This window comes from Acipenser ruthenus, chromosome 8 (genome assembly GCF_902713425.1).
Source record: "Acipenser ruthenus chromosome 8, fAciRut3.2 maternal haplotype, whole genome shotgun sequence".
NCBI classification, from domain to species: domain Eukaryota; kingdom Metazoa; phylum Chordata; class Actinopteri; order Acipenseriformes; family Acipenseridae; genus Acipenser; species Acipenser ruthenus.
This window is the reverse complement of record NC_081196.1, coordinates 43127021-43415378: the sequence shown is the minus strand read 5'-3', so window position 1 is coordinate 43415378 and position 288358 is coordinate 43127021. Positions and strand designations below refer to the sequence as shown.

General features: G+C 37.9%; 6 protein-coding genes across 9 annotated transcripts; 4 read left to right on the top strand and 2 right to left on the bottom strand.

Moving 5' to 3' along the window:
• The first annotated feature begins 2294 nt into the window (after window positions 1-2294).
• On the top strand, window positions 2295-6054 carry LOC117407025 (coiled-coil domain-containing protein 138-like). The gene is made up of 5 exons (XM_034011558.2): window positions 2295-2352; window positions 3483-3590; window positions 3807-3968; window positions 4647-4758; window positions 5089-6054. Exons 3-5 carry the CDS (start codon window positions 3849-3851, stop codon window positions 5124-5126), a joined length of 270 nt encoding a protein of 89 aa, XP_033867449.1. The 5' UTR covers window positions 2295-2352; window positions 3483-3590; window positions 3807-3848; the 3' UTR covers window positions 5127-6054.
• A 10366-nt stretch (window positions 6055-16420) lies between these two features.
• Window positions 16421-62779, bottom strand: LOC117406708 (tumor necrosis factor receptor superfamily member EDAR-like). Of its 2 annotated transcripts, none has more exons than XM_034010979.3 (12): window positions 62556-62779; window positions 43207-43272; window positions 39385-39507; window positions 36901-37082; window positions 33508-33593; window positions 29221-29307; window positions 28555-28683; window positions 28127-28201; window positions 26804-26849; window positions 22874-23036; window positions 20794-20854; window positions 16421-19329 (listed from the first exon to the last, which is right to left on the bottom strand). In XM_034010979.3, the coding sequence occupies exons 1-12, from the start codon at window positions 62562-62564 to the stop codon at window positions 18995-18997; spliced, it is 1362 nt and encodes a 453-aa protein (XP_033866870.1). In that variant the 5' UTR covers window positions 62565-62779; the 3' UTR covers window positions 16421-18994. The 2 variants fall into 2 exon arrangements, with proteins under 2 accessions (XP_033866870.1, XP_033866871.1); XM_034010980.3 differs by having other exon boundaries at window positions 28555-28680.
• Window positions 62780-85898: 23119 nt separating this feature from the next.
• LOC117406638 (E3 ubiquitin-protein ligase SH3RF3-like) lies at window positions 85899-224129 on the top strand. The gene is made up of 11 exons (XM_034010817.3): window positions 85899-86014; window positions 86523-87506; window positions 179447-179722; window positions 185015-185110; window positions 194192-194533; window positions 199223-199332; window positions 200122-200292; window positions 203905-204158; window positions 208080-208420; window positions 214195-214538; window positions 220884-224129. The coding sequence occupies exons 2-11, from the start codon at window positions 87144-87146 to the stop codon at window positions 221050-221052; spliced, it is 2466 nt and encodes an 821-aa protein (XP_033866708.2). The 5' UTR covers window positions 85899-86014; window positions 86523-87143; the 3' UTR covers window positions 221053-224129.
• A 19184-nt stretch (window positions 224130-243313) lies between these two features.
• LOC117407056 (septin-10-like) lies at window positions 243314-261083 on the bottom strand. 2 transcript variants are annotated; one of them, XM_059029026.1, is made up of 11 exons: window positions 260950-261075; window positions 259301-259354; window positions 258528-258642; window positions 257343-257538; window positions 256171-256357; window positions 250952-251113; window positions 250631-250727; window positions 250319-250487; window positions 246809-246941; window positions 246253-246437; window positions 243314-244330 (listed from the first exon to the last, which is right to left on the bottom strand). In XM_059029026.1, exons 1-11 carry the CDS (start codon window positions 260977-260979, stop codon window positions 244315-244317), a joined length of 1344 nt encoding a protein of 447 aa, XP_058885009.1. In that variant the 5' UTR covers window positions 260980-261075; the 3' UTR covers window positions 243314-244314. The 2 variants fall into 2 exon arrangements, with proteins under 2 accessions (XP_058885009.1, XP_033867505.1); XM_034011614.3 differs by lacking the exon at window positions 259301-259354 and having other exon boundaries at window positions 260950-261083.
• Window positions 261084-261161: 78 nt separating this feature from the next.
• LOC117407055 (uncharacterized) lies at window positions 261162-269565 on the top strand. The gene is made up of 2 exons (XM_059029025.1): window positions 261162-268356; window positions 268643-269565. The coding sequence occupies exon 1, from the start codon at window positions 261583-261585 to the stop codon at window positions 263851-263853; it is 2271 nt and encodes a 756-aa protein (XP_058885008.1). The 5' UTR covers window positions 261162-261582; the 3' UTR covers window positions 263854-268356; window positions 268643-269565.
• Window positions 269566-278499: 8934 nt separating this feature from the next.
• Window positions 278500-287795, top strand: LOC117406789 (A-kinase anchor protein 17A-like). Of its 2 annotated transcripts, none has more exons than XM_034011102.3 (5): window positions 278500-278759; window positions 279825-280605; window positions 281462-281610; window positions 283412-283652; window positions 285960-287795. In XM_034011102.3, exons 2-5 carry the CDS (start codon window positions 279847-279849, stop codon window positions 286725-286727), a joined length of 1917 nt encoding a protein of 638 aa, XP_033866993.1. In that variant the 5' UTR covers window positions 278500-278759; window positions 279825-279846; the 3' UTR covers window positions 286728-287795. The 2 variants fall into 2 exon arrangements, with proteins under 2 accessions (XP_033866993.1, XP_033866992.1); XM_034011101.3 differs by having other exon boundaries at window positions 279822-280605.
• Window positions 287796-288358: the final 563 nt, after the last annotated feature.

Here is a 288358-nt window from a genome sequence, read left to right as displayed (position 1 = left end):
CAAATTTAACGAGTTTGCTTACTGTACCAGAATCTAAATCAGTTAATGTAGATTAGCAATAGCAGAGAACCTAATACTAGCAGAGGACCTAATAGTCACCAGACTTTCTCCAAACGTAACGACTATCAGCGTGACCAAATAGCTCAAATTTTGTTTCATCACTCCACAAACCCTTTGACCAGAACTCATACCCGTCGTTCAAGTGCTGTTTTGCAAACTTTAAGCGATTGTCCTTGTGACGTTGTCCTAAGAGTGGCTTTTTCATTGGCCTGTGACCGTTGAGACCTTCACCATGCAATACTCGACCTATGGTTGAAATGTAAAAAAACTTTTGCTACAACAGATTTTTCCTAAAATTCTTTGCTTTTGAGAAATTTCTAGAAATTATACATTTCTACGTTTGACTACGACTGTATATAAAACCTTTAAGGGTGCACCTGGAGGGTGAGGTTACATATACTGGATAGCCGAGTATGGGAAGTATTTTATCCATTACATAGCCTGTGTTGCTATCTGTGAGTGGTTGAGGATTATATTTTGAATTTTCTGGTAAATTAGTCCAGTGGGACTTTTAAGTGAAAAGTCTAAATTTTAAATTAATTGATCAAGATTGAAAAAAGGTACTCCTAATACCATTGGTTACACTGATGAAAAAAAAAAAAACCTTTTCTAAAAGTACATGTAGTAGAACCTCAAAGTTAGAGCCTAAATAAAGCTTACAATACACTTGGACAAAGTAACAGTATAGTCATGTCTGTTTGTATTTAATGCTACAGTTTGTATTTGCAGCAACATGACCAAGAAGTAAAACAATTTAGTGAGACTCCTGAAAGAAAAAGTGAAAGGAAACAAGAGGCTTAAATCCTCCTTTGACACCATAAAGGAACTGAACGATTCTATGAAGAAGCAGGCAAGATTTTTTTGTTTATACGGTCAAGTTTTAGAAGGACCATTCTGAATGTAATGTTTGTCATCCATTTAGAAAAAGTACAAAAGTGTTCAATTACTGTTGTAAACAGTTTAGAAACATTATTATTGCATGCAATATTTGTCATTAGCAATACATAATGTTAACTGTAATCTATATGAACAGCATATGGAGTTTCTATATAGTTAACAGTATTCATGAGAATACTGTTATAATCCAGTAGATGGAGCCATTTCATTGTTTTAAGTACCAAGTATTCAAACCATACCTTCTCTACAGTAAGTAATGGAATTCAGAAAAATATAGCGTGACACGTCCTCGGGTGTTGCTACAACTGTTTAATAACATACCTGTAAATTTTCTTTTCATTGTTAACAACCTGACAACTTTGTACACTTAACTTTAAAGTATGTTTCAAAGCTCTTTTCACAATGACCACTCTAGAGCACTGACAGTGTAAGGATTATTATTATTATTATTATTATTTATTTCTTAGCAGACGCCCTTATCCAGGGCGACTTACAATTGTTACAAGATATCACATTATACATTATTTTACATACAATTACCCATTTATACAGTTGGGTTTTTACTGGAGCAATCTAGGTAAAGTACCTTGCCCAAGGGTACAACTGCAGTGTCCAGCACTGGGGATTGAACCCACAACCCTCCGGTCAAGAGTCCAGAGCCCTAACCACTACTCCACACTGCTGCCCATTATTGTCGAACAGGTAACGTGGCAGTAACGATCGATGATGTGGCACGTAACAGAAAAGCCAGAGCATCGCTCTTCCTGCAGTTATTTAGAGGACAGATGCATTTGAGGAGATTTTTGGAATCGGGTCTGAACCGGGTGGGGTGCATCTTATATACATATAAACAAGCACTAGTCCTACAGTTTTACATCAGCGTCATAACCATTAGCAAGACCACAACAATCACAGAGCAAAAAATAAGTCAAACTAAACTCATCACGTCAAAATGTGATAAGTCAGCAGTCCAAAACAAGGACAACAAAACGGGATCCAGTTCATAAGTTCCAAAGTAGGAACTGGGTCCCCGGTTTCAAAGGAGCCGGTTCGCCCATCACTAGATCTGAAACCCCAGTGCACTAGAGCGGCTATTTTGAAACAAGCTTTGAAACAGACTTTAAAGTTAGTAGTGTAAAAAGTTGTCAGGATGTTAAATGAAAAGAAAAATTTACAGGTACGTTATTTAAACAGTTGTAGCAACATGTGGGGACATATATATTTTTCACAACCCCGCTATTTTTTAAATGTTCACCCTTTCATGCATAATTGCTCGTTTTAATATACACAGCTAACAAGTAATTATTTGTTTGCAGTTAAATGCTGTAAGTGAACAGAACAAAACGCTGGAAACCCAGACAAAAAAAAGTCCAAGCTCATCTAGATAACCTACAGGTAAGAAAATGCAGCCGTTCCACATTAGTCACATATTTCATATAATTTTTTACTGTTCAATGGATCTATGATGGAAACAAAAAAATCCATATCAAAATGTATTGTGTATTTTGTAGCACTTTAATAATAAATATGCTGCTTGTGTAATTAAGACGGTACAAACTGGGAAGCTGTCTCATATTCCAGTTGTATACATTTCTAGTTGTACAATTTGTTTTTTTAATATATTACACTGCATGCTTGTTTAGTAATTCTTTTAGATGTCTTCGATATGAGCTCTGACCAAAGCAGCTGTATGCCTTGAATCCCGCTGTGAAATTCTTTATCCCAGAGATATAACTTCAGGAATTTGATAAAATAGGCTCCCTAGAGTGTAGTGGATCGATGGATCCAGCTCAGATCTTAGATGTACACCAGGCCCAGTCTGCACTGTCAAGAGAACATCCAGCACTTCTATTTTTCTGTTAATATCACGACTTATCAGATTTCTTACACTATCACTCTTAATACATTACATTGCTGTTAAACATACTATACTGGGTATTCTCATTATTTCCAGTATCTCAGTTTTTTGCACATCTCCTACCTTTTCCTATTTTAAGAAGGTTCACTGTAGGTCCCAATTTGAATTATTTCAACCCTACGTAATTTTGCCGAAACTGTCCTTGGATAACTCATTAAATAGTTTGTGTCTTATTCTATAAAAAGTAAATAATGGACAGAGATGTACAGTATTAGATTAATCTTTTTTTACTACTAGAAAGTTGTCTGCAGTTTTGATTGGAGTTTTCTTTCCTAGATCTGTGTACAGTGTTGAAACGATTTCAATGGATGGTTCCTGTTTTGTATTATTAATTAGGTATTTCTTCAGCAGTCTAGCAGATTACCTGTAATCCCTAATGTGACTCAACACTTTTGATGATTATTCAGTTTTCATGCATGAAGGTGTTACATGTGTTGTGGTAATTGAAATACCATGGACTGAGGCTAAAGCACACATCTGTTGTAAAACAATTAAAAGTGGCAAACCCCAAAATCAGGTACAGCTAAATTGGACCATATTAAGCATTAGATCTTGTATTGCCATTTGCAGATACATTGAGTTGGGTCTGTATTTGCCTCCTTTACAGAGAAAGTATGAGTTCTCAGTGGTACAGAAGAGCCGTGTAAACATTGAACCAGCAGTGCAAGAGGTAAAACCTCAGAAACAGGAACAGGACTTTCCTAAATCCTCTAAGGTGAATCCTTTTTTTTGGGGGGGGGGGGGTTGTTTTTTGCTTTCTTGCCCAAATGTGGGGTTTTATGATTTATTTTTTATTTTGTATCTAAATTTAAATTTCTCAATGCTCAAGCGTCCCCAGAATTTGTTCCATTTCAGCTTGAATGACCCTAAAATAGGGCCTATAAAAGTGGTTGTAAGCAACGCTAACAAAGAAGCTTTGTTTAAACTGCAGGTTCCCACTAACATCTGTCTTTATGAACTGCTGGCTATCCTCATGGACTGGATATCAGATAGTCACCTGTGTAATCCTGTGCCTGAAGGTGAAAATGAGAGCAAGGGGGTGCCTGGCCAGCACACTTTACCAAACAACTGTATTCAAGAGAAATGCACAAAGGTTTGACACATGTGTATTGAATTTCCTTTTATGCTGTATTGTTGCCAGATTATTATTTCACTGAAAGACATCTTTTGCATGTTTTAACTTGTCTAAGTCAGTAATGGTCTTTGTTTCCACAGATAACAGAACAATATCTCTTGAAGAGTAGTGATTTTTTTTCATTTGAATGTACAGAGTTGCAGAATAATCACAGCTCCCAGGTGTTTATCGCTGCCATTCATCAGTGAAGCTGCATGCTGTCATTTCTTTAGAGAATCTGCAGCTTTCTAAATTAATGACATTAAAAATAAATTACATTAGAAACCACTAATGTGTGTTGTCGTTAAAAATATTGTACAAACGTGTGGCTCATACGAGCAGGAGGTTACTGGTTTGAATCCTGGTTCATGATGAATTGAAAGTCTTGACTGGGTGCCCACAGCAAGTGCTACATTGGCTTCTGCACTGCTGTTCACCTCATCGTGCTTCAGTGAATCCTTATGGGCAGAAGGCCCACAAGTTTAAATCTGCATAGCAGTTTGAACCATTCTAGCCTTAATTACAAGTTACCTGTACAAAAGATGAGTAGTGTGTCTGATTTAAGCTCCCACTAAAATCTAAAATGCCTCAAACCTTGAATTATTTGTTGTCAGATTATAAAAGCATTCATTACATTTTTATTTATATGTGTTTTAGCTGTTGCCTTTGCTGACAACTTCATCTGATGCCAGCTATAAACTCCAAGCTTCACATACTGCTGGTAAAATTCATCTATTGGACTTTAAGGCAGTCCGAAATTGGAACACAGGTAATTCTCTCAAATGCACTTTATGTCAGCAGATCAGATGTAGAAATTGGAATTTTAATTGTTCAGGTACCATTGCAGAGTTGTGATGTAATGCACATGTGTACTGTATGTACTTCATTTTCTCCATTGCTTTGCAAGATGTGCACCATTTCTTATACAAATGACAACAAAACATATTTTTGTGGGAGATGAGGAAACAGTATCGAGGCAGAAACCTCCTCATTAAAAATATTAGGATCAATACATTTCCTAGTTAAAATACACTTTTGGGAACCGGGTCTCCAACCCTGTGATACCTAAAGACATGCATCATTCTTTTTTTTTATTTAGTAAACTTCTTTGACTTAAACTATGAGAAGACTGGGTAAAGAAATCTACAGAGGAGCTATAATTCAAGGAGAACCAGAAAGTTCTGAAGAACAAGCTAACATTGCAAAACAAAAGTCTGCAATCTTCTTCGAGTCCTAACCTACGTATAAGATTTCTGTCAATGCTAATAGTTCTTAAAACAATTTCACAAGGTAAGGCTATTTGAATAACTGTATAAAGCAAAGGAAAACTGGTAAACGATTTCACTGTAAGATGCAATGCAATCCATATTGTGATATGCATATCCTGATATAATATAGTACATATCACAATACATGTAATAGGCCTAATGGGCTTCACTGTGTGAAGTGTAATAGGATAAAACGCTTGTCACCAATGGACTATTTTATTGTGTGAAACTTAAATGAGATTGAGGAAGCATATAAAGGGTTCGTGCTAACTTTGATTCAAGTTTATTCAACAACCATTTGGCATAGTATTTTTGGTCTTCGATCACAATCTTTAAACAGTGTATATGACAGTGCGTGTAAGTCTCTGGTGGATTAATGTTTGTAAAAATAAGTGAAATTGCACTTCGTTACATAAAGTGATTTTAGATCCACTGAATAGACACTTAGAATATCAATATTTTGATAAATTCCTGCCTACGTTCTTTTTCACTCAGACAGGAAAAGCTTAAAATATAGCAAACAAAAAATTGAAAAGCTTACTTTTAAGCATTGGAATGATTAGTACTGTATTGTACTCTATTGATGCTTATGGGCTTCACAGACGTGATCTGTCTGGTGTTATCATTGAACAAGCTGCATATGCATGACTTGCATAGGTGGATGCTGGTTAATACTTCTCTGTGAACTGGAGAGAAAGCTGGATCATGTGTCTTTGATTTCATTTGATTCTGACAGGGGTTGTGCACTCTGTTTTAATAAACCAGTTTAATGAAAAATGAATGGCATTTCTAGAATGATTCATTATGGTCACACAAATTCCCCTTTCTAGATTTTATGCCAGCTGGACTAGTTCTGAAAACACTACACTTTTGAAGATTGTGATTAAAATCAGCAAACTCATTGATGCCAAACTTGATCTTTTCATTTTATTTTATTTTGTATTTGTTTATTTACTCGGATAATTAAGCATCCCCATGAGGACAGCTTGCGTGTGTTCAACTGATCTCATAAACCTTCAGATGCTGACTGGAGTTCTGGAAACTTTTTAAAATTAAGTTGCAAGGCTGAACAATAAGGGTCATTAATTTGTTGCAAAGCAGTCCTGTATATTACTAAAACAGAAGACAGCACTGATCAACTGCTTATGTATGGCAGCTGAAAGACAAGCCCTGTTTCTAATGAAAGATCAGTCTTACACTTCCTGAGTCAAACTTTTTGCAGTGCCACTACATTTATTTATGCATTATTATTATTATTATTATTATTATTATTATTATTATTATTATTTAAACACAATTAGAGAATATTAGTTTGTTGCATTTTTTCACCATACTTACATACTGGCTAGTGACAGATAACTTGTGTTTGTTTAGCTGGGCTAATGCTAAAGATGAAAAAGCATACAAGTAAGGATTTTGTAAGGGATCCATTGCAAAATGAGATGGTAAGCAATGCATATTTTAATTATTACTGTGTTTATTTATGTTTCCTTGTTCAACACAGGTCTAAGGAAAAATTGAATGAATGACTCCTTTTTGGAAGGAAGATAATCAAATAGTTGTAGACATGTCTTGGTTATATGGTTGCAAGTGCAGTACATACAGTTTTTTATTGACTGAGCTGAGGATCTAAATTAAAAAAAAAAATAGTATAACTTTTTTTTAATCAGGTTTATGGAAACTTCTCTAGACACATGCTGAGCCAATAGCATTGTATATACCTTTGCTTATTCTTTTACTATTTAGTGGTGTTTTGGGCATTCCTTCTACTTAAATAACATGTTCTATTAGGATCCAGAATGTTGTCACAAACAGTTTGAACAGTCCTTTTATGAAATCTAAGAAGATACGCACATTTAGTTTAGAAACAAATCTCTCTAGTTGAATGAGATCTCTATTTCAATCAAAGGTTCCGCTTTTAAAACTTATATTTCCAATCATATTAACACGGGGTCTGGACACTTTATGATGTCTATCCCTTCAGTACTCAAGTGTTCCCCCTTTTGTACAAATTACTATTACTGACAAAGCACAAGATTCTAATCATTTGTATTGATGTTCAATGTGTCTACCAGTGCAGTGCAAAATTGAGCCATGGGTTACAAACATCATCTATTGGCTTTAAAATAATATTTTTGGTCCTTCCACTATTGGTGGAGTGTACCATCATGATTGCATGACTGGTAATCCCTGTATATTTTATTTTAAATAATCTTAAATTGTATTTAGGTCAGAGAAAACACATTTTAAACAAAAATGTGCATTAAAGTTATTATTTTTAAAGTTGTAGTCATTAAACATATACAGTGTTTATTGTTTATTGAACTTTGTATCCCCTTTTGAGAGCTGTTTTAAAGTTAGTTGCTTTCTTGTAATTTTGGGCAGTCTTCACCTGACTGGCTACAGTGGTACTCTGCCAGCCTCCATCAAAACACCAAGCATATTTGCACTGTCAATAAATCCTTTAATCAACAGTCAAGGAATTGAGCTTCAGTTACAGAAATCATGGAAATCAAACACACAGCTTTGGATCACAGTGATTCATATTTGCATTCCCCCCGTAGCTGTTGAAAAAATCCATCCCATGGTCTTGGGGAGGGGTTTATTCTCAGGTCACTCCGTATTAGTTGTGTGAAAGAAGACATCCTTGAGTCAGACCGTGTCTTGGTTGCTGGCTGGTGGTGAGGGTGACCTGATGTCCATAAAGACTTTTTTTCATTACATTTTTTTTTTTTACTGCTCTAATGACCACTTTTGTCTGTTTGGACAAGAAACCATTAAGTAGGTCCAACTCTCAACACATGTGGACCACACACAAATATCATATTTTTTCTTTTTATTAGTATCAAGTGCTTCACTTTAAACTCCACTTAGATACAGTGACCAGCACGGTATCCACTATATGGATATTTCCTGTTGAATATTATTACCATAATAATAAAAAAAAAACGTATTCCTTCAAATTGAAAACACACTTTTTAAAAAAAAATGTTTTGCTTCTCAAAAATAACAGGTGTTTTAAATTAGAGTACAATATAGTGATGCATGTAAAATAACAAGAAAACAAAAAAAGAAACCAGGAGAGCTGTATTTAATTGGTGAAAGCCCGAGCTTTGTATCTTGTACAGTAGCCGGGACCCTTGTTTACGGTTTCAAGTGGTATGTTTGGGTAGCCGGGTAGTTTGTGTGTTGTTAGTAACTTTGAGGTTCTGCTGCATTGAATAGCCTCATTTACCTGAGCATTTTTTTGGATCACTGTAGCATCAAATAAGTGGTTACTTATATTCAATTTTCTAAAATGTTCTAAAAGTTTCAACAACCTTTTTACCATACACATTTTAGAGAAAGACTGCAGTGCTTTAGTTCCAAGGCCATATGAAGGTGTGAGATTGTGTTAATTAGAAAAGCACTAGTTTCAAAGAAGTGTGCTTATAGATGTAGTTTATATAACCTAATGAATACTGTTTCCTTGTGTAAAATTAAGAGTTAAAACCAAACATGCTCTGTTAAAACACTTCTCTGCAAGTGTGGACAATTCTGTTCTCATTTCTGCAACAATTTAAATACACTAATTAACTAAGGAAGCATTTAGGCAACAATAACAACAAAAACCAAGACCTTCAAAGAACAGCTGGTGAACCAAACATTGGTTGCCTTTTGAAAAGGAAATCCGGTTTAGACCTCATTTGTTTATTTCCTGCCTTTTGAAATCATCATTTGTAGGTCTTTGAAAGATATTTACTGTAATGTTCAAATGCATATTCACTTTTACAGTTGGTTTGTAACGTCCTTTACGATGACACTTCAGTTTTCAATATACTGTAAACATCCCTTTATTAAGCATCTCCATAATTTTTTATTTTATTTTATTGTGAAACTGCCAATGCTAACATTTCTCCAACTGGTTATAGCTCATAATCTGTTTCAGATGGAAGCTCTTAATAGTACCCATCCTGCTGTTGAGAGCATGTGACTGTTTTGGTTTACTCTATGCACAATACAGATCACCCACTTTGAAACATTTGATACATAGCTATATTCCACAATTCTCTCAACCAACTTTATTATTGGTGTTGTCCTGTACACTTGGCCACATATGTTTTTAACCACCCATACTCGAATATTATTTGTTATTATTATTTGTTTATTTAGCAGACGTCTTTATTCAAGGCGACTTACAGAGACTAGGGTGTGTGAACTATGCATCAGCTGCGGAGTCACTTACAACTACGTCTCACCCGAAAGACGAAGCACAAGGAGGTTAAGTGACTTGCTCAGGGTCACACAATGAGTCAGTGGCTGAGGGGGGATTTGAACCGGGGACCTTCTGGTTACAAGCCCTTTTCTATAACCACTGGACCACACAGCCTATACTTCGTCCACATTTCAGATGCTACTCACTTGTTTCCTTATTACAAGAACACTCAATTTCTAGTTTGTTTTTAATTTTATATATGGTATAAAAACAGGACGATTATGGTTTGTTCTGAAGATAATCAAGATTGTATTTGGTCTGTGGTTTGATTTTTCTATGGAACAGTTCAAGTGTGGTTTGTTTCATATGCAAGCATATTTTAAACCAAAATGACTTAGGCCTAATTTGAATAAGAAAATATTAAAAAAAAACTCAACTGTATCCGTTAAAATGAACAAGAAATTGTCATATTAATCGTACAGAAATATTAGTGCATTGTTGCTAAATGTGCTATACCTGGCAAGCCCCCCTCTTTGGAAGTTTATTTATTTTCAGTTTATTTAAAACCCCTGTCACAGTTAAAGGACGCCACAGTGTAAACAGCTGCATGTCATCACTTGGAATGAACCGAGTGCAATACTGCTACGTGAAACTAAACACACACAGTTGAGAAGAAGGAGGCCAAAATAACTTCACTTTCAAACAAGGGTAAGTTTAACATCTGGGATATTTTAAAAAGCAAATTAACTTAATCTCGCCCTTCTAAATTGTTTCAAAATGATGTTAATGTGAAAGGCAGTAAGTCTTTATTGTATTTTGTGTATTTTGTTTTGGCTCATTTTAACTATCCTTCCTGTTTTTTCCTCTACAGTCAGCACTTGCATTTCCGACGCTATAAAATTTTGACTTCAGTGATGGTTATACGCGTGTGACAGATATCTGATTATTTCATTTTGGCCTGTTCCAACCCTTGTCCATTTTTCAGGCAACACAAAAAAGATACAACGTCAAAAATACGTATCTGAAAGGAATGTGTTTTAAAATAAGTAGGCTTCCATTTAGATGTACTGTATTGGTTTTGTTGGTGCAGTAACATGTTTTCAACAGAAGTATTTTAATTCAGAATGATATGTAAAAGGTAATTAAAAGGTAATGCAATGCAGTATATACAGACGTGCTCAAATTTGTTGGTACCCCTCCACAAAAAACGAAGAATGCACAATTGTCTCTGAAATAACTTGAAACTGACAAAAGTAATTGGCATCCACCATTGTTTATTCCATATTTAATAGAAATCAGACTTTGCTTTTGAATTTTTATTCAACATAATATTGTAAATAATAAAACAAATGAAAATGGCATGGACAAAAATGATGGGACCGCTAACCTAATATTTTGTTGCACAACCTTTAGAGGCAATCACTGCAATCAAACGTTTTCTGTAGCTCTCAATGAGACTTCTGCACCTGTTAACAGGTAGTTTGGCCCACTCTTTCTGAGCAAACTGCTCCAGCTGTCTCAGGTTTGATGGGTGCCTTCTCCAGACTGCAAGTTTCAGCTTTCCATAGATGTTCGATAGGATTCAGATCAGGACTCATAGAAGGCCACTTCAGAATAGTCCAATGTTTTGTTCTTATCCATTCTTGGGTGTTTTTAGCTGTGTGTTTTGGGTCATTATCCTGTTGCAGGACCCATGACCTGTGACTTAGACAGAGCTTTCTGACACTGGGCAGTACGTTTCACTCCAGAATGCCTTGATAGTCTTGAAGATTTCATTGTGCCCTGCACAGATTCAAGGCACCCTGTGCCAGGTGCAGCAAAGCAGCCCCAAAACATAACCGAGCCTCCTCCATGTTTCACTGTAGGTATGGTGTTCTTTTCTTTGAAAGCTTCATTTTTTCGTCTGTGAACATAGAGCTGATGTGACTTGCCAAAAAGCTCCAGCTTTGACTCATCTGTCCAAGGGACATTCTCCCAGAAGGATTGTGGCTTGTCAATATGCATTTTAGCAAATTCCAGTCTGGCTTTTTTATGTTTTTCTTTCAAAAGTGGAGTCCTCCTGGATCTTCTTCCACTTTCGCTCAAAAAGCGACGGATGGTGCGATCAGAAACTGACGTACCTTCACCTTGGAGTTCAGCTTGTATCTCTTTGGCAGTTATCCTTGGTTCTTTTTCTACCATTCGCACTATCCTTCTGTTCAATCTAGGGTCGATTTTCCTCTTGCGGCCGCGCCCAGGGAGGTTGGCTACAGTTCCATGGACCTTAAACTTCTTAATAATATTTGCAACTGTTGTCACAGGAACATCAAGCTGCTTGGAGATGGTCTTGTAGCCTTTACCTTTACCATGCTTGTCTATTATTTTCTTTCTGATCTCCTCAGACAACTCTCTCCTTTGCTTTCTTTGGTCCATGTTCAGTGTGGTGCACACAATTATACCAAACAGCACAGTGACTACTTTTCTCCATTTAAATAGGCTGAATGACTGATTACAAGATTGGAGACATGTGTGATACTAATTAAAGAAACTAAATAGTTTGAAATATCACCATAATCCAATTATTTATTATCTTTTCTAAGGGGTACCAACAAATGTGTCCAGGCCATTTTAGAATATCTTAAGCAATAATAAGCAATAATTCATCTCTTTTCACAGCTTCTTTGCATTATTCTATGACATACCAAAGGCATGCAAGTATACATGATAAAATAGCTTTTAATTTCATCGCTTTTCAGGAGGAATGAAGCATTATTTCAATGAGCTGTAAGGGTACCAACAAATTTGAGCATGTCTGTATATAATGGGGATTGATTTTATTATTAATACAAGGGTGGTAAAACGCAACCGACGAGTATCTGGGTAACGGATATCCGAGTGCTGACTGTGTACTACTTCTCTCTTCAAACCCAGCATATCTGTTCTTCTTCATTGCACGAATGGCACATTGCTGCTTTTAAAGTGAGGATTTTTTTGAAAAGTTGATATTGATTTGTAAGGATGCATGTGTGACTACAAAGTTCAAGGCTACAGAATAAAGCTATTTTAAAGATGCAGTGTGTTGCTGAAGACTGTAAATATATATTGTTTCTTGTTGTCATATTTGAAATGAGAAAAAAAATAACATTATTCCCAATGCTTTGGTATCATTAGGGTTGCTGAATCCATTTTTGGAAAGCTGCAGTAATGAGGCATTTTTCCGAACGTTCTCACTGCTGCTCTGAAAACCCTAAACTGAAGGTCCTGCTGCTAGTAAAGATCAGCATTATCCTGCAGAAACTCACCAAAATAAAATAAGTCTGCTTTTCTTTTTTTTTAGTTGAACAGTTTTTCATCACAATTGTTTTGACCTTGCAAATCCACTTCAGTGTGTTTTAAAGTAAACATAGCTCATAACTCTGTGAAGATCGTGGGATATCCTTACATGTGATTAAACTTTTAAACTATTTATTTGGATACCAAGCAAACTAGTTGTATTATTTATTTAATTATTTCTTAGCAGACGCCCTTAGCCAGGGCGACTTACAATTGTTACAAGATATCACATTATTTTACATACAATTACATTGTTTTTTTACACATTATTTTTACATACAATTACCCGTTTATACAGTTGGGTTTTTACTGGCGCAATCTAGGTAAAGTACCTTGCTCAAGAGTACAGCAGCAGTGTCCCCCACCTGGGATTGAACCCACGACCCTCCGGTCAAGAGTCCAGAGCCCTAACCACTACTCCACACTTAAATAAATACCGTAAATGAAATATTTAAAAACTGCTTTAGCTTTTCAAAACAATTTTTATATAATACAGAACTGTATACATAGTACTAAACCAGTTTTATGTGTTTTTTTTTTTTTTCTTTAAATAAGTTAACCGCATTTATGTATGTGAGAATTGGGCTCAAAAGCAAGATAGAAGCAGCTTGTTGTTCAGGCAGGGACTCTTTTCACAAAGGTATATTAAGTTCATATCCGATTCCCAGAAGTTTTGGGGATTTGGGGCTTGCTTACAATTAAAATAAATAAATAAAAATCCAGCCTTAATAGTAAAAAGCCAGCATACATCTGTTCATAACTTATGTGAAACAAAAGCTGTTTTGAGTTTTATGCTTGCTCTCAGAAGCAGTCTTATATTACTTTAGCAGGGCTAAACTATAATTTTATTATTCATTGGGCCAGATAGTGTAATCAGTTGTTGGCACTAACATCTCATTGTTTAATGTTAAATACAGTTATTAGAGTGAATCTTACTTATATGTAAGCCTTTCCCTGTGCTTGCAGGAAGAACAAGAAGCTGTTTGAACCAGGAGATGCACAGGACTGTCGATCCTGACCACACCTTTTTGTCTATTAATTTAACCTCAATTCTCTTCAATTTGGGGATGATCAAGCAGAACCCTCTGTCTTCCAGCCTAGGAGCAAGCCTTTAGCCACTATGTTTTTATATATTTTAAACCAAGACCTTTTTCTGCAAGAAAAACTATATAATTCCCCTAATGTGTGTTTGTTGTGAAGTCGACGATTTATATTTACAATGAATTAGATCTAGTTAATTAATTAATTAATTAAGTAATTTTTATTTTGGGGAGATTTTTCTGTTTACTTTTTAATCTAGTATTTGGGAGGAAAAAATTATATTTAACCAACAAAAATACTAAGTTGTAAACTGCAGTTTATCAGCTGGTCTGTTCTGGTTTTAACACTGCTACACTTACCACCAACAACCTTGTTTGACATGGTGAAATGCAAACTAAATAATACACGTCCATAGTGTTAATGTATATGATAATCAACTGTTCTAGAAAAGGATTGTTCTTTCCAGTCCAACTCATATTGCTAGAAGCTGTTTTGTATAATTTTGGAATCATTTCTTTAAAAAAAAAAAAAAAAATTCAAATAAAATATATTTCTATTTGTTGTGTTACGGCTGATTTTATCCATTTGTTTCTGTTTTAAATGTTTTGAATTATGAAACTTATTAAATTAATAGCATCCCAATGCCTTTTAAAAATGGTTAACTTCTGTAAGTTCATCTTGGGCGTATTGTGATAATGGTTGGCTCTTCGTTTCTGATAAATTGCCAGCTGCTGCAATCTGTTATTGGATAAAAAAAAGTAAATGTCAAAAAATACTTCAAAAACAATCTTTTATTAAAATGACAAAGTTTCTTTTAAATCTGAAAACTCTCATCTTAGTCAATTCCAAAAACTAAAGCATTTTATTTCTCTTGGTTGGTTCAGTGTATAGCCTCTAGTCTCTATTGTTGTGTTTTTAAAGTTTAAAGGATCTACAGCTAACAAGAAAATTGCCAATAAATGTTACAGTACCTAATGTGTATTATCATCCTTTAGTAGGTCTTTTCTACGTGACGCAAACATTTGTGGTAAATGTTTAATTTAAAACAGAAATCAATAAACACAAAGAATATTAGAAAGAAACTATGTTTGCCACACAGTTGATGAACACAAATTATAAAACTCTTTGAAAATCTGTGGGGTCAGTTGGAGCTTAAAGACTGAATCACTGGATCAATTGCTTATTAAAATCGTAAGTTACAGCATATAGCGTACTTCTTTGATAATTAATGTGCCTGGAACCTACAAAACAAAAAATACAATTTCCACTGAGGAAAAAGAGTTTCAAAATATTGTATCTGTCAGAACCTGTTTGCAACACTGTGTGTTCATTAGGAGCCTTGGGGATATGAGGAGATCCACAGATAACTAATATCCTGGTACAGTAGGTTGTATTATTTATTTTTAAGGCTAGATGTTGAATTCAAGGAAATGCTTTGCCTGATGCCTCTAGCATTTTTACATTTAGAAGGTCATCTAGATATTTTGACAGAAGCCCATAATTGGGTTGCTACAGTAAGTACATCACCTATTTCATGTTCTCCCTTCCTGTTCATTCCAGCATCAAAACAATGTAAATTTAGGTTTAGACAGAGACAGGAGCAGCAGCATTCCTGTTTGACCACTTCCTCACATTAAACCAAGCCAATTGCAGTAAAGTGAATTATTTTTAAAGCTGTGCTTGCCCAAACTGTTATTTTCATTAAGTTCCAATGTTAAGTGGAATGGATTTTCCAGTAAAATGTCAGTGCCTAATTTATTCATTTTCTATTACCTTTATAAACTTGTTTTTTTTATTAATAAACTGTGTTGTGCAGCACTGTGAAATTTAATAAAGGTGTGGGTTTAATATTTAACAATTCAAGATGTCATTGAAGATGCTGCTAAGAGCAATCATGATAGGTCTTAAAACAACAACCAAAAAAACGTTAATGGGTGTTAAGAGATTTTATAGGCAGGTCCAGGATATGAACTCTTCATTAAATTATCAACCCCCCCATAAAAAGTATTGTAATCCATACAAAAAGGCTTATTACCAATAAATACAATATGGTACAAGTCATAAAGAGCATTACCCAAATGATGATCTTTTTTTCTAATTGTGTTGGCAATAACTTTGATATGGTCTTGATTTAGCATTCAAACTGGAAGTATCGTTAAGTGCTAAAGAACAAGCTTTTTTGTATCATATTATTTTTTTTATAAATTTAGTGTGTCCAATTATTATTTTCCCCCAGATTTTCTCCTAATTTAGAATACCCACATAAGGCAGATATAGGATGTGCGCTTGGGGAATTTGCAATGTGCATTGCACTTAAAATACTCAAAATAGCTGTAGGTTTTGCTTGTGGTAACAATAAATGACTGAATGGGTTACCTTTAAAGTAAAGTATGTTATTATTCTACATATAAAGGGTGGCTGATATGATATAGTGGTAGATCAGGGAAAAAGGGTTGATTGTTAGACATTTCTTTTTTACTTTATATAAAATCCTGCCAGTTGAATTGCTGCAAAAAGGGGAATTTGAATTTCCTTTAAATTATTCACAAACACACATTCCAGGTTAAGGTCAAGTTGTTTGGTTGTAGCTGGGTCCCAATTGGGTGCTAGTTTTACTCTGGTGGACCAGATTTACTACAAGGTTACACAAGATTCTGACAGCTCTATTGAGGCCACATGGGCGCTGTCCACCAGGAAACGAAATTCTTAAAAAGAGGAGCTATATTTTAAGTCACACTTGCAATCCCCTTCCAGTGGCTACAAAGAATGGAAAGAGATTCTAGAGCAGGGGTGTCAAACTATACTTTTGTAGTTTTTGCTATGCAATACATTTATACAGCTCATTTATGAGCAGTGTTTTTTATTTCAATATATTCTGTAGCACTTTATGGGATGTGATTAACTGTTTCTGTGTTATTTACTTTTCTATTATTAAGCAGTATTCAATAAAGGTACAAGTAAAATTCAAGACCATCCTGTGAAGGAGGCCCCAAGACATAGTCCATTAAAGCACAGACAGATTTGAACTTAACATGTCCCATTCTAAAAATAAATAAAAAGATCCCTCCCCCACTTCCCAGAAAAATAAATGTAATAATACAATTATTTATTAATGAATATGTACAATAATAAGTTACATATATATATATATATACATACATTTTTTTTTTGTGGTACATTTCAATGTGCAACTAAGGTAGATGAGGTAAGCAGAATGGCCATGCTGTACAGCATTTTTCAAATTATATGTTGAAGGAAAGCACAAATGTTTATCTTGTGGATTACATGTAAATTGATCACACATGCAGTTGGTATGATTAATCAGTTACTTACATAGGAGTCCAGCTCCTGACTTTGAAAGCTCAGTATCTGACAATGATTAAAATCAGCTCAGACAAACTGCATTTGGCAGATTCATGGCAGTTGGGTGCTGTGATCCTGATCTGATTTCAATCCTAGCACCTTGATACGCATCTTGAGCCACAACATCTGCCTCGCAGCTGGCTTTGAGCAAACCAAGACTATGCTTATTGGGGAAGACCTTACTGAGTGTTTATATCGTACATGAAAATATGCACAGAGTCACATTCCTAGCTTCTTTTTAGGAATACTTGTCAGTCTGGCCCATGCACAATATTTCCTGCTTTATGTTAAATATATGTCCATATATGTTAACATTAAAACATGCCACAATATATATCTGCATGACTTTCAGTAATAGCATGTCACTTAACATTGGCTTCTTCCATATGGGTTTAATCAGTTGTTGGAAAATAATACTTTGAAACAGATGTAAAGAAAGCACACAATTAAAACAAAACAAAAAAGGTTGTCTTGAAAATTAAATTGTTTATCTCTAAATTAACTGTTTCACTAAGGTTTTCTAAATGAATACAAACTTAAAAATGTCAAATGTTAACCTTAACTGCTTTATAACATGAGCAAGGCACAGCAAAGTGTAATACAGCACAGAAAAGGTATGGATAAGCATAAGCAAGCCTGGCAATAATTCTGCACATCCTACACAGAGAAAAGGAGGAAACTGTGTGAAACCACATCCTATTTTAACATACTGTACTCTTTAACAACTAAAACTTCAGGAACTCTATGTTTTAACATACTGTACCTCTATTTAATTTACTTATTAAAAAAGGAAACACCTTTATTTGTTTTTACAAAAAGGACACAGATGCATTGTTTAAGTATCCTTGATTTATAGCAACTCGCATTAATAACTAATCTTTTGACATAATTTTGGGATGAAATTGGGTTTAACCCAGATTATATCAATTCCATTTTGGTTGGGTAGAAATAAGGCTTCATCAGGTTTACCTCATAATAAAACCTCTATTTAAAAGGGAATGTCGGTTAATGTGTTACATTAGTGGTCAGTTTTTCCTTGACGACAAACAAAAAAACTACTGAATGGAAATGGAACGAACGCTGGGAACAGCCAAAGAGAAGAACATCATGAGTGGAAATACTGTGAATGCATGCAACACACCACGAGCGACAGAAAGAGCCAGCAGAATTTTGAGCACAGGCTGGGAGCACATTATTACTGCAGAAGAAAGTTAGGACTTTGTTCACAAACTCATAAGCAATTTAAAGAATGTTATTAGAGCCTGACATTCATGAAACTGTTCTGGACTCATGTTAAGACACCATGAACAGTATTGTTAACTAGTTAAAGCTTTGTGAATAGTGACTAGTACTGGACATCAATAAGTGCAGAGTTGAAGTAGTTTGTGTTGGAACAGCATGTGCATCCCTGCTCGCTTCGGTTTATTCAATAAAACAGTAAGAAGGCACTTGCAGTAAAGTGTTAGCAGAAATCTGGAAAAATGTGATAATAAATTAATGTTCCTCTTGATCAAGTCTTTGGTTATAATGCTTTCATGATTCTCCACAGATACCAAACAGTTTTGTTAATTTGTAAATCAATATTAAAAGTCTTTCTCAGAGTGTCCAGCACACTGTTCCCAAAATCATTTAAAAAATGTCTGAAAGGTCCGTCTCTTAACATGACTGGAATTCAATTACAATCGCTGTTGTTTCTCCTTGTAGTGAATGGCACTTAAACATATCTGAACGTAGAAACGGATAGAAAAGTGTTTTTTTTTTCTGAAATCGCGGACAGTAGAACACTTCATTCTTCATTTTACAGTGGTCCAGGCTATAGCAGCAGCTCACACGCTGGCACATCTGGATGAGAGAGCAGGGCTTGTGGTCTCCGGTATCTCAGCCCACTCAAGAATATCTGTGCACAAGGACTCCACTGCATCCAGCCTCTCAATTTGCACCAGCTTGGTCAACAGGTCTGGGATGCTGTAACCAGCTGTGCTGATCCGGTCGAAGAGCTGCATCCCGTCTGACATGCCCCCAATCTCGTCTCTCTTCAGACCAAAGCTCTCAGCCAGGTGGCGCCACGTTTTCACGATGGCTTTCTCTGTGTTGTATGTGGAGCTAAGCATCCTGCTCGTCTTCTCCAGGCAGTCAAAAGCCAGCTCAGTGGGGCTGAGACCTGGGGACGGACAGCACAGCACAGCTATGAATTAAAGCCACCAGGCACATCAACCATGTGAGGTGAGGGAAGGAAGGTTTAACAAAAAGCAACAGCCTGTTCTGTTCTGGTCTGTACTGAATAGAACAGTGCCCCTTCTTTTAGAAAAACTTCAAGAACATTAGCAGTCATATTAAGCTTTTGCTAGGATCATTTGTGATTTATATAATTATATTGGTAGCTTTTATTCGATTACTTAATTTCTGTCTATGACCACTGCACTGCCTGCACTGTTTTTGTGGTCTTGCTAGGGCTCTTGGAAGTAAGGCCAGTCATCAACATGGATTATTCTGGTGAAATAAATAACAAATAAACTCAAACAGACACCAAGAGATCTATTTAGATGGCTTGGTTTATATAAATATTTGAGGAGGATTTTATACCAAGGGATCAATCTGACTGTTTACTAATTCAATGTGGAATTTTGATTGCAATAATGGAGCATTTCTAACCATGTTATAACAGTAATACCTGTGTAACCACCTACAATTCCTGCTCTTACACGGTAACTACTGGCTAAATAAACATGTCATTACATGGGGATGACCTGTAATATAGTGTTTCTGTGTAAATACATCAGGTACAGTAATAAGCAGTTGATTTCAAGTGTATTCCTGTATAATTACACAGTAGTTTCAGTATAAGTGCAGGAGTCATGGGTAATAACATTGCTGTTACTATGTAATTACACAGATATTCATACCCTGTAATCTAAAGTGGTACCGAAATGTGATATACATTCTCAGGGGTGTAGCACCCACACTAATTGAATAGAGAACATAACTTTGAATTGAAAACAAAATAAATAATGTATGATAAAGCAATGGCAATCAAAAACAATGTTCAATGTTCTTCATCAGAATGTACGTTTTCATAGAACAAACTACTCAATTAATACGTGTTTTAAAAGTTAAAGTTATGATTAAGCTACTATCTTTTATAGAAAGTCAAAACTAATTTCTAGTGGTTCAGTCACTACAGTTGGTTTCAATAATCCAAGCAAAACAATCGCTCAAAAACTACACCAGCATATTTACTGCAGTTCTGCACAGCTTTTCCTAAACAGGTCCAATAATTAATTTGGATATGATGTGTTCCAGACACACTTTGGATGACAGATTTATATGTCGTAGATCATGGCATTTAATTTAGAAAACCAAAACTGCTTGTTTAGAGAATATTGCAGTGGTCTCTTTAGACTGAGGCACCATTTAAGCACAGAACCCTGAAACAATAAATAATCTACACTGCACATCTCCTTCACATGTATTTGTTTTATAACTAAAATAATGGTCTGTGAGTATTTGCTACTATTATCTCAGTGGGTCTACTCAATTGATCCAAATACTGGCACCGTTTAAATCCCTATGAATCACCCTCCCTGGCATTTTACAGTGTTTGTTCAGGAAATTATTTTGTGCCCACCTTCAGCAACACTGCATGCTTTAGTGTAGAGATCCAGGATCTTTTTCCTTCGACTCTGAATCTACAAAAAAAAAAAAAAGAAAAAAAAAAAAAAGAAAAAATGTGTTGGTTTTATTTCATTTCATTCCATTTATTTATTTAAATATAATCTCATATATCCAGGTGCTGTAGCCTATTGGTATTAGTAGTCACTTGGGCATTTTATTTTCATTTTTTCAGTCTTTAAATCCTATTTTTAGAGCATAGAAAAATCGTTGTCTATTTAACAAAACTAGAACCAAACTTTCAATGTTTTCCTTTCAAAAAGTTAGTAAATGCTTTGAAGATATGTCCCAGAGATTCATACAGACACTGCAAAATTGTGTAGTGAATTACATACAAGAAAAAGAAATAAGAAAATTGCTTATCAGTTGTGTGAATGTTGCCTTTTTTGTGTCTGTTCTGATGATCACCGGTGTCTTGTTTTGGCAAAGCAGTGGGTGAGACCAGGTCTGAAAAATCACCCAGTCAACAATTCTGAAAACAAATGTTCTTTGCTTATTCTTTGTTGTCTGTTGATCAGGTTGTGTGGTTGAAATGGTAAGAATATGAGAAATTGACATGAGGACCAGTGGGTGCCCTTGCCAGCCCATTTGGGATTCAGAATGTGCACCTCTGATGGTGTGTGGGTTTAATTAAATAAATAGAGCCGCAGTATGACATACAGTATTTACTTGTTCTAAGGTGTAATCTGATCACATTTCCCTGAGGGCCAGTTTATATCTGTATCCATTATGGCATTACCAAACAGTTACACAAATGTTTCTCTTTTTGCTAATGCATGGATATGCTGGGGGGACAACTGTTTGATTTATTGGGAAACAACGCGGGTCATAAACTGTCCCTGTATGTTTTGACTGAATCTAAACCCAACTGGTGTGATACAGTCTACCCCACTTAAGTGTATATCGTTTAAGTGTATAACCCGTAGGGGTGTGCTATTACTCGTTACTTGTACTCAGAATTGCTTTTAATAAGTATTTATTGACAGGTATTCAATAAATCAATTCATTAAGGGGCTGTTTTCAAAACAAGAAAATCTGTGCCTCGCTTATGTTTACAACTGAGTACCAATCAATGGCACTCGATAATGATTTCTGTAGGCTAAAATTACATGTAGATATGTGAAGAGAATGAATGAATTGTTTTCAAAATGAATACTGTAAATTGTCTGCAATGTACATACACCATTTAAGTAACAATTATTTCCATTTAATTCTTGAAAGTAATAGGGGTATTGTGAATATGCGTAACTGTGCCTTGTTTACCTTGTGTTTTCTTATTCAAGTAAAATAATTAATTGTCTGACTGAATTAAGTGAAGGCTAAAAGAAACAGTAAATACTTAGGACTGTAGCATAATGCATTTTGTTACCTGTACAGTAAGATTTTATAAGAAGAATTGGGATCACCAAACCGCTTAAGTGTTTAAGTGTATGAATATTTGGGAAAAATAGGTTATGCACTGAACTTGTTTCTATTGTTTACCTGTTGTTACCATGGAAACCTCTTTTCAACACATACACAATTAGACAAGCAAGCTAGGGCCAGACCCACTTCAGGCTGTAGGGCTGAGTTCTGTTACCACTCGCTTTGGGGCCTCAAGACAGCTTTGTAGTTTTGCGGCATCCAGGCTATATCTTTCTTAATGATGAGGCTTATTGCTTTAATAACAGGGGACAGTCAGCAAATTATAGTATTAAATAATAAGGTTACTTTTGTTGCCAGGAAAGCAGATGCCAATTGAACTTGGCAGGTGGAGGCACCAAGTCGAAGGGCAGCTTTAATTCAGGGACTACATAGAGGGTGCTGGAGCACATGCTTGTGAGGGCTATTACAGTAACTGCTTGAACGCGTTTTCTCTTCTCTTCATTGCATCGTCAGGACAACAATAAAACAGCAGAATGCAGCCAACGGGACACGCAGCACCTCTTGGTTGATGGCATCTATTAAATCAGTTAAGGATGTGCTGCCACAGTTCAAAGTGACATATTGACTTTACACACACTCTGTACTTTAACCATTGCTGTTCTGAACCTTACCCCAGTGGACTTATTGTTTGTGGATGAGGACTTATCACGGGTTAAATGAACTAGTGACAACAGGCATAAATCTGTAGCCCCTTGCTTCTCTAGGGCAGCCTCCTCGTCACTGTCGATACTTCTGCTGAGAAGCTGCTCGTTTTCTGACGAGGCATCATTTTCACTGAAAGAAAAGGAAGAAATGTTAGCTCAGTGTGACAGAATGTGCCATTATTTCTATATTCTCCAAAATGTCTAAGCTTGACTCGTGTGGCATGTATTGTAGCCCTCCAAGAAACCTACAGTCAAGAACGGCTTCCTGACCTAAAGGTGCCTTTATTGTCCTAGCAAAGTTTGATCAATGATGTCATTCACTGAATGGGTGTCATTCAGTACATTTTTATGTTAATGGTAAAAAATATGTATTGTTATTAGTGGACGTTAGTTCAACAGAAGTTAGTTCAAAGAAAGTATTCAATTTGCAAATAACAGTACATTGGCAGCAGGGTGTCAAGTACAATGCTTATGGGCACCACTCAATTTCAAATGAGAGAAAATAAATTAATAGCCCCTCACTTAAAGTTTATTATTCCACACCACGAATTAGAATGCACTCAGAAATCGTTTCCACATCACAATTCCTTGTTATTTTATCCCTGCTCTGTTCCTCAGGAAAACCGTCCTACAGATTACAATCAGCTCAGGTTACTTCCTTCGTCAATGTTTTCAATGATAGTGCCTTTGTTGACACACACTGTGAAGGAGGTGTACAAAGTGTCATTGTCTCCCAGCAAACTGGCTCTTCCCCAAGTAGCTTGGCAGCAGGCTCTATGAATTACCAATCTCTTTGGCATGCGAAACGGAGTGACAGTGTATACCTGAACAGCATGGCCTTAGTGGTAAAAGAATGATTCACTGTCACTTCACTGCAGCTTTTTATCCAAGTTTGAACTGTGTAGTGTTGTTTTGTGTGTGTGTTTCACCACACATGCGGAAATGAATACATTAACATGAATTAACACAGGAAATCAACCGCAACTCTCTCTCAAGGTATAGAACCATCGCAACTTTTTGCAAAATGAAGACGCATCATTTGGGCTTGACGATGCACAGCCCCAGCACCTCTTCAGCTATGAAAGTTAAAAATGTCATGAAATGTTTTGATCTCAAATGCGTTTTCTTACAATTCTCAACACAGTTTTATACATTCTGCATGTTCTTGCGTGTGCTAAACAGAGACAGTCCACTGCCAGGGACATTTAATTACTTTACCATTTATGTACCATAAAGATGACACTGGCTGCGAAAGAAGGACTGCGACTCTATTGTCATTTTTTATACACAAATGAAATAAGCGTACTTGATTTGAAAAACGTCTTGAACGATACAAGCAAATTCCTACACTGCTTGGTTTGATTGAATGAGTAGTACACAACAAGCTTCAATATGAAAGCTGAACATTCATTTCAATAAACAAGTTTTTAATGAAAACAAATATTGTAGCCTACTTCACTAAAGTGAAAACTGGCTTATGTTATTTTTAAATACCACTGCTTCCGATTACACTATTGCTTAATAAGAGGAACAACATTTTATTTAGGGTTAGTGTTGATCTTAAATGCGTTAGTGCCTGCCTGTACCCCTACCCCCACGCAGGAACATTTCCCTGCTAACTTCCCCTATTCAAAAAAAATATAAAAACAATAATAACGGTCTGGTTCTCTCTTTCCTTTTTTCAATGAATAGAATTTAATTAATAGAGAATAAAAACAAACCAAGCTAACAACTAGCTAGCCTAAACAGAAAAATATTTATTTATTTTTATTTATTTATTTATTTATTTCTTAGCTGACGCCCTTATCCAGGGCGACTTACAATTGTTACAATATATCACATTATTTTTACATACAATTACCCATTTATACAGTTGGTTTTTACTGGAGCAATCTAGGTAAAGTACCTTGCTCAAGGGTACAGCAGCAGTGTCCCCACTGGGGATTGAACCCACGACCCAGAGCCCTAACCAGATATTACTACAGCGTGGACCATAGGTCAAACCAATGTTTGTGTTTTTTTTTCTTCTTTTTTTTTATCAATGTCGGTCTTCTGGAGTCATCTGAATGCTTTCCCACTTTTAATTTCATTTTAAACCATTTAAATGCCAAACCATAACAAAACATAATAGTGCATATACATAGAGCAAAAAAAAGTGGACGGGCAAAATACATAGATAGTCTTTCCCACCGAATGTTATGCGTTGTCTGTATATTCTGCCTGCACGATATTTCCTTTTTTTCTGTTGCTCTGCTAGCATTTGCAAATATAGTTGTCTGAAATCCATGTTCACTCTTTAACTAGAAACAGAGATTGTCCTGAAATACTTCCTGCGAAATAATTAAGAGGAGTGTAACCAGTCTTCAGTGATTTCCATGCAACATAGTGATTTGCGAGCAAATTAACTTTTCAATTTAGCTCGTGGTGGCGAACTTGCAGGATTATTCATGACACCTCCTCCAAATCGAGGGAAAAGCACTTGCGAGAGAACAACTCGCAAACCCATTTTTTCCAACACAGCATCTATTTTGAATCTCACTCAAAAGCGCAACTTGTTTTGCAAAAAGGACTTGTGGAAAAAAATCTCTACAACTCCTCCTGCGACACACGCAAGGCATTTGAATATCTGGCCCCAAGTCTCCAGGGTACATTTGTATACAGCTACCTCATCACTACAAAGCCACTTCATTTTCCAGCTGGAATCCTAACATGAACTTGTTTTTTCCACCTGGTGCCCATTAAAGGGAGGTGGTAAGGCACTAATAAAAGTTCTCCCCACAAGACTAATACCTCTTGAAACCCAAATGCTATAACTTGTTCTGTGGTAACTTTAATTATCTGTAGATCTAAAGCAAAATTGCAGGAGATAAAATCACCAATGTGAGGCTCCAATTCAAGTTTCAACATACTTGACGTGTAGCACTTGCAGTATTTATAATTTTTTTGTGCCCTACAGAAAAAAGGTTTGAATCACGGGGGAATTTGTGTTTTGGCTTGTTTCTAGAACAACAACATTTCTTTACCCTGGTAAATAGTTTTTAGCCTATGTGTGTCAGTGTTGCAAAGCAGATTTATTTTAAATCAAGCGATGTGATAAAGAAAATCTTACAACAAGCATCTAGCCAGCTTAGCACAGTTTATATTGTGTCAATTGGCAAATTGGATCAAAACAAAACAACGTGCCAGCCACTGTATTTGACAAAAGTGTCACTTTTTTCTGAAACAAGAACATTAACTTAAGAATACTCAAGAGAACTTGAACACAAAAAAAAAATGAAATATTGTCTAACATCGTTTCACATTCAAAGTGTTACTGTGGGTTACTGGGCAGCAGTGTGGCGTAGTGGTTAGGGCTCTGGACTCTTGACCGGAGGGTTGTGGGTTCAATCCCTGGTATGGGACACTGCTGCTGTACCCTTGAGCAAGGTACTTTACCTAAATTGCTCCAGTAAAAACCCAACTGTATAAATGGGTAATTGTATGTAAAAATAATGTGATATCTTGTAACAATTGTAAGTCGCCCTGGATAAGGGCGTCTGCTAAGAAATAAATAATAATAATAATAAATAATACTGTGTTAATTGTTAATGGCATAATTGACACGTAGTGCCACTTGGTGTTTGAATATTGTAAGTGTGCTATTATTATTAAAGAACATTAAGGTTCTCTTTATGGTTTGGTCACTCCCTCATTTTCACACAAAGGTCAGTTGAACAGAATTGAATTATTGGTGCTGTATCCCTATATCGTCTGATACATTATAAGCAGTTGTATTTGTTGCTGGGGACTAGAAATAAGTAGAGGCATAACAAACTACCTTGTATGGTTTATAAATGAAAAGCCCAACAATGAATTGAAAACTGAGAAGAGTAAATGAAGGAGCAGCATTTGACCCACCTTTTGACAGTCTTTGGAGGATTTGGTTTAAGTTTGTCAACATTCTCTGTAAAAAAAACAAACAAACAAAAAAAACCCATCACAAACTCAGTTTTGCAGGTATGTCAGTTGGTTATTTTTGGGATACGATTTTCTAAATGTGATAATGTGTCTTTTGCTGCCTGATTATATAAACCTATATACACACGAGTTTATTAACAAAGTTATGTGCATCATCACCTCTTCACACAAAAAGCATAATTGTATTTATTCATGCAGTGGCTGTGTTGAGATCAGTTATAGATCAACTGAACATATCTGAAGCTATCCTAACTATTTCAGCACTAAGATAATCTTACTATGATTAATGAAATGCAGTGTCCTATATGAAAAAAAGTTATTTAAAAATAATGCTACGGTGAGTGGAGTTATTCATTTTTCTCAGACTGCACTAGCAGTTCAACACTTTAATGAGTGGAATTATTTTTCTTAGATCTATATACAGTGTTGAAAGATTTAAACACTTAAGCTTGTTTCTCAGTTTTGTAAAACTAACATGGAATTGTTTCCTTTCAAATACAAGGAGTTAATTACAAGGAGTGGAGTAAATGCTTATTTTCCGTAATAGACATACAGCAACGATTGGTTGTCAGTAGTAATATTATACAGGCTTAACTTATTGGTAGAACATGATTATTCTAAAGAGATTAAACCCTACATAATAACCCTACATTCTCCCTGTCTTTTCCTGTGTTTCTGTACTGATCCATTCTTATGACCTATTGCTTGGAATCGCTGCTGTTATATCAGACAATATCATCTGTTTGCCTTTTCCCATGAAAAAAAAAATGGGAAAAAAAACATATTGCAGTGCCTGTGGCAGTCATCTCTCAGAAAAAATGACCACACATATATTAGCCTGATCTGAAGACCTGCCAAATTTTCAATAATATTACCACTTGGTTTTGGCCTGCGTTGAATGTTTATCTTTTAGCAATCTAGCTTTGAGTGAAACCACATGTGGAAAACGGTCACCGTTTTTTAGCACGGTTTCATAGCATAGAGACCGAACCAGTAGCTGTTGTAGTATACTGTAATGAAGGCAAATAAACAGATCATACATGAATACATACAGTATATATCACCACCCACCACGTTTGACAGGTTGTGTTCTTTTAAAATGTATATTCTCACTGAACGGGGATATACATTTTAAAAGAACCCGGGTGCTGTATTTCAAGTCGATTCCTGATGTAGGTGGACTAATAGCAGTAACTAAAAGGGTTTAAAGACTATCTGAGGTTCCATCAACAATGAAGGTTATCAAACCCGTTCCATTCTTACCTTGAGCTTCCTTCTTCTCTTCCTGCTTGCTGGTCTGTGCTTCAACAGTCTTGACTGAGTGGCTAGAGCAACATGCTGGAGAGCAGATTAATAAATATATGAACTATTGTATGCTCAGGGATGAGGTTAGTTTTGTCACGAGTCAGAAAATAAACACACCCTAGACACCTTGGAAATTAGTTAACTTTTTAACCATATTAAAAAACCTTTTCTTACACATTTTTATTTTGTTTTCATTTTAAAACATTCCGATTAGTGTCTCACAAAGAAACACAACTAGGGTTAACCACAATGCTGCTTTCAAGCTTTACAGACAGTGCCATTATATTGTTTCTCAGAATGGACTGGAGGGAGCTGGAAGTTTAACTTGTTTCCAACCTTATCCAGTTAAATGTTTGCTCAGAATGTCAGTTATTGAAGAAGCTTACCTTGAGAATTGGGTTTTGTCTTCAGTATGTAGAACATGATGATTAACACAATGGCGATAGCCATAATGAAGATTGTTGACATTGCTATTATAAGAGCTGTAGCCAAGTGTCCTTGTCCAGTCAGGTCTGCTGAATGGACAAGATGCATTGTTAACATTGCCTTAGTAGGCTGAACTCAAATATTTCTTGTGTAAAACACATAGATAAAAGTGCAAAAGGTCCATTCTGTGAACATGATTTGGCATGCAAACATTATGCAAAATTAAAAGTTGCTGAAACTGCCCAACATTAACAAGGTACTGATTATGCTCAGTTTGACAAGCCCGTAATACTGTTAATGGAGGGTACAGTACCTGCAGAGAGTCACATGGACAAAACTGTAAAAAATACTCATCAAGTGGTATTTGGAGCTCAGAAGCAAATGTCTTAGCCCTCAAATTCTTTTGCACTTTGAAGTTACAGTTAACGGTAAGATTCATTTAAATATTACAGTCCATTGTAAATAAGTTTTAAACAGGGGTTATTAATCCCATTATTCCTTGGTTCACTGGAGGACGCACATGCCAAGTCACCCCTGTGTACACAGCAGCTGCTGGATTTACATTAGTCTGTAGGAGGAGCCACTGACCTAAAGGTTAGTGGTGTAATACCATGGGTCTCCCTTACCTTTATGGGCATGTGGGAATGAAGTGGTGGTACGAGAGGAGAAGGATCTGCTAGAACTACCAGAATCGCTGAGCATGGTGCCCATACCTGCCAAGCCAAAGAGACAATGAACAGCCTGGTGGAGGAAACTGTGAACTGTGGACTGCACAAAGGGCTAGAGCTGAAGGACAGGGTTTAGAACAACCACATGGGTTGCCTTGATACTGACATGTTTGGCAGTGAATCCAACACTGTCTTTGTATGAAAGGCGCTTTGTAAGTCTTTTTTATCCCTAAAGATAATCTTCAAATGCAATCATTTTATGGTCTATCTAAATATCAATCTCACTGGAAGACATTGTAAGGCAGATCTTTGTAAATTATAGAATTACCTATTCAAAATATAGCACAAGTAGGTTGTAGGTCTTTTTTTCATTTGGTAAAAGAAAACTCAACTGAGATAGTTCTTGGGTAACACATTGGAACAGTAAAGAGCGAGAAGGACAAAAAGATATTTCAGTACTATACATCACTGATGTAGAAAACAGTACTTAAGTCTATCGTGATTTCTTAGAGACCACCAAGCAAGATGTCAATGAAGAGACAACTGCACCCTGTACACTAGGAACAGGACCATTGGAACTGATTACGAAAGACCCTCCCTCCAAAACATGAGATGTACAACAAAACATGAGATGTACATGGAACAAACAGAAGATACAGTTCTGCAGAACAATTATCGCAAGCTGCAACAAGTTAATAATCCTCTGTACTTCTAATTAATAGACACAAACTACGCAATGTGTGTGTCTACTTCACAGATTAACTGGCAAGCACTAGCTCGCCCATGCCTCAAACAAGTAATTCCCTGCTTAACCGCTTAGTTTTTTTTTCTGTTTGGCAATTTCTTAAGTTGAGTTAAAACATTTAATTAAAAATATTTCCTACAAATGTGATGTATCTGTGGCAGTAATTACATTGCTATAGTGTTAAATGAGTTTTTCATTTTTACTTCATTAAGTCATGTAGATAATGACAAGACGATGAAGCGTTGGGCAAATTAAAAGGCCTGGTATTTCTGCTTGCATTTTTAAACTTGCTGGAATACCAATTGAAAACAGAGACCCATTTTCATTTCTTAATGCCAGCACCAATAATGCGGGAAATGCACTGGTTTTAGGTTACAGAAAAGGCAGTGTAAAATAGTTTATTTTTTATTTTTTAAATTGCAAGGTCTGTGTCATTGAGGTTTACAGTACCTCTGAAAATTGCGTCCAAAATGATTCTTTAAGTTCACTTCTTCTACCTTACATCTTTTATTAATCCAGTAAATACAATACAGCTCTAAACAGACATTGCCAACTCCTAGCTCATAATAAAAATGAGACACTTGTGTGCGATGCCAGTTTTGTTTGGTCTCTGTCTTTAATTAATTTTTTATGCACACTGGTTTGCATTTGCAGTTATTTCATTTACAATGTCTTCCCACCCCCCCCCACCCCCCTCCAAGTCTAAAAACAGTTGTCATTATCCACTTAAAATTACTGATAAGTGACACTTAAAAGGCAGGATCCCATCTGGTTTCAGTTTCAAACCCCTGCTACTAAAGTGGAAGCTTTCATAAATCTATCTTATTCTGTAGTCAATAAAGAACTAACCCTCAGCTAAATAACAGAAATAGTTTCTTCTGAAAAAGTGTTTTAATGAAAATAAATGGTACAGCGGTAATTTAAATGTGGGGCAGTCTAGCTGCTGATGTGATTGAAGTCGGTCCAGTGGTTAAAGAAAGGGGCTTGTAACCAGAAGGTCTCCGGTTCAAATCCCACCTCAGCCACTGACTCATTGTGTGACCCTGAGCAAGTCACTTAACCTCCTTGTGCTCCGTCTTTCGGGTGAGACGTAGTTGTAAGTGACTCTGCAGCTGATGCATAGTTCACACACCCTAGTCTCTGTAAGTCGTCTTGGATAAAGGCGTCTGCTAAATAAACAAATAATAATAATAACAGAAACAGGCAGGCCTCTGGAAAGTATTCTTAGAAGGGGAAACATACTTGGAGATGCAATTCTGGATTTAAACAGTGGTAACCAATGGCAACATATTATCCCGAATGTGATTTTTCTTAATTTAGAATTGTTTTCTAAATATTTAACCATTCAAAAATACAGATAGATGTCAGCTGTAGTGTGTATGCAGAAGGGTGTGCAGTGTATAGTGTAAGGTTTACTTATTCAATATTGATATCTATGTAAGTCTTCCATACATGTTGTCTTGTATACATTACATTTGTAGTGCATCATAAAGATGTGACAGCAAAGATTCCAGGGATCCTAGTTTTCCACAAAAAAAGAACAAAATTCTCAGATAAAAAAAAAAAAAATCTGCGTTATTCCGCAATTAAAATAAAAGGCTAAAATGTAGTCTGTCCCCCCCCAAGTCACTTTATACTATTGAATAACACTTAACACAGGAAGTCATTATTGGTACACTTTTAAAGTCTGAAGAAGTCACACACTCACCCGTGCCATCAATTAATAATAAAAAACAAAAAATAGTATTCATATTAATTTATCTCCGAGTTACTGTAGTCTTTGTCATCTGGATGGCTATTGCCAAACTCATTGCCCTGATCATTTTCGGCATCTTTAACAGCTTGTTTAGTAGCAACAACACACGTCTGGATAACTGAAGAAAACTGCAAGCCACTTATCATCAAGAATGCGCCTGGTTCAACCTTGACCTCTATACACCAGAAGCAGTTTTATTAAACAAGTATGTTTACGTAAATTTAAAGCAAAATTGCCTGTGTTGATGATTATATATGATAAGTACAGTGCTTACCCGTTATAACGCGCCCCGTTATAGTGCGGAATTGGTTATAACACGGTAGAGTCGTTGTCCCATTTGCTCCATAATGCTATTACAGTAGCCCTTTAATACTTGTTAAAAGGCAGAACACAAACAGCATGGCCTTGTAACTATGGCTCCCCACTATAGAGTTATAAAGGGTGAGGACTGTATATTGATTTGGTTATCAAACAAACAAAAAAAGCCTTGCGGGTTTTTTGCCTCGCCCCAAGTGTAAAACAAAAAATTCTCCAACAGCATAGAAAATCTGTGTTTTTCTGCGTTATTCCGCAGCAAACAGATTCCTAGGATCACTGAAGATTACCAATATGTTTAATTTTGGAACATGTTTAATCGTAAAAAAGATTGTACAAATCTCTATATACAGTAAAATACACTTATATTTATCAAAGCATTTTACACATATTTACACATGTTAATTCATAGTCTCCTCAGTATAATGCAAACTGCACAGAATCCACAGTGCTATATGATGAGAGAGTACAGTAGTCTTCGGCTAAGAGAACACCCCTTGGGAAGCAAGTGAAGTGTTCTCTTAGGCAAAGTGTTCTCTAAGACAGAGTTGACCACCAGGCACAATATGAATCAATCAATAAATAAATATGTATTAAAATAACTGTCAAAATAAATGAACACAGCACCCCTACTCATGTTAAAAAACGCAGCAGTGGCAGCTCTAGATTAATTATGAATACACGTACAGGCGCATTATTCAAGACATGCACAACATTATTTCACAGGATGGTGAAGCAACTCACCAGAACAGGTCAACAAGTCACTTTTGAAAAGACTGAATAAACCATTTTAATTTAAGTTTGATGATGTTGAGTTATCAAGTTACAAAACAGTACTGTATCAGTTGTGAACGAATCGCAATCAGTGCCAAGAAGATGTTCTTTTAAGCAAAGTTCCTGTTCCTTTAGGCGGAGCATTTACAATGGGAAAAATCAGTTTCACCACAAGAGTGTTCTCTTAGGCGAAGTGTTCTCTCAGGAGGTGTTCCTATACACAGAGACTACTGCATTGGTAGAAAACATGCTTGCCATTTTTACAGTTAATAGAATTCTTTACATCAGTCATATGCATTTTGATAGCACAAAACTGCAGTGGTTACGACACTAAGATGTTGAAAATGTGTGGTCTCAGTACTCAAGTCCAAACACATTACATATCAGGGCTCCCCTCTTCTGGCATTCAGGGGTAAAACGCACAAAAGTTTACCACAATACATTTGCACAGTAATTTGTAGCTTTTCAGTGCTTTTTTCATAGTTATACAATGTATTTACCACAGTTTACCATGATTTACCATGTTTTTAAATATGCTTTACCATACTACTTTGGGATTTACAATGCATACCTATGCCTTACCTTACACTTTTCTACGCTTTTACAATGGTAAATGTCTATAATGGAGCATTCACTGTCAGAAGCTTGCACTTACATTCTTTGATGTTTGAGGGTGCCATCAAACAGGAATGGCACACCATCCCATAGATGTTCCTGTGTCTGTTCTCAAGGATATAGTAACTGCAAGAAGAGAAACAAGATCAAATGTAATTGGAGCATTAGGCTAAATCACAGAACCACTGCCTAATCAAAGAGCCTAATTATTATTATTTGTTTATTTAGCAGACGCCTTTATCCAAGGCGACTTACAGAGACTAGGGTGTGTGAACTATGCATCAGCTGCAGAGTCACTTACAATTACATCTCACCCGAAAGACGGAGCACAAAGAGGTTAAGGGACTTACTCAGGGTCACACAATGAGTCAGTGGATGAGATAGGATTTGAACCGGGAACCTACTGGTTACAAGCCCTGTTCTTTAACCACTGGACCACACAATCACACCATTATCTTAATACCCATATGCTTCTGTTGCCCTTGTAGGCAACCAATCCTTTAATAGAAACAACTAAGCAAGCACCAGGTACTCATTAAACTTTCAGATGTCTGATAACTATGTAGTATTGATTAAAAAGGTATTACAATGAAAACCCTAGATGCATTAAGATTGATTGTGAATTGTAAGGATGGTTGTAAAAACATTATAAACATCTTAATCTTATGAAAGACCTGCTATTTGGGGTAATTTTTTCTCGTCTACAAGAACCTCTTAAGTATTTTTGTTCTCCTGGTGGTTTCTGTGGTGGTACAGTGGATGGTAAAGGGCCCCTGTTTTGCGTAATAGACAGGAAAACAAGATCAGGGCTCGTAGCCAGAGCCATTTGGCTATTGCAAAAAGTTGCCAAGCTCTGGTGCCAAACATATGAAACACTCCTAACACTTCATGGGCTGTTAACCAAACAAACACTACTTTACCCTGGCCTTGGGTCACATGTCGATACCCAAACAGCCTGCTAGCGTGGGCACAGACAAAAGGCCTTGGTTTACTAATGGTGAACTCTACAATTTATCAGTTTTTTAAACAACAGTAAAATAACTTCTTAAAAATAATATTCCCTCATTTTAGCATTTGCATGACGTGGTTTCTGTTTGAATTAAGGTCACAATATTTATGCATATATTTTTTTGCCTGAATTGTGTGTGATGTTGACACTTTTTTTTAGTATGTTAATAGTTACAGTTGTCAGTTTGGGTGGGCAAATAAAAGCAGGAACAGTTTATTATTTTCAGAGACAAGGGTACTTGGTTTCAACTCCCCTCTAGCCCACTCATATCTTGAAAAAGCATTGTTGGATTCTTACTATTAAGATACAATGTGCTTAAATTTCCAGGCCCTACATCTGTTTAATTTCCTGCTTGGATTAAAAAGATAATTCTGGGGGTCCTCGAGTGGCTCATCCAGTTAAAGAGCTGCTACTGGGAGCGCAGGATGAGTCATACAGTTTGGACGGTTCGCGTCCGGGCTGTGCAGAGAGGCCTAACTTTGCTGGGGACTCCGAAGGGGGCGTCACATTGACTCTGACGCTCCCAGGGTGGGGAATGGGAAACCGGCAGGTATTCCTTCTCCTCATCGTGCAACAGCGAACCCTACTGACCAGACACTGAGCACATTCAGAGTGGATATAAAGCAGGGCTGATCTATGATCTCTGGGATCGGTAGTCTGCCCACCTCTGCTCTGGATTGCTTGGCGTAAAAGCGATTCTGGCTTTAGACTTAACAAACCCTCAGAACATCTGTGCTGTGTGAGAAGTCACTGCGTTGAGGAGAAAAAACATACCTGGACATTCCAAATTGGGGGAAAAATAAATAAAAATACTAATTAGTCACTATAAATTAAAAAAAAGGATTATTCTTGTTGCAATTCTTAGAATTCTAAAAGTGGACAATATTATGCTCCAGAAAGCAACCTAATTGTTGGGAGTTTTAAATTACAGTGTACAGCTCCTCTGATATTCATTCCACAGGGAACAATATGCATTTACCCTTCTGTGGTAGACCATCGTCACATATTTCAGTTTGGGGATTTAGAGAAGCCCATAATGAATGGAGAATAAGTTATTGCCAAGCCGCAAAGGCAAGTGAAAAGCCAAAGATACATGTAGTGCTATAATGACAAACAGAGCGTGGGCCGGGTTAGATTTCGGTTATGTCATTTTTAAGGTGCTGCACTTGAGAAGAAAGCAGCAAACATCAAAGCTATTTCTTTAACCAACAGCCAGTATATGATGCTGCATAGCCAAACCGCTGTCCAATTTAGGGGTGCGTCTGACGAAGGCTGAATATCTGAAATGACAAACTTGGTCCATGTTGCTGCTTTTAAATGTTGTAATACATATTGAAATGAGTTAGGTAACTATGTTGAGGGCATCATTTGTTTAGCTTCTGGGTTGGTAAACTCCTAGCACAAGCAACAATCATATAAAGAAAGTCTGATCTGCAGGAACTGATTTTTTATTCCGAGGGTCTAGGGATAAACAATGAGAACCATTATTAGCATGGCTCAAAAGTACCCCAGAACCAAGCAGGCTGATCCATGGTAGTGTCTTTTTTTGGAATTTTAGCACCAAAGAAATGACATTTTAATGTTAGTTTACCAAAAAAAATGCTTTCTATCATTTGAGCAGTACCTCAAAAAGTACAAAATTGGCCAAACATGCCTCAGTCTCAACTCTTGTTTCGACCATATCTGTAAAAGGTGTCTTGTGTTACCGTGTGATTGTTGTTAGTGGAAACAGTGGCAAGATTGTGAGTTATTGCTACTTTCTCAAACAATCTTTTCACAGTAAGTGATGCAGCACAGCAATGGATCTTCTAGCATGGAGGTCTTCAGCTCAGGGTTGTTAGACAGGAAAGCTAAGTCCATCTGCTCTCTAACTGGCTGTCAAATGCTGCAGCCAAGACGTTGACAAATGGCACAGTCCAATGAGGGGCTACGCAGTAAATTAGCCAGTTACAGTATTAATGTTTTAAAGGCTAACTTTGTTTATGGAGCTTAATGGCTGAAATTGTACATTAACTGACATTAGTTTAGAAGATGCAAAGTACATTTAACCTGCAGAATCTGAAAAAGTATACAGTACCATGAAAAACTTTGCTGATTTGCTTGTGATTTTATTTCTTCGTTATTACATGCAGCCCATTCAGACAAACTAAAACTTGTTTAAGAATGTGCATACTTATTGTTCATGCAGAATTTAAATACCTATGTGTTTTCACAAATTGCATGGGTATCCTTATGTTTTTTTTTTCCTTTTGTTATTTGACTAATTGCACCTATTCATGTTTATTTGGTCTTTTATATAGTTTTTGCTGAATGCTTTTATATAGATTTTTGGTCATCTGAAAAATAATTTTTGAATTCGTCTACGTCTGTTTTTATTAGCTTGAAAAATACACTAAGTAAGAGGGAGCAAGGTGCTACCCGTACCCTGGTAGACAAGGCCCGCATTCTGCATCGCTCTCTGCCGTGCCAGGGGTGAGGACAGTCGCCCGGAAGAACCCATCACAGTCCTTGTGTCTCCTGCAGATCTGGTAGCCACCCTTCGAGAACTTGCCTGGTGGGCAAGGCATGCAGTCATAGCCTTCATCTTTAGTACCATAGCCACAACTCTGGAGGAAAACAGCTGAGGGTTAGCATTAGTGTTTACTGCAGATTTACTGGGTCCTGTTTTTTACAATACCGTTTCCATTGCATGCAATGTATAATATTTTAATCATAACACTTGTCCACACAAATCCTTTGCTTCATTATTTTGTTCATTGTTTTTAATCACAGTTGCAGTAAGGGAATACCATAATACAGAACAGACTTCTCATACAGCTGACCCCCAAATGCCCACGATTCCCGACAGCGAGGAAGAGAAAATGTGCACACATAGGAAAACAATAATGATAAAATAAAACTGAGACCAATAAAAGAAAAACACGCCTGGAAAACAAAACATTTCCAGCGTGGCGTAGTTAGTTTCAAAACTTGGCAATGTTGAGTAGATCAATTAAATATATCAATATTTTTTACATTTCTTGTTAAATGTCAAGCTGTTATTACTATACATATCTTTAATCTCACCTTGAAATGTTTCACAAGTAATCGCCGCTCTGACCTCTCGCTAGCTTGCATCACACTGCCCGCAATCTGCTTTTCTGCATTTATTACTTGTTTCATTAACTACAACTTGAGATTCTAAAAAAATATTTTGAGACAATAAATGGACATGACCCCAAAGAGGTACTCCTGGAAAAGGCTTTTTAAGTATCGGTTGCTGTTTTGACCTGACAACACGCCACTCCCAGATCTCATTACATTTCGTGGTTACAGTAAACAATTTCCTGGATAAAATTATAAAAGTGATGAAAGGACAGGTATAAAAATCATTAATCACGTCTATCTTCAAGCACACCTTTTCTTTCATCATTTTAACATATTGAAGCATTTGATGTTGGGATCAAGTTTGGTGACATCAATTTATATTTAATACCACATTGTAGTAAATGAAAGTCAAACTCAATGAAAGTTAAACTCAACACTCTGGTGAAAGCCATCCTGATACCACACAACAGATTCACTTTCAGTGCAGCAGGTATTAGGACTCCACAAGGAGTCATATGTGCATGAATCTCGGAGAGGTCGGGGGCTAATGCTTGCTGCACTGGAGGAGAATGTATAGTGTAGCGGTAGGGTCAATTGGCCAAAGTGAAAATAACGTCTAAGAAACTATAGCAAAATGATGAAGGACTTGGAAACAGTTGTTATGTTCAGAAACTTTAATCTACCCTTAATCTTAATGCACGCCTTGTCAGTTTGTTTTGGGTGTTTTTTTTTCCTGAAACCTCCACAGGAACTGCTGAAAATACTAATTAAGATAATTCTGTTGATAATGATTAACCCAATCCAATTAAAATGTTCTTCTTCACATTTACAAGGTGTCCTAGATAACATATGGGTTTCATATGTTTACTAGCTATAAAGACTTAAGGGGCTAATTAACATTAGATCCTTCAGCAGTAAGTGTTATAAAAAGCATAATCACTGCAGAGAAAATTATAAGATGCAGAAAGCTGTGTTGCTATAATTAGTCACATTTTTTCATTGAGTTACTATTATTGCCTTTAGAAAATAAAGTTTGACAAATCCAATTGGGATACAGTAATATTATTAGTGCATTGCAGTGAAGAAACCCTAGCACGACAAAGCACTGGATTTGTACTACTGTACCTGCCCTTGTGCTATCATTTCCCTAAGTACAGAACCACTGCTTTGCCATTGTAGTGTCGCTGTGCTGCCACAAAAGATCACTTGGTCAGGGCGGTGAATGAATGTTCATTTAAATAAGCTTTATATGTGTCATGAATAGATGTTAATGGCATTGGAATGCAATGATGTGTTAGTTCATACATGCACATACATTACTTATTATAATCGGTTGTCCTATAAATGCCACTGAAAGGTACATTCTTTTTACAGTAACAAATTGCTGAACTGAGCCAGGTGGAATATTTCTTGGCATTGTCTCTACAGTTTCTTGGAGCTGTGGAGAGACAGGAAACCACAGTTTAAATGAAATAAATAAAATAAACAATCTATTCAGTAAATCTATTTTCCAATTTCTTCTACGTCTGGTAAAGTTGGCCACTGTGGAATAACTGCTGTGGAAAATCAATCACTGTAGAGCAAAACAATACATCTATAAAAGTCTATAAGTCTCATCTTATATATATAATAAACGTGCATCTGTTGGTATTGTCTTCATTCATGTTAAAGTAATAAATAAATGACAATAAGTTTAATTCCAGCACGGAATGCAGAATGACTGTATTCAGGGTTCATGTAACAGTAATAGCTTAGACATCAATGTCTTGTCATTCACAATTGAGGAGTTGCCATCCCTGCAATGAATAACAGCATGCTCACCATGTACGGTTCTTCCCCAGCCTGGCACTGGGGGCACACTTGGCAGCCCCCGGTGGTTTGGTTGTAGTACTCGTTCTCACCACAGCTGGAATACTCGGCTCTCACAGCTGGAATGATGGACACCTAGAGAAGAGATGCTGACAGATAAGAGACTGAAAAAAAACACTTGCAAGCTTTAAAATGTTTTGCCAGAAACATAGAGATAAGCGCGGGCAGATTTGTTCTTATATCTTTACGCACTATGTACTACGCAAGCCTCCTATTAAAAACTAAATAAAACAGCAATAACAAGAATTAGTATATTTCTAGCATCACATTTAGAGCGTACTGATTTTCTGTGAACCCAGAACCTGCACTTTTTAATATGCACAGGACTGGCATAAAGCCACTTGGTATATCCACACATGCTGTGGCTTGTCTAGCCGACACAGAGTGCTTTTGTGGCGCAGAACATGTTTTTTTCACCAAGTGATGCAATGCTGAAGGTCACACAACTTTACAGCACATACAATCAGTGGTGTAGTCCTAAACCCAAAAGTACCAGAACGCCAACAAAATAGAGATTTCTGAAACAAAAATGATACACATTCCCGTTTTAATTGTTCATTGAGCTTGAGGTAACATTTAACCACCCCAGAAGTGGTATATATCATCGGAACCGCACAGCCCAAAGTGGTTTATACCGCTTATAACACGGCTACCTGTCATTTGTGGGAAATAATTAAAATAATTAAAACACAATTAAATTAAGACTAAACCAGAAACTTTTATTGTGTATACATCTGCAGTGTAATATAGTCCCACATTTAATTGAATTTAATTAATTGTTCGCTTATTAAAAATAAATTGCACATGTTTGTTTATTCTGAATTTCTGCATCGAAAGTGCCATCTCACTAGAAACTAGAGGACTGAGCACAAGCTGTGATGATGGGCAGTTTCAAATGACCTAAGGAAGTAAGGACTGCAGCTGCGATGGAGACTGAAGCCGGATCTTGAAGTGAGCTTAGCGTTATAAAACTGGAGACTGAATACTGGTCCCCAGTTGAATTTGCACTGGCATAAAATTCCCTTAATGTTGTTGAGATTTTTTTTCATAAAATTAATGCCCATAATTTTTTCTTTAAGTACATTAACCAGCCCATGCTGTGGTGTTTTTTTGTGTTTTTTTCAATCTTTGTTTTTTTTTCTATTTCATTTAGCTGTTCCTCATCTACTGTTATGTTTCTACTCTTGCTGTTGCACTCACTTTATTTTATTTTTTTTTCAGGTGGACTGCTGTCTTCACTTAGAAAGCTGGTGTTGCACCAGTTACGTGGAGTTTCTTACCCAAATATATTAAAGGAAATAGGTGAAATGCCACTCATTTTTTGGCTGTGGTTTTGTAACTAATAACAAATAAAATGGCAGTTTATCATGGAATTTAGAATGAAGTGGTGCGTAGTGATTTATTCAGTGTGAAGCGGCTCATTAGTATGCAAGCCGTGCTATACGCTATATATATACACTACCGGTCAAAAGTTTTAGAACACCCCCATTTTTCCAGTTTTTATTGAAATTTAAGCAGTTCAAGTCCAGTGAATAACCTGAAATGGTACAAAGGTAAGCGGTAAACTGCCAGAGGTTAAAAAAAAAAAGTTTAGGTTACCAAAAACTGAAAAATAATGTACATTTCAGAGTTATACAAAAAGGCCGTTTTCAGGGAACAAGTAATGGGTTAACAACTTACAGCTGTTCTGCGGCAATGGAAGTAAATTAAGCCTTGAAAGTTGATGCTAACAATTCCTACAGGTGTCCCAACTTTTGCTGATTACTTACAAACCCTCTGTCTGTATAAAAGCAGTGTTGGAACAGACTGTGTTACTACACCCTCTTAAGCATTATTTGGACAGTATTGTACTGCAGGAAGTAGTATATTGCTCTCATAATGGCGAGAAAAAGGCAATTAACAAAGGAAGACAGACAGACCATTATAACCCTTAAAAGTGTAGGTCTTTCCTTTAGAGAAATTGCAAAGAAAGCCAAGGTGTCAGTGAGTACAGTTTCCTACACCATCAAAAGGCACTTGGAAACTGGAGGAAACTCTGACAGGAAGAGGTCTGGCAGACCTAAAGCCACAACAGAATCAGAAGACAAATTTCTGAGAGTCAACAGCTTGCGTGATAGGCGGCTCACAGGACAACAGCTTCAAGAACAGCTTAACACTGGTCAAAGTAAGCAAGTCTCAGTTTCAACTGTGAAGAGAAGACTTCGAGCTGCAGGTTTGACAGGTCGAGTGGCAGTAAGAAAGCCATTGCTAAGATGGCAAAATAAGAAAAAGAGGCTTGCCTGGGCCATGAAGCACCGCCAGTGGACTACTGAAGACTGGAAGGTCTTATGGACCGATGAATCAAAATTTGAAATCTTCAGTTCATCACGCAGGGTTTTTGTACGCCGTCGAGTAGGCGAAAGGATGGTTCCTCGGTGTGTGACACCAACTGTCAAACATGGAGGAGGAAGCGTGATGGTCTGGGGCTCTTTTGCTGGATCCAGAGTCGGCGACTTGCACAGAGTGAGTGGCACCCTGAACCAAAACTTCTACCACAGCATTTTGCAGTGCCATGCAATACCCTCTGGTATACGCCTAGTTGGTCAGGGGTTCATCCTACAGCAAGATAAAGACCCAAAACATACCTCCAGGCTATGTCAGAACTACCTTAGAAGAAAAGAACAAGACGGTATGCTTCAAATCATGGACTGGCCAGCACAGTCTCCAGACTTAAACCCCATCGAGCTGGTTTGGGATGAACTGGACAGAAAGGTGAAAGCAAAGCAACCTACAAGTGCAACACATTTGTGGGAACTTCTGCAACAGTGTTGGGAAGAACTTTCCGAACAATATTTGATTTCCATTGTAGAAAGAATGCCACGAGTGTGTTCGGCTGTTATATCTGCAAAAGGTGGCTACTTTGATGAGTCAAAAATTTAGATTCAATTTTGTTAAACAAAACGATTCCATGATTTCTTTTTTATCTCCAATTGTTTATTTGTTCTATGCTTTAATTTCAGAGTCCATTGAGACATTAAACTGTGTAAATTTCAATAAAAACTGGAAGAATAGAGGTGTTCTAAAACTTTTGACCGGTAGTGTATATATATATATTATATACGCACGGTGTATATATATATTATATATACGCACGGTCATGTGATGCTGTTTAACCAATCAGAGGTTGTTATTTTTCCAAGCCGTGTTTTATATATATATATATATATATTATGAGGTACACATTTTCCATCGCGTGAATGCTTTCTTAGTTACCCAATACCTGCATGACTGTGGTCTGCAGAACATTTTTAGTTAATAGATGGCTAACCCAATTTAATCCCCAGGCTAAGAGGAGATAATTAAGAGTGCAGTGAAATTAACTCCTGGGAATTCTGCCAAAGGTTTATTCAAGTCAACATCTAAAAAAAAGAGAATAATTAAGTGTACATCAAAACCATTTAGTGCATTATTATCTTGGCTTCAATGCTCATTTCGAATAACAATGTATTTAGGGTTTAAATGGGTTTTAGCAGTATGTTACATTTCTTTTACATTGTTTTTATTTGGTATTGGAGGATGACTTGCAAAAACGCTTCAGTCTTCAATGACAATGCATTGGTAAAACAATGGCAATTCAAGTTTTGGTAAATAAAAAGCGCATCACGAATGGTTGTGTAAACAGTGTCCAAATGTATTGCTCAATTCACCACCAGCTCTAGTTTACATTGAGAACATTTGACAGTACTTAGCAAGAAAGGTGTTCATTTTTTTCTAAACATCCAAAAGATAACTTACCAGCAAAAAGGAGAAAAAATGGGACCATCTGTATTCTCCCTGATGAATCATTTTCCTTCCTTTCTCCTGTTGGGATATAACAAGAAGCGAATACAAAAATTAAAGGCTCTTCTTGTTCTGCAGTACAGAAAAGCAAGCATTCCCTCACCATTTCTCACAGGCTTACTACTGAAATCAACAGCAGAAACCCTGTATCTGGAAAAGACTGGGACCACACGCCAGGAGAACGACATACTGTATACAATGCACATTTAAAGACTTTGATACATTATGTTCTTTATATTCCAGAATGATTACTTTACTAGAAAGGAATGAACGAACAGCCATCCATGAACTAACGGACAAGTGAATGGTTTTTCAATCTAATGTGAATTTAATCGAAACACATAGCTACAGTGTCCAACAATGAACTGAATTGAACAAGAAGAAGGAATCTTCAAGGAACTCCTGTTCAATAGAACGTGTAGTAGGTCGTTACCAACCATTGCTATTGAGTGCTGTAGGTAGATGTGTATACTTTCAGTTACAGAAACAATCCCTGAAATCTACTTGTAATACACCACCTTCATGCCTCCCACTTCAGGCATAATTATAATTTGAAAACCTATTTAAAATAAAATACTGTATGTTTCCATATGGCTCAGCTGAGAGGGCTGTAAATAGTCAATTGAATCACTGATATTGAACTGCTACTCTACTGGTCCATACAAATGGGATGACATTTCTTGAAAATGGTCCATTCAATGGGTGGATAACAATCACACTGAGGGCATTAGCTTTCCAAAATACATAAATAGGAAGCAATAGCAAAGGCAATGGCACATCTGAAAGGAATGCAACAAAAACAGAATACACAACTATCACAAAAAATATCAAGATCATCAAATGATGTTTCTGGTTCTTATTATCCTGTTAAAATAATGTTATTCCTTTGAGAAAAATGATATTTGCCTTGCATTCAGTTTTGCCAGCTTTCACATTAGTGTTATACTGGGAAGAACTATTCTTTAGTAAGCCATCTTTCTTAATGATCCACTTAACACTACAATTATAGTTCAAGCTCCAGTTTCGGGGATATAAAATATTATCTCTCCTTTATTTCACCAGGAGTCGCTTACAATGCAAAAATAAAACCAAACAAATGATGTTAAGATTGTATCAAAGTCCCAGGCATTTTGCTTTACTTATTTTGACTGCTTCGTCTCAACTAGTTTAGACAAGTGGTTAAACACAGTGCCGAACCGTGCAGTCTGCACAAATACGGAAATGAAAAGATCACCTGGTTCGCTTTGAGGGGGTAATATATTAATTATGTTTTTATTGAAAACAAGTAGCTTGACAGTAGCTAAAATGCTGAAATTGGCAAAACTTATTGTATCCTCCATTTTACCTACAGGAGACTAGCTTTTACTGGCAAGCGTTCAGGACTATAATAATAGTGTTCACATGTCTTTCTTTAGCACATAAATAAGATTGTCTTCTAGGCAAGAGTGAATTATGTAAAGCAGCTTGTTAAATTACTGGCACAAAAAATACCACCGTGTAAATCATGTCAAAGAATAAGACAATGAAAATACAACTCAATCCACATGGCAAAGTTAAAAGATAATACTGCATTAAATACATAACTGTTAAACAATTACATATATATTCTGTATGCTTGACTATACACAAATATGGACAGTTAAGAGGCTTGTGTTGGGAGTGTTGAAGTTTTAGTGGGAAATCTCAAGGCTACATTAAAAAAAAAAGATTTGAGTTTGAACTGGGTAGTATTTTGTGAAGGTCATTGAGGATACACAATGAACCAGTGGCAACTAGTGGCCAAATAAAATGGGGAAGATGAAAAAGGCAGAGGGCTTGGGGTGCCCTTAAGCCCCCAAGCAGCAGTAGCATCTTATTATTGTATTCTGACTGACAAGGCTTTTCATATCTTCTTAACGTTTTACCCCCATTGGGCTGTTAAATGCATTTTCTCCACTACTATAATTTTTTCAGTTTGAAATTCTGAGGAGGCACTGCCTCCCTTTCATTCTCTAAGGAGCCTCACTGCAATGAACGTTATAGAATACTGTAGTTATTCCATGAATATGGTTATCCTAGTGAAATAGCCACCACCTCTCTGTTCTTGGAGTATTCTGTTTTTAAATAAATGTAATTTTAAACAGTATGTTTAAAATTACATTTAGCAACCGAATTCGAAGAATTATTTTCCTTAGTTCAAGCTCCGCATCTGCTTAGCAAGGAGACATCATTTTGAACAGTGTGATAAGCCTGGTGGTCATTCAATCCTGGGATTTGTATGAATGATAGATTCCAAAATTAGATTTGTACAATGCGTTACTCACATGACTGAGGTAAAAATATACTATTAGCTGCAAACTATTATGGTCAGCTAGTTCTCTCTATTTATTTATTTATGGTGATAAAGTTAGACTCTACAGCAATCACTATAGCTGATTAGTCTCAGAGGCTGTCTGTTAGTGCTTTCTGTAAATGGTGTATTACATGCACAATACATGTTTAACACAAATATGTAATTCTTGATTGAAACAGAAACCTGGGCTGTTAGGGGTACATGATGATGTGGGCTGAAAGTGACTGCTGTAAAATAAACAGAGACTAATGTAAGGCTTTTGAAAGTCTTGCTTCCCTGACCTTGTAGCTGTTTCACTTGGCACATGGCCTGAAAGACACCCATGCCAGGGAGTAACAGGCTTTTCATAATTCAGAGTACAGTCGTGACCTCGGAGGGGTGATAAAACCTTTGTTTCTGCTTAATAAGCTGTTTTGAGCCTATGTATAAACCATAATCAAACCAATTAAAAATGGTTCTAAAACCACTTATTTTTGGTAAAAGTGACATTTTTTAACTTTAGGTAAGTACCACGGAATGCCTAATAACCAGGGATCCTAGTTTTCCTCAATAAAAAAACGAAATTAAAATAAAAAGGCTACAATTTTAAGATACACAAACAGTACAGTATAACAGTTAGTTTTTACAGAAAGTATTTATTGGTACACTTTCAAATTCGAAGGAAGTTAAAAGCTCACCAGAGCGCCATCAATCAATAATATAAACAGTACCATTTTTCTTTAAACATTACAAATACATTTGTGTATTAATAATAAAAAACAAAAAAATTGTGTGATTTTCCAGTGTCTAATGTAAGTTCTGAATCAATGCAGGGATAATGAACTCTTAAAATGAAGCTGTACATTGCTGGTGTACATCAGCAGTTTGCAATCACCAGCCTTGTCATTTGACCTTGTGATGCGTGGGTATAGCGCTTTGCTGCCTGTGAGAATTTTGCAAAACTCTTAAATGTAACTTGTTATCTGGGTTTCTGCTGACAATGGTGAAGTGAAGAAACGCAGATGTTAACTATTAATGTGCTTTGTCTCACACCATGCTAGGGAAATAAGACCACATCTCGTCAAGGAAATTACGTAAGCTAGCTGTATATCTGTGCAAAGTCATTTCTTTGCTCAGCTCAGAAACATCTACAACGATGCCAACTCAGAAACTAACATGCCATGTCGACCCAGAAAAAAACAAAGATCTCTGATGTCATGAAAGCTCAGCTCAGAAACTAACATCTCTGTGCCATGCCGGCTCAGAAAATGAACATCTCTGATGCCATGGGGGTGCAGAAGAAAATAACATCTGCTCTGATGCCAGCTCAGAACACCATCAACTGAGGCCTGTGTGTGAGGTCACTGATGTATCGCATTTGATTTGCTTTGCTCCTGTTTGTGTTTTGATTCCTGATTAAACTCTTTTTGATTGACTTGAGAAGATTGATTGATTATTTTGAGAAGAAAATGATACACTAAGAAGAACAATAAACGGTAAATACCTTCTACTATTTTGTTACAAACTTGCTAAATATCTGCTAGTATGTAAATGTTTTTTTTTTTTTTCCTTAGGGGTTTCTACTGTGATTTAAACCAACTTAATGGGGTAATAGCAAAGACTGCAAACCTCTTTAAAATGGTCTGTAAATTATTTAGTTTTACAGTTTGAAATGTACAGTGCTGACTAGCTATTCCAGCAACCTCTGAAAAATCTGAATCTCTGAAGTAAACATTTTAAAAATGGATGAAAATGACATTGTTCCTGTTATTAAGTGTTGAGATAAGATATAAAAGAAGAAAGGAAAGAGAAGTTGTGGGCTTCTTGCTTTCGAGTCCAGATAAGTGTAGTTTATTGAAGATAAAAGTTCAAAGTTACAACCAGACATCTTAAAGGTTACATGGTGACAACAGTTTGCAGGTATCCTCTCTCCAAGCACGGATCAGAGCAATACAAAGAACAGTTTAGTATTTTCAGTTTAAATGCAGTCTTTCAGTGACATCATGATTTTTCTTTAAACCAATCAGAAAAATACATAAATTTCTTATCACTTGGTTACTTGTCCATTTGTCTTAACCCTAGCTTCAAAGCATCTGGATCAATCCAGTTTCTCTTTGAAGTAGCTAGTTTTTATAACCCTCATAAAATCAACTGTAATTTCAAACTGTAAGAAAACCTGTATTATATCTAGTTTGTAAAGATGTTTAACAATATGTTGGTACCTTGAAGTAAAGTTGTGAACTACTTAATGGACCCACAATATCCTGCTTTGCATGTTGCTCACTCATCTGAGATTTTTCAAGTTGGCACTTCATTAAAATATTTAGTCATATACAGTAGTTAACTTATTTAAGAAAATGTGTAGTGTTTAGCCATTAGATGAACAACTAATATGATTGCAATCTTTGCACATAAAACTCCAGGCCAGTACAAGTGTGTTTAATGCATCCTCCTTCTTTTGGCAGATGATCAGTCAGTTCTCCAAAGCTGCCTCTGTAACATACTGTACTGCTGAAGCTGTTTTTCAGCCCCGGAGAAGGCTTGGATAGTCTGATGTTTGTCTGAAGACCTATAAAAGCACAGCAGTGATTAAGAAGCCTTTACCGCCAAGGGTGGCTGGGATTGGAAGGAGTTCTAATGTTAGAAGGGTGTGGCTTACATCAAACAGGCAGCTGTCAGTCAGGAAGCAATTCCAAAAGACTGCAGGAACTCTAATAACTCATGAAATCATGAAAAGCATGACAAATATGGGTATTTCCATTTGCATTTTACAGAAAAACACTTTCTCCTGGAAATATATCATTATGGTCCTAATTTATTAGGCGTGTATTCCAGTGCAAAGTTTGTACCATTTTGTTTCCAATTAAAAAAAAAAAAAAAAAAAAACTTTTAACTAAAGGCGTGCCAAGAAATTCTTTAAAACCCCTCGTTATACCTCTTACAAGCATTAATAATGTTATAACTGGTCCCTTTTTTATTGAGATAATCTTTTGGTTCTTTGCTTTTTGTTACAATACATTAATTAAGGATATTAAAATACAATGCTATAGATAAAACTGGTGTATCCCGGTAGCTTTTCTAAATGATTAGGCACCAGGAAACAGCAACAACTGTTCATAAGTAGCCTTTTCAAAACTGGAATATAAAATACAAGCAATGTACCAAAAGATGTTCAAAAAAAGAAATTAGTATTATTGATATTAGTATTAGTGGTGATTGCTCAAGATAACTAAAACTGGGGTGCAAATCATTTTGAAAATTTGTGCTGAACTGTTTTGAAAGTGGTGTTAAATTATCAAACCCTGCCCTAATCAAGCTCCCCTCACAAGCTCCCCTCACAACTTCTCACACGACACAAACCTTCTCTCCTGTGTATGTGGATGAGTGTGGGTGGGTGATTTGAATAGTCCAGACCCAATGAAAAAAATGTATTTAAAATTAAACAGAATTTAATGTTGCACCATTACGTCAAATTTGCACCCCTGTAAAAACTTGGTGCGCACTCCTTTAAGGGACAAGAATATTCTCCAAAATGTTGTAATAGCAATCATTTGTCAGTAATACACAGACAAAGAAAATTATTTTTGGTCAGTCTTGGACAGACACGCTCCACTTTAGCGGACAACAGAAGTTTGTATTCCCTAACAAAAAACACCCTATGCAAACCATGTGGACTGCCAGCAAGACCAGCCTTCGGAGAAATGACAGCTGCAGCATAAAAAAAAAACATAAATAAAACATTAAAAAGCATAAAAACAGAAAAATCACTCGTTTTACTATAGTATTTTATACAGCAAGGGACGGCTCCAATGATTGCCCTCTGCTGAAAGGGTTTGCCCAGGTCTCAGTATGGTGAATGATTGGTAAAGCATAGCCAGGACAGGTTGAGTGAGCACACAGGGCTAAGAACAAGAAAAAAGGGACCACAAGTGCTGAGGTTGAAAGATCTCAACTTTTCCATTTTCAGCACAGGTTTGTAATGAATGTGCCTGGCTGTTGGTAGTAAGGATCACTGTTCCATATAGACTCACAAGCGACAAACCGAGCCGGCTCCTGAGCAACACTGCCCAGTTGAAACATAGCTTGAGAGTCTGAGTTAAGATTTTTCAGCCTGGGACAGATTATACCAGCTACATAATTACTCCAATGATTAGGATGTTGCATAATGTTATGATGTTATGCTACCAGACAATGGCACATAAACATGTTTTTGGTAATTTATTTGCTTTTGACAGTGGAAGTGTGTGACATAATCTATCAAGATAAAACGTAGACGCATTTTTTACAAAACAATATGTTAGATAACTTTTCTTCAGGGGAAATTACTGCATGCATACTTGAATTACACCCCCAGCCCCCAGCCCCCCCCCCCCCCCCCCCCAAGAATAATCCTCAGGCCCTTTGCTTTTGCTCCAAAAAAAGTCGATACTATAAAATGAAAAGGATTCTAGGACTTCAGTAACCATGAGTTGAGACACTAATTTATGAATTTTGTATTGATTAATTATTTACAATAATTATTGTATTTGCAGAACTACAGTACACATTTCATTGACTGCTTATAATTAATTAAATTAAAACCTGAAATCATTCACAAAACATTACTATAGTAACAGAACTCAATTTCAATGATATAATCCTGAAGTACGGGTTTTAAATGGACTTTTTTTTATTAGTAGGTTGTTATAACTAAACATTACCAAAAAACTACAAATAAACAACACATGTTAGTAAGCGAGTTGTTTTTAACTTTAGCTAATAAACTGTGAACATAAATCTTATACTTATTTTTTTATTACTTTTTTTCTATCACCCATAATTTCTAAAGCAGATCTTTAAATCTTAAACAACAAACTTTTACAAAGACAACTACCGGTACATAAACAAACTTTTACAAAGCAGGATAGTGAATTTTTCAAAAAAAATTATAATATGCTGTGTGAAGGCTAATCTCATAAAAGCAACTGTTACACCATCAAAGTTTTGTCTCTAATTAATTATAGCCCCCAAAGCCCTTCAAAAGCAACCTGCCTGCTTTATACAAATAAGATTAATTACATGGTTCCTCCTAAACTGAACCACAACCGGGCCAACAAAAAAGGTTTGTCTGAAACCAGCCCAAGGCACTTGGGGGATGGGGGGGGGATTAAACCATTTTCCAGGAAGTGGAGCGACAGCTAAATTACCATGCCTGAGAGCCTTACCTTCATTATTAGACTAAGCGAACACACACACCCTGAGACGCTGAGACTTTCATCGTCTTCCAGTCTTGAGACTCTTTACACAAAGAGCTGGCTCTGTTTGGAATGCGCACCGGTGCGTTTGAAGACAAGATCTATACCTGACACCTTTGTTGGAGCTTGCTGTTGAGGCACGTCTGTCTTGAAAGTCAACCGCAGACTCTGTGCCTCAAGTTATTAATCTTAATAACCACCACATAATCTAAGATAAACACATAGGGTATCATTATCATTAACAAGGAAGAAATATTCATTCCTTGAGGAGAGGATAAAGGAAGAGATTTAGGTACTTACAGACATAATTCTGGGCTGGGAGGTAGAGCCCAAACTACAATTACAGAACACTCACTAAAACTATTCTTTTAATTGTCATTTTATTTCCTGTAATCCAGTATCTCAGTGGCAAATTTACATTATCTACAAAAAAGATAAAATCAACCAAAAAAATTACAAAAAACACACCCACAAGAATACTGTAATGTCTTGGTAAGAACAGTGTAAACAGGAGTTCTTCTAAAGCAGCAATTGCTTTATTTTGCATAAAAGCACAGGATACGCAGGTTGGCAACACTTCTCAGCAAAGCAGGTTACACAGATTACTTCTCCAACTCTCCAACCCCGACTAGCACGCAGGATGCCTCTTTTATATCTCACAACGCTTACAACATTGCAACATTGTGAGTTAACCCTGACCAATCAGTGGCTGCTATCATTCCCTGGCTCCTGCCAGGTGTCTGTAATGATCCCCGGGAGTCTTTTCCCGCACTTGGAAGGGGTGAGCGCTGGTGCAAGGTTGCACCAATACTCCAGTTTGTACAAATCCAGAGTGGATTAGTCAATGAATGAACAGAAAACTGTTTATTCATCAACAAAACCAGAGTCAGAACAATTCAACAGAAAAGTGAATACAATTTTATTACGCAACAATCATTTCAACAATTAGTATTACACATTTAAAATATAACACTTAGAATAGGGCTTGCGATTTCACTTCAGCATTTCATATTGTTTGCTAAAAGCAATACAATTATACAGTAACAGAATGTAAAAAAAAGTGTTCAGAATTACAAATTGTGACAAAAATTATTTATTTACAGAATAACTTTGAACACAGTTCTGGGTTCCTAACTCTGTCTTTGGTGGATTAAGCACTCTTGTCAACAAAGGATGGGTTTAAACAGGACAGATCTGTATGTTTCTTTGTTCCGCGGTGTGCGACCCTTTTCCAGTGGGAACATGGTTTCTTTTAACAAACAATACAAAACTAAAATAAATCCTAGCTCTTGTTTTGGAGCGCTAACTAAACTTAACAGCATCCCTAACCTTCAGTCAGACCGCCAATTCGGTTTACTGACTTTAAATATATTATTCACAAATCGCATATTTAATATACTTTGTTTTAATGTACACCATATTCAGGTCTATACACATGTCCTTACCTTCACACAGACAGCTACTGTCTTTGAAACTTGTCTTTTTATACCTGCCTGGCTTATTAAATTACAAACAGGTGTATTAGTTTAACCGATTGCCAGTCAATTAGTGTTGTTGGATAGCTGAGGTGTTCTGGGATATGTCGTTTTTCATCGTTTAAACAGCAAGAACTACATTAATTTTTTTCCACCCACATTTTGAATGCCTATGTTACATTGCAGGGTAAAGACTGCGTATTATGCATCTCCCTTCTACAATTGTACCCCATATTCTACCACAAAATTAATTTCCACATAAACATCCCTCTTCTAATTTTTATTTCACATATGTTCTGGGCAGGTTCAGGAACAACAACAATTTAACCATCACTTTGTAAATCTCCATCAATTACACAGACAATAGGTTCAAACTCAGCTTTTGCATTTCTTTCCTGGCTTTAACCACTGTTCAAACAAGCTTACAGCCCACTTACGTACTTTTCGAAAACCGATCACTGGCAATGATATTTAGGTCTTCATCTGTTTTAGGATTGGCAAACTATCCATAACTTTACTCTCCGTCCCTGGTTCACATTTCTTTGTTTTTATGTTTCTAATGCCACTTTCATGTTCTACATCTAAAGCACAGTTGTCACTACTATATTTCAAAGTCAGACTCATGACAGCATTCCCGCAACGTGCGAGACAAACATTTTAACTGTTTGAACTAAGCATAACAAAAGGAGCGAAAACCAAATCCAATTACCAAATAAACAATCAATTGAATCTTGCTATTGAATGAACAAGTATCAATTGGGAAGAAATGTTTTAACTGGCGTAATCAATTGAAAGTGTAAAAGGGTAAGAAAATAATCCACAGTTTCTCATACATAACAGTAATCATATTTACAGATTCAACATTTATCGTTTTCTATCCCGTATATAAATGCTAAAGGAATAATATCCTGTGCCAGGTGCACTCCACCAGTGTGTAACAATCTCAATTAACGTCTAAGTCTGTTCTCACTTTGGCTGCTGCGAGACCAGAACAAAACTAAAAATAACAACAACAACAACAAAAAAAACCACACACTGCCTCAGCATTTTTTGCTCATTAATAATGTTAAACATTTACATTAGACATCACCGTTTGTCTCTGCTTAAATCAATGTTAATGATTCAGTAATGATGAAAAGAAACACTGTGATAATGTTAGGTTTCTGGGTAGCTTTAGCACAGTATCAAAAAGGAGGGAGTAAACTGGTATGCTTGTCACTGAACCAAAAGGAAATCACAAACAAACCGGGAAAACAAAAGGGTCTTGATTCTGATTAAGTAGAATAATTTGTTAAATATGCACCAACTAATTATATTTTAAGTGGAAAGCAGAACACGATTGTGTGTAGCTTTGGATTTTCTGTAAAGAAACTGGGGTTGAAAGAAAAAGCATCTCCCTTGTTTGGCATTACTGTAAGTTAAATGTCAAATGAAGTAGGATTCTACTTAATTTCTTTACAGTTTATACTTAATTAGAGTTTAACAAATGTATTTAATAATTACTATAACCATATACCTATTTCAATCAAACAGCTTTTGACATATGTGCTGCAGACATGTCAATACTTGTAAGACAAATCCAGTGAAGGTAGGAGTATCCACAATAAATTGCTGCAGAGCCTAAAAGCAACTTAAGACTCATATGACATTGACGTAAAAAATATAGTTTTAAAAATCCATTAAGCTCTTCAATGCTGCTTCAAACATCCTATTTAGGCTTTTCTTCTCAGCAGAAACTGCCCTAGGTCTAGGCCAAGCGAATGTGCTGGAGGGTTTTAAAACATATTGAGCTTTCCCTATACCTGAAAATGTGCCTCTCGCTTTATCCTTTGATTACTTTAATTACTGAGTCTGAAGAGGCTTTCTTCTTCAAGCTCGCTGGAACATCAAAAAACTCACATAGAAAAGATTAATGGAGTCTCTTCCACCGTTAACTGCGGCTTTAATTGTAACCATTGGGAGTCGTTCAGGGAGCAGGAGCTGGGGCTCCTCCTTAGTTAATCCAGCCAACCTATCAATTAACCTCCCTATTTAAGCTCTGGGTCGAACACTCATTCTCTGTCTTGCTTTTTGCGTTTGTATTTTTTTGCTCTCTGTGCTTTCCTATGCGTCACCAGGCTTTCCCTTACATTGTGGCTTTTTATTGTGCTTTGGTTGTGAGAAACTTCTATAGTTTGTTTTATATGCGTTTGATTGGCGTATGCTCTGCCGTGCTCTGTGTTTCGCTGTGCTCTTACTTGTTTGTACAATCCTGAGCCTGCCGCCTCAGCCTCACTGACCCATTCAGGTTTCAGAATTAGTAGCAACACATTCAATCTTACATTACCATCACGAGTTGTGTTGGTTCTGTCAAAATTAATTATGGCAGCATGTATTCACAACATCTCTCCACCGGGACCACAAGAGGGTTCCTTCCACAAGGTGTGTGTGTGTGTGGTGGTGGGGGGGGGGGGTTCCTCTCCGCTGAGCAGTGAAATTAGTCCTTAACCCTTTGCGGTCCTATGTCAGACCCTGTCCGACATCATCAAAAAGACGTAAAACACAGGTCTCTAGTCGTTTTCTCTCAGGAAAAAGCCGAGAAAACCATTCAAAAGCCAAGTGAGACCGATAGGAGCCAAGAGAAGCCAAAAAATGGCATATCTGAGCAATACACATAGCCCCAGCACCAAAGAGATAACACGGACATAACCAAACAAGATAACTGATTCTGCATCCAGCGCTCAAAGAATATCACTGACATTTGCAGAGTTTTTTGAGATGTTATAGTAATAAAATAGTGACTTGGATCGCATTATGGTGTTTGGAGATAAAACGAGTGATCAGGAGATAATTTATCGGTATGCACGACTATGAAGAGGTATGTGAAAAATACAGCGAACAAGGGGTAGGGCAGGGCTGGAGATGCAGTACTGAGTGTCCTGTTGTTATGCAGTGCCTTTTAAATCTGTTACTGTGAAAAAAATAATTTTAAACAGTGCGTCTAAAATAAACTGCGCGTGTGAAAATAAATTTGATCTGACGCCCCTGAGATGCGCTGAATAAATGGACCGCGAAGGGTATTATATATATATATTATATATACAGTATATATATATATATATATATACAGTATATATATATATATATATATATATATATATATATATGTATATATATATATATATATATATATATATATATATATATATATATATTAATCCTCCAGTATTGATTGTTACTAATTAACTAACCCTTCTTTTTTTTGCATTGGTGGCACAGATGTGGGGAGCCAGGGGTCCTCTTTTTCGGGCAAGTGATGTTCACTTCCCAAACTTGCCAAACCAGCCAAGCTGGCCTCGACCTCCGAGAGGAAGGTTCTATGAGAGCCAGAGGGGACCCCTGGTCAAATCTATCTTAACAATGTCTCAATCATTCCAGGTTCCCCCTGGGGGCAGCATACACGCTCCCCAGTCTTGGAGGCCGATTGGTTTGGTCACCTCCGAGAGGACGGCTCTCCCTGAGCCAGGGGACAACCCTACACGTTTCTCAAATCTCAGTTTTCTATCACTTGTTTACCTTGGGGGCAGCATACATGCTCCCCAGCCTTGGAGACCGATTGGTAAAGTAAAGCGCTGTCTCCTAAAACTGTCCTAAGAGCTGTTACTTTAGGAGCTGTTTACACCAAAAAGCTGCAGAACAGATTCAAACCCTAGTGATAATGTTCTGCAATGACAGTTGTGTTTCTCAACCTTTTCACCAAAGCCTGTAAAACAAATAGCTAATGGTAAATGTTTGTTAACTAGACTGACGGTGAGATTCAATCAAAAACTACAGCACCTACATTATTTGCCTTTTGGGGTAATGCTGTGGTAGAGAGCTGTCCAAACAGGGAGTTTTTAAAGAGCCATAAAAATAAAACAAAAATTACAAATGAAAAAAGCAACTACAGCTTTTAAAACTACTGAATGTCCAGCATTCATCACCTCTAAATCAAATGAGTCATATTGTGGAGCTCAATCAGTCATATGTAGTTCAAGAGCCATCCGCTGCACAGTCCTGCTGCAATGGATTCTGCAATGACTAGAAAACGAAAATGAAGAATAATTTCACACAAGTGAAGTGGTTTGGACCAGAAGATGGTGTTCCACATAAATATTTATTTATGCAGTTATTGGAAAATAAACCTATTAATAATTCCTTCACACCTTTGATTAATCTGTCCACATAGATGTGCTTTGACAAGGCTACTTCAAAACTTAAATTTGAACAGCTCCTGCCGTTTATTTGACACATGCATAGCTTAAAGACAGAGTTTGTGTCAATAGGGTTTAACCCTAATGGTAAAAAATGCTAAGTCTTCAGCCAATAGAGCTGCCAGGTAAGAACTACAGGCTGGCTGTATTGTCAAGCAGTGCATTCATCTGTTGAGCAGTCTTCAAGACTAATCCTCTGTAATTATCAATCATTTTAGAACTTGACAGTTTAAGCTTATATTTATAGAGGCTATATACCCTCCAGACGCCACTTTAGGCTTATGTGCCACAATTATGATTTAATTTACTTTAAAAAAAAAAAAAAAAAAGTTGAGTATGTTGACTGTGTGTTCTGCAGATTAAAATATATATATATATATATTTTATATTATGGTTTCGGGATCAAAGATAGCTATCAGTACATTGGTGTGGAGAAAAATTCAAGCCCTTAAAGCTCCAAGCTAATAAACAAGAACAGCACATTGTTGGGAAAGGAAGGGACTTTTACCTCCTCAGTCCCTGGTGGTTACAGTCCTATCACCAAAATGCTAAACAATCCACTATGAACATCAATGAAAGATCTTAGCTAAATACTTCTCAGCTTCACCTAACACCAGATTCAGAAAAGACCAACATTTCCTTTTCAGACAATTCCTTATTACCTCTGATTCATACTGCAGCACTTCAGAAGAACAGAGTAAAAACAACCAATAAAACAGTTACAAAAGTCAATGATGTGCGATTTTGATCAGACTATGTGAAATGGCTATAAGAAACAACCAAGGACGTACTCAAAAACAACTGACACATTAGCACAAGGATTATGATTTGAGTAAAAAACACCCAAATGTAGCAGGTGCCTGTAAACAAAAAAAAATGACCAAACACTCCCGAAAATTCCAGAATGTTCTACTGTATGTCAGTGGGTGCGTTAAATAACTGAGCGGCTCAGAGCGACAATCTTTCCGCTCTCTCAGATCACTGATGAAACCGAGGTATGACACAGGCCCAGTTTTTGGGATGGAACCGCATAACAGTCTCGCGTTTTGATACGTCCATGTCTGTCACATGAATATGTCGTCACACGAGTGGAAAAGCTTGCAGGCATTTTTAACATCGTGATCAGAGAGAGAGTGATCTGCTTTCCACAACCTTTCCATTAAAATATAATGTGGTATTACGCTGTACTGATATAACAAACTATGGGTGATTACTTTATATGAATTATCATGTTATGCACGAATGTAAGAATTGGCTTTCTGTGGTGGTGTACCAAAACTATGCTCCGATACACTCAGGCTGATACTGTGATCACAAAACACTTGGAATGGACTTATTGGTGCTTCTGTTGCATAAATACACTACAAAATGTGCACATTTCAGGTCTTATATATAATGGACGTGTATTTTTGTATGTATTTTGCTATAGGAAATCGCGGTCGGGGGGGGGGGGGGGGGGTCCTCCTGTCGTACCCCATGAGTCCACAAATCCTGGGCCAACAAACTCGCTAGTAGTCTCTTTAGATGCACAACAGTCTTAGCTAAAGAAAATGGGTTCCTTCGAGTTCGTACGACCCACGACCGCCATTGGCCGAGCCTTACCCCCATGGTGTTTTTATAATGGGATTTGCCGTAGGGAAGGGGGTGGTCTCTTATCGTACTCGTATCTCCACAACCCCTGGGCCAACGAACTCAGAAGGGCACTCTTTGCGTGCACAAGAGTCTTAGCTAAAGAAAGACATCGGCCACAGGTTCATCTTTTTTTGCCAACCTGGAGGTCAAAAGCTATTGGAAATGCAACCTTGACATGCCATCATGCTGAAAATGTGTAAATTTGTTGAAAATGTACCATTTGAAAACAGGTGGCTCCCTGTGAAAGAGGGCCCCCAGACATGACCCTAGGAAGTTCAACCCAGTTTCTAGGCCTCGGGGTCATGGAGATATGACCCCTAAAAGGGTAGTTTTTGGACATTTTTGACAGGGCGTATCTCGGGTTCTGTGGCGGTTAGGAACTTGATTTTTTTTTTTTTTTGCGGCGGGGCCCCACTTTGAATGGTGGTTCTACGTGCTCGGGTTCGAGAGATATGCCTGAAATGTGTTTTTCAACCCTGCCATAGACATGAATGAGGCTGAACACCCTGAACGCCCTGAAAATATTTTTGGCAAAGAATTGCTACGAAACTGGGCATATTACATTCAGGTTGGTCTAGAACCCTTCGAACGGTGGTTGTAGGTGCTCTGGTTCGAGAGATATGACTGAAAATGTGTTTTTTAACACTGCCATAGACATGAATGGGGCTGAATACCCGAAAATATATTTTGCAAAGAATTGCTACGGTGTGCATGTAGGGGTTGCATGGTGGTGTCTGTGTGGAGGGGTTGCATGGTGGTGTATGTGTGCAGGGGTTGCATGGTGGTGTGTGCATGTAGGGGTTGCATGGTAGCGTGTGCATGTAGGGGTTGCATATTGGTGTGTGCATGTAGGGGTTGCATGGTGGTGTGTGCGTGAAGGGGTTGCATGGTGGGTGTATGCGTGCAGGGGTTGCATGGTGGTGTGTGCGTGCCAGGGTTGCATGGTGGTACACGTGTGTGGAGGGGAATTTTAGTGTAGGTTTTGCGCAAAAGAGGAGCGGGGATAAGACTGGGAAGGGTAGGGTAAAAGAAAAATGTATTTTCACTTTCGACTCCCAGTCTCCTTTCCCTCACTTTATGATTTTATTTTGTCATTATTTAATTATTGTCAAAATAAACGGTTTTCATCTACTCACAGTTGCAGTCTCATTTCTGTCCAAAAAGAACCTGAAACACTACAATATATTGAAGGACGTTACATGAGAAAATGAGATGTCCTTTTTTCGGAATACCAAGTTCCTTCCCAAAAATGTGTTTTAATATTAGTCTTTAATAAAGGAAAACGACTGCTTTAATTAATTTTCATGCATCTATTTCAGTGCAATGTAGTTTCTTCATATAATAAGAAATACGTTTTTTTAACATTTACATTTTATTAGTTTTTTCATAAAAAAAAAAAAAAAGATTTCTGGGGAGAGTAAAAAATACATTAACTTTGATTCATGTACTAAGGGTTACTCTCAAATGAATTCACGATCCAGTTTATGGTAAACTGCATGGGTGACTTAGAAACTCGGCTGTCAGCTGAGTCCCCAAAACTGGGCTGAATTCGAAAATGCAAAGCGGCCCAGAATTTGGGACGTTATCTAAAAACCAAGGCGGCCATGAATTTGTGACATTATCTGAAAAGCAAAGCGGCCCAGAATTTGGGACGTTATCTGCAAACCAAATCGGCCCAGAATTTGGGACATTATCTGAAAAGCAAAGCGGCCCAGAATTGTCGACGTAACTGGGGCAGTCTATATATAAAACTGTAATTACATTAGAGATAAACGAATGTATCCTCTAACAAAACTGCAATAGTGTATACATTTTATATTAAAATTTATCTCAAAAACGATTATAGATATATGCTACTTGAAAGAAAAAAGTACACCACCACAGAAAGCCAATTCTTACATTCGTGCATAACATGATAATGCATATAAAGTAATCACCCATAGTTTGTTATATCAATACAGCGTAATACCACATTATATTTTAATGGCAAGGTTGTGAAAAGCAGATCACTCTCTCTCTGATCACGATGTTAAAAATGCCTGCAAGCTTTTCCACTCGTGTGATGACATATTCATGTGACAGACATGGACCAATCAAAACGCGAGACTGTTATGCGGTTCCATCCCAAAAACCGGGCCTGTGTCATACCTCATGAAACCTGTTCTGCAGCGCTCTGAGCTGCTCAGGAGGAGCGACACTGAGCAACTGTCAAGAGGCTTCTTTCACTGAGCTGCTCTGAGCGGCTCACTTACTTAACGCACCCCGTATCTATACACCAGGGAGATTTTGAGCAAAAGGAAATTAGGAGATTTAATTAGATTGTATTATTTTATTACATAAAACAAAACTAAATGGACTGTAAAGCTCATATTATATTTTCAGAATAATTTTAAATTCTTTGCCTGCTAAAAGTTTTGGATTCTTTTTTTTTTTTTTTTTTTTTTTTTAGGAATTGACAGAACGTACCAATTATATACAAATCTGCGGAAGGTCTCATAAAAAAAAATCTGCGGATAAATGTGCGACGACAGTAGCAATAAATTGCAACCCTATGATCTATGACTGCTGAATCACGGATAAGCAGCTAATGTGATGGTACACACGATCTGTCTTTTGCACCTCACTAATAAGATAGTACGATTGCATTTTTAAAGCATTTTAATTCTCTTTGTATTCATAAGATTTCTGACACGCTGATTTTTACATGAGAAAAAACATGCTTTTACTGTGTTTTACCATGGTTTAGCATAGTTTTCATACTTCTCTGTGATTTCATGTACATTCATTAGGCTTTTACAATGCTTTAATAGTAATACACTTTTCTAAGCTTTTCCTTTCAAACAGCACAGTACATTTTTATAAGGGACATGTTAACTGATTTATGCTAATAATAATTGAAACTATAGTTATTGCCTGACTAATATGTGAATGTTGTACAATAGAGCAAGTTAAAGCATGATGCAATTATTTCGGCAAAAATGAATCTGGAGCATTATGCTTTTCCAGCTGTGAATGACAGGAACACCGAGAATGAAAAACACTGAATGAACCAGATTGCATGAAGGGAATAGGGTTTTCAGTTACCATCTCACCTCCCTGGGAAGGTGTGATGGTCTGAGTACAAGAACATATAAAAAAAATCTAGTGTACTTAAAAACAGAATACTATCAATAAACTGTAATTATTCCAGGTGGTGTGTTTTCAGTACAGCTACTCCAATACTACTTTTCATATGAATTGCCATTTCTTGATATATTGATGTAATATTGTCATTTTGTTGTTGTTGTTGTTGTTGTTGTTGTAAGTTACAGATGAATACATGTGGGCATTTATTTCCCATGTTGCCCTTCTCAGATTTGGTGATTACCATATATAATCGCCCCATTTTCCAAGATATACCAAGATTTTTATTGATAATGGGCTAACTCAAATTTCGAGGTACCACGGTGCTTGTGAATTCAATTATTATTATTATTATTATTATTATTATTATTATTATTATTATTATTATTATTATTATCACTGCACCAGGATGGAGTTGGCAAGGCTTGTCTAACTAAAAAATGTACACAAAATCAGATAAAAACGTCTAAATCCCTCCGCAATTTTGCAGCATTGAGATATTAACAAGCCATTGTCATGCATATTGTTACATATACTATATAGTTTAATGTACTTCAAACTGTCATGGACTGTCGTTAGCTCCTTTAACAGTCTATAACAGTTTCGAGTACCTTAAACTTTAGTCTATGCATAAGAAATACTGAATGCGTTACTTAAAGCTTTGTGAATAGGGCCCAAAATGTCAAAATAAACTCAATTGTGCACGATGACAAGAGAAGTGTGCTGCGCAAATAGCTTTCTCAAATTACTGTGTGTTTGGTACAGTGGGAAACAAAATACTTTGCACACTGCTGCAGCAGCACAGAGATTAGTACCGCCGCTACATCACAGGGACGGCAAGAACGTGCATGTTGCTCGCTGTCTTATAAAGTATAAACTTTTTTTTATAGGTTTGCACGTTGGAGCACATTGCTACAGGGTCTGAAATGTTTAAAAATATTACATCATAGCAGTAAAATGAGCGTTCACTTAACTAGTACAATATATAATATTGCCTACCTAGTTACTGTAAATAATGTAACAGATATGTGACCCTTGACAATGAAATGTTTAATTTGACTAATGCTGGCTAGTTTTTACCAGCTGTGTTTCTGAAGGCATTGTTCTATTCTGAAACAATGATTCGTTCTTCTGCGAGAATTTTTTTTGTGAGAGTTATTTATTTACTGGTGTTTACAAACAACCATTAAGAGCCTGAATTTGGATTTTTTGACAAGTTTATAATTCAGAAAAAAAAAGTTTACAGCAATTATTTCATTTCAATCACAATCGATTTGAATGTTAAAAGATGCCTTACCTGCAACATGAGTTAAGAATATGATTATGTTTAATATTTCCAAATGTTCAGAACCAGTAGCCAGTCTCAAGTAGTTGATGTATTTTCTTCCTTGATTTTAAAGTTGGTGAATTAATTAAAAAAATTGGTAATGCATTCTCTGGTTGGAGATAATTCTTTAGCTGCAATAACCAAGTTCCGTTCCACACATACACACACTCGCAGAATCTCCGGATTGCACTGTCTGTCTTGTTCATTACTTCTTCAGAAGTTAAGGCTCCTCCTAAAATTGAAGCTTTCCTCCACAAAATCTGCCAACCTGATTCAGGTACAGTTCACAGGAACAAACAGGAATAAGCGAATGTTGCTGTGACTCTTGGGCGACATCTGTTGGCTATTATGTTAAATTAGGAATTATGCTGTTTTTCTAAAAGTATTTTTCGATCACAGTCCGGTTTAAATTTAATTTACATAGCCCCCACTCCCTCCCCGGTTTAAATTTAATTAAACTTTTTTTTCATGTTTCCATATTGTTTTAATTATTCATTTGCAGTACGTGCATTCTACAAACTCATTCGCTATGTGTTTTTATTCAGTTGAGTAAACCTCTCTGTCAATGTTGATTTATTTCACGTTGTGTCCAAATTTCGAAAAATTTGAATAAGTAAATGCACCTAAACCCTTTACCAACTTGAAAATCGAATGTTTTGTCAATAAAAAAAAAAAAAACATTCTTGCCTCTTCCTGACACCAGTAAAAATGTATTCAAGACTATGCTGTTAATCTAAAGCATTCCGTTTACTAAGATCAATTTACAATAAGCAGTAAACAAAACGTACATGAATTAACACAACATCTGCGAAATGATAACTGTGCTATTTTAAATGAAAATAACTTTAATGATACAAGCCAAACGTGTTATGTCCACAAATATGTTAGCCATATAACAATAGTGATGCCGATTCACAATGACATTTTTACAAAATTATGGGTTATTATGCCTTGAAGCTGAACATGAACTATTGTTTAGGACAAAATATAAACATCATGAGAATCATCCGACATTAAAGACTGGATTAAATACTTTGAACATATGGGTCCACTTACACATTAGTTCATAAAGAAGAATGTCTGGCACATATTTATTGTATTTATTAGAAACCAATGTAGGTTTTTCATATGTGAATGTTGAAATGTCTATGTGAAAAAACAAACAAAAAATGAACCTAGGAAATTAAAACTGATGACTTTTTATTATGTATGAAAATGAGCTGAGAGCAACAAAAATAAATATAGCAGTTAATTTATTAGTTCCTTTCTGCAGTATTTTCGTGACAGATCACATGATTCAAAACAGTTTGATAGCTTCCATTCTTACAGATAGCTCCCTGTCCGGAACATTCCTTGGGCTAAACTGGCCTTGCTCAGTGGGAGTGTTTGACCTTTCATCTGTACTTCTGAGTTATTCCTGCTGATGCTATGTCCTGGCATTAGCTGTACTTCTGAGTTATTTAAACTGCTGCTGTGCTCTATTAGTTCAATGGATACTTCATACCATTTTCCCTATATTTTATTTCTTACATGTTTAATATTCTTTTACATGTGCATTGTATGATTCTGATTATTAGATCAAGGCTGATTGTGTGATGTGTTAATAGTATCTAATGGGATCTGTATATTGTAACAGATTTTTATTATTTACAGTAAGTCTTTATGTCCAACGAACTAGAGGTTCCACCAAGATAAACAGTACCCACAACACCTCACCACACTCTACAGTCATGCGCCTCTCTCAAGCAGAGACTGCAAACTGATGTAAATCCACTGGGGGCTTTGTTTGTGGTCTAAGCCAGGTTCTAACGTAGTCCTACAGTGCTGAATGTTAAAAAAAAGCTTGAAGTCTTCAACAGTATACAGTATATTCACAGAGCAGGCAGGTACAGTACTGGCAGTGGTAAAGGGAGCTCCCACATTCTGTCTGTGATCATTGCTCATACAGATGAGGTTCTGTCTCATGTTCATTCAAAAGAAGCCCATTTAACAAGTGCCAAGGTGTTTTTGTGATGTGTCTTTTTGAAGGTATCTTGATTTGGGGATTTTCATTTCTAAAGGTTTTATAAAGAATTCTTCACAATAGGGGATGTAATGAAAAATGTCTTCCCCTTCCCACTTGATAACTTCTACACTACATCCCCAGGAAGAATCCTATAATAATAAGGACTGAAATATTCTAAAACTGCAATTACTGTCACTGGCAGGTTTACAAAGCAGACTGCTGTACGATCACTGCCTTTTTGCTGTCAAATAACCATAAAAAGTTCCTGATGTTAGAGTTTATAATGAGAAGGGGTTAACATAAACAACTATTAAGAATTTCATACTGCTATAATATCAGCGCACAGTACACACCCAAGTCCCCCGTGGCTCACCTAGTGAATGCACTGCTGCCTCATGTGCCGGGTGAGCAAGAGCTCGCTGGTCCACATTGAGCTCTGCATTGGCATTTGGGCTCCTGAGTGGCTTGAGAGGGAAATCATTGAGAGAGTGTGAGTCCTTATTACACTCCGGCCCTTACTGTCCAGGTGTCAGGGGAGCCCAGGTGGATGCTTTCTAGTCAGGGTCTTGTCTCCAGGGTTTATTAGCTTCAGTTACTCTGGGTTCGACAGGAATGGAGGATGCTCATTGATCTTTAGTTCTCCTGATAAGGTAAGTGGGTTGCAGTGGTATGGTGATATTTGTATTGGGGATTTCCAATTCAATTCCGTTTTGAAAATAGAAAGCCACTTGTTAATTATACAATGCTCCCACTTGCCAATGCAATGCTCCCTTAAAGCCATTGTCCTCCCCCACCAATTGAACTTCTGTAAACGGCTTTTTCTTTTTAGATTTAAATGGTGTGGTAAGTCGTATAGAGACCTATTTGTGCAAACTACTGGATGGAGTCAGTTAACCAATTTTACCTGAACACAAAATTGTCTTGCCATTATCCTTATATCAGATTTTAAATGTAACCTAATAACCACACAAAAAAGCGGATGGATTACAGTGTTAGGATTAATAACAGCCCCAATGTGTTATATACTAGAATTATATATTTAAAAAAACAAAACTGTACAAGGATATTTGCAACATAATTAAATGGTTAGTCATGCATTTTGACAAATGCCTTTTTATGTTATAATGGCTATTAATATTATATTTCCACATATTTCCTATATAATAACACACTTCAGAGTTTGTGGTTTTGCTGAGGTATCTTGAATGCAGACTTCATGGGTGGTTGACAGTGTCTGTAAAACTCACTATAACCAGACATTCAGCCTTGTGTTACTATTTACAGATCAAGGCTATTGAATGATCTGCATGTTCAAAAAAAAAAACACACACACACACAAAAAAAACCAAAAAACATATGGAACTGATCATAGCAGGGTTGAAGCTGTTTATACAAGTCGTTACTGCCAAGTTCAGACACTAACAACTATTCTGTTTTTTGGATTAAGAAAGTGTTCACATTTTGCATTGCAGGCTACTGGTATATGAGAATAGTTTTTACATACATGTATCTAAATGTAGTACCGTGAACCTTAACTGTGCCTCTTTTAAGATGAATAAGCAGCAGGATTCCATCTTCAGAGGCAGTTGCCATAGAAACCAAAGATTCGGCTAACCTACATAAGCAATAGAGAAGTACAGTATTTTACATCTATTAGACTGTAGGCTACTCAAAATGATTTCTTTTTAATTTGCACTTTAGAGGCAAAGACTTTACTTGAAGAATTTTATTACCCTACTATGGCAAGCCAAATTATCATTTAGAGATATCTCAAATTGCATTTTAAGATATCTTGAAATATTTAGAGATATCTGAAAATATTTTTTAAATATCTTTAAATGAATATGAGAATATGAGGAGGGGGTGGTGGGGTGGTGGGTGGCTGCTGGTGATGGATCGAGATTTTTGCACATTGATGATATTTTTTATTGTCCCACATAGCTGAATAATTAATTTCGAGGGGGGTTCAAACCCCTAAAACCAACCCCCCTAGCTACGCCACTGGCTCAGCCCTTACAAAAAAATCTATAGTATTCCTTTAGGACCCTAAAGGATTTCTATAGTGCCCTATAGTATTTCTATAGTGCCCTATAGTATCTGTAGTAGTTTTGTAGTATTGTATAAAGTTTACTATAGAATTCTATAGTAGTTTATAATAACACTTTAGAATCCTATAGTATGTTACAGTAGTCTGTAGCACTACTATAGTAATCTTATAGTACCATTGGTACCTTTGTTAATTATGTTTTACTTTCACAGTAACATTCTTGTTCTATAGAAACTTACAGTGGTAGTCTATAATTGCCTTTAGTGGAAAGTTATGTTCATAACTTTTAGTAGTGGTAAATTAAATATGTGTTGTATTAAAATCAATATAATGCTACTATTAAGGCTCAAGCCAAGTTTAATTTACAAATAATAATAAATAATAAAATAAATAAAATCTAGGGAAGGGGAACAGGGAGTAAAATAACAAAACAGAACATAATTGAACAGATTTACACCACCCCCACCTCCACCCCCACCCCCCGCACACAAAATTGCACACACCAATGACACAAACGAATCCCATTCATATGAATTTGGAAGTGGCTGTAAACAACCATCTGCATGTACACATTTCATTTTTATTTCAGACAAGAAGTATACTGATGTTCTACCTGTTCTTTCAAGCTTGTTTAAGAATCGTTTTGATGTCAATCCTATAGGCATCTGTAATAGGCATTAACTGGCATTCACAATCATGATCACACAAACAATTTGGTTTGCACAGCAAAAGTGTATTTTGCTAAATTCTCCACTAATTAATTGCACACTAGAATTGTATCTTTTTTCTGCTCTTGTATAGTTAGTAGTGTAATATACAACGTTGTTGTATATGAATCTATCAAAAGACTCAGCATTCTTATTCACAACCCTTTTTTGCAAAAGTTCTTCTAAGGAAAGTTGAACAGAAGCAGTCATATATATATATATATATATATATATATATATATATATATATATATATATATATATATATATATATATATATATATATATATATATATGTTGATTTGCCTAAGGTTAAAAGTCTCTACTTTTTTCTCTTGTCAGTCTCCTGTCAGTGAGTCTAGTTAACAATTATCCAAATTCAGAATCTGGTTCATACCCAGCAGCACTGAGACGCTGAGATATATCCTGCCAAAGAAGAAAGATTTGACAGATTTGCTGTGGAACAAACTGAGTACCTTTGTATAGTGACTTCAGCATGCCATTATTATTTTCAAAATTAAATGAAAGTGTTGCCCACAGCGGCCCCCAATCTTGAACACTCTCACTAATATGCACCAGCTGATAAACATTGAATGTCACATTTTCTTTACCATACAATAAATCAATTTTTTCAACAAAGGTACACCATGATTTGTGTGCTGACTTAATGTCTTGCCTGTAAATTCTTGCCTGAAGAAGAATATGCATGCCGAAGACTAACAAGAAGAAATGATCAAGAAACATTGGCAGAAAAATGCCAGGAAGAATAAGTGATGCATAAAATAAAAGAAACAATCTCCATTCCAAAGCTTTCCAAGACTTGCGTGATGTGAGTGATCGTGGTGTTCTAGTAATTTCATGTGGTGGCTTTATTCTCAGCAATTTGTCATCTGGTTGCCTGATCTGCCTGCCTATATACCATGACTACAAGCAATTTTGTGGGTCTAACCATAAATTGACAAACTGCCTGGTGACACCGTAAAGACCTGCATGCATATAATCTGGGACAAATCCAGATATTATGCAGTGCCTCAATAGCATTGTTCTTTAACTGTTTCTGTTCTTGGGTCTTGTAAATGTTCTTTATATGGGTGTGTGCGTACATAACCCCTTCCCTTTTCTACTGCTTCACCAGGATTGTGACCAAGCACTGTTGTTGAGTGGTGTGTGTGGTGACATCACGGACCAGGAAGTACCAGAAACAAAACAGTGGATGGGCGGGTGAAGCTGAACGCTACTGCGGTCAGCGTATTTATTAAATAATGAAACATAACAAAGGATTTAAACAAACAACAAAAGAAAAGGGCACGTTGGCCAAACAAATAAACAAACAAACAAATAAGAGTGCTGGTTTTAGCACCAGCACGATACTTACAGTTGTTTTTAAATGGAGTTTCTCTCTCCTCGCTTTCTTCGCTCCCCGTACTCTCCGCTGTACACTCTCCTCCGAGCACGGACCCATTCTCCTGCAGCGAAATTGTTGCGGGGGGAGCTGGTCTCCTGACCTCCCCCCCCTTCTTCGTGGCCGGCAGCTCCCCTTCATGGGGCACCAGCCACAGTATTTCCTGCTGCATGGCAGGACCAGTAGCGACACCAGGCAAAACAGGACCCTTGGGAGGCGACGGCAGCAGCAGCGGACCCTCAGGAGGCAACGGCAGCAGCAGCAGCAGCTGACCCTCGGGAGGCGACGGCAGCAGCAGCAGGGGACCCTCGGGAGGCGACGGCAGCAGCAGCGGACCCTCAGGAGGCAACGGCAGCAGCAGCAGCAGCAGCTGACCCTCGGGAGTCGACGGCAGCAGCAGCAGGGGACCCTCGGGAGGCGACGGCAGCAGCAGCAGCGGACCCTCCGGAGGCGACGGCAGCAGCAGCAGCGGACCCTCCGGAGGCGACGGCAGCAGCAGCAGCGGACCCTCCGGAGGCGACGGCAGCAGCAGCAGCGGACCCTCCTGAGGCGAACTCGGGGGGGGAGCACCTGGCCATTGAGGCGGCAGCGGGAGCTCCACTTCTCCCTCGTACCCTGTAACTGGTGGCTCTCCAGGCAATGTGGAGCAACAGGCAGCACCAGGCTATGCGGAGCAACAGGCAGCCCCAGGCGATGCGGAGCAACAGGCAGTCCCAGGCGATGCAGGCAGGCATCCTTGGGCGAAGCGAGGCAGGCATCCTTGGGTGAAGCGAGGCAGGCATCCTTGGGCGAAGCGAGACAGGCATCCTTGGGCGGTGCGAGGCAGGCATTCTTGGGCGGTGCGAGGCAGGCATCCTTGGGCGGTGTGAGGCAGGCATCCTTGGGCGGTGCGAGGCAGGGCAGGAGCAGTCCTTCCCATGACGGTGGAGGTGGAACCAGCATGTATTCAACTGCTGGTGGAGGTGGGAGGGGCAAGCAGTCCTCCCAGGGCGCTTGAGACGGAACCAGCAAATATACACCCTCTGCTGGTGGAGCTGGGAGCGGCAAACTGTTCTCCCACGGCGGTTGAGATGGAACCAGCAGGCATTCACCCTCTGCTGGTGGAGCTGGGAGCGGCAAGCTGTTCTCCCACGGCGGTTGAGATGGAACCAGCAGGTATTCACCCTCTGCTGGTGGAGGCAGAGGCATTTCCTGCTGCTCTGCTCCTGGCGGTGGAGGTGGCGGAGGCAGAGGCAGCTCCCGCTGTTCTGTTCCTGGTGGTGGAGGTGGCGGAGGTAGAGGCAGCTCCCGCTGCTCTGCTCCTGGCGGTGGAGGTGGCGGAGGCAGCTCCTGTTGTTCTGCCCCTAGCGGTGGTGGAGACAGAGGCAGTTCCTGATGCTCTGCTCCTGGTGGAGACAGAGGCAGTTCCTGCTGCTCTGCTCCTAGCGGTGGTGGAAACAGAGGCAGCTCCTACTGCTCTGCTCCTGGTGGTGGAGACAGAGGCAGCTCCTACTGCTCTGCTCCTGGTGGTGGTGGAGGCAGAGGCAGCTCCTGCTACTCTGCTCCTGGTGGAGACAGAGGCAACTCCTGCTCCTCTGCTCCTAGTGGTGGTGGAAACAGAGGCAGCTCCTGCTGCTCTGCTCCTAGCGGTGGTGGAAACAGAGGCAGCTCCTGCTGCTCTGCTCCTGGTGGTGGAGACAGAGGCAGCTCCTGCTGCTCTGCTCCTGGTGGTGGTGGAGACAGAGGCAAGGGCTCCTCACCCTCTGGCATTGGAGATGTCAGCGGTGGGACCTCTCCCTCTAATGCTGGAGACAGCAGCAACGGCTCCTCTCCCTCTGGCGCTTGAGACAGCAGCAACGGCTCCTCTCCCTCTGGCGCTTGAGACAGCAGCAACGGCTCCTCTCCCTCTGGCGCTGGAGACGGCAGCAACGGCTCCTCTCCTTCTGGCGCTGGAGACGGCAGCAACGGCTCCTCTCCCTCTGGCGCTTGAGACAGCAGCAACGGCTCCTCTCCCTCTGGCGCTGGAGACGGCAGCAACGGCTCCTCTCCTTCTGGCGCTGGAGACGGCAGCAATGGCTCCTCTCCCTCTGGCGTTGGAGACGGCAGCAATTGCTCCTCTCCCTCTGGCGCTGGAGACGGCAGCGACGGCTCCTCTCCCTCTGGCGCTGGAGATGGCAGCAATGGCTCTTCTCCCTCTGGTGCTGGAGACGGCAGCAACGGCTCCTGTCCCTCTGGTGCTGGAGACGGCAGCAATGGCTCCTCTCTTTCTGGCGCTGGAAACAGTGGTGAGGGCTCCTCGCCCTCTGGCGCTGGAGATGGCAGCGATGGCTCCTCTCCTTCTGGCGCTGGAAACAGTGGCGAGGGCTCCTCTCCCTCTGGCGCGGGACACAGCAGCGGGGCCCCTCCCATATCTGCAGCCAGGTAGTTGAGCACCATGGCTGCGATGTCTGGGAGGGATGCTGGGTGGTGTTTCTGTTCCCAGGCCTCCCAGCGCTCCCCATCTCTCGCCCACAGGAGGTTGATCACAGCAGGGAGGGCCTCCACGATATCCCTCTCAGGCTCTGCCAGCCAGTCCCAGATCCCCTCTGAGGAGAGTGTACCAGTGCGCCTCGGAGGATGTGGAGGCAGCTCCTGCTCCTTTCCTTCGGATGGTGGTGGTGGAGGTGAAATCAGCAGGTATTCTTCCCCTGCTAGTGGAGCCTTGGGCTGTGGATGCTCAGCCTCCTCATCCTCAGGTTCCCGCCCTGGGCAATCCTCCTTTTCCCCTTGCCATGGTGGGTTTTTGACAAGGTACCTGACCTCACCACAAAGGAAGCACCACCCTTCCTCGTCTAGACAGGCGAGGCAGACGTCCGGCATAGCAGAAAAGCAGCGGGACCTGCAACTGGCCCTGCGCTGTTTCTGCAACTGCTGCTGCTTCCTTCGGCCGCTTCTTCACTTTTTTTTTTTTTTTTTTTTTTCAAAACACAAAAACTACTATTCGAAAAAAACAAAAAAAACGTCATTTCCTTTCCTGGTCCGACTGTTGGAGGCGTAGTTTGTCCCATGCAGGACACATATGTGACAGAGCACTGTTGTTGAGCGGCGTGTGTGGTGAAGCCACGGACCAGGAAGTACCAGAAACAAAACAGTGGATGGGCGGGTGAAGCTGAACGCTACTGTGGTCAGTGTATTTATTAAATAATAAAAAAAACAAAACAAAAGATTTAAACAAACAACAAAACAAAAGGGCATGTTGGCCAAACAAATAAGAGTGATGGTTTTAGCACCAGCACGATACTTGGCAGTTGTTTTTAAATGGAGTTTCTCTCTCCGCTCCCCGTACTCTCCACTGTACACTCTCCTCCGAGCACGGACAGCTGCAGGTTCTTATATTCTGGCCGAGGGGTTAACTAGCTGTTAATTATCTTATTACCCCTCGGCCACAGTTTGCACGAGTTTAGTAAGGATGCGACTGTCAGCTAGTTAAATAATCAGTAGCTGATCAGCCACGCATCCTCACAAAGTTTTTAAAATACAAAAACAATAATAAATATGCAGCGCTTTTATCCGAGCCGCAAACAATAATATAAATAATAATACAAATACATATAGGGGCGGGACACTCCGCCACAAGGATACAGGCACCAGTCACATCCATATACTCCATTACATTGTTTTGAGTTACGCAGTAGTGGTCTGGCAACAGTATCAGAGAAGCACACAAGACAGAAAACCTTGGACTGATGGGAAGTACCAACAATATCATTCCACTGTATGGGAGTGCTGGCAAGTTCACAGCACTCATCTATAAATGGCTTCAAAACCATATCCATACGTGGCTTTTGTAGGCCAAACCACAGAGCTGCAATCATCAAATTTTCTTTTCTTGTTTATGTGGCAGTTCATTCACTGGGAACTGAAGAGGCCATATGGAGTACTTAGATGGCTTAAATACAGGCACGCCATCACAGTTCCACATTAAGGTTAAATCTACATTACCCTTTTTTTTTCTTGAACTAGTTCTTGATACATTTTAGCATCTTGCACTTTTATCTGTCAAGGTAACACCATGATTTCCCAACAGCAGATATTTGATTCCAATTACTAAAAAGAAATTGCCAGACTTAACACTTGCTTCTTTATTGAAAGGAGTTGCATAGTGTTCACAAGCAGCAGCATCTGGTTCCTGTCCCTTGTAATGTAAACACTCTGGACAGTAGTAATGTGCAACACATGACAAAGAACTTTTGGAAGAGATATTTAGATGCTGGGGCTAGATGAGGGACATGTAAATTGAGTAGCGACAATAAGTCTTCTAAACCAGCACCTGTTAGGCGATGACGTAGCACATACAGCATTACTGCTAACAGAATCTGGCCTTTTGTGATGGATGCCCCAGGATAAATCGGTTCATCATTCTGTTGAAAAAGAGACACAAACATCCTAAATAACAAATTGAACTATACTATAAGAATCCTATAAGAATACTACAACATTCCTATAAGATTTATATATTCTTTTTCTATAGTATGTCCCAATTTACTATAGGAATTTTACTATAAGATTCCTATAGTAATACTATAGAATTATTTATATAAGGGTGTCCTAATTATTAGATAAATATGTTATTTTCAAAGCATTTACTCAGTTCTTTAATAATAATAATAATAATAATAATAATAATAATAATAATAATAATAATAATAATAATAAAGGCGAAGGGTTACCTTAAATTATATTCCTGAGCTATTTGGTTACTGTTTTATAAAGTTAACAGATAATTAAGAATGAAATGCTTTGAAAAATATTCGCCATAGTGTATTGGAGGTGTCTGCATTTTGGTCTTCACTAGTAAAATTTGACATAATTTACTTTAATAGTCAGAACTCTTAAAATCACATTATAATTAGCTATAAAGCTTTTAAAAATGTTATTTAAATTGTTATATGTTTTCCAGTAAGTGCACATTGAGATTTATTACTCAGACAAAGGAGGAGTGCAGTTCTTTAAAATAAGTAATTTTATTCTTTTGTTCTCTTTATGGTACATGGGGATATTACTTCAAGCTTTTACATGTCGTAAAGTACTATAGAAAGATTTTGTAGCAAATTAGCATTCAATTTTTTTGAGTCATTGACATAGAATAGTCCTCATTGAGTTAGTTGCCTTACATCCTGGATACTGTTAGAGGGTGTAGTTAGTTTTTAACCTATTGTGTGAGTAGTTAGACTTTTAAAAAAAAAGATGCATTCAGTCAGAACTACAAATATAGTTGTATCTTGCATATCATTAATTGATACAAGGCACATAGAGTTTGTGAGGAGATGTCTTGCAAATAGATTTTTAAATTAGTGAGGGAGATATTCAATACTCCCTTATCCTGGGTTTCAATTTTAAAAAAGGCTAACTGAATCATTCAGTCATTCAGCTCAGTAACGTTTGTATACCCAAACTGAAATGTGTATTTTATTGCAGGTTATAAAATGGCAAAAATAGAGGAAGCAATCTCGTTGGCTAACAAGTGAGGATATTGGACCATATTTGAACATGCTGTTGTGTGTTACTGCTTTCGAGTGAGGATTTGGAATCCCAATGAAAGGAATAGGAGAGATATTCTGCTTGTCTTATAATACCCATTATAACCAGAGACTGTTTAAAAAAAGTAGCTAGTTGCTAGTTGCAAGCTGCAACTCCCTCCTGGCTGGCCTCCCTGCGTCCGCCACCCCAGCTCATCCGCTCCAGCTCATCCAGAACTCCGCTGCTCGCCTGGTGTTCTCTCTGCCTCACTTCTCCCACGCAACTCCACTGTTCCGCTCGCTCCACTGGCTCCCGATCACCGCTCGCATCCAGTTCAAGACTCTTGTACTAGCCTACAGATGCCTTGACCAGACTGCACCCAGCTATCTCCAGACCCTCATCTCTCCCTACACCTCCACTTGACCTCTCAGCTCCTCCTGCACTAGAAGACTGTCTCTACCTCCTCTACGCTCCCCTGCCTCCAGAGCCTGCTCCTTCTCCACCCTCGCCCCGCAGTGGTGGAATGACCTTCCTACAGATGTTAGGACTGCCCAGTCCCTGGCCACATTCCGTCGCCTCCTCAAAACTCACCTCTTCAGACAGCACCTGTAGAACTCCTTTTCCCTCTGGACACTTATCACTCTTCCTTAAAAGCGCTTTTCTTGCTCTTATCTGCCCCCGATTGGACTGCATTAAATCCTGTACTTTAGAGTACTGTAATCTGTCAAGTGTTATTTAATCTGTAGTATTTTGTATTTAATTATATCCTGATGTAACTAACTGACACTGTTATCTGCTCCGTTATTGAATCGTATTTTGCCATACTTGTACTTCCCAGAACCAAAGTCATTGTATTTATCTTGCTCTTAATTGTATTATTACTTGTACTGTGACTCTTGAAATGTATTTTTGTTTACGACTGTAAGTCGCCCTGGATAAGGGCATCTGCTAAGAAATAAATAATAAATCTTAACACCTGTGACTTTGAACATGTGAAGTGTTCATGGTCAGATATAATAACACATGAAGCAATATTTATTTGGATCATCAACTTACAGAATATTAATTGATTTCAAAGTAACATTGCTTCACATTCACTAAGTCGATTGTATAAACGTACAATTTCCCAATATATTTCCTTCTTGCTCAAAAAAATGTGCCTCTCAGTTTGGCAGTCCTTAGTAAATAATTCAGTGACAACTGTGTCTAGCCTCAGGTACATGGTTTGTGATTTTCTGTACAGCACCACCAGCTCATTTACTTGACATGTAGCATATTCAAACAGGGTTACACATGTGAAAATGTTGGAAAAAGGGTTAAGTAGGTTTAAGACTTATTTGACAAGCTCATGTCTGTGAGTTTTATTGCATATCGGCAAAAAAAAAACAAGGAAATAAGGCAAGGAGTTCCAACCTCATTGTTTTCTTTTCAGAATGTTTTTCTTTTTAGTGAGATGCGTAGGATTCCAACCCAGAGCTTTGGGTTTACAAATAAGTTCACATTACTGTGTCACATTACATTACAAAGATGATTCAATAGAATCATCTTTGTTATAGAGGGAGATCTTCCTCGGAGGAAGATGCATTTTTTAAATAAGTGTCGCCCCTGTGTAATGTCATTGGTGTGCACTTTTTTTAAATCTGCCCCAGAAGCAAAACTGCATTGAAGTCAGATCTGCCTCTGAGACTGATTTATAACTCCAGCCCTAACCCTAACCCTAACCCTAGCTCCATCCCTAACCCTAACCCTAAGCCCAACCCTAACCTTAGCTGCAACTTAACCCTATCTCCGACCCAAACCTGACCCTAACCCTATCTCTATCACTCACCCTTACCCACTCTCATTACTGAAATATCATTATGAACGTTACATGTTTTATGAGAATTTCAGGTCTCTAGTGGTTAGTTTCATTATGTTTCTTATTTTTGTGTGACCCATTTAACAAACTGAGCCTAAAAATTATCCCCAGATTTTCTACTTGTCTACTTTTCCATATTCTTATTTTTTTTCCTCCCAAATTTAGAATGTCCAATTATGTTCCCTCACTGCAGAAACACCCCACAACAAAAGCCCAGCCACTTGAGCTGACCAGGCACTTGACCATTTGGCGGCCGCTGTAGCGCAACACTCCTTACAGAATCCTCAGCAAAGATTGTCGACTTTGCATTGCTAGGACACGCACTTGCACTCCCCTGACAGCATGACTCACCCTGCACGCCAAGCGGTTTGCCATGTGAGCCACTCTGGAACCCATACTGCATACTCTTTGCATACACTTTAATTCATTATGAATTCTTGTGGTTAGGCCTCAATATTGCAGCATGCTGGTGGGTCAAGTGGAAAACATGGTTGAGGGTATGAGACTGACCCCTGCTGGGTAAAGGAAGTATTTGGTGGTCTGGGTCGTGGTTCGTGCTGAACATCACCCATGGAATCTAATGCAGCCACCCACAGGTCTGTGGACAGAGCTACATCATTTACTGAATTGCTTTTATGTGAATGAATGCATACTTCAGTGCAATATGTGTTAGTTCACACATAATCACATCTGACACATAAAATGCTACCAGGAGTGTAGCCTGCATAGAGCAGTTCCATGTTCACCACATATGGAAATAACAACACAACCAGTGACCCATTACTGCTGAACGACCTGCATAGAAGATGAACAGCTGGAGGCTGTGGTCATAAAATTATTCATACGAAATCCAACTATCATTTATAACCGAGCATTTCAGAATTATTAGACATGTTAAGGAAAAGTACACATAAGCGATTGGAAAAACCCTTTGTTGTTCATTTTCAGGTTGCAACAAATGCTGAAAAACAGGCTAACCCGCAGGACCTGTCATAGAAGACATGGTAAAGCATTTTAATATCTTTCAGTCATGTCTAAAATCTGAAAATAAAAATGTCTTTATTCTCGGCATTGCTGTACCCAACACGACATAGCTGGTTGCTGTAGGGTACGTAAGTTAATACTGATGGGCAAGCATAAACTTGGAACTACAAGTAATATACATTCTCATTTTGATTTCTTGACATAAAGCTTTTTGAACTTAGCACTTTCAGCCATAAATAACTTTACAGAAAGACAACCCTTAAGAATTAATAACTGTAGTTTCAACATTGTATACTGAAAAATAAATAAAAACGGGCATATATAGATATGGTAACCCTACTATGGCAGGGCTCAGTCCCTGCACTTGTAAATAATGTGTTTTTGTTCAATTTGTAAAGAAAATGTGCTTAATTTGAAAGTTTGGGAAAAGAAGTTTGCGTTAAATATGGCAAGGCTGGGAGGTTAGAATTCCCTCCCTGCCTGATTGAAATTAATGTGCAGCATATGTCCAGGTGTTGATTGACTAATTGATTCACAGGGCGCATATGAGGGCTGAGTGTTAGAAGACAGACAGGACAGACATAATTCTCACTACTCGGAGGACCTAGAGGAGCTTCCTCGCTCGGTCTGGGAAACAGATACCCATGAGAGCGCAGAGGTTCCATGTGGTTGGAACTGAAAACATATAGGACGAGGAGAGCCCCTACTGCTTGGAGGACCACGTTCTAGTAGCCTGGGTTGACTTGACTTCCCAAAGGGCAGAAAGGTCTCAGACCTGGAAACATAAAGAGTTAGACAGGAACCTGTGAATAAGAAGACAGTTAGAGGCCAGATCTGCGAGAGTTGAGCTTGGCTAGTATAGACAGGATTAGGATAGAGCCTATGTAGAGACAGAGCGCATAAGCTGCGAAAGTACAGGTGTGGCCGGGGTCCCCTCTGGCTTCCCGGGAGAGCCTCTGTCGTATTGGCATATGGGCGGAGTGGCCAGAACCTGAGGCAGGGGGAGTGAGCTTCACTGGCCCCCAGAGGAAGCCCTGTGCATTTGCTTTGCGGTATAGAAGGAAGTGGAGGAGTAGGGAGGAGGAAAAGGCAAACACAAGACGAAACCCAGGAGTTGTGATGAAGCTTTTATAGGAGAGTATAGATTGACAGGTGAGATAGCCAAAGAGAGTTCCTGCTCGCCCCCCCCACCCCAGAACTGACGTTTTGGCGGGCATGTACCTGGAGTCAGGAATAAAAGATGGGATTCGGGTGCGAGGAGGGCCTTTCGCCTGGAACTGTGCGCACTGACTTGGCCAGAGTGTTCGGGAAAGGCTGCATCAAAGCAGAATTGAGGTAAGGATAGGAATCATAGTGGGAAAGAGGCCCTCTCCCACGCCCCCGAATTATGCCTTAAGGCTGACACTTATCAATTAACCCTGGCCACAAATGCATGCTCACCGTGTGTATACTGAGATCATCAGAACTAGGATTACTGTGTGTATTAACTGGAATCCTAGTGTGTACCATAGGGATAGTTTAGAGAATTTTAATCTCACCCAAGTCTACAGAGGAAGGATCAGGGAGCTTGATGACTGTGTGGTCAACTTTTTTTTATTTTCTAGTTTCTGAAAAGTGTTTTATTTTAGCCTTTTTTGTATGCCTGAACATATGTCCTCCGTGCGCTAACATTGCTGGTAGTGTCACATGATTTGTTTGTAAACTGCAAATAGCGGATACCCACTCAGTAACAGAATACCTCTGTTCCACCTACCTATATAGAGAGTATGTTGTATTCTGTTGAATTAAGTTTTCTTTTCTATAATACAAAAAGAGTCTGCAGTTGAGTGTTCAAATAAATAACGGATTTCAGTTGACACATCACAGAAACTATAACCAAATGATAGCAGATAGCAGCCGATGGGCAGATATGCTTCATTAAATGAATATTACCACTGTGGTTGGGTTACCACGGCAACAGGTTCACTGGAACATTAACAGCCATATTCAGAAACATGCCTTGAGTGGTGCTTGCTTGACTTAACAAAATAATTCTAGTAAATATAACGTAAGATATATTGATATAATTTTGTTGGCCTCAGATTTTCTTTTGACATTTTTAATTTGACATACCAAGTTATCACAATAAACCAATACACACTGGAGCACTACTTCAGTACCTGTGTGCTACCATACCTGGACTAAGTATTTTCCTACTATGCACTCTTCTTTATAGGAGACTCCTGCACATAAATCTGGTAAATATGTCATGAATGCTGATGGCATTAACATTCAGAGTGTGTAGTATTTTTTATAGGCACATTTTTGGCTAAGAATATTCATTAAGGAATCACATGTTTTTCTCTTTGAGTACAGCTCCCTAGTTAAAAGACTGAAACATTTATGTTTTACATTATAACAAGAAAGCTTTAATGAAAAAAAAATGGAACAAATGGAAACCATGACCATGCTGCCTTCCTACTGGCTCTGCTTTACTTTATAATGCAGAACGTACCTTATATCCTCCTTGTTTCAATCAGTTGCTCTGCCATGGCGTGGCATCTGATCAAACAAAATCATGAACGCTAATAAATGTTCTAAAGATTCGCTACACTTACTGTAGGAGGAAATGCTGCTTCATAAGATTGCTGATGTCATTCAGAATAAATTAGTAGGCTGCATGTCACTCGGAATTGTGATAAATAAAACAAACAAAACAAGTCTAACTCCAGTTTGGAGCACTAACTTTTGCCCACACAGGTCCCGAAATAAAGTATTTCTTCAACGATTCTTTGAATACATCTGTGAATGACTTTAGCAGTTGTTTTTTTGTTTTGCAACTGTAGCGTGCACGGGGGAAGGCAGCAGTAGGGCTGGTAGGTGACGTAATCACACACAGAGACATAATCCCGATACGCTCCTTGCAACGGAGCCGGCTCTTTTGTACAGCGGTATCGGCGCTATGCTTCAGTGATAGAGGTATCGGGTTCGCGCCCGCCCTCTGCCTGTTTGTGGATTGCCTCGCCCAGTGTGATGCGCCTGCCTGCGGGAACCGAGAACGCTACACAACCTTCCGCATTTCGTTACACGCTTCGGAGGACGGCATGTGTTCGTCTTCGCCGCTCCCAAGTCAGCGTGGGGGTGGTAGCAGTGAGCTGAGCATAAAAATAATTGGATATGCCAAATTCGGAGAAAATAATAAAATAATTGGCGATTACTAAATTAAATTGGTAATCGTGAACTTGCTATCGGGTGTGATGGATTTTCATATGAGGTAGAAGAAGGTGCAGTGGTGTTTACAGGTAACCCAGAAACTCTTAATAAGTGCATTACAGTACAGGTAGTACTTAAAGTACTACAAAATGCTATGACATACAGTATTAATATAAAGTACTAAAATATACTATCATACTACTATGATGTCCTATAGTATTACTATAAAATACTATAAATGACTATAGTATTACTATAAAGTACTGTAGTATACTATAATACTTTTTGGTAAGGGAACAAAGGAGCATCCGCCAGAGAAAGTAAACAAAACAAACAATATATGGTACAAAATGTATTTAGATAAGAACAAGCATACATTAAAAGCAATTACATGAAAATACCAGCGCAGGCATTTGAAACATGATAATGATATCACATATCATTACCCAGTTAAATACCCCATTCAGATGGACGCTAAAGTGCAATAGAATTTTAACATTACACATATTATTTTCGAATTAGCGTGATAATGAATGCATTTCTGTTGGTTATTAATGAAAGCACAGTTTTAAGCTGTACTTCCTTGTTTATACAACTGCCATACCGCCCACTGCATACTACATACCATGTGACAACTTCAACTTCCGCTATGAGACAGCTGCTATGAGACAGCAGCTGCAGGCTGCAGTAATACCCTATTGGAGCCACCACACTGCTATTGTACAACCGCCATTTTATAACGCCCACCGAGTAAGTGCCTCAGAATATTACATAACATTACGAAGCGCTGCTCTGCCCCCCAGGTGTTTCCCATCCTGGCTAATTCCAACACTGTGGCATTCTGGGGGATGTAGTCCTGCATCACCCCTGGACTACATCTTTCCTCCTATATATATATATAATATAATTTATATATATATATATATACACTACCGGTCAAAAGTTTTAGAACACCTCCATTTTTCCAGTTTTTATTGAAATTTATGCAGTTTAATGTCTCAATGTACTCTGAAATTAAAGCATAGAATAAATAAACAATTGGAGATAAAAAAAAGAAATCATGGAATCGTTTTGTTTAACAAAATCTAATTTAATCTAAATTTTTGACTCATCAAAGTAGCCACCTTTAACAGCCGAACACACTCGTGGCATTCTTTCTACAATGGAAATCAAATATTGTTCGGGAAGTTCTTCCCAACACTGTTGCAGAAGTTCCCACAAATGTGTTGCACTTGTAGGTTGCTTTGCTTTCACCTTTCTGTCCAGTTCATCCCAAACCAGCTCGATGGGGTTTAAGTCTGGAGACTGTGCTGGCCATTCCATGATTTGAAGCCTACCGTCTTGTTCTTTTCTTCTAAGGTAGTTCTGACATAGCCTGGAGGTATGTTTTGGGTCATTATCTTGCTGTAGGATGAACCCCTGACCAACTAGGCGTATACCAGAGGGTATTGCATGGCGCTGCAAAATGCTGTGGTAGCAGTTTTGGTTCAGGGTGCCACTCACTCTGTGCAAGTCGCCGACTCTGGATCCAGCAAAAGAGCCCCAGACCATCACGCTTCCTCCTCCATGTTTGACAGTTGGTGTCACACACCGAGGAACCATCCTTTCGCCTACTCGACGGCGTACAAAAACCCTGCGTGATGAACCGAAGATTTCAAATTTTGATTCATCGGTCCATAAGACCTTCTTCCAGTCTTCAGTAGTCCACTGGCGGTGCTTCATGGCCCAGGCAAGCCTCTTTTTCTTATTTTGCCATCTTAGCAATGGCTTTCTTACTGCCACTCGACCTGTCAAACCAGCAGCTCGAAGTCTTCTCTTCACAGTTGAAACTGAGACTTGCTTACTTCGACCAGTGTTACGCTGTGCTTGAAGCTGTTGTCCTGTGAGCCGCCTATCACGCAAGCTGTTGACTCTCAGAAACTTGTCTTCTGATTCTGTTGTGGCTTTGGGTCTGCCAGACCTCTTCCTGTCAGAGTTTCCTCCAGTTTCCAAGTGCCTTTTGATGGTGTAGGAAACTGTACTCACTGACACCTTGGCTTTCTTTGCAATTTCTCTAAAGGAAAGACCTACACTTTTAAGGGTTATAATGGTCTGTCTTCTTTTGTTAATTGCCTTTTTCTCGCCATTATGAGAGCAATATACTACTTCCTGCAGTACAATACTGTCCAAATAATGCTTAAGAGGGTGTAGTAACACAGTCTGTTCCAACACTGCTTTTATACAGACAGAGGGTTTGTAAGTAATCAGCAAAAGTTGGGACACCTGTAGGAATTGTTAGCATCAACTTTCAAGGCTTAATTTACTTCCATTGCTGCAGAACAGCTGTAAGTTGTTAACCCATTACTTGTTCCCTGAAAAAGGCCTTTTTGAATAACTCTGAAAGGTACATTATTTTTCAGTTTTTGGTAACTGTAACAGGGGGTCTTCGTACCTGCTACTTTAATTGTGGGTGTCCGCTGAATGATGAGAGAGAGACAGAGGGATGCAGCTGACAATGCCACTCAGGCGTCACGATTTTATTAAAGTAAACAAAATGTTATGACAGGTGGCTGCCACTAGGGTACCAGCAATGATAGCCCTAGTGCAGGAGGACATACACAGACACAGCGTAATAAAAATAAGAGCTAAAAAAAAATGCAAAACAAAACACAGTGAGAAACAGCTAAAAACAAAAGTTTGCCACACACTGGCTTAGCGCTGCTCCCACTAAAAGGGAGGTCCCGCTCCAGATCCTACTCTGACACACTAAAATAAACTGGGGTGGGATCAAAATCCCCTAAATTAATCCCTATACAACTCACTCACACTGGCTCTCCACACAATAGTGAGGCTGCATGCTTGCTGAAACAAAAACAACCGAACTGGCTTTCCAGCTCCTTTTTTATACCATGTGGCTGGGCTTAATTGATCATCAATTAGTCAATTAAGCCCCAGCCACATTCTGCACATGGATTTGGCAGATGGAGTTGGATTTAACCCCATCCCTGCCAAACTTAAATTCAAAACTTCACAACTTTATTTATAACTGCAAAAACCTGCCATATCTAGTGCACATTTATTCTATATATATTTTTAAACTATACATACACACAATACAATACATTATTTACACGTGCAGGGCTTTTGCCCTGCCACAGTAACCTAAACTTTTTTTTTTAAACCTCTGGCAGTTTACCGCTTACCTTTGTACCATTTCAGGTTATTCACTGGACTTGAACTGCTTAAATTTCAATAAAAACTGGAAAAATGGGGGTGTTCTAAAACTTTTGACCGGTAGTGTGTGTGTGTATATATATATATATATATATATATATATATATATATATATATATATATATATATATATATATATATAATGTCCTCTATTTATACAATGGGTGTACCTGAATATACTTTGGTGAACACAACCATATGGGGAACACAGTATTTATGCTACAAAGCCTAAACAATCAATTAGCAAAGGATATTTGATGCCGTTCTGTCCCGAAAACTTGGTTTTATAACTCCTGTTCAGACTGTGGCACGGCGGTAATGTTTGGGGATGCAGCAGTCAGGCTCTGCTAAAGAGAGGTCCAGGACAGAATGGACCAGCTGCTCTTACCACTAGCTCAATCCCACAGTGCACTCAGTCCTGTGTAGAACATCTCTATCCAAACATACTGGAGCTTTAGAGCTTTCTGTGCTCTTACATTGCACCAAGGCGAATCTGTTTGACAGGCCAGAGAATGTGTGTATGCTCAATATGTAGAGAAAGCAAACAAAAAGATGCAATTAAATCCCTCTGGTTCCCTTGGTACGGCAGGTTGCCTAGAGGAGCACTTGGGTGGTAATGAAGCCATATATTCTGTTGTCAAGGAAGAATATGAAATCTCCAGGGCTTACTTTTGTAGCTTTTAATACAGCTATAGAAATAAGTCCATATTTCCCCTTATTATTTAATTGGAGGCAGCACTTTTGTTGAAAAATCACAGTCTATAATTCTGATGCATACAGTAAGTAAGTGAATAAAAAGGAGCTTGTTCATGCATGCTGATTCCATTTAACAATAGCAGGTTTCTTCCATGAATGCTAAGCAGTCTCTGGTTTAAGCAAATGTAAATGTTGGGCACAAACATACACTCACTGCTGACATAACATTCTTATCCAACTATATTATACCCAAAAGATGAAATGTGTATATTCATTTGAAAAAAGGGTTTTAACGCACCCAAATACGATACGCATTCCCACAAACCATTGGTTTGTTTATTAGAGAATGTGGGCGAATGGTCGCAAAATCTGCATCTGCATGTACCGGTATTTAAAATCAATATATCGCTCCACTAATCATGTGGTATGTTGCTCTGTTGCTTTTTTTCCCTGGTAAATTCACTGCTCTTGAGTTTGATCTGATCTGTGAGTTGTGTTGTGCATGAAGTCAATTCGTGTCACATTTCCATCATTTCCAATGCTGTGGCTTATTTTGCCAATGTGCTGAATTTTGGTAATGGAAGAACACGCCATGGGGAACACAATGATGCAATATATTGTTTTTAAAATGGCGGTTTTTGCATATTATATGGTTTATATGTTCATATTATATGGTTAATTAATGACGATATGCTTAATATAAGCTTGGCATCTTGGCATTCAAGTTATTTAAATGTATACCTCTAAACTGTAAGGTTTTCACATGGGAATTATAAATAACTTGATTATGCAACACTTTTTTTATTTTAGAGAAGGTATTTTGAAGTTATTTCTGTTGATCTTTAAAATCAATCGTTAGAGAATTAAAACTTGTCTGACTCACCAGAAGAACCGTAAGTCAGATAATTGTTGGTGATTGCTAAGCAACACTTCAACTCCGCTTTCAGCCTGTTTCCCATTTTACTGATCTGTGCAGTCTTGGATAATGAAGTCCGTCAGAATTGATGTATTGTACGTCATGTCTGAAACTCATAGGGAAATGCACATTTTGTATATTTCAGTATAATGAAAGTGTGCTATTTGCAGAACAAATTAATCACCCATGTGAGTAGGGGCAGCCCCATTTACACCAAAAATATGACCTACATATACGACCTACATAGAAGTTTCTTTTTTTTTTGTCCACCCATCAGGGAAGAGGGCAGCAGTGTTGAGTAGTGGTTAGGGCTCTAGACTCTTGACCGGAGGGTCGTGGGTTCAATCCCAGCTGGGGGACACTGTTGCTGTACCCTTGAGCAAGGTACTTTACCTAGATTGCTTCAGTAAAAACCCAACTGTATAAATGGGTAATTGTATGTAAAAGATAATGTAATTGTATGTAAAAATAATGTGATATCTTGTAACAATTGTAAGTTGCCCTGGATAAGGGCGTCTGCTAATAAATAAATAATAATAATAATACAATTCCTACAGACCAAAAGAAAATATTCTTGATAATATTAATTATTGAAAAATAAATTAAAATGAATAAATAAACCTTTTCCAATTAATGTTACGCAGGTGTTACATGGAGCATCCTTTTTAAATGTTTTTTTTTGGGATGTCTTGTTTTAGTGAATGCATTTTACCATATGTCCACTAGATGGCATACCATTGTTAGAAATATTATGTATATTTCCATGGATTTTCTCCTCACATGGCAACCAAACAACTAAGCTGCAGAGGTCTTCTGGTACGTATTTCCGTTGCTCTGATACTGCCCGGAGGTTCTGTAATTGGAAACTCAATTCTAATGAAATCTGGGATAAACAAAGCAAGCTATCGTTTGGAGGTGCATTTTACATCAGGTAACGCTGTCAATATGCAATTGCATGAGCCTCAGCTATGTCAGTAGCGTACCAAAAAGAACAGGTACTGTATTGTTCTTAAGAGATAGGAAGTTAGACAGCTTCATCTGATTCGCATCTTGCAGTGTTTTTGTGATAATTAAAATAAAACATTTCTTATTTAATGCAAGCCATGGAAAGTGAGTGCATCGCAAGACGTTATAAATGATGAAACGCAGCTGAAAAAAAAACCAATAAAATTAAATTAAATTAAAAAAAACAACAACTATGTAATATGTTTCCCAAGTGGAAAAGAAGTGGAAAATTGTAGCCAGGTCAGATAATGTGTGAAATATGAATGTTTTTGGGTTTTTTTTAAAGATTTTTATTGACCAACATTTATATCTATATATGTGTGTGTGTGTGTGTGTGTGTGTGTGTGTGTGTGTGTGTGTGTGTGTGTTCTAAAACAATACTTAATAAATACGATTTCATCAAAAATATGTTACGTGTACCTTTTTTCCCCCAGATGTTGCTGAATTTTCCTGGTTCCTAACCAGTGGATGTGTGTGTGAATTGCCTTCCAGTATTGTAGTATGAAAAGTGAGAGTGAAAGCAGAGACTGAGGCAGATCGGTTCAGTTTACTCTGCGATGAAGGAGCAGAACACCATTATTTCACGTTCAGGATCTGATTACGCGTAAGACTAGAGCGAGAGAGTGTGCTAGAGAGCCACTGGACTGCTTTGCACAATCGTTAAAATCAGCAGCAAAAGCAGCACATAATCAGCTGGCATAAACATTGTCTGGTTATAGTGGTGATGGTGTACTCGTTCGCTTTATTAAGGTATGAAAAACACCTGGAAAAGGAGCACGCATTGGAATGTTGCTCAATAGTTTTAAGCAGTGGAATGGATTTCAAAGGAGAACAGTGAGCACTTCTTCAGATAATCCTACATGCTCACTTCGTTTATTCTGATGCACAGTTTCATATTGCCGTGCGTGTAGACGTTGCTGTGAGGGTCTTTGACCTCTTTCATTGCACAATTGAGGCTCATACTGGAGTTCTCGCCAGTATGTTGTATGTTGGTTTCAATGTATCGTACGTGGAACTAAAAAACGCCGTTACCATTATTATTATTATTCACTAAAATGGACGAGTCGTCGCTCTTGGATTTGCTCGAGTGCTCGGTATGCCTGGAACGGCTGGACACCACCGCCAAGGTGCTGCCTTGTCAGCACACCTTCTGCCGCCGCTGCCTGGAAAACATCTTGAGCTCTCGCAACGAGTTGCGATGCCCAGAGTGCCGAATACTGGTGGACTGTGGCGTGGACGAGCTGCCTGCTAACATCCTACTGGTGAGACTGCTGGACGGTATTAAACAGAGACCCAGGAACGGAGGGAGACTGTCACTTACAGGGGCTTCCCTGGGATGCGCAGCCGGTATCTCTGCCTCCTCTCCCGGGATAGCCATCCGTGACCTACCGACAGCCATACGCAGTTCCCCGGTCAAGGTTTGTGAACTTTTTATTCCAGGAGACTGTTTTGGCGACTAGGCTCTCAAGCTCTCAAGCGTTGTGCTCTGTCAATTCTAAGTCGCCTCAGGTTGTTTTCTTTATATCTTTAGGGATGTTTTTCTGTTTTGTCCAGAATGGAATGGTAGTGAGCTTATGCTGGAGTGTTGATAAATTGGCCAGCAGGGATTTTTTTTGTTTGTTTGTACCACCTTGCTAATTGTATCTCGTCGGTCCTACAGTTTTGCAACAAAATTGCTAAGAACAGCCTTTATTAGGGTGCTATGGCATCATTCCTCCCAGACACGTAGTGCTGCACAATTGCCTGAAAAGAGCGCTAATTATGTGAGTACTGTATACGGAATGTAAACTCATTGGTTGAAATGGCATTAGTGGTTAAAAAAAAAATATTAACGGTTGTTTTAGAAGGGTGCATAAGAAAACGCACTTTTGTATAATTCTCATCGAACAGAAACAGGGCCTTTCTTGTTTTTGATTGTATGGGATATCTCAAGCATGTTTATTCGGTTACTGTACAGAAAACACCCAGTAAAAATCTGGTATTTTCACCATGCATCATTTAGTTACTAGTACTTGATTTTATTAAATACATCATATAAAAACATACCCAAATTGTTGGGAAGTGTTTCTTTCATTTGTGGTGATGATACAAAACCACATATTGCACCTCATGTGTCTCTGTGTGGGGGATGGCCTAGATAAATAGGTCTCATTTTAAGGTCTTCAAGTTTCAAGGGCTTTCCATCAAAAATAATTATTGACCTAAATCACCGACATACAAGGCAGAATAACCCCACTTGGTCAACCTGAGCAGGACAGCTAATCACACAATGTACTGCAGCTGTTTGTCATACACCACTAATTCCTTTTTTAAATGTAATCTACACTATTTGTTCTCAAATACTCCTACCACCTCTTACCTAGGTACCTACTGTACAATATTTTGTCTCGGAAGCTTGTATATTTTCAATGTAGTCCAATTAAAGGTATCACTGTGCTTCAATTTTGTTCATCACTGGACCAATACAGTTAACATGAAAACCCATCACCTATCATGCTTTACACCCTCAACATACAGCTATGGCCAAACATTTTGCTTCACCTAGAATTTTAGTATTGGTTTGAGACATCTTTTTTTTTTTTTAAACAATCTGAACATAATTTAGATAATTTATTTAGCTAATGTAATCAAAGAAACTACAAAATAATATTGCAAAAGTCTAACAGAGTAGTACAGTATTTCATGTTAGATTTTTAAATGTCAAATTTTTCAATGTGTCAGTTTTTCATTAAGTCAGAGGAAAACTACAAAGCGGTATGCAGTTCAATATGTTAACGTAACATTATTCAGCAGGTTTCATTTGATCTCATGAAGCAAAATTAGTTAATGCTATAGGGCGATGCAAAACTTTTGGCCATAACTGTACTACTGCAAGCATACTCACAGGCTGTGTGACTGTGTGGTTCTTTTCAGCAGTCCTGTAATTGTTTGTTTCAGCCTTTTGTATGACTGTATCTTTTAACTTTCAGACTGATCATTCCTAGCTTCATGACAGCAAAAGAAAGTGTCAACTAATCTGCTTCTGTAAAGTGGGGGGTGGGGGGTGGGGGGTGGGGGGGGGGTAAGGAGGCAGGTTATAATCCATCTGAGGTCTGCTGACTCAGTTGATTGCTAAGTGGCCTTGAAAAACACCGCTCCCTCATCTGCATCAAACAATGATGAGGTCTGTTGGACTGTAACTTCAAGCACACCCTCTTGTCAAATTGAAATGCATTAGTGTTCTGTGACGGGCAGCTGTACACACGGATCCCCTATGATTGTCCTAACTACTCAAGACTTGCTTATCATTATTGCACAGCTTTTTGAGGTGTGTCATCTGTGAGTCACACTTTATAACATTCGGATTAAGTATATGTAAAGCTGTTTATTAATCATATAATGGACGTTTGAGTAGGTTTTTTTGTTTTATTGTTAGTGTTTTTGAAAAGTCTATTGGGTAACAAAACTGTTCTAGGCTGTCAGTGTAGAATAGTTTAATCAATATCAAACTTTGAAAAAACGTTCTTCTAATGCCTCACAAGTCAGATCTTAGTGAATATTGCCCCCTCTTATTTACCCAGACAAGGATAGGTGCTGTACAGAATCAGTTAGGCCATATGTCTTGGTAAGACATGAACCTTAACATGTGCAATATGGTCTTGAAACAGGTTATTGTGGCAAGATCAAAACAAAGGCCTAGGGCAGTACCTATAGAGGAGAAGAGGTTAAGGCCAATGGCCAATGACAAAATACCAATTACATCAAAGTCACACGCTGTACTAATTGCCAAGACTTATTGAAAAAGGGAATGATACTGCTGGTGTCATTATTTAAAAAACATTTAAAAGATGAATGCTGCTTTTGTTATATGCATTGTGTTCTGACCTTGGTAATTGATACTATAAGACCAAAGAATATTGCCCAAGGGCTTCCTTTTTTGTTAAAAACCAACCCCTTTTAAATTGCACTTCTTTCTTAAACCTGCAAAGATGGGTGTGTAATAAAGATGCCAGCGATTTGTATTTTTTTCTACTTTGGCAAGCACCCTCCTATGGGAAAGGCTGTAATGAATCCTTGGAGCATGAAAGGCTTGTGTTGAAATAATCTGGAGAATTTAAAGTAACAAAAAATATTTTAAAAAAATGAATTGGAGGGGATTTAAACATCTGCAAACTTTTATTTTGTTCTGGAAAATAAATAGATTTTTTGTGAAAGGGATTGTCATTCAATGCATGTAGATACGTCTGTTTTTCCTTGAAATGGTATGATCTAGGAGAAATGAAACATGCTGAAGGGACAGGCTTCCAGATGCCACATGAATATAATTATTTCTAACTTTTACTACAGCACTGCAGGGCTGGTTTGGATTACAGCCCATGCTTGACTGCATTTTGTCATGATTGGTGGAGATCAGTAAAAAAATGTTTGCGTTATCACATGGCAGCCAGCCTTTTGTATCTGTTTTCATTTAATTTATGAATTAACGGCACATGTCAGGTATCCCTGCACAGTGGATAATTATGAGTTGATTACATTTCAACCAGAGTTGTTTTTGACATACAGAGCAGGTGGCAGCCATAGACACAATGGAGTCCAACTTAATGCTATTAACCCCTTATAGTACTGTAACTCAGTAATTATAGTAAAGTGCAGATAAGCATGGCAAATCATAGATAAGTATAGTAAAGCACTGTACTCTGTTTGGTTAACTATGATCATTAGCCCCACTCCAAGTTCTAAAGGGAATTTAAGAGTGCTGGAACAAGAATCCACCAGCATACGAGAAGTGTCCAATTCAGGGACTTCAGCGCTTTAACATAAATTAATTAAAAATTAAAAATCAAATCGATTAAAGAAGCTAATTAAAAACATTTTATATGTTTAAACTTGTAACATTATTATAAATAAACCTAATCTAAACTGTCCTTTATTCTTTTTAATAAATATTGTGAAAGATGGAAATCACACAGAATATGCAATTAAAAATTAAAGTGTTTCAAATTTTTTTTTTTGAAACACTTTAATTTTAGTAAATAAAATAAATTGCAAAAACTAAACAGTTTTTATCAAACCTTTAAATTAGGTACCTTTGTATAACTGAACATTTTAGAAATGCAGTTATTTTTCTTGGTCATCAAACAAGAAAGAAGTGCATGTCTCTTATTATTCCCATTCATAAATACCTGAACAGGAATCACTTTTGAGTAAAACCAGTACAATGTGCACAAGAACATAACTCTTAAATGCTAATTTCTGAACACTGTGTAACTAGTCCAGCCGTTATCTCTCACGCTGAACTGTAACGCACAAAAAAACTAATGTGCACAATACAGAAAGAAACAAGAGCCTTGCAGAAGTTACTCTGTACAACCAAATACAAGATGAAAAATCACATTCAGTTGGCTTGCAACACCCCCCCCCCCCCCGCGCCACTTAACCAAAAGAAAACTTATGAAAATAAATCCATCTGCAGTAATATATGGATTAGTAAAAAACGTTTTTTTTTTATTATTGTTATCCAACAAAACATATTCTAGCGTTATTTTAAGACGACTATGAACGAGCCAGTAATCAGTAAAATAGCAGTATATCCAAACATTTTAATCAATCAATTACCGGTATGTAACAAGATTTATGAGTTTGATTAATAACTTGATTTAGTTAATATTGAAACATATATCAAAGTACCCAATATTTTAAATGTTAATACTGTAGCTAATTAGTCACAAAAACGTATTCATCATAGGCATCCATTGAATTTTTAAATGAATGTTATCATGTACAAAAGTTAGTATGAAAACATTTCTACAAAAGAAAAAAACCCATTCCAGCACCTCAAAGCTGAGGCCACGGTACAAATGCATTCAAACTCCTGTAGCCGTCTTTTTTGTTCTTTATACTTTGCAAAACGTATTCTTTGGTAGCGGATTCGACATACTGTAATTTTATTAATACTGAACACACTTTTTACATCTGCCAGCAGAGCGATCACATGACCTTAACACTGCCAATTGTCAGAGTTCTCTCTCTACATCCCACCTACAGGAAGGCAATCTTTTAGCTCTGATTTGTGCATTTCTGCTTTGATTTGTCTGCTAATACTACCTTGCTACACTTTATTTTTCTACAGTTTCAGCTGCTGCTGGCGCCTGCTTTTCGCTATTAATAGACCACAGTTTGGGATCCCCTGCTCTAATCCATAGACCTCTTGAGTCTTAAAATCTATGTATCCAATTAAATAATTTCAAGAAACAAGGCAGAATTACTATCAATAAAATACCATATCCAATGTATTTTCATTAAGATAATTATTAAATCCTTATTCACATGCACACCACATACAAAAATGATGTACAGAGAATAATGCACAGGGTTGTGTGTGATATGTAAGCAATAAGACATGTCAGGGTGTGTGATATACTCTTCAAACGCCCAGGGGTTGGTGATATTACCCTGAAGTGCTGTATTGTGCTTATAAAATGGGAAACTAACTAAATTGGAAGAAAGAAAAAAAAAAAATAGCAAAGAGAAAGTAGTTCCATAGAACATTTTTTTAAAATAAAACCAAAAATGCATTAATAAAAAAATAAAAAATAAAACTATTTATAAATGTTCAGTTGAACATTGCCATTGAAAGTGCAGTTTTTCTTTATTTGATTCGTTGTACTTTAAATCACACAGACCCTTCCTCAAGAGCTGCAGCAGCATCAGGGGACAGTGCTGGTTTTTTTTTTTAATCGTACTTTGTTATCCAGGGTAGTGACAGGAGGTATCCATACCAAATTTGTGCTACCGCTTCACAGTGGTGAGAAAGACGGTATTTGCCTTATGAAATAAACGGTTACTTATCAGACTGACTGGGCCTGTGTTAAGAAACCATTTAAAACAATGCAGGCACAGCAGAAGATGTGGAGAGAAAGGTATGACAGGAATTGTCGAGATGCATTTATGAACATTCTGCATCAGATCACACCGCTGCGCAGGGTATGGGACCAATGGCAGCAGACAGGGCAGGAGATGCAACAGTCCAGAGGAGAAGAATGGGGGCAGTGGCAACAAAACATCTATTTAACCACCAAAGTCTCTTTTAAGAGTGACCCAAATCTTTAAAAAAAGGTGAATGTATAAACTATGTATTTGCAGAACGGGATAAGGAAACGCTGTAGTTCTGACAGAGTTCAGGGAGAAGGAGCAGAGCGATCAGAATGCGAGTTTTGAATTGATTTGAATACTTACTTTTGCTTTTTTTCACAACTTTAATTAATCATTGGTGTCCAATTCAGACTCATTCAATATGTACATTTCGCTATCCCAAAAGGTCATCATTTACATAAATCTCATCAGTCATGTTTATTGCGATAACTTCCATTATGGCTGTGTTTTTTTTTGTTTTTTTTAAAGGCTAGTGGCTTATGGATATACACTAGTGATTCAACCCTTTTTTGAAAAGAAGTGCCAGCTAATGGTGGTATGCTGTAATATCAACACCCCTGTCTGACCTGTATTCACCAATCGGGGTAATTTATAAGACCATTTAATGTCCAACCAAGGGGTGGGATGCTACATAAACCCAGAGGGTGAAGTCTGAGGTGTTTATCCAAGCATCCCACCATTAGGGTGGGTATTAAATTCGGAACTTGTATTTGTTTCAGCCCATTCCTGTGAACAGGCGTGTAGATGATAGCACTGGTTAAACATTCATGGGTACTTTCATCATCAAGAGAGTAAGAGGGACTGTGAGTTCATAGTTTGTCAGTGCTGCTGGTCAGACTGACAACCGATCCTAGCATAGCAGTGTGCTGACATTCAAGAGCCAGATTGCAGAAGCAAGCCTGTCTACTTGGTGCTTCCTCCTGGGACGGGATAATGAACCACATGACTTGGTAGCAGAGCTGAGCTGCTGAGGGCAGAGGTGTGGGCAATGAGAAAAATGCCCCTTTTTGGCATGCGTGTTGTCATTCTTGGAGTTATGAAGGCTGTTTGTCCTTGAGTGTACTAGAACTTGAAATTGAGAACCACAGCATCCTTGGATGGAATGCATTTGCCAAAGTGTCTTGAGTTTCTTACACTGTTACAGTTTATGGCAAAGCCAGTTAACCACTTGACTGCCATGGAATGTACTAGGTACCACTTTAGGTGTTAATCAAAATAAATGTTGGTGTAAAAGAAATCAATTAACTTTTAGACCTTAAAGGAAAAAATATAACAGGTGGCAGTCAATAGGTTAAATCCTCCTACTCTTTGTAAGAAAAGCTTGGGAATAATACCCCCAGTAACACAGCAATTCGCAATTCTCCCATGGACATTCACCCCCACTAATACACATGAAAGTAAAAAGCAATAGGAAGGGTAAAGGGTTTATTCATCTTTATTCATCTCTGCAACACTAATTAGTTTCCTCTCAGTAGAAGCGTGATAAGTACACTCTTGCCATGGTGGATAAAATATGCGATGGAATCTATAATTATATAGGATTAGTAATTTAGTGCCTTATTGGTTTTGAAGTAAAGTTCAGTGAGATTATCACAGCTTCAGCTTCTTAATGGCATAATTTAATAGAGTGCATTTCATACTGAGGCATCCAGTACTCAAGTCAACCCATCATATTGCACCACCAAAGCCAAACAGACACAATTAACTCACAGCTCCAGAGCTATGTCATGTTTGTATAGCTATCTCTATGTGTGTAACAGCTCTTGTTGTGCAATGTATAAATTCCAGATATCACCGTTTCATTTTGTCATTATCCCCTTCTGGGTATGCATATAGTGGAGGCGACTGTTTTACATATATCTAGAGAGCCACTTATCCAATTAAGATAAAACAAGGACATTCTCAAGCTACTGTGGTGTCTATCCATTTGTCTGTATAAGCATACAGAACTGTTGGTGTAGGTCATGGCTGTTGAATTCATTAAGTACAGTAGTAATCAACACACACTGATCATGCTATATATGCTAATTATCCTTATGTGAAACTTCTCACTGCTTTTTGAATGACTGTGACAGGATAGCGGCAGGAAAGAGACTCAGAGGCAAGGAAGCTGCAGTTTAATAGCTAAATAACACAAACAAAGGGGCACAAGGGCCAAAATAAAGGCTGGGCATTTGCCTTCACTGAACACAGACAGAATATACAAACACAGCAACACCACAGATTTAATGGAATATTCTGATTTAATCATTTTTCACTTGCTTGGTCTTGCTTGTTTTGGTCATTGGGCTGTAATTCCTGATTCCAGGAAAAAAAGAATGTAGCACAGTAATCGTTGAAAGGGGGCGGGAAGGAAAAAAAAAAAAGTCCCATTAAAATTACATTTGTTAAAGTTAAAAGTAAAAGTTACATACCCTTTTAAACGACATTCAGCAAGAAAACCTTCATGTTCATTATCATTTGTGCCTGTGTTAGATGACAGCATACCTGTTAACCTACCCACATGCATATCAGGGGCCCAGGCCTTCACAGTGAAAAACAAATGAGAAATAAATTTTAAAAAAGCACAAAACAGAGGAAGAAGGAAGGTGTGGTGTGGGGGATATCTTCTTTTCAAAGATCCTTGTGTTTGCTGACCCTTCTGCCTCTGATAAATGATAGCAGCAGAAGGGGATTACACCAGGGCAGATAAAGGCTGTGGTAAATACAGAGCTCTAATAAGAGGCATGGTTTAATAGGAGAGAAAGTCCTGAGAGATGGTAATCCATGTCAATGACCTGTAACAGAGGCTTATATTTATAGGGCTAAAGGGTGATTGTGCTTTTGTGTCTCTCCAAAAGAAAGGGTTGAAAATTATTTTCTGCACCACCAGATTGTGTACAAACAACACTAGCCTGCCGTATCTGCTAGAGCAGAAAGAGACCAGCTTCTTTGTTTGATTGCAGCAATCTGTTCTTCTGCTGTGCACATGATTAAACTTTCTTTTATTCGTAGGTTTAGGTTTTAGAATGTCCCTTACAAATTTAAAAGTCCTTACAGTTATTGGTTTGCAACATTTAATATATTTTTTTTGGTGGGGAGATAGGAGACCTTATCAAATTATTCTTTGTATAAATATTTTTTATAAGAAATAGAAATATAAGGTTGAATGGTGTCACGCATTCATTCAAATCAAACGGGCAAGATTAGATTGATAATGATTGTGAGGGAGAGGAAGTTATTCATACATTTCATACAGGAGGTTGGTCAGTGTTAAGGAGGGTATTTTGAAATGTCATTTTAATAATGTTTTGAAATCTAAATGCCCATATTTTTATGACACTGGTGTCTATTTTAAGGATATGAACAGCAGCTAATCTTAATACCAACTCCTTAAAATGTATAAATATTTGTAGTCAATAAATCAAGATGTGGGGGTGAAACACCATTCATTACAAGAGCATCCGGGGAGAGAAAGCTGTAGGAGGCTGTGTGGTCCAGTGGTTAAAGAAAAGGGCTTGTAACCAGGAGGTCCCCGGTTCAAATCCCACCTCAGCCACTGACTCATTGTGTGACCCAGAGCAAGTCACTTAACCTCCTTGTGCTCCGTCTTTCGGGTGAGACGTAATTGTAAGTGACTCTGCAGCTGATGCATAGTTCACACACCCTAGTCTCTGTAAGTCACCTTGAATAAAGGCGTCTGCTAAATAAATTAATAATAAAGAGAGTAGTTGGGGCAAACAGTTAAAAAGTCAAAATATCATCAAGAGTTGAATGGAAGGTGAAAGCCTGTTCGGTATCTGGCATTTAGTATCCTCCAGACAAGCTCAGATAATTATGATAGCTCAATATGGGATCAACAGAGCCTAGACGTGGAAGGATTGCTATATAAATAAACAAAATAGAAAAAATGATAATACAATGGCATTTGAAGCTGCTAAGCTAATGGGCACCAGCATATTAGATGAGTTGTTCTGTAGTTAGTTTGGAGAAATCTCATAATTTAATTAATAACGACTAATCAAGAAGAGGTTAAGATCGTAGAATACGATATGTGCTGTGTAGTATAGTCCTCTTAAAAATGGAACACAAATAATGCATTGCTACGTTTTTAGTACTTGCAGACAGGCACACAAAATGATGTCATTGTGGTGTGAATGAAATATGAGAATATTGTTGTGTGAACTATTTATATACAGCACTAGCTCTCATCCTATCTATAGAACATGATGACAAACATCTCGATACCAGGCTTCTCTGGGTTTTCTAATCCATGATTACATGTAACCAAAAATAATGGATGGAAAACGATCTTATCAGTCTTATTTACTAAACTTAGACCTGCATTGTATTTTCTGGACAGTTGGTGGAAGCCTCAAAGTGATATAGCCCGTTCCACACAGGTAGAGTCCAAACAGTTTCATGCAGTGGCACCTAGCACAGGAAGCACTGTATCAACAGTGTAATAGTCACCTGCATTGAAGATTTATAGTTTGCCACTTTAAGCTGTTCGATTTTAAATAAAATCTACTGTCCAAAACTGTGGCAGCTAAGCAATGGACTGTGGTAATCCAAGTGATGAACAGGAAACCCATTATTTTCCTTGGCAGAAACATTGCACATGAGAACATCAAAAGCAGCCACCTACCTAGCAGTGCGGCACAATGGAATAGCACAAAGAAAAATGTATTTGAAAAGCTGGAAGAAGACCTCAGATGTACACCATCCCCACTGCTTAATGATCCTGTCTGTCAGAAACCATGTAAATCACCCTGACCCCCTCCTGTCATTGATCTGTTGAAGAGCTGTCTTCATCGGAATACGTGCTTTGAGTTAGAGGTGCTAGATTTTGTTTAATTTATTAAACGTTTAAACTTTAAACAATATATAGTTTAAATGCTTAAACGTTAAAAACATTTTGAGATTGTGTTATTACTTATTTTTAAATAAATAGCTTTCTATAAATTATCACATATATGTCTGTAAATAGGTCTTCTGATTTTTAGCGTTTTACCCCGGCTTTTCTACTCTCCTTACAAAATGCAGATGATACCTTTTAAGCCATTCGTGTATCTCAATCACAACTGAGAAACGCGTTAATAGTAAAATGTATTTAATTTATGTTTTTTTTTCTGTGAAACAACTAAATGGGCTTTTAAATCGTAAGTCTTACTGTTTCATTTAAATACAGAAGTGATTCATCTTTATTAATGTAAAGACAGTTAGTGTGTCCAGCAAAATACTTTATTTTTCATTATAGCTTTAATAAAGATTAGTTACTTATCAACATGTTGCAATCTCGTTTGTACTTTCTGCTTGTAAATAAAAATGAAGGCTTGGCTTATTTAAAAGCCCATTAAGTAGTTTAACAGAAAAAAAAATTAAATCAAATAAATTACTAAATTTAGTCCCCTGTGAAAAGCACAGCAAATTTTTCCAAATTCTGCGGCAAGGGTCCATGATTTCTGCAACGGAAATTCTTGAATTCTGCTGTAGCCTTTTAAAAGTTAAAACCAACCCAGTTCTTTGTTATTTTTTTTTTTTATATAGGCTGTTTTCAAAGTGTGTTACAGTAGTTGCTAAAACGAATAGCAAATGAATACACAAAAAACATTTATTGAAACTTTAATAACTTTTATTAATTCCAAAAACAAAATTGTGAGGCCACTGTCAGCAGGTAGAAAAGTAAAATAAATAACCAAATAAATACAGGCGTTTTGCAGTTTTAAACCTTTACTGCCTATTATAATAAATACAAATAAATAAAACCTGTGACTTACTTGTTAGTCAGTCAGGCAGTGTACAGCGGGGTACTTTCAGTTACTTTTGCTTGTTTTTCTTGTTCACACAGATGTTGGGACAAAACGCTTTTACCCATCCTCTCACAATTGGCCAACTTTTAAATCACAAAAAAACATCCAGTGGTTTAGCCCCACTTTTGACTCCATCAATAACTTTTAACTTTTCTTCTGTGAAACTTTTTTTATGCAGTAATGATGTACTGAGCAGTAACCATAGTGTCGAGCTCGAAAGAAAATTCAACCGCCAAATCAAATGTTTAACTTTCTAATACGGCTAATTATATTATTAGTGTTATTTTATTTTTCGTCATATTTAATTTCAACTAGAAGCGAACCGTGTATTTTTCTAAATTGGAAAACGTTGGTGTCACCAACATACATAGTTTTAATTGGTTGCATTTTGTTAGCTAGCCTTTGTACGTGTGGTTTTCATTGGTCGCATTTGGTCAGCTGTGTAAATGGTTTCATTGGGTGGAAGGGAAGCGGTGTTTGCCGCAGTCAGTGCTTCCGTACAGTACATGTATACGACTGTATCATTAATATGTAGTCGGTAATAATACAAAACATAAAACACAATTGTAATCGCGTCTATGGCTAACGGGGGGGGGGCTCGAGCCCTTTGAGCCCACCCTGGTTGCGCCCCTAAGTGGGATGGTACAAAGTTAGGCAGTGGTACTGTAGAGCAGTAAGGGTAATTAAGCCGAATTAGTAAATCAGTATCACAACAGCATTTGACTTCATTTATTGATGCAGTAATGTTTAATTAATATGAATGTGAACAAAAGCATAGCTTTAGCAGCCCTTTGGGAAAAGCAATACCGTGGATAGCTTTATGGAAAGCCATTTTCCAGTAACCCAGCAGAATACAGAGATGCTGACAGCGAGAGGCCCTACAGTATCTCTCCAACAATCTGTGCTGAGAAACTGCAGGCGGAAATACTTGTCTTCAGAACTCTGTTTCCTTTCTTCATCCCTAGTTGGATCTGGCAACATTTCAGTGGGACCTAGATAGGAATTAAGGAGCTTGGAAAACAACTCCTTACATTTTCAAAGTCATTAAAAAAAAAAAAAAGGAAAAAAAGAATGTGAAATAGCAAACAGTATATGGGAGTATATGAAATCCCTGTTTTCTAACATACAGGTTGTATAGAGCGGTTTCATGTAGACAACTTACAACAGGATGTTTGTGTTTTCTGTCTTATTGACAAAAATGTAGGCCTAAATTTATACTTAATTTATTGTTAAAAAAGGATATCCTTTATTGAAGTTAACAGTAGGATTGTGTTGTTTCTAGGCATTTTCTATGTTTTTTCTTTTATATCGTACAATTACTAGTGTTCAAATAAGATGGTTTCTACATAAACAAGAAAAGCCTGCATGTTTCAGATTATGATTTCATGTCATTTCATTTTACAACCAAAAAATAAATAAAAAATAGAAAGAAACACATTTTGGTTACAGTTAGTCATTTGGGCCTTTCATTGGTGTTTGTTTTAAAATAAATGCACTGTACAGTAAAATATTTCTGTATAATTTTCTTCCTTTTGGCAATTACATTCACAGTGAATCTGAATCATTTCCTTTTACTGGTTGAAACCAAGTTACCACTAGACTGTTTAGTCTGTCTAGCCAAGTTTAATGCAGTCATGTCTATGTGATTTCTCTCCAGCCTTTGAGCTGGACTGTGGATGCTGTGTATGGCCTATGACTGTTATATTGATCAGAGTAAAGTACCACAAGTGCCCCTTTGATCTAGAAAGTTCTTCTTTGAATTGAGTTAAACCGGAAAGTTGCAGATTTGTACTGCTTTTCTATTAAACGGATGGCACTCAGCTCATTATTTTATAACCGAATCATAAAGTTGTCAGCAAATTGTACTTTGTAAGAAACAGTTCCATTGAAAATAATAACTGGTCTGGCCAGATATAACCCAGATGTTACCTTATTTAATCTAAAACTGCAATTTATATGATCCTTTGTTCTGCTTTAGTTTTTTTTTTTCTTTTCATAACTGGCAAGGTACAAGCTAAGTAAAATTTCCATTAGAATGAAAGTTAGCCAAGAACACTTCCTTGATTTATATAGTCCCTAGAATTCTGGATCGGTACTTTATTCTTTTCGGAGGTAGCCTACCTTTTTATACTGCTATTTATTTTCAGATATAATTTCATTCTGACTGCTATGAGTGATGGTTCTTGGGCCAAATCCAGATGCTGTGGAAAGGTGCCTTAAAATACATCTTGTTTGAATTAGAATTTTGTTTTTTTGCATAGAAGGTACTGTGTATGCTGTATAACATATACCACCTTCCACACTTATTATTAAATACTGTGGGCTAGATTCTCAAATCTACTCCAAATCAGCAGATAGCATATTATCACTACAAGCCTGTGAATTGAATGTCTGAGTTGTTTAATTGTGGTTTTATAAGATTATTTGGTGGGTTTTTACTTTCTAAATCTAGCCCTATCTATGCAACATTTCTGTCTTTCTGTGGAAGGCTGCAGCAGATTGTCATAATGCTGTATTTGAAAACAGTTGTAGTAATGGCTGTTTGAATATAAAAGAAGAATCATCCAGCTCTAAGAGACCCCCACGCCATCTGCCTCTAGATAACAGTGTTTAAATTAGTAGTAAGGTGAATGGATGAAAAGGTCCAGGGGTTTATTTACTAATGAGTGCTAATGCACTGCCTTGAGCAGGACTGTAGGCTTTTGCCAGAGGGATTATCTTTCCTCTTAAAACTGACCCTTGAACTTCTCACAGCTACTGCTGTTTGAAGCCTATATGACTGCGGGTACTATATTTCCAGAGAGTATTTGTTAGTGCTTGTCACTTACAGTGGGTTTGTTATCAATTATTCATTTGGCATGCAATTAGCGTTAAACAGCATTGTTTTTGTCTTTGTCACATTATAGTCAGTGTGATGCTACATAGTCAGCTTATTGCAAGAAGTTTATTGATTATTCATAGCATTATATAGACACGTTGGCAAGAGTCCAGACCAATTTATTTTATTTTTTTTTTCACTACAATGATTTCAGCCTCTTTATATGCTAGATTTCCACAGTTTATTTGTGTGTAGTTCAGTATCATTATCAAAAGATTTTATGACTTGTCCGTAACTTTAAACACTCCAGCAAACATTTTGAGTCAAGCATTTTGGCCAATGCCTTTATCAGTCTTATTATAGCTCTTTTACGCTTTTAATATTTGTAACCCAGCATGTTAAGGTTGAAAAGGACCATTATTCGGATAAATTAATAAAAGGATAGTTCTGAGTTCTGTTCCTATAAACTTGTAATTGCTATTATTATTAATTCGCCTGGCACTTCTTTTGTGTCTCTTGTTATGCAGATTGTTATTAAAAAAAATAAATCTTTATCCCTTCTGCTATTCATAGTAGGGGCTGCTTCCACAGTTGTGTCATTAGGTTTCAAAGATTACTTTTAGCACTGCTGAGATTATGAAGAGCTCTGAAGTGGACACTAAATTCCTCCAGGGGATTCCCTACACGGCCTGGGGTAAGCATTATTGAGGCACCAGGCCTCCCAGAAGGACGACTCACAGTGTGGGCATAGAATAGCACAGTGTGATGGATTTACACAGAGAGCAGGGTCTGAGATTGGTCGAGCAGGGCTCTGTTTACAGTCTAGTCATAATGCAGTGTATCAAACTGGGACAATAGGTCCTCCACGTTGATTTTCCTTTTAGGAAAAAGAGATCTCAGACTCCTGCAGTACCGTTAACAGATTGGCAAATGATTGTGAGCATCAGCCACGGTTATGTTTCTTACTGCCTAGCCCTGTGGCGACAGCTTTTGACATTGCCAGCTACATAACAAACCCGCAGTGACAGTTAATGCCAATCTAGAAATGAGCCAACATTTATAAGCAGTTTGTTGTGTCATGCAGCTTTGGTATGCCATTATCTCCCAAAGCTATTGAAAGTCAATTTTGATGAATTAATTAATGTTTGATATTCATAAAACCATTCTAAGCTACTGTTGGGCTTCTTAACAGGGTTAAAAGATGTTTAATGAAAGTCAAACTTTATATATAGCATCAGACTTATTATAAACACAAATTAAATCATTGTGATTGAGGCCTGAGTGTCTGTTTGTTGCAGTAATTCATAACATAATCATAAGAAACAGTATAGTACATTGATGAAGGAACTAGCCAAACATTTGTATGCATGGCTTGGTTTCTTATAGTTTTGACCTTATGTTTTGAGTTGAAGTATTCGGCCCTAGATGTTTTTATTGTTGAAAGCATACACAATATAAATATAAAAGAAAAGAAATGGATAAATAGACTAGATACCATGATGCCTGAAGATTTAAATAGAAAGGAACAGTAGATCATTACGTCATTAGCTATATAGTGAATGACATCACAAAGACAGATTTAAAGATACATAAATGTGTGGTTACCATGGCAACAAAAGCCTATAAATACCTCCATGTTTGTTTTCAAACACACTTTCCCTTGACAAAGGTATGTTAAACATACCAAAACATTGGGAAGTTGGCTCTTATGGAACCAAAAATGTACTTACTGTAATACAAATGTAGACTGAGAGCATAAAAAGAGAGGATACAATACAGTATTAACACTTTTGCATGTTTTAAACAGCCATGTTTAATCCTCCTCCTGTCCCTGCTTTGAGGGGCCTATTGTTTCTGCATCCTTCAGAGGAACCACTGGTATTGCATTTGACATGTTTGTTCTCTTTACAATCAGATTGCCAGTGATTTGCCACATGCCATGTAAACATATTCCCACACTTGCAAGTTTTGATGGGTTTTTAAAGTGGTGTCAGAGTCAATCAATACAATCCGCTTGTCTCACTGATGGAGGTCTGCCAAGATGTATCTCTTTAGACATGTATGGAAATCCATGTCATGATGTCACTGTATATTGTATACAGTGCTACCTCGCTATAAGTCTCTCGGTTATAATATGCCTTGGAAATAATGCTCCTACAGCGTGTCCCCCAATTCCCTATACTAGTGATTCATGCAGTATTTCGACAGTAAATACAGTACCGGTGTTGTTCAAACTATAAACAACTTCTAAGTCTAACTTCCATTTCTCTCCCTTTTGATACAGTATCTGAACTGAAGAAAAGCTGCACTGGCACTTTATAACACAGACATCTTGGGGCTCCCGAGTGGTGCATCCAGTAAAGACGCTCCGCGTGGAGTGCAGGATGCGCCCTATAACCTGGAGATCCCTGGTTCGAGGTTATGCCAGGCCGGGAGTTCCCAGGGGGCGGCACACAATTGGCCGAGCGCGGCCTGGGTGGGGAGGGCTCAGGTCGACAGGGTAATCCTGGGTTCACCGCGCACCAGCGACTCCTGTGGCCGATAGGGCGCCTGCGGGTCTGCTGTAGAAGCTGCTCAGATCAGTGTTGTCCTCCAGCATTATGGGTCTGGTGGCTACGCTGTAGACCTGCAGTGTGAAAAAACACGTTTCGGAGGACACGTGTGTCAAGCGGGAATTGCAGCGGTGAACCGGGATAAAAATAATAATTGGGTTTTCCAAATTGGGGAAAAAAACGGGGTAAAAATCATTGGCGACAACCAAATTAAAAAAAATAAAAAAAATAATAATAATTAACACAGACATCTTATTCAGCATTTGTTTTATAACTAAATAAATATTAGGATTATTACATGGTTATCTTTCCTAACGTATTTAACTTTTTTGCTGCAAGAGGAGCTGCGGCTTTCTTCGGGAGACAAGACGCTTCAGTTTCGCTTCAGCCCCGCTCCGGCAGCCGAACCTGGGGCAAGCCCATTCCCTCTTCCCCTCTCCTGACCCGCTTTCCTTCTCGCACTTGGTTTGCTTGTCTGTCGCTTCGAACTTCGTTTATTTATTTTGTATTTTAGTCAGATGTGTGTTATGTGTCCTGTGCCCCCCCCCCGTTTATAATGTTATTCGGTTATAACACTCAGATTGTGTGGCCCCTGAGACCCACAATATAGCGAGGGAGCACTGTATACAGTAGAATTACACTGTATGGTATTTGGATAGCGATTTCTATAGGGATTTATGTCTGGGAGATATGAATTGCTAATATAGAATAGTAATAGATTTGTGTAGAACATTCTATGACAGATATCCACATAGAAAAAGGAGCAAAAAACAGACCCCTTTTAATTTTTTTTTTATTATTCTATTCCAGTATCAAATTGTTTTACATACAGGTTTTTAAGCACCCAAGGAATGTCTTAAGTTTTGCATATTGAGATTCTCAAAAGTACAGTAATCAGTCCCAGAGTACAGTAACTCACTTGGTAAAGGTCCTGCCACATAGTGATCAGGGTGAGTCACGCAGTCAGAAGTGTAGATCTTGGCTGGGGTTGGGGATTAACACTATGGAAAAATGAACACACAAAGTACCAGTGCATGGCAGATTAGCAATTAACACTTCTACTCATCTTTTTTTTTTAATTGATTTAATTGCAATGGTGGTTTAAAGCATTTATTAAGAACATAACATGATTTTGTATAATGCAAATATTTATTTTATGTTCTTTACTTTTCAATCATTTGATACAAATGTTCTTGAGACAGACTGGCTCTTGCCAGATCAATTAAAAAAAATGCCAGCTGTTGGTTTGTAACCAGGTGGGGGCTGTTTTCTATCAAAGACCAGTAACAGTTGAATCGGTTTCAAAGAGCTTGAAATTGGAAGCCCAAACTGTGCAATCTCTGCAAGTTTTCTCATTATTGGCCCTTGAGTGGGAAGTGAGGATAAGAAACACACAAGTGCCACTGCAAAACATTTTTCACAGTCCCTATTATGTATCTGCTTCACCAGTCTGATAGCAAAAACCCGTCACTGTAATGAGAAATCTGTTGTTTTCAGGCAGAGCAAGGTCAGGGAAGTAATTTTTTTAAAAGACACCCCTGATCCTTTTGAGACTTATTTTAATAGCATGAACTCTAGTGTTAATCTTGCTAAAAATAGAAGATTTGTACATTTGCATGAAGATTCAGCATCTCACAATGATGTTCAATTTTTAATTCTAAAATATGATTTAATGGGGGGGGGGGGGGCAGTTTACTACATTATTTTATATTTTACTTTTCTGTTTGGTTTGTTTGCCTTGTGTAGCCACCCAAAATGTGTAATAAATATAGAATAATAGATGGGCTTCAGTGACTTACTAGAAAATAGTCGAGTAGTTTATAAACTGTCGAGTAGTTTATAATACATGGATATTAGTTATCTGTAATAAAAAAGACAATCATGATTTAACCTCCTCAAATCCGTGGAAGTGTTAGGGTCAATTCACCGCTTGTTGTATGCCCAGGAAAGATCAACACCAGAATCCTGCGCTTCCCTGACTTGATGAGTCACCAGGCAAAGGCACGCTGCCATGATTTTACCTGATGGTTCACTTTGGGACCCCTGTATGTTTTTGTTAAACTCATAACATTATTATTTAAACTGGTATGGGACACTACACGTTTTAAAATGTGACGGGGTGGTTGTGGTTGTGTTGGTTATTAACAGCTACTAATGATGGAACAGACTTCTTGTCCTATATTCTTTAAATGTATAACATGAAACATTCTAACAAGTGGTTTCTATGCATCGTCGCCCATGTGTAAAAATTGATGTTTAGTCTGTGCATGGAAGTTCATTAAGGTTCAGCTTCCTGCCGTCCTTTGAAGATACAGATGTACGTGGTGATGAAAGGTGCTGACAATATGCATTCTGTCTCACAGCACTTAAGTGAAGGCTAGCAGTACTTGACCTTCTTAAAGTTCTTTTTTTCATTTATTTCTCCTGTTCGCCGCAGTGAAATAAATAAATGTTGTACTAGGTAAACAGAAGTGGCTGCCATACATGTTTTAATTACATATTGTGAAGTTGATGTGTCTCCAGCGGGTTGAAACTGCTTGTTTTCAGCCCCCCTGATGGGAGAAAGAACAGCTGGAGAATTGTCCCAGTGGCAGCCAAGGAAGAAGCTATTAACTTTATCGAATGTATTTCTGTGAACAGCTCCAGGTCATTTTGGATCAGAAAATTGTAGCAAACATTCCATCTGTTTCTGTTCTTTTGCTGTAGTGTGTCCAAGTGCTTTGAGTTTGCTGCTGGGAGCTCAGAACACACACTGGCTATGATCCTTGTATGTCTATCTGAGTGAAGTTTAACTGACGGTCCTCAGTGGTATTTTCTTTTTAGCGCTGATGTATTTTCAGGACCATGCACTCGTAATTTGTTTGTTTGTGTTACTTTAGTTTTAATAAAGGCTTACGCAGACCACCTGCAATAAACTAAACTGGACTGTCTACTGTTAGACACAAAGGTGAAGAAGAAGCAGCACAAAGTCGGGGCTGGCTCTCACAATACAAACTAAACTAGCTACCACAGAAAAGCACACCAGTGTGATCAAGCAATCTTCAATTGTGCATGTTTCGCTTCCTCACCATTATGAAGCTGAATATACATGTTCAGATTGTTGTGAGGTACTGGATCAGCAGGTGTGGGTTGAAGGGGCTGGCACAAATCCATAGTTGCTGTAATTAAACAAGTATTCCTCTGGTGTAATTTGACACTGCACTGTTAACATCTCTGTTGCAATCACACAGCGCCTGGATAGTTAGGTATTGTAAAGTGTACAGAATTGGAGTGTGCCATCTGCTTACTTGCAATAAGATGCTACTTGCGATGTCACTTGTATTTCACTTAACGGAATTCAACCATGATGGAAGTACAGGCTTTAGATTTTCCTCTACATCTGCTGCTGGTTACATTATTTTCACAGACTATAAATTATAAATATTTCTCCTCTTGCCTCCTTTAGGAATTGACTTTATTTAGTTTACTCTGTGTCAATGCATGGCTCCACCAAATACTGATAAATGCAACCAGCACTATAACTAAAGCCCCTAAGATACAATTGATTGGGTTAATGAGCTTTAACATGCATTTACCTGAAGTGCAGCAGTACCACTCGTCCAGTAAACTTCAGATAACAGATTGTTTACAATCAAAGTAATTAGGTGGCCAGTGGACCAGACCGATTAAGTTACCAAGCAGTACAGTGAAACTCAGGGATAAACTTGGGATCAAATTGTGATCTTTGTTAAAACGGTACTTGGACCTTTTATAATTTACTATACTTTCTTGAATAAGCAGGACTGACAGCTGAAGCAGGGTACACTGCGCAATGTGTATCACACCCTATGTATCACACCCTGCTTCTCAAATGGGGAATTATAAAAAAGGATTTGGCTCAACATTGTATAAAGCAGGTGGATGACAGTCTGAAAAAACATCCTGGCTCGGTGCCCGCCTTTTCTGTTACCCTGCTATTTACTTTGCAATTTATGAATCTGGGTAGCTAGAAAGCTTTACAAGTATTTGTGGTGTGCAGTTTGCACGCTATTTAATGACACAGCACCCAGCGCCAACACTATTAGTGTTCTGTAATGAACTGTAGATGTTGAGTGCATTCAAGTGTTGAAACCGCTGTCAAGAAATGCTGTGCATCAATGTTCCAGTGAATTTAATGTCCTTGTCATGAGATCAAAAAGCAATTTTATACAAATAGGTGGAAGACATCGCTTTTTAAAACTGTGTCTCAATGTAAAACAACAGTCTTTACATTTGAAGTGGCACTCTGTCAAGCCTCAAGCAATTTTAAAGTGGCTTTCATAATGGAAAATTAGGTCTCTGAAACAACTAAAAGGACAAGTTATTAACCCCCCCTGGGTCTGTATTTTAATTATAAAAAAACAATAGATTGGGGGCAGCAGTTCATTATACTTAATTGCAGCTTGAGCACAGTTTTTTTTCCCACACCTTCAATTTGCAGTGTCAACAATTACATACTTTTGCACAAAATAAAATGTTGAAATCACAACTAGCTTTTATATGTTTAAAAACAAAACAAAACTATTATATTAGTATCAATTTTCAATATTAACTTTGTAACTTTGATGTCAAGGCAAACAGTTACTAAGATACAGTCTTCATTTGCTGAACTAATAAGCCTGAAGTAATTATTTAGTTGACCACAATGAGTAACATTCACACTTAAGGCGTTGTAAGACTCGACACAAAGTATACTGGTATATGAAGACCAGTATATCCCTGTTTACCGTGGATAATAAATAACTGTAACTACGTGGAGCCAAACAAAATGAACTGTGGCTATCCAGTTTTAGTGATTGCACTTTTTTTTTTTTTTATAAACGCAGATCTGAAAGGAAAGCTTTTACAGAGAATGTGAAATAAAGGCCATGGAGCTTGTTGTTAATATGTATGCTACTGATTCTCTTCAGATAAGACAAAGATTAATGAGTGAGTTGTGTTGTTTGAGTAGTACATCAGTTGCTTTTGTGCGATAGATTTGTCAACACTTTGCACAGACACTAAGAGTGATTTTAGGATTACACACTCTGTTCCTGACTAATTGCAGTGCGGAGTAGTGGTTAGGGCTCTGGACTCTTGACCGGAGGGTCGTGGGTTCAGTCCCAGGTGGGGGACACTGCTGTTGTACCCTTGAGCAAGGTACTTTACCTAAATTGCTCCAGTAAAAATATCTAGCTGTATAAATGGGTAATTGTACAGTATGTAAAAATAATGTGATATCTTGTAACAATTGTAAGTCGCCCTGGATAAGGGCGTCTGCTAAGAAAGAAATAAATAATAATAATAATAATAATAATTAATCAAAAATGTGTCAGACACATTGACATAATGTTGGTCCACTGAATATGGCTCTCTGCACTCTGCCTGGGTTTCATCCATATGTTTTATGCAAGAGCAACATTCCAGCGGAAGGTAAACGTGATAAGTGCATCTCCTGCTTCGGTATGGAACATGCAAAAGAGGCTTTCAGGGACCAGGGGGATGGTTGAAAGCAGGCTTGCCCACCTATCTAAGGAGCGCTCTTGCACTGGCCAGCAGCCTCATCCATCCCCATCTCCTCCTGCAAAGTGGGTGGCGGTGTCTATATCCCCTAGATCCTCTTCAAGAGGGTGGAAGTGATGATCTTTGGGCAGGAGCCAAACAAACAGCCTGTCTTTATCGTAGTCCTTCTCTTCTTACTTGGTGTCAGAGGTTTCTTCCTCCCCTCCTCCTCTGAAGTGGAACAATCAGCAAGTTCTTAGCCAAATGAATAAGGTCTGTATGGTCATGCCTCATCAGCAGACCCTCTTGTCACAGGCCCTGCAGGACCCCACTGCTGCATTTGCGCAGGTAGCCACATATGGGTTTGAGCTTGAGGATATATTGTCCCTTGCAGCCTCTGAGGACTTGGAAGCCCAGTGCTTGGCCTGCCCCATTTGAGGACGTGGAATCTGTTGCTATGACTCTTACGATGGCCCCCTCCATGTCAGAGGAACTCAGCGCTCTGGTTAAGAGGTCAACTGCGGGCTCCCGAGTGGCGCATCCAGTAAAGGCGCTCTGCGCGGAGTGCAGGATGTGCCCTATAGCCTGGAGATCGCAAGTTCGAATCCAGGCTATGTCACTGCCGACCGTGACCGGGGGTTCCTAGGGGGTGGCGCACAATTGGCTGAGCGCTGCCCGGGGAGGGAGGGCTTAAGTCGGCAGAGGAATCCACGGCTCACCGCGCATCAGCGGCCCTTGTGGCCGATAGGGTGCCTGTGGTTCTGCAGTGGAGCCACCAGATCTGTGTTGTCCTCCGGCACTATAGGTCTGGTGGCATCGCTGTGGATCTGCAGTGTGAAAAATGACGGCTTGGCAGGAGCACGTTTCGGAGGACGCGTGTTCCAGCCGCTGTTCTCCGAGTCGGCGGGGGGGGTTGCGAGCGGTGAGCCGAGGATACAGATAATAATAATTGGGCATACTAAATTGGGGAGAAAACCGGGGTAAAAAATTGGTGACGACTAAATTTAAAAAAAAGAGGTCAACTGCAGCTCTGCAGGTGCCCTGGCCACCGGAAATGGAATTCAGACATTCCCTCTTTGATAGGGTCACGACTGCCAAGCGACAGCGCTCGCTCCCCCCAGTACTGGCAGACTTTTTGCAGGAGGTGCAGTCCTCCTGGGGCCACCCGGCAACTGCCCCTGCTGTCACCCCAGTGATTGACAACCTTTATGGGGTGCACGATGCGAAGAAGCTGGATCTTGCCCTCTTCCCGCCTGTTGAGGCTTACATTGCCTCACTGGTCCAGATGCCCAACCTGCCATTGCCTTCTAAGGACAAGCAATGTCACGTCACTGAATTGCTGCTTAAGAAAGGCTTCACGACTGGTCCTGCAGAATTTTTCCAGGTGCTTACAAAGGAGACATGGGACGGACTGCGCTTAAATAAAAAGGGAACCAATCTACTCAGAGAAATGGTCCTCGAGGAGATTCAGAAGCATTTAAACTAGAAAGGAAGGGGGGAGAAATCAACAAAAAAACAGAAGGGAGACTACATCAAAAGAAGGGCAACAACTCAGTCTCAGAAACAAAATGTTAGAACTTGAAGCTACTGCACTAACAAGTAACCACGATGTGATAGGTGTTACAAAAACTTGGTTATCCGAGAGTGATGGAGACGAATATAATATTAGTGGGTATACACTGTATAGGAAAGACAGGCAGGACAAAAGAGGTGGAGGGGTAGCGTTATACATCAGAAATAGCTTGAAGCCCAGGTGTTAAATCTGGAAGATAAAAAAAAATGCTGAATCAATATGGATCAGAATAATGGACAAAAATTCAAAGGGCATAATATCAGGGCATGCTATAGACCGCCAAATTCAGGCACTGAGCAAAATAATCTGTTATACAATAACATTAGAAATGAGTGCAGCAAAGGAGAAGCCATATTAATGGGGGCTTTCAACTTCCCTCCATATAACATGGGAAAACCTGGTGGGGAGCACGACAGACGAAATTGAAATGGTGGAAATGACAAATGACTGCTTCCTAACACAATTTGTCAAGGCACCGACTAGAGGGGAGGTATGCCTTGATTTAGTCTTTTCAAATAACAAAGACAGAATAGCTTAAACAGAGGTCAGAGAACCATTGACAAACTCAGACCACAACATGGTCTCATTTGAAGTGCTTTTTAAAACCCCAAAAGTAATGACTAAAGCTGAGGTTTACAATTTTAGAAAGGCAAACTATGAAGGAATGAAACAGAGATGTAGATTGGAGTAAAATAGAGAAAACATCCACAGAGTACTAGAGGTGCAAAACAATTACATCCCAAAAGTAGACCCATCTTAATCTAAAACAAAATTGCCAAAATGGTTTAACAGATCAAATAAATAAACATATTTACAGAGTGTTTAAAAGGGACTAAGAACAAAGTACATGCCCCACATGTTGACCTGTTCCTATCCAGTTTTAAATAACTTTAGCATAACAGGCAGAAGTGTTAAAGGGACTATGAGTTCTTAAAATAAACAAATCCCCTAGGCCGGATGAGATCCTTCAAATAGTACTCAAAGAAATGAAAGAAGTTATTTACAAACCGCTAACCAAGATCATGCAACAGTCTCTTGACACAGGGGTTGTACCAACAGACTGGAGAATTGCAAATGTAATACCGATCCACAAAAGGGGAGACAAAACCGAACCAGGTAACTACAGACCAATAAGCCTGACTTCTATTATATGTAAACTTATGGAAACTATAATAAGATCCAAAATTGAACATTACCTATATGGTAACAGTATCCTGGGAGACCGTCAGCATGGTTTTAGGAAAGGGAGATTGCGTCTAACTAACCTGCTTGATTTTTTTGAGGATGCAACATCGACAATGGATTACTGCAAAGCATATGACATGGTTTATTTAGATTTCCAGAAAGCTTTTGACAAAGTCCTACATAAAAGATTAATTCTCAAACTAAACGCAGTAGGGATTCAAGGAAATGCATGCACATGGATTAGGGAGTGGTTAACATGTAGAAAACAAAAAATACTGATTAGAGAAGAAACCTCAAAATGGAGCAAGGTAACCAGTGGAGTACCACAGGGATCAGTATTAGGTCCTCTGCTATTCCTACTCTACATTAATGACTTAGATTCTGGTATAGTAAGCAAACTTGTTAAATTTGCAGACAACACAAAAATAGGAGTGGCAAACACTGTTGCAGCAGCAAAGGTCATTCAAAATGATCTAGACAACATTCAGAACTGGGCAGACACATGGCATATGACATTTAATACAGAAAAGTGTAAGGTACTGCATGCAGGCAATAAAAAATGTGCATTATAAATATCATATGGGAGATACTGAAATTGAAGAAGGAATCTTTGAAAAAGACCTAGAAGTTTATGTTAAATGTCTTCATCTAGACAATATGGGGAAGCTATAAAAAAAAAGGCCAACAAGATGCTCGGATATATAGTGAAAAGTGTTGAATTTAAATCATGGGAAGTAATGTTAAAACTTTACAATGCATTAGTAAGACCTCATCTAGAATATTGTGTTCAGTTCTGGTCACCTCACTAAAAAAAGGATATTGCTGCAAAGAAGAGCAACCAGGATTATTCCGGGTTTAAAAGGCATGTCATATGCAGACAGGCTTAAAGAATTGAATCTATTCAGTCTTGAACAAAGAAGACTACACGGCGATCTGATTCAACAATTCAAAATTCTAAAAGGTATTGACAATGTCGACCCAAGGGACTTTTTTGACCTGAAAACCAGGGATCACAAATGGAGATTAGATAAAGGGGCATTCAGAACAGAAAATAGGAGGCACTTTTTTACACAGAGAATTGTGGGAGTCTGGAACCAACTCCCCAGTAATGTTGTTGAAGCTGACACCCTGGGATCCTTCAAGAAGCTGCTTGATGAGATTCTGGGATCAATAAGCTACTAACAACCAAACAAGCAAGATGGGCCGAATGGCCTCCTATCGTTTGTAAACTTTCTTATGTGCTAGTCTGCACGGAGAACATGGCAGTGGTGGCCCATATAAATCAACAAGACGGTCGCTGGTTCCCAAACATCGTATCGCCCATAAGCTTCTGCTCTGGGCCCATGGGTCCACTCACTGACCCCTCTGGTTCTCCCTACTGGAGGGCAGGCATCCACTTAGTATAGATGATTAGGCCCATGAGTGGCCCAAGGCTCTGCTTTATGCCTTACCACTGTTGCCGTTGCTAACGCTGTGCCTGGAGAAAATCAGACAAGACAGGCTTGGATGTTGCTGTGTTATGATATATAGGGTTACACTATATAATGCTTTCTTTCTGTAGCTTTTCCAACAAATACAAAAAGTGTTTGTGGATTTAACAAAGAAATCCTTATAAAAATGTTTTCATGTTTAAAAATAGGTTACTGTGTCCTTGACTCTTCAAAGTGCATGGGACCATTGCGATTTGTATGATGTAATCCCAGGGTTCAGATTCATAAAAACATCTTTGTTTCCACATGACATTGTCCTTGAATTACAATATTTTTTTTTGTTTTGTTTTGTGCTACTTGGAGTAGGAAAACTTTCTAACTTTCGGATTTTCATTTTTGAGTACAAATATCATCACTGTATCTGATGTAAAAAAAAATGACCATGCCCTGTGTGTGTTATATTTTCAAAACTTTACCATCTTTAATCGTACCTTCTGGGCATTATCCCCCATTCCTTAAATGCCTTCAATCTGCCTTTAACCACTTAGCTACTTCCCATAATGGCTGACATGCTTTAACCTCAAAGACACTGCTCAGGTAAAATGACCCGGTAAATGTAACAGTGACCTATGTTTTTGTGTGCCTCCCACTGTTCAGATACTGTATACAATACATTTACAGATTTGCTTTATTCCCATTCCAGTGTACTGTTGTAAAATGACCATGTTCTTGATTTATGACCTGCTTTAAAAGAAGAAAATTGACTTGATTTGAAAAACCTGGAAGGCCAGGATAGCAACAACCTTCCTAATATCATTGCATTTATATGTGTAATCCATGTGTTCTGAAAAAAACACACACACACACATTGTTGAAAGCAATTGATTCAGAATGATTCAGATTATGTGTCAGAAGCTTGAGCAGCCGAGTCTTTATTTAATGGTCCGTAACATTCTGATTCTCCTTTAGCAGATTCCTGGGTCATGGCATTGCTCCACTTATCTGTGATCACTGAGCTGTTCCGTGAAACTGCATGCTTTCTGAATAGACTGGACCTCTGCAGACAGGGTGTTGTTACATACTGAATGAAACTGTAATAAAGGAACATTTCCAAGACCCTTGGAGAAATGGCAGTTTTAGGCATATTCTGCTGTTTTTTTTAACACGTGCAGCGGACTTAATTTGGATTTGGATACACATAGAGCCAACGTAATGCAATCATATTAAAGTTTAAACGTGTGCTTAATTTAGATGCAGAATAGAAGTGTAGATCTATGTATATAGCATGTCCACAGTATCAAGAGACTATCAGTGGGGGTTATAACCATTAACTTGTCTCATTACAAAAGCTTTGGAAGACGAAGAAGAAACATCATTGGACCACCCAAAGCTGTCATGTTTGTGGGCTGCTGTGAGGCCATGTCAGAAATTGTTTGTTAGTGTGAAAAAAAGAGGCTCCTATCAAGGTGTTAAACCTTAAGGCTGTACAGGAGGTTTTCATTTGTTTTCCGGACGTGGTTTTGTTTGGAGCCGACCAAGCCGCTGCGGTTCTTGGCAGACCGCATGCATCTATGCTTTTATATATATATATTTATAATTATATATAAATATCTTTTATTGCTGCATCTAAAAGTGATTTATTAATGAAGTCATGCCTGAGCATTTTATAATAGGACATTCGACAGATAAAGAGAATTTAGGGTGCCACCTGGGACGTCGTATTGGTTTTCAAGATAACCCTGTGTGTGCTCAGTCTGTATGAGTTTTTATTTTTGGTTCAGTTCGGGAGGGTGGGGGGGTATCAGTTTTTATTATTATTTGGCAAAATCGGTTATTTCCCATTATTACAAATAAATACCACTCAAACATATCCACGTTCACTTTCTATAATACATTGAATGTACATTTCACTAGTATATACAAACGTTAACTTACTGTGTTGAAGTGAGACTGTCCACATTAGCATTCCGGCAATGCAAAACTCTGCATGCATTTTGAATCCGAGAATTGTGAGAAGTAACAGATTTCATTTTCCGCCCATTACAGCCCCCTTATCTATCACTGCAGTTCTTTTTTTTTTCTACAGCGTACTGTATTAATTAATCTCAGCATACAATAAGTTATTTACATTCATCATTGTACTGATTAAGGTTTGATATTTATGTAGCTATAATAAGAATGTTAATCCTACTAATAATAATTAGGCAGTTGTTGCATTAGTAGAAGCATAACTGTACACCAGTTTTATATTTACAATAACTTGGTTCATTACTGAATAAAACCATAAGGCCATAAAAAATAAGTGGCGACGCCATGTTGCTGGCTTGTTTGGGTTAGTGGTCGTTAAGCCCGTTGCTAAGCATGTGACACATTGATGCAAATTATGCATATTACGTAGTGCACAAAATTGATGATTGGTCAGTTGCAATGTCTTTCCACACTGCTCGTCTTCTGAAAGCCGTTTTCTTTATGTAGAAATTATTTAAATAATTATTGACATTATTTAAAGCTTGTTGCCAAAACCCACTTTTATCTGTTTAAAAAAAATAAAAACTGAATCTTCTAATTCGAGGGTGTTTTTTTTGGTTATTATCGGTTAAAACCGAAAACTTCAAGCCCTATTTATAAAAGTACAAAACATTTCCTACCCAAGCAAAGTAAAGCATATTGAAAACATGGTAAAGCTTTGGCATACACACAGTGGAGAGAAATCAGGTAAAATCAAGTCCTTTATTTTATCTTACTGTCACAAAGACGGCCAGAGTGGGTGGCGTCAGACCAGAAAGGAATTCAAACACAGACAGACGGTGGTGATGATGAGCTGAGTGCAATGGCTGCACTCAGCGTTTATTAACAAATAAAAGGTTTAAACAATGGAATACAAAACAGGACACGGCACTTGACGCCAAAATAAACAGACAGACAAAACGACTAAACACTTAACAAACGGTGCACGGAGACAAACAAACACGGTGAGTACAAAACACTTATAATTATGATTTAACACTATTTAGTTTCTCCTCTCTCTCTCACCCGTTCTCCTCTTCCGAACACCCAACCCTTAGTGCAAGAAACGTGCATCTATATATACTGTTGTGCTGGGATTCAATTACTAATTAATTACTCACTTGAATCCCAGCACGTGAATTCATTCCGTGCAACCCCGTGCCACACATTATACACATTTTATCTGCACGTGAAGTGATGTGCCATCCTCGTGCCTAAATATAATTATACACTTTAAATACACGTGAAACACAGACCCGTTTATATCCCGTGTACCAATCTATACACCAACATTTACACACGCAACATACAACACAGAACACAAATGCACACAGGGGCGGGGCGCTTTGCCACATATACCCCCCCTTGTGCGCAGCACACATGGCCTCAACGGCCACCTCCCCCCTTAAAAACCCAGCAGTCCAGGACAAAGTCTCGGGCTGGGAAGGGAGGCTTCAGTGGGCCCATGGCTGGCCATGCTGTCAGCACCCCTGCCGGTAGTGGCACGGCTGACAGCCTGTTGGTCCCGTCCTGCAGCGAAAAAGCTGCGGGGGCAGGTGGTCCCCCGACCTCCCCCTTCTTCGTAGCCGGCAGCTCCCTCCTGTGGGGCTCCGGCCACAAGAACTCCTGCAGCGAAACTGCTGCTGGGGAAAGTGGTCTCCAGACCTCGTCCCCCTTCGTGGCCGGCAGCTCCCCTTTCTGGGGCTCCGGCCACCGTACTCCCTGCGGAGGTACGGGCAGCAGAGGCAGCTCCTGCTCCTCTGCTCCGGGCGGTGGCGGAGGCAGAGGCAGCTCCAGCTCCTCTGCTCCTGGTGGTGGTGGAGGCAGAGGTAGCTCCAGCCCCTCTGCTCCTGGCGGTGGTGGAGGCAGAGGCAGCTCCAGCTCCTCTGCTCCTGGCGGTGGTGGAGGCAGAGGCAGCTCCAGCTCCTCTGCTCCTGGAGGTGGTGGAGGCAGAGGCAGCTCCTGCTCCTCTGCTCCTTGCGGTGGTGGTGGTGGAGGCAGAGGCAGCTCCAGCTCCTCTGCTCCTGGCGGTGGTGGAGGCAGAGGCAGCTCCAGCTCCTCTGCTCCTGGCGGTGGTGGAGGCAGAGGCAGCTCCAGCTCCTCTGCTCCTGGCGGTGCTGGCTCCCTCTGCTGTGGCGGCTGGGCATGTGCGCGCCGTGCTGCCTTCAGCAGCATAGCGAGAGGCTGCTGGGGGACACCAGCATCCTGCCCTTCTCCCCCCCAAAAATTTTCAGGGGGTTGAGCCTGTAACCCCTCCCCTTCCGGCTCTTGGGGCTGAACCAGCAGGCATTTCCCCTCTGCTGGTGGCTTGGGTCCCAGAGCTGTGGAAGCCCCGACTTGCCTCCCTTTGGGCTGTGGACGCACCGACTCCTCCCTTTTGGGCTGTGGACGCACCGACTCCTCCCTTTTGGGCTGTGGACGCACCGACTCCTCCCTTTTGGGCTGTGGACGCACCGACTCCTCCCTTTTGGGCTGTGGACGCACCGACTCCCCCCTCTTGGGCTGTGGACGTTCGGGCTCCCCCCACTCAGGCGTAGGACGTTCGGGCTCCTCCCACTCAGGCGTAGGACGTTCGGGCTCCTCCCACTCAGGCGTAGGACGTTCGGGCTCCTCCCACTCAGGCGTAGGACGTTCGGGCTCCTCCCACTCAGGCGTAGGACGTTCGGGCTCCTCCCACTCAGGCGTAGGACGTTCGGGCTCCTCCCACTCAGGCGTAGGACGTTCAGGCTCCTTCCGCTTGGGCTGTGGACGCTCAGGCTCCTCCCATTTGGGCTGTGGACGCTCAGGCTCCTCCCATTTGGGCTGTGGACACTCAGGCTCCTCCCATTTGGGCTGTGGACGCTCAGGCTCCTCCCATTTGGGCTGTGGACGCTCAGGCTCCTCCCGCTCGGGCTGTGGACGCTCAGGCTCCTCCCGCTCGGGCTGTGGAGGCAAAACCAGCAGGCATTCACCCTCTGCTGGTGGAGATGGGGACAGCAGGTACTCACCCTCTGCTGGTGGAGATGGGGACAGCAGGTACTCCTCTGCTGGTGGTCCTGCTACCTGGGCTGCTGTTCCATTTATGGTTGCCTCCAGGTAGCTGAGGACAAACTCCACACCTTCCTCCAAGGTGTTTGGGGTGTGTTCCTCCTGATATGCCTCCCATCTCTCACAGTCCATCATCCACAGAGCCCGGACGACCATGGGCAGAGACTGGGCCTCCAGCCCAGCATTCTCCAGGAACCAGCCCCGCAGTTTGATGGCGTCTTCTGCCATTGACTCTCTTTTTTTTTTTTTCCCCCAAAACAATATTTGTAATCCTCTTTTTTTTTTTTTTTTTTTTTTAAATCCAGACCCCTCCTGGTCTGACGCTTGGAGGCGCGGCTATCCCACGATGACACCACGTGTCACAAAGACGGCCAGAGTGGGTGGCGTCAGACCAGAAAGGAATTCAAACACAGACAGACGGTGGTGATGATGAGCTGAGTGCAATGGCTGCACGCAGCGTTTATTAACAAATAAAAGGTTTAAACAATGGAAGACAAAACAGGACACGGCACTTGACGCCAAAATAAACAGACAGACAAAACGACTAAACACTTAACAAACGGTGCACGGAGACAAACAAACACGGTGAGTACAAAACACTTATAATTATGATTTAACACTATTTAGTTTCTCCTCTCTCTCTCACCCGTTCTCCTCTTCCGAACACCCAACCCTTAGTGCAAGAAACGTGCATCTATATATACTGTTGTGCTGGGATTCAATTACTAATTAATTACTCACTTGAATCCCAGCACGTGAATTCATTACGTGCAACCCCGTGCCACACATTATACACATTTTATCTGCACGTGAAGTGATGTGCCATCCTCGTGCCTAAATATAATTATACACTTTAAATACACGTGAAACACAGACCCGTTTATATCCCGTGTACCAATCTATACACCAACATTTACACACGCAACATACAACACAGAACACAAATGCACACAGGGGCGGGGCGCTTTGCCACACTTACTCTTAACAAATACAACTTTTGAAGCTTTACATGACCAACAACTTCCATTTAATACACATTAAAAACAGGAAGTAACTTTAATAGTTATTATTATTATTATTATTATTATTTATTTCTTAGCAGACGCCCTTATCCAGGGCGACTTACAATCGCAAGCAAATACAAATACATTCAAGCGTTACAATACAAGTAATACAATAAGAGCAAGAAATACAATCATTTTTGTTCAAGTGTGACAAACCACAATTCAATAATGCAGCAGATAATAGTGATAGTTACATCAGGATATGATTAAATAGTGATAGTTACATCAGGATATGATTAAGTACAAAATACTACAGGTTAAACACTTGGCAGATTACAATATTCTGAAGTACAGGATTAAATGCAGTAAAATAGGGGGCAGATAAGAGCAAAATAAAGCACATTTAAATGAAGGGTGATAGTGTCCCAGAATACAACAGAGGAGTTCTACAGGTGATGTTTGAAGAGGTGAGTCTTAAGGAGGCGCCGGAATGTGGTCAGGGACTGGGCAGTCTTGACATCTGTAGGAAGGTCGTTCCACCACTGCGGAGCAAGGGTGGAGAAGGAGCGGGCTCTGGAGGCAGGGGAGCGTAGCGGAGGTAGAGCCAGTCTTCTAGTGCAGGCGGAGTGGAGAGGTCGAGTGGGGGTGTAGGGAGAGATGAGGGTCTGGAGGTAGCTGGGTGCAGTCTGGTTAAGGCATCTGTAGGCTAGTACAAGAGTCTTGAACTGGATGCGAGCGGTGATCGGGAGCCAGTGGAGTGAGCGGAGTAGTGGAGTAGCGTGGGCGAAGCGAGGCAGAGAGAACACCAGGCGGGCAGCAGAGTTCTGGATGAGCTGGAGCGGACGGGTGGCGGACGCAGGGAGGCCAGCCAGGAGGGAGTTGCAGTAGTCTTGGCGGGAGAGTACCAGGGCCTGGACCAGGAGCTGGGTAGCATAGTTGGTGAGGAGTTGCACAACTTGTGATGATGAGATGAACGTTTTTTTTGACACCTGTTTCCAGTGAAATCAGATTTAACCCAATTTTTTAAAACTCCATTCTGGAAATAAATCAGACATTGTCTGTTTAACCCTAGAATCTGAACCCTTAAGTGGATTGTTGGCCATTTCCCCCTAGATTATATAGAAGGACTTCAGCATCGCAACCTGCTCAGACTCCATTATGATCAGCAGATAGTTCTGGCTTAAGTGTAGTTGCATCACCATAAGTTCTGATGTTACAGTAAAAGTGTTTAACATACTGTGCGTTATGCAGTCAGACAGAGATAGGATGGAAATCAATTTGTGATTCACTGCAGTCAAGCATCATTGAAATTTCCATTGAGACTTCAGATTCATACATGCTGCACAAAACTACACATAATGGGTTTTTATATGCTTATACCGCCTAGTACTCTCAACACGAGAAGATTATAACTATGTAGGCATATTTGTTTTAAATGACTTTAAAGAGTAAGTAGCGGGGTTCCGAAAAATACAGCGTTATACGTCCCCACGTGTTGCTACAACTGTTTAAATAATGTATCTGTCAATTTTATTTTCATTGTAAACATCCTGACAACCTTTTACACATCTAACTTTAAAGTCTGTCAAAGCTCTGTTCAAAATGGTTTGAGATCTGTGCTCTAAATCACTGCAGGAAGAACAAAAACAAACAAAAAAAGCATAACGAGTGTGCTGGCTTTTCTGTTCCGTACCACATCATCGATCATTATTGATGTGTTAACCAGAGCTATGAAACAGGCTTTAAAGTTAGAAGTGTGAAATAGGATGTTAACAAAGAAAAGAAAAATTACAGGTACATTATTTAAACAGTTGTAGCAACACATGGGGACGCGTAACGCTATATTTTTCAGAACCCTGCTACTTACTTGCAGTGGGAATTGATAGTAACATTGAGAGATATTTATTCATTATTTTAACCCTAGTTTCAACACTTGCTACAATGTTTTATCGGGAGTGCAACGTTCTAAAGGCAGATGTTGTTCAAACAGAATAATCCATACCTGCAGAGAAAGTAAAATAAATTATCCCCTGGGCTTCTGCTAGTGTCAATGAGGCGTGAGATGGAAGCTTGAGTGGTTTATAAATGTCAGAAAGACCCAGGAAATGGCTTGCATCCTTGACTGCCCCCACTGTTAAGTATGCATTGGATTTTAGAATGTATGGTATCGGGTTCCTGTGGTGAAAACAAGATGCAGGGAAGAGCTTATAAGAAAACATTGTCTCCCCTAATTTTGCAACTTGTGCATCTTTGTGTTACTTGCTTTTTTTCACAAGCCGTTAGCTTGGCACACTTTTTAACAAACAGCTTTATTTATTTTTTTCAATCCAGTTTCGTTCTGAGGTTCCATACAACGTAGCATAATAATACAAAATACAAAAGGACAAGTTGGGGTTCATACAGTAAATATGCAATGATGGGCACAATATTACATTAGGTAATGTTATGGAAAAACAAGATTACAATTAAATTCCATTGTAATTGCATTTTTAGCCATTTAAAATACAATGGTTGGTTTGAGAGAAATCTGATTGTAGGTCATCTTGTGTTATCGAATAAGTATTAAAATCTGTCATCTGCCACCCCAAGGCATTGTACAATGGCATAAGCTAGTAAGTATCTAATTAAGCAATATGTGATAACCTGCACAATACACAGGATATATGCAGAGAGTCCCAACCAGCTTAATATAGTAATAATATAATAGACATTTTAAGATTCGCTGTAGTATTTACTATCAATATAATTCTGTGCCTACTGTTTTCAATTTATCAACAAATATCCTTTAATAGCAGATCAATAAAATAAAGAGTGACCAGTTCACTGACCTGTGCAGTGGTACCACTATAATCATACCTTTTGTAGGTAAGTAGTGTGTGTGTGTGGGGGGGGGGGGGGGTTACTGGGTTTTGAGATACTAAATGACAATATGGTATTTTTCTTTCATATTTGTATAATGCAATCACAGTATTTATATCTCTGCACCAAACTGTAACCATTCTTAAGTGAGAATGCTCGACAAAACCTCTTGGGAAACTCTAAGCTCGCTGCTCACTATAAGCTAACATAACATTTTTACTTTATACAAAATATATTTACAAAAAAAAACTATTTTATTATCGGTTACACAATGGTGTAGGACTGAAGAACCCCAAAGCCAAAGAAGTGCTGTTCTGTCTAGCTCAGGGAGACTGGAAACAGGTGTGTACTAGCAGTTCTGGGAATACAATCTGATCTTATTAGCATGCATGAATAATTCATTACGAATAATAATGTGCTGCCCGATTTGCTGCAGCAAAGTATTTCAGACCGCTAATAACTAGCATAGTGTTGAAAAGCAGGCAGTGATCTACCAGACAGAACTTGCTATGTTCATTCTAGCAGTGAAATGTGTTTGTCACACATCTTGCACACTTATTGCACTGCTGGAGACATAAACCTGCCTGCGTTCGTGCAAATTCAAATTCTTGAGCAGGTGTCAAAGTGTGGTAATGTCTCGAAATGCAAGTGCAGACAGTAATGTCAGCTACTCTGCAGTGTTGTTAGTCTACTGGGTGTTTCAAAGCAGACTGCATCTGTTTACTCTGGGTATTTTAAACAACTGGGGCCAGCTTTGACAGTCCCTCTAATAAGAGCAGTTTTGACTTGTGGAAATAATTATTTTATTATATAGGGTCTCATGAAGAATACACCCAGCCATAATAATGTTGTAATTCCATCAAAGGGTTCTAATAACATGGTGCAAGAACAAGCCTTGAATACATTGTTTGTATATTTTATGTATTGTAATGCATGGTAACTGAATATTTGTTGTTTAAAGATGACAGAGACTCAAACGTTTACAACTTTTTAAACTATAGTCTGAACAGTAATAGGACTGCCAATGTGTATTGGAAACTAAAAGTACTATATGGACTTTTGCTTCATTGTGCACTGTTTTCTTGTAGTTCTCATTTTAAATAAAACTGTATCTGTTGGATATCACAGGCAGGGGTCTGCAGTGGTACTCGTGACTAGGATTATTGTTAGGTACAGCAGTACACATATCAGTAGCCAATGCTTTATGAGCCCTACCTTCTATGGAACATTGTGTAATAGGTCACATACAAGTAGAAACACATATGAAGTCAAGTATTCAGCCATTCAACAAAATGTGGTATTTTATTGCAATTAGCTGTTAAGGATTTAGAAGGTCAAGATACTGGGGAGCCAAATTGTCATAACATGCAGTCTACTTATAATAACCTTCATCACTTAACCACTCTTGGGTGCTTGATTCAGCTTTGACTGACTGTGCATTAGTGACCTTAACACTTCTAACTGATTATCATCTCTGACATGGAAGCTTTTCTGTCCTTTTTTATTAATTATTATTTAATTTTTGTTATTACTAATGTTTTACCACTTTTGGCTAATGAGATACTCTCCTCCCAATTAGTAACTCTTAAAAAGCAAGTAGGTTCAGGATGTTTTAACAGTTCTTGTTTTCTTGTTGTTGTGCAGAGTGCTAATCCTCAAAAGTCTGGTGTTGTTACAGGGGGAAAAAAGAGCTTTAACAGAGTCAAGTTGAACATATTGTAATAATGTATATTTTTTTGAATGCGAAGGGGAGAGAGAACAAAGGTTTTTGCATATAACAGTTCCATCAAAAAACATGAAAAATACGTAATTTGTTGTAACACACTTGTACTGGTAAATGAAACATTTCAACAGCTGAAGAGCTCTTGACTTGCTTCCCATCTGTACATGAAGCCTGTGCCCTCCTTCAGATAGGTCTCTCTGGATGACTTTCCCCTATCATGTTCTAAGAAGACAAGGTTCTCTCAATGTACACCCTGAGCTTGTCAAAGTGCAGACCACTATTGTTGCTGTAGAAACTGAATGTGCAGCGTTATTTGAGCTACAAGTTTTTGCAACTGTATAAACACTGGCCTCTAGTTATGGATCGATATCAGTGGCAAAATGGGTTGTACAACATTACTGTTGCCTTTAAATGTTTCCTGATATTCTTAGGGCAGATTAGAATCAGTAACCTCTTTAACATTACAAACAATCATTGCAAGTGGATTGGAGTTACTTTACTACTACAAATTGCATCTTCGCTCAGAAGTATTAATCGTAAAATAACTTTGTTAAACTTTAGGGTGTGTGCTAGTGAGGACTTCCTGCATCCAACTTAAGGACAGATATATTTTAAAGCATACTTCTTACAAATTGTAAAGTTCTTTTTTAATAGAATGTTCATGTCACAGACTGATACCTTAAACTGATGTCTACAGCTGTGATGCTTTTTGGTGGAAAATCTAATGTTTTGAAAGTACAATACAGTATTATTTAGGGACCACAGTAAATAGATGGAAAAGATCTGGGAAGCAGATATGGGAATGGTTGAGAGTTATTCAAATGTATTTACTTGGTGCTCAAAAGATTGAGTACCAAATAAAATGTGTATAAAAGATCTTATCTCTGTTTACGGGTATATTCATTTTATTTAGAAGGGAGATTAAGGTGATTCCTATTTTTTTCTTAAAAGCCTTCGTTATTTAACTGCTGGTAATGATCCTTGACGCCTAGTGATGGGCTGCAAATAGAGCGGATCGAAACATTTCATCAAAAGTTTGAGATGAGTTAGTAACTTAAGTTCACAGATGTGCCTGGCTGAAACAGCAGCGAATATAGGCAGGTAGTACAGGATGGTATGATTGGCACCTCCCATCACAGGGTCTAATGTTTTATTACTCAATGGCACATCATTTCTCCCCTACATATCTGAACGATCCTGTCACTTTTAACAAGCCTTCTTGTTAAATTAATGACCACATGTATTATACCCGGCTGTGGATAATAAGTTTGTCACACAATAGAGTTTTACATATATATGGAGAACTGTTTATCCAACTGTCATAAAACTTGCTAATAACATAAATTGAGTAAATGAAGTCTGCCTGTATCTACATATATCTAGAGAACCACTTATCAATGTATGAAGAAACTGGCAAAGTATATTCTTTAACACAGGGTATTAAGAGTATCACAATGTGGGGGGTTTATAGGCATCTGTATGTCACTTTTATTTTAGCATACAGTGAATATTGGCCATGGATGTGGATGTGTGTCACTGACAAGCTTGTTTTCGTGAGTGTTCCTGCAGCTTGTACACCTTCATGGCCAGATCCATACTGCAATTGAGAACATGGCCTCAGCAGTGTCCCAGAGTTAAATGAAGGAGCTGAAATTAACATTGCAATAATGTGTACACAATAGCCAATGCAAATGAAAAAAAATGTGTCAATACAATTTTGTTTTTAAACAATTAATGGTGATTGTAAACATAGATTGAGGAATAAAATGTCAACATTGGTCAGCACTACATAAATGAACTAATTCATTTGATTGTGCCCAGTGTTGACAAGAGCCTGTGCAAACAACATCAAAATGAGCCATCAAAATGAAATTCAAGCGATAATAAGGCTGTTACAATTAAGGCTGTTACAATCCATGCGTTTTCTCATTTTAAAACACACAGGGTTGACTGCAGCGTACCAGTGACTTAGTCTGCATCAAGTGGACTAAAACGCGGTCTAGCAAATCCTGCAGATTTGTACTAAGTTAGTCCTGATTGCAGCGTACCAAAAAGCTAATCCTGAAAATTGGTTTAGCTGACCTGAACAAGTGGAACAAGTTAGACCGATAATGAGGAATAACCCATAATAAGCCATTACAAATGCAGATGGAAATTCACAATTTAAAGCGTAAAAAAATATCTTCATGATAAAATGGTAAAAGTGTTTTTATTACATTAGGCGTGATTCGGGCAAACACATTTAAGTAAAAGTACACCTATATTCATATTATATTGTAGCCTATTAAATGTCTTTTTATGCACATTTCGCACACGGATCACACTTGCATTTTAACTTGCTGGTAGCCTATTGCTGCTTGACACTGAACGTTAAGTTCTAAATGTGTTATTTATATTTAAGACACATTACACTGACATTTCAGTTTAAATTGAATACATCAAACGTGTGTGCTTTTTTATTATTTAAATACACAGTATCTTATTGTGCAGTACTTTATTAAAGTCTGTACAATATTTTAATGAAAACACGAAACCAATCTCTTCAGAACACTTTGTTCATCAACCATAATAAATTAGACAAAAAGCAAAAGGGTGCTACATTACTATAGTAGTTTATTTAAACTACCGGATACATTTGCTGTCTACCTAAGAAAATGAATAATTGCTTAATATAGTGTATCAACAATATATTAAGGTGCATTATATCATTACATAGTGCAATTGTCAATTTTATTAAGGATATTTCTGTGACTAGGCGAGTGAACCTTACTGAACCAAATGCTTCAAAAGGTTCAGACTGAGGTTCAAAAGGCTTCACTTTTCACTTCACTAGTTTTTAGACGTAATTTCAGAGAATAATGGTGCTGTCTTTGTGTTAAAATATGCTGTACAAACGTAGGACGAGCAAGTGTACTAAGTTAGTCTTATACTTCATAGTACTAAGTTAGTCCTCCTGAACAGGATCATTATTATTATTATTATTATTATTATTATTATTATTATTATTATTATTATTATTATTATTATTATTATTATTATTTATTTCTTAGCAGACACCTTTATCCAGGGCGACTTACAATTGTTACAAGATATCACATTATTTTTACATACAATTACCCATTTATACAGTTGGGTTTTTACTAGAGCAATCTAGGTAAAGTACCTTGCTCAAGGGTACAGCAGCAGTGTCCCCCACCTGGGATTGAACCCACAGCCCTCCGGTCAAGAGTCCAGAGCCCTAACCACTACTCCACACTGCTGCCCTCATCGGACGTGATCATCTCACGTCCGATTTGGTACGCTGCAATCAGGATCTTGTTTAGTCCGATTTAGAGGATGATCCACCTGTGGTGATTACCTTCTGGTACGCTGCAACCTGGATTAACAAGTGCACTAACTTTACTCTAAGCAAGTGGACTAAACCTGCTTAATCCGCTAGATAGACGTATCAAGTAGACTAACTTTGGTACGCTGAAATCGACCCATAGCGCACAAAGCCAGTTTGATTATTGAAAAGGTTTTGTCACTGGTGATTTCAAGTGTTAACAGCAAATAGCAGTGTTGTATGTGAGTTATTTTGGTTGGCGTTTAGATTGTGGTGATAGCCGCACCAATATTTTACAATACCTCCTATTTAGTCAGTGGCTGTGATGAGGACTCGAACAATCAACTTTACAGCTTCCCTACTACAGTAGTGCCACATTCTCTCATTGGAGCTGAGCAAAGAACAGAATACAATAGCTGGCATTTGCCTCAGTCACATAGTGTGAGGATTTGAGAAGAGGGATTTGCTTTGTAAATGTGACAGATTTTATTGGAGACAACAACAACCATATGGGTTATATATATATATATATATATATATATATATATATATATATATATATATATATATATATATGATCCTGGGATTGACTCTCATTCTGCATAAAAGTTAACTAATCAAGTCCTTTGTGCTCTGTCAACTACCAATATTTCATGACAAAAGGCACACAATCTAAAATGTCATATTTCCTTCTCATTTTAGGATCTCTGCATTCCCTGTTTGGTGTGGACAAGATGATTATCCTGACTTTTGTTGTGTGTTTTTGCTTGAATATTCATTTATTTTGGATTACAGTACAACTTTGTTCTATCGATTTGGGAAATATCTGGTTTAGCTTGTTTATTTTTACTTCCTAGTTTTCTCTGAACAGAAGCCCCTGAGTGCACCTGATTAAAATAATATCTATTTTAAGGGGGAGACACAGTGTGTTTTTATAAAGCAAGGTACGCATCGCAGAGTTAGCTTTCAGCCCAGATATGAGTGATCAAAAACTATATTTATTGAATCAATTTAGACAACTTTGTGAAATGATCTGGTGCTGATAGATCACTAAGCATAATGTTAAAACCTTACGCTGGCATTAAAAGGTATTTGACTGATAGTGAAGACCTCTGAGCAGAGGATTTAACAAAATCAGGTATGTAGCCATCTGCAGACACTTTTATTAATACTTTTTTTGTATGATCTGGATCACATTGGGATAATTTAGAGTTTAGTGAATGAAAAGAGCTAGGGGATCTCAATGTCCCCATTCAGGTTGAAAAACAAAGATATATTGTAATGGGGTATGGTAGTGTGATTTAATATACATATATATATATATATATATATATATATATATATATATATATATATATATATACACACACAAAAGAAGCCTAATGGTGGGAGGGGCTATCCTGCAGGAGAAGCAGCATTTACTTACAGTGGGAATAGCAGCCTAGAGTCCCTGTCCTGTGCAGCACAAGCTTTTCTGCTTGTCTAAGCTACAGTAGCAAAGGTCTCTCGCCTGGTCTTCAACATAATCCTTTTACATGGAACTGTGGCAGAGCTAGCCCATGCCAACATCCAAAACCCAGCACAGATCTGATTCATCAGCCGAGCAGTGACTTTAAGACAATTAAGTACCACAAAGCTCTACTAACAGACATATTTCTATGACAGACATCCATAAACTACCTCCAAATTGGAGAGAGGGTGTACCCCTTTCACCATCTCTCCACACCCAATTCTGACACATTACAATACTTTATTTGGATTTCCTGTGCTCATATTGGCTGGAAACCAATCCTCAATGCCTGGTACATACACCCATCTGCATGTTTACTGACAAAACAAAAACAAAATAACATAGTACTGTATTACATTGACACTCCACATTTTTAAAACAGCAGACTGTAGTAATTCAAGATTTTAAACTAAGTGGGCATCTACTGGGAATTACTAAGTCTGAGAATCTGGCTAAGATGATCAACATTCCCATAAATTACTGTTGCTTGAAGATGTTTATCGGTTTATTTATATGTGTTATCCCTGTGTCTCACCCCACCAGATCATGAAACCCTAACAAATATTATCATGCAACAGACTGTGCGTCTTGCTTTTCGCTACGACCACTGAAGTAAATGACACTGGCTCTACATCATGGCAGGATAGGCTTGTGCTGGTTTGGTTTGCTCTGGGGCTTTTAAAACCACATGCTGATGGTCTGTCAGAGCCAGTCTGAAGGGCTGACGTTGGTTGTTGTCATGCTCGGTGAGCACAGGAATGTCTAGGACTGCCTCCATGCACTTTAAGAATTCATCAGAGGAGCAGACAGACTGCTGTAAAAACTGTGAACCAATCACAGAATCCCAAGATTTTCATAAACTATTAAACCTTGCTCTTTAAGGCTGCAGTGTCCCACAGTAATGATCAGGTTATAGATTTGGTTGGCGTCTGCTTCCTACAGAGTTTAGTGCACTCCAGGAAGGCAAGCAGTGTTGGGTCACAAATGTGTTTACATTCCTCAAATGCAATTTAAGCAAGAGGAACCCAAGCTTCCTCATTCTCTTAAAACCTTGCTTTGTGAATCAAACATGCATGCTTCAGAGGCTACTAGCAGCAGTGCAATGTTATACATTTCAGCTACAGTAAAGGCTCAGTTTCTCTACAGGGTTTCACAGAAAATACCAACATGATATTTTCACCAGAAACTTAAAAGAAGAAATAACATTGGTGATAATACTACTACTACTACTACTACTACTACTACTACTACTAATAATAATAATAATAATAATAATAATAATAATAATAATAATAATAATAATAATAATAATACAATGACTAGCAAAATTAAAAATAAAAAAGTTGTTCCTGTATTTAAAATATAAGAGTAATATATGAATTGTGAAGCCATAAAATGAAAGTAATGCATTATATATTATTACATTTATTAATTAATCCAATCAAATCAGTCAACTCTGGTCCTTTCCCATTACAATATAAACACTAGCCATTGTGTGGTGTTAGGGTTTTGAAAATAGATTTCCCATCTAATTGTTATTGAATGGAAGATATGCAGAAATTAGACTAAAAAAAGCATGTAACACAATCCGAGACAGGCAACATTGTGTTACGAGTTCAAGTACAGGTACAATCAATGAATCATACATCTTGTAGCTATAAACTGAATTTTCTTTGCCGCTGTTGTTTCCTTGGTTCTGTTTTTGGTTTAAAAACCATCCAAGCTGTTAAAATACTTCTCATACCTGACTGAGCTGAACACATGTCTATAAAAGGCTCAGCAACTCATGCCAAATCTAATCGGGTCAGCGTGGGGTGTTACTTCACTCAGCGCACACAATGCTAGCGTGCCAGACAGGCTTATATTTTATGAACATATATATTGGCAGCCAGTTTACAACACAAAACAATGAATAATTATGAACAATGCAATTATCAGCAAAAGCGCCGTCTTACTACTTTCTCTGCTTCTCTGGATGGTTAATCATAAACACACCAGGACAAACCTCCCTGACACGTTGACATCAACAAGAGCCTGGTTGCTATTTCCATCATGATTCGCCACAGCCAGCAGTTTGTGCGTTTTGCATCCTGTGGTGAAGCCCTGCGTGGTGGCACATTTTTCCCGTTATGTAATTTCACACTTCAGCAGACACTTTTAGAGTACTGTTTTTCTGAGGAGAAAGAGCAGCCTCAGAAATGTAGGCAATAACTTCATAATAACTCTGCTGGTCTACAGAAACCTAAATCCCTGTATGTGGTACCTCATGGTAACAGCCTAGCAAATTGTAGTAAAACAAAGTGAAGTAATGGTAAACCAAAGAATAGTATGTTAAAGGCACAGTAAAATCACAGGTCCAGATTTTTCAAGATGCTTGTTATAACTTGAAGACAACGTAGACACGTTTTTGAGTCCTTAAATTAAGATTTTTAGTAATTCATTTCTTGTTTGTAAGTTAACAGTTTAATTTAACTTAACCAAACAAATGCACTTTGGTGTAAATATCTTCATAGAGTTCAGGCCCATAGTACGAACTGTGCCTTCCACAACAGGCAAAGGTTGGTTTGCCACTGTGTTTCATCACTTACATGCATCAACAGACTGCACAGAAAGAAGGATTAAACTACAGTATATTAGTGGCAGGCAAGAGAGCACACCCTGGGGTTCTAGTTTACCCCAAGGCTACTTTTAGTCCTGACTAAACCCCTTGCAGTACCAGGGAGGCAGTTGCTTGGCTGCATGCCTATTTGGTGCTCTGTGTTTTTAGAATAAAACAAAACAAACAAAATTAAAGTCCCTTTGAAAGGTTTACAACAGTATAGCATGATTAAGGCATAGCAGAGTGTGGTAAAGCACAGGCAGGCATGGAGAAGCACACAGCACAAAGCGTGGTCAAGTATAGTAAAGGATGGCATAGGCATCATAATACTGTAAGCATAGGCAACTGCACAACCCAGGGTAGCATATACTTTGCTATTCTATTAAAAACAGACAAGCAGCTTTTATGGTCTTTTTTACTTTTTTTGTATTGAATGCAGCTTAAAGAAATTGATTCTTATGTTGTTCTGTAATCCTCCTGTGTAATGTTTCACAGTTTTAAGTCTGCTTCAGAACTCTCAGAACAGAAACCAGTTATCTGAGAAGGTAAGGATTACGAGTAAGCCCAGCAATGAGAATTTGAACTCAATAGCTCCATTTATTTTACATTTATTGGTACTTCATTTAAAAAAGAGTCACATTTGGTAATTTGGTATTGATAATTGAAATGATGTAGGGCTCTTTTGGTCTGTTGATTCCACTTAATGCCTCTTGTTAATATGTTTTCAACTGCAGTGCTGCATCGACCTATACCTGGGGCTTCTGTTGGTAACATCCTCAGCGGCTGCTAAATTGCGAGTGGTGAGGGGGAGAAACCTTGTTAAATAAAAGAGGCATGAGCTGAGCTCCTGGATACTTGAGAATACTCTTACGTGTGCTCTGTTAAAAAGCAGGAAAATAGTGAAGGTACCCTTGAAACAAACACAAAAAGTATTTTGTAGAGAAGTTCATTTTGTAAGGTGAAGCTAATTATTTCCCTCTTTTGAGACTGTCTGTTGTAAGGAGAGGATCCCTGTAGAAACAACGTCTGTTTTACATAACAGCAACTAGACAGCCATCATTGCTGCCCGTCTCCCAGCAGCTTTCATTCATTTCATTTAACTACATTCGATAGAAGCAGGATAGTGGGTGCCAGACTCGAGGCATTTGTACTCAAGACAGTAAAGCAAGCAGTATTGACCGTTACTGTTTGATCGCTCTGAGCGCAGGTTGAGCGTGCCCCTACTGAGCCACTAGCACCACTCCATCATGTCGAACACACAGTGAAGACTGTAATAACACATTGAATGAGTAAATAGAGATGTACATTGAATTCCAAATACAAATGTACTGCTAAAAATATATTTTATAAAGAGGAGAATAACTAGCTCACTGCAATATTATCACATGTGATTAATTGTTTCTTACTGAGATTATTTAATATGTAGTGACTTATTATTTTATCATACATTTATTTAGTGTATTTTTTATTATGTATTATTCGTATTTCACCATTTCACTGTTATTCGTCTGTGACTAGGTAGAAATCACTTAAAGTACCTATCTATATTTTCTGAGTTAAACTACTGTAATATACTATAGTATGCTTGTTTTTTTTCCTTAAAGGTAACCGTGGAACACCTCGGAATGACACACAGAGTTCAGTGATTCAAATAAAAATTAGTAAGTTTATTTACAATACAACCAACAAAACTGATTGCAAAAATAAATGGTACTGTTTCTTTACATTTCCAACACATGTAGAAAAGCGTATGGGTAAACAGACTTAGGGGTACTGATTTTCCACGATCGCGGAATCACGGACGGAGTCGTGGAATTAGGCATTGGGAACAGAATTGGCATTTTGGGAATGGAATTCTGCTTTGCAACTGCACCTTTAAAAAAAAAAAATGTGCAAACAGTCTTTTACCGCTGTTATTCTCCTATATAATGGATTGCTTTGAAAACTACACTTCCCAGAAGCCCTGCAATGACGCTTGTATAAAACGTTTATGTATGTTCATTTGGATCATTGGATAATAAGAAAATAGGTGGTTTTGTGGGCGTTACGCTGATAGTCTGTCTCTGCTGCGGCGCTGCCTGTGTGCTGTGTGAGTCAAGTTGTTTAAAAAAGCAACTGGCTGTTTTGTGAGTTCTTTTCTATGATCATAGACCAATTAAGATGGCTTCTTTGAGAGATTATCTGTCTGTGTCACCACTCTAGTCTTACTAAGGTTTTCTGACCTGCTCGCAGACACTCATGACCCCATCTGTATATAAAAGACTGTTTTACACATTATCTGTCAATATAAGAATAATTGCTACACCATCTGTATATCTGTATGTTTTATTTAATGTCGATATAAAAATAGATATAATCACATACATAATCTGGCCAGTGTGCATGTTTAACATGCATAGGGATTATAACGTGTTTGTCACAAGATTCTTTCAGATTCTTCTGACTAACATAATACAATTCTAGAGAAAACCAAATAACCTGTATTACTTCGTAGGCTTTGTGGGCTTGTTATCTAAAGTGCAGGAGTAGCTGTCATAAAGAGCTTCCCAAAGCCTGTACAATGTAATTCTAGCAGATAGTCTTGACTTCAAAAGATTTTGTTCAATACATTTGTGTGAAAAGAGGAAGGAATTAAATGTATACAAAGGGGATGGAGCTGACTATTAATTTAACCATGGGCTTTGTGAATATTTGAGGGAAAAAAGAAGTTCAGTCTTCATAAAATGTGACCAGATTACTAAAACATTTGATTAACTCTTTAGTTGAGTTAATAACTAAATAGCTTAGTTGATATACTTACTTTGAATCCAGAGTGGTTAGAAGTTTCATGAAACCATCATTCATTCTATTTATAGCTAATAGATATTTTTTTGACTACTCTGTTTCTTAGAAATAGTGAAACACTGTGTATGAACTACACAGTGCATTATTTGAAGATCAGAAACTCACATTCCTTTCTCAGTCAGAGTACAACTAGAATTAGTGCTTCACATACACAGCCTTTCTTTACCATGCTTTCTATTTCCCTGAATTTTTGAGGTTGTCTTATGAAAGGAAATGATGGGGTTGCCAGCTGCAGCCTTGGCTCAGATTCTTCGGGTTGAAGAAACTCAAGACTTGACAAACTAGATTTAGACTAACTTTGTCTAGACAGCACATGACCTGTTAATACATATTTCCACTGCAATATATTATGAATGTCCATTCATTTTTAAAAAGAAGGGAATCACATCGTTTATTATTTGCCGTTGGCTTTAATTTGGTGACATTTCTCCTGGGCTGTCAGGTGGGATACATCCTATGATAAGTTTTCCATTTCTTCAAGAAATTAGCAAGTCTGTCCATTTGGTTGCCTACATTAGGTAAACATTTAATCACAAGGCAGACCTTTGTTTTAATGTAACTGGAATTTGGTACATACCACTGTGAAAAAACACTTCAGGTTGTCATGGTAATTTTGAAAAAGTTGGATTTTCTTAACCCAAGCTATTAATACATTTTCTTCATGCAAAGACCAATTTTAGTTTCTGGTAAAATGTTTGTTCAAGGGCTGGATTCATAAAACTTTAGATTTATTTCGTATCAAGTTGCTTAACAACCGGCTTAAAAGTGCTAAATACGGTTAGCGTTCATACTACGCAGCATTTAATACCGTACTTGAGAACCAGACTCGAGACCACCTCAGGGGGTAGTCTCGAGTCTGGTTCTAAATTAGATCACATCATGTAGTGAGGTTTGTGGACGCTGTAATACCAAACTACATTTTTTGTGTATCCTCCAGTATCCCAAACTGCTTTTGCAAAGGTTTTGGCAAAGGTTTCGCAAAGGTTTTGGCACATGGACATTATAAATACAATACTATCCCATGTACAATTTCTGAGGCTTGTTGTAAAATGATGGATCTCATGGAGCGGCGTGATCAGATGCCGAAAATCAAGGCACATTGATATCCGGAGCAATGAAATCAGTCGAGAACTTCAGAGTTCAAAACGAAGTGCACACATTATGATAAAATATACCTTGTGTTTTTAAGAAACAAAAGCCATAACATTCATACTAAGAAGCGCTATGTCTTCAGTGTGCACTGGCTGCATATTTGCCATATTTTAAACATAAAATGCAGTGCATGGTGGGATAATGTCATATTAAGTCCCACAGTCCATTGTGCTACTAGGAACTGTAACCAAACTATTTTAATAGTGTTTGTATGCATTAAGCCCGACTAAACATGAAACGGTACTTTAGTGTGGACGCTTTGAGCTGGATTAATTAAAACGCTTTTGATTCCGGTTCTCGAGATTGGTTATGTACTGTGGACTGGGCCTAAGCTACAGTGCACAGATGAAGACACCAGCCTAAATGTGTCTACTTTACTTTTTTTTTAACCTTGCTTAACAAAGCTTTTTATGAGTTGCCCAAAGTTGCAAAAGTTTTTACATTGTTTTAAAGAGCCAGTATCAAGTCTATATATGTTATAACAATGTCTGTAAGATGCCTTGGACCTTGCTGTGCTCTTTCCTATCTTCCTGTATCACTTTAAATAACTTCCAGTACTTTTTAGGAGTTATGAAGCATGGTAGCATTGATACTAGCAAGTAATAGCTGGTCATTTTGCTTGGCTATAATCTGCCTGGCATTTATTGTCTTTGCAACAGTGTCATCTGAAAATTGAATGAATGGTTATTGGTTTTAGGTATTTTTAGACACCATTAAAATGTTAATTGTAGTGTCATCAAAAACATTTCAATGATCAATAAAGCAGTTTAGAGAAGATGCTGTTAAGTGGCAGGTGGTGTAAATGGAAGAAAGTGTGGCATAGGAGGGGGTGACATTGAGGTGAGTAGGATGAAAGCGATTTTGATGCCGTAGCAATTAAAGAGTCTTGCACAAAGGCCAGGTTGCTATGACAGCACATTGCTAAGAAGAGGACTCTTAGAGAGAAGTAGGTTATTAAAGACAAACAAACTATTGATCGGTATGGGTATAAAGTAAGAAACCGGGGAAGTTCAAGGGGATGGGGCATGTTCTGACAAACATGTATTGATTTTTTTCTTGTACAGACAGTGCAATTGAAATGTGTTTTACAGATTGATTACAAAAAAGAAGCCAATAACAGTTAGAACAGTTTCATTAATACCAAACTTACACGTTCTTTAAGAAGTGCTAACATGTTTTAAAAAACATTTTCATTTTGCTCCTTTTTTTGTTTATGTTAATTTAGAATATGCAACTTTTTATTGTAACTGTTGAAAACCTTTACAAACATATATTTAGTAGAAATGTAATATTTTTGTTTATGTGGAATTCAGACACCAAACAGAAACATTTCATCAAATTCCACATACAGACTTTGGGATGGGATTAAATGTCTGCTATTTTCACTTAACCGGGATACAAACCTAAACTTTTATCAGAGAAAATCAAAATTGAAGCAACTGATGTTAAGCTGTATTGGGTAAATCTCTTGCCTCAGAGTACATGAAAATAAAGCACTAGTTATCTTTTAAAAAATACATATGAATACTCATCAGTCATGTGCAATGCACAAGGACAACATGTTATCCTGGCAAGCTACGTGAGGTACCACATAGGGCACCAGGGCTATTATTTGATTTAAGAAATATTTAATTGAGACATGCAAAAACAAATGCATGGAGATGAATAATCGTTTAATTAATTGCACCTCTTCTTGAATATGCATTGTTTTGAAGACAACTTCATTGTTGTTGAAAAGTGTTGGCACAACATTTATTTTGCTGTGTAATGTGAAACATCGGGAGCCTTCTTTAAAGGCTGTGTATGTAAGAAATGTAAAAAAACAAAAAAAAAGAATCCATCAAAGCTATAGTGTAATAGTCATAATGTAATGGAAAATACCACGTTCTGTAATAATAACTTGGTAAACACATTTAAAAGAGCCTGTCATTAAATGAGACAAAATAGGCTTTCCAACAGTCGCTGGAGCTTCTGACTGTCGGGAGCACTACTGTCTACTTGGTACAGATAAAGCATTTTGTAAATTGAGCTTGTGTCATTATGACATACATTACTGATATACGGAGTAGAAAATGTGTGAATTGGTCATTTGGTGGGTAGTTTGAAAATTAATGCTGTCACTCATTAGTTGTGCTAAAAACACTTCAGTTAAAACAAAGAAACTGCAGCCCTTCACATTAACTGTAAATTTCTAAAGTATGTACTATTCTTTTGAGCCCTTAGTTGTTTACAGTAGACAATAATTGCTAGCAATCATTGCTAGTAGTAATTGCCGGTACATGAATCGCCTCATTGTTGTCTAGTGTAAAATACTGAGATGGCAGAACAATGCTGCTGTCAATTATTCCAGCCATTATTTTAATTTAAACATTATTAAAAGTTTGCAGCACTCTCTGGTCGACTTTTCTAAGTTTAAAAAGCTGTATTTAGGACTATACACATACACAATCAATATTTGAAGAAAGATAAAAAAGACAGGCTGGCTTAAACAACAATTTGTTCCCTGTACCTTTTTATTGTAGAAATGGATTCTATACCCTAGTACTACTTTACAGTTTCACAGCAGATGCGAATGTCCATGGCAACAGCAACAAGGATGCCACCCTGCTGAATGTAATCGAAAGTGCTGGTAATAGTGGCAGCAATGTTGCTATTGAAAGTTGACTGGTACCATTACTTCCATTAATTGGTCTACATGCAGGCGTGATCCGTAACATCCGTGACAGCATGTAGACAAATCAGAAGCTGTTTTGTGGAATGTTTGCATCACACAGTTGTCCTTTTATATATTGAAAATACATTGCGTAGTTCAGCTCCTTCGCACAATATTAGCACACTCTAAATTGGTGAAAAGATAACTCTACACCATTGCAATTCAGGGCCTATTTTCCTCTTTTACACAAGTTGCCTGCATAATCAACCAAAAGTGTATACTATTTTGATAAAAGAAATGCAAGGTGATGCTGTTAACGTGGTTGAAACTGTCTGTTTTGAGCAGTGAAGGCCATCATTCAGTTACTATGTAATTCCTCTCAGCAGGTTATGTAACGGCTTGTAACCCAACACTAGGCAAGCTGTTAAGTGCTCAAACCACAGCTCAGCTCTGTGCTCCCAGGTTTGATGAGAATACACAAGACTGGAAGTTGTTTTCTTAAAAAAAAATATTGGACAGGCTTCTGAAGGACTCTCTGATCAGGACGTTTTTCTTTGAAAAGTTAACTTCAAAGTTGAATGCCTGTTACACTGGGCTTTCTCCCTGGACTGCCTCACTCTATTTACCAGCAAAGGATTTACACTTCTGTTTCTTTAGTCTTCCAGTTTCAAGTAGTTCAGATGAAAACGTTCAGTGATTTTCACTAGAAAAGGTAGAGACTAGAATGAAAGTGGCTGTAAGCAGTCTTAATATTGTGGCCATCACTTATCAGACATCATTGTATTTTTTTCTTAGCAGAGAGTTGAATGAGAAATCTAATGAACCGGTGCATTACATTAATAACAGAAAACAAAGGCGATATGGAACCGTTATGCTTCTGAAATATCTATTCTATTTTGCTGGAATCGTGGACATAAACAAAGAGCAGTTATAAAGGCTATTTTCAATGAAATGTAATATCCTGCTGTGACAGAGTGAGATGTACTCTGTTGCATTATTATTGAGTATCATATAAATTGTGGTATGGGTAAAGTTCTCTGTCCCTGAATTGCAGTTGGTCACAGGCTTCCTCCATTCTAGCCATGTGAGAATGTGGCTGGAATGGGGGAAACCGGGACCTTAATTGGTTGGCTTATCAATTTAATGAATTTGGTTAATGAATCCGCCAGCTAGAGCCGTGAAGAAAGACTACAGAAAGCCCTGTAGTAGGCTTCAGGAACAGCTTGTATTGTTAGCTGTTCTGTTAACTGTTGTCTATGTGCTGATAAAAATACTACTTGCTGAAGATAAGACCAAGTTCTGAAGATATCTGAGCAACCTGTTTTGCATAGAAGCACACAACAATATGCTGTTCACATTGGTACCTGGAGATGGTTTGATCAGTGGGCATTACAATATCCCTGGTGATTGACACAGGACTTGTGGATAAAAAAAATAGTGTTATAGTTTAAATCTGAAACCGCATGCGTTACACAGGAGACAGCGATAGTGAAGCGGTGAGAATATTGTAAAAGACAAGGGAGGGCTCTCTAATGCGTTATGGTATTTGGAGCATGGAAACTGGAAAAGACTTCAGTAAAACAATTCAGTTACTTCAATGTAAATTGTGTTTGAGCCACAAAAAGGAGTAATACAGCATTTCATAATAATAAGGCCTTTCCCAAAACCTGCCAGTAGAAATATTGCTGTCATGAATTATCTATGAGGGTTTCCTCAGTGACAACACAAACAGCTGAATGCCAAATGTAAGGAAAGTGCACCTTATTAACTGTGAGATGTGCTGCTGTAATGAATTAGCATTAGTGTGTGTGGATGTCTACAGGGAGTATTGCGGTTAAACGCAATTTCATTAAAAACAACACAAGATTTATATTAAGTCCATCAGTGTCTTCAGAACTGCTGGGTTGCTGTTTTAAACAGTGTTGGAAGTGTAAGCAATCCTAGAGCTTTTGTAGTCTTAGCTTAGATGCAAATACTGTGTAAATATAAAGATACTAAAGATGATCCTTTCTGTTTTTTAAAAATAATATAAATTATTGAATTTGTACAACTAATTTACTCCTGGAGTTTGGATTGTCAGATTCAGATCAGAGTTACCTTGCACAACCTAGCAGAGTCACTTTGTTGGGAACATTAATGTTTAACTGAAACTACAGAGAGCTTTTTTTTTTTTTAAAATCGGTGTATAACATCAGCTGGCTATTACCCAAAGGGACCCAATTTAGCCTGTCACCAGTCCAGGCTAGCAGTAAATCACAGATAAACACTGCTCCACAAGTCTTGGCAGAGGCCACAAAGAAAGGTCTGTCTGAAAAGGGCAATCTGCTGTGATGAAAGAAACACTTTTTACAAGAATTAAATAATGCTTACTTTGTAAATGTAAAACAAACTACATTGCCTGAATTGTCTTGGTTTTGACACAGACCACAAGATTCAAAGAACTGAGTAAAAGTAGAATCAGATGGCTTTTGGACTAGGGCATTTACCCATTTCCTTTTCATAGTATAATTTCAAGGGACAAATCTTTTGAAATATGGTTGTAAAAAAACATTATTATTCTTTGTGTTTTGGGTTGTTTTGCGTGGTACATGGAACCTAAAACTTCATATTTTTCCATTCCATCATTTTTGTTTGTACTGACACCAGATTGAAACTGCTTGTCCAATTTTTATGAACCTGTGCATGAGAATGTGTTAGGAGATTTCTATTCCACATCCTGCGGGTTAAGGTCATGCTCACCTACTTTTTTATGCTGTTGAGGCTAGTAATGTGTGATGTATATCCTTGCCGATCTATGTTACTGATATTCCCTAATTAGCTCAGGAACCATCCCTGTTTGCAACTAATGACCCTTTAGCAGACATGAACAGAAGTCTAGGTCCACCAGTAGCAGGCAGAATAAACATGATGCTAATGTCTGCTAACATTTATAAGATTATCACCCTGTTTTATTTAATTGACCCCTTTGAACTGGAGTGAAGTTCCCTGTCTTGAATTCTAAAAAAGAAGAACATATGTTTCTTTCTTCAGTCTTAGGTTATAGTTCTAACAATTTTACTGCATATTACACATGTTTTACAAAATGTATTTCTATCATCAAGACTTCTAACAATAAAGACTTTGAGAAAACCCTGTGAGTTTTGATATACAAATCATTTGGTTAGTGAATAGTTGTTTGTGCAAAGTCATTAGCAGCTGATTACATGTGGCTGATGAGAACTGGGACGTGCATGTTGTACTTGCACTCATTTCAGTAAGCTTTACACGTCTATATTTTGTATTACAGTAGTCTCTGGCTAAGAGAACACCCCCCAGGAAGCTAGAGAAGTGTGCGCTTAGCCGAAGTGCTCTCTAAGACAGAGCTGACCACCGGACGCAATACACCATGGCCAATCACTATATGAATCAATAAATACAAATGTATTTATTACTTATATCATGACGCACATGCATCAACAGATGAAATGAACAGAACAATTAAGAGAAAAGCAATAGGCAAGCATATGTTAATACACTATAATAATAAAATAACTTGACAAACTAACGTTAATAAACTGATAAACTAAATTAACAAAACACCCCTACATATAGTAAAAATACAGGAGCGGCTCCAACAGTAATTATCACCATGAGAATGAATTTGAACAGCTTAGATAATGGTTATTAACACAGCACCGCCCTACACACGTTAAAAAATGCAGCAACAGCTCTAGATTACTCTCACGATGACAAGTCCATTTTGAAAATTGAATAAACCATTTGAATTTGAGTTTGATGTTGATGATGAGTTATCAGTTTACAAAACAGTACTGTATTAGTTTTTAATCGGTTAGCAACTAATTGCTACCGGTGACAAAAAGGTGTTCTTTTAAGTGAAGTTCCTGTTCCTTCAGCCGGAGCATTTACAATGGGAAAAATCTGGTTCACCACAAGGGTGTTCTCTTAGCGAAGTGTTCTCTTAGGAGGTGTTTCTATACAAAGGCGACTACTGTATTATTTAAGTTGCATCATATGGGATGCAGCCATTCACTGGTACGGTACTGTATATTCACTTTGTTTGTATCCTAGACTGTTAAGCCCTGAAGGCCATGTCTACTGTACAGACTGAATCTACAGTATTACCATTTCATGTGTGTATTTTCCACTATTGTCAATATAATACAATAGCCTAAGGAAGCAGAGACACATTCAAATGTAGTATTTGAAGTCCAAGTCCTGATTCTGTGTTTCAGTAAAGCAGGAATGCACAGCGTGTGTTAAGTGGACAACAAGCTGGAAAGACTTGACCCTGTGAGGAGGGTTGTTGGCAATGTGATACTGCACACAGAAGGGTGTGTTTATGAAAACCGAGGCAGTCCCTAATGTACATGACATCAGTCAGAACAGATGAGGTCAAGGAAAGAGATCTTTACAAATCAGATGAAATCACCGGACAAGGCCTACAACAGGTGCAGACAGAGTAAAATGATATCTGGAATACTGTACTGAGTGTTGAATTCAAGACTGGCGAGTTTAAGAGCAGTAACTGCCAAAATACCAATACATAAATAAAAAAATATATGTTTGAAAGGCTGGTAAAATAAATGTAAAGTTACATGATTTGTATTTCCTCTTCCCTGATAAAAGCTCACAGCAGTACATCATGGTTAAAGCCTAGCAATATGTAGTAAAGCCCAACCATTGTAGTGAAGCACTGTAATTGAATAGGGAAAAAAACATGCTAACAGTGCAAACTTTTGATGCAATTATTTTCACGATTATCTTTATTATAGGTTGGTTTATTTAACTCTTAACGCAGAAGAACTCTAAATAGGTAACATTAAAAAATGAGAATACTTTCAGTTATTTAAAAAAAAAGGAAAAGAAAGCAACCTGATAACATGGATAAGACACTGAATTAATTTTTTTGCCACTACCCCGCGTGAACAGTAGCCACACAGTATTCCTAGAATCGATTATATTATGAATTTGTTTACAGTTTTTACAGTTATAATTATAGGTAAATTCCATTGGAATTATTTCCCTGTGCATATGTTATCAATGATATGTGAACCCTTTTTTAAGTGTTACCATTACCTTTGTATAGACAGAGGTATATTGAATAACACTCCCATGAAATATATTGTACCAGAGGGCTACATATCATTAACAATAAATCATTGTGTTGAACGTGCTGTAGAATTTAAAATGAGTCAAAATAATATCAGAATAATTTAAACTTGGCCTAACACCCCTTTCAAATCTTTTATTTATTTATTTTTTTTGGCAGATGCCCATCACACGGGGTTATATCAGCGTCTACTCCTTAGAAATGGAAACAGAATTTAAACTGTACAGTCAGGAAAGCTCTGGGAAGGTTGGGGGGCATGAAAAATGAAGCCATTTGCAGCCTGAATTGTCCCGTGTATTACTCTCTTGTTTTAATACACACTGTATTCAGGGTTTGATAAAGTATACCATAGCAGTTGAGGAGTTCTTTATGTTGACTTTCATAACTGTTTCCATAATTTAAGATTCCCCCAACAGGTTGTTTTCCTCTTGCTGTCAACACACTATTTCAGGGTCATCCATCTCCAAAAGAGTTCTGCCATTATTTCATTGTTTCAGTACTGTGCTGCTTTGCCTTGCCCTCTGCTTGACTTGAGTGTGGTGACTAGACTGGGCTGGTGCTGATAGCTGACATACTTCATAATACTGTATTATGCTGATTAGCCGCAGTGCATTCTTTTGTATCACCATAAATCCTGCTAGGTACCCTGTTATGAGTACATTGCAATAAAAATGCCATGCCATAAATAATCCCTGTGTTTGCTATGAATTTGCTTGACCTTAAGGGAAAGGAATTTAGTTGTAATTAAATGCAGCACACTGCATAGCAGATGATAAAATAAGAATGAGGCTGCAGTTAAATCCCAGGGAAGACTGAGATCGAGACGGTCTATAATAAATCTGTTTCGTTTATGTGTCAGGCTCATTGCGAACAACTTTACAGGCATCAGTGTCACGAAGATAACTAAGAAACAAAGAATGTGACGCTTACCCTGTATTAAAGGTGGAGGGTCGTTATTGTAATGATGTCTTGATAATTGATGAAGAGTAAGGTCAAATCTAAATGAGTCAGATACAATTAAAGAAACCTCTCGCTTGTTGGCACAATTAGAAGTAATATCCATCAGGTAGTTTCAAAATGGCTTTATATTTAAAATGATGTAAAACTCCTGATAATCAGAGAATATACACACATTTGTCAGCATGTCTATATAACTGAGTGCTTTTATTAAATATAAAAGGAACCTCTTGAAAAACATGCTGGCTGGGCCAACTTAATGAGGTTTTCTAGTGTGTGTAAATTTTTTAATAAAAAAGGGTTTTCAATTTGTTTATAGTAATCTACTTAAAGGTATACTTTACATCATGTCATCTACTTTTTCCTGATTGAATAACAACTATTTTATTATGTGTGTGAGTCTCTGTTGTTTCTGCTCATTATGTCCCTTGGGTCAACATTTTGAATGCTTGAATCAGATCGCCACGTAGTCTTCTTTGTCCAAGACTGAATAGATTCAATTCTTTAAGCCTGTCTGCATATGACATGCCTTTTAAACCCAGAATAATGCTGGTCGCTCTTCTTTGCACTCTTTCTAGAGCAGCAATATCCTTTTTGTAGCGAGGTGACCAGAACTGAACACAGTATTCCAGATGAGGTCTTACCAATGCATTATAAAGTTTTAACATTACTTCCCTTGATTTAAATTCAACACTTTTCACAATATATCCAAACATCTTGTTGGCCTTTTTTTATAGCTTCCCCACATTGTCTAGATAAAGACATTTCTGAGTCAACATAAACTCCTAGGTCTTTTTCATAGATTCCTTCTTCAATTTCAGTATCTCCCATATGATATTTATAATGCACATTTTTATTGCCTGCGTGCAGTACCTTACACTTTTCTCTATTAAATGTAATTTGCCATATATCTGCCCAGTTCTAAATGTGTCTTGATAATTTTGAATAACCTTTGCTGCTGCAACAGTGTTTGCCACTCCTCCTATTTTTGTGTCGTCTGCAAATTTAACAAGTTTGCTTACTATACCAGAATCTAAGTCATTAATGTAAATTAGGAATAGCAGAGGACATAATACTGATCCCTGTGGTACTCCTCTAATCAGTACTTTCTGTTAACCACTCCCTAATCCATGTGCATGCATTTCCTTGAATCCTTACTGCATTCAGTTTGAGAATTATTTTTTTCTGCAGGACTTTGTCAAAAGCTTTCTGGAAATCTAAATAAACCACGTCATATGCTTTGCAGTTATCCATTGTCGATATTGCATCCTCAAAAAAGTCAAGCAGGTTAGTTAGACACAATCTCCCTTTTGTAAAACCATGCCGACTGTCTCCCAGGATACTGTTACCATATAGGTAATTTTCCATTTTGGATCTTATTATAGTTTCCATAAGTTTACATATAATAGAAGTCAGGCTTATTGGTTTGGTTCGGTTTTGTCACCCTTTTTGTGGATCGGTATTACGTTTGCAGTTCTCCAGTCTGTTGGAACCCCTGTGTCAAGAGACTATTGCATGATCTTGGTTAGCGGTTTGTAAATAACTTCTTTCATATGCTTCACTCAACTATGTCATGGTCAAGGAGGAATGATTGAGTGATTAAAAAGAAACCAAAAACATTTCGTCAATGTCCATCATTTATATACCTTATTTTTTTCTAAAATAAATGTGTTATAATAGTGATAAGTTTCTTTAGATGCTTGGTGTAGGTTGAGGGATCTAAAAAATTCCTGTGTCCTGATTTTTTCCAACTGTTGCTTCATTTTTGCCCAGCTGTTGCCAAAGAATAATTTTCCGGCTATAGAGAGGCAGATTTGAAACTCTTGGTCCCATTGCTGAGCTGAGTGAGAGGCTGCCAAAAGCACAACCAGAATGCAATGGTCAAAACAGGGCTCTCAGGAAATAACTCATTTATCTAGGCATTCAGAGTTAAGTTTTGGGTTGTTTCTCTCATGAGAATTCTCACTGTGTGATGCCAAAATGAGCAATGCTTTTGAATCCTGCATGACATTTGACTTTTTTTTTTCTTTTTTTTTTCCCAGAACATGTTAATTAAAAGGGGTTGTAGTCAAGCAGGGCTGACAATGTTGTGTTTAATGACAGATTCCTATAAGCTGTCATTATGTCTTTTCACTCATACTGTGGTAATATTATTAGGATAGATATACATATATACACATACATGTTTGTTTGGTAAAGAGAGGTTGAAATGACTGAAATGCCTGAAACTCATAGGGTACTTATCTCTTAATCGGTGCCTATTAAAGAAGTCCATGCTGCATTAGCCTGGTCTGCTATTTTTCAGTGTCTCGCATGCATCGTACAGTTTTGCAGAAGAGAAGAGTGTAGTCCTAAAGGACGAAAGACCCAAAGAAAGAATAGGTCTGTTTGTCTTGACTTGGTAGATTTGATTAACTTACACCAAGGTGGGATAAGCCACAGCTGGATTTTATTACCGCTTTTTACAGCACTGTGGAATCTTTCTGGATATCATCAACCATTTATCCGTGGTTATCCCGGGAGCACCGCTAGAAAAGGTGGTTGATGCAATGCAGGTGGAATCCTGTGTGCTGTAAAATCCTTAGTTTCTAGATTTTAGTGAAGCTATTAATAATTCATTTAGCTGTTAAGTGTAGCAGTATTTGTTCATTAAAATAGAACCCCTAGCAGATGTAGGCACAACGTACTAAGCATCGTAGCTCTGAGGTACCCTGTACTGATGTATTAAATACAAAAAAATAGTACCACTACAAATATGGACTATATCCCTTTACATATGAAACATTATTCTTTTCACTATGCTGTGCAGGAAATGTTTAGACACTGTAATGAAATTCCGGCAGTCCAAGGTGATGCTCTTTAATAGTTTGTAGCAGCCTGTAATCGCCCTGTCTCATAGCGAGCCAAACTGTCACAGCTTTACAAAAATACAATCTCATGTGATTGGCTGTTTAGCACTGTCTGTCAGTATCTTAATACATGGAAATTCTATGATGCACTTTTTTCTTGTAAAAAACAAAACAAAATAGCATATTATAAATGCCATTTTTTTGGAGGGGATGGAAAGCTGAATGCATTCCGTAATGACTTTGCCTGTATCATTAGTACAATCTTCTGTGTGTTTTGGCTGAGGAGTGTTATGACCTCAGCTAGCAGAAATGGTCCTCTTACAAAAACTACCAAATCAGCTAAACACTACTATCCTGGGGATAGCCCAAAAACATGATGCAAGTATCTCTTTAAAAAATATTTAAATATTACATTAAATGTAAAGATTATATTTTTTACATTTTGAAATCGTTTAAGGGCAACATGGTTTGAATACACATACTTAATATATTATTTTTGTTATTTAGATAGCTGTCATATTTGCTTAGATAATCATAAATCATATTCTGTTATTTTTGTTTTATTTTTTTTATTGATCGTTTGTGACTGTTACGTACCCAAAGAACCCTGTAGCTTGATTTTGGTAAACCGTTTTGAAGGACATTAAAGTATATCAAGATATTTAAATGCTTAGTTGAGACAAGCATATGATCAGTGCCAGTTAAGAGGAACCTCCTTCAAATACATTCTCTGTGACTCTCAACTAGAAATTAAGAGTTTGGGGGTCATCTTTGATCCTGATCTATGATTTGAGACTCATATTAGGGAAGTTACTAAAGTATCTTTTAAAAATTTGAGAAATATAGCCAAACTTAGAGACTATTGCATGCCTTTGTTTCATCTAGAATTGATTATTGTGATGCACTTTTTTTCTGGTGTTCCAAAACGTGTGGTATCCCGCTTGCAGCTTGTTCAAAATACCGCTGCTAGAATTCTGACTAAAACCAGGAAAAGTGAATATATTACCCCTGTTTTGGCCTCTTTACACTGGCTCCCTGTCCAGTATAGAACTGATTTTAAGATTTTGCTGTTAACTTACAAGGCCCTGAATGGACTAGCACCTAGTTATTTGCAGGAGTTACTGATCCCATATCTACCAAACTGCACTCTGAGATCACAGGATGCGGGGCTGCTGGTTATTCCCATGGTCAACAAAAGCAACACGAGAGGTAGAGCTTTTTCTTGTAGAGCTCCGAAATTATGGAATGCTCTGCCTTCGTTTGTCAGGGAAGCTGGGACCGTTACAGTTTTCAAGTAAGTTTTCAAGTTTTTGTTAATGTAACTTTAAAATTGCTGCTTTTGTATTATTATGTGTATACTGTTATTTAAATCTGTTATTTAAATGGTCTGACTGTGGCAGTTGTATGTGTGACATGCTGTACAAATGTATTGTGGTTTGTTCTTTTTTTCTGCTATGTACTGTACAGTGCTTTCCGATACTTTTGTATAAAAAGCGCTATATAAATGCAATAAATAAAATAAAAAAATAAAATATGGGAACCAGCTGGACTGTCACAGGTCCTAGTGATGCTTATTTTCACACTGTGATGCCTCTGGTATTTCTGCATGACTTGGCCAAGTGTTGCATGATCATGATAGTGGGGTGAGGCCTGGTCAGGGCTTTGCCTTCTAACCCTCAGCTTGAATGGTCTGATTAAAGGTAGTGCACAGGGTAAGTCAGCGACTTTATTCATAGTCTCATTGAGGACCTTCTGATTTATACATTAAGAGTCAGTCAAGTAGGATCCCACGATGAGGCCTTTATGACTGGGTTAAATGAGCTGACTCAGCCTTTGATATGCTCTTTGTTGTGGGAGCCCCAGCCTTTCAGGGCTTATTCAGCCCCTGAGTAAATGCCAGGCTTTGGCAAAACAACACGTTGCAAGAGAGAGAATGGCCATTACTTTAAACATGGAGTCGATTCCCAAAGCCTTTTGCAGTTTATATAAATTAAGAAGAAAAAGAAAAACAATGATGGATTTCAAATGCTTGACTGGCTACAATGCTGGTAATGTCTGCTTTTGACTGAAGAAGAGACTTGGAGGACAAACATGAGCTGTAGTGAAGCGCCAATGCTAAATTCCATTAGACAAAAAACCTGACAGAGGCAGTGGAATTAGAGTCTGTATGGAAAACTAAAAAAGGCTGTCCTATGGTGACTTCTTTTTAAGAAACAACAATGTATTTTTTTTTCATTTGGTTTACTGCATTAATTTATTTTGACTATTATATGTTAATTTTAATGTTAATTGAAAAGTGAAATAAACCACATATTTATTTATTAGAAATTAACATACTGTAATAGATTTATGTACAGGTTCTGAGTACAGTGCTACCCCGTTATAACACAACCTGTTACAGTGCTCGGGTTATCGATTATAACACGGTTAGGTCTTGGCTATTGTAACGTCTCAGCATAAGAACATGAAAACACAAGCGCATAACAACATGTATAAACCATCTATAAACTCGCCTGGTTCTTAATAGCCGATTGAGCTCAAAAGTTTGTCAAGTCGGGTCTTAAACAATCCCAATGATTCAGGATCACAAACATGTATAGATAACACATTCTAATAATTTGGAAATGGATAATTTTTTTAGTGTTCTAAAACAGGATTAAGTTAAAGTTAACGACAGAGGCCTGTACAACACTGACATGCGTGCCCTGGTGAATAATGCATTCAAATTAGTCCCCTAATGTCAGCTGGATGATGCTGGATAAGGTCACTTTATTATCCCTTAATATACCATACGTTCTCCTTACAGTCTGACGATATGTTGAATAAGTTTGTTAATGTATATAAACAGATTGATTTATAAGGTGCTGTCATGAAGTATATTAATAAGTGTTGCCCACTTCCCCCCCCCCCCCCTTTACATCGCTGATAAATACAGAAGGAGATACACTGGGACTATCATTTATTTCCAGGCTTTTAGAGAATGGGAATTGAGGAGAGGGAGGGTGCCATTGTGAAAATGAAGCCATGGAAATCAATAGCTCCAGACACGCATGAGAGAGAGAGAGAGAGAGAGAGAGAGAGAGAGAGAGAGAGAGAGAGAGAGTGAAGCTGTCACTCTACTTACTGACTCATGTGTGGTGCAGAATGTGAAAGTGAGTGATGGTCTGTTCTCATTCTCAGCGTATCCCTGGCCCTGAGTCTATGCAGACAAATTCTGGCAGATGCATTATTCAAATCCAACCAGTACATAAAGGTCCTGTTTGTTTTTAATCATGCAGCAGCACAACAGCTGTTAGTTCCTTTGATTTAAACAGTGGCAGTGTTAAAATGATAACTTATTAGCATACAGGTACCTATTCTCTGTGTTTCTTTTTTATGCTATTTATTCACTGGCAACTAATTCACCTGCATGTATTGAATAGCATCTGGATTCTGAGTCTGCATTGAATTGAAGTTCATATTGTACATTATAAGGAAGTGATCTGGAGTTTATTGGGCAGGCAGACAGTTACTGTAGTTGGTTGCATTTAATGTCACAAATTGGGATTACAAAATGTAAGAATGTGTGCTCTTAATAGATATCTGTATTAACTGTAGCGGCCTCAGCCTCTTCATCGACCCAGACTTTCCTGCCTGCTCACGCTTGTGTTAAAGAACTGATACGTGTTTCAGAATATCATGCTACCAACCTAAACACTGCTGATCTTTCATGTTTACTGCAATCCTTTATGCTGTCTTTACATTTTGCAAATATCCAACTGTCCACTGCGACTCACAAGCGTTTCACTGTTAAAATCCTGACACCATTTTACACTTATAACTTTAAAGTATGTTTCAAAGCTCTTTTCAAAATGGCCACTCCAGTGTACAGGAGTTTGAGATCTGTCCTCTAAATCACTGCAGGAAGAAATAAATAAATAAATAAATAAAAACATAACTACAAGTGCTCTGGCTTTTCTGTTCCGTACCACATCATGGATCATTATTGCTGTGTTACCTGTTTGACAATGTGGGCAATAATCCTTATACTATCAGTGCACTAGAGCGACCATTTTGAAAATAGCTTTGAAACATACTTTAAAGTTATAAGTGTAAAAAATTGTCAGGGGTACATTATTAAACAGCTGTAGCAACACGGGGAGACATACTGTATAACACTATATTCTTCGGAACCCCGCTACTTTCTCTTTAAGGCATTTTTCTTTTAAAAGCGTGAATGTATGTGACTGTGCTGTTTGATTTTTGCCATATTAGTCATATATCAACATCACTCGAGCAAGATTTCACTTCTTCCAGACTATTGTCTTGACAGTTTGTTGCTTCGAGGGGGGTTACTCATCAACTAACCATAAAACAAATGCAGCCTTACTTTGTTTCGTGTTTTATTTTTGTTGCATTGCGTATTGCATTCTTAAATGTGTTAAGTTTGAGAGATGATGGAACAACTATGGAATACAACCGATGGGTTTACTTTCTCAAGTGAGAGGAGATTTCCTGAAGCTGAAATACTCCAGCACAAGTGTTTTATAGGGATGTGTTGTAATGAAATAAGAGACAGAAAGATTAATTCTAGTAACTGTCAGGTTACTAGTAAATGTCATCTGGGGAAGTTATAGAAAAAAACATACACAGTGAAACACTGCCTGAATAACTGATTCCAACAGTTATTATAGCATTAACTCGGGCAATTCAGAAACTGTTACCATGATAGCTTAATGAGATCTTAATTTGAAAGGGAAGTGGTTTTAAATAGTGTCTTCTGAATCATTCAAGTTCTTCACTGCCCTTTTTGTCTTTCTGAAAAGTATCCCTCTACAAAGAACATTTTTTATAAGATCTCTTGTTTTCTCTGATTACTGTCCTTTGTGGAAGTTTGAGCTTTTGTTCAGGGCTTAGCAATTTTGTAGAAATTCAAACTCCAGCGGGTGAAATCATTAAAACATGGAATGCTGTAGCAGGCATTACTTTCTGTTTTTTGTTTTTTTTTAACAGATAATGCTATAATGCAGCATAGTCATTGCTAAACCAGAAACCAGGTTTACTATGGTAATGTTACACTTTAACTTTTTCCACATACAGTACTGCAAAGGCAGCAGTGTGGAGTAGTGGTTAGGGCTCTGGACTCTTGGCCTGAGGGTCGTGGGTTCAATCCCAGGTGGGGGACACTGCTGCTGTATCGTTGAGCAAGGTACTTTACCTAGATTGCTCCAGTAAAAACTCAACTGTATAAATGGGTAATTGTATGTAAAAAATAATGTGTACAAAATAATGTAATTGTATGTAAAAATAATGTGATATCTTGTAATAATTGTAAGTCGCCCTGGATAAAGGCGTCTGCTAAGAAATAAATAATAATAATAAAGGGCAATGTTGGTGGGAAGGGAACGTTTCAGGAAAGACAGAACACAGAGAAGTGAAGACAGCCACAAGATGGATTAATAGTTGGTACTTAAGCTTTTGAAAGCACAGTGTGTGTGGGAGATGAAGTCACCAGAAAAGCAGTGCGCAGTAACAAGAGTAGCTAGTAATAAGGCCCGACAGTGCGGACAGGAGGACTCGATTGACAAACATGGCCAGCTTTCTCTCCACCGGTTAGAGTTCCATTTGTATTTATTGAGTCGGCACATCAAGATAACAAGGAAAGGGTGGGAAAGCTGTCAAGCTGATTCCCTTCCTGTCTGCACCGACTTGTTTCCAACTGGCTGTTCCTCTTGTATGGGGTTCATGCAGGTGACTGGGGAGGCAGTGTGGCAGCACACATTTGAGAAAAGAACGTGGGGAGAAGTGCAGGATTTCATGCCAAGCTTAATTTTAAAAGTGAGCTATACGAGTATGCCAATGCTCCTCAGTATGCGTCTCCTTTGCTCCTTAATAATCTACAACCACTCCTAATATACAATACAGTCCTTGGTCTAATTGTGAAAAACTTCGGAATTCCATGGTGCTTTTGTGGATCACTGTTCAATGAGCTCTAACTCGTTTCATTTGTGACTAATTCTGGGACAAATCTGAACATTCAAAATAGTAGTGTATTGGCAATAACCAGTGATGACCTTGTTCGTGTTCGCTAAAAGTGTAAACATAATTTATTGTATACGTGGTATGGGCTCTTGACGTAATGCAGTGAATTATTTATTTTATTAAAACAAAATCGTGCAATCGTTTCACTGGAGTAAATACCTAGTGAATTTGGCCACATTGCATTACTGATCGAGATTTAAACCCAGGGCTGGAGATATGATAGGTCAAGCACATTAACCCAGGTTTGATTTAGTCCTCTGAGTGACGATACTGGGCTTGAATCCCAGCTTAACCACTGTCCTTGTCTTTGACCTAACCATTTTATTCCTCAGTCCCACATTGCAGTGTATTCACCTTCTTAATTGGACCATGTGAATAATACATGAACACTAAATCAATAAATAACCTACAGTACATTCTGTAATAGTTAGATTGTCTGTCTATAGTCTCTTGTGGCACAGGCTTTCCGCTTTTCAGTGTTATAAAACAGATTTAACCTGATTTGTACTGGTGTACAGTTCTGCTACTGTATACAATTTTTCAACCAGTATGATCCTGTTTTATGTTTCACAACCCTTAATTAGCTTGTGCACTATTTTCACTGCCCCCAGTTTGACATTATTTTGTAGAAAGTGCTGTGCTGAGATGAAACCATTGGAGAGGCAGCAGATATGTTTTTAATCAGCATGAAGAACAGGTCTGCTCTGTAGTGTTGTACTTTCAAAAAAATTCACAGTAAGGAAAATATAAGTTCACAGTTATCTATTATATACGAGCTTAAAGTAGCAAATTAAAAGTTACCCAGTACATGCTGAGGTTTTAATTCTTGTAGGGAACGGGGAGTGATGTTATTTGAAAGAAGAGTAAATAATACCCCAGGAACATATTAAGGAGCTACAGTGGTCCTCCTTTTTTGCATTGTCAAGCCATAATCAGTTCTCGTGCGTGTATTTATAAAGGCTTTGTTTGTACAGCCGTCACTGGAAGGGGGCCTCTGGGCTGAATTGCAGAGTAGGTCTCTATGGGATTACACTACCGCCAGTGACCGTTGGCTCTCTCAAAGGGTCTGCGTGACAGGTTTGCTGTTGACGATTTATTTGTAACCTAGGAGACAGGCACATTTTTATTGATTTATATTAATGTATTCCCCAAAGTTTCTATACAAATCTTATTAGCTTCCATAACTTTATATTCATATTTTATTATCTTCACTTTTAAAAGCCAAAGAATAAAACTTAATGTTGGTCCTCCATCTACCTAGTCTCTGTAAGTCGCCTTGGATAAAGGCGTCTGCTAAATAAACAAATAATAATAATGTGTTAGATACTTAACCACTGGCTTGGAGTTAAACATGTTCAGCAGATATGCCAGCTTGCATCACAGTATGCCTTAAGGGTCTCTGTGAGGGTTTTCCCATAAGGGATTAAGTCCTCTCTATTAACTAAAACAAACATTTCCAAAATTGTTTTGGTTGAGGTTTTTCTGTTTCCCTTTATCTCTTAATTGGGCAGCAATGTGTGGTGTTCTCATAGAGCGCCAGCTATCTTTGATAAGCCAGTTGCTCTTATCCTTCACCAGCCACAAGTTCAGTTTTGGGAGACAGTCATTTTGCAGAGAAAATGGAAGGTACTTTAAGCTTATTATTAATCCTACTTCTGGAGGTGGTTTCAAGTTATTAGTTTGGGGCTTAACATATCAAAAGTATTTCCTTACTGTAAAAGAAATGAATTAGAATGCAGAGAAAAAAGCATTTGTGGTAGGAACATTTTACTGGAAGCCCTGACTGTAATGAAAATGTTTCAACCAACTGTAATATCACTCGCAGTGTAATAAACCTGAATTACCTACGGGTTTAAATACATTTTTAGACAATGTACTGTATATTAAGGGTTAAACTGTCAAGTTTAAATGTGTACAGCTACAGTGTACCATTGTGTTTATTGCTGAATAATCCCATGTGCTTGTGTTGTTTACAGTGACTTAAGCTGCCTAATGTACAGCTACGGCCAAATGTTTTTCATCATCCTATAGAATTAAAACATTGTGCTTCCTAAAGTCGAATGAAACCTGCTGAATAATGTTACGCTAACACATTGAATTGCATACCACTTGGTGGTTTTCCATATACTTAATGAAAAACTTGAAAAATGTGACATTTCAAAATATGATATGAAATACTGTACAATAGTTAAGGCTTCCAGTAGACTTTTGCAATATCATTTTGTAGTTTATTTGATTACATGATGTTAAATAAATTGTATTTGTCTCAATCCTAAAATTCTAGGTGATGCAAAAATGTGCCCATAGCTGTACAGCACAGTATGCACCTGGAAGCACCTTGTATTATGATAACATCTGACATTATGATAACATAGGGGCCAGCCTAATGAAAAACATCTGTTCTGAATATTTGGGAAAAAATCATTAATACAAGATTTTCAGTAAAATACTTACACCCAAACATTCTCAAAATGTGCCTTGGACTGCTGACTAGCATTCCCAGAGATAATGAAAAATAAGGAGATTGTGTTCCTCAGAATTGTGACGACACACTGTACTCTGTTTACATGAGGCCCCAGCTTGTGGAGCCAATTTTAGGTCCGGACTAGTGTTAGCACGTCCTGCTGCACTTTTCACTCCTTTATTGTCAGCCCAAAAAAACAAGCGCAATACTGTGACAATAGGACAAACATTCAATGATGTACTGCATGGTGGTCTGCCCATCAATCACTGCAAATAAAACATTACTTTGCCTTCGTGGACACGCTTGGCTGGTGGTCTTAACATACTTATAATTAACAAATCAGGTATGAGAAATCAATCAATTACCATTAAGGATTTGTCATAATCCTGATACACCTCATCAGTCATCATATGTATATGCGATGTCATCACTTGCATAGAAAGTACGGCATGTTTTTTTTTTTCCTTTTCTTTTTTGGTTTTGTGATTGATTACAATGTTGTCCATAGGTTGTCTCTTATAACAGAGATCATGTTGCACAGTTTGAGCAGCCAGAACCGCTCAGCTTCACTTTGTGGTCCTCTCACCCAAACCAAGATATGTTTACACTCTACACACAACGTATGAACTTATGAGGTGGTGCAGTGAGTGAAGGCGCATTCTTGTGCAATAATATGTTTGCTTATAGCTGTCTCAGCATAATCTAAATTAATACAGAGTTTTTACAAGAATATTCTTACCCTTAATCAGTTGCTTTTCTTCCAGTGGTCCTTTTGAACACAGTACTCGGTTTGCGTCCAGGATATAGGAGCTCCCAGCAGGATTGGAAGTCTTTGTCCGACTCTGTTCTTAAAGGTTTCTTTAAAAGCCACCACAGGGTCTGGACTCAATCGCTGAGCATCGCAAGTGTGTGTTGACAGTACTTGATATCTGCAGGAGACCTGAATTTTGGTAGCAAGCCTCCCAACTTGGCATTCTAGTTTTCCCAGATGAGCCCACTTTATTTGGTGAGCTAAATCACATCCCATACAGTCAATTATCCTTCCACTGTCTGATTTACATTCAAATGAGAAAATGATAATCCTTCTGGATCATTACTTTCAAACATTATTCTACAATGTTCTACCATATGGGTACATGCAGGACACGGTTTTGGTTCTGCTTGTGGCAGCCTGGGTTCTACATCTTTGACATCCACATATTAATCTAGACACATGCCTGTCTCTCCTCCTTTTCAGAGAGAGATTTTCCCACATGGAGTAATGGTTCTGGACTGATAACTATTTTGTTCATACATTTCAAATTGATCACAAAGGGCAATTTTGTTAGGCATGTCCAGAATTCACTATTTTTCATATCAGGGTTCCCAAGCCTCATCATCTCCATCATGTGGGGAACCCCCTGAGAAATGAGGTTGGTTCTATCGAAGGACCATATACTTTAGCAGCATAATCCTTCCATTCAGAAGGAACTAATACCTTATACAGAAGAGAAGGGGTCTGAGGGTCACACCAAGAAGCCAGTTATAGAGGTTTTAACCTCATCTCACCTTCAGGGTTCAGAACCAGTAACCCCAGAACATCACACAACTGTCAAACTAGGTTTGTGATTCAAAATGTGTATACATTTTACAGCCTAAGCTGCACTTTTACAAACCTTGAATAAAAAATAGTAATAATAATAATAATAATAATAATAATAATAATAATAATAATAATAATAATAATAATAATAATAATAATTGAATTCTTGTGTATGCCTTTTCCCTTCACAGCATATCTGGTTTTCTGTTGCTGAAGTTATAACAGTAATCTAAATCCAATAGACTGTTATTGGTTTTGTAGGCAATTACTTTAAGATGTACATTTTTCTTTGTCGAATGTAATAAAATGATCAGATTCCACAGGTTCCTGAGGAAGGGTAGGGAGCAGTAAGATGCGGATTGGAGTTGGAGCAAAAGGGCTCATGTTTCACAGTTAATGGAACTAATCAGTAGAAAGGGATGCCCATCCTGGATATTGCCAGGTTTAAAATAACTTGTGGGCTGTTAACAGCTGGGACAGCATTAACAGCAGATCAGTATTTTACTATCATCAGAAGAAAAACTTTTTTTTTCAGCGTTAATTGCAGAATTAATATGTTTCAAAGTGAAACAAATGGCATGCATCATAATCAGTTTTCTGTTAGTCACAAGCAGTCACATAACAATTGTGGCCATTGACACACTGTGATTCTATTGATCGCATGTACTTTTGTATAGTTGGCATAATACAGTGAGCGCCTAATGGTGTTACAGGAATCATTACCATTCATATCCACACATATCCAGCCCAAGATGAACAGGTCATGCAGTATTAGGTGGCACACATCTATTGTGGATGGTGCTGATCCCTAAAAGCCAGGAGAAGAAATTGGCTATAACCGTAATAAATAAATCTAAAAAGCTTTAAAGTAGCTGCTCTGTGTTCTGATGTCAATCCATTTAAAGGTACCCTGATCATAGTATAATGCTCTAACTGGTCATTAAAGTAAAACTTATTAGCAAGTGCCTTTAAGAGTGTATTGAAGGCACAAGCCAAAACATTTGTCTCCTTGACTTTCTTATAATTAGTCATTAATATACAGTCGGCACCGCTCTATCGGGACGCCTCGGGAGAAGGAAAAATATCCTGAATAAGCGGCTGTCCCAGTTAAACAAGAGGCAGGTGAGAAGACATTAGTCACATTTTTTTGATTCTTAATGAAAAGAAAAATAATTAAATCTCATCACATTATCATTAAATGTTAAATGCATAATTTAAAATATGAGTCAATGTCTTTTTTATTCCTAAACAAAATTAATTGCACCAGCAATGTTGACACAGCAACTTTCTTTGCAACAGCAGACTAAGAATCCACGGAGACTCCTACTTCTTCAAGAGATCAACGTGGTTTGCGCAATTTACGCACGTCACAAGGTAATCCCGTACTCACCGCACTGTGCTCTGCGACCAGTGTTGCTCTGAAAAGCGCTCTCTGTTCATCATTTGAAAATACAAATTAAACAAAGTGATGTCCCAATTAAATAACATAAATAGCACTGCGAATAACCGTCTCCCAGAGTTGTAGCCTATTTAAGCAGCAATCCCGATTATCAGTATCCCGATTTAGGCGGCGTTGACTGTACCAGCACCAGCCTATAATACATTTGTACCGTTATCTTTAAATGTAATATACTGTGTTTTGTTGTATTTTTTACATAGTTTAGTTTCTAATTTATCGGTACAGTATATCAAAGAAATGTGTGTATATTGCATTTTTGCTACAGTATGTGGGTGTAAGTACTGCAGATATGCCAGTAGGCTGATATGTAGTTGGTAAATGAATGCACTTAATGTACATTATGTTGCTAACTGGCTCATCGCTGGTTGGAGCAGAAGATAAGACCAGTGCAAACCAACGAGCTGGTGAGAATTATGCCAAATTTCCATTTGCACCATGAAGTCAGTCTCTAAAACTCCTGGTATCAGCTATCCAATATTTCTGTCACAGGAGGACAACATACACATATTCTGTATAATACTCTCCTGTCAAGCAGTATACTGATGGCCCTTCGAATGACACATGGGGACTGCTGCTGGTTCCACATTTCTATTGCCTGCGTACAGTACCTTACACTTTTCTCTATTGAATGTCATTTGCCATGTGTTTGCCCAGTTCTGAATGCTGTCTAGATCATTTTGATAAGCTGCATGATGTTTTTTTTACGCATTGAAAAAATATGAATTAGGCATGATATTCAAATTTAATGCGTAACATAGCAAATTTGCTGCACAGCGTGAGTTCACATTTTATTAAGCTTCTTGTACTTCATTGGTTCCCAGTGTCTCAGTGGTCAATTGTGAATATACTGCATGCGGTAGCTAGAGAATGGATCATAGGAATGCAGTGACAGCAAATTCAAGCTTGCTAGGGAATTGCCAGAAACACGCGACCAGTCCAGATTTTCAGTAAAAAAATAAATAAAATAAAAAGTATGACTGAATCCACTCACTTACTATACATGTTTGTAACGAGTGAATAAGCGACTTGATTCATGATTTTTGGATTCTGGACTTCTATGCGTCAATTTAGTGTCCCTCAACCTAACCTACCAATTTACCTATCTGTTAGCCTAATTTTTGGAAGGTAAACCTATATAATAAATACAATATTCTGTATTTGGAGAGAGTCAGGATGCTTTATATTGTTACAGCAAGGCAGTCAATAAGGAATGCAATATTATCATTTCTTTAAAAATATGTAGTATGTTCATGCAGGCCTTTTGTTAAGTATATTCCATCTGCAGCATTGGAAAAAAATGTGTTGTGTTTATTTGCTTCACTGCCATATTTTGTGTGGCCAATAAAGCAAATAAGAATAATTGTTTTTGTTTTTATTGTAAGACCAAGTTTTTGTATAGTTGTCCAAAATAACATTACATACCCCATAAGTTAGCATAAAACGTATGTACAGTATTTATTGTATGTAATACATGTGTACTGACTTCAAGGTAATGTTGCATTTTACTCACCCAAAATACATTGTCTAAATTGGAGAGTAAATTACTCAACGTCCCAAAACCTTATCTGGAGTGCTGCCTATATGAATGTTTTTTGTTAATATTTTTGACTACCTCAAATAATTTCCCAATTTTATTATTAATCCACATCCCTCCTTTCTAAAGATTTAAAACTCACAAAGACTAGAATGTGTGAACTATACATCAGCTGCAGAGTCACAACAACATCTCACCTGAAAGATGGAGCACAAGGAGGTTAAGTGACTTGCTCAGGGTCACACAGTGAGTGAGCCGGGATTTGAACCGGGGATCTTCTGGTTACAAACCCTTTTCTTTAACCACCGGACCACACAGCTTCCTTCGAGCTTCATCAGTTTCCAAATTCATAACCCTAACCCTAACCCTAACCCTAACCCTAACCCTAACCCAGAGCCCCCCCTTCAATCTCACTGTAATTACTCTGCTGCAGATGGAAATGAAAAGGACTGATTTCAGATACTTTCCAGAGACGTATGGAAACAAGGCTTTCGTGGTTTTGGGTCTAGTCCAGTTGAAAGAACCAGTGTTGCTGAAGTTGCAGTGGCTTATTGTGAAGATTCAGATGCATTATGGTTCCTTTTTCATCAGCATCCATCCTAGTATTTTCTGAGAGTCCTGCACTTAATGCTGCTAATTAATAATAATAATAATAATAATAATAATAATAATAATAATAATAATAAATTGGTACAATCCAATACACATGCATGATACATTGATCAAATATGTTAAAAGTGTTATATTGAAGTGTAGTAACACATTCTACCGTAAAGAGTTCAGTAAAATAAGAACTGGAATACCACAGCAGATGTTTCTGAAAAACACCCTAATCAATTTCAAGTTAATTAATGTGTTTACTGCAAGAGCAGTGTCTTTTTAATTTAGTTACATTAATTAAAACACATTGGTAGAGTAACATTTGTATTCATTTAAAACTACCTGATCAGTTTATTCAATACATCTATTAATCAAATAAAGCCCTGACTGTAACTTACATTATGACAAGCTACAGAACAGGGATTTTCTTCTCAGTATTGGAAAACTGGCAGGGTACTTTTTTTGTAGGATGTAGTACACAGTATAAATGTGGCATATGGTTGTTATTTAACCATTTAATTCACACAAATTGTGCGGAAGAAAAAAAGCAGGAACAAATTCAAATAGTTGCGTTAGTGTGGGGCCGTCGGCATTGTACAATACAGCTCTACTGTACTTCTTCATATTGCTGGTCATTTAGCAAACAAGCGAAACAAAACCGTGTGTGGGTGAGTCTGTGGGAATATTTTGCAGCCAGAAAAAAAAACCAAAACAGAATTTAATCAAAACATGCTGTAAGCTACCCAGGAAGTATATAAAAAATAACTTTGCTGTATCTGGTGTGATTATCTGACCTTGTACTGCTCACTTGGTTAGTATTCATTAAAGAGATATTCCAGTACTAATTTGTCACAAATTCCTGCCATTGTGCTTAGGTAATATTCTGATACCCTTTGACAAATATCGCACAAAATATTAAACCACTTTTCATGATCTTTTAGAGATATTTCATTTCAATGTTGACTAAGCACATCTAGTAGATCCTAAATTAGCTTTATCCTGCCCTTTGCTGTCACTGGCAGGTGAGTTATAGACTGTAAATATCTATGAGGTTAAGCGGGAGACATGCTGTTCTCTCTCTCTCTCTTTCTCTCTCTCTCTCTCTCTCTCTCTCTCTCTCTCTCTCTCTCTCTCTCTCCTCACACAAGCATAGTGCTATGGCTCAGCACAGCAGGGTCTCTTAAAGTCTTACTGCCTTTATAAAAGACAATGAGGGCTGACGCTTGGTATACAGTTCACGTATTCCCACATTCACAAAGTATACAGATGTTACCTTGGATAAAGCAAATAGCCCAGACTAGCGATTTGCAGAACTGTGTGCTGCACACTTTGAAATTAAGATATAATAGACCCCTATGCAACAATATATATTTCATCTAGACCAAATATATTGATGTCTATAGAGTGAACTAAGGGTAACACCATAAAATGGCCACGCCATGAGATTGATTATCATTAGAAATCTTAATATCTTTTACGCCCAAAAATAAGCATAATTATTAATAATCATTTCGCCAGTTTTGAGCTGTGTTTCAGTGACCAAATTAAAGCATAATATTACAGCATGCTACTGTAGCTTATATTTTCAGCAAAAGCATTGGGGATTTGTTTTAAAATTATATGCATAGGTTTTTCGAGTAGAACATGATGGTTTTGCGTGGGCAACACAAAGTTAATAATTTGTGAGTAATTACTAGTGGGCATCGTTACTGTGTGTTCCTACACTCCTCAGAGTTGTTCTTGTTTCATTCTTAATGATTCGAACCTGACATTTTAAACTGTGTTATTTTCCAGGGCTCAAAAGCCAGCACTTACGGTCTCTGACATTTTATTTGTCTGTTATAAATATTAAACAGAAACAGGCCCAATTATATCAAAAACCTGGAGTAGGAGGACCTTTTAAAAAAAGATGGTGTATAATGCTTTGAAAATCATCCCTTTTGTCATTCATCCTCATTTCAGTTTTACATGTCTCAGGTTATAGGTCACAACTTCTCAGTGAGGCTCAATGTCAAACCACAGATTGCATGTCTGATTCACTCAAGATGACTGTGCTCAGGATGACAACTATGAACCCGACAACATTTATCCTGCCCAAAAACCTACCACAGGAGATCTTGTTGAAATATCTGTAATTAATGAGGTTTTCTAGTAGGGCATTCCTTAAGAAAAGCTTATGATAATATTCAAATGCTGAAGGGGAAAGTTCTGAAAGATTTGTTTTTTTATACAGATCATATTAGCACATTTTTTTTCTTAAGAAGAACATTTGAATTAGAAAACTAATAGGGAACAACTTAGGACTACTTACTAGACCCTTATTTAAATGTTGTGTAGTTTGATAATTGTATTGGGTTCCTTTTAAAAGAAAGTCTGATGATTTAGAGTAAATCGTTTTGAGAATGTAGCCCAAAGAAAAAAAATATTTTCAAAAATGGGACCTTATTTACTTCTCACAAAACATTATTTTGAAGAAACAAATATGTTTTCATGAAATACTTTTTGTTATTTTTTTTTTCTAAAGTGGGAGTTTATACTTGTATTTAACCTTTAAAAACCTTGAGAACAAGCACTTTTAAAAGAATGTCCACCGCATGACCTATAGCGGTGTGTGTGATATAAGGTACTGAATAATAATATATGGCACATGTTTAGAATTCCCTGGGGTTTAACAAAGTAATTGCTGTTGTTAGTTGTAGAGGTAGATTTGTTATTGCTATATAAGCATTTTCAAGAGCACAGGCTCCATGCAAACATTGAATAGCACCTGCAGATTCCCCCAACCCTAAGGAAACATTATTTGCCCAAAAGACATGACTATGGTAATTATGGATTGGAAATAATAAATAAATAAAAAATAAACAGTTTTATGTAGTATAATTATTTTAATGCTGCCACATCTATATCACTATAAAGATGCTAATTTGGTCATTTTATTTTTGTGACTTCATTATCCAGCCCCCAAGATATTCTGACTCCTATAATGGGCCGTTAAGTTGCAGACAGCAAATATATCATTATGGGCAACGTAGGCCTTCACTAGAGTTTTAAAATAGTTTTCTACAACCGTAGAAAAGTAATTCCCATGGCACTAGCATTAACAGCACATGTGGTGCTACCAGCTGGATCTCCAGAAGTGGGTTCCCAGCGAATGTGTTGAAACATACCAGTTGATATAGATTTGTTCAGCCTTGGACTGAAACTTTGTTTTAATAGTTTTGCCAGTTTCACATGGGTTTTATTTCAAAATATTATGATTCTTCTGTATAAGCCCCTTTGACAGTGTAGCCACTGCATTTGGTAGTTCCAAATAAAGTGAGGAGGACGTAAGCAAAAAATATAAAGTTGACTTTCTTCCAGAATACCCTTTGGGTTCACGTAGCTTAATAAGGTTGCAGCATAATCTAGGCTGTGGTGCCGCTGTTGTTTTCACTTTACAGTTTCCTGTCAGGATCATAATAAGAAGGGAATCATCAAAACAGCACCCGGAAAATAAACATTATAAAATCCTCTCTGATGCAGAACGAGGTAGGGATGTGAATCCCCTTAAAGAGATGCTGGGAGTAAAGCTGTCACATGAAACGCTTTGAAATCGGAACCCAGATGTTACGCAGTGATTTCTGTCCTCTCTTGTGGGGGATTTATGGGGGTTTGATTGCCCTTAGGGCAGACATTGGGCCCAACAGATTAATGTAAAACAACAATTACCATACTGCTGTGACCAATTGCAATCCACAGTGTTGTTATTTAATAAAGCCCTGAGAGCAGCATTTTTTGGAAGGGAGATTCTGAAAAGATGCGTTAGTGGTTCTGCATTCCAACAACTAGCTACAGTACATTTTGCTTCTCACAGCATAATTCTTGACAAAATATTAATCTGGAAATTAGAAGTTTTCCTCTCATTTCCTTTAGGTCAACATTATTGCTTATAACCAGCAACATACACGGTTACCAGTTTGCAATTGGGTATGCTAATAAAAGATATATCTTGGGGACTGTTAGCCTGTATTTTGAACTAATTAACTTATTGCTCAGTCCTTGATTATATGATTTATTACATATACATAAACTAATATATTTGTAAAAAAAAAAAAAATCAAATTACTGTATTTACTCAAATTTAATTGCCCCTGATTTCAAGTCGCACCCCTAAATTCGAAGACCCAAAAAAAAAAAAAAGAAAAAGATCCAGAAAAAACTCAATAATTAATGATTAAATTACCTTTTAATTTCTAAGTGCCAGCATTGTACACTGTATTACAGTACAATAAAGCATCAGAGTAATTCACCAACTGTTTTACAAATAGGAAAAGAAAATATGTATGGTACGGTACTTGCAAGTAAATTTACTTTAACTTTATTTCAGTCAGTTTTATTGTGCTCCTTTGTTTAATTTTTGTAGATTATTGTTTGCTTTCACAGCTGGTTGTCAGTTCTGGATCAGCACAGTGATTCATGGGGAAACCCAACCATATTGTTTCGAATAAAATGTGATACTAATTGTGCCAGTGATCTCTAGGGGCCTTCAGGACCTCGAAGTTACAAGGCAGGAAGGATATTCCCCACCTGTCACTATACTGTTGTATATGGGATCTCTGCATGTCACTGCTTTGTGCTGTCACTGGCACAATTCCTGCTCTGTGCCTCATTTCACTATAGCTGGTACCTTACATAAGTCTTCATGTTTCTGCTCAGTTTTGTAAGATACATGGGTGAAAAATCAACTGCTTTCTTTCTCACATTGAGGGCGTGGGCATTGTACTTCCTACATTAAGTCTTCATACTGCAGACCTCTGTAGAGATAATTCCGCTCAACTCTGCAGTACAGGAAAGATACCTCCAATGAATATAGCAGTCCAATACACTAGTCTATCACTGGTATACCGACGTGCACAAATTTGTTGGTACCCCTCCACAAAAAATGAAGAATGCACAATTTTCTCTGAAATAACTTGAAACTGACAAAAGTAATTGGCATCCACCATTGTTTATTCCATATTTAATAGAAATCAGACTTTGCTTTTGATTTTTTATTCAACATAATATTGTAAATAATAAAACAAATGAAAATGGCATGGACAAAAATGATGGGACCGCTAACCTAATATTTTGTTGCACAACCTTTAGAGGCAATCACTGCAATCAAACGTTTTCTGTAGCTCTCAATGAGACTTCTGCACCTGTTAACAGGTAGTTTGGCCCACTCTTTCTGAGCAAACTGCTCCAGCTGTCTCAGGTTTGATGGGTGCCTTCTCGAGACTGCAAGTTTCAGCTCTTTCCATAGATGTTCGATAGGATTCAGATCAGGACTCATAGAAGGCCACTTCAGAATAGTCCAATGTTTTGTTCTTATCCATTCTTGGGTGCTTTTAGCTGTGTGTTTTGGGTCATTATCCTGTTGGAGGACCCATGACCTGCGACTGAGACAGAGCTTTTTGACACCGGGCAGTACGTTTCGCTCCAGAATGCCTTGATAGTCTTGAGATTTCATTGTGCCCTGCACAGATTATAGGTACCCTGTGCCAGGCGCAGCAAAGCAGCCCTAAAACATAACCGAGCCTCCTCCATGTTTCACTGTAGGTATGGTGTTCTTTTCTTTGAAAGCTTCATTTTTTCGTCTGTGAACTGACTTGCCAAAAAGCTCCAGTTTTGACTCATCTGTCCAAAGGACATTCTCCCAGAAGGATTGTGGCTTGTCAATATGCATTTTAGCAAATTCCAGTCTGGCTTTTTTATGTTTTTCTTTCAAAAGTGGAGTCCTCCTGGGTCTTCTTCCATGGAGCCCACTTTCGCTCAAAAAGCGACGGATGGTGCGATCAGAAACTGACATACCTTCACCTTGGAGTTCAGCTTGTGTCTCTTTGCCAGTTATCCTTGGTTCTTTTTCTACCATTTGCACTATCCTTCTGTTCAATCTGGGGTCGATTTTCCTCTTGCGGCCGCGCCCAGGGAGGTTGGCTACAGTTCCATGGACCTTAAACTTCTTAATGATATTTGCAACTGTTGTCACAGGAACATCAAGCTGCATGGAGATGGTCTTGTAGCCTTTACCTTTACCATCTCCTCAGACAACTCTCTCCTTTGCTTTCTCTGGTCCATGTTCAGTGTGGTGCACACAATGATACCAAACAGCACAGTGACTACTTTTCTCCATTTAAATAGGCTGAATGACTGATTACAAGATTGGAGACATGTGTGATACTAATTAAAGAAACTAATTAGTTTGAAATATCACTATAATCCAATTATTTATTATCTTTTCTAAGGGGTACCAACAAATGTGTCCAGGCCATTTTAGAATATCTTTGTAGAATAAGCAATAATTCATCTCTTTTCACAGCTTCTTTGCTTTATTCTATGACATACCAAAGGCATGCAAGTATGCATGATAAAATAGCTTATAATTTCATCACTTTTCAGGAGGAATGAAGCATTATTTCAATGAGCTGTAAGGGTACCAACAAATTTGAGCACGTCTGTATATGCCCATTTGTATTTCCTTTTCATTAAAAGACACTGTGATTACTTATTTAATTATAGTGGGGCTGCCTTAAATATAATAGTGTTGAAAGGGTTAAAGTAAGGTGACCATATGGCTCTATGTTCAGTGGGACAGTTTGGGACAGTTCAGGCTTTTCAACTCACAACCCAATGCATTCTGGTATGTTTTACCTGTCTCAGGTACCATTCTTACCTTTAAGAGAAGCAGGACTACACTTACCAGAATGCATTGGGAGCCATATGGTCACCTTAGGTTAAAGGCAGGGAATGTTAAACATTTATCATCTCTTGATAATGTATGCTCATACCACTAAATGTAAAATAAATCTGTCATGAAAGAAACGCTCTCTTTTTCCTCTTTAGAAAGAAACCAATTTATTGTGCCAAAACAGTTCTAAGTATTTCATTTACAAAATCTGTGCAGTGCTGATAACATTGATATCACTGCCAAGTTTGCAGCCATTCTTGTATAACATTTTCTCTTGTTGCAGTTTCACACTTTCATCAATATGGCTTGATCCTGTTTCTACAGATCTAATTCAATTACATTTGTTGAAGCACATGTTTATTTTTTTTACAGAAATCAAGGTCTCTGTATACAGTTTGACCCAGGGCATTATATCCCGCATCTTTCAATGTGGGTCGTGGCTGCTTTATAGTACTTTGAAGATAATCTTATCATTTTGCTGTTTATTGCTGTACATTGTTTTTCCTCCTTTATAGTGACATATCATTCAGTGAAATTTTTGACGGCAGAAATATATAAGCTGAGTGAGCACAGCAAGAGAACCAGGATCAAAGCAAATGAAAGTGGATTCCTGGTGGTTTTGTAAGGACTGACCTTGCATTGCCATGGCAAACAGGTGTATCTACCCCCTTTTTCATAGGAAAAATGGGGTTGTCAAAACCCGCTGATACTGATGCTATGAATAAATGGCAATTTATGAAAATACAGATACATTCACTACACTGCAGTCACCACACTGTAGTTACAGTGTTGATAAACTACAGTAACACAAATTATAAACCACCTGAGGCTAACAGGACCCTGGAAGCAACCTTAGCAATCCAGTCAAAAATATAATCAAAAAATGTCCTCATACTTAAAAATAGTTTGGTTTATAATGCAGTAGCTTTAATGTCCTCTGCAGCAGCCATTAGCTTGATTTTGAACTGCCCCTTACAGTTCTTATTTTAAATATATGTTCATATGCATATCCCTGTGATATTCCTTTCTCATTTTGACTATTTTACTGATCTAATGTGTAAAAGTGACTGAACCAATGAGAAAACTCTCTCACATTAAGTAGCTGGTGGTTGTGTTGAGGAGGGATTTGGGCAGAGAGGAACTATCTATAAGAAGTAGCTTCCCTCAACATTGATCATTTCCAGCTTTACATATAATGCAAGTTGAAATATACCACCATAAAAAGTTTACTGTACATTAGTTCACAACCCACCCAACAAGGGGAAGATAAAGCCATTCAATTCAAGATCCACAAAGACACCACAAGGCTTATTTTCTTTTCATGTATACCCGATCTTTAGAACAGTGATCTGTAATTGAAGCAACTGAACTATTTACTTCAAAAGCTATGTATGTTGTATGTTGTATGTTGCAAGAAAAAAAAAGCAAGGGGTAGAAAAACACTAGCAGTTGCAATTTTTTTTTCATTGCCTTTGAAGCTGCCAAGACCAAAAAAAAGAGAGTGTGTAAGGTGTCTGCATTGAAACACCTTTTAATAAAGTTCATTGACTTTATGGAAGCTTTTCTGTTAATCTCGATCATCATTCTACACAGCCAGATGCATGCATATAGATACAGACACACAACCAACATTCATCTGCACCTGTCACATATTGTTAAATCTCAATCATAAGGAACAAAGGCCATATTTTAAAAATGTACTCCAGTCTTCAATGACGTCCTATTAAAAAAAAAATAATAATTGGAATAGGAATTGGAATATCTAAAAAATGATATAAACCTGGATTAAAAGCTTTTGAAGATATGCTCCAAAGTCAAGGGAAGAATGCTCATTTACACAGAAAGGCAATTACACACACACTGTCTGATGTGTGCGCATAGCTGCTAGCTTCTAACAGGCTACAGACAGCCTGGCTCCTTGTCTCCTGTGAGTTTTTTCTCTGGTTTATGGCACCTTGAGATTTATGACAGATAAGGATGAAGTGAGCACAGGCCCAGCTCACTCACTGAAATATTTGGCTTGCTTGAAAATTTAAACAGCGCTTTATTCTCCAGACTGAGGGACTGTCTGGCTTGATTTAGAGACAGGAACAAAGATAATAGAAATGTTAGGGAACAGCCATAAACTACTAGGCCCAGAGCTCAGTTTCATTCTTAAAGAATTCCCTTCATGTTCCAAGGTTACTGCACCAAAGGGCCAACAACTGAAGAACATGAGCAGACTGTAAAAGCTGTGCAACCAAACCAGAATTAGTTTTACCCATGCTTTAAAAAACACACATCTGCTGCAAAAAAGAGAAAATCAACTGATAGAGCTTTACATATATTTTAGTTCAAACAAAAGTCCAAAGAAACCTGTTATCATCTGGCTTAAATAATTTAATTTGTCATGTTGTAATAAATATTTCTCTGCACTTCAGGAATGCTAAAATAACTGTTGATGAAATTAAACTTCTTTGATGGTTTCCTATCAGTTAACAAGCTTTATTTAAATTAATTAGGCATTCTTTTATTGCTTTTACTCATGAAGAAAAAAAGATCTCCTGTGGTTTCACTGCAGGTGTTTTTCAGCTTTCGTTCAGCAGAAAACCACTGGCTGATTAAAAAAAATGCCTGCACAGTTCAGAGGAATACAAATCTAATTACCTGATTTTGATCATCACCTTAATTGTACCTAGAGTTTGTCATTTGATCTATATATATATATATATATATATATATATATATATATATATATATATATTTACCTTAAGAAAGGGCTCGGGTTGAAAGATTTTCGTAATGATGTGAGATTAAAATGTAATGCTTATATATGTAACAAAAATAGAGCGTAAAAGTATAATATATTTTTAAAAGTTAATGCAATTAACAAAGTGACTCGAGCAAGATTTATTTGGAATATTTTTTTTTACATTATGAATTTTTTGTGAACAGGCAGGACTATATTATAGTAGACTATATTAAAAAAAATTATCAGGAGCATCTAGACTTTCTACAACATTAAAATAATCTGCAAATGTAAGAGGAGTTGAAATATATTCAACTTCCCTCTAATTTTGTGTCCACGTAAACTTAGTTTTGAAGCAGTAAAATGCATACCATTTGTCCCATTTGTGTAAAGACTAGGGGCATGAATGCTTAGACCAACATGATCGCTAGCCTGGCATTGTGGTCCCAGTGCTGTTATCACCCAGCTCAATTGTGCTTACTTAATGAATCTGCATGTATATAATGGATATTAATGGCAATGCAGTGGAGTGTAGTCACAGATTACCAGCGCAGCAGGTTAGTGAATCCACCAGCAGGGTTAATGGAAAATGACTTGCTTTGCAGATTCCGATTGCAGGAGATGTAGCAGAACCCTGCATCTTTTATGGTGAATCAGACAAGAAGTGCTTTGTGCAATGCACAGCCTCTTTAACCAGCAGATCCAGAATTACAGGGCTGGTTTTAAACACTGCAGCCAAGAAGGTCACTTCCTGAATCTAAACAGTGGCGGAACTAAAACTGCTTGGGTTAAAATCTTAAAAAGGTATGTGCGTGTGTGTGGCAAAGTGGCTAGTAAGGGGAACAGGTGTAGCGGTGATGCGATGCAGGAGTGACAGGCAGACAACGGTAATCCAGTGAAATGAAGTGCTTTATTTATAATCCTGGTCTGGTGACCGTAAAATAATAAATCCCCAGCTATACACAACAATGTGTAAAGCGCAGGGATAACAAAACAGGGCACAGTCCCGAACAAAAACGAACACACGGTCACCAGTCCTGGGTGAGTGCAGACGTGCAGGTGCTTGGTGCAGACACAGTGGGGTGGTGTGTAGTGGTGCTCCGGATAGTGCTGACCCGATTTCGACAGCTCCGGGGGTGCTTTAACTGTCTAAGTGAAAAACACAGAACGTTAACACACAAACACAACATGTAATTCCTTTTTCACAATACGAGAGTTCCTCTCTCGCTCTCGTTTACCCAAACGAAGGAAAAGATCAGCGTTACCCTGGCCCCTATATGTAATCCCGCATGATATATAGGTAAACGGTTGCAGCTGCTTTATTACTTGCAGCTGCCCCTCGTTTACCTTTCAAGTCAATACGGTCTTACAACAGAGTCTCGCTTCTTTCCAGGCTGACCCACTTTCCGGTCCCGGAAACGAACTGTCAGGCCAGCCCTTCCAGATACCTCTCCTCCCGTTCTTAGCGCCCTCACAGGTCGGGAGGAAGATTTATCACCAGAACTCATTGTATTTCTGTCACAGTGTGTCACACATTTTTACGTGTATTTACAGTGGATATAGATCATGGTGATCTAACTCTAATTTTGTATTCACGGCTGTGGCATAAACATTATGGCGTCAAGGCCACATATTCTGACCTGTCAATTTCAGTCAAGATGGTAAGCACATTTTACAGACTTTCAGTCACGTTGAACCAGTGCTGTTCTTGCTGCCCATGATGGTCCTGCACCCTGCTGACAATATTATTCAACCAATACCAACCACACAAGCAGTGGTTGGGCTTGATTCCCCAGTTATGATCCTCAAGAAGGTAGGGTGAAGTGGCAGCATGCAAGCTGTAAAAGGAGCAAGGTTAGGTTTGGGTGAGAAGGACTGCCTGTATTCCAGTAGTCAGCACTCAAAATATGAAGTACCTGTAGTTGAAAAAGGTTAATGCATGCATAAATGTATCTGATTAATTAAGCAATCCTTATATAAATTAATGTTAATGCAATACTGAATAAGAAATCACATTCATACCAGAGAGGGCTTGGGTACTGCAAAACAGCCGTTATAATCTTATTGAAGCAAAGAATGAGAAGAAAATGAGATCCTAGGTTTGGATTTCTGAGGCTCAGACAGAAGATTATGTGCCAATGATTATGTGCCAATATGGACTACAATGAGAAAGTGGCTACATTCTCACAAATGATCCATGTACAACTAATTTAGGAAATGATCAGTCACTATTTTGACTGTGTTAGCAAAATTTAAAAAAATATATATTGTACTTTTTATTTAAAAAAAAAAGTTTTTGGAGACATAGATAAGTGATTAAAATGTGCACTAATGCTTGTACCGTGTGTAATCAGAGGGTCTATTCCATCAGTCTCTTGTGTGACACAGACAGCTGCCACCAACACCTCATTAACAAAGGCTCACACTATTGTTATTTGTGTTTCCACATCCATAAGCAACACCTCTGCATGGATTAGCACCCACGGAGATTAATTGAATTATTTAGAACCTGCTGACTTTTTAACTCTTTTCCAGCCAGTTGCTGCAGGTTTAGGTTTTCTTGTCTTTGATCTTCCAAACTGTCCATAACTCTGCGATGTGAACACATGAAGGGTGCTATATAAATGCAATATAGATAGATAGATAACATTTTTTTTTACATATAATAAAACCATAGTGGGACGACTTTGTAGAGTAAATGGCTTCAAATTATAATTTAATGTTTGTTTGTTTTTTCTTGTTTTTGCAATCTTTGGTCTAATATTAACCTGTCTCTAAAGGGCTTATAAAATCATCTCTACTACTGAATTCCAATTTATTCTAGAAACACCCTAAGTTCAAAAAATGGGTCAGTTGGAAACCACAGGAATTTTAATATTTAGATTAAAATTAATATATAGATTATAGAAAAAAATATATAGATTGAAGTATTGTATGTCAGGCAAGATGTTTTGTTCACCTTATCATTTTTAAAAGTCATTAAGCTTAGGTAGATTGGTGACTGAATTTAACCTTCCTCTTCTGTATTTCACACAGAGTGCTCTAATTTGAGTGTTCCAGGTCTTTCTTCCTCACTCCTGATTCCTTATCAAAGCTAGGCCTGATTACAGGCCTCTAGACAGCAGGCTCAGGAAAACGCGTGAAGGGGCACTGCAGCATTTACGGCTGTCAAACGCAATTTAGACATTAAAGTGTCTCTTATCCTCGGCCTGGTGAAGAAGAGAGTCTGTGACAGGGAGCTGAATGCAGTACTGTATGTTGTTATGCATGACGGTTGTGCTCCTTATAGTGGACATACAATCAGCTGTGTCCACATATATCCAAGACAAAGGAATTCTTACCATGGCATTACAGTAATCTTCCAAAGTGGGCTGAAACATTTCCCTACTTGACTTAGCTTCTTTTTAACCTAGCTGGTAAGTATGCATATATATAAGCACCATTGCACTAGAAGGTCACAGGTTCACCCAGCAGGTGGGACTCTAGTTATAAGTTTAAATGTATTACCTTGTAGCAGGTTTGTCAGCTGTATGCAAAACAGGTCAAATTTACTGGTTGACTGCCCTGGGGACCAGTTAGTTTTATAGAAGGGAGTCAGGCTCTGATGGAGACTGATTGAAATATTGTTGAGTTGGAGGGAAATATCCATAGGTAAATCTGCCTCCAGGGATCAGTAGCTTGAAAACATCTGGTGCTTTGGTAAGGTTTCAAATTGGGTAGAATTTGGTCGAATTGCCAATAATAAATTAAAATAACGAACCATGTAAATCATAGAATACATAATTCACTTCATTTGAATGCAATGTATCTCAACCCCTGAAAATATATTAAAGGAAAGGTTTTGGAAATAAATGATACTGACTCAAAACCATGAATCATTCCCTCTGTCTTTTCCACGTTTCTTTAAACGACTTAGGTATTGTTTAGTTCAGTGAATATGTATGAGAAATGCACAGTATATTGCTGAGAATTGTTAGGGTAGTAGTTTCTGCCAGACGGGCCTCCTTGTAATTGAGACAATATGTATCCTGGTACTTCAGCTGTATAAATATTTAATGATAATTAAAGAACCAACAAGCAAAGAAAAATGTATTGCTTATAGACACCGTTGTGATTGCTCAGGGACAGCAGTAACAGAGCAATAATTGTGAATTTCACACAAGCCCTGTATAAAGGCTTCTGAAACCCTGTACAAAGCAGGTGGTGGAGAGAATGACAATGAAGACGGATGCAAAGACATAAGGCCCTTTTGAAAACCAGGAGGTTTACCTTCCTTATTTCGACTGTCCTGTTGTACATTTTTCACTGAATTAATTAAATAAATGCATATTTTGCGTCTTCTTGTAGCTACTTGTGCTGCTGTTAAAATCCATGATTACCTATTATTAGCATTGTTACAGCCACTGCTTTTATTGAGATAAAAACCTTTTGGTTTTCCACATTAATTGAAAAACCAAGACATGTTAGTACCTTTGCTGTACAGTAGGTTACGTTATCAGATTGCAGCTGGATCACTGGAGTGAGTTTGAAGTACAACACATGATGGGATTACAATAGGTACCAAGAAGCAACAGAAACTTTACATCTAACATGAACAATGATTAATAGAATCACTGCATATTGTAAGGGATTCTACAAACAAATTATGAGTTTAATTTCCTGATTTATTTTATGAAACAGGCCTGTTTGTTCACAGAGGGCACCGTACTGTATTTCAAGCTTCAGTCAAAGATTCCATTGAGACCTCATTTCCTGTTTCATGTAGAAAACATGAGGAAGTGTCCTGGCACATTCCTGTTTGTTCTGAGAGCGATGGACACGAGATTGTGTCAGACATTAGTAAAACAAAACAACACCCTGTTCACTGGAATACCATGGTTGTTTTAGAGGGAAAATAGTATCCCAGAAACCAGTGATGCCATGGTCTTACATTGTGAGTAAATATACAAAGGCTTCAACTGTTAAACCCTTTGAGAGTCTTCTAGCAAAATAAACCCAAACTGGCTTCAGCCTATAAAGTTAACTGCAGTATAAAGTGAGAGCAAGTGTAGTGAAAGTAACAGGTAAGCATGGTAAATCACATAGTACACTATGGTAATTGACTGAATAAGCAAGGTAAACTACACACGTACCAAGATAAACATTTATAAGGGTTTAACTTTGCTGGATGCTCTAAGGTATATTTGCAGTTTTTTATATTACAGTTGTGCGAGGGTGGTATTGAATAACATGGATTTATGACACCAAAATGTAACAACAGTGGTGATATTATACTGATTTATTTCAGGCCTTTGACTGATTACTTCAGCTGTTAAATGCTTGAGGGTACAAGTGAGATAGATATAGATGATAATAAATGGGATCTATGCTGGTGAAACTAAATTCTGCTGTCTTTTAACTCTCACTGGTGTTCTCTTACAGGGGTGTAATGGCAGATCCAGCACACAGCAGTAACTCACTGTCTGGTTCTGTAGTCAGAATCCTACTATTATACTTGTTATTTTTTAATCTTAAACATATAAATTGCTTAAATTGATTTCTTGAATTTCTGGGCAATGAAACCTTCTCTTGGATGGCTAAAATTCTTGTTGGTGGCCCAAAAGCACCAGGGATCATGCTCACATGAGGCTAATGTGAGAGAACCCCAGACTGTTTGGTCAGGATGACTAATTTAGCTGGCTTATGGAAGCTGGATACCATGTCTCTTCTGTCGAGGAAATTGAAGCAAGCTCATCTTACTGGGCATGCCCTGTGTATGTGTGTGCCTGGAAAGGCCAGAGTAGGGCTTTACATAGCAGTTAGGTTCAACAGAGTCGGTAATGGAGCTGATGGCCTATAAAGTTAAACTCTGTTAGATTCTGTGTCTAAGGCATTATGTCACTGGGGCTCATTCCAGCTCCACAAACATTGATAAAAACTCTCCCACTGATACATGTTTCCCAATGCTATCTATCTGTCCTCTTAACTGACGGCTCCCTTCCTGTAATGATCTTAAAGTAATCTGAAACGAATGGCTCTGTATTAGTGCATCATGATGTGTGTGTGTGTTTAATGGGGCACATGATGACTATGTAGCGGTTTTTTCTCTGCTAATATGTCATGCCAGCTGTGCATTTTCTTCAGTTTAAACTCATAAATAAGTGACACAGCATTCCAGCTTTTTTTTTAATACAAACTCAAAATTCTGGCTCCACTATGTCAGCTAATGTACAGTGGAGACATCTGCATGCTGTATGAAAAATATACTATGAGTCTTATCAAATATAAAGTATATACTGGTAAATTCCACAGTTCCACACCAAATACACTGCTCGAAAGGCAGAGAGACTGCCAGAACGAGTCACTGGTGGCCATGACTATTACATCCCCCTTTCAGTTTCCAGTAATTTTTGAACATACAGTATCATCATCAACGTACAATATACTGTATTATATTGTGTTGTTGATTTGCTACAATTTAATTTCTCAGATGTATTTAATAACGTATAATGAGAAGCAACTATTTGTTTCAATACAGTGCATCTGTCATCCTGAATACTGCCTGCCTTAGTCTTGGTATTTAATTGCTTGGATATGTCCAGTTCAACTTTCCATACTCAAATCAGTTATAGAGTTGTATTGTCTACTTGGCATCTTTATACCATACCTGGGAGGGTAGATTCACCCTCAAAATACAGTGTGGCTGCGTGGTGTGCAGGGAGCATAGGTTTGCGTCCTGGCTGTGCAAAATCGCTGGTCTTCGTTGGAGATTCTGCAGGGAGTGTCACATTGGCTCTGGCATTCTCTTGCGTCAGGGAGGCAAAAGCGGCAGGGAGTGTTGCACTACAGCAGACCCTACTGGCCTGGCGCCCGGTAAGCTCAGGTGGACACCTGCAGGACTAGTCCTCCAGAAGCCGGTAATTCGCTGGCGTCTGCTTTCGAATTCCAGGGTGTAAAAGAGGAAACACTCAGAGATACAAATTGTTCACATACCGTTGATTTACTATGGTAACTTGTTTAAAAATTGTATCCAACCTTATTTATTATATAACGCACCAAAAGTTTATATTCAATGTCACTATAGAACATGATCATCCATAACTATTAAACACACAGTATTGTTGAATCTAGAACTAGAACTTATGTGTATAGCCTATTTTTTATCAATATTTATACACTTAAACGGGTTGGTGATTCCCAAATCATATACAATAAGTATAAATGTACCGATAACAGAAAACAATGTAAACACAAGCCCAATGACATTCTATGGGTTTACGTCTGCACAAAACTATTTACAGTATTTCACTATAATTAAATATGAAAGCAAAACTATCAGTTTATAACATATTTTATTTAAATGTGCAGTAAATGGGAACTACATGCCATTTTAGATTAATTGAAATTTGTACAGAAATTATTATGGATAAATGCTTGGTTCATTTTAACACATCGTAGTCCTTTACAGCAGTTTATTAACCATTTAACTGTCACTCAATGTGGCTGATTTTAGAGGAACAAAAAAAGCTATACATTCCAGTTGCTGACGTGTTAAAACAAAAGTTGCAAAAAATGAAGAAATAGATGATAATTTTAAATCGGCATAAAAAATATGATACGATACAGAAAAAGTGTCTCCACAGCGGGCATATAAATAATAATGAAACTGGTTGTGAAAATATGTACAGTATTTGTGTATTTATTTATCTTTAATATAAATAGCTGTAAGTCTAGTTGCATTACAATAATACCTCAATACCTGATTGTCTGAATTTGTAATCAATTGGTACACTTGTTAGCCCTTTCAAATATCGTAACTACTAGTGATAAACTGCGGTTCTGTTGAGTGTATGGGGAAAAAGGGACTGCAGGGGGTGTGGTAGGGTTGAGAGAGTGGTGTGTGTGTGTGTGTGTGTGTGTGTGTGTGTGTGTGTGTGTGTGTGTGTGTGTGTGTGTGTGTGTGTGTGCGCATGTGTGTGTGTGTGTAGATAACAGCGACCCCTCGCTTCTAAATATAGCAGTGCACCACTGCCCATGAGTACTCTGATGTTAATCTGGTTAGTTTAAACTAAGAGGCCATTTTCAAATGGCAAATACTTTCTCTTTTCAGTTTTATATTTGAATCTGGAAACTTTATCAGGTTTCAAATGACTCATCAAAGTATATAGCATGCAAGTGAATTGAGTGCTGTAAGCAAGTACTTGTCTTGCTGTATACAGGGAAAGCCAAACAGAAAAGTCATTCCAAGCTTTCAGCGATGCACAAGAACCCTGTTTAATGGGTCCATGACCTATTCTTTGGAATCGTTCAAGTTCTGTCTGGACTGCAGGGAAAAGGCCTGAACTTCAGCAGGTATGGGTCTAGCAGTTGACATAGGCAACAGAAGGAGAAAATCAATATGTCTAATTGATTACTGACTGTATCATTAGACAAGGATATTTTGTTATCTTTAGGATACAGCTGTGGTTTGAGAAAACGCAAGGGACTGTAAAAGCCAAATGGAATGGATGACTAAGTTAGCGAACGCTACTGCCAGTCATGGAAATAGTGGGTTAGGCCTAGGTGATATTGTCATTCAGAATAATGGTTTAAATGTATTGACTTATTTCTTAAATGTATTGACTTATTTGACTTAATTTCAGCGCTTGATTTGTAGTTGATTACAGAATATCACTGGGAACAGATACCTAAAAAATGCAGCAACTCTCAGCACAAAATATCTAATATTGGCAAAGCAACATTCCATTTAGTAGCTGTGAGTGCCAAGTATAGTCAGACTCAGGTATCGGTACACCACTGCTGCTGTGTATGTTGGCACTGTTATTGAATTCTTACAGCTAACTAGGATCAGTTTGTGGTTGATACTGATCTCAGTGGTGTTGCTCATGCTTGTGTGTTTCAGAATGTTCCCCAGCTCCCCTGCGGCAAAGCCCTCTACAACTATGAGGGGAAGGAACCCGGGGACCTGAAATTCAACAAAGGAGACGTCATCATTCTTCGCAGGAAGGTGGACGAGAACTGGTATCATGGCGAGCTCAACGGCAGCCACGGCTTTCTGCCAGCCAGCTACATCCATTGCATCAAACCCCTCTCACAAACCCCACCTCAGGGCAAAGCACTTTACGACTTTGAAGTCAAGGACAAAGACCAAGACAAGGACTGCTTGACATTCACCAAGGTAAAACCAGTGCCTCCGAGTCTTTATATCTTGGTGAGGGAACCCTTAATAAAATACTGTATTAATGGCAAAAACACAATAATATGCAGATCTTGCTGTTTCTGTTTTTTGTTCATCCTCTTGTCTACACTGCAGAATACTCTACTACTGTTTTGCCCTCTGCAGCTATGAGGAATACTGCTGTAGAATTTGTTGGTATTAATTATTACGACGCAACAAAACTACAAACTATTCTGCATATCTGTATGGTTACCACAGTACACTTTAACTATGGTCAGGGATGTTGCTTTTGTGTGTAGCATTTATTGAACTGTGATTCAATGTTTTTTCAACAGTTGAACATGCCCTTACCAAGTACTGTTTAATGAAATTCCAACGGGATGTTACATTGAGTAACATTGGGCCCAATTCACAGAACTTTGCAGGCCGTTTTTAGGTAACATTTTGTTAATGACAGTTTTTAAAGCCCGTTTGTATTAATTAAATTAAGTTTGCAGTGCATGAAACCTTTTTTTAGCTGCTCAGAGGGTTTATTTTTCATTCAAATTTGTCAAAGCAGTTTTTAATCTTAAGAGGAAGTTTATCCACACAAAAAAATCCTTAAAACAGTTCTTAACGTTTTGTGAATAGACCCTACTATCATATTTTGACATACCAATGGTATCAAAATGGTATAAACCAATCTATTGTAGTTCCACTGTGATACATTTGGTCTTTTAATGGTTCTGTTTGATTAATTTGAGTTGCAGCATTCATATCACTTTGAACAAGAATAATATCCCTACTTGAGAGAACCACTATATCTTCTGATTTTTGCAAAAGCTGGAAGGTACTATCAAAACCAAAAATGTTTATATATTTTAGACCTAGAGAACTGGATTACCACAGAATAAACTCTACTGGCCTTGCTGATTGATCAGACTGCTGAACAGGTGCTTATATTTCAGATCCTTGTCTGGTATACCGCTGGAGAAATTGCTGTTTTCACCTTGAGACGTGTTTGTCATTACAGCTTAATTAAAAGTGCAGCAAGTTTAATTAAACGCAGTCACTTGCATGAAACTGCTTGTCAAACTGATACTGTGATAATTAGGTTCTTAAAAAAGCTATGCTTAGCAAAGCGTTATTGACACAGACGGTAGTAAAACACAACATTAAAATATATACAAAAGCATTCATTTTTGGAATACAGAATAATCCACAAGATAGCTATTTCACACACTAATCTAGAGCTGATTTAAAAACAAGCACAGGTTACGCTTTTGATTTAGCTTAATAAGGTTTTAGAACTGATGGCAGCAGAGATACCAAAAATGTAACAAAACATATAGCGATAGATTTGGAAGACCCCAACGTGTGAAAATAATATATTACTTAACTTAACAAAAAAAGCCCATTTAGATTTTTAACCTGCTACCATTCATGATGAAGATTGTCAGGTGCCTGTCTTAGTTAAACTAAGATTAACAGTAATGTACTTGACACTAGCAGCAGAGGCCTTATGCATAGCCTCTCATGTAGTCACATGGCAAGCTACAAAATACATTTTAAAATAACATTATTTTTGTAGGGTTTAGTTTAGTACAACAATTGCAACCAACAAGTGTGTTTTTAGTAGAAGTGTAACCTTTTTCAGAATTTGGAGGCCTTCACAAATCGCTTGCCAGCATCGGCATCATGCTTAAGTAAAGCAGCAAAATGTTCCAAATAAGTAAAGGTTTGTATTCCTAAATCTGCCTTTAGGCAACATTTGACTGAAATCCAGTATGACAGCTGTTGTACATTGCAAACCTGTAAATGTGTCTTATTCACAGATGAGTTTGCAAGCTTGCTCTTGTTGGCCAGGTAGAATGCATGCCTCTTACAAGTGGCAGAGCAAATCTTAAAATTAAAAATGCCATTAAAGCTTCGTTAGAAAAATGCGTTTGCTCAGCTTCAGAATAATTACATCGAGTGCAGAAGAATAGGCGTTTCAATAAAACTTTAAGCTGTTTCTTCGATGATAAAAATCAATCCTGTTTGGCTGATTTTTTTTTTTTTTTCAATAGCAGGGTAAAAAAGATAAATTATGCTTGTATATGATTTATATTGTATTGACACTGTTTTAAAATTACCAGTGTTATTCCATCTCCCTGATAATGAAGTATGGTGATAATTTTGTGATAGCATCTGTGATAGTTCTGTGATAGTTCCGCTGTGATGAATCAGTCACTGCAGCATTTTAAACAACTTTTACATAAATGCATTAGATAATCAAAGGTCAAAGGTTAAAATGTTAGCAGGTAAAATGTGCTGATTGCTGGAGATTCTTGGAATAATGATGTTTCTAAATCTGTGTTGTGATGATTGTGATGCTGGACAGCCACCCCTGGGAGAAGGTAAGATAGAACCTGGGATATAGTCTGGCAGTGAATAGCAATGATAAACCAGGGCTGACCATGTTATAGTACAATTGTTTATGGTGGAATCTGAGCTAACACATTTTAAATACGATAAAACAAATATTGCAAAGTATATTATTGAAACAATGTCTTTATTAGCAATAATGTAATAATGTTTACAGCAGACTACCATAGTAAAGTGCAGTAAACCATAGTAAAAGCTCAGTAAACATCAAAATCAGAAGGATCTGAGAAAAGATGCAGGCCAGAGGCTTTATTTCACAGTGATCCAGAATTAAATCCAAAACAAAACATTTCCAGGGGAAATCTCCAGCACATTATTTGTATTTAAAGGCCTCAAAAAACTGAAAGGGATTTCCTATGAACCAACAAGAGAAGTAAGCTCATACTACACCTGTGCCTTCTTGACTGTGTGCAAGCCTTTTCCGTTTCACATTGAAGCTCATTTCCTGCACTTTGAGAGTGTACAATAATAGCTATCCTTAAGCACACATTTGGGAGTCCCAGCAGTTAGAAGCCTTGAAGAGTGGGCATGTGGGACAAAGGAAAGTTTGTGACAGATGGCAAGAAATAGTGCAGGCTGCTTTTAAATTCAAGGACAATCAACTCCAAATGTCCCAATGTCCTGTGAAGAAGCCATAATATAATTTGTGATCTTTGCAGTTTTATTTTTTAAAAGTATGTGAGTGGGTGGGTGGAGCGGGAGGGAGGAGAGTTCTTTAGGGGTTGCTGTGATTGAACCATGGCAATCCGGGGTGAAGGTGGGGCACTTTGTTAGAGTGCAAACTGACAAAAAAAAGGTTATTCTACTTTCACTGGTTGCCTACGAGGGCTTGAGAGGAGGCGAAATTGGGAGTGAGATATTGAGAATGAGACAAGATGAGAGGATTTCTCCGGTTGCTTAGGAGGCATGAGAGGGACGAGAGATTTGAGAGTTTAAGAGTGAGACGAGTTTGAGAGGGATGGCGAGATTAAGGGATGGAGTTTGGGAATGGTGCTTAGTAACATTGAGGTTAGATACTGATAGCAGGATGAGATAGGGTAGATGAAGAGATTTCCCTTCTCGTCAGGTCAGGCAGCATCCTCTGGCTGCTGGGCGACGTAGAGAGGGAGACACGAGAAGAGCAAAGGATTAGATATAAACACTTTCCGCCGGGTCAGGCAGCACCTTTCGACTGCTGGGTGACGTAAAAGTGAGAGAGAAAGAGCAAAGTTTAGACACATAACATACAACAAATCTGACTCTCGCTCCCGACGGGTCAGGCAGCATCCTCTGGCTGCTGGGCGTTTAGTGAAGCAAGAGACAGGAAGGGGACGAACAGGACAAAAGGACAGATCCTTTGCAACTCAATGCAGCATCCTCAGGCAGCTAAGCTGGCAGCTGGGCGGCGTGGAGAGCTTAGGAAGTGTCTCTGGTCCGTTTAGGAGAGACAAAAACAGAGAACCCCCCCCCCCCCCCCCCTCGGTCGGGGCCCACTCGGCAGGTGGAGGCTTGGCCTATTGCATGAGGGGGCTGAAATGGTCCTGGACCTGAAATTGAAGAGAGGAGATGGGACAGCAAGATTGAGGCCTGGAAGGCTTAGCGCATAAGCAGCAGAAGAATAGGATGTGGCCGGGGGTCCCCTCAGGCCCGTGAGGAACAGCCGGGTGGCAGTGATTGAGACAAGAGGCCGACCCGGCCAGCCGGGGGATTGAGACTCACTACCCCCCCTGAGGGAGCCCTGTGCGGACAGTGCGATATAGAAAGGAGCAGAGGTGGGGAGGAGGAGGAACAAAAAACAAACACAGACAAGGAAGCGGAAATAGTGCTGGGTTAAAGTAGAAAAAGAGAGAGATAGACAGGAGGGGCAGCCAATAACATATGTGGAGCAGCGCTGGCCATGCCCTAATAATTGACGAGGCGAGCGTTGCATTTTGTGGTTGGCTGGAAATACTAAATGAGGCTGAACTGGGATCAGCTTCCACCCAGAAGAGATCAGCAGACGCTACCGGGCAGGACGCCACGGAGGGAAGGTAAGACTGGCTAAAGAAAAGGATATAGGATAAGAAGAAAGCAGCACAAAGCGGGAGAGAGCCCTCTACGTCATCCCCCGAATTACGCCTAAAGGCTAACATTTGCTTCTCTTGAAAGGAAAATAGGTTACCAATTGACACCTGGTCCATGTCCTTCGTTTGGAATAGCACCGAAGCATGCCTTTTCTTTAATCACAGGCTTTTTAAAGCCTGTTTTGGGAAATTAAAAAAAGATTTAGTATTCATAACACCATTATTTCTTTAGAGTTTGTGAAGATTACTTTTGGTTGAGTAAAATATTGTGAATCGCGCCCAATGAGAATGTGTATATAAATGGAAAACTGAATAAGATGCTATATGCTCCAAGAGTGGTCCGAGTAACTACCTAAGAATTGGTAAAAATCAGCACGCATCATACCCAGCACCCTATACCATATATTTCTATAATGTAACATTAAATTAAACAGTATAGTTTATTTGAATTTGATATCAATTCTACCTGATACAAGCAACCTGATACAAGCTACCAGATACCTGATGCAAAGACATTTTAGATGGCTGTATCACATTTAATCTTTTCCAGCAATAAAAGTACCAAATATCTGGAACAATCTCTGGAATGATCCACTGTTGGTGTTTTCAAGCAATGGTTCCTGACTGATAAAGCTCTAGTTGTAATACATTGCACACCCCGTAACATACTGTACTTTTGCTAGGAAGGCCTGTGACCATCCCCAACACAAAGTAGTGACTAAGAATGAGCCACGGTCTTCAGGTTCAGAGACCAACTCACTGTCTTCTGGACTTAAAGAGTGGGCTATGTTTGAGGAGTGGACAATGCCTTTACTCAAATTGTTGTTGTTTTCTTACCATCAAGGATGAAATTCTTATTGTGATAAGAAGAGTGGATGACAACTGGGCAGAGGGAATGCTGGGAGATAAAATTGGAATCTTCCCTATTCTATACGTAGAGGTAAGGACTCATTCTGTATCAACATATTTTCATGAGGACAATACATTTTATTGCTGTGTGCTTATCAGGAAACCATTACATATGTTTTTCATTGTAACAAACCATGTAACTAGTTCTAACCTTAACTGATTTAGGACATGAGTTTTATCTGTAACCTTCTGGAAATGTTCAAATTTTAACCAATAACTACTGAACTTGTTAGTCTCGCACTGGTATTTACAATTCATCATCATTTCAATCTGTAAGCACAGTGATTGTGGTTTCTCCCTGCCATGCCAAATAAAGTTTTGTATAGAGATTTTCCATTTACTGACTCACAGTTGCCAGAGTTGCAGATGGGGCAGAAATTACAGTAACAGATACATTTAAAATGCCTTTGAAAGCATAGGCCAAATGTATGGTTGTATAGCCAGGTAGATGATGTAATGCAGTGATAGAAAACTGCAGGAAAAAGTTTTTTTTTATAGCTAACCTATACTGGTCTTGCTGATGAAAGAACGACAGAGGACAAAAAGAGTTTAAGAATAAAATAAATGAGTCATTACGTTGCCATAAAGACTTCAGTGTGTGAGGTGATTTCAATGTTATCGGCATACAAGTACGTTATTCTAGAGGAAAGGAATTGCATGTGCCTGGGTTTATAAGCCACATGTCAGTTCAATAGTCTTGTAATAAAGGTCTGTATTATTTATTGATTAATACCTGCAACAGTGATGAAGGTGGCAGTCCGACCTGAGAGGTCAGACTATGGCTTGGAGTGGTAATGGAAAGAACATGGACTAGTAAATTGGCAGCAACAGAAGTTTACAGTAGGTCTTTTAAAAAATGTTATTAATCATTTTTAGAACTAAATGGACTCCAGACATATGAGCAGATTGGTTAAAAAGTGTACTATCGTTAACCTGGAATAAATGTGAGCTTTGAACGGCCAACGTTTGTCTTTGGTCTTTGTGGGGAAGTTACACAGTACATTACATGAACAATAAATTCCTCAACACATTTTAAATAAAAACAATCAAAACCAAAGTATATCTCCTGTGGTCATTTTTACATTTTAGATGACTTTATACTATATAAAACGTGTATGTTTTCTTAATGCTTTTATGACTACTGCATAACATCTCATTAAATATTATTATATTATTAGCGAATATTCAGATACAAAAATCAGATGTTCATATTTGCTAGAAATGACAAAACTACCTTGCTCTTATTTACAGTCTCACCAGAATTTGCGTGACAGTTTCAAAAAATGGAAAATGAAAAGGAACGTCATGTGAGATTAATATATATATATATATATATATATATATATATATATATATATATATATATATATATATATAAACACAGGATCAACACAGCTGCTCTCGAGCCTCTATTTAAAAGTTTTAGACAGCAAAAAGTAAACAAACCAGATTATACGCACGCACACATAGTGATCTCTATGGAAAGCCACCTGGGACAAAAATGCATTGTGCTGCTTTAGATCGAGCCAGAATCTCATGGGACAGAAAAAAGGCAAGCACGTCATTCTGAAATGCCTCACTTAATCAGTGCCCAACTTGCTGAAAATGTTGTGTAGTGATTTTTATATAGACTGCATATAGTATGTATATTTTGTTGCAAATCTATTTTGTTCTGTTATGTGGAATGTAATAAATGAGAACCAAAACGGTGAGTTTTTTTCCCCTTCACTTTACAACGCCATTTCCACGTTTGTTTCATTTGAAGTGTTTAATTTAGTTAAATTTCAGTTTTCATTTGCTTGTTCAGTTACAAAAAAGCACAAGTAAATCCTCATGTTATTACTTTATGAAAATGTGTCGATGGCCACTGTTTACTATGAAGAAACGGCAATGACAAGGAATGAAAAATAAATAAATAAATAAATAAATAAATAAATAAATAAAATGTGTTGTCAACTTTATGGACTATTTATTTCGAAAATAAACAAAACAACGTTTAACTTGAACTGCTATTTGGCATCCTTTGTTTTGTAGTTAATTCACTGAGGTAAAGTAAGTCCTTGTGACAGGATGGCGTCTGTGGTGACGTCAGGCCAGAAGCAGGAGCTGAAACAGATACTGCAGGTAAGGTGCAATGGCGTTTGCACCATCTTTATTAAATACAAAAATAAAATAAAAAGTTTAAATACAAACACTGTTCTCACAGAGCAAAATATATATTTAAACAAAACAAAATCACGAACACAAAAAATCAAACAGCCAATACAGGTCAGGCTGGGCAAATGCCTTCACTGATCCTGTACGTTTCGTTTTTTCAATTTTCGCTCTCGCTCCTCCTCCGAACATCCAACCCCCACTGAGCCGAGAGTGGGTCTTTTATATTCGTGGCTGGAACCTTAATTACCTATTAATAAATTACCTTATTAAGGCTCCAGCCACATTCCCACGAGAGTTCTAGGGAAGGGGTTTTAACCCCATCCCCACGACTACATATTACAAGACCGGCTCTCTCACCAGCCTCAAACAGTAAATAATAAAAGACGGACGGTGCTCGACCGCCCGCACATAAACACAATAATGATTGGGACGGATGGCTTCGTCTGCCCGCCTATAAATACAATAACAATAATAACAATAATAATACAAAACATACATATATACAAATAATACAGGGGTGGGGTGTACTCCATCACAGTCCTACACAATGTATTCTTTACTCCTGGGATATTTTTCTATTTGAACGTGTTGCTGTAAAATAAAGGCACACACACACGGGCCACGACCACGCCCCCCGCAAATGCTGCTATGAAGTCAATGCCTGCGTTCAGAGCAATATAATGGATGTTATTACTTTCTGAAAAATGAACGAATATCCTAACGAATATTTAAATTATGAGGGAATATCCGAACATGAAAATCCTGTGTTTGTCCCAGCACTATTATATCTAAAGATTTTTTTTTTTAAATAATGTGCCCGCTTACATTTTTAAGAGTGGCATATAATCAACATGTTTTTATATTATTATTATTTTTTATTTGCCATTTCTTCGTAACATTATTGTGATCTTAGGCTGTATATAAACTTGACAGCCGGGGTATTGAAACTTCGAGCCAAACAGATGTGTTCGCTTCTCGTTCTCATTGTTCAGTCTCCCTAGTTACGCTGCGTGTAGCTTCAGAATTGAATCCAACATCTGTTTATGATCCGACTCCAGTGAATTCGGATCCGATCTCTTTTTTTGTTCTCATTAGTGCAACCAGCCCCTGGATCAGCGGGTAGTCGCGTATATTATTTAGTCAATGAACTGAAAATGTGGTCTACTAGGTACAAAAAGATAACAAAAGTGTTTGGGGTCTTATGTATAAAATCTTTTTTGTTTATTTCTTTGTTTTAATGTAGTAGTCGCCAATTGATTTTACCCGGTTTTTCTCCCAATTTGAAATGGCCAACTCTGCAGGAGTTATGATGGTGTGCGTATGAGAACTGTTTTTTTTTTTTTTATTTGAAACCCTGCTCATGGATCATCTCAGAAAATCACATTTTAATTAGAGCAGCCATTTTCTCACCAGTAGATTTCTCAAGCTAACGGCACTTTAGAATTCCTGCAAACAAATTTCAAGCAGTCTAAAGAGACCCAGTCCAAAATATAACCTAGAAACACATTTTAAAAATGCCTTCATTAAAAAATTGGTTTATAGCAACGTTAATATCCTCATCAGGTCATTACCTTTAGATCATTTATAAGTGATGTCCACTCCTGGTATGATAATGATGGTTATGGAGGCTGTGTGGTCCAGTGGTTAAAGAAGTGGGCTTGCAACCAGGAGGTCCCCGGTTCAAATCTCACCTCAGCCATTGACTCATTGTGTGACCCTGAGCAAGTCACTTAACCTCCTTGTGCTCCGTCTTTCGGGTGAGACGTTATTGTAAGTGACTCTGCAGCTGATGCATCGTTCACACACCCTAGTCTCTGTAAGTCGCCTTGGATAAAGGCGTCTGCTAAATAAACAAATAATGGTTGTGTTATACAACCGTGATTTTACATTTTGTATGCGTTAGGCATATTTGTTTGCTATGTCGTATAGCAAGCGTGATCTTGTAAATCAGGATTGGTCAGGTCAGTAGTTCATGATACGATGAAAAGCATAGAAGAGTAAAGACAGACTTTGTCTGAGGCAAAAAAAACACACTGGACAAAACTGAGTGAGACCTCATACTTATTGCCCACACTTGACAGACTGTCAGTCTTTAGTGAGAGATGGATTTATTACAGGTTTTATTTTTTATTTTTCAAGAAAACTTGCTAATGACAGACCAGAAAAATCCTAGTCTTTAAACAGATTAACCATCCCTCTTAATCAATAGCATGTGTAACTATGGTACCCATGTCAGTGTCAGCAATTCCCTTTTGAAAGTGTTCAGAATTCACACATATTACCCTGTTTTCGCACTTTTTAATGCTTGACATGTCCTTCAATTAAAATACTACCATAGGCTTACTTTTGAAAACCACAGTACTGTTTGCATAAGGGCAAGAATAGTACTGGAACTATAGTGTGTACAGGAGTGTGGACTGTAGTTGCATATCAGTATGTACAGTAGTCTGCAGTCATTTGCTTCATTGTTTTAGAAATATGTTCTGTTACTACCATGGCTTTGACAGACTGTGTTATCAATAGAGTCCGGAAACAAACTAGGTTAATCTTTAACTCTTGTCAGTACATTTAAAAAGCATTCCTTTGATTATTAGAGGAAACTTTTGTTATTGGCATGTGGAATTACCGTATGTGATCTTTGCTCAGAAACTCAATTTTTAAAAAGCACAATACATCCCAAATGGCAACACCAGAGTGGACAAAAGAAGCTAACAATAAAGAAGGATGTCAAAGAAAGTAATTAGCCTGCCGGATTTTTCTGCCTATTGTACTACTAGGACAGAAATAATGCTTCTAGCCATTTCTCAGTAGTTGGGCTACACTTTTGACAAATGAGCACAATCGTTGTAACATAGGCATTCAAAAAGCAATTTAATCTTTAGAATGTTCCAATACTTTTTTTTAATGGTTACAAATCTAAGCCTGTTACCAGCCTGTGGAATGTTGTCTGTTCCATATCAAACCATGAAAAATATGTATATTGTTTAGAATGCAGTTTACAAAATACAAATCTATACAGCACCGTCTTAATTCTGAGTGAAGCACATAATGTTTTTATTTCACTAATGTGACCTGAGGAAGATTCAAAATGCATGACAGACTAGTGAGTCTATTTCTCTATCCAGCCCCCATCTTTGTTATATACACTTGCAGTCTGACAGGTAATTACTGTGAACTATAGGTGAGCGTGATTGAGAATCTGAGTGGGGCAGAATCACTTATCGATATCATTACACAATAGCAAACAAAAACCCCATGCAGCTCCAAGCTAGCTTTCATTAGCTGGAAATGCATGATATGTCTTTACTCACAGCCTCTCCTCTTCCTTGACTAGGGTCGTCCAGATCTCTGTTACTCCAGCTGTTTTCTTTTTTTTTTTTGTCATATCCCAGCAGCATATCTGTATCTAATCGACTATAACTTCAAATTTCTCTTTCTCTCCGGAGTCATACTTTCTTTGAAGTAGTTTCTTATTCATACAGCAGCTTCACTTGTAGTGTATTCAAAGCTGGAGGAAGGAAAAAAAAAGAAGTCAGAGACTCAACTGAGCATCACATTGTACAACAGTACTGCCATGAAACAAAGAAGAAGAAAATCTACTCACACATTTTCAGAAACCATTAATACCCTGGTACAGACTGACATGTGCAGACACATTCTTCAAAGTATGGCCCTATCTCTGTAACACTAACACTACACATAGTAGACTTTAAATGGTAGTTTAAACCAGGAAAAAAAAACACTCATCCTTGGGTGTGTATGTGGCAAAAGAAAGATAAAAACAAAAATGAGGAAATGGGGTCCCTGAGTGGCTCACCTGATAAACGCATAGCTGCGTGGTGCGCAAGGCGAGTCATACAGCGCAGGTTCGCGTCCTGGCTGTGCGAAGTCGCCAGTCTTTGCTGGGGATTCCGAAGGGAGCGTTGCATTGGCTCTTCAGATCTTCATTGTGCTGAGCTGTTGTCTCACCACAGCTGCTTCAGTGGAGAAGGTCTTGCATTATCATAGTTAAGCTGTCAAACTGGATGGATGATTCCATAATTGGATATGGAAAATTGTTAAGCTCCCAAAGGAGTGCTAGGAAATGTTACACAGTATAATCCTGTTTAATACTGAACGATGCAACAGATTCAGTATTTGTAAGATAAGGGACCCATTGAGCCTTTTTTCATTTTTGTTAGAGATAAGGTGGAATATTTGGTGAAGGTGTGTCACAATAGAAAACAAGTAGAAGAAAAGAGCATCATCAAGGATGGTGGTGACGCAAATAACGTCTTACTGTATAATTTGATTATGGTAACAGAACAATAGATGTTTAGTAATGAATATCTGAAAGATATAGCAAACTGCATACCTTAAATATTACAGGGAACTGATTGTCTGAAAAAATACCAGAACAGAAATGTCATTTTGTCAAATAAAATGGTAAACATTTTTAAATAGTACTCAGTGGTTACAGCACAGTTGCTAAGCTACTATTTTTTTGTAGTTATAGTAGTCAATACTGTGTTCATTTGCATCACACAAATATTAGAGAATATATCCAGAAATAATCTCTGCACAGTATTTTGCCAAATTAGATATTACTATTTCAATGTGTTGCTTTTGGTGCAGTTATCCCATCACGGTGGATTAATAAGTGTTAATTGACATCTAATTTGCATGTTATTAAAAAAATGTTATTAAAATGACAATTAAGACATTTATTTTATCTTAACAAAGGTTTTCTCCGAAGCCTTCATTATATTCTTAATTCCTGACAAGTTTATATTATCTCAACACTTTCCAAAACAGTGTCACAGTTTATCACAAACATTTTCATATAAAATGTTATAAAGCTTTGTGGCAATGTGCCCCGCCCCTGTGTGCATTTGTGTGTTATATGTTGTATGTTGCGTGTGTTAATGTTGGTGTATTGTAGTTGGTACACGGGATATAAATGGGCGTGTGCAGCATGAGTATTTAAATTGTATATTTGTATTTAGGCACGAGGATGGCACATCACATCACATGCATTTAAAGTATTAGTATGTGAACACGGGAAAGTGCACTTTAATTAATTCACATGCAGTTGTACTGAGATTCCAATTGAATGATTGACTAGCAATCGAGTCTCGGTACAACTGCATAAAAGCAGCATGTTTTCACTCACTCTGGGTTGGGTGTTCGAGAGTGGAGAACGGGAGAGAGAGGAGTAAAAGTAAAGTAAATTAATATACTAAGTGTTTTCACTCACCATGTTTGTTTTGTTTGTCTGTTTATTTTGGCTCAAGTGCCGTGTCCTGTTTTTGTGTGCAACCCTTTTATTTTCTGTTCTGTATAATTATTAAATGCTGAGCGCGATGACGCGCTCAGCTTCACCAAAACCCCAAATCTCTGGTCTGACGTCACCCACTGCAGCCGTCTTTGTCACAAGCTTCCAGATGTTTTACACAATAATCATATTACAGATTGTCATACACAAGTGTGCAGTTGATTTATTTAACTAATAATAATAGTAATAATAATAACAATTGTTGGCAAGTTCTAGGTTTAATAGAAATATATTATAGACTGGGAGCCTTTTTTTAGTTGCCTAGCAATATTCTGCCATTGTAAATGCATGATTTCACACTCGTAGACAGAACAGACTGATGTCTTAAGTAACAAATAATTATACATGTTCATGTTTTTTGAGTAATGAATTTCACCCCAGACTCCACATGAACATAGCAATCTTGCCCACCCAAACAGCTAGTCCCCGAATCCAGTTGAAGGTTTTCAGGCAGGACTAATGTAACATTAACAGTTGTGTTTTGCTGTCGCAAAAAATGTTGCAAATTGCATTTTGGCATAAAGACCTTGATAAATCTGGACCAATCTGCCTGCTTTTTTTCTACTAATAGTTCCTGAATTCCTGAATAAATTCAGTCAGACAGACAGACAATTATAATTTCACCTGCTCAGACCAGAGCAGTCTTGGATTTATTTGGGGCAGGATTCGTAACATCTAAGCAGTAAACAAAAATCAGTATATACAGATAATGCAATCATAAAGGCAACACATCTTTTTTATGTGCCTTATGATTTAATGATGAAGCTTTAAATCCTTTCAGCAGAACAGATGTCACCTCTTTTTATGGAGGTATGTATACCCTAGGGGTTATGCAGGAATCAAGGATATCACGTAAATCATGGGATTAAATCCTAATCTACTGTAGTTAAAATGTGTCATAAATGGAAAACTCACAGAGAGATGGTTGACTTCATTTGGAAGCCCAGACAAATACCCAGGAAGACAGCATTGTTTATTTGAATGGTTCACAAACACTTTCTTACGGCTCAAAACTGATCAAGACATATTATTGTGTCATAATATATTCTGACCCATATATATATGAATTGTCAGTGGCTGGGCAGGTCTAGCTGTTTCTCTGTAGGTGGGGTATAAACTTGCAGTATCTCTCTTAATTTGGAAGATTATATAAGGACACAGCAGTGAAAGTATTCAGAATCCAGAGTGGTTTCAGATTATTTACTGACTGAGGTAATGATCCCATGCTGACGATTGCAGCCAGTGAAAATGGCCTGTTAATTGAACGTCTGGGGGATTTTACTGCTGCTGTTCCCTTGCTATCACTGTGTACAGCTTATTAGGACTCTCTGACTTAACCCGAAAGCTCTCTATCTCTCTTGGAGGTCAATTTATATCAGGGACGTGAATTAGACCAATGTCTTAGAATTAGGCTATATATATAATAGTACTGTTATATATGTTATGACTGATTGTTTAAAGATACAAAATAAATTAAAGCAAATTAATATTAAATAACAAATCTTCTCTTGACTTCTATAGTTATAAATAACAATGACAAAAAACATTATGTGTACTGGGTTCTTTCCTTGAGTATATTTAAAAACCCTTTGTAAAAAAAATGTACCTCCGTAATTAACTATATACCTCCTCTTTTCACAGCTAAACGAGGCAGCGAAGCAGTTGATTGAGATGGACAAGCCATGTCCTCCCTCCGGGCCCGGCACTGACCCCTCAGCCCCTGATGGCCCATGCTCGGCCGCCAGTGCCACCCTGAATGGCTCTAGTGCCATGAGCGCCATCCACCGACGCATCGATGGCAAGAAGAACACCAAGAAGCGGCACTCGTTCACAGCGCTCAGCATGACGCACAGGGCCGCCCAGGCCATGAACAATCGGCACTCCATGGAGATCAGCGCTCCGGTCCTTATCAGCTCCAGCGACCCACGAGCAGCAGCCAGGATCGGAGACTCCACACACCTGTCCTCCAGCGCACCCTCTCAGGTAAGGGCAGGTCATAGAGGAAGCTTCAAGACAACCTAAATGAGCCCACACTAATAATACACAGAAAAACGCTATATGTCAAGTCAATAAATTAAAGAGTGCTTCCTGGCTCTGTTTCTCTAGAGTGCATCTGGAATGTGTTGGTATTATCATTTTTCTCAATATCAGTCTTAATGTATCTTTCAGCTTGCATGAGGAATCCTAACTGCTGCTCATTATGCAGACTTCCTCGTCCCACTCTAATCATGTGATAATGAAAAGGAATCTATAAAAATGCCATTTGAAACTGTTTACCATTAGAATTGGCATTGTAGACGCAATGTTTAAAGATGTCAGTGTTTCTCTGTGTGTGTGTGTGTGTCTTAGGTGACTACTTTGCTGCATACTTTGTGATAGTGTGCAGCAAGCATATCAGCATTTTCAGTTGCAGTAATATTTATTGTAGGTTGTTTGTCCCCTGTACTATTATGGTTCAGTATGCATTGAGAAATTGCTCCCATTATCTGAGTCAGTTTTATTAGAATGAACCATGTGAAGGATAACCAGCAATTACCATGACGTCTGTCATCTCTCAGCAGGTGTATCAAGTTTTCTACATTTTCATTAAAAACAAAACAAAAAAAAAAAAAAACTACAACTCAGTCTGTGGGGTCCTATTTGGGAAAAATAATTTTAAATTCATTTGTTATTTTAGTATTTATAACCCGTAGGTTTCCCCTGAGTGGAACATCTTACTTACTTAACTATTATGGTTTCTGTGAGAAAGAATTGTATAAAAAGATATAACTCGTATTTTCACGGTATCTCTTATGAGCTTTTGTTCCTTTTTGTTTTTTATATTTATAATTTTTCAAGATTTTTTTCATAACCAAAAAAATGGCACTATTTCCCACCACTAACCTGTGGGAAGCTATAATGTTAAGTATCATGGACGCAATATGCTGTATAAAATGAGGAGGATCTGTGATCTGAATATCGTAAACCTCTGTACTTTGTAAAGCTTTTCTTTTAGAATGCTCAGCTTCAGCAAGAAGCACATTAAATACTGGACTCTCCCCTCAGGAGTTGTGAGTGCTTGTTCTACAGAAAGCTGTAATCTTGCTTGGATTGGTTTTTGCATTTGAAATGAAGCCCGGCAGTGGGACTGGCCTGGGAGTAGATCTACTCGGGTAAACGGTAAATGAGTGTTTCTTAGAGAGCCCCGATGACAAAGGCTCATCTGCTTCACCTTGCTTCATTTATCACCTTATGAATTATTCTGACCTAATCTGTGGGAAAGGTCGCAGGTCAGCGTTGTTATAAATTCCCAGGGCTAGGGAGAAAATGCATCCCATGAATTATGGATGAGGAACCTGCAAGCAATTTGGCATCCGCCTTGTGTTTGGAGGCCCTGCCAGTAACTCTAATCAGGATGGATTGCTTCCCTTTGGAAAGACTGCACACTGATTCACAGACCTAGTGTTGTAAACACCTATAGATCTACAGCACATATTGTATTCCTTTATTAAAGCTTGACCTACATTTGAGAGTAAATTAGAAAGCAGCAATCAACAGCAGCACCCAGCTACTGAAACTGGATTGCTGATAATCAAATGGACTTCAGCGTTTTCAGTGGTGAGTCATAAATGTGTATATGTAATAGGAGTAGTTTTATTAATTTAAAAAAGTTCCTTTTCTTGATAAAATATTGTTTGGACTTTGTATAAATAAGTGTGTGATTCAATATGAATTCAGTAGGAAACCATATGTTCATACATCTAGGTACATTATAACCAGTGTTTAGTCACAAGCTTCATAGACCAGAACACCACTCTCAGTCACTTTTTAATATGGAAGCAATGTAAATACCTCTTTGTTTTAGAACAAGCTCTCCGTTAAGACCATTTTGGTTGTTGTGTTCCCATTTCCAAGCACCGCTTTCTTTAAATATTGCCACTGGAATGTGTTGATTTGAAGTAAGTTTCAACGCAGCCTCAGTTTTACAACGTAGTTTCACTTCTCCACGTTTCATGTTTACACAGACAAATTTGGCAAATTTGTCAGCACTACTCTGTTTTAAAGATAGCTCATCTCCAGTACAATTATTCAGAGAAAGTGGATTCGTAACTAAATCTACTATGGTGTTTCCCTTGTCTGGTGAAATTAAAAAAAATATAGGGAGAGAAAATTAAATTCTAAATACTGAAATGTATTATTTTTCTCAATAACAGTCGGCGAAATTCAGTGCTTACCTGGCATATTAACACCCACCTCTGCTCACGAATGATTGGGCAGCTGTCAGATCTTTCACTTTCCCATTGGCTACTCACTCGCCTTCAAATTTCATGCAGAATACCGTGTATGGCCTCTGCTTGCTTATGATTGGACAGCTGCGTAAAACTTGGCAGATATTTGACTCTCCTGTTGGTTAAACTTACTGTCAGTACCTGCAACTGAAACAGACACAGTTTATGCCCCACCCAGCTAACGTATGATTGGGCTACTGCAGAAAAAATGCAGATATTCAATTGGTTGATCGTATCGCAGAGGCCCTTCAGGAAAAAAAAAAATATGTCAAGTACGTACAAGCACAGCATAAGCGAGCAGCACTGTCAACAGACTGCTGTGACGCTTTTGTTGGAAAACATGTTTAAAGCTTTATTTATTTCCACTTTGAGGACCACTGGTCTAGTGTGATTCTTTATATGACTTATTTTTTTTGTTTTTTAAAAAAATATATAATACTCAAAGGTTCATGCTGTCCAATTTGTGCTGCTAAGGCAAAGTATTTTAATATTTTGTGAAAAAATACATGAAAGTCATCACCATTTTCAGTTTTCAGAAACTGATTTATTTTTATAAAATAAATATAAACCTGTGTAAATGTCCACATTTGGCAGCCTATACAGTATCTGTACATCATACTGAATATTGTGAGTGAAATGAATATAATGTCAGCTTAAATATTTGATTGCGTTTACGTGTATTCTCACATAATGTCTTGTTCATCCCTAAATAATACATGTTGAAAGTGTGTGAGTGAAGCTGAGCTGGTTAGCTCTGCTAGAGCCACAGGGAGGCTGGTACTGAAAAGACATCAAAGCAATCCATAGGGAAGTAACCCTACGGCCTTTATATCTTCATTGTTTTTTGTCACTTTAATCACTTTTGGCATCTAGAGGAATATAATGGAAGATTTCTCAGTACACACTCACAGCAGTTTGAGACATTCAGGCTTGATTGAGCTTAATTTAGCACACCTGAGCTTGTTACCTAGGCAATACACAGGCTTATTCATCTCCTATATACAGTAGAAGTCTTGGACCATTTTGGTACTTGGCTTAAATCAGGCCTAGTCTTTGCTGTTTCTCTTCCCACTGGTCTGAGAGTAGGCTGTGAGTGAGACTGTATTCAGTTTACATGGATGTATCAATTGCAGTTGTATAATCTTCTGCAGTCTGAAGTGGTTTTTGTGCAATATGCAGTAATTATGTTGAAGGTCAATTCAGTTGGGCTGGAGAGTGCTGACATACTACTTTAGAACAGTGTTAAGCTATTCACAGGCAGTTAAGCCACATTCACTTTGCAGAACTGAATACCTGCTTTGTAATCATTGGTACAATTGAGTTTGAAAACAGTACTACAGTATTTAAAATTTTTTCAGTATAAGTCAACACCCCCCCTTCTTATTAACGTATGACAAGTCTCTGTGCACCACCAGCAGCAACTTCTAGTATCGCAATGGTGTAAACCAATGCACTCTGGTAATCAATTGCAGTCCCTGTGTGCTTGATATTGGGACCACTGTGCAACATCTATTCCAAATCCCTTGTGGTGCAATTGTTGGTAATGCTGTGATCTGCTAATGGTCCTGCAAAATGTTTCCTCAGGGTGATATAATGGGGTCCCAGTGATATTTTTCAAACCTTTCTGAAAGGTCATATTTGACACTGAAAGTGAATAGATTGATAGTAAAAGCTCTTCAATTGATTCCATATTCACACTGATTCGTGATGGCTGGACACAGATCATCAATTACAGCTTTTAGGTGCATCATTTTTGTCCATCTGCAAGTTCAGTCAGGCTGAGGTCTGAATGCAGTTGTTTTGACTATTTAGAAATGTTGGAGTTTATCCAGAAGTGTGTTTAACAGGGTGGAGATTGAGTACGAACCAGCAAGCATTTTAACCACTATGCAAAAGAGCCAGGCCCATCTGCATTCATGTTTATAGAGCTTTTAACCTCATCTCATCTCACCGACGGGACAAAATACATAACACTGCCCATTACTTCTGTCATATAAACAATGAAGCGGTTAAGATTCCCTGCATAGCTTTGTAAGTTAAATAAGCATGGATAACATGTTTCAAAGCCCCTTGCGCATGCTGCCTCCATCCAAAGTAGAAATAATTAGTTCCAAATCCTTTGTTGACAATAATTGCTATTTTAAAAGCAGGTGATAAAACCCTGCAATTGTCTGCTCTAATTGCTTGTAATGGGACTAGTCCCACTTCTAATTGGCAAGACATTAACATGTGTATTTTCATGGTCACATATAGCTACAATTTTCTCTGGAAATGTGATGTATATATAAATGTTATATTGCAACAAAGTTCTGAATTCAGGTATTACAACATGAATATGTGCTTTAATAACCATTCTTTACTGTAAGACGAAATCCACATTTCGTATTCTTTTCTTCATCTTCAGGACTCCTCTTCCTTTGCTGGGACATCTACTATTGCAGGCGTTCCCCCCAGGATTGCTGCTTCATCTGGTGACCAAGGTACTGCAGTCAAGGTCCAGCTGCCCCTCAACATGTAAGTCTTCAGTTGACCCTCAGGCTTGTAATCTTCCCAGACAGTGTATAACTATGTAAACTAGATATTCTGGCATTCTATATATAAATATAAAATATAAAATAACAAATTTAGCTTTTTTTTATTCACTATTATTGTTAATTTGCATTAAAACTAGTGAACAAGGAATCATTGAAAAAAAAAGTCTGTATCTTAGGTATCTTTTTTGCTGCTTTAATAAAGGTTGGTAGAAATGTAGATAAAAGCAACTTCTTATGATAAATGCCGATGTGTTAGGAGCTGACGGGACTGTAGCTCAGCAGTAAGATTCCTCCTTGTTAGTGCCCAAACCCTCTCTTATGTTCTCAAGCAGAGACTGCTTTCTGTGTCAAATTTTACCACATATTTGTTGTGTTTTTAAGTTGAGATCACCACACTCTTTACACTGATACGAACCCAAACCCAAGGCCTCAGCTGACAACAGAAATTTCAAACATGGGATAATATTTTAAAGCTGGCCCACACTGATTGTACACAGCATCACTGTGTCTGAAAATCCTCAATGTTGTAACAGCATGTGATGGAAACTCATTTCACAAAAAACTAGGATTCAATACACTGCATCATTGTTTTACAATATCAGGGATCAGATTGTGTGGGATCTAGATGTATCAGAGCCTCATAGCACTGCAATGCAGCCACTGGTCTAATCAGTTATCTCAGTACAGTATTCCATGTATCAATCTTTTCATATAGATGACGGTATCTCAGTGTGAGTGTCCTCATGTAGCCTGTTGGTTTGCCACACAGATACCTGGCCCTGTATGCCTACAAGCCTCAGAAGACAGACGAGCTGGAACTGCGCAAGGGCGAGATGTACCGCGTCACTGAGAAGTGTCAGGACGGCTGGTTCAAGGGCACCTCTCTGCGGACCGGAATGTCAGGAGTGTTTCCTGGCAACTACGTGACTCCAGTGTCCAGGTGTGTTTCCAAGATTGCAATTTTTTTTTTTTTTAAAAAGGATAGGCAGTAGACTTCAATGTCAAGTCATTACTCGTGCATTTATCTTCCTGTTTCTTTCTCTCTATGTATGTATGCATTTTGTCATCTCTGCTGGGTTAAAGGGAAGGTTAGTAAACCTGAATCTACAGAAAAATAAAAGTTAAGTGTGTGTTTGGGAGGCATTTGATTGAAGTCGCTGGAACAGGACCTCTGGGAACAGATGGAAATATATAAAAATAGAAATGAGGAAGCCTTTTTTCACACAGGGAATTATAAATGTGGGAAAGAGTCAACAGGGTAAAAGTGCTGGAGGATAAATGGGGCCGCTTTCCAGGGACTAATTTGTTATAATAACATAACAACATAAGAAAATGTAGAAACCAGAGGAGGCTATTCAGCCCATCTAAAGCTTGTCCGGTTCCTACTACCTTTAAGAGACTATAAGAAAAACCTTTTTAAAAAGTCAAGCAGACAAACAGTTTGGCACAAGTTTTTCTTAGTGTCCAGTCAACTGCAGGGACTTTTTACATGTTAATTTTGTGACATATTGTATTTGCTGGTTAGATCATTATTTACCATTCTTACTATTCTACTGTCAGCCCCCTTTGCAACTGTGTTAAATGTAAGTTAGTAAATTGAAAATGTGTACACCAAATTAGAGGATGCTAAAATTAAAGCTGCACACTGCTAGTTTTTTTGTTTTGTATTTTAGATGGCTGTATCGCATCAATTTCAGGGTCTGCTATTTATTATATATATATATACAATATGACCACATTTTAATTTTGCTGTATTTGGAAAGATTTTGACCCAGTCATAATATTTATCGGAGTTAGACTAAAGACACTTCTTAGTCTAGTTGCAGAAAGAGCTTACAGGCTGATGTTTCACTCAGATACATCAACATGTTTTTTTTTTATAGTCTTCCTGGTAGCCTGGCCTGTCCAGTCCTAAAGAACAAGCTGCTAGTTGGCAGACATGGCTCACATTGAACTGTGCTGCTATGTAGTTCAAAGCACAGGTATCCTAGCTTACTAAACCATTTCAGGTAACCAACACTCTGGGGTCAGAGTACTGCTTACAATACTCATTTCCCATCATCCTACTGCTCACATATGTAACTGAGATGGATTTACCAGTGTGCAGGGAGATGATGGGAAATGTAGTTCTGAGAGGTCCATGCGGGTACATGGGAAGCCATCTTGAGGTAGGGAATGCAATTTAAAAGTTTAAAAAAGTTGTCAAAATGTAAAAAAACCAAAAAAAAAAAAACAGTTGTAGCAACACATGGGAACATGTAACACAATAACATAAAAAAGGTCCTTATGTACATACCCTTTAAGGCCACTTTTCATCATAGCAACTGAGTAGCTCAAATTGTGCTGTCACAAAGTGATTAAAATGTATGGCCCAGCTTTAATAGCCCCACTCTGGCTCATTAACATAATGCTGGTTAGTGCTATTTAAAAAAAGGCAATCAGTGCTGCTAAAGGTGCTGCAACCAGTCATTGAATTATGTCTAAGGCATATGAATGTACAGTATTAAGCTTTTCCTTATGACATTTTACACAGAAGGTTATAAAACACACTGGAGCAGATTTTATGTAGTTCAGTATTGTATTTTCTTTTTTTTCTCCCAGTGAGTTCTTTTTAAGACATGTTCAGTTAAAGATAAAACAGGCACTTTCCTTTAAGTGGAAAAAGATCAATGTTTATTTTATTCCACTATGGCAAACAATACAGAGGCATGAGCCTCACTGGTGAATCCTGACCATCGCTAGTAAACCATCATAAACGTCATCCATAACTCTGAAACACTCAAAGGTTCATGCAGTAATGCTAAAACAAGGTTTTAAAATTCAGTGACAAAGGTTTTGAAGACACTGAGAAAGACCTATAGTCGATGCATTTGTCATGTAGTTTAATGAGTTTCTTTTAATATTGCTACATGAACCATCAAAACACAATAAAACAGAAAACAGAGCTCAACATTTTCCCAGCTCCTAACAGACCCAGACAAATTCAGCCCCTGTTCTCAAACGCAAACTACATTTTGTAACTTGAGGAGTCAAAAAGTCAATGTGGAAAACAAATTTACGCCAGGTTGGGGACTCATTCAAAGAACAAGACATACTGCAGTGACTGTTGCTGAGAGCTTCAAAGGGTTAACATAAGTAGTACTTTTATTAGAAATGCCTTTGTAAATAAAATAGGAACCAGGTGATCCTGTCCACAGTCCAATTATAACAAATTAAAAGCCCTGGAAAGGTCACAACTCCAACAAGCAAATGCAGCTATTTAAAGAGTAAATTAAGTCTGTTACCTAGAAAAGAAAATGTTGCATACTGTTGCATGTCTCCTTGCCTTTTTAAAGGGGTTATACTTAGCCAAGTGTGTAATGATTTTTTAGCGTGTTTTTTTTAGCTAACTTATGAGAGTAATCAAAAAGCCTTTGAATCCCTGTTTGGAAGTGTTTACATGAAATAGGTCCTAATACAAGATGTACATTGTTTTATTTTTTAATCCAATCATCTGAAATATAGAAAGCTGTTGTAACTATTACAAACAAAAATAAATGGCATGTGATGTATATACATATGGGTAATCATTAATAATGCATGGTCTAGTCTAGTCCCTGGGGCACACCATATAAAAGGGAGATGAGATGATAAGATACTTACCATGGCACTGAGGTAAGAGCTGCTATAGGATCCATTTCAGGAAACTGCTCTATCATGGGCTAGACCTTGGAGGCATTCTTGAGGACAGTTTCTTGACTTGGATATATTGATTACATTATAAAACGAAAATATCAAAATCTATCAGTGCAATGCAATGCAATCTATCAAATTCTGTTGAATTGCCAAATTGTCTATCATCCAGAAGCTATTTATGTTGAAGAAGCGAACATGTTTTCCAATTAGAATTTTTTATAGGTCAGGCAGAAATGCTGTGTGTCGCAATTTTCCTTTTTAAAAAAAGAAGGTATATTTGCATTTTCCAGGTTGTTTAGAAACTGTGTTCATTACGTTCTAAGTTCATCTTGACAGATTCAGGAAATAATGGAAACATCAAACAAGTACTTGTCTTAATGATCACAGTCCACATCATCTTTTTACTTCACATTGACATTAGCAGGAGGAAATATTCCACACCATAAAGTTACCAAACCAGAAATGTAATTTAGGGGTTTGTAGGTAGTCATTAGTTTTATTTAGAATTGTAATTGGTGATTTTACATTCATATATATTTTTTTTTGATAATTATGATTTGGAGAAGCTGGCCAGTGAGTTTTGATAACATGTTCTTCAATCATACAATTTTTTTCTTACCTGTTTTGTCTTTTTATTTATAATGAAACTGTATTGTTTCCTTTCTCCAGTTGAAAGTGTGCACCTCTTTGTTTTAAAAAGGCAGCACTTACACACTTACAACTGGTCATTACATTAAATAGCTTATTAATTTGTTCTCTGTAGTTTTGTAATTTCTATGATAGAAACAGGGCTCAGGATCAAAAGCTGTGAAAAGTGGGCCATTATTGGAATATATTTCCACTCTGATTGTTTGTTTGTTTTTTCTTTCCCCTACAGGGCACCATTTGCTGTGGGACAGTCCCGAACTGGTCTTCCCATTTCCTCTCAACCGGTCAAGGGGGTCCCGACCTCCCCCCAGCCTGCAAGCTCGTCCAGCCCGGTCCTCCTGAACGCTGTGGCCAGGCCTGTTGCCCCCCTGGCTGCCTCCTCCACCTCCCCACAGCTGCAGCCCGCCTCCATGCAGCTCAAGAACTGCCTGCGGATCTCAGGCCAGCAGACAGTCAACCAGGCCCGCAGTGCAATGCAACTGGGTGAGTTCTGACAGCTGTGGCAGCACCTTCCCAATGACCCAGAACCATTGTAACGTTGTATTATTTATTTTCTGAATGATTCTGCCTCACTTCATCTTACTGATGCCAATGTGAATGTAAACCATTTTTTTCTGCCTTTGAATTTATATTTTTCTGCAATGCTTTGTTTTTAGGTTTTGGTGTCATCTTTAATGTCATGGAGAAAGCCAATAGACATCCCGAGTCGTTTTCTCAGCGGTGGGCCAGCATCTAGTTTTAAAGGGTGACCACATGGCCATTATTTAACATTTTGTGTTCCTTGTGTAGTAACATTATTCTATCTAGGTATTGCTTTTAGGGCTGCAACTTCAGTTTGATGAAGTAAGCAAACACCCTTGAACTTCCATTGTTTGAGTCTCACAGACTATTTTGAACTTTGTACCTTATGCACATTCATCCTTTTTTTCGTGTTTCTGTTAAAAGCAATGCTTTCTTTTGTGGTGGTGCACAGCACTACTGTAGGCAGCCTGCTATAGTATAATTAGTGTTCTGCGTTTTCAGTTTTTATCTTTAAAAAAAAATTCTGGGAATTTTGCTGAGTTTATTTTACATATATTAAAATAGGGATAAAATCAGTAAACAATTGTTTTTAATTGAAACATTGGTAAAAAATCTCAGTATACACACTTTACATGTGGAATATGATGTGTAGCAGTTCTGGTTTCTTATTAGGTTTAATGTCCCTGGCATGTATGATGAAGCACAATTTGTGCAAGTCGAAGCCACATTTTCCCAAGTTAACTGGTACTTTGCGAAAGTTTGGGCAATCGCTGTGCTGACGGAAACAGTATCTGCACAAGGTATGAACATGACATCAACACAAAACAAGCCAAGTTTATTCGCCTTGAAATCATAAAAATGAAATAAAATTGACAGAACTGGGTGGTGCAAGACATCGGAAGACGCGTCAAAAATCACACTGGACATTTCCATCAGTGCGTTCCATATAAGTTTACCAACTAAAGCATCACCATTTTCTGTCAAATATTTACGATTAAGATTGTCGGCGTTAGGCAGTGTTTTAGCATCTGTCACTGAGCCCTAAGGCGGACAGACAGTCCCATTCAGGGTGCCAGAGGGTGCCTTTTGCCTGGCTGAGGAGATCCATGCACAGCAGGATCTCCAAGGGCTGGCCTCGCAGCAACTGGCAGAGGTTCAAAAAACAGATTCTCCTGGGCACCGGGGGGCCACCAGGGGAACTGTCGCCTGGTCTCTCCTGACCTTCTCGAGGAAGGCAGGGAGCAGCGGTATAGGCGGGAAAGCATACAAAAATGCTTTGGGCCATTCGTGCACTAGGGCATCGACGCCTAGTGGACCTCCACAGCTACCGTGGAAAATAGATCGACATCCCAAATGTGCTGCACCACCTGAGGGTGCAGTTGCCATTCTGACGGGTGAGGACTGGAGAGGAGGTCCGCCGCCCAATTCACCACTCCCGGGAGGTGTACAGCCCGGAGGGACAGAAAGTGTCTCTGTGCCCAGATCAGTAGCCGAAAGGCTATGCGGTGTAACCCCGGGGACCAAGGCCCTCCCTGGTGGTTCAAGTACGCAACTACTGACACGTTGTCCATGCGGGCAAGGACATGTTGGTTGCGGAGCACAGGGAGGAAATGTTGCACCACTAGGTGAATCACTTTCAACTCTAGCGTGTTTATGTGCAGAGATGTCTAGTGACCTGACCAGGATCTGTGGACTCCTCTGCCTGCCCAGACCACCCCCCAACCAGAGTTGGGTGCGTCCTTCATCACCACTTGACAATTTAAAATCACTCCCATTCTTAAGCCTTTGCTCAGGTGAGGGGGTTGCCTCCTCCAGCATAGTGCTTCCAACATAGACGAGACACTGTCAGCCATTTGCGGTGTAGCTGAAGACAACGCTTGAAGCGTGTGCATTTGATGCAACCCAGTTGGATGGCTGATGAAGATGCGGCCCAGTAATTTTTGGCACAACACAAATTGCACTATGGACCCTAGTTGAAACAGGGCCACACAGTTTGTCTGGCGTTACCCCGTCCTTGCTGATGGCTCCTTGCCATGGAGGCCTGGAGGCGATGCCTCAGGTTGCCCTGTGGCGCAGTAGGGATCGGTAGTCCAGGTTACTGTAGTAACTGCCGGACGCCACTGCCTCCCCCTTCCCCATGCCGGGGCATGGGAGGGGAGCATTGCAGCCGCCTGTCGGGACGCCTCTCGCTCTCTGTGAGAGCATTGCAGGATCTCCTCCACCGCTGGTCCAAAAGTATGGCCAGGGGAGATAGACTTGTCCAGTTAGACGGACTTGTCCACATCCAGGACCCTCACCTGAGACAGTGCAGTGACTATTTATTACCTCGGGAGGCAGGACCGAGGACGTTACTCCACGGAGGGGCCTATCGGCAGTTTTGATATAAAATGCTCAGCAAATACCTGACAAGCAGGCATATCCCAAAAGTCTTGTTTTGGCGGTCATCTTCAAATTGAAAGGGAACCTCCGAATGTGCACTGGTCCTACTACTGTCCCAGTAGGCAGACTGCTGCACTGTAATATATAACATGAATTTCTTCTTAAAACATCCAGACAGCAAGGAAATTAAGGATGACAAAACCATGTAGTGATGTAAGCGACGTGTATGTATGCTGGGCTGCAATGCAAAGTTTTAGAGAGAGATGCCGTTCAAGCTGCACCGCTCCTTTTTGTCGCTTCTGAAGATTTCAGGTCTGATATTGAGAGTGAATTTGACGTGGAAATCTATGCAAATGCAGTTCTTACAAACAGTTGTGGTCCTATGCTCTTGATTATTGCCAAAATAGTTTTAATCAAACAACAATGAAAATTAAAATGATTACTTTCTTTCTTGGTAATGTTGTTTTAAAAGTGTACCCAGACCTATTACAGGTATGCATCTCAAAGAATTACATATCATTTTAAACACTTATACGACAATACATTGTCTCCATAACATACTAACCTTTTGTTGTACAGATAGAACCTGATAGCTTTGTAATAAAATGTTTAAAATGTTTTTTTTTAAATGTATTTTCAGACTTTCACTTTTGAAAACGGGTTAGAAATTTTTTGCACACGTAACTGATATGTGTATAACAAGGGATTTCTTACAGTGTCAATCATTTATTTGTAAGAATGGAAGTGAAATGCTTTGTGTCGGCACTGTCTCTAAAATGTATTTGCCATTTCTTTAAAGTGACATTCATTGTCACCAAGCCCTGTATTCTCTCCTGTTTTATTGACTATTAAAACAAACCGAGTTAATCCCCAGCGTCCAATAAAACTAAAAGCTGTCTGTTTTTCAGTTTGACAAAGCAGTCTCCGTAGTTTAAAACCTTACTGTACCACTGGGGAGCTTAGAAACAGACTTTTCCTGAGTCTTCCTTACGATATATATTCACTCTTCCGCTTATTTAGAAGAATACCTTACTGGAAAAAAAAAACCCTAAATATTCTTATCATTAAGACTGCTGTGACTTTATTCCCTTAATTAAGTGGACACAGGCTTCAGAAGAAAGGTGGTGGGGTGGTTAGAAAGTGGTCAGAAATGGCATTGACACTTTTTGATCACAGAAGCAGCAAATAATATTTCATAGGACTACTGTTTCTATGGATTCCTGGGGAATTTTGGCACATTGTGGGGGTTGTTTAAGGTAAGGTAATGGAATTAATATTGTACTGACAGTAACTGTTACACTCATCTACCCTTTACACAAAACAGTATTCCAAGGCAAAACAAGTCAAAATGATTAAAGGATGAATATATGCCTTTTATTTCACTTTATTTTCTTCTGTAGTATTAAACAGGATTCAACTGACTGATTCCTGGCACCTGGTTTGTAGGCGAGTGTAGGTTTGCATTGCATCTAACACCGTCTGTTTTCTTTTTCCATGACACAGTGCATGCCGCAGCTGAGACACAGGAGAGGCCTACAGCGACTGTCCCTCCTCTCAGAACTCAGAGCTCGCCCTCACGCTCCCCGGTGACTGTGGTTCGGCCGCACTCCATGGTGTCCCCTCAACACATCCACCAGCCACCTGTCCCAGGTACCCCGGGCTCTCCGTGTGTCCGGCCCACCTTCCCACTCACCTCAGCGGCTGCCGCCATTACCCCTCCCAACGTGAACGCTGCCAACCTGAACGGAGAGGCAGGCAGTGGAGCATCCCATCCCTCCTTGCCCTCCCTCTCCACCAGCACTGCGCCAAGCCTGCCTAAAGCAGAAGAAAAGAAACCAGAGAAGGTAACCTTTCAAGAATCCACGCATAACATTTTTTTTTTTTTTTTTTTTTTTTCTTAATTTTTTTTTTTTCTATTTAAATTTAGTCGTCGCCAATTATTTTACCCCGGTTTTCACCCCAGTTTAGCATGCCCAATTAGTATCTGTATCCCCGGCTCACCGCTCGCAACCCCCCCGCCGACTCGGGAAACGGAGGCTGGAACACGCGTCCTCCGAAACGTGCTCCTTCCAAGCCGTCATTTTTCGCACTGCAGATCCACAGCAATGCCACCAGACCTATAGTGCCGGAGGACAACACAGATCTGGCGGCTCCGCTGCAGAGCCACAGGCGCCCTATCGGCCACAGGGGTCGCTGATGCGCGGTGAGCCGTGGATTCCCCTGCCGACTTAAGCCCTCCCTACCCGGGCAGCGCTCAGCCAATTGTGCGCCGCCCCCTAGGAACTCTCGGTCACGGTCAGCTGTGACATAGCCTGGACTCGAACCAGCGATCTCCAGGCTATAGGGCACATCCTGCGAGGAGCGCCTTTACTGGATGCGCCACTCGGGAGCCCCACCCATAACAATCTTACCTGTATAAACCGAACAAGACGAAAAACTAATTACAGTAGACAGTGTTTAAAAATAAAACAAAACAAAAAGAAAACATTAGAACATTTGTCTACAAGATTCGTTATGCCATTACAATTTTTTTTAAAAATTCTGGTCACTTTCATTACAAATAGTCATAATCATTACTTCTGGAACACCAAGTAAGTGCATTTGTTATATACATATTTTTTTGTGGGTTGGAATAGTGCCAGTAAATTTACTGTATTCAATTGTATTGCATTCCATTATCTTTCTGTCATTCTTTTATATTATTTCAATCTTATTTAAATACAAAACATTTTGGACTGCCCATGCACATTGCCCCCCACCCAAATCTATAGCAATAAGAATGTACACAGTTCTAAAACAAGAGGGGTTAGGTTCTCAGAAATCCATTTGATTTTTTCTAACTGGATTTTTTGGCATGAAAGGTCAATACAGTCAATCGCACTATTTGGGATATACTGTACCTTTATGCTGGCAATCGCTATTTAAAAGATTTCTGAGCACTAATTAGATGCATTTGGTCTTCTTGTTAGGTAGTTCACAATTTTGATAAAATACTAAAAATTGCATTAGTGAGAAATGGAGTATGTTTTATCTTACGAATACCTGTAACAACCTACCGAGAATGCTAAATCTGGAGTAAGTTAACCAATTAGAAATATTAGAACTACTTTTAGCGTAACAACCTTATTTTGCCCTCAGTGCTTAACACCTCACAATTAGGGCTTAGAACACACGTTTCTCACACATAAATATAAAACAGTGAGTGTAGGAACATTTGCTACAGTACCTACTCTATTGTAGTCGCTGTTGCTTTTTGTTTTATGAAGTTATTGATAAACATCAGCTCACGGCACATTCCACATGTGCTATAAATCAACACTTCATCCAAAAGGCATTTTACAGCAAATGGTTTTAAGGTTATCTCCAGACTGGTACGGATTGTTGAGACTACTATAGATTCCACTCCAAATAGACTAACACCTGCACATTTCGAGGTAAGAATTTGCACCTCCTGTTTGAATATCCCCTATATTCTTTCTTTATAGGGGCTTCACTTCTCAGTTTACTTTTTTTAGTGTTACATTATGAGGCCTCATGGTGTCTTTCAGCAGTTTTACTGTCAACAACTCGGTTCATTGGCTATAAAATTGCATAGTACTGCTGAGACCATCATCAGGTTTTCAGACATTTCACAAACAATGTGCCCCCATAAAGAAGTCTACACATTCTCATCATCCCTGCTACAGTAGTGTTGTGGGTTTGCAGCAGTTACACTTGAATAAACTTCAACTCTTTTAACACAATATAATCATAGAAAAATATCATTTCTTAACTTAAATACCTTTTTACCAGAATTATAATATTTTCGGTATTGTACTGAGAAATGAATAAAAAATAATACATCGGCATGACAGTTTTTGAGTTGAATTCTCTTCCTTAGACTTTGCTAGTCAGTCTGAAATGTTGAAAGCGTAAAACACCCTTGCAGTTAAGATAGTGTATATTTCACAGCAGCTCAAAATTCACTACCCTTCCACAAGTACTGGGATACACATGGCATATTTTCAAAATGTTTGCTCCAGTCTTTTATTTAACATCTTTATATCTTACAAAAATAGAACCTGTCAACTAAAAAATATAATATGTTTAAGCACTTTCAAGGTGTTTGTTTCAAATAAAATAATAATAATAATAATAATAATAATAATAATAATAATAATAATAATAATAACAGGAGTTAATTAGTGACTGTAGTAAACATAAATGTGCCCAGATGTAGTCCCAGAACAGAATGCTCAGGAGGGACATGACGGCCCCCACACAAGGCTTTCCATCCACGCTCCTCAGGCAGTGAGAGGAACAAGCCGTCCCCTTTTTATATTCCACATAAGACACAATCTTTAATCTGAATAATGTTTTGTATATATGAAACTTTTCTGGGATGTTGGCAAATAAACCTGCAACAGTATGGAATAGTTTCATGAATACCAAACATTTCTTAAATATACAAAAGGATTTTAAATAAAACAAAACCATGAGGTAAAACGTTGTGTCTGGGGCCCTTAGCCTGAAGTCGATATTTATCTGGATATATTAAAAGCCACCCAAGAGACGTAGCTGAAACCATAATCCGGTGTGAGAATGGGAGATTTGATTGGAGCATTTCACAGCACTGGAGAACCACCCTGGATTTCACCAACCCTTTATTTTTCGGGGTCATCTCTGTATCAGCAGTACAAACAAATTAGAGGAAGTGTTTTACAATGACTTTCCCGTTTCTCTTTAAAGACAATAAGTTAACCAAGGGCAGCCTTTAAACAGTTGTATTCTACACAGACATTTAAGAAAAGTTTCATTTTTAAACCGGTGTTGAACTATGCAAATGTAATTTTAAGTGCACAGTTAGTTGACATCCCCTTGGGGCTAAAATCTGTAAACTAAATACATACCTTTTAGGTGCTGCACACTTATGTGGAACATTCCACATTTGGTCTTGCGTTTCATAGCCTTTGTGAATCTGGAGGCTCTGTGCTTCCCCTGGTTTTGGTGGTCCCATAGCATCTCCCTGCTCCATAGTTTTTGTCTGAATATCTTATCTGCTTATTCTGAATCTCAGTGTGCTGAGGATCCTCCAATTCCCACATAAATTAATGGCAAAGTGCATTAAACTCTTTATTACTTTTTTTTTTTTTTTTTTTATAAAACTGTGACAGAGAAAGAATGAATCTTGGTTATAAAACTCCCTTCCAACCTGTGAGGGCACTGTGTAAAGGGAACAGAGTGCCCTGGACTGGATGGTCTGACAATTCATTCCCAGGGTTAGGTGGAAGTTGGACATCTAGAAAGGGGGACGGAGCCATCGCCCCAGAAGGGAAGCGATGTGGTAACCTTGGATTGGAGGACAAATGGTTGCACTCATTAACCAAGGGGATGTAGCAAGCTGATCTGTTCCTTTGTTTATGGTTAAGCTGAACCGGAAGGAGTACTGTGAATTACTGTGAGTGTTTTTTTTTTCTTTTGTCTAAAAATCTACTTGTTTGTTATTATAGACGGCTAACACGATCCGGAGCTGACGCTTAAGGCCAGCACTAAACCCGGACAACATGGCACCATTGTACACAGATAAATTGTGTTACACCACAAGCACTATAGCACTCTCTCTGGACTTGTGAACGTGTGTCTTTGTGGATCGTCACCACTACACTTGTGCACTGCAAACCACTTTGCCACAAAAACCCAGTGACATTTTCAACAATAACTTAGCAAAGGAGACACTTGCTTCCTAGCTTGCTGTATGAATCATTATGCTATGCACTGTGGGGGTTTTTTGTGACTATTTAGCTAACATGGTTGTAAAGACAGGAGACTTGCAGTTTGTTTTTGCTAGGACTTGTTGCTGACAAACGATTAGAAGTTGCAAACTGTAGTAGGTTCTTAGTAGGCAATTCGTTTTTTTTATTTTTTGTTATTGTCAGCAGGCAGTATAATGGACTTAAAATAACTCAGAGGTTACCTTTTACATATAGGAACAGTCTAATTATTTCTGCTTTTGTGAGTCATCTCCAAAAGCTGTAGGTCAAATACATTTCTGTTTCCCTTGGCTTTTTACCAAAAATTCACTTTGCAAATGTTAACGGATAGAGCCCCTTGGCCACAATTCTATGATTTTTTTTCTGTTGCTTTTAGAGGCTTGTCATTTATAAAGATATTGAGCTATTGCATTTTCACAGCCCAATGCACAGTAATTGGGGACTGGTTTTCTCAAATATGGAGGTCATGGGTTATTACTGGAGATTTCTAAATTGCAAGCTGTAGGAAAAAAGAATACTACATTGGCTATAAAGCTGTAATTTAAAAGATCCAGTTAGCACATCTGGCATGCTTGAAATAATGCATGGCACAATATTTTAAACTGATATAACCATTACTATGTAGCATTATTGAGCCTGGTAAGAGGATTCCAGTCACTACACATGAACCTAAAAGGCAGTTTTCCTGTAAGGCTTCAGTATACCTGTTAAACTACAATACAGGGATGAATTATTTTCAAGGAGACTTGTCCATGCTAGTTTAAGCTACAGCAGTTTCCTATTGCTGAGTCACTGAAAAGCTGGATGGATTGAGAGTGAAATTGTCTCCTCTTTTGCCACGTTGGACTTCAGCAATGTCCAGGGGACTGTAATCACTTAAATGGAATTGCTGTTAATCCTGCCACTTGAGAAATTATAAGGACTTCACCAAGTAGGACATACATTCACAGCATTCTTAGTCCCTTCACATGATTCTAAAAATGGCTATAATAAACATTTTTTACATTGCTATATACAATTACAGTATAGTTTCTTCACAATGTAAATATATAAAGTATAAAGGGTGACCAGTGCTCCCCACCCATTGGGTGGAGTACACTGGTCATTCAAATGTAATTATGTATGAATTGACATAGGATTTCTTAATTAGATTCTACCCTATAAAATTAAATTTACATCCGTTGTGGCAACTGGTGTGCTGACAAGGTATGAGCCTCAATGGCCGAAGGGCCTCTTCTCCTTCCCAGTGTTTATTGTGTTCTTCTGTTCATGTGTGTAGTAAACATCATCTCATGGGAAACGTGTACATATAGAATTCTTAACTGTAAATCTAATGGATTGTCTCAGCTATTCAGCCTCTGAGGTGAACATGAATGATTGTAGTTCGGAAGAGGCCTTCTAAAGCTAACAGGGCTTTCATTTCTTGAAACTAGCTGTAACGGCTGTGGTGCCTTTGTTTGAAGCACTGTAATGTGTAAAAAAGTATAAGAAAAAGTGCTTGACATTACTCCCTTTCCTTCAGTCCTGGACTCAGTTATCCAGCAGGTAATGCCCACTGTGTTAGCTATTAATATTGATGCTTAATTGATAACAAGTACTTAGGGTATAACTTTATGATTCAATTGGCTAATTTAAATGCAATTCTATATATTGTAGGTTTTAAACAATTCAGTCTACCACTCTCCGTGCACACTGTTTTGGATTGAAAGCTTTCTAATTTAGTTCCATGATCCTAAAGATTTCCAGTATCAGATTATTTTTTATTTTTTTATCTTCTCAAGAAATGATAGCAGCTCATGTAGAACCTTCAGAAAAAGATAGGTATGTTTCAAGTTTTTAATATTGCTGTATTTTATATTTGTGCGCAGAAGGAGAAGAAAGGAGGACTACTGAAGCTCTTGTCAGGAGCATCTGCAAAAAAGAAGTCCCGCTCCTCACCTTCTGTCTCTCCCACCCACGAACCCCAACCACAGGCAGCAGCGGAGGCACCTATACAGGGGGCCATGGGTCCTGAGGTGTCATCAGTGTTGAATCACGGGAGAGCAGGCTCCTGTCCCATCGAGAGCGAGATGCAGGGAGCCATGGGAATAGAGCCCCTGCATAAGAAGTCTGGTTCTTTGGATTTGAATTTCTCAGTCTCGCCTCCTGCCAGGCAGCCATGCTCTTCAATGGTGGCCCTCCGTCCAGAACCCAAGCCCCTCTCAAGAGAAAGGTAGGATACTACTAGCCTAATCAATGTAATTCAATATCCTTTTGAGCAAGGTTTTCAAAGGGTTAACTCTGGTCTGTATTTAACACCTGTTTATCGAAAGAAGAACACCTGTTAACACTACAAAATGAAGTTCCAAAAAGCTAAGTAATATAATTAAGGGATAACTACAAGGTACATCAAGTGTATTTGGAGAAAATAGTATTGAGAGGGGAAAACCCAGGGTTTGTTACACTTATAGAGAGACTGTTGTCTCCAAGTGCATTAGATGTGTCCTCTAGGTCAGTGTTTCCCAACCCTGTTCCTGACGGCACACCTGTCTGCTGGTTTTCGTTCCAACGCAGCGCTCAATTGCTTAATTGAACCGTATCAACAAACGAAGAGCTTGAAAATAACAGGAAAATGCCCAGTTAATCACTTTATTAGTTCAATGAAGGGTTCAGGAACAGGGTTGGGAAACACTGCACTAGGTATATGACAAGGGCTTTGGTGTTTCCAAATGAAAGTCAGTGGCAAAGAGATTACACTTGTCTTAAATGGGACGTGGTATCTGTTTTGTGGCAGTAATAAGATATTTCTGTGGATCAGGACCTGATTGTCCAGCCAATATTTTTCAGACGGGAGTTATCAATGAAGAAGTAGGAATGATTAGGAAGTGAGCTAGAAAGATCCACTTTCACTAGTTCCAGGGTGTTCTGAACAATATAGAAGTGGGTTCCTTGTTAAAATAACATGATGCCAGCATCCCATTTTAAATATTCATTTTACCGGTTTCTGCCTTGTTAAATAATTTAACTTCAGTACTGAATCTGTCTCATTAAATATTCATTAGAAGAGACTTGTGCATGGTGTTTCAACCAATGAGATTTTAAAAAAATTATTTTGATGATATACATTATCAGACATACATATTTATTTATCTACATGCTCATTTGTATGCACTTTGTGAATATATGATTTGGCCCCATTATTTTCAGTCTGCTTGTGTGATGTTAACAAGAGGATAATTTAAAGCTGAGCTTTTATTTTACTTTTACTGTAATTAAATCTAAAGTTTTTGTTGTTGTTGTTGTTGTTGTTGTTGTTGTTGTTGCTAGCGTATTTCAATTCACTTTGTCAAGCACCCAAGGAGGGGAGGATGTATGAGTTTGCAAATGACACTACTTCTAAAATCTCATATCTTGTAGACTTAGCATTCAAATAATTAATTGATATACACACAAATGGTTAAAAACGGAATTTACTTGGTTACGGCTAGCGGGTATCCCTGGATGAAATAGAAGGGCATCTCAGCTGAATTTTCCACTGTAAATAATTAATGGCTATATGTATTTGGATTACTTCAGGCTTCCATTACAAGATTTGTGACGCTCGAGTGTCAGCTGTTGTTTGCAATCTAATTTAGCAAACAAATTGCAAATCTTTGAGTAGAATGGGCTGCCATTTAAATTGACTGTTCTCCCTGTTGCTGCTTGAGGACAGAAATATTTTTAAAAAATTGAATTGAATGTTCTGTTCCAGGACATTGTTAACTAAGGAGTGTTTTCATTATGTATAATAGAGTATTTCATTTAAAAGTGCCCTCAGCTTGTCTCACACTATACATTTTCATTTTGTTTTACTCAGCTCTGGTATGAAATGTATACATATAGTGACAGGGTGTGAGAACTAAAACATACTGTATGGCTTTGGGTTTTTAACAAAGATTTATCAGCGTAGTAATTCACAGTAATTCATTGATGATTATGATTAATGCCTTTATGCATGCAGAAATGAAAATGAAAGCGCGTGTAGCTTTCCTTACCTATCTCAAGACTTGCTGCAGGGAGACGACATTCTTATAATTTCTTATTATTATTAGTTAAACTGAAATGTTTTTTTTCTGTCCGACTTTCACACTCCATAGCTCACAAACTACTGTAGGTTATGAAGGTCATTGTCACACTGACAGACTAAGGCACATTCAGGGACTGTGGGAAACCTTTGACACCGAGCCAATTCTCTGTTTTCAGTTTTCTTATGATAGGTGTTGAACCGGTTATCCGATTTGGATACAATTTTGTAGAATTAAAGAATTATTTATGAACTTGGTTCCTTTTGCATTCATTCTGCAAATAAATATGTGAATTGCAAGTAGGTCAAAATAGCCTCAGAGGGTGGTGATGGCTGTATGAATGGTGGGATACTTTGCAACAATCTTGATATTTATTGGATGAATGCTTGGCCTCTGTGGTAGAGTAGAGGCTCGACCCATGGGGTGCACAGGTGTGTGGGTGAGCACGTATGTGTGTGAGTGAATTAGAGTTTGGTGGCTGGCGGACATCTTGGTGAAGGGACATCCTGTAACCAAGATGGCCATCGTTTGCACAGCCACGTGGTTTTTGATTGTTTGATTGAACGATTTATTGTTCAATTGAGAGAATGGTCGAATGAGGAATGTGGCCAGGTGGTGGTTGATTAAATGGTTAATTGTCAATCATTCTCTGGCCACATGGTATAAAAGGAGAACAAAGAGGTTTGTTTGTGGAGGATGTAAAGAAGAGACAAGTGAGAGTGAGAAGGGGAAAAGGAGAGAAGGAGAGTGGAGAAAAAATGAAGGACAGAGAGAAAGAGAAACACTGGAATAGCAAAGCTTGGGCCTTTTGGGTTTGTTTATTTGACAAGTTCTGTAGTGTTTGTTTAAACCTTTATTTTGTTCCTGTGTTTTGTTTATTTGTTATTTGATTATTAAAAGTGTGCAAAAAGCACTTAGACTGCAGTTCTGTGTCTGGGTTGCCACAGCCTCTAAATTCACCCACTTTCAATCTAATTGTGAATGCCTTCCTTGGCTTGAAACAAAGTTATTCAGGGGATGATTGACTGTATGCTGATGGTGGCTGAAGAATACTATCACTGTTACAAATGAGAATAAATGAGATTTCTACACAGCGAACGTCAGAGGCTGTCAGTTTGGGTTTCTCTGGCGCTGACTGTTTTATTAAACAGATATGCATACAGTAATCGTAACAGAAATATATACAATTATTTCTCATTGTCTAAACAATTGTCAAATATTTTTCATTTAGTTTTAAAGACTTTTATTATTACTATATGTTCTACCATTGAGTGTTTTACAATAATAAACAGAACAGCCCAACAGACCAGATTATAAATCATGTATATATTGTAAACACTAGAAGTTTGTAATAGATGTCTGACAGCAATAATCATTCATTGACACTGTACTTACTGGAAATTTCGCCATCCACCAGCTCCTCCACAGTTTCAAGATAAGAGATGCTATGCCTCCTTGCCAAAGATAAACATGCATTAATTTCCAAAACATGCATTAATTTCCAAACCATGTCACTGTGGCACCCTCTGGGTAAGATGTATTAAGTGTTATGCCTCTGTCCAACTTTGCTGTGTAACAGATTTCAGCGGTAGGCAGACGCGTCTCATATTACATAGTTGAAAAGGAAACTCACTTTACTTATTTTCAGGTCCATAATTTATAACCCAGTAATGGACTTGGAGTTGCCCATTTGATCAGCGAAGAAGTATGAAGGTTGTGAGATATATAAATATATGGACAGGATTACAATGCCACTCCATATTTTCACATGTGTGCTGTTGACAAGCAGCAGATAGAAATAAACCGACCTTAATTATAAACACATTTTGATTTGTCTAAGAGCTAGGCCTAATCTGAGAAAGTCTGCTCTGTTCAGGTTCTGAAAAGGAGAACTCCCGACAGAGAATTGAAGAGGCTGTGCTGATGAATAGATAAGGGAACTCTGGATCTCTGCCCTTTATTCCCATCGGTGATGAAAATGTGCACTTCTCAGAAATACCTTGAATGGTGATGCCTGTGGGACTAATGAAGAATACCTATGTGAGGCAGCTCCTCTCAGCTTACTAAATAGGTACAGGCACATACTGAATGTGTACAGATGTTCGGATTGGCCCTCGGCAAGGCAACCAACATCCATTCGCTAATTCCTAATAGTTTTTTTTGTGGGATTCCATTTGTAATGCTGTGAAGCTCTCTCGATTCCTAATCTTGATTCAGAGTTACTGTTACTGGGCATCTGTAAGAGGTGGGGGTCTCTCTGCTGCAAGCCTGATGTCTTGTAGATTTCAGCAGAAAAATCTATTAAAAGATAGTGAATCTCTAGAAGCCAGTCAAAACACATACAGTATGAAGAAAAAGGAATGCCTTCCGCATATAGCACTTATTTAAGTGATGAGTACAATTATTAAAGGCAATTTTCAATCCAGGAACAAAGCTGTCATACTGGTAGTATTTGCGATGTCCTTCACCAGGCCTTATAGATCCCCCTCTCTTCTGATCATTCAGAACCATGGACGCACTGATTCATTGTCAGGCCGAAAATGATCAATTGATTTTTGGAGGTTTGGAACTGAGATTAATAACAGTGAGATGCATTGTGGGTAGAGAAATTACATTATAGTAATGGTGCCCCAGACTTGGAAGGTTTTGCATTCATCAGTTATTATTATACAAATACATGTTCCTCTGTAGGCATTTATTATTGAGGGAGTAACAGACATTTATGTGTCTCTTTCATTTTTATAATTCATTATAAGATTTTGAGATCTTGGATTTGTGAACTTTGTGAAAAATGTCAAAAGTGTTTGTGATAAGTCTAGTCTCATAAAATCCTAATATTTAGTTGTACGTGTCAGATGTCTTCTGGACCTTTGCCAGTCTTACTCCTGTTACCTCCAGCTGATGTTTGCAGTGTATTATAAAGTTAGAAGTAATGTACCAGCCACCTGGTACCTTACTGGAATGTTGTTCTTCTGTTCATACAACAAAAAAGAGGTCCATGCCTTTTGGCCTAGCCAATTCTCTGCTCAGGTAAGTGACATCAATGTCAATTTGTCATTGTACATGCCTGGTACACACTTGTTTCTCACAAGCACAAGTGGTCACATCAGTTTGCTATACTTTTATAAATGTTCCTTTAAAAACTGTGCGAAATTACATTTGTTATACAATATAAGGCACCCTACACTTATTACAAATCACACAAATAAAGATTGTACGCAGGAATAGCATGTGTTTTTAGCTTGGAGTTAGGTGTGGTGTTTTACACACAGGATGGAATCTGTACACAGAGCAAAATGTACTGGAATTATGGAAAATAGTTTACAGTGATCACTGGGGTAGTCTAGCCGGAACTTGTTAGAACACTGTTCCAGTACTTTTTTTTATAGGCATTGAACCGTGACTTAAGAACTAACTTAAGAATCTTTGCAGATTTGTTATAAAAATGCTTATATGGCGCCCTGACAGCTCTAATTTTTGTGCCTAGGCACCGTTGAAGGAATCTCTTTTCCGTGGGGAAATCAAATTAGTCTTTCTGCATCTTGGCATTGAATAGGCACTAGGAACAATGTGCCACTTTTGATGGTACACTCCGAATCAGTCTACGATAAACAGCATCCTTGTGATGTAATGAAGAGAACATTAGGAACTTCTATTACAAACAACATGCTTTCAAAACAAGCCTAATTTGGCTGGAAAACCGCCAATTTGGCAGCAATGATCGAGGGAATAGCCTATAAAAGTCGCACGTGAGACACATGTATAACCTTCGAAATGTTACTTCAAGTTCGTAAAATTTTTGTTTAAGAAAATATACATTAATTGACGTTGCAGTACTTTCAGATGTAGGACTACACCACTGACTGTGATTGGTTGATTTCAGACATGTGATTTATAATAGATGTAACAGAAGGTTTATAAACAGAAGATTTATAATAGATGTAACAGAAGATTTATAAAAGTTGTAACAGAAGGCTACTCAGAGATGTGCGTTATTATGGTACCCTTATAAAAGTTTCCCACAGTAACAGCATAACAAAGTGTAATAGTTAAAGCATAGGTAAGCATTGTAAAGAATAGTGAGGTATGGTAAAACATACTGAGAAACATGGCAAACCAGAGTAAACTATGGTAAATGTATAGTGTAACCATGGTAAAATAACTGTACCATGCAAAAACATTTATAAGGGTGGTGCCTCGCCATGTGCAAATTCCTCTATTCTGTTCTCTCTTCTGAACTTCTGAACATATTTTAACTTGAAGTCTCACTTACAAAGACCATTAGTTCTCTCCTCCATTGTTACCTGGCAATCCTGAATCTCTTAATTGGCTTCCCTTACTGTATAATATATTTAGCTTCATACAGAATACATCTTCAATGATGTTTCATTTTAATAAAACAGCTTATCCTCCTTTTAATTGTCTCCCTGGCTCTTTCATTCCAGTATTAAAGTACTGGAAGGCTTTCCTTCCCAAGCAGCGTTCTTATCAGTTTTTCCCCTTTTGTTTCACAGGTACCGCGTGATTGTACCCTACCCGCCTCAGAGCGAAGCGGAGATCGAGCTGAAGGAAGGAGACGTTGTGTTTGTGCACAAGAAGCGCGAGGACGGCTGGTACAAGGGCACCTTGCAGCGCAGCGGGAGGACAGGTCTCTTCCCAGGCAGCTTTGTAGAAAGCTTCTAAGAAGCTCGGCTTTCTCGTCAGCTGCAGCCGCCGCCAGGCCGCAATGTAGCACACACTTATTTTTTTGTATTACTTGTTGTTTCATGAAGATTCCAGCTGCCAGAAGGGGTCCTCCCCTCTTCAGGCGGATATGCTACCCAGCACAAAGCAACTATGTGACACAAGGGAAACGAGAAACCCATTGACATTCACTGCCATTACTGCTTCCAAAGAAATTTGAAAGAACATGAGCCCATGTACAAGCACACGCAGCTATAGGCACACAGAGGACATAGAGAACCATCCTATGAGGAAAAAGGCTTGGAGTGACTGCACTTTTATCAAACTGTACCTACAATAGTATGTTAAAGTAGTGCCTTCCCTCATGGAGCCACCAACCAACAAGACAGACCGACCGACCAGGAGCAAATCATTCACATTTTTACTCAAACAAGCTACATAGATTAAGTGTCTTTTTTTTAAATTAATATTTTGATATATTACTGTAACTTATTTTGGAGCAGCTGCAGTGATCTCTTTTTAGTGCCCTGCGTGGGTTAGCTGTTAGGAATGTCCATGCATTTGATGTGTTGTTGTACCGTAGACTAAATAGAGAAAAGTATTAATAGGCAGCAATAACAAAGATGGCCAACGAAATAGGGAGGGTTTGAGTAAAACCAACCAGCTTATTCCATTGAATTTTTTCAGTTTGCTATAAAGCAGATTTAGTGCACAACAGCACATCGCCCAAGATTTCAGTATTATAAGCACACAGAAATACTCTTTATTATAGGCCTTTATTAGACAATGTAATGTATTAAATGTTTTGTATTTGTTTGTATTAGCATTACTGAAAGGGTCAAATTCTTATTACTGCTTATTGTCAGCCAATATTGCATCACTGGAAACATTGACTGATTTATATCATGTCTTGCTTGAAACATAAGGCATTATTAATTCATGTTAACTCCCTTCAAATAAAACAAATCATAGCTTTTGAATAGTTTCCTAATATTAATAAAAATGTAGGTGGGTCCCTCTTGTTTACATTTTCACTGGTCTTTTATAACTCCTATGCTGTGAATAAAGATTGTTTGGAGGACCTACAAAAAAAAAAAAAAAAGCATGATCCCAGAGCAAGAGCAGTGAAAAAGAGTTGTTTCTCAAGAGCAGTGAAAAAGAGTTGTGTCATAAGAGCAGTGAAAAAGAGTTGTTTCCCAAGAGCAGTGTAAAATAGCTGTGTCATAAGAGCAGTGAAAAAGAGTTGTTTTACAAGAGCAGTGAAAAGAGTTGTTTTACAAGAGCAGTGAAAAAGAGTTGTTTTACAAGAGCAGTGAAAAAGTTGTTTTACAAGAGCAGTGAAAAAGTTGTTTTACAAGAGCAGTGAAAAAGAGTTGTTTATAGGTGAATCTCCCACCATTTCGAGCAGGACTGCATGGTGAATCTCCAGGTAATGCTCAAGTTGGGGCGTCGGGTCGAGTGTTTACTTTGACTGATGCAGTCATTTACAAGGGAGTTCGACTTCAGATATAGTGTAGAGATTTATTGAAGCAAAAATGTGGTCTGCTGGTTAGATGTTATGACTGTGAGTTTACTTTGTTGGTGTATTGAGCTGATCTGTGCATTTCTCTGCAGTTTACTGTAGGGTACAGTTTAGCTATCTTTTTTTTTTTAAGAGGCTTGTCTACCTTTCAGGGTAATGGTCATGTTAAGTTGCATAGCAGAGTTTGTCTTCTTGTGACACTGCAGTTAGTTGTGGTGAAAGTTGTTGATATGGGTCCAAGACTTCATTTTCAAATGTATAATCATAGTGTAGGGAATGGAAACTTACTTGAATCTTAAATGTAAAAGCATCTGGTCTGTTATACAGGCCAATAACTGTCCCTGATGTGGGGAAGACCAAGAGGTCAGACTGAGAATTAGCAATAGTTGGGCAGAATGTTTCTTCTGCTAGCCAGGCCTGAACAAAACAAACAAACCAAAACATTCCAAGAAAAGCACATACTTTAATAAAAAAGCACATTTATTTGAAACCCCCCAGCTTTATTAATATTATTATAGGTGGATGTTCTGTAAGTGCTGTATTTCAGGTTTTAATTATCAGTATATTATCAAAATATATGAAATTTTATTTATATATAAAAAAACACATAACTCATTATCTGTCAATGAGCCAAGATTATTATCTTGTATTTTTACAGTTTATTTTATTTAAAACAAGATGTTTATTTTATTTAATACAAGATATTTTTTTTTTCTTATCATGACTATTTTTTTTTACAGTATATGCACCAATTTTAAGATTATTTTAATGCGTAAGTATTTATACATTCGTACATTGTTTCTAAAGCATCTTTATCTGCAAGACAATGTTTTGGTTGGTCATTTTAAGAACTGGAAAGAACTGAAAAGAATATCACTAGGAAAAGCATATCTGCTGACATGATTACTTTTCTAGTTGGTTTCAAGTGTTTCTCTCCTTTGCAGGAACAGTAACATATAAGAATAACAGCCAAAAGAATGTAGGATCCCAGTGAAAATATGGGAACACTTGGAGATGCATTTACCAACTACCCCACCAATTCCTAGTAAATGCTAGCAACTGTCAAGCCTACACACTGCCTCAGTAGAGGACAAATATTGAAATGTGAGGATAGATATATAGTCTGTTATACGAATATATAAGATATAGACATAAATATCTTTATACACATAATGGGCTTATCTGATGTTGAAAGCTTTTTCTCATAAGCTTTTATTTTTCTTCATAATAATTGCCAAATATTACACTGCTTTGTGCTGATAAAAGGGAGGTTTCTTAATGAAATAAATTGCGGTATGAGGCAGACTGAAGTTTTTCATTTGAAAATAAAGCACAATTTCGCCTTTGGGATTGTATGTTGTAAATGATAATCGTGTTGCAGTATGGGATGAACCCAGTAAGGCATTAAGGTAGAGCACTGCAGCTGAGAGAACTGTGGTATTATTTCAGAGCTCTCAAAACAGACTGGCTGGAATTCATAATGTTCCACACTTGTAATAAGACTACAACTGAAAAGAGTGTGTGCAGAATAATAATAAAAACTTCTTTAAAACAAGTTTTGTGAAGACTTTTATTCACCTTTTATGAAAGAGACAATTTCTCTTAAAAATATCCTACTTTTTTATTTTTATATACAAGTTTAGTCAACATTTGGCAACAATCTTGTTATTGTTAAAATGCATTTTAACAAGAGATGCCTTTGTTTCAGAATGTTTTGACTGGTCATTTTGCACATATTACACAGTGTAACAATTTTTTTTTTTTTTTTTTGTTCCTGGGTAGTAAGTGTTATTTCCTAATTGCTTATGCCTCAAAAGTATAGAAAATGGCTATTATTCCCCACAAACTTTGCTTTTGTGACCAGGACAGTGATATTTTGAAATTCACCTATTTTCCAGAACATTCCAGATAGATTCAGTGCTGAGTAAACTTGGAGTAACTTCTAGAACTTTCTAGAACTTTCCAGTAATATAAATAGTAGTATAAATACAGGGGCCTTAAGCCCACCAGTTCAGTTTAGTTCCAGCTGCCTAAGTGGATACATATCTGCATTTTTCTGAGATGGCATCAAGAGGCTGCAAGCATCCGGCAGACGCATTTTGCTATGTCTGCGGCCAATTTATCAAGACAAGAGCGAAAAAGTACTCCGTGGAAGCATCTGCTAAGATGTGTGAGGCCTACAAGGCATATTTCGGCATGCCTGTCGGGGATCAAGACAAACCCTGGGCACCTCATTTCACCTGCGAGCACTGCAAAAAAACTCTGGAAGGTAAGATGGACAATTGTTGCTTGGAATTTTAGGTTATAAAATTTGTTAAAATTTTTAAAATTGTAAAAGTTTTTAATTTTAAAATGTTTTACAATTTTCAATGTTATTGAAAAAATATATCATATATGAAAAATGTTGCGAGAATCTCTTACACATTAGTCATGGGTGAAATAAATGTATTTTTGTAGGATGGTACAGAGGGGAAAAGAGAGCCATGAAGTTCGCTATCCCAAGAATTTGGCGAGAACCCACTGACCACTCAAGCAACTGCTACTTCTGCATGGTGGACCCTTCCAAACGTCGGACTGGCAAGAATGCACCTGCTATCACGTATCCGGACCTTCCTTCATCCATCGCCCCGGTGCCACACTGCCATGAGCTCCCCGTACCCACTCCTCCGGTGAGAGAGCAGCCGTCTTTAGAAGAGAGCAGCAAGTCAGAGAGCGAGGAAGACGTTGTAGATCCAGATGACAATTTCAGAGGTGGAGCGGAGGAGAGAAACCCATACTACCCCAACCAAAAAGACCTCAACGACTTGATTAGAGATCTTGGTCTCACCAAGTCCAATGCCGAGCTTTTGACGTCTAGGCTCAAGCAGTGGAACTTGTTGGATGAAAGTGTGCAAGTCGCAGATCAGGGGAAGCGTCACCAACCTTTTTCCAGCTTCTTCACCCGTCAAGATGGGCTCTGCTTCTGCCACAATGTGACCAGTCTGTTCGAGGCAATCGGAATCGCCTGTAACCAGAATGAGTGGCGCCTCTTCATTGACAGCTCATTCAGGAGCCTCAAAGCCGTGCTGCTCCATAATGGTAACAAGTACCCGTCTCTTCCCCTGGCTCACTCGGTGCACCTCAAAGAGGATTACAACAGCATCAAGACCTTGCTGGACGCCTTGAAGTATGATGAGTACGGCTGGGAGGTCATAGGAGACTTCAAAATGGTGGCATTCCTGATGGGTCTCCAAGAAGCTCACTAGTAAGGAGAAAGCGGCTTGGAACAGCTTTGTCGCAGTGGTTCGGGGCTTCCTGGGCAATCACAAGGCCGAAAACTATGTGGAGCTGGTTGAGACTCTGGTGAAGAACTACGGCACAATGGGCTGTAGGATGTCCCTCAAAGTCCATATCCTTGATGCTCATCTTGATAAATTCAAGGAGAACATGGGAGCGTACTCGGAGGAGCAAGGCGAGCGCTTCCACCAGGATATACTGGACTTTGAACGCCGCTACCAAGGACAGTATAACGAGAACATGATGGGAGACTACATTTGGGGGCTGATTCGTGAAAGTGATTTACAGTATAATCGTAAATCTCGAAAAACTACTCACTTCTAAATCTTTTGTAGTCATTTTTGTATTACTTTAGTATAAATACATGTTAATTTGGATTCATATGTTGTTTTTTTCTGACTTTATGTGAACGAAAAGACACAAATTCGCCCGTTTTCTCATTGGAAATAGGTAAATTTCAAAATATCACTGTCCTGGTCACAAAAGCAAAGTTTGTGGGGAATAATAGCCATTTTCTATACTTTTGAGGCATAAGCAATTAGGAAATAACACTTACTACCCAGGAACAAAAACTGTGTTACATAGTGTTATTAGTGTTTCACTGGTACTCCAGTATAAGTATAATTGGGAAAACTACAGTGTGGACATTGAGGAACAGAACAAAACCTCGCAGCAGGCTGGTAAACAGCCCTAAGAGTGAATGTCTGGACTATGTTGATTTGTTCATGAACAGTAGATGAACAGTAGATTTAATACAGTGACAATTCCCAATTGGGAGCTCTGTGTTGGAGACCGTGGCTCTTTCATTTCAAGAAAATGTTTTAAACAATATTTCTCACTGATTTGAAATATATATATATAAAAAAAATAAAACTTCACCTTTTACCTCTTTGAAACCCTGAAAGAAAAAGCTTCATACGTGTTGTGTGAGTTTACAGTTGTAAATGTCTGATATTTAAGGTGATCCATTGTGTATTCTAATAGAGTTCTTACCACCGTCCTACAATTAAAAACCAAATTATTCACAGACCTCATTTCGCTGGATTTTTTTTTTTGTTTGTAGTGATATTAATAAATCACCCCTGGTAGAAAACACTCTGATTGATACAGAGCAAATAGCTATAGTATTTAAATCCATAACTGTTGAAATAAAAATAAAAACATGGTATTTTTAGGTCTCTTCCAGATATCTTGTAATAAGGTCAAGGATAACGCTGAAAGAGTCAGCAACAGGTTAGTCTAATGTCCACTTTCAACATACACGTTTGTAAGTGACAAAAAAAAAAAAACTCAACAAAGCTGAAAATATTTCATAATTGTTTTGAACTGAAAGGCGTGGTGTACATGATCTTTTTTCTTTATCGAAATGGTGATACAACTGTTTATTACGTATTCCTGATGATATTGTAAACTGTCGACATCAGCAAAAACAAATAACAAATTTGTTAGATGATGAGTCAACAATGTAAGTGATAATTGTTTTTTAGGAGCCAAAAAGTCAACAGCTGCATTGAACAAAACAAAGTGAACCTGACATCCGAGCAGTTTCTTAGAGAGGACACAGGAAATCTGCAGGATTGTTCTTGAAGAACAAAGCGCTTAAAAAAAAAATCAGTATTAGATCATTAAAATCTAATGTTTCTGAGAGTTTGGAGTAAAATAAGTTTTTTCCTAATTAAATCGCTTTAGAGTTATGGGTCCTCAATTTATTTTAATTACATCTATTAAAATTGCGATGATTTAAATGAAACCCTTGTTTCCTATTGTTTTCTTTCAAGCCTCCACCTGGAAGTTTGTGTTGCTCTGACTGTGTGGTATGAACTGTGGCGTTGTCAGACAGCAGTTGGCTGTAAAGAAGCAGTGAAGCTGGCACACACATGACCAGCGGAGGCTGAGCCAAGCCAAACACTGCGTTTCTGCTAAAGGAATCTTTCCGATGATGTAGCATATCTATGACAGAGCTCCTACTGCTCTATGCTATAAACAGCTCCACAGATCTGGTTGTGATCAGCTTAAACAGAGAGCTGGAGAAATACTTTCCGAGACTCATAGATCTGCCCAAACGGGGCAGAAACACCTTGCACTGCATTCTTTAGGTGTCCGTTAAGTCACAACACAGAATACTTGTGTAAAGTGCTGGTGCTATTATTTTAAATGACACCTTGGTACTAGGTTCCAGCTGTCATTGGCCCTTCTCCTACTGTATATTATTGGAGCTACATGTTGTCAAATCTGTTGCCTTTAAATGAGAACGAGGGCCAAGTCATTGAAAGAATCGGAGTGACAAGTATGTTGTCTCTGATAGAAAAAACGAAAAAAGGTCATAGCCATCAATCTGCCTAAAACCATTTTTTAACGCAGACTTCACAATGGGGAAGAAGTTGATCGTGAGTGGTTGCTGTACTCCCCTTCAAAAGGCTGTGGTTTTGTGTGCAAGTTGTTTTCCTCGAAGAAAAGTGCATTGTCTGATTCTAGGTTTAAAGTCAGACTGGCAGAGCACGAACAATCCCCAGAGCATAATCAGTCTATGCGTGTGTGGTGTTTGAGAAGACCGGAAGCTGGGCAAATTGACACCTCACTGGAAATCAAGATAAAAAAGGAGCAGAAGTACTGGAAAAATGTACTGAAACATGTAGTTCAGGTTATTGCATTTTTTGCTGAAAGTGGTCTGGCATTTTGTGGAGAGGATGAGACACTTGGTTCACCACACAATGGAAACCACTTAGGAATACTGGAGCTCATGTCCCAGTTCAACCCATTCCTGTCTGATCATCTTGCACAATTTGTTAATTCTGGAAGTGGGACCACATCTTTCTTAAGAGCTCATTGGAATTAATTATTATTTGTTTATTTAGCAGACGCCTTTATCCAAGGCGACTTACAGAGACTAGGGTGTGTGTACTATGCATCAGCTGCAGAGTCACTTACAACAACGTCTCACCCGAAAGACGGAGCACAAGGAGGTTAAGTGACTTGCTCAGGGTCACACAATGAGTCAGTGGCTGAGATGGGATTTGAACCGGGGACCTCCTGGTTACAAGCCCTTTTCTTTAACCACTGGACCACACAGCCTCCTTTCTTAATTAATGGGTAAGAAAGTCAGATAGACAGCCATTCAAGAGATTAAGGATGCAAAATATTTTTCTGTTCGCGTTGACAGCACCCCTGCACACAGATCAGCTCACGATCATTATGTACTACATAAATTTGACAGGTTCTCCTGTGGAAAGATTCCTTGCCTTTATTCCTGTGACCGATCAATCGGATGAGAATATAGCTGAAATGATACTGAACTACTGTCAGGAAAATGGAATTGACTTTTCAAGCTGTCGAGGCCAGTCATATGATAATGCAGCTAATATGTCTGGAAAATATAAAGGTGTACAAGCCTGTGTCAACGAAGTAAACCCCATAGTAATTTATATTCCATTTACTAAACTTAAAAAGCAAGGCTGCTGAAAGTTGCAAACATGCCATATCTTTCTTTGGAGTTCTGTCAGGAATTTACAATTTGTTTTCTGCTTCTGCTTATCGCTGGGACATACTTCACAGAAACCTGGGGAAAGATAACGTTGTTATCAAGCAACTGTCAGACACAAGGTGTCAGCGAGATCCAATGCTGTTTAGCCATTTAAGAATAGTTATGCACACATAAACAAGGCTATTGATACAATCAGAAACCAGACATATAGCAAAACACTACAGTAGTCAAATGGATCTAGAAACAGTGATTCTAGAAGACTTGAGGGATAACATTTTGGAATGATTTGACAGAACTAGTAAATCCATTCAAACAGAAAACATTGAACTGTCAGTGGTGGTTGAATTACTTGAATCTCTGAAACCATTTCTGAATGAGAATCGTGATCATTTTGATGATTTTGAAAACCGTGCAATGGAAACTGCAGTGCTGAAGAAATATCGTGATGCAGAACGACAGCAGAGACGACCACCCAGTACTCTGCAGGATCACTATTGCCAAGTTGCACTGAGGTTTTACTTCAGGGCAGAGACAGACTTTCCTAAATATTCTGGATACTCTTTCAACAGATTGCTTGCCCTGATCAAAAGCTATGTTACTGTGCATAACCTGTTTGGCTTACTTACCAACTTTCAGAACATGTCAAAATATGACATCAAGAACAAAGCTGCTGCATTCGTGCAAACCTATCCTGCAGATCTGGACAAATATTCCCCATCAGAAATGCTCCAGCTTGCCAAATTTGTTTATGGCAAGGATAAGATAACAGAGTCTGACCACCTTCAACTCATCCTGAATTCTCAGATGATTTCCACGTTTCCGAATGTCTCCACTGCCCTGCGCATTTACCTATCCTTAATGTGCACTAACTGTTCTGACGAACGATCATTCTTGCGCATGTGACTCATTAAGAATGACCTGAGAGCCACCATGAACCAGGATCACCTAAACAGCCTTGCCATCATGTCCACGGAATGTGATATACTCAGAAAACTGGATTTTTCTGACATTATTAGAGACTTTACACAGATAAAATCGAGAAGATTATAAAATGAGCTAGGGTATGTACAATGAGTCTTAAATATGTTTCCCATTCCCTGAATTCTGCACCACAAGTACAGTATATGTACTGAAAAATGTGTCTGCTTCAACCTAATTTTTCCAGTTGGGGGTGTGGGATGATACATAAATCGAGCCCTGGCTGCAAATGATACATATACAAATAAAATACGACCAGGATTCCTATTCCGCTTTCACCAATGTCTATGTTACTGTCAACATTAACCGGTTAAACTTAAAAATGAAAACTGATGGGGATTGTTGAAAATGAACATTCATGAGCTGGAGTTAAAGCTCATAGCTGCAATCTAGACTGGCTCTTTTGTGCAGTTGTTAAGACGTTGTCATTTGGTCTGGAGGCAAGCGCTCCAGGAACAGTCACATTTTCAGGAGCATCTAAACATAAACCTAATCTCAACCTTAAATCACAATTTTACATGCCTTCAAGTTAATCATACATTGAAGTCACTATAAGATTACAAAATTGCTATTCAGTCCCCTGGTGGGACGATAGAGAAATATTCTCTGTACAACAGATGCTATCCGAACATTTACTAATGCAGGAAATGTCAAAATGCTTGCTTTTGGAAAGCGTGATCATCGTCGAGCCACGGTCCTGTTACAGTAGATCATAGAATATTGACCACTCAGCCAAAATTGTTAAGAGGAGTGTTATCAAAAAAAAAAGATGTGACTACAATATGGGATGAACCAGTTTCATTTGAAAACTCAGAGGTAGAAGACAAAAGCAGTTGATGGATAGAAATATTTTACTGTTCATTTTGATAGACACTTTGATAAAACGTCATTTGAGTTGCATGTGCTTCCTTGATAAGCAACCAAATTCAATTTAGTCTGGTTCGGTGTAATTGGAAATTTTAAATAAACTGACACCTAAATTACAAACTTTTTTTTTTGCACAGGGCTAGGGAGTCTGTCAGCAACTGACAATTTAAATGCAAATTCAGGTGATTATTCCTGTAGGCTTGACAACCAATGAGGTTATTTGTTCATGAATGTGAATGAGAGGCTTGACATTCCATTCATGTGCAATATTATAATGTGTGACACTGACAAGATATATGTCAGGTCGTGCTTTAGGTTCCTTTAGAATCTGTTAAGGAAAACAACAGATCCACTTTCATTTGACAACTTTGAAACTCTATGGAGACTCCCATAGAATGGGCTGGTGGTGGTGAGTCGCATTTACCTCCCTGCCCCACAGTTACAGTAAAGCAGGATGGTAAACTGGAGTCCTATCTGAAAAGAAATTCCAATAGGTGCGAACCAACATAAAGGAGAAGGCAGCTGTACCTCCAGAGACTTTTCAAATTGAAGAAAATGTATTCAACCTGAAAAGAAAAAAAGGAAACTATTTAGATACATTTAGATCTTAAACAATCCTGAATTAAGATACCCAATGGGGTTTTAAAACAGCACAGAAATTGTATGAATTCAAGCAACAATTTGTATTGTATTTGGCTCAGCCATGTAAATAATTGTATAGGATGTAACTTGTAACATGTTTGTCTCGCAGGGAATTCTTGAAAATAAAGTACTTGAACTTAAAAGATCTATTCTAGTACCTAAAGGATCAATTTTAGTGTGAAAAACTCAAAATATTTAAGCCATGGTATTGTATAAATCCCCTTGAGTCAACATATGTCTCATAGCCAGGAAGAGCCCCTGTGTCCACAGCATCCAGGGAGTATTTTTCAATTAAAAACCAACCACAGGCAGGGTCTGCCACCTCTCCATTTATACAGCATATTGTTATTGCATCACAGAACTTTTCAACACACAGGCTCCTGAAGATACGGAGGCGAGTTCTGATATACCAGTGGACCTCTACATTAACTGTGAGATCCCAGACATTATGAAGATATTTAAGCACAAAGGTGATATTTGGATCAAATAGGTGATATGACAAGTTTGGAAGAACAGAACATGACAAATATATATTCATTCTCTCTCTCTCTCTCTCTCTCTCTCTCTCTCTCTCTCTCTCTCTCTCTCTCTTTTTTCCATAAGGCACATTTATAAGGCACAATGCTGTAAAAAGTAATTAAAGACTCTGGGTTTAGAACTGAGGTGTGAAATCTTGAATCATGAAACCGAAAAAGCAAAAAGGAAAAACAAGATACAACTATTGGTTGAATAAGGTCAATCCATTCTCATATATTGAGACAACAGATAATATTCAGTCATTTACACAAGACAAATACAAAATGTGTGCTTTGGAGTATATTCATGTTCTCATATGTAATTCGCTATACAAACAGTATGTACATTGTTTAATAATAACTCTACAGAATGTCTGTATGCAATTCAGATTCAGTTTACTTACGTGCCCTGGTTTTTAAACCTGTTCTTCTCACCCTGTTTAGAACTGATCTAGTTGTGTCGCAGCTACCAAGGCTCAGGAATCTTGTTGTTTTATGACAGATGCATCAAAAGTACAGTCTGTGGAGCTCGTCGTCATCCCAGGAGACTGCAACACCAAAAATAAGTTTAAGAAAGGAAACATTGAAAAAGTATGCTGAAAGGACATGCACGTTTCCATTTGAAGGTAAGAATAATTCATACTCTGACTTCCCCTTTAAAATCAAATGATTTGACTATCATGTGTCACCATGTACTAACTAGAAACCCCAATAGAATCCAAAACACCCTTTTTTGTGCCCAATTATTTTGCCCCCATTTTCTCCCTAATTTGGAATGTCCAATAATTTTTCCCTCTCACTGCAGCACATAGCTCAGGAGAACTGAAGGTTTAGTGGGTTCAGACGGTGTGCTCAGATCCCACGACCCAGCCAGCTTCCTATTTTTATACCCAGGAACGTGAGAGCAGATGTCAGCGAGCTACCGACCTCTGGAGGACAAAGGCCGGCCTTGCAGGTGTCCGTTTTTGAGCACCTGGCCAGCAGGGTTCGCTGTAGCTCGATGAGGAGAAACAGTCCCTGCCGGTTTTGCCTCCATAACATATGGGAACGCCAGAGCCAATGTGATGCTCCCTTCAGAATCCCCAGCGAAGACTGGAGACTTCGCACAGCCAGGATGCGAACCTGCGCTGTACGACTCACCCTGCACACCCTGCACATCACCCTCCACACCACGAAGCACGAATCCAAAACCATTAATTATGAAATTAGTATATGAGTATTTTCTGAATAGCTATATAAGAACATAAGAACGTTTACAAACGAGAGGAGGCCATTCGGCCCATCTTGCTCGTTTGGTTGTTAGTAGCTTATTGATCCCAGAATCTCATCAAGCAGCTTCTTGAAGAATCCCAGGGTGTAGGTGTATGTGGGTGTAGGTGTAGATTACTATTTCACCAATAAAGGTCTGTCTGCAAAAATAATAATAAAAAAAACCTTTTACGCTGTCTGAGAAGGAACAGTACTTGTGAAAAACATAAGAACAAACATAACACTGAAAATCACACCAATGTGCACTGTCAGATGATAATGTTCAATTAATAGGTGTGGGGGAACACTTAAGTCATAACCATCCTGTAATTGGCCGTGTTTCGTTCCCACACCATGAAGACATACACATTTTCAAATCATTACAACAAGTGGTTAACATTAGCCACACACTTTCATAGAAACGAACATCCAAACAAGAGCATATATAACAGTAGGTGCGGTTCAAGCGCTCCCTCCCCCAGCGCTTTACAGCGCATGCTACATTACGAGCTCTAGTTTGAAGCAAGTTCAGTTAAAGGTAAATAAAAGAACTTGAACAGTATACAAATACAAACAATATGCAGGTCGAGGCAGTTGAATTATGGCATTATTGCTAGATCTATTTAAATAATTGTATTCCTCTTTTGTTTTTTTTTGTACAACAACAACAGAAATATAAATTGTGTATGTTTTCCCCAGTACCATACTATAAAAAATAAAATAAAATCACCTTAAAATAGTTATTGTTTCTGTTTTGCTATTACACTGAGTTAATGGATTATTTATTTATTTATTTTAATTAAAGAGATTTTCCACCAGGTCATGATGAACTCATTTTTCGAAGGGATTATGAAGATGGCCTCTATTAATAAGGGACCTTTTTAATCACATGAGGGAGCGACATTCAGGCTGGGGAGTCCTTAGAGAGAGACTGCACAAATTAACAGCTCAGTTTAAATTAACATGGAGATCTATAACAGCAAACACATTGTAATTCTTATAGAAATCAGACACTTACACAGTACGATTCTCATAAAATGTAGTCTAGGATAGAACATCTGGAACCAGAATCTGCCCTGAAGACACCCCTCTGCCCCAATGAATCAAGTTTCCCTACTTTCACAACCTATTTAATATTTGGAAATGTTGATTTTGGCACAATTGGCTGTTAATCAGTAAAAGATACTTATAACTTGTAGGAAAAAGAGATCAGGGTCGGGTGTTGTCACTTATATTCAATGTGCTATGCCAGTATTTGCAGTCACCATCTCATAGTATCAAATCTTCCAAAATGTAGTGCTGTTATTCATCATTTATATTTTCTCTCTTATTCTGTGTCCTCTTTAAGTATCTTAAAATGTATCCAGAGGCTAAAATGGGCAAATTTAAAATCCAGATTTTTCTTCGCCTTTTGCCTTTCATGAAAATATGACCTTTTATAAGAAAATCAATAATTCTGGAAGAAGATAGAGATGTGTCCTAACAAATGCAATCAGCTTCAATGTCACAATTGTAACAGCTTACTGCAGGAATATATGTAGTATTTTTTTTTATTTGATTCATTTCATTTTTGGGGGCTTGTCATAGTTATAGGGGTGAGGCATTTACCCTTCCAGGGCACTGGTGGTCCTCCATCACCCAACCTAGTTGATCATATGTCATTTGAGAGGAAGATGAGCTAGCCAGAGCACAGGACATGGGATACATAATAGATATTATAAACCTTATGGATCATCTCAGCCATTCAGGTTCTGAGTAGAGTGGGCAGATAATGACTGTAGAGTGTGACATTAATGCTAAATTCTTACACATACCTGTTAAATCTATCAGATGTTTTATGTTTGGTTTATTGACTATCTGTAAGTTTAATGACTACAATGTTTTTGATATCTTATTACTCCTACCTGCTGTTCTGTTGAAACGTGGTGGAATGGATTAGTGATTTTCCTGAGGAAGAGATACACCAGTTCACTAAGAACCCAAAATATAATTCGTCACAGCCAAAGTGTGCTCTCTATGTTTCGAATTTTAAGTTCTGTGATAGGATGTCCAAAGAGATACAAGTACTCCTATGAAAGAGAAAGTACGTCAGTTGAAGATCAATTTATAGTAAAGAATCAAACTGACCAAACTGCAGTTCAAACAAATATTTACCATGGCCTCAGAGTGACATGCCTGTTGAAAGCCTGGGTGGAGCCCCATAATAAAAAGAAAAAACATATTTTGTGAAGACCTTTGTGTCTTTTTTAATAAGCTTTCATTTTGTGAGTGGTCTGTTTAAAACTGAGGTCAAGTTACATTTTTTTTTTCTTGTCCATCAGGACCAACTTCTTCTCATCTGCATTGGTGTCTCCGATAGCAGCAGTCCTGTCCCTCTCTCTCAGCCCTTGGAACTGGCTTCTCTCTACTCCTGTCTTTGCAAGTTATAAGTTAATACGGAAACCGTGATTTCCTGCAGAGAACTGAATGATCGATGTACACTGCTGCATATACGTTATGCATATACTTCGGGTGGTTCAATGAGATATATGACTGGCATTTACAAGTCTTCACAAGAATATTCATTAACACTGAAGCCAAAAACATGGTTTGTCAAAGCAAAGGGATCGTTCTTGATCATTCCCTGGCTTTGATTATATGTGTGGGAGCCCAATTGGAGGCAGGTTATAGAAAGAGGAAATCCCAAACAATATTTATCTGGGCGAGGCATCTGATTTGTAACAAGAGTGAGGTATTGTAATTTGGCTGAGAGACTGATCTCAGCTCAATGGACACCCAGTCTCAGGAGGAGTCAGACCATTGGGGCCAAAATAGAGTTCACTGAAAAATCAAAGCCATATGAAATACATGTTTGGGATGTTGAGATTTTTTATTGGAATAAGTAATTGAAAAGGACTGCCAAATGTGAAATATATGGGAAAGGGCCAAATATACCAAGATAGATAAGTTTCCAACACAATTATCATGCAGTAATGACCACTTCAAAGAATAATGCATAGCAACTGCAATATGGCTGCTAAAGGGAATGGTACTCAATACCCGGAATACACCAACACATTCTAACCTAACAAAAGCCATAATCCACCTTGAGACCTCACCAGTCTTGTTTTGATGACATGTAATGGGGGGCTGTCCCAGGAAAGAGACAAATAGATTTGGTACAAAACTGACCTATTTATATTTCTGAAAAAGTTAAAGTTTACTGTATTGTAGGGTCCTAGTACAATTTGGTAGTGACAACTGCTAAATTAACATCTGAATGCATCGAATTATCTACATATGTCTGTGTCTTAAAGTACTTTTTGGAACTCAACTAGTGCTTCAGCGGTATGCATTACGTTGACTTGTGCTGCAAATTAACAATGATAAAAGTGACATCTGTATTGGGAAATGAGAAGCCTTCTTGTGATACGCTATCTAGGAATTGGTTAAGATAAATACTTCATTCATAGTACAATGTTTATAATGGGTATGGCTTGGGCTATTGTGTATAGTCCATCTGGAACATGTGTTGTTCTGGCACCCTTATAAAAGGTTACTTATAAAGTGTAGTAAAGCAAAGGAAAAGCATAGTGCAAGAGTGGTAAAGCACACTATGGCAATACTGGATAATACTGACCATGATAAAATACAGTAAATGCAAGGTATAAGCATGGAAAAAGCATTGGAAACTTCATAATTACCATGCAAACCTACCATTGTAAACATTGTAAAATGTGCTTCTCCACTCTGCATTTGTGCTGACTGTGCAGCCTCATGGGAAAAGCGCCCCGGGGACTACCAGCGGCCACCGGGTTTGGCTGACGGGAAACGGGGGGCATGACGTGAGGGGGGTTGGGGAAGCACCCTGATTGGCCAGCCGGGACAGGCCGAGCCTTTCTAGTGGACTAGATCCGAACGGGACCATTGCCTAATCTGCATGAATGTTGCAACATGGGGCTATATAAGTGGCCTGTGTGATAGCTTGTGTGTGTGCTTTTTAACCTTTTATGCAAAACTATGCAAATGTACTCTTTATTATTTGCTTTCTTCCCAATTGTTTAGAATTTTCTTTTTTTTCTGAAGCACAGAAACACCTGCTCAACTGGAAACCTGAAGCGCTGGTTTATTATTATTTTTATTATTTTATTTCTTAGCAGACGCCCTTATCCAGGGCGACTTACAATTGTTACAAGATATCATTATTTTTTTTACATACAATTACCCATTTATACAGTTGGGTTTTTACTGGAGCAATCTAGGTAAAGTACCTTGCTCAAGGGTACAGCAGCAGTGTCCTCCACTGGGGATTGAGTCCAGAGTCATAACCACTACTCCACATATACAGTATTGCCATAGTGTGCTTTACCACTCTTGCACTATGCTTTTCCTTTGCTTTACTACACTATAAGTAACCTTTTATAAGGGTGCCAGAACAACACATGTTCCAGATGGACTTTACACAATATCCCAAGCCATACCCATTATCAACATTGTATTATAAATGAAGTATTTATCTTAACCAATTCCTAGATAGCGTATCACAAGAAGGCTTCTCATTTCCCAATACAGATGTCACTTTGTCATTGTTAATTTGTGGCACAAGTCAACGTATTATTTGGAGTATTTTTTTACTTGGCATGATTGCAAACATGGAGGTGGTTTGATCATTAAATGGGGATGTTTTAGTAGTTCAGGGACTGGAGACATTCATATGATTGAAGATCGAATAAATGCAGCCATGTATCAAAATTCTTTAAAGTACAATGATACCATGTGTTGGTAGACTGACTGGCAGTTTATCTTCCAACATGACAACGACCCAGCGCTTATGGCTAAGTCAACGCTGGACTTCTTGAACAAAACAAAAGATAAAAGTTCTGGAATGGCCTTTGTAGCCAAGCATTGTGTATTCAATCTCTCTGAACTGAAGGAAATATGCAAGACAGAATGAGCCCAAATTTCACCAAATAGATGTAGCATACTGGTTAATAATTATCATAAATGTCTGAAAGCCGTTATACTTTAAATACTTTAAATGAAATGAGTTTTTAAAAAATAAAAATTATAAAGATTATATGCTAAATTACTAGAATAATAAATTGCTAGGTATTATAAGGGTAAGGTGCCAATACTTTTGGGAAGTAATTATAAAACCCTTCTGACGTTATATATTACATGACACATGTATAGGGCTAGCACTTTTTCTTTTTTCAACAGGTAAAAAAAAAAGCAGAAATAAACTCAGACATATAATCTAGAGGCTTTCAATAAATCTCAAATTGTTTCTTAACAGTTTAAGAATTGTCGTCAATGTTTGTTTTTTGTTTCAGAAGAACATCATGCTAATTTCGATTTTGAAATAAAAGTTTAGATTTTACACTTAATGTTATCATCTTTTTTATTAAGTACATGGTTGCATTTTAAATAAGTGCCTGCATATGGAGAATTGAGGTTAGTATAATATGAATGTGGAACGTGGTCTGTATAGACATTTTCCTCCTTTGAAAGCCGTGTGCTAATTGATACATACTGTAATTACATTTAATTTACTGACATTTATGAAAACATGTCAGCATGCACATCTATTTTTAACATGCTACTGTTCCAGGTCTGTACTGGTAATAGATACTAGGCTATTACAGATTGAGTGCCAGAAGGCAGTATTCTGAGTCAGTTATCAAAGTGTCAAGGAAATAAATCGTTAATAAGAGACAATGGGTTTGAAAATGAAATTTCCTTTTTTCAATTCTCATGATAATGAGATTAATCTTATGAAATAAAAGGTTGATCAATTATCGAACTGCGGATGTGTGCAGAATCAAAAGATTGCACAGATGCAATAGCATGGCATTGTAATGTTCCTAATATCCCTTTAATTGATTCAATAAACAAAAACTCCTCTTGCATTAATAATGCATTTTTAATTTGAAAAGAATATCAATAAATTGATCTTTTTTTTCTTTAAAAATGGGATGCCACATGAGGAAAAATATGTTTTTATTTACACTGCTACCTAAACAACTGCCTCAATTCTTCCATTTCCTCCAACAAAAAAATAGTTAAAGGGGAAGCTGACTTATCCCAATTGTCCATCCATGCATTATCAGGATTGCTAATTGAAATTGACAGTGTTTTGTCAGCTCCATTCCCGTCTGCTGTGTGTAATTTTTTGGTCATGATATTTTCAGGGTCTGGGGTCAGTTATCTTGGAAACTAATTAACAGGACAACTTACACCCTCCATTAGTCTGCAATTATCCCTCATAAGGGATGAAATCCATGCTAACAGGGATATCGTGGGGCCAGTCCTCTGTACTTCTGCATGTCACACTTTACATTGTTCTATACCTGGAAACCACTCATCCAATTGTGATGAATCTTGGTATTAACATGAGTGAGAATCTTACATTTTGTTTTATTTATCCAGAGAACCCCTTGTTAAAATCTGAGGGATTCTTTTTTAGCACGTAAGTGTATCATAATTTGGGGATATCCTGTATGGTGGCTGTCTGCCTGTCATATTACTAATCTCTCAAATGTTGTATTTAGTGCTGTGGATAGGATCAATGACATGCTTTTTCAGGACATTATAGATTAGTAGCTCTCACCAGCCATTCTAACATCTTCACATAGGCAGTTACAGTAAAATCACTATGGTAACAGTCACATCGTGTGCAGGATCTGCAGGTTTTCATAAATGGTGCAATAGTGACACAAAAACAGCAGAGAATCCTTCAGTTTACCAGTGAACTTGCATGGTAATTGCACTGCTTGATCATATGTTCCATGTGTCTCTGGGCTTTAGCATGCATTCACTACACTTTGCTATACTTTTACTATGGTGTACCGCAGTAAAGGGAATCTACTTATAGGTATAAGGGTTCTTCAAAACTATATTGTACTATATTGTTTTGCCTACATACAATTTGCTAAACTGGGGGGGGGGGGGGGGACTACAACAAGTTAATGTAGCAAGCATTGTTATTCCTGTATGTAGCTCATACATGACCTTATGAGTGTGATGAAGCCTTGAAACATATGTCATTCAATATTTATACCAGCAGTCATCAGCTGGTCTGAAACATGGAGAACACATATCATTCAATAAATAGATGACATAGATTTCTAAGGTTATAAGTCAAATTCATAGTCCCAGTAGCCCAGAGCTGCATATGACAGTATAGTGGGATCTGTTGACTCTTTTTGTGCTGTATACAGCAATATCTCTTAAACCGGACAGAACAATCCTTCAGAGAGGCTATGTTGAAATGACTCCAATTTGTTTTGCATATAGGTGTATGCACCTTCTGTATACGTAATAGAAAATATTATTTTTTTTTATTTTTATTTTTATTTTTTTATGAGCAATCATTGACAGATTTCAGGTTCATTTATTTCCTTGTCAATTGGTTTAAATCACGAGCCTGGGAATTATACTCTACTATACTTTAACATATTGTAATTATTACCTGTACAGGGTTTACACATATCAGCATTTGTCTTGCTAATGTTGTTACATTACGTTTTACAAAAATATTTTCTTTTTAAACAACAACAAATGTAAAGTTTGCAGCGTAGCAAAGGCTGGCCCTCTGCCTGTTTTTATTTTACTGACATCCAACTACCTCCATTGCATGGTGATATGATTTAGCCTTAAATTGCAATGCAGAACTCAATGCTGCCTTGTTCTGCAGACTCATGCTGACAAAATGGATTACAAATTACTAAATCAATTATTGAGATTGTGTAACGGTTATCTTTTACTAAACAGAGCAGCTAACGGTTATTAGAGCTAGTATTAAATAAACCATTTGGTTAGTTTTTGCTAAAATGTACATGATTTTGGAAAAAAAGGCTCCTGTGTAAAATGGATTGATTAGGTTTTCTTTTATTTATCTTCATAATGTGCAGAAGTTGTCGTCTAGTATTACATTAAAATGACAAACTGGCGCCATCTGCTGTACAAAATAAAAATAACTAATCAACACAACTAATATCTAATAAAACAAGTAAATACATATAGGGAATACATGAGGCAAGTTACAATTTACTATTGCTGGCCAATAGGTGCACAACAGAACATTTCATTTAAAAAGAGAAAGTGAAGTGCACAGACCAGTAAGTGCACAAGAGGTTGTGTGGTAAAATGAAGCCTGGCTTCACACATCATTGCTGTAGCCCTGAGGTTCCTGAGATTACACAGCACCGTGTAGAGATATCAGGTAGCACAAATCCTTAAGAGGTTCAGTGCTGCACCACATGGTTGAGATAAAGACAGATTCACATGGAGAAACCTGAGCATGGAGAAGCGCCTCAATATTCTCTTTAGCTCTCTGGCCCCAAGCCATTGCTTTTGTAATATACAGTAGTATACAATGGGGTCCGAAGAGGTTACACCCTTAAAACAGCTATCATACTCGCTGCTTTATTTACTTTTCTTATTGTTACCTATGTCAACCAAAATAAGTTGTGAGGAAAGACTACCCCCTACAAACATTATCATCTAATTTGAATCAATCAATCAGAAAAAGATAAATAAAGAAGTAACTTCCCTCCATGGCATTTCATTTATTTGCATCCCTCCGCCTCCTTATCTCCACCCCTTGGTCAAATCTGTTTTGGGGGTCTACTGCCTGGGCTTGTTAGCCTGGTTCACTCCATTTCAAATAATGTTCTCAACTACTGAATACATTATTTTTCAAGTCTTAAAAAATGCCAATGGTAGACTGATCCAATTCTAATTACAATTTCTGTAGATTGTTTAGTTTTCGGACAGTCCTAATGCCATTTGCACTGGAAGATAATGTAAAATCACAATATATAGCTTTTTGGATGAGTTATGTTGTGCAGATTTAATTTGTTATCAATCTCATTATTAAACCACATTCAGGTGGTATATGGCCTAAAAAAGCCCTATCTTTCTGTTACTTCAGTACTCACCGATATTTTTGATGTATACAGTATACTAATATTTCTGAAGTCAACATAATAAACAGTGTTTGCTCATTTAAATATGTGCCCTGCTGCAAAAGCATCTGGCCCTGCTAGGAGACTGAAGTGTTATATTTATTGCATACAAACATATACAGCTGTCTATTATCTCCAACTGTTAATTAATGATTTTTATTTACCATATCGCAATTCCACTGAACGGAATGAACGGGATTGGTTACATGGGTTGGCAGCCATATTGGATTTTATGACACATTTTGGACAATTTACAAGCACCTTGTCAGAAACCCCTTATCGCAGAGTTCCGAAACTTGGCATACATGGTTAGGGATTGTCCAAGATGCACAGTGCTCGAAATGAAGCTGATTGGTTCAGTGGTATGGCGGCCATGTTGGATAACCTAATTAACACACAAATGTCTTCTCCAAAACCGCTAATCTGATCAAAGCAAAACTTGGCATACATGATCCAAGTATGGTTTTCTTTAAAGTTTACCCAAATTAAGTTGCTACAGTAAAAAACATGGCTGTCATGGGCCAATCAAATTTCAGCATTGCTCTAGTTGCACATATTGCACATAAAATGAACACCGTTGAATAAAAACTCTTGAAACTTCACAGAGTAGTGTCTACAGCTGAGTGAATGGCAACCAATGGATGGCAACCAATCAAAATGCTTAAACTTCACAATAACTCCTTGGAAACCATAAAGTTGCTTGCAACTTCTAGTTGTGATTGCTTTTGTCAAAATCCCCCATCCCCTCAGTCACTATCATGGGAACAGAAATAATAAAAAAAACAACAAGGAGGAGCTTTTATTTAGACACAAATGGGCAGAAACCTGACATTTAGATCACAGACATATATTTACAGTTCACAAACACATATGCAAAGTAAAATGACAAATGGTGAATTATTGACAAAAAAACAAACAAACAAAAAACAAAAAAAAAGTATTTGTGTTAAAGGTACTCAATGCCTATTGTGTCCCTCGGTTAATACGACTATTCTTTTATATTTAATATCTTAGAAAAGTGTTGTACATACAATATTTTAACTTCATGAATTAGTTATGAAAGTGGTCCTCTAGAAAAGAAAAAAGAAAAGCCAGTGGCTACTGATCTTGGTCAATTACTTAACCAAGCAACACAAATAGTGAATCAGAATGTAACAAGTTGAATGTAAACAGAGTCCTCTTGCAAGACGTTTCTCACTTTTAGCTTTATATATATTTTTAAATACTGGTATGTTTCCTAATTTTATAGGAAATAAATACAAGGCACATTATTAGTTGTAAGGCAGTTTCTGATGAATGATATTTTTGGTGACTCGAAGCTTGTTTAGCATAGATCTTTTTTTTTTTTTTGATGGGCAAATCTTTTCCATATTATGTGATCAGGTGTAATATAAAATCATCCAGAACAGGGTTGGGGGGGCCAACTGAGAGCCCCAGGGCAGTTTCAAGCCAAAATCAGAAAACTTATCATCAACCCGCAGGGAAGAGATTAGAGCTAGCAGTGATTAATGCCTGACCCCCGTGACTTTGGCGCCATTGATCTAAAAGACCCCTCCCCAAATATCAAGGCAGTGTTTTATAAGGCACAATGGTTATCATTATTAAACTCCTCAGTTGTGGTTTCAACAAATAACTGAACAGATACACATCGTGTCAAATAGAGTACCTGCACAAGTGACAAGATACAAGTCATGTGACTACTAAAGATGGCATGAGCAATAGAGATAATAGATTTATTACAGTCTACATATAACAGCTGGTTGCTAGGTCTTTTCAGAGGGTTCTTCACATGAATCCAGAACTGAAAAAAGAAAACAATAAATTAGCCTTATAACGCCTCAAATCGAATGAAACCATATATAACCATGTATTTTTTCCACGGTCATTACGGATTTCACGATTTCTGGGAAATGTACCCATTGTCGTGTAATATATAGTTCTCTGTGAAAACGTCAATTTCTGAAAGACTAGTATATATATATATATATATATATATATATATATATATATATATATATATATATATATATATATATATACTAGTCTTTCAGAAACTGACATTTTCAGAAATTGACATTTTTACTTTTTTTGTATATATTTATTTTATTATCATTTTTTTTTATCACTTAAAAACAAATATACCGGTAGTGAAACAAAAGATTCACTACCTGTCACATTGCATTTAGGAACCTGGCAGCCGTTTTAGTTTGGTTCCAGTAAATGACAGAACACACTGCATACAGCTGCACGATTTCTATAAAATGACTTCAGTGAAAAAGACACCAGCTGAATCAAAGATCAGAAATATTTCTGCTAAAGATTGCTCTATCCAGTACAAGAAGAGTACATTTCATGTGTCTGTTATTATTTTTACATTCATGGTTTTTTTTTTTTTAAAACATTGCTTTTGATAATTCACTGATGGTGAAAATAGAATATATCTAAAATGTGGACATAAAAAAACCCGATATATTCTATAATTTAGCATTTACTGTTTTTCAGGTAAGCATTTCAATAGTTAGGAACATTTGTTAGAGAAAAGGATACATTTGAATGTGATAAAGCATTTTTTTCTGCTTTAAAACATATGTTTAATCGTGAAATATCTTGAAATATCTATTTTTTAGACCATGAAATGCTGTGAAATAAGCCTTTTTTGTGTGAAAACAGCCCAAACCATATATCTTAAGATCTAATCTATGCAATAATAACATCTCAGGAACACAGCAATTAATAACACTGACAGAATCTGGCAATATGCCCTTATTTCACTTTATTCCAACTGTATATCAATATGGATTAAGAAAGACTAAAACAGATATCAAAAATTACTTTAAACATTTTAATGTTGCTTTTCAGGAGTTGCTTGTGTTGTGTCCTAATATAAATAGACCCTAAGTAAGCATTCAGCCTGTCTGTGACAATATGCTCTTTAAAGAAAGTAATGTTTGATGCTTGCTTACAGCTCCTTTGTGTAACATTGCCTTGAAAATTCCCTAGGAAACTTTTCGACGGAGAAAAGGAGACTGTATGAGATTTGAAGACATCTTCCATTGTGATTTGTTTTATTATTTTATTTTAAAACTTTATATTCATAGAGGATATACTGAAGTCTTATCTCGTTTGTCCCATAAGACCTGTGGCCCCTGTTGACTCTCATCCTTTGTGTGCTGATTAAGCAGGTTAAACACATACCTCAGTATCTGCTGTCTTCTAAATCTGTTGTACAGTACCTCAATAGGTAGAATTGCTACGTTCACACTAAATGATCATACTACAACTCACATATAGGAGAGCATTTAAACCATTAAGAGGTTTGATATATACTGCCATGTAGTGATGAATATAAAAACCCATATAACGGGTACCCAATATCTCTGAGCATATAACAAATAGTGTTGCATTTTTAACATCACAATTGTATAGTTCACTTCCACCTCAAACAATGAAGCAGGTGTCCTTTCAAGCTTTTAATAGATGAACAATTTTTCAAAACTCACTGCACCAATAAGCCTTGCATGTTATTTGTAGAATGTCTTCCTAATTATTTGATTTAGGGGTGCTTTTCTCCTGTCCCAACTGCTTGTATTTGTACTGTCCTTCTTATAACGAAGGCCAGCTCCTGTTAACAAGACGTTGCATCTCAAAGGGGATATGTTGTACGATCGGTTTAATTTAATTACCTTGCAACAACATGACCTAAATGTTTAATAAGAAACTTACTTTTTGCGATCTTTGTCCTTTTTAATATTCATACTGCCTGTGAATGCCTGTGCCTGAAGGAGTTCAGCTGCGATTTTTCTTTTACTAAAACCAGACATTTCATCCTCAAGCATTGTTTTTTTCTCATCTAGTTTCACCCTTTCCTCTTGATGCAATCTTTTCAGGTGCTCAAACTTCCCTTGAAGCTGTAAACAACAAAATAAACTTTTTAAATGCACAGCCAAAACTCGCCACAAGGTGGCAGCAAGTACTTGCATATGAAGCTCAGAAACTATTTTAAAAGGAGTGCTAGTGAGAATATTTTAGTTTCTCACTTTTTTACAACAATTCAAGATGCCAAACAAATACTATGCCGTGAATAAACAGTTGCATCCTGGTTTCTTTACTGTACAGTGGATCACATTGTCAGATTGCAACTATACAATTGGATTTTGTTTTAACGACATGAAGTGAATAGGTACTAGGAAACAGCAGCAACTTTTCATATATAGCGTGGTCTTTAGAGATTTCTGCATTACTTATGTATTTTAAATTACATTACGATGATGTTCTTTACCTCTCTCTCAGCATCCTTGAGCTCGGTCTCCTTCTCCTTGACTCGCTGCACAAACATCTGTCTCATCTCCTCCTCCCTCTTCTGCAGTTCAAAAAGGAATTCTTGGCGCTTTGTTTCATATGTCTCTTGCAGGCTGCAGAGCACAAAATATAAACAACATTATTCAAATAGAGACACAGGCTGCTATTCAAAAGAAAGTGTTGAAATAAGTCACTTGATGACTACAGAGTTTTCATAATGTTTTTTGTTGTTGTTGGACAACATAAATCTCACTGTTTGGTGCGGGACTAACTGTCATGTTTGTGCAATTACACATTAATTGTAACCTCACTGTGGTTCTGTGGGAAGGAGCTAGGACTCCTCCCATTTATCTCCTACCAGAAATATCAACCAGTCTCCCTACTTAAACCCTGGGTTGCACCCTTATTCTCTGTCTTGCGTTTTTCATTTTCCTCCATCTTCCCTTCCTCCTCCACTACGCTGCACCACCTCTGCAACTGTCTCCCTCTGGGGGCAAGTGAAGCTCACTTCCCAACCCTAGAGGCACAGCTGCGCTGACCTCATCCTGTGCCAGGAAGGTTCTCCCCAAGCCACGCTTTCCTAAATATCTGCTTTCATCTGTGCCAGACTCCCTCTTTGCATGTTTATTCCCTTCTCTGTTAAACGTTCCTGTCTCCACACGAGGGAAGTGAAGCACACTACTCAGCCTCAGAAGTCTGGCCGCGTTGCAACCGTTCTAAGCTGGGAAGACTTCTAGGCTTCTCTTCAGTTCATCCACTATCCTACTCTTCCTCTCCCCTTGGGGGAAGTATCGGTTGCTTCCCAGCCTTGGAGGCCGATTGGTTCTGTCTCACCTCCACAAGGGCGGCTCTCCACAAGCCAAGAGGAAACTGTCCTCTTTCTGAAGTCACATGCACTTATCTCTTATTTAAATTTCCATTGTTCTTACTCAACACAGCCCTTGCTACTGTTCTATGAAAACACATTAATAGTCCAAGACACTGTTGTTATATGAAACATGATGGTTTTGTTTGGAATAATAATTTTATCAGAGCCATCTAAAAAAAGACACATGCCAAAAAACTTTTTTCCCAGCTTGGGATTTGTCTGTGAATCAGATATACGAACAGATTACAATGATGTACATAAACTACTCTGTCGTACTGGAGGAGCATGATATAGTACTTACAAAATTCAAACATATTATATGTTCAATAACTTGAAAATGCAAGGAAATCACTAGTAATGCAAAAGAAAACAGTTCTAAATTTACATCCTTTTTTTTCTATGATTGCAAGTCTAATGCTTGCAATCTGGTGGTTTGCGAAAATGTTTTAAAAGCCTCAAAGAATCTCTGGAATGCACCACTACATGGGGTTAAGTAAACATTTCCCAGAGTTTTGTTCCTAGCTTTCAAAGAGGCTACAGTAAAAACCTCCTTCAAAAAGAGAAAAAGATTCAAGCTGGAAACACACTTTCAGTTTTTTTGCACAAGCTGCTATTGTAAGTATACTTGTTTCAACCTAAATAAAGAGAAACTTTGAACACACAACACGCCTAGTTGAATATTTGAATACAAGCATGTTTGAATGTACTGTACATCTAGGGCCATATTCACAACATATTTACCAAAAACAAAATATTGATGTTACAAAGCTTCAAATAAAAAAAGGTTAATGTCAGCTCATACGTGCAGGTTACTTGTTTCTTTAAACATTAGCAGTTTGTATTTATTTCCATCAGAAGCAGAGTGAGATCAAACCAGTTTCAATTGGGACTCTCGCCGCAATTAGGAATGATAAAGAAATTTCCGTGATAAAGGAAGTTAAATTAGTAAGTGTCCAAAGTGAAGGACTTAAGTTTTAAATCTTGGTCTAAAGAACACAATAAAACATGCAGGCAGGATGGAGGGATGTGAATACATTAAATTACCAGGGAAATAACAGAGGCTGGAGAATTATTTATAAATGATAATATTACAAAAACATGACATATCAAGGCACTCTGTGACCTCTGTGTAATGCCAGCTTACATATTGTATTGTAGATTGCAGATGGACCCAGTTAGTTATTGGAATGAGATGAGATTGAGTTTTACAGATACAAACTGGTTTCATGGTGAAGACGCAAACGTAGTAGCATTTAACGCTGGGGGAAATACTTTGTGAATATGGTCCCAACACCTAACTATTAATCATTCATTCTGCAGTTCTACTAGTATGTTCATCTAATAGTCAACATTGATCCAAAAAACTAAAATAAAAAAGAACATTTAAGAGCAATTATGCACCTGAGCCTTACCAAAACCTAAACCATACTAAAATAATGTAATGTAGTTAAAATACCTTTTTTCTGTACTTGTAAAGATGAGTAAAACATTATGGTGCAATGAAATGCCAGTCCAAATGAGATTACATTGCTAGCAGTACCTGGCAAACTAAACACACACCGCCAAATATGGAGAACATTCTTTCTGAATGAGCCTGAATGACCCATCCAAGGGTCAATCACAAGACCTAGCAATGTAAAAGCAGCCGTGTTAACATCTTAAGCATTTTTTACTAAAACTAGAAGTAAAAAGTATGAAGAAATATCAGACCCTCCCTCCTCTCCCAAGCAAAGGAAGAGGTTCATAACTGGTACAAAACCAGAAGGTTAACAATTAAAAGTCGAAAAATAGCCACTGTATTGCAAGCTTATTTTGTATTTGTATAACGGCCTCTAATGTCTTACCTGTGTGTTAAAAAATGAACCTTGAAACTTACTTTCAGCCAACAGTGTTTAACTGAAAACTGCCTTTTGTTTTTGTAAAGAATGAAAAGCTCTCATTTCCCGACTGAATGGCCTTTTATCCACATGTTTCTGCCAGCGTCTCACAATGAAAAAGGATTACAAACCCAAGATTAAACCAAAGAGCTCTAATTAAAGGTAAATTGTTCTCATGGGATAACTAAAGCAAAACATGATGATACCCAGAAACAACAAACATGTATATAACTGATAATTACCCATGAAAGTTTGACTAAGATGTACTGTGCCATCTCTTGCAATATATACAATATCCCCATCATATAATTAACGAGTGATGAAGCCCCAAATATTGATTATTTTTGCATTACCCAGCGCAGAACCATTATGTTTTCTGTTTATACAACTTGAGAATTAATACATTTTTTCCCCTAATAAGCATCATCTGTTACAGAGAAGATACTAACTAACATGCTTAAATGTTTTAATTCACTTTGCTCTTTAAAGTTAGCTGGTCATCAATTTGTGAAAAATAACTTGCTTTGGAACACCTACATAAATCGGATAAAACACAAAATAAAAAGCTCTTCATGTCTGCCATTTAGCACCTGTATGTGACTGCCCCTACTATAATACTTGATGATAAAGGGAAAAAGAGAGGGAGGGTGTGTTTTGGTTAATAACTCAGCCCAACCTTTGCCTTTCAAAAAAAAGGAACTTACTTCCCCTGATAACTTAAACAATAAACAGTAATGTACTGTACCTGACTGGCTTGTTTTCAGCATCTGTGTCTGTAAAGCCCATTTCCTCCAGTTTGCAGCGCCGATAAAGCTCATAGTGCCGTGTGTGGGTCTGCTCCCTCAGGTCTTCCATGTTCACACAAATCAGCATTTCTCGAAGTTTGACAAAGTCACAGTGGCTCTCATTTTCAACTACAACAACAAAAAAAATAAACAGGCTAGAAGTTTCCTAACATTAAGATGGCTGGGATAAACTTAAAAAATCTCTCAAAACAGAAGTTTCAGTGATAGCACTCAAATTCTTGACCTAACTTTCTGATAAAAGCAAAGCAAACCTTGCACAACACCCCATGGGTACTGTCGAGCTTTCACCATTTTATTTCCAATCTTCACTTCCTCTGTGCTCCCAACCACAGCGAATGGAAGATGGCTCTAAAGAAGACAAAGAATTGTACCCAATTATTCAATTAAACAGTACTGCAATACAATTAAAATATATATTTACACACACACACACACAAAACTGTAAACTATAAGGAAAAAAAGTCTGAGTGTAAGTTTTTTACTTTTCTAATATGGTGGGTCTTTAAGGACATGGGATTTGCAAAACAATAGACAAATTTGAAGGACACATGATTTAATACAAAAGCACTCACGTTCATGGTAGTATTGATCTTTGCCACGTTCTCATCATCGATGGGAAACTGATAAATCTGGACTCCATTACTGACAAGTTCACTCATGATCTTTATCTTGAATTTATGAAGCTCGCTCTTGGAGATTGTATCTGCCTTGGCAATGACAGGAATGATGTTGACCTGAAAACACATAATTCATGTTTCCTAGTCATCTGAAAAGGTCGTACACGTACTGGTAAATATATACAGTATACACATGGTATGTTAGAAACATGCAACCCCTCTGTGAAAGATATACATAACACATCGCAGGTGTCTGTACTGATAGTAGGTCACAGTGACCTACATTCACAACATGTGGAATAACTTATAGGGGGGGGGGTTTGTTAGGTGAACCGTTTATTTTTGGTCCTGTTTCTTGGTTCCAGTTTTATTTGTGTTACTTCAATAAACATGTGCTTGTAGCTTTCTAAGCCTCTGTCTCTTTTTTGAGGCTATCCTGCTACACACATAATTAAGGGCATTCCATCAACGGGATTAACAATAATCTTAGGGGCTACTGAGAAAGTACTTTCTCATTCAGTAAGACATAGAAGCAAATTGCTGCTGATGTTTAGTAGCAAAACAGGATGAAAATAAACAAAGTTTTAGCCATCAATTCAAGGTCAAGACTTCTGCATTGGGATATAATGCGTAGGACAGAAAATATAAAATTAGCCTATGAGTAGTATTGGGCTTTTTCATTTTATTTACAAAAGATGTATTCAAAATGGTGCAATGGTTGTGCAGTGCCTTGTTCTCAGTACTGATTTACCCAGCCCTATGATTGTGAAAATCAAGTGACTAGCCCAAGATTGCACAGTGCCTGGGACAGAACTGGGACTCAAACCAAGGGACTCTGGTTCTGTTAACAACTCTTAGCATCAGAGAGGAGATTATGGAATTACAAGAAGAAAAAACAAAAAATCTCAGCGTATTTGGGGTACGCAGGTTTCCTAACATGTCCGTGGACATATCTGCATGCATGCTGCTGTATAGTTCAAGTGTTGCATCTTGAGTATTACGTTTCTAATACAAATACATTCAGTAACTACTCAATATTAAGATAACATATTGTTATTTAGTCCAGAAATCAGTTAATCTATTAGCTGAAACTAAACGCATTATTTAATTAAAACCTCATTGTGTTCTGTAATCATACATATTTTTTATTTATAATGCATTTTTAAACTGATATTTAGATTTTAAAATGTCACTTTCTATTAATATTTTAGGTTAGGCATTTTAGAATAGGAGAAAACTTGCAGGCCATTGTGTTTTTAGCAACTAGTTGCCTGTGACAGTTGTATGACATTTTCACAAACAAGCAGTTGCTTAAACACTTGCCAGAAAAAGCAGCCTAAAAGCTGGCTGGTATTGTGTGTGCCTTTACAATCAACAGTCTGCTGAAAATCCTTATACTACATTATATGACAGAATGCATTACAAATATTTGGGGTCTGAAGCTTTACGAAACAGTTCCAAAGTAATATAGCCTAAACCTATGGAGTAAAAATATAGGAATTAACAAATCAGAATGTCAATACTGAGGGATTATGTGAGTAAATAAATAGTTTATTAATATTTACAGTGATTAAAAAAGGAAAGTCATATGTTCCATAGGAAAATAAAACACCATGGCCTACATCCAATGTATGTGCATATAAAAATGGAAGTGACTCCTATATATATATTCCCAGATTCAAGAGTTTCAAACATCAGTTTCAAACAAATCATGTTACATCCTGGAATAGCAGTTCTATAGATATTGTGAGACAGCAGGGAGGGGGTTAAAACCTCCCTGTGCAGAAAACAGGTGAAAATGCACACTGGTTTTAGTTTAATTGTATTTGTTTATTGTTAATTTAAATTGGTTAATTGTTTTATTGTTTAATTATCCCCTGCACCTGGTGGTTGTTATTAAATTAGGACCAGGTGCAGGGTATTTAAGGAGTGAAGCCAGAATGCTCCGGGCTGCTGAGTAGAAGGAAGTAGGAGAGGTGCTCTGCTTCTGAGCAGTCAGGAGAAAGAGGTACAGTTTAAACCTCTGAAGGTTTGGGGCAGGTAAACGGCTTAGCCGTCCTGCGAGTGAGTCAGGTTCCAGTGTGTATAGTAAGCGCTCTAAAAACGGAGTTAGATTTTTGTTTTGTGTTTATTTTGTTTCTGTTTAATAAAAATAGTGCAACTGCGCTTTGAAAATCCATTTCTGTATGCTGGGTCTCAGTTCTTAAAGGGGCACGAACCTGAGTGAGTGGCAAGCTCGCTCACAATATATGCACAACTTAGTAAGGGATAATAATACATGCAAAAGAGCAAAAAAAAAAAAAAATACATATGTGGTTTGAAACACAGTATACCAGACATGTGAGTCCCTTTGTAAAGCACCAATACAAAAAATAAAAAGTGAATCTTTTCAGTGCAACTTAAATTAATGTTTGACTGGTGCCTGGTACACCCTGCTCCGGTGCAAGCAATGTAACATATTCAGGAACAGATGACCTCAGCAAAGACAAGCGTATGAACGATGCAGGTGCTTCAGTGGTGATTACTACAAATACAACACAGTATGGTGGTTCCTGGTATTACGGCATTGAAGTCACTCAACTTCAAATTCTTGTCTCTGCACCCCGCCCTCTTAAAAACTATGCAAGGCTCAGTTACCAAGCTTTTTGTGTGTGTGTGTGTGTGTGTGTGCAAAGTTTGCACCCAACCTGTATGTAAATCCAAGGATTCTTGTGTGCACACGTGTATCTTTTTGTCTGGTAATTTTCATGAAAATATTATTAGTTGCATGCATATAAAACATGGCTCAGGTAATTTAAAAAATCTTAAAAAAAAACAACATTATAATTGTTATTGAGGCTGAACAGGATAACACTTACATAATCTGCTTTGCAGAGCTATGAAAAACAGACTACAATTAGAGTGTAAGTATAGCCCTAAAATGCTGACCAGTAGCTTCTATGTCAAATATACAAGTTGTTTTTCTCCTCAGAGTTCCATACTGTGTATTTAATGCTTGAAGGATGAGAAGGGGTGTTGGAGGCCAAAACAGTTTAACCCTCAAATGCCAAATGGGGTCATATCTGAATGCTCATGCTGAAAGACTGGGTTGTTTTCTTGTTAAACAGAGGACAGTTTTTAATGTTACCAATGACCAAAGGAAAAAGAAAACTATGATATTAAGATATATAGTGTGGGCATTTGCAAAGTTTTCACCCAAATGGAATAAAAACTGACGAATATTCTTATAAGGTAAATAACTACTTTAATGTAAAAAAGTACTGTTTGAATTCACGCCTGATCATTTTACAGGGTAGATGTAGCAACTAGCACACAAATGTACCAGGACAGAGATCTATTGACCTGCATTTGGATGTAAACACTAAGCCAAGTAGACAAACATTCAGATAGTGCCTTCTACAATGTTGAACATCCACAGAGCAGACAAGACCTCAGTTTCATGTCACATTTTATTGGGTTTCAAACAATCACACTGCAAGAAACGGATTAATGAATGCAGGTGGAAGCATTGTTATAAACAAAGCTTTAACTCAGCTAATTAAGGAATGCACCCCCCCTGTCAGTTTTTATTCAATAAAACATTAACAACTTTTCTACCTTAAGGAAATGGAAGGATTGTACAGATCAGTCGTTCTTATATTCTCATCCATCATGGTTTTTTTTTTTTTGTGAGACAGCTGCTCGAAATACCTGTTGTAACAAGTTTATAAATAGCATTCCTTATCAACATTGAGGACATTCCAATTTACCTAGCATGTGTGCAAGTTTTAAATAGTATTCTTATGCAACAGGGGTAAGATTAATAAAGGCCTTTTTGTTTTAATTTCCAGTTCTTAACACTGTATGAAAAAAAAAACACTACAGTCCTAGCATGGAAAAAAACAATCACATTTTACAGAAGGCTTTTGCAAAAATTGTAATGCTGCTATACACTGGTTAAGACTAAATACACATTTTAGCCTACAGGTCTGTGTACTGTATCAAACATCTATTGTTCCCAATCTACATAATTAGTAATGCCAATATACAAAAAAAGTAAATATATATATTTCATGTCACATTTTATTGGGTTTCAAACAATCTCACTCCAAGAGTGTGATTGTGTGTGTATGTATATACAGTGCCTATAGTAAGTATTCACCCCCCTTGGACGTTTTCTCTGTCTCTCTCACTCTCTGAGAGAGAGATGTTTCAACATGTTAGGCTGTGCATACAAATCTAGAGTGACAAAAACATAACAAAATATAAAATATATCAAGACTAAAAATTCTGCTGTCAAATAAATTCTGAGAATTTTAACCTTCCTGAGGTTTTTCATGCTAATATGCACAGATGTATGTTTGATTTATTTATTGTTTAAACACTTTGGATTCATTTAATATACCGTTGTATGCCCAGTATACTGCACTAACTTTTTTCACACTGACAATACTGCATTTATAGCATGTCCAAAACACACACAAATGCAGTGTTTGAATGCTGGCCAAACAGTTGCTTTCATACGATTGTATTTCCATGACAGGGATTGTCAGAGAAAAGCTGACAAGTGAGTTTGCAGTCGCAAACAGAATGAATAGTGAATGACACATATGTAGCCAAGAGAATTATAGTATCTGATCTTCAGCCTAAAATCTCTGTGCAGTTCTGGCATAGTTATGCATTGGCGAATTTAACAGATACTCTCTGTGTGTTTGGTAAGTACAGTATGAATACCAGGATTAGTCAAATATAATAACACCCACTGCAGCAGCACCTCATATTGTTCGTGTGCAATGAAGCTATTATTGTATTTTAATTATCTGATTCCACGTAATCTCACACAAGTCAACCAATCTCAGAAAAAAATAATCTATATAAATGATAGCAAAAACCAATTACCACGAGTACCGTACTTTATATAGAGATCATGAGAACTTGACATTTTAAAATGTGTTGGGGTAGGTCTAGGGTGTCTAACTATCCCTATTGTAATGACACTAGCATTTCAACAGACTAAAACATTGTGGAGCACAAACAGTTGTAGGCTGTTCTCGTACTGCATCTGTTTTTGGATTCCACTGGCACATGTCAACTTTCATGTGCTATACAGTATATATATATTGATAGATAGATAGATAGATAGATAGATATTACAATATTCTTTTTTTTTTTGTTTACAATTTTATCAATCTTACCTTGGAGTCAAGTTTCTTCATGGTCACTAAATCCAAAGATTTTAAAGAATGACCAGTAGGTGCGATGAAATACAGACAAGCATGAATACGAGTGTCGTGGTAATTGTGCAGAGAGCGTTTAATCTTCAGCTCCTCCTGCAGATACGATTCAAACTGTGCATCGATGTAGTTAACCACATGCTGATAGCTGGGCAAAGGAAAAACAATACAATGAACATACAAAACAATGCCTATGGATGTGCATGCATGTTGTATTGGGGCTATTCCATGAAGACATCATGTTTGGATAAGTAATCATTACCAGATTATTGGCAAGCACAAGACATTTTGATGATTTAACTTCTTGTATTACCAAAAAACTATTGGACATAGTATTAGCCTGATTTTAATGACTTCAGTTTTACTCATACCCACAGGTACTTATACTTGATCTAATAGTGCTTAAACTTTATTCAATTTTGAATTCCTAATGTTTTAAGTCAGAAACTGGGCAGGGCAAACCCGGATATGCTGCAAGAATGAGTATGAGTATGATCTTTGTACTTGGGAATTTACTATACCATAATAGTTATGGACATTTGTTTGCACTTGTTACTCAAACTGACGCTACTTAGCAGTTGTTGCATTGTAAACATTACCGTACAATGCGAAAATAATAAATAGTACACAATTAACGCAAAATAGATAATCTTTACAGAAATTAATCATTTTTAAATTTGGCTGCAAGTGAAACACATAGGCTACCTGCTACTTTTGTTTTGTGTTGGTATGTCTTTGCAAAAGCAATTCAAGACTTCAAATTCATCATTTTATTTACTGTAGTCCACATCTTGCGTTTCAAACCACTGAAGTCCATCAGTATTTCTGAAAGCTGCTCACCCTTTTCCAACTAATTGATCGCATTTAGTTTATACTCTGTAGAGTATGAGTTTATACGCCCTCTTTTAATGATGTACTTAATTTTAGCAATTTAGTAAGCTACTTGTACCTGTTGTTCCATTTACTTTCAGCCATTTCTATTTTCAGTGTGTCTCTTTGGTTCATGCAATTCACAGTGACCTAGCGTCACACTTAATTGAATATTACTAGGGGACATATCCGAATGTAGGGCATAATGGTGTCTGTATTTGAGAGGGACTACTGTATTTTCATGCAAGACATAGATCACTTGCCTATCTTCTTTGTTCATCTGGTCTCCAAATCCTACAGTATTGACAACAGTTAGTTTTAATTGGACATTGCTCTCCTGAAGCTGATAGGTCTGTGCTCTCAATTTAACTTTGGGTTCAAAATGTGTTGACTCAGAGTTCTCAAAGTTTGTATTGAACAAAGTATCCATTAAGGTGGACTTGCCAACTCCAGTCTCTCCTGTAAATGTAAAAAAAAAATAGAAAAACCTGTAATTAAACTAATATACATGTATGTAATTTGTACCATAATTAAACATTTACTTTAATGTCAATCCTTGTTATGTACTTTTTTGTCTATTAATATACTCACGCTAGTCTATACGGAACAGTATATTTCGCATTGAGAAATGATGTGGAAAGTTCAGATCAATAAATACCACAGTTTCAATTAAATCTGATCTATTGCGATTAGCTGCCTTGTTACATTCTTGAACATGTAGGCATTTTAATTGAATTTGCAATGTTTACATCATGTGCTTACAAACTGTACTGAGGATTTACATATTGCCATCAACACCATCATTGTTTGTGTAAACCAAAATTTCAGAACTCCATTTACAAGTCTGCAATGCAAGTGCTGTATAGCCTAACATGTTAAATGAGTACAATTATTTACTTTATTATTTATTTATTTGTTTATTTAGCAGACGCCTTTATCCAAGGCGACTTACAGAGACTAGGGTGTGTGAACTATGCATCAGCTGCAGAGTCACTTACAATTACGTCTCACCCGAAAGACAGAGCACAAGGAGGTTAAGTGACTTGCTCAGGGTCACACAAGGAGTCAGTGGCTGAGGTGGGATTTGAACCGGGGACCTCCTAGTTACAAGCCCTTTTCTTTAACCACTGGACCACACAGTCTCCTGTTTAAATATCCTATAATTTTTTTCTTTACATTCCCCAAAACTATTCACAAGTTCCAAGCGAAGGACCATGTAGCACTGTGGGTTAACTGACTCGCTTTTCATTGCTGGTCGTCTGGGTTCTAATCTGTCTTGGGCTATATGTAAATTGAGTTAGACGGTTCCCATGAAATTTAAAGCAATTGGGTTTATTTTCAGGAAGTCTCAAAAAGGGAAACTAAACTATCTTTCCACCATTTAGATGGTAGAGGGTTAAGGGTTGTTAATATTTATGCATCAAGGAATGAAATAAAAGTACACTCACCAATGCAGAGAATGTTGAAACAGAATCCTTGACCGGTTGATCTGCTGACCAGCTGATCTGGCAAGCTGTCGAAGCCAACATGTCCCGACATGGAAAGTGGACGAACATTTGTATCCTGTTTAAAAATATAACCATTATTGACTGTGCTTGTACAGGTGTTTTGTTGAAATCCACTGTACACAAAACACCTGCATACTACAGGCTACTAGATTCTCAAAGCTATTTACTAGTCAAGGCACAACTTTTTCTTAGTTTTGTTTTTCCAATTTGTCGTAAATAGCTTTAAGAATCTAGCCCATGGTATGCATCATATTGGGATAATCCCCTTCAGGGATATAATATGGATTAACATACTTGATATGGGGGTTTTGTCTGATTTTTTTTTTTTTTTTTAATTTATATTGAATGACTTATAATTTGCTTTTAAGTGTTTGGTGGCTACCTTTAATCAAAATTGAGAGTGTACTTTCTCTTGCACTCTTTATATGACAGACCTGACACACAGCAAAGAGTGCTTGAGAAATACACTCTCGATTTGATTAGAGGTGGCCACCAAACACTTATAAACATACAAGAGAACGAACACTAAGAACACTAAGGACTAACATCTGAAATTACCTACTTGGCACAATAACATACTTTACAGTACTTTGTATCTTAGTATAGGCTAATACTGGGGATGGCAAATATCTAAACACAATGTTCTTAGACATTTACTGACATCTAGTAAGTGAAGGATTATTTATTTATGCCATCATAGAAGTAAAGCCTACCGATTTCTGAAAATCCTGAGCCCTACTGTTTCTTCTTCCCTGAGTCTGATAAAGCTAAAAACAAAATACAATAATTAGGCTAAGCTATTTTCACAACTGCATTACTGGAGAATGAGAATGCTAAAAAATGCTGTCTGGCGAAGGAGTAATTCTGGCAACTTACTATCAAACATGAAGCAACGTTTTCTTTTCTGTCAATCATAAATAGAAGTATGTAATAATGCTGGAATAGGGGGTGTCACAATCTGGATAATTTCATTTGTAGTGTTTCTATGAAGCAGAGGACTAATGCTATGCTTCAACAGTTTCAACAGTCAATAACACGTGTATATTTAACTCAGCAGGACTCCTAAATATATAGCAGCATTCAAATCCAGTTACCTCACATACCAGTCCTAGTCTGCACATGTTTTTTTTTTTTTTTTTTTTTAAATTTCCACTTCCAATTATTTTTTAAGATTCATAAAACCAAAAAGATGAACAAATCCGAGAGGTTATTTGCCACACTGTCACAAAATATCCCACGTTTGTGCTTTCTTATTAATTCGTGCATTATTTTAAACTGTTTAATACCAAATATGTAGATTCATTATCTTCCATTTTCTTCACACAAATAAACTAGTATTGCCTGAATTGCCGGCACATCAATACATGACTTTGTTAAGACTGTGTTACATAATTTCAGTGAATCACCAATTGTACTGATAGTATTGTATGTAGAAGACATAAACAGTTCATGCCCCACCCTTACCGCTCAGTGAGTGTCCATTCATTGGCTGGGAGGAATTAACACGCGCTCGAGCGCGAGCTGGAAATATCCCATTGCAGCACTAGTAGTATTTTGTGTACAAGAACACTTTATTTTTTATTTATACAGCCTCTTGTCTCCCAAAATAACACTCTTTTAAGATAACAAAAACTCAAACTGTAATTAAAACGAAACAAGGGAAACTATGTGAAAAAAAGGCCTGTACAATAAAAAATGCAGCAAATGTATCTTTCCAGACCTAACCTATATGTATAACTAATAATGAGAACAACGACAAAAGAAAATATCACTTTCGAAAATGCCAATAATAGACATACTACATACCACATAAATACCACTAATATGGAAATACAAATTTTAAAAAGCATTACGTTAAAAAATACAAGTTAAAGCGTTGGTTTGCAACAGTGACCTTTGACTTGTGTTTATATTATTATTATTTTTATTATTATTATTATTATTAATTATTAATAATAATAATAATAATAATAATAATAATAATAATAATAATAATAATAATAATAATAATAATGGCCAGCAGTGTAGAGAGTAGTGGTTAGGGCTCTTGACCAGAGGGTTGTGGGTTCAATCCCCGGTAACACTGCTGCTGTACCCTTTGAGCAAGGTACTTTACCTAGATTGCTCCAATAAAAACCCAACTGTATAAATGGGTAATTGTATGTAAAATAAGGGCGTCTGCTAAAAAATAAACAATAAATAAATAAAAGTTAGAATTTTCCATAAGAAAAAAGGCTGGTGACCCGCGAAGTGACACTCCCAGAAAACTGTAGCACTACTAGATCATCTCGAGACACAAAATTCAGTGCATTTATTTTTAAAATCTGCATGCAACGTTTTAAAAGTAAATACACACACATACCAGCTGTCGGGTTACATCCGTCGAAGCCATCGCTTGAAATTACAAATAAAAGGTAATAAAAAGAGCTGAATACATAAACTATCCCGGTCTTTCCCAATAGTTTCTCGCTACAGAAATCCGGCTGAGTCAATGACGGCAGGAATGTGAACATTATTACGATTCCTACGATCACCATACACCGAGGGGAGGTGAGGGTTACCATCAGTTTAAACATTTCATTTAAAATGTTCTTGTGTCCGTGGAAATAAATACATGCTAGCAAACTAATAACATATGTCTTTTTTAATCTTGTAAATTAAGAATGTCAAGGTGTATGTTTAAATCAAAAGGCGCGCGTAGATTTGAAACACCCCCTGAGATGAAGTGGTTTCTGCTAATGTTTGAAGTCTGAGCCATTCTGGAAATATGTGGTTGCTAGCAAGGCTTACAGTTGTGATGGGCAACTGACGCCATTTTGTTTCCACCCAGGAGACACCATCGTTTACTTACTAAAGACCAATGGAGCCAGCATGGCGAACATAGTGCTACAGTTTCTTAAACGGCTAAAAACTATAAACATTGGTTGCTAGAGGCGGGGATTGGTGCATTGGTCCTGTGTATCTGCCCTTAGTCTTGTCAGAGTGGTAGAAGGCAATGCAATGCAGCAACAGTTTTAAATTGATGAAGGGTTGCCCGTGGATTATCCAGATTCAAGTTATTATCATTGGAATAAAAAGGGTGTTTTTTTTTATTTTTTTATCTTTAACATTTCACTCAATGGCGACTGAATGCACCCAGGACGCGGTTTTACAGTTTCTGACTGAGAGAGGGGGCAAAGTGAGAAACGTGGATCTGATAGATCAGTTCAAACCATTCATTTTGAACGACCCTGCCAAAAAAGCTTTGGCAAAGGCAAGGTTCAAGGAGTTTGTGGACACCGTGGGGGTTGTGAAGGTTGAAAACGACGTAAAGTATGTTTGTCTGAAAAAAAAGTACAGGGATACTTTGAAACAGCGCGTTGGGAAAAACGCAGATGGAGACAATGCTGGCAGTGGAATAAAAGGGGGCCCTGGTACTCAAATTCTGGGACTTAACACGAGCCAGTGCCCTAAGAACAGTGCAGACTGTAGTCGTGGATTCGGTAATGGGTGGCCGGCAGAATCGGATAGAATAGGCGGAGTAGATTTTGACACTGCATATGCTCTCCTGTCAAAGCCTGTTGTTGGTGAAGCTAGTTTAAACAATACTGCAAACGATGTTGCAAAACACGAAATATTTGTTCCTGTGTCGGATTACGGAACTAGCAAAGGTGCACATAGAACACCGCCAGATGTTTCTGCAGATATTTCAGAAGGTAAATCGTTAACATTGTCAGAAGTCGAGCCAGCCGTCGCAGCTGCCTCCCCTATCGACTGGCATTCTGAACTTTGTAGTGATTTGGATAACACGGGTTTGTCAGAAATGGGGAACACAAATACCAGCTCATCTACGAACAGTAATGCTGATAGTTGTAATCGCCAAAGAGATGTCGAATTTATTCTGCCTAGTATAGCAGTGACAGAGGCTTCTCCATTGCCCACAGAAATCAAATGTCACACATTTCCAATTCCTGAAAATGAAAACGCAGAAAGTATTAAAGAGGGGTGTTTTTCTCAGCCTGTTGAAGAATGCAGCACGTCTGTTAACTTGGCATTGGATACTGCTCCACTCTGCTGCGGTGCTGGAAATGAAGAACCTGTGAGCCAGCACACTGCAGATTCCAAGGGTGCAGATGGGGAGTCCTGTACTGATGGAGATGTTAAAGCTGTCAAAAGCAGCCCTGAGTTGAGGGATAGGAAAGATGATTTACATCAAGACTCTAAAGGTGCGCTCTTGGCAGAAATTCCGAACAGGAGACAAAGCTCAAGAAATGTTTTTCAGCGTAACCTGCTGGCTAGCAGAGATCAGCAGTCTGGTAAGCTGGCTGAAGATACGACAGCATACAGTCAACCTGATTCCTCCTGTGCTTCTGGGAATGAAAGTGGTGGCAGCACCCCTAAAGGTAGTAGAAAAATCTTTAGAGATATGATGATGAACAGTTCACCCCAACTGAGGAGGAGCATGGCTCTTAAAAACCCAGGTTCCTTGTTACCAAAACGGAGGGACTCCATGAAAAGTGAAAGTGACGCAGTCTCCCTGGTGTCCTCTACAGAGGAAGACAGCAGATCACTGGCCCTAGATCCAATGGAACATGAATGGATGATGTGTGCTTCTGATGGCCAGTGGGAAAGCCTCAGTCGCTTACTGGCATGTGACCCCAACTTGGTCATCAAAAAGGACTTTGTAACTGGGTTCACCTGTCTGCACTGGGCAGCAAAACATGGTAAACAAGAACTTATAGCATTGCTTGTTAACTTTGCCAAACAGCACGCTGTACAACTGAACATTAATACTAGGTCCAGTGCAGGCTATACACCTTTACATCTAGCTGCCATGCACAACCACGAGCAAGTAGTAAAATTACTAGTTGGTGCCTATGATGCAGATGTGAACATAAGGGACTACAGCGGCAAAAAGGCTTGGCAGTATCTGCGTGAAGATGTTGATGGAGATATCCGAGACATTGTTGGTGCTACTGAGCATTCTGATGCTGACAGTCTAGGTAATGGGGCTGGGCGCTGGAGGCTGTCAAAAGTTCTTCCTTCAAACTTGTTGCCACACAAACTGTTGAATCTTCCAGAAGATGATTCATGTGGTGATGGGCCCGCAGTAAAGACCAAGTCTGTCTACAGGAAAACATCTATGAGCAAAATAAGACCCAAACTAAAACAAATTAGATTTAAAACCCAAATAATCCATAGCTCCTTCTTTAAAGAAACAGAAGATGGAGAAAGACCCCTGAAAAGCCCTTCTAAATCAAGACCCAAGTCTAATCTTTTTGGATGAGACAGATAACAATACAATATGTATTATTTACCAGTAAATGGTACGGTTTAACATGTGTCTACAATCAAAAGGTGATGGTCATATATTTATGAAACGTATGCATATATAAAGTGTACAGCAGCTTTTCATGACTTTCTTGTAGCACTTAGGGGGGTTTGATCTATCTGTACCACACTTGGATTTTCTTCAGAGCATTTTACAGTTCCTGGGAATCCACCTGGATTGCATCAACCACTTGGAAAATGTAACAAAATGGTAAAGGGATTACACCCCTATAAAATGTTTATATGTAATGTGTGAGTTTTATTCCTACTGAACAGTCAGATTTTTATTTTCTGCAAAGCATGCAATGATTTCTTTACCTACATGATAGGTTTACAAATCAACTGCCATGTTTATATTCTGCTGTAAAGGTAATGTTGCTTGTTGCCCAGATCAGTCTCAGCTGCCTGCCTTTTTAAAGTTCTACTGTTCATGGCTAACCGCTAGCTTTACTTGCAGTTTATGAGTGCACTTTTAGCAACAGCAGCAGATATCCAATTAATCCTGAATTAACTGGACACCAAAGGTTCTGGTCACTAAGTACCTTTGAAAATTAACTGGTCACCAAGATGCCTTTGTAATTTGCTTTCAACTAAGAGAAGGTGACTGCTTGCAGGTTTCCTGTTATAAAGAGACTACAGTTTGACACTTTGTGCCTGACATCGGTGATAGAGACGATACAGTACCTAGAGAACCGCTTATTCAATTGTGATGAAGCTTGCTAAAGACATTTTTGAGTATAGGTTACCAAGAGTATTAGAATGTTGGGGTATATGTATGCATGTATGTATGTATGTATGTATGGGGGATGTGGGATGTATGTCATTGACATACTTGTTTCCAAACAGCTAGCAGCTTATTATTTATTTCCCTTCAAAAAACCGCAAGAAGATTTGGATTTTAATCCAAAACCAAATTGTTATATTTAATATCTAGCATATGATGGTGTAGTCATATTTGTTAGCGATGCCAATGATTCACATGATTTAAAAAAAAATATTAACACCATTTTGAATCTATTCTTCTTTTACACTGTGCTTACCATTGTTTTGGACAGTCTGCTGCCCAGTACATTCACTCAGATCTATTACCTGTCTGAAAAACGTTTAATTGTAAGTAGTATCTTTGTTATGCCCTGTTCAAGGTGCATTTTTATTCCTCGAAAATAGTTTATCATTATTGATTGTAAACGTGTGATATATGTTATATAAAAAAGTTAACATAGTTAAAGATAATCAATTATGTATGAAAACAAAATACAATACCAGCCAGGTAAATTGAGCCTGTATTCAAATAAAAACTGTTTTACCAATCACTTAGAGAAACAAAACAAAAAAAAACTATATAAAAATATTTTTACATAGAAATTGTTTATTTTGATAATCTTTTTTATTTAACACTTCTAAAATATTTACATATGATTATTTTTTAGCATACATAAATACATAATAATGTACATTTGCTACATTGTAGGTGAACTCTAACCTGGTTATTTCTGAGTGATTTTTAGTAAACTGACCTTTAAGTGCAGTACTGAATTCAGAACTATTATGTGCTTATATTTGGGGATCATTAGTAATAGGAATAAGTACATTTTACTATAATAATCTAATCAGTTGACTATAACTCTAAACAGGCAATATTTTACACTAGCTTCAATACTTTTTTCAACATCTGTTGATTTGTGCACTACTTAGATGTGAATAAGCTAACAGATAAACTGCACTGGGAATTGGGATGCTTGTAAATCAGACAGTTCTGAGCATGTTATATGCAGTTTATAGGCATCAGCTGCTAGTTAATGTAAAAATCATTGACCACATTTTCTCTTTGATACTAAGGCTGGCCCTCTATCTTGTATAAAGCTTTTTTACTGACGATAATTGTATTAATAACTATATTAAAACACTACCACCTATGTTAAAAGGTTTGAAATTTGTTTTACAAGTTACAAAAAAAAACCTGTAGTTATCAGCTGTCAGTTTGCCTTCTGCAAATTCCAGCTGCTGTGCTTCTTCAATTGCTAAACTGACCATACAAAAGGTAACTGTAACTACTATAAATATGTGCAGTTGTTATTAATAGTATAACATTTCCAAAAATAATGTTCCAATGTTTTAGCATCATATGCCAAATACAGATTGAATGCATAGACTATTGAAACAAACGGTTTTAATGAAAAAGTCAGTTATGTGCTGCTTTTGCTCTGACTTCAATCCAGAGGCACCCGTTGTGAAGGGTCTTTATCCGATTGCTACGGTGTCCTGACATCAGGCTTACATCTTCTGATGGAATAACAAGCTCCTTAATAATGTCTTTCTGTATTTTCATAATCAGTCCAATATCGGAGACCAATATTTTTGTTCCAAATACTAGGATCCCATCAGCCTCAAAGAGAGCCTGGACGATATATTTGGTAGATCTATACTTTAACTCATTGATAAAAAAATGCAATGTTTGTATGCTTCTGTTATGCTTGCCCAGCATGTGTTTGTGTATTTGTTTCTGTCGGTATCTTCTGACCTGGATGTCTTTAGGAGCTATCTTGTCATGTGGAACTGTGGAACAAATTCAAGTTTTTTTGAGCAGTTATTGAAGCATGAGTGATTCATAAAGTTATGAGATTCAGCCTACTTGTTACACAGTCCACATTGAAAATGGAATGCTGTGCCCTTGTGAGTCCTGCCAAGTGTTGTTCTGAATAGCAGTGCAGCATTTTACTGAATTGTGTCCAAGCCAAAGTTCAACTCTATGGGCACAGGATTGAATAGGCTTCTGTGTAGTCAGTTTACAATATTAACATGTGTTACTTATAATCATATGTTCTCATATGCTATATAATTTGGATAGCATATATCATATTTTTTACAGCTGAAGTATACTGTAATTCCTACTGTATTTGGTAGATATCTGTCCTTCGGTTGAGACGTAAAACCGAGGTCCTGTTGTAAGTGTCTCTGCACCAGCAGTTGTTAATGCATAGTTCACCCCCTAGTCTCTGTAAGTCGCTTTTGATAAAAGCGTCTGCTAAATGACTAGTTAATAATAATACTATTACAAAAGAGCTAGTGTTTGTAAATACAGATGAGCGTAAAATGTATACAAGAAGTACATGTTCAAATGAATAAAAAAGGCACTTCAACTATAGAATAATCCCAGAATCTGATTGGCTTTAAAGGTATCTTAGCTATTTTTCTTCTTCTTCTTGTTTAGAATGACATTATATACCATTGTCTTATTCATTACTCACATTCTGGTGATTTTAAAGCACCAAGCCAATTGGTGTTAATTGGAACTGTATTATATCATAAAACTGGATTTGAATTGAATGCACATGGAAACTTAACAGCACTCTAACCCTGACTGTAGATGATCAATATCAAGACACTTACAATTACTGCATCTGTGCCATGCCTTTTCATAATTACATCTGAATAATTGAAAACCAAAAACAACAGAAGGAAGCAATAGAAAATCTGGTGTATTTTAGTTGTAAATCTGAGATCAAGCGAGATCTAAAAACTTGTGTGGTCTCAGAAGCTAAGCAGGGTTGGGCCTGGTTAGTACTCTACTGGGTCTACCAGGTGCAGTAGTTTAGCCTACACCAGACCACTGCTACATATAATATACTGTAGTTCTCTTTGGCAACCTTATAGATGCATGTTAAAGTGTAAATTGCATAATTGCATCAGTATTCAGTGTATGAATTGTATAACACTAAAACAGGGTATATGATGTATTGGATATATCACAGTACAGGACATGCACTTAATTTATCTATGTTTTCTGTAAAATTGATTGTGGGTGGGGCACATTGAATGTTGTTATGTACACAGAAACTGGAACTGTTTTATCTGTACCGGTACGTTTTTGAAGGGGTGGTTTATTTTTTTGTGAAGAACTTTTGTTTTTTTACATCTGAAACAAATACACTGAAAATGTGTCTGGGCTGGAGCCCACATGAACTAGTTATTTACAACTACCTAAGGTTATGTTTTATTAGGATTTTTTGGGACAGATTTACCAGTTTTAAGTTTGCTCCTTTTTTTTCTCCAATGTAAAATAAAAATAGTTTTAGAACTGAAATTACAAGGTGGGTGTGTTTTGTACCACCATTTAATTAACATTCTTAGTTTATATTGTTTATTGGAATAAACTTTTGTCTGGAGTTACATCTCAGTAAACATTTGTGCTATTTTATTATTATGATTTGTTCATGCAAATATAGGAAAGCTGTTATTATGACTACACTCAAATAGGATGCCAACTTTAAAAAATATTAGTTTAGCCCCTACTTTTACACTACTAAATGATTCATTGCATGTATGTTTTGTTGCTTTGTTACTTGAGGTCATTTTAAGAGACACCTGCCATTTCCCTGATGTACATATACAATTATGAACAGATTGTGGAGTGCTGCCTCTGCTACATTGAGTGATGTGATTGAGCTTCATACTGTAGGTCAAATTGATTCCCTCTCTTATAATGTATTATAGTCGACACAGATTAATTGAGATGGATCACCATTGCTGGAGGGAACGGCCAGGCTGAATGCAGTGCTTCACATGCCATTAGGACTCCAAGTGCCACATTTATTATGATCTTTACACTATTTTTTGTGAAAAGTAAGATAAAACTGTTCATGTTACAAAGCCAGTAACTCACAACCTGAAAAGTTCATTTATGCTTCCCAAAGCAAGTTGCTTTGTTGTTTTTATTTGTTTGCTGTGGTAATTCCATACTGTAGGTCAAATTGATTTCCTCTCTTATAATGTGCAAAGTGACTCAGTGTTTTTTTTTTTTTTTTTTTAAACTACCAAGGGTCTCTTGCTGTAAAATTGTAACGAGGTACTGTTTTATATGGCTTGCGCTTTACAAAACAGGTAGTGGACAAAAAAATGGAAACACCTGGTTAAATGAGGGACACCAAGTATATTGAAAGCAAGGGCTTCCACACAGGTGTGGTTCATGCTTTAATTCAGCAAATAACATCCCAGCATGCTTTGGGTCATGTATGAAAATGCTGGACAGGCCTGGTTGCCTATAATTATGGCTAGCATGGCTGCAAGAGGAGACCTCAGTGACTTTGAAAGAGGGGTGATTGTTGTGGCGCGTTTGGCAGGAGCACCTGTGATCACGACAGCTCAACTTGCTGATGTTTCACGAGCAACGGTGTCTAAGGTGATGTCGGCATGGAACTCCGAGGGAAAGACGTCATCAGTAAAGGGCAACAGTGGGTGGAAGCGCATACTCCAGGGTCGTGATATCTGTGCATTAATTTGAAGTGCAAGGCAAAACAGACGAGCAACTGCAGATCAACTCGCTGCAAACTCAACTCAACCTGGGGCGTGAGCAGCCAGTTTCATCAAAAACGGTCCGCCGAAAACTCCACAGCGGGATACCATAGTGGCCCAACGCCCTATTAAGTGACTTTCCAAAGTGACTTTGGAAACACATTGGTGTTTCCATTTTTGGTCCACTACCTGTATGTCTTGTGCACTGTAATCAGAATGGGTGAAAGGCCTGGCTGCCTTTTTGATTTTTTTGTGCATTTAATAGATATTAACCTTTATTTTTTGTCTTTGGGTTTATGGCATGATGTTCATACGATGCCGATTTATTCAATTGTTAAAAAAAATAAAAATAAAAAAAATAAACTTTCCAACAAAATATTGTCAATTTTGTCTGACTTTGTATTGTTAATTCCAATAGCATTGTTCATAAAGGTGTGTTCTTGCTCCTTTCTCAGTTTTAACTTCTTATAATTATTTTACAATTAATACATTACTTTGAGAAATGTGAAGTTCAGAGCATGTTTGAGCAGCTAGATTAATTTATCCAGTGCTTTACTATTACTATTTATTTATTTACTTACTTATACACAACAAGTGTTTGGAAATAATCTAATTAGCAGAGAATATTATTACTGCTGCCTTAATAATGCCTAATCTACCACAGACCTTTTTCTACTATATTTTCCAATTGTACTTAATGGTGTTAATAGGGTGGGTCAATAAATCAACCCTAGAGAAAAGAACGGAAGCTTTGAGACACTTCATTTAAAATATACAACCCTCCCTGTGTCCCAATAACTGGCAGTGTACCTCTTATGATATTGCCTAAAATAATCCTAGTTAAGGTTGTCCGAGGGCAGTGCTGATGATGTGAAACCAGCTGTTGTACAGTGATATGTAGACATGAATGGATGTAATTTTCAAAGTTAACTTACTCTCATGCAGTGGAAATCATGTATTCTTTTTTTGTTAACGTTTGGTCGAAACTCTCATAGATTAAACAAAATGTTGCAAAATTACAATCCCACAAGATGGAGCAAAGTGCACTCTTATGATTAAAAAAAAAACATGAACAAATTACATTTGTCAGCTGTCAAAATAAATGCAATGGTTGGCAAGTAGAAAAACATTTCTTTTAAAACTAAATTTGAAAGAAAAAAATGCATTTCTTAATTTAAACAGGTTATCTGCTAGTTCTGCCAAATTTAATACAAATGGTGACAGATACGTACTTAAAACTATTTTAATTAACTCCAGCCACAAAGTTGAGTTAACTAGAAACCACTGCTGATCAAGCAAAATAATAGGTTAGTCACAACACGTTGTTTAAACGAATATACAAAGCAGTTATTGCAAGTAGTGGGAACAGTGCTAAGTGTTATGTCCTTAGGCAAAAAATCAAACTTCTCATAAATATCAAATAAAATAAAAATTCCACAGTAATCTAAAGAAAGGTAAGCTTTCATCTGGCATTGCTTTTTTCCCCCCAATATTTTCTAACCAGTGGTTGTAACCATTTTGTCCATTTTAACAATTGTATACAGTATTTCATTGTGTTATGAAAGAAGTAAAATCAGGTTTTATAATGGTACATGCTGTACTTTTCTGCTCTGTTGTATAACACTGTTCACTGCTTCAGTAAAGCCTCCACTTTTCCACATGTGCCTTTCCCATGCCTGTTCACTGAATCACAAATTATTCTGGCTGACTGTTTAAGACTAGAAGGTAAATAATCACTTGCATTGTGCACTCACTATGTGCACAATGGGAAGTCTTCTATTAATATTTATATGCAGGATTTCAAGCATTAGGTACTTTGCCACAAATCGAGGGTCTTTGGACACTGTTTTAATGATGTAGAAGCACTGAGTACCAGCAATTAAGATGCAATATATTATTGTTGAAGTTCCAGGCACTGAACCAGAAAACATAAAATACTGAGCCAGCATCACGGGGATCCCTGGAAACAGCAGCACTATTATTTCCTTTCTCAGGAAAACAGATCAGGTTATCCATGAAGTGGCAAAAAATACATTGTATGTATCAACATCCAAACAGTTCATTTGTTGTGATTTTTGTGTGTTTGTTTTTTCATGCTGCTCAGTTAAATAAATGCTATGCAATGAAATTTAAAAAAATCATTTCTTCTAATTGTTATTTTTGGTTTTCATTGTATTTACTATTATAGTAATTTAATTACTGTATATTGCAATAAACAGGATTTCAATTATAGGTAAATATCAATACAAAGACACACAAAGGAACATAATTATTATGCATATCTGTTTTTTTTCTATTATGAATTAAAAACTGTTACTATTATAAAACTAGAAATATTAGAATGCATATGTGCACCTATGTTATTGTTACATTAACACTATGGACTGGATAAAGCACAGTAAACGTGTTGTAGAAATTGATGTTATTTTTATAAAGTGAAGGTATTCCAAGTTCTGCATTTAACAATGTTGGTCTAGTCTATACTTTTTTTTAATTTAGAAAAAATCTAAGGAAAAACCTATTTAATGAAATGGAGTCCTTTCACCAGGTCTTACACTGATATTGGTTTCACTGTCTCTAGAGGTATCAGCTGGAGCACAGAGCAGGTGAAGGCTGGTGCCTGTGTTCTAAATGGCAGGTCACATATCCTCATTATTAATATCTGATGACAAAGAGGGCTTCTATGTTCCAGTGGGAACTCTGCCTGGAAAATAAAACTGCTGTCATCAAGGTTGCTATACCTGTAATTGATTACAAAGCAGATGGTCACACTGAAATTCAGATCCCCGAATGCAAATGTTAAGCACATATGCTTTGTCATTGGGGTTCTCAAATAAAAAAACATCACGCAAACATTCTTCATGGTTTGCAGAACAAACCATTCAGTATCACTGAGGTTTGACCGGCTTTGTTACCCGTTGTGCACAAAGTTCCCATGAGATGTTTTGCAGGGTATTGGCTATAATTGATATCCCTTGTCTTATCGTTTTGAACCCAACAGCAGAAATAACCTCCACAGGGACTCCAGCTAGCAGATTGCACCGATAATGGACATATGGGAGTCAATAAACATGGTAACATTATATTATTATTGACTCACTTACAGAAAAGCTCAGGTAATTTTATTCAAAAGCAAAATAATCTTTTATACTTGATATTGTATGTGAGAATCTGGTGTTCAAGTACAATATAGAAACAACACATTCCTCTGAACATTTGGACTAAATCCTCATGAGCATCTGGTTCCTAGCTTTTAAAATTTGGTCGCCTTTAAAAAAAAAAAAAAGTATGGACCAGGTAAAAGACTATATAGTGACGTCACTGTTTGACAACCCCTTGGTAGCGTGCCTTAATCCACTGTAAAGGCAGCCCAAATCTTTATGAACACAATGAAAACTGAACAAACAGCAGGATTAGCAACAACACGTGGCTACATTTTAAGACGTAGTACTAAATACAGTAAGTTAGGGTCTAGTGAAATCTACACAATTAACACGCACTAAAATAATATTTATTTAAAAAAACAAAACAAAAAAAAAAGACAGTTTGATTGTTTAACATGTAGGCTAGTTAAAAATATACAGTTGACAAACCAGGACAGTTTTTAAGGTACATACACTGCGTGTAAATTATTAAGAACATTTTTTCTTACGTGCTGTTTACTGCGCCGCTAGGATACTGAACCGAAGCCTGAAGTTCAGGGTCTAACCACACATGGGGGAGGGTTCTTAATAATATTATGTGGCGGGAAAGAAATCAGCGAAACTTATATAACTACCTTATTTTGTATCTGGCCTGCTAACTTCCACAGTCGCCACCAATGGCGAATGCAAATTTGAGCCCTGTCCAAGTGTAAATGCTTTTCATATTGTGTATTTCTGCAGGTTTGTCAGAAAGAGGTGGTAAGGGCAGTTAGGTTTGTTATGAACAGATTGTGGAGTGCAGCCTCTGCTACATTGAGTGATGTGTTTGAGCTTCATACTGTAGGTCAAATTGATTCCCTCTCTTATAATGTATTATAGTCGACACAGATTAATTGAGACGGATCACCATTGCTGGAGGGAACGGCCAGGCTGAATGCAGTGCTTCACATGCCATTAGGACTCCAAGTGCCACATTTATTATGATCTTTACACTATTTTTTGTGAAAAGTAAGATAAAACTGTTCATGTTACAAAGCCAGTAACTCACAACCTGAAAAGTTCATTTATGCTTCCCAAAGCAAGTTGCTTTGTTGTTTTTATTTGTTTGCTGTGGTAATTCCAATGTAAAAAGCCTGATAAATCTGGTCCCATGTTTAGGTAACATGTATGTTTTGGCTTGCACTGTTGAAGTGCAGTAAGGCGCTACTTCCCAACACTGTTCTTTGTCTTATACTGTGATTTGTGCAATGTAAGGTTTCCACTCTGCGTTATTATCTGACAATGTTAGAGACATTGTTCAAACACAGACAGCTATGGAGAAGGTCAATGATAAGGGTCAATAGGGTGGTGGCAGTCAAGGCAAAGGGTGCCATTTAGCAGGACAAGCTCACCCTCAACCCACATGTGGACTTAGTTGTTGTGGGGATCCCTTATAAAAGTTTACTGTAATATACAAGTGTTGTAAAAGCCTAGTAAAAGCTGGTAAAGCACAGGCAAGTATGGTAAATCCCAGATAGGTACGGTAAAGCATTATAAATGCCATGGTTAACCATAATAAAGCATTGAAAATGCAGTATAGTATATTAAATGTATATTCAAAGGCAAATTTACTATGTTAAACTTTTATACCATGCTAAAAAAAGGAATAGGTGAACAAAATCTTGCCCAGTTTAAAAAACCATTGGTGTGCCTTAATTTAAATCAATATCCATTAGTATCAGTAACAGCAGCATACTTGGGAGTTTTCTCTTAGGTTCTAAGGCGTAATGCGGACACTTACAATTGAATAATCAATTTTGCTCAGCCATTTATGCAATATAATGATCCTCAATACAAATCAATCTCCCCGCCCAAAACATGGGCTCCAGACAGGAACAAGGTTCCTGAAACACCCATCTTTACCTGTATATACTTGTTATATGGACCTGGATACAGTAGGACAGGGGCTCTGCCAAACTGCTGAAGGCGAGAATGTAACATTGAGAGTGACGCACTAGGTGGGTGGATTGTTTTGCACATGTTGGAGCACATGCAGTACAGAAGAGGGGTGTTAAGTCATTTGGAAGCATATCTTGTGATCATGACTAACACAAACAGTTGTATATATAGCAATGCTCCTTGGTAACGCTTTAGTACTGTGGGCATTACAGTATTTTTTAAATTTTCTTTTGGTATGTCAGTTTTGTCAGTGATAGTTTAGCATAAGGTTCACAAGATCAGATTTGTATATGCCTCATAATTTCCTAGTTGACACTGACATTGTCGGTTTCATTTTGAGAAAGAAAGTGCTAGCTGAGACATTGAAAAGTATATTTTTACATTGTGGTAGTAATAAATAAAACTGAAACGCATTTCACATTTCTTTTGTATGTATATAAATGTGAATTGTTATTATTATTAGAGCTACAACATTATAATAACTGCCGCTTTCACTAGTGTATGTGTATACTAGACATTATTGTTTATATTTTATTTTGCCTATATTTTATTCTCAACTGTGGTCTGGCCCTTACAAAAAAGTACTATAGTATCACTTTAAAAACACTATAGTACTGTACTATAGTAAAAAGAGAATACTATAGTGTGGTACTACAGTAGTACTATAATATAGTATTGGTACTGTAGTACTATATAGAGTACTAATGGGAGGCTGTGTGGTCCAGTGGTTAAAGAAAACGCCTTGTAAGTAGGAGGTCCCCAGTTCAAATCCCACCTCAGCCACTGACTCATTGTGTGACCCTGAGCAAGTCACTTAACCTCCTTGTGCTCCATCTTTCAGGTGAGACGTAATTGTAAGTGACTCTGCAGCTGATGCATAGTTTACACACCCTAGTCTCTGTAAGTCGCCTTGGATAAAGGCGTCTGCTAAATAAACAAATAATAATAATAATATAGTACTATAGTATTGGCACTGCATTACTATTGTGCTGTACTACTGTACGGTACCATAATATAGTACTTTTTTGTAAGGTCTCTTAATAAATAATTTGCAAATGTTTATAACAAACATGAGTCTAAGAACTTATCGGCTGGTTTCAGAGACTTTGATTAGCTCCAGTCTTGAACTACCTAATGTTAATTTAGGTATGGCAGTCCAAGATTAGTGCTGATTTGTTTCTGTGACACCACCCGTATATCATTACTGGTCGTTTTAGAAGAAAGCTAACTCGAGTGTCCTTCTCCTCCACGGACAAGGTGGCAGCATTTGAATGACAGGTTACTTATATTGCAGTTAGCAGGAAAATGTTGATTCCTACAGCCTTTTGAAAACAAGTAGTGTTATTTTTAAGTAGCACTTTGAAGCACTTTTTCCAGGGCCTAAAGTGAAAATACACAAAATAATTCACATAGGTAACCCAGGAAGAGGCCGGTCTCTCCGAAATGGGAAATGAGAGAATGGCAAAACATAGCAAGGTAAGGTAAAATAACGTCTAATTGAAAATAATGCATGTACAACACTATGAAGGTGAAACTCTCAAACTCCCAAAGCATTTACATCTGATGAGAAATTAAGGTAGATTCCTTACTGTTGAACCTGTTCATTACAAAGAGTGTATCAAGTTGATGACATAGCCAACAGAACTAATTTGCAAACCAACAAGGATGAATAAGTGCATGCCATTTAATGACACATTATTTTCAAGCTAGTAAGAGGAAACTGTTTTTCAGAGAGAAACTGGCAATAACAATAACATTTTCTGTCAGGGTTTGTCTCCATTTACTTCTGTAATCTGTGGATTAAAGGTGTAGTCCATACAAGTATAAAATAATTTACCCGCATGTTATTATTAGCCTTCCATTTTCCGTCCACCACACCCTTGTCATTGCACTATAGAGCTGGCTCTTTCCGTTGGTTCATACCTAGAGCCCCTCATCCTTATTTTGCTAGACAGGAGTCCCTTTTCAGTCAGAACCTCACACAATGATGTGGGTTAACATTTCCTGTGAAAGCACCACTAAACCCAGCACGAAGAGTATTGAGGGACTCTATTTTTGTCCCTAAATAATAAAGGAGAGATGTATTCTGTTTGCAGGGCTTTCAGGAAAAAAAAAATTCTAGAATGCAGTTCATGTGATAGATAACATGTACCAGATCTGGACAGCATATTATATCAGCCTTGCATCTTTCCATCGGTTTGCAGTCATGATCAGAATTGATTTTAATATCCTGCTCATACAAGGCTTAAAGGGGCCAGGCAGGTTCTAACTGTCCAAGAACACTGACTTGGCCTATACACCCCTTTTCACTAACATTCAGTTCTGACTAAATAGTAGCAACTACAGTGATGCTGCTTCATTAAACATGTTGCATGTTTGAAACACAACATCAGTGTGCTGCATTTTTACTGCTTGCTTCTACCGAAGGCTTCATATGTCCTTGCAGTCTTTTCAAACCCATTAAAAATCATAAATGGGATCCTTCAAGAGACACATATTGTGGAGCTCGATGAGCTACAGCACACATGGCTCAAGAGCCATTAGTTGGACAGCCTTATACTGCTTTGTACTACTGTATTTTATTCTGTGAGAGAAACTCTGAAGACTGCCCCCAGGGACCTAATATTTTAGTATAAAAATGAACATGAGACCGTTTTAAATCCATGTGGTTCTTAGATACAATGTTGCTTTTGTCTGTAATTGAAGTGTTTAAATGGACATTACAGTAATACAGCTCTTCATTCACATTTTGTTTAGTATGAGACTTCAAGTACATGAGTAATACGGTGTCAACCCACTGTGAAATACATCCTTTTTCTGTACTTATTTTTTACTCTGATGCCACCTGCTGTTGACTTTGCAGAAGAACATTACATCTGAAAGAATTCATCATCCTACCATTAAAGGATGTAGCTGTCACGTGTTGGCTGAATGAAGAAACAAGCATCAGTCACCGTATCTTTTAAACAATTGGAAGAATTTTTCAAAATTCTTCCAATTGTCTTGCACTTACACATGTGCTCTCTGGGCATGTTAACATTACCATAAATTAGCTTAATAAACTGTAAGAATAGAGGAACATACAGACATTTTTTTTAAAGGGATACATATATTGTGTAAACATCAAAACACTTTTTAAAAAAAATGTATCTACACCTTCAATGTGCTTTTATGTGGGACTGTTGAAAACAAGGACAAGGTGAAAATGGATTAGAAATCTACTTACAGATCTTTATTATTATTATTATTATTATTATTATTATTATTATTATTATTATTATTATTTTATCAGTGTTAATATCAAAACTTACCATGCTGTTGTATATTAGTAATGCAACTGTATAAATATCTTAGTCCCGACATCTTGCTTTTGTACATATTTTAAGCATTGGCATGCATGGGCTGACATATGAATCCAAAGGAATAGCTGCACTTTGACAGACAATCTCTGCTTCCCCCTTGTGGTAGATTTTTAGTTTTCTAAATGTACTGTGCAGAAATGAAAACGTTTGGAAATTACAAGAAACACTCAATGAACAAAAATAGTGTGAGAAAGCACACATGGATTTCAGCAGCAGAACTCTGAGAGAGACACAAGCCCCAGCAGCTGAAGATGACGCCCAAGGTGCTCAGTAGGGTACTTTTGAGGGCCAATATATTTTACCGCAAAACGCGAGAGCTTTAAATTGTTTAAGGTGTTGAGTTCGTGCATTTTGAGTGGTAAATGTTTGATACATTTACCAGTTCGTTTTAAAGAATACAGTATATTTTTTAATACAAACTGAAAGACTTTTACTCCAAGTTACTAAGCAGTTTAGTAAACGTGTCCCGTGTTTGCATTATTGGTTTAAAGTTAATCTTAATCTACCAAAAACTAAAGAAAATCACTAATAAACTAATCTTTAATTTGCAAAGAGGTTATTTTGTTGAAATGGAAAAACAAAACAAAACAAAAAAACAAGAGACTCCCTCCCGTCTATAGCACACCGTGGAACAACAGTCATGTTCAATAAGTTTGTTTAGCTTCATGGAACTGTAGGCTAATATTACCTGAATACAATATAACGCTTTAATTAAGGGCTGCTGTGTTTAGTAATATATAATTTATACATTAGTAATTACTTATTAGCGTTGTTTTGTTGAATATCAATTAAAAGTAATATTACCGTCGTTAACCGATCTCTTTACTGTAGAGCACCCCCTGAAAAATAGTGCGCTCTGATTGGCCCATGTGATCTCTCCTTTCGTCTGGTAGAACAGGAAACGCGTCACACAATAGCTTTCCTTCTACGTTTTGATTCAATAATAAACTGGTTTCTTTATTAAGAACACTGTTGAGAATAAAATTGTAGCGGCTCAGAAAGCACATTATACTTTTAAAAATATCTATTGGTGACCGTCTTCAAAGCGCTGCTTGTTGTTTGTGTGCGTTGGTAGAGCTCGAGTTTGTGCCTGTGAAGTCCTGGTACGGTTTTATTTTCACGTTGAGGTAAGGTGAATTTACTTTTTCAGTGATTGTCATTATTATTATTATTATTATTATTATTATTATTATGAGTATGAATACAAAGAAAAACGAGCAGTTTGTGATACATATAAATGACCATCGCAAGTTTCCGTAATATAGTCTTTGTTGTGAGTACAGTACAGTACAAAATAAACAAGATTAGCATTTTAGGATCTTTTGTAAATATGGTCAATCTGCAGTTTCACTTAAGTAGTATGTTATGCTTACTATATATAAATACGACAAAAAACTTTAAATAAAAAACAACAATAATAAAAAAATAAAACAGGACTGTAGTATACCAGTAATGTGAACTAGGTCACTAGTTCCTTCTTTTTTGTATGCGTATTTCAAACACAAACAATACCATTGTAAAAGAGGATATGAGCAAACTACTGGATACTATACCAATGGGCAATCTACACACTTTGGTGGAAGGTGATACTATGATCATCAGTAGTGTTAGACTACTTTACATCGGAGGGATGTAGTCGTAGTGGCAGAAGAAGCAGGAAAGGAGCAAGTCTGTTCAGAGCAGATAGTGGACAGGTTTTAAGAGGGAGGATGATTGTGTACGTGCAGCAGAAACATGCTTTAGAGAATGTTTACAAACTGGAAAGCCAACAAGCTCTGGTGAAGTTGAGTGCATGCCTTAATAAAGCAATAGAAGTAGTCAGCAAGGTGTGTTCAGGTCAGGATTAAGGTCTGTTTGCAGACCTGATAGGGAAAGGTTTAATGGTGCTTTTTATGAACATTAAAATTCACAAAAAAAGAAAGAAAACAGGCCAACATTATAGCAGGATTATTAATCCTGCAGTTATTTCAAAGCCATCTTGACGTTGGTACACTCAAAATTAGTTATGAAAGCAGAAGGATTGCAATATAGATAGAATATCCTGCTGTAGTTTTCACATTAAAAGTCAGACAAAATAATACAGCAATCAGAGAAGCAAAAAAATAAATGGATTGTATTATATAACATGCCTTACCTTTACATTGTACTTTCTTTTCTTATCTTTATTCATTTATTTGTTTTCTCTCAAGTAGGTCACAGCTCCATGTTGGCAGGATGACTACCACAATAGTTCATGATACTACTGAAGCTGTTAAACTGTGTGCATCTCAAGGTTTGTACCTGAAACCCATTGCTAAGATGACAGTGAGTGTAGCCCTCCCCCAGCTCAAACAGCCAGGGAAGTCAATTTCCAACTGGGAAGTGATGGAAAGACTTAAAGCAATGGTGCATCCTGACCAGTTCTCTGTCCTTCGCATCTCAAAGAGCACTATGGAGTTCATTCGGTTTGACGGCGAAGTTGAAAACAAGGGCATAGTAAAAAAGATTTTATCAAAGCTAGATGGAAAGACGATAAAGCTCAGTGGTTTCAGTGACATATTAAAAGTCAGAGCAGCCGAGTATAAAATGGAGTTCCCTACCCGACATGACTGGGATGCTTTCTTTCGTGATGCCAAAGACATGAATGAGACTCTCCCTGGCGAGAGGCCAGACACCATTCATTTGGAAGGACTGCCTTGCAAGTGGTTTGCTGCGAAAGACTCTAACTCTGAAAAGCCCTGCGAGTCCATCCTGAAAACAGTGTTTGAAACATTTGGAAAGATCCGCAATGTGGACATTCCAATGCTCGACCCATACAGAGAGGATATGATGGACAAGAATTTTCACACCTTTAGCTTTGGGGGTCACTTGAACTTTGAGGGTTATGTGCAGTACCAAGAGTACATAGGGTTTGTTAAGGCGATGGATGCGCTCAGGGGAATGAAGCTGATGTTCAGCGGAGAAGATGGAAAGGCAGTAGCGTGTAACATTAAGGTAAGAAAGCTATATAATTGAAAAGAGTAAAACGCTTTAAGGTACTTGATGTTTGAAAATAATAAAACTAAAATTCAATCAGAAAAAAAATAAAGCACTAGATAACCTATTTTGTTTTCAATCAAACATATCCAATTCATTGCTGCATTGACGCACACAATGGGATAGAGTACAACATAATACTTGTATATCATTTCTTACATGTTTCATCATATTATGTTTGTACTGTATGATTATTATTTCTATTGAGATCATTGTGTCCTGCAGTTTATTGCTAATTGTGGGGAAGCATGTTAGTGTTGCACTGGCATTACTGGTTGGTGAAATGATATATGGTGGATTAGCAAGGCAACTGGAGTGCCTGGTGAGCTAAAATATTCAGGTGGTGAACATTACTGCAGTGTTTTTTTGATTTTGCAGGATTAAATGGAATGGAACAATAATGCAGAGATAGCACTGTTAATATCACCTCTTTTACTACTGTAGCATAGCATTTCATTGAAAAGCAAAGGTGCAAACTGTTGCATAAGGAGGATTCAAATTTGAGTTTTAAATTTAATTTAGTGATGGATGATTTGAAAGAAAATGGAAGCTAGAATACAATCGGCTTGAGTCTGTGCTTTTTTTAGTTAATGAGAGAGCAGATTATTTACTTACAAAAAGGCCTCCAGCTTTTAATGAGACTGGTGAATAAATTGACTTTTTGTCGTTCATCACTTTATGAGAAACAAACAAACAGCAGTGGTCTTGAGTATACAAAAAAAAAAAGAAAAAGATGATCAGACCTCCGGTTTAGGACATTTAGGATTACAGTCCTACAATAAGTTAACTAAATACTTGTTATGATTTGTTTTAGGTCTTGTTTGATACCACCAAGCATCTGAGTGAAACTGCAATCAGAAAACGGCAGCTTGAGAGGCAGAAGCTTCAAGAGCTTGAACGTCAGCGAGAAGAAAACAAACGCAAGGAGAAAGAGGAAGAGGAGAGACTGAAGGAAGAAGAAAGGTAACAGAATGGGGATTGAAGCAATAATAACAACATCTGTAATAGTAGTGATGATGATAATATGAATAATAATATGCAGTATATAGGCTTCATCTACTAGAGAATTGACCACAGTTGAGCATTCCAGTCAAAGAACAGCAAATATTCCATGTACAGAAAACGTTAGATTACAGATGTAACCCTGGTTCCCTGAAAGAGAAGATGACCACCAATGATGCCTTTGGTAGGAATTTCTGAGCATTTTGTATCAAAGCTGCCGATAGGGCCATCTGCGGAGTGATGTCCCTGGTCCCGCCTCCAGAAGGATCAAATAGTCACTGCACAGAATGCTTGTCCTCTTTTTGCCTCAAGGCTACGTAAGCGACAGAATCGACCTCGCTGGTTGGTGGTCGCCTTCTAACGTTCCCTTTCAATTCGAAGACGACCACCAACGATACTTTTGGGAAAGTATACCAAAGCCATCACGAGGGAGTGTGAGCGGATAACTAATGAGGGATATCTCAACCACACATAACTGATAAGGTCAGCGATGGGAGCTTGCCACCTCAAGGACCCTTGTGCCCAATGCAGGGACTGAGGGATCTACCACATTAACGCGGTAGAACCTGGAGAATGTATGTGGCGTAGCCCAGCTAGCCGCTGTACATATATCCTCTTCCAAAGCAAACAGGTGGATGGAAAGATGCCAGTTCCACAGACTGTTTCATGTAGAAGGCTGTGATCACCTTGGGGAGGAAAGCAGGGTTTATACACAGTGACACCTAGCTGCCAGCGTCCCAAATCCACATACAGGAGCTGTGCAATGACAGCGCCTGTACTTCACTGACCCGCTGTGGAGTTGATAGCCAAGAGGAAGGCTGTCTTCATAGACAGATGCTTCAACTCTGGAGTGTATGAGCTCAAACGGGGCCTTTGTGAGATCCTCCAGTACCACATCAAGGATCCATTCGGGGAGAATGGCCCTCCTGGGAGGGCGTAACCACCGAGCACCCTTCAAAAAACGGGTTGCTAGTACATTAGCGCCAGGGACACTGAGTCAATGGGGACATGGTATGCAGATATGGCTGCTAGGTGCACTTTCAGCATAGAGGTGGATTGACCCGCCTCTAACAGATCTAGTAAATATACAGCCCATGGAGAACAAGGCCTGCTTATATGTATTTAAACTGGCAGCTGAGTCACTCGACAGTGGGCATATGGCTGAGCCTAGTGCCTGGTAGAGGACGTGTTCCCACGAGTGAAGACTTGAAAAAGACAACACTCCTTTAAATCGATATTGCACAGGCAGTCGACTCACATACCACAGATAGGAAAGCAGCAGTCTGCAATGCGAGCGCGCGCAGGTTGCTGAAGAAGAAAGAAGAAAAAGGCTGAATCAGGAATCACTGATTCTGTGAAAGTGGCAAGCCAGCTTTCAGCCTGAAAGGCAAGGGAACTGTAGTTGACTCAAAAGCTCTTTTTCACAATATGCTCAGATACCAACAAAGAGGGTCTTACCTTACCATCTTGAGAGGCAAAAAGAGGACAAGCATTCTATGCAGTGACTATTTGATCCCTCGGGAGGTGGGACCAGGGACGTCACTCCGCAGATGGGCCTATCGGCAGCTGTGATATAAAATGCTCAGAAAATTCCTACCAAAGGCAGGCAATATCCCAAAAGTATCGTTGGTGGTCGTCTTTGAATTGAAAGGGAACTGATGGTATAGAAAAGATTTTGGCTGATAATGCAAAAAAAGTGATTTAACCCTTTGTAAGAAAAAAAAAGTGATGCCATTGTCTAATGTGTTTCTTCTTTTTTTAGGAAGCAGAAGGAGCAGGAAGAGGAGGAAAAGGAGAGAAAGCGGGAGGAGAAGGTGCACAAGAGGGAGCAGAAACAGAGAGAGCGAGAGGAGAAGAAGAACATGAAGAAGTTTAAAAAGGTGCAAGCAGAGGAGCAGAAAAAACTGCACCAAAAGATTGTCTTCGAAGAAAGGAAACTTCTGCTGGCCAAGAGAAACCTGGAGTCTATCCGGCTGATTGCAGAGTTACTCAGCAGAGCAAAGGTAATGTCTGGACTCGGATTAAGAGATCACCAGCTAGTGCTTAAAACTAAAATTGAATACATTATATGCATTGGCTTCCAGTGCTTTGGGATGAATGTATTCAGCTTTTTTGATGACATGTACCATTAACAGGCATAGCCTATACAGCACTGCTGAGTTCAGTTCACTTAAAAATAGCCCCATTTTTAGTAAGTGCAAAAGCTTGGGCAAATTTTATGTAACACCTCAGTTCATTTCCCTGTTCTACACTATATTATGTTTAACTGTTACTGAGTAATTAGACATTGATAATATCAATATTTGTTTTTTTCAAAGTGGTAAGTAATCAATATTAAAAAATGATTGATAATGCTTTCCCAAAGGGTGCAAAGATTTCATTTAGCAGAAATTATCTTTAGTTTTTGTTCAAATACCCTAAAGATGATTAAAATATAAAACAAGTAATTTTATTTACAGGATATACAGGGGTGTGTTCAAGATCAGCTGACGTATCTTAGCCTCCCAATTGAAGTCTTCCGTGATGAATGGGAAGCAAATGGATTCATATACTTAAATCTGTTAATGCTTTTATTTGCATTCAAATGCTTATGATTTATAGGTAGCCTACACTAATGTACGATAACATTCAGTATTAATGAAAATTTGGTTGGTGTCGAATTAAACTATGAACGCTGTACTGTTAGCGAGTATATTTGACACAAAAATAAATAAGTACACAAACAATGCGGTAACAGTATACAATTCTGTGACATATATAAATTATCACAGATTGACTTTGAATTAGAGTCCTGCGCGGGTCTGATTTTTTACAACCCGCTTCCGATCTGGACCCGCTACTACTGGACCCGACTCGCGAAGAAGTTGAGAAAAAGCTCACATTCCGACCCGAACCCGACCCGCTTTTGCGGGTCACCTGCGGGTACCTGACCCGATGCAGGACTCTACTTTGAACATTATCCTGAACAGCTAACATCAGAAACTATAGCACGGCATTAAGTAAGCCCCAGCCCTGCCTATTCCTAACAGGATGAATTATTCAATAAACAGTTACACCTGGGATTATTTTATACACAGATAAACATTCATTCCATTCATACTTTTTACAATAAACATTCTTATATTTTTAATTTAAACATGTTTCTTCTTTACACGTTTTTGTTTAACAAATAAGTAATAGGTTTAAATATACTGTTGTGTACCTGTACATAAGCACAGTGCCTATTAAAATAATTAAGGAGTGTAGTTTGTTTAATAAAGTAACACATGTAAAGTTATTGTCAAAAAAGTGTATTTTGTTATTTTTTAAAACAAGATTCTATACATTTTTCTCATTATTCAACTAAAAACATTTCTCCTTGAACAGAATCTGGATGACGTTTAGTAGAACAAACAAACGAGAGCTCAACATAAATACCTTTAATCATTACTAATATGACAAAGGGACTTCGAACTACTATATTCCACAGCAACAAAATATAGATTATTATTATTATTATTATTATTATTATTATTATTTATTTCTTAGATGCCCTTACCCAGGGTGACTTACAGTTGTATACAAAAAATACATATCAAGAATTACAGTACAATTAACAGCAAGACACAAAATACAATGACTTCAGTCCTAATAAGAGCAAATACAAAACACAGTACGATTTGAAATTATGAATTACTTCAAGTATTTTTTTTGTAGGCTTTATTGAACAAGGTCGTCTGCATATAGTTTTTAGAGTGCACTCTACTAGATATGATTCCATAAAAAATCTCACGCTCACCGTGAGCAGTTTGAAATACGCTGTTTGTTTGACTAATATTTGGAAAGCTTACCTTTGAACCTTCTGACACCTAGTGTATTGAAATAGTGGCTTAATTTGGTTTAATTTCTTGTTTGATCAAATGAGAACATGTAGTAATTCGATTAAGACCACGTTCTAAGTATATTTCAAATGTGCACCAACTAATTTTGACCCCTACAGCATAGTACGGATAGCCTTCCATAGTAACGTAATCTTCCACTTGTGACACCTGCTGGGGAACAGATGTATTGCAGGTATAATTCTCAAATTTCCACTTTCTAGATACCTAGCTCCATTTATTGTGCAAAACACATAATGAAAGCAAATGCTGCCGGAAGATTTTGCGTCACTGCGATCGGAACAATTGGTTTCCACTGTAGAGATCCTGGGAACATGAAGGCCCCCAAATTCTTGTCTTTGTTAGACTTTCTTTGTAATTCCTTATTCCAAGCTCTTCTCCTCTTTGCTAGTGTTTACTTTTTTCATTGATTTTTCCCTACTTTTGTTCCAGGCTATGAAACAGCAGGAGATGGAGAAGCAGAAAGTGGAAAAGGCAAGGCTCCAGCTACTGGAGGAGAAGCGGAGGCAGCAGGAGGCCGAGCTGCGGCGTGTTGAGGAGGAGAAATCTCGGGCTCTGGAGCTTCAGAGGAGAGAGAAAGAGCTCCGGGAGAAACTGCTAGGCAACCTTCTGAAGAAGAACACTGGGGGAAGATCTGAGGACAAGGAGGAGCCCAGAGCAGCCCAGCAGCTCAGATCAATAGTAAACATCAGCGGGATTCACTCCGGTTCAGAACAGTCTACACCAGGTCAACACAACAGTCCAGCTCTTCATGACACCAAAGCAAATGGAACATCAGATAGGAGTACAGTAAATGGGATCGCAGTAGACTTCAGTAACACTGTTGGAGGGGATATTTTGAAGTCAAACTCTGCCACCAGGTCACACTCCCATGGTTCTGATGACGGACGCTGGCGTAAGAGCAGCTCCAGGAGACATTCCAGCCGGGAGCGGAGTAGACACCAAGACTCTAGCAATGACCGGAGTTGGAGGCCCAGAAAATCCAGCGATGAGAACCGGCAGAATCGCAGGGACAGGAGAGACTCAGGCAACGATGACAGCCGGCACCAGAGGGGCAGGAGCCGACATTACAAAGATTCAAGCCGGGAGCGCAGCCAGCATCGCAGACACAGCAGACACAGCAGACACAGCTTAAGCAGTGAGAGAAATCGGCAACATAAAGGAAGACCCAGCCGCCACAGAGGTGGAAGCTGGGATTAATGAGCAAGATAAATGAAGAGCATAGCTTTTACTGGAGGGTAGAGGAAGCTGGCATAAGAGACATTAAATTTAAAGTAATTGTTAGAAATATGACTTTTAAGTGAAATAATGAGCCTTTTAATTTTTGGAAGGACAGTTTCCCCTGTAGTTGAACTAAATTGGGTATTGAGGTATTATGGGTGGCGGAGGAAGAGTCCGGTCTGAAATCTGCACTACAGTATAGACATTAATAATGTGGGAAAGTAAGAAAATATATACAAGCGATGGAAATAAATGGATGTTGTTGTTGTTTTTTTTTTTTAATCTGTCTAAATTGACCAGCAGTACAAAGACTAATTATATTGCCGGTAAAAATCCAATACAAGCACAAGAATTGACTCCCATTTACTACTGTATTGGCAGTCCTTGGCATGTAGGCACACATGTTGTTCTGGCAAACCTTTCTGCTTGAAGCACATCTGCTTGATTCATCATTTAATAGAAGTAAGTCCTTAATGCAGCCAGTGGGTACACATAGAAGTATCAGAAAGCTAGAAATGATGAAGCTACCAGTGTAGAAAAAAAAAAAAAAAAAAACTTACTGTTGTAATGTATACATGCTGTTTCATGGATTTGAGACTTGAAATCTCATATCGGATCTTCAGGAGGATGCTGCTAAAGTAAATTTACTGTCAGACCATGGCTGTAGTTGTTATTTCAGTAGTATAAAGACCAATTGTTTTGAAACCTTTTTTTATTTGTATTTTTTTAACACACCTCTGCATTGAGTTTGCAGTTCAGGGGTCTTTATAATGAAAGCACACCTCTGCTTGCTAGAACCTAACTAACCCATAATCTCTTTTATATCTGAGTTCATCCAGAATGTGCTCCCTAATCTACCAACTATTGAAAAAGCGCTTGAAGAAAATGTTACAGAGTTCTGAAGTGTTTTATTTTGTCTGTTGCATGTAATACAGTATGTGTTGCATCAGTCTACTAGAAATATGCAATGTAAGAAGATCTCAGTGTTGGAATAAAAATGTGGTAATCTGTTTAAAAAAAAAAATTAAAAAGTTTGGCTCTTCCATATATTTAATTTTCATTTTTTTGTAAGACAAAGGATGTGTCAATAAAACCTTTTTTATGGACTTTGGCCTACCTGGCCATTCTTCCAATGATAACCTCCTCTAAATAGTAAGTTTTAGTTTTAAATATTCATGAAAACAGTGTAGATGACACTCTGACTGACTCATCAGGTGTGTCAAACACAAAGCCCAGGGGTCAAGGGAGGCCCCAGTTTTATCTGGCCCTCTTTCTTTTTTTTTTCTTATTAAATTTTTTGGTTACACTTCAAAATAATGCCCACAAATTGATACTGATTTTAATGAATTAGCTGTTATTTATATGGTGTTCCACTTGCATTGTTTATTAATCTTTTAAATCTAAAGTTACCTTCACTAGAAAGTCCATTTAAAATCATATGAATTTGTGGCTTTGATTTGAAAGTCTTATTTAATATAACTTGTATAAACCATAATGAATGATATTTCAGTAAGGTGGAGGGATGTCAGTTTAATATAATGCATATTGCTTATTTAGCCTGTTTTTGTATTTTACCAGCTAATCAAGTATAAAATTGGAATATATTGCCA

Excerpts from the sequence above, each read along its gene's own strand:
- LOC117407025 (XM_034011558.2), top strand. The coding sequence starts at position 3,849 with ATGGACTGGATATCAGATAGTCACCTGTGTAATCCTGTGCCTGAAGGT. Across the intron at positions 3,969-4,646 it reads TTCAAGAGAAATGCACAAAG|CTGTTGCCTTTGCTGACAAC; the intron begins GTTTGACACATG and ends TATGTGTTTTAG. Across the intron at positions 4,759-5,088 it reads AGTCCGAAATTGGAACACAG|TAAACTTCTTTGACTTAAAC; the intron begins GTAATTCTCTCA and ends TTTTTTATTTAG.
- LOC117406708 (XM_034010979.3), bottom strand. Across the intron at positions 23,037-26,803 it reads CCTCCAAAGACTGTCAAAAG|TGAAAATGATGCCTCGTCAG; the intron begins GTGGGTCAAATG and ends CTTTTCTTTCAG. Across the intron at positions 20,855-22,873 it reads CAAACAATAAGTCCACTGGG|ATTCAGAGTCGAAGGAAAAA; the intron begins GTAAGGTTCAGA and ends TTTTTTTTGTAG.
- LOC117406638 (XM_034010817.3), top strand. The coding sequence starts at position 87,144 with ATGGACGAGTCGTCGCTCTTGGATTTGCTCGAGTGCTCGGTATGCCTG. Across the intron at positions 199,333-200,121 it reads GTCCAGCTGCCCCTCAACAT|ATACCTGGCCCTGTATGCCT; the intron begins GTAAGTCTTCAG and ends TTTGCCACACAG. Across the intron at positions 200,293-203,904 it reads TACGTGACTCCAGTGTCCAG|GGCACCATTTGCTGTGGGAC; the intron begins GTGTGTTTCCAA and ends TTTCCCCTACAG.
- LOC117407056 (XM_059029026.1), bottom strand. The coding sequence starts at position 260,979 with ATGGCTTCGACGGATGTAACCCGACAGCTG. Across the intron at positions 251,114-256,170 it reads TGAAGAAACTTGACTCCAAG|GTCAACATCATTCCTGTCAT; the intron begins GTAAGATTGATA and ends ATGTGTTTTCAG. Across the intron at positions 250,728-250,951 it reads AGATCAATACTACCATGAAC|AGCCATCTTCCATTCGCTGT; the intron begins GTGAGTGCTTTT and ends TGTCTTCTTTAG.
- LOC117407055 (XM_059029025.1), top strand. The coding sequence starts at position 261,583 with ATGCAATGCAGCAACAGTTTTAAATTGATGAAGGGTTGCCCGTGGATT.
- LOC117406789 (XM_034011102.3), top strand. The coding sequence starts at position 279,847 with ATGACTACCACAATAGTTCATGATACTACTGAAGCTGTTAAACTGTGT. Across the intron at positions 280,606-281,461 it reads CAGTAGCGTGTAACATTAAG|GTCTTGTTTGATACCACCAA; the intron begins GTAAGAAAGCTA and ends GATTTGTTTTAG. Across the intron at positions 283,653-285,959 it reads AGTTACTCAGCAGAGCAAAG|GCTATGAAACAGCAGGAGAT; the intron begins GTAATGTCTGGA and ends CTTTTGTTCCAG.